This window comes from Crocuta crocuta, unplaced genomic scaffold (genome assembly GCF_008692635.1).
Source record: "Crocuta crocuta isolate KB4526 unplaced genomic scaffold, BGI_CrCroc_1.0 scaffold61, whole genome shotgun sequence".
In the NCBI taxonomy this organism is placed as follows: domain Eukaryota; kingdom Metazoa; phylum Chordata; class Mammalia; order Carnivora; family Hyaenidae; genus Crocuta; species Crocuta crocuta.
This window is the reverse complement of record NW_027528369.1, coordinates 4,848,473-5,135,252: the sequence shown is the minus strand read 5'-3', so window position 1 is coordinate 5,135,252 and position 286,780 is coordinate 4,848,473. Positions and strand designations below refer to the sequence as shown.

The 286,780-nt window shown below is 47.5% G+C and overlaps 5 protein-coding genes, 1 long non-coding RNA gene and 1 other non-coding gene across 9 annotated transcripts; 4 read left to right on the top strand and 3 right to left on the bottom strand.

The window, feature by feature from the left end:
* Window positions 1-16,229: 16,229 nt before the first annotated feature.
* Window positions 16,230-79,258, bottom strand: GAN (gigaxonin). The gene is made up of 12 exons (XM_077754061.1): window positions 78,974-79,258; window positions 51,782-51,896; window positions 49,084-49,434; window positions 46,169-46,386; window positions 45,831-45,952; window positions 42,518-42,630; window positions 41,199-41,348; window positions 40,048-40,184; window positions 39,493-39,621; window positions 29,729-29,838; window positions 29,011-29,642; window positions 16,230-17,965 (listed from the first exon to the last, which is right to left on the bottom strand). Exons 1-11 carry the CDS (start codon window positions 79,138-79,140, stop codon window positions 29,461-29,463), a joined length of 1,794 nt encoding a protein of 597 aa, XP_077610187.1. The 5' UTR covers window positions 79,141-79,258; the 3' UTR covers window positions 16,230-17,965; window positions 29,011-29,460.
* A 20,143-nt stretch (window positions 79,259-99,401) lies between these two features.
* On the bottom strand, window positions 99,402-138,629 carry BCO1 (beta-carotene oxygenase 1). Its single transcript, XM_077754210.1, has 12 exons — window positions 138,566-138,629; window positions 133,686-133,814; window positions 124,305-124,434; window positions 122,598-122,745; window positions 120,887-121,034; window positions 118,782-118,792; window positions 118,165-118,377; window positions 115,143-115,400; window positions 107,056-107,161; window positions 103,456-103,550; window positions 102,336-102,447; window positions 99,402-99,631 (listed from the first exon to the last, which is right to left on the bottom strand). Exons 1-12 carry the CDS (start codon window positions 138,627-138,629, stop codon window positions 99,402-99,404), a joined length of 1,644 nt encoding a protein of 547 aa, XP_077610336.1.
* Window positions 138,630-148,194: 9,565 nt separating this feature from the next.
* Window positions 148,195-148,268, top strand: TRNAK-UUU (transfer RNA lysine (anticodon UUU)). The gene has a single exon. It is a non-coding gene; the product is annotated as a tRNA-Lys (tRNA).
* A 6,710-nt stretch (window positions 148,269-154,978) lies between these two features.
* On the top strand, window positions 154,979-247,274 carry LOC144223351 (polycystin-1-like protein 2). The gene is made up of 43 exons (XM_077754056.1): window positions 154,979-155,279; window positions 157,552-157,713; window positions 159,851-160,036; window positions 162,803-162,913; window positions 165,719-165,866; window positions 175,596-175,825; window positions 177,582-177,983; window positions 180,026-180,103; window positions 182,416-182,465; window positions 184,455-184,572; window positions 185,907-186,114; window positions 187,795-187,915; window positions 188,591-188,732; window positions 189,985-190,161; window positions 191,457-191,602; window positions 192,233-192,427; window positions 194,936-195,067; window positions 196,426-196,608; window positions 198,303-198,427; window positions 199,362-199,488; window positions 200,149-200,280; window positions 203,709-203,931; window positions 204,494-204,687; window positions 208,872-209,102; window positions 211,033-211,134; window positions 213,315-213,493; window positions 215,154-215,300; window positions 217,997-218,196; window positions 218,845-219,062; window positions 219,804-220,020; window positions 223,413-223,623; window positions 224,911-225,115; window positions 226,331-226,427; window positions 229,579-229,716; window positions 231,192-231,377; window positions 232,299-232,626; window positions 234,251-234,384; window positions 235,979-236,106; window positions 238,844-239,004; window positions 243,096-243,306; window positions 244,835-244,936; window positions 245,690-245,821; window positions 246,972-247,274. Exons 1-43 carry the CDS (start codon window positions 154,979-154,981, stop codon window positions 247,131-247,133), a joined length of 7,380 nt encoding a protein of 2,459 aa, XP_077610182.1. The 3' UTR covers window positions 247,134-247,274.
* On the bottom strand, window positions 190,061-192,080 carry LOC144223354 (uncharacterized). The gene is made up of 3 exons (XR_013332672.1): window positions 191,296-192,080; window positions 191,068-191,207; window positions 190,061-190,241 (listed from the first exon to the last, which is right to left on the bottom strand). It is a non-coding gene; the product is annotated as an uncharacterized LOC144223354 (long non-coding RNA).
* On the top strand, window positions 224,942-264,779 carry GCSH (glycine cleavage system protein H). The gene is made up of 6 exons (XM_077754060.1): window positions 224,942-224,945; window positions 251,924-252,029; window positions 255,565-255,644; window positions 256,720-256,783; window positions 262,352-262,483; window positions 264,120-264,779. Exons 2-6 carry the CDS (start codon window positions 251,999-252,001, stop codon window positions 264,215-264,217), a joined length of 405 nt encoding a protein of 134 aa, XP_077610186.1. The 5' UTR covers window positions 224,942-224,945; window positions 251,924-251,998; the 3' UTR covers window positions 264,218-264,779.
* Window positions 264,780-269,795: 5,016 nt separating this feature from the next.
* Window positions 269,796-281,031, top strand: CUNH16orf46 (chromosome unknown C16orf46 homolog). Of its 3 annotated transcripts, none has more exons than XM_077754059.1 (4): window positions 269,796-270,555; window positions 274,122-274,207; window positions 276,961-277,208; window positions 280,022-281,031. In XM_077754059.1, the coding sequence occupies exons 3-4, from the start codon at window positions 276,999-277,001 to the stop codon at window positions 281,000-281,002; spliced, it is 1,191 nt and encodes a 396-aa protein (XP_077610185.1). In that variant the 5' UTR covers window positions 269,796-270,555; window positions 274,122-274,207; window positions 276,961-276,998; the 3' UTR covers window positions 281,003-281,031. The 3 variants fall into 3 exon arrangements, with proteins under 3 accessions (XP_077610185.1, XP_077610183.1, XP_077610184.1); XM_077754057.1 differs by having other exon boundaries at window positions 269,796-270,578; XM_077754058.1 differs by lacking the exon at window positions 269,796-270,555 and adding an exon at window positions 270,674-270,741.
* Window positions 281,032-286,780: the final 5,749 nt, after the last annotated feature.

The window sequence follows — 286,780 nt, the reverse complement described above, 5'->3', positions numbered from 1 at the left end:
TAACTCTGATGACCGCGTAGTGACACGGAAAACTCGTACGATGTCAAGTAGCATCTTAGGGAACAGAATGAACATGATATGCCGGTAACTTTGCAAAATGCCTCCAAGTGAGGAGCGGGCGGGCAGGGAGTATGCAGAGCGGTGGGCGTGGTGGGGACAGGGAGGGTTGTTTTTCAAACTAAAGATTGTTTTTAAGCTCNGAGATCATGACCTAAGCGAAAGTCGGACGCTTAACCGACCAAGCCACCCAGGCGCCCCTTATATTGTCTTTTATAAGTCAAAGAAGGGAAGCTAGGGATTTTCTGCACAGATAGGCTCCATGCACATTATCAAAATCATCAGTTGCCAAGATGGCCTTGGGTGCAGTGGTGGAAATGGCAGATGACTGGAAGTAGCCTGAATCTTCAAGAGGGAAATAGCTAAATTAGATGGGTGCACCCATACGAGGAGAACTGGAGCTGTTAAGAAGAATAAGGCAGCTGTACGATCACGGGATGATTACTAAGAGGCATTAAGTAAGAAAGGCCAAGTACAGAAGGGTGTAGAGAATGCATTTGTGGAAAAATCATACACACACACACACACACACACACACACACACACACACATCCCTAGATCCACACAGGCAGGGGCTGGCTCTGGAAGGACACGATGGAACTCTGTGGAAGACAAGGACGGGAAGACAAAGACAAGACAATCCGTCTGTGCATTTGGTGACTGTGGGAATTAAATGGTGAATCCAGGGGTGCCTAGGGGGCTCAGCCAGTTAAGTGTCCGACTGCGGCTCAGGTCATGATCTCGAGGTTCATGGGTTTGAGCCCCACGTTGGGCTCTGTGCTGACAGCTCGCAGCCTGAAGCCTGCTTCGGATTCTGTGTCTCCCTCTCTCTCTGCCTCTCCCCTGCTCATGCTCTGTCTCAAAAATAAATAAACATTAAAAAATATTTTTTAAGGGTGAATCCAAAAGGATATGTGCATGTACTAATCCCCAGAACGTGTGACTGTGACCTTACTGGAAAAAGGGTTCTGCAGATGTAATTAGGACTCTCTAGGTGAGGCCATCCCGAGTTACCTGGGCAGGCCCTAAATCCGGTAACAAATGTCCTTATAGGAGATGCACAGAGGAGACTCGCAGAGAAGATGGGCGGCCATGTGAGGGTGGAGGTGGAGAAGGGAGGCACATGGTCACAAGCCCAGGAGCAGCACCAGAAGCTGGAGGAGATGAGGAAGGACCCCCCGCCCCCCCCCCAGCGCCTTCAGGGGGAGCCTGGCCCTGCCCAGGCCCTGATTTCAGACTCCTGCCTCCAGAGGACACGGTTCTGTTGTATTAAGCTCCCTGCTGTGTGGTCATTTCTCACGGTACCCCTGGGAAACAGGCTGGCCCACTTGGTGGATGGCCTGCTGGGTGGGTCAGAAGGGGGGTTACACTGGGTGCTACTGACTTGGAGGGGAGGTGGGGGGCTTGCGGGTCAAGTTTTACATCTCGATCCCCGCGGTAGTTTCTCAGAGTAAACATGTATAAAAAATCATGGAGCCGTACACTTAGGATTTGTCCATTTTATGGTATGTAAGTTATACCCTAAGTTTTAAAAATTAAAAAGTAAAGATTAAAAAGTAATGATGGGCCTACAGAGAGCTACATCATTTTAAAGAGCTTTCAGGTGGAGTGAGGAAACGAAATTGTGTTCAGCACAAAAAGTCGGCACATTGGGATTCCCAGGAACCTTCCAGCAGATGGGATTTTGGCAGCGATAGGCACGCCTTTGCCCAGCAGGTCATTCACCAAGCGCTGGTGGCTGGCCTGCCTGCCTGCCTGCCTGCCCACCTGCCTGGGCTTACGGGGCCTGCGTGGTCCACGCTTGCCAGGGGCACCGGCCTTGACCTTGACTTGCTTTTGGCTTCCCATCCACCTGGAAGGCAGGTCTGAGGGCTGAGCCGGTGAGACCCTGGGCACAGCCCTGCCTTGCAGGAGCGCCCAGCCTGGTGGGCGGAGAGCAGGTGCCTCCTTGGTCATTTACAGGGATGCTGGGCCGGGATGCTGCAGGGAGGTCAGAGTTAAGGCCACTCCACAGCATGACGAAAGAAGAGCAGGGGTGTGCCTGGCAGGGATGGAGGGGGAGGGGCTTGGAAAGGGATCTCCCAGGCACAGGGAGCCACACGTGCAAAGGCACAGAGCACGAAATAAAAGCTCTGGAACATCCAGGGAGCTGCTCCCTGTGCTGGGAGGGTTGGGCTGGTAGCAGCTGAGGAACGTGCCCACGATCCTGGGGACCCGGGCCGCTGAGGCCAGTCACTTGCAGTCTGGGAGCGGATTTCCCTCTCTGGAAGGCAGCGCTAACCTGGCCTCCTACAACCTCTTGCGGGTGTGAGGAGGTGCAAAAGGGGTAACAGGAATATTGTGTGGATCACAGCCTACTTCACTGTGTGTCCTCGCGAGCTCACACTCGAGATGTCATACAGAGCATCTGATGCAGATAGAGACTGGGGGGTGGGAGGGCAGAGGATCTGAGGCAGGCTCCGAGCTGTCAGCAGGGAGTCCCACATGGGACTCACAAACCGTGAGACGATGACCTGAGCTGAGTAGGACGTTTAACCGACTGAGCCACCCAGGCGCACCCCCAGTGTGTATTTATTGAGTGCCTACTATGTGCCGAGCCCTGCTCTAGGTGCTGCGGACAGAGACACATGGCGAAGGAGACACACGCATGAATCACAGGTATTTCAGGTGCTGTTAAAAGGTAAGGAAAAATAAAGTGGGATGGAGGGAGGCTAGGGAGTGGGCGGGGCAGGGGCATCCAGGGCGCCAGCCTGGCTGCTGCACCTGTGGCGGAAAAGCCGCTGGGTGTGTTGAGCAGGGCGGCAAGGGAGAACCCCGGGAAGACACCTCTGTAAGGGATCCGAAACTCCTGACTCGCATCCCAGTTCGCTGTGTGACCTTGGGCCCATCACCTGACCTCTCTGAGCCTCGCTTCCTCATCCGAAACAAGAATAAGAACACTTTCTGGAGCGACAGGATCGAATGCGCACAGCACAGAGGCAGGAGCCACTGCCAGGCTCCCGTCTTTGACAAGAATTTACTGGGTGCCTCTCGTCTGCCAGCCACTGAGCCTGACCTGGGGTGCAGAGGTGACGGGCAAAGATTCCCGGCTTCCTGGGGGCAGAGGAGGGCGTTCACCCAGCTTGGCAGAATCAGGGTGGGCTTCCTGGAGGAATGACAAGTATGCAAAGACCTGCCGAATGAGCGACCCCTTCGTGAGAAGGCGAGGGAGCTGGGGGGACGGCCGCCCCACCAGCTGCTGTTTTCCTGGGGACAGGATTGGCCCTCCGAGGGTTGGAAATCTGTCCCGATCGCACGTGTGTGGGAGCCACAGGCATTGGGTGGCAGCAGTGGGCAGGAAAGCCCGATGCACTGCCGTGTGCTGGCCAGTCCTCTCTGACCAAGAGCCAGTCCACGTCCCACAGGACAGCCCGACGCCTCCCGGGCTCTTGCGTAGGCGAATCCCTGCTGGACGTTATCTGGGTCTAGACTCTAACTGCGTTTTACATATAAATGCAAATTTCCCTTCCCTGCCCAGTGTTACAGTCGCCAACTTTTTCAGCACCTGCAACCACCATGTCAGCAGAGGGAAGCTCAGTGTTTCTTTCAGACATTAACCAACAGCTGGTCGCCGTTTCTAAAAACCACGTGACCCACGGCCTCACCCACACGTACACCTATGACCATCCCCTCTTGTGGCCACTGCCTTCCCGGGGACCCTGGAGCGAGGCAAAGCTTCTGATTCCTTCTTTGTATCTCTGATGGGGCCTGGCATCCTCACGTATGATTTTACGGCAAATCATTTTCCTTTTGATCCTTCTCCTTGATATCATAATTAGGGCATTATGTTGATGTTTTGGAAACCACACATACAGGTGAACTATTCACCTATAAAGTCAACTTCAGGACAGAAAGTCACATTACAAAATGTCCGTCGTACAAAGGAAGCTGCAGGGGTGAATGCCTGCGAGCCCCTGCGTCAGGAGACGGGGAAATGGTTTCGTGACCGCGAGCTGGGGCTGGATGGGGGCAGCCAGCCCCCGGGACACCCACCAAGAGGCTGCACACCTGGGGGGTGAATGGGTGATGTGGCAATGGCTCAGGGGAGGGGGGGGTCTGAAGGTCGCACCCGCCCCTCTGAGACAGTGCCCTCAGGTGGACGTTGAAAAGTCACCTGTGCCTGGTGTTGACCCAGGTGTTCTCATGCATGGATCTTGGGTGAGGACGCCGCTCTGGGGCCGGCTGCGTGCACAGCCCACCCTATCCGGGCCGCACAGGTAGAGGCTCTCGGCGGTGGATAAGACCTAAGACCCAGTGTGTAAGGAGAGTGGATGACGCTCCAGGTCCCTCGTCAGGCTGCGGGACTGAGTCCTCGCTCCTGTATGCACCTGGGAGAGAGAGGTCCTTTCTGTTAACAAAAAGTGTCGTGTCCTCTGGGACCAACGTGCACATATTTAAAAACCATCAAGAGGAGTGTCCTATTTCCAACCTGTCCGGGACCCCCATGGTCATACCTGGTCACTTAGAGGGATGAGCCATTGGCCAGATGACAAAGGGTTTATAAGTGACACCAAGGAGCTGCAATCTAATCCCAGATTTCACGGGAAGCCATTGGTGGATGTTGAGCAAGAAGTGATGTGATCAAACTTGCATTTTGGAAAAGTCATTCTGGGGGCCCCCGGGGGGCTCAGTCGATCAAGTGTCTGAATCTTGATTTTGGCTCAAGTCATGATCTCAAGGTGGTGGGATCGAGCCCTGAGTTGGACTCTGTAATTCTCTCTCTCTCAAAAATAAATAAACACTGGTGCACCTGGGTGGCTTAGTTGGTTAAAAGTTTGACTTCAGCTCAGGTCNCAGAGGGTGGCCTGAGGGGTCTGGGGGAGGGGTGGGGAACAGAGGTGGCCTGCTGTGTCCTGTCTGGAGCGGGGACAGAGGACAGTGGCCCGGATTAACAAATGGGCATCGAGGAGGGCGGTCACGCGCAAGCCTTCTGTGGCCCACGCTCTGCAGGCGGCGCCCGCACAAACCTCTCTGGCAGGTCCATGGGGATGCCTGTCGCCACCTTTACAGACAAAGGAAACGGAGACTCCGAGGACGGAAGCCCTCGCTGCCGGCTGCAGGGTGACCACTGAGGCCACGAGGCACCCGCCTCTCAGGGAGATTCCAGAGTCGTTCGGAGGCCTCGTTGCCAGGTCCCAGCTGGGACGTGCGCTGCGGAAGAACGCACGGAGCGCCCGGGGTCCGCTGACCACACACGGGGACAAAGAACCGCGTGTCTTCTGTTGGGCCTGGAGCCTCGAACTCGAAGATGCTCGGCTGCAAAGCCGGCGCCCAAACCCCCGACGTCGGGGGAGCCCTAGTGGGGGGCCGCCCCTGCTTTTGTGCCTCCACCATCACCAGCAAGAATCACCCAGCCCTGTCCAGGGCCCCGTGGCCCAGGTGGGGAAGCCTGGCTGGGAGGGGAGAGACTGGAGCCAGCGACCTTGCACCTCCCCGGGGACACCAGCCGCGTAGGGACAGGGAAGGTAGGGACGCAGAGCCTCCCGCGCCCTGCGGGTGGGAGCCCTTGGCCCTGTGGGTTTGGGGCGCCCTCTGCTGGGCACTTTCGCTGNTTTGTGGCAGGGAGGGGGTGGGCTGGGAAGAAGCTCTCCTTTCTCTGCAGGTGGGGGGGGTGGGGGTGGGGGAGACAGTCACAAGGACCAGGCGGCCGGTCTCCCAGCGATGAGAGAGAAGACCCGCGACAGATGAGCTTATGGTTTCCATCGGTAGGGGTCTGCCCTGGGGGCACCCCACTCCGTCCCTCCCACATACCATCTTTTATGGCATCTCTAACTTACAATTCACAATAGCCCGTGGTGATTACAGCATTACAATTATTTCAATGGATATGCTGCTACTACTACTACCTATTTTATTGGAAATTAGATACTATCTCCTGGACATTGGGTTCACAGTAGCCCACGATAATAATGGTATTAAAATTATTAAATGAGGGGCGCCTGGGTGGCTCAGTCGGTGAAGCGTCCGACTTCGGCTCAGGTCAAGATCTCACGGTTCCTGGGTTCCAGCCCCACGTCGGGCTCTGTGCTGACAGCTCAGAGTCCGGAGCCTGCTTTGGATTCTGTGTCTCCTTCTCTCTGCTCACTCTCTCTCTCAGAAATAAATAAAACATTTAAAAATAAAATAAAATAAAATAATTAAATGAATAGAACTATTACTCCACTTACTTATTCGGTGTTATTTGAATGGATATAACCATTACTCCTACTTATTATGGATATTTTATTCAGTATTATTTGTTAGATACTGGATATTATTTATTNAACCGCGAGATCATGACCTGAGCGAAAGTCGGACGCTTAACCGACTAAGCCACCCGGGCGCCCCTATTTATTTATTTTGAGAGACAGAGAAAGCAGAAGCAGGGGAGGAGCAGAGAGAGGGGGAGAGAGAGAGGATCCCAAGCAGGCTCTGCACTACCAGCACAGAGCCTGATGCAGGGCTTGAACTCACAAACCCTAAGATCATGACCTGAGCTCGAGTCGGATACTTAACTGACTAAGTTATTTTAATGACTAGAATTACTCCTTCTAGTTTTTTGATATTTATTTGACTGGTAAATAGGGCTGACAGCTATCACTGACAGAGGAGCCATGATGTGCCCCATGCTTCACTACCTAGCTTAATCCTCATTTGTATTATCCAGCCCATTTTTCAGATGAGAAAACCGAGGTTCCCACAGACTAAGCGTCATGCCCAAAGCCACACAGCTCCACAGGTGCAGGCCCTGGTCAAACCCTGGGCTGGACCCCGAGGTCAACGTGCTCTCCTTTCCCTCGCTGGCCCCTCAGCCGAGCCAGAGCACAGGCCCTGCCTATCACGCAGAGGACCCCTCGCTGGCCCTGGACGCGGTGGGCTCGGGTGCTCTGGAAAGCTACGTACCTTCTGCCGCCCGGCGCCGCTCTGTCCGGTGGCTCCTTACGTGAGAAGCCGCTTAGGAGGGCTTGGTGGAAAGACATCAGGCCTGGTACGTGCGCCCCGAGTGAGCTCCCGCGGGGCCCTGGGATGCGCACCCCGAGCTGCGCTCCTGCGCGGAAGGCCAGGGGTCCCCAGGCACCTGGAATGCATCGGTCCCAGTAACGATGGCACTGCCTGGAAGCGACAAGGGCTTAGGGCGAAGCCGTCTCTGGGTCGGGGACGCGGAGTGAAGAAAGGCCGCTGCAGAATTACGCTCGCGAACGCCCGCGTCCCGCTGGCCAGGCTCTTGTTTTCCATTTGCTCTCTCACCAGCTCTGCATGTGGGAAGCACGCATTCTCCCACGGGGAGACTGAGGCACAGAAATGCCAGTTTCCTTGCTCGAGGTCAAGCAGCTGGGGAGCGACAGGTGAAGGATTTCCTGCTCCAAAACACCCTTGCTTTTCCCATTAAAGGGACTTTCGTATTTGGCCTGTGGCCCACTTTGACTTCTAGATCTTTTTCTCGTCCGGGTTTACAGAGGCCTATCCTTTCCCATCTGGCAGCAATGTGTGGCGATTAAGTGCGCAGGCTCCGCGATCAGCTTGTCTGGGACTTAATCCTGGGCCTGCCACTCGCTGGCACTGGAAAAATGACTTCACCCCTCCGTGCCTCAGTTTCCTCATCTGTAAAATAGGGAGAAGGGTCACAGTACCTACCTCCCATGGGTCATGCGAAGAGTAAATGAATTCCTATTTACAAATATAAAATTCTGAGAGCCTGGTACAAGATAAATGCTCAACAAATGTGGGCTTTTATTCATCAGGGTAGTAGCTCTTAGCCCTGGGTGCAAATCAACGTGAGAGCTTTTAGAAAAACGTGCGGGTCCCACACCAGAGGTTCTGATGTAAGTGGTCGCAGGTGGAGCCCACGTGTGGGTGTCAGAGCTCCCCAGGTGATTCCCATGCTTCAGCGCTTCCACGGCCAGAGTTTCCCTGGCAGGGGTGGTGTGTGGGGCACCAGGGACAGTGGGTGGCAGCCAGCAGGTGTCATGAAATGCTGCTCAGACACCCTTTGGGTCTATGTCACCCTTCATCCGGCATCAGGATCCCGGTGAGTTTGGATCTCACCTCCTATCAGGTAGGAGGGAGATCACCCACTCAGACCGAGGTCATCGGCCTGAAATAAAGATGAGCTTTGTCCCCATCCTGAAAGTGTCTAATGCAAACATGAAGTCATCCCAGGCCTGCCTCCGCCGAGGGCTGTGGGAGATCCGCCCGGGACTGAGCCAAGTTCCTGAGAATCCCCGAGAAGGGACCCACCCAGTTTCCTTCTAAGTCACATGCCGCTGGCCCCCAGGCTCCCTGGCCTGTGCCAGAGGGGCAGCTCAGGTCCGGCGGGGGTGTGGGGGCGGCCAGAGGCCTCTGAGCTCCGGCCTGCGGCTCGGGGCTGGGCCTGCCCCTTCCAAGTCACTCAAATCCCTCTCCCACAACGATGACACACGGCGGCTCCTTCTTCCATTTCACAGATGACTTCAGCCCTCTAGCTCTTTGTTTTCTCGTCTGAAAATACCTCACAGGTTTCGGTGAGGATCAACGACGGAAGAGAGTGTGCATTAAGCGGCGGCCACGGCTCGGAGGTCACGCTGGTGGTTGTGGNGCCGAGTCACCGAGGGGGGGCCAGCTGGCAGAGGCTCCAGGCCTGCGGCCCCGAGGGACAGGCTGGAGGCTGACAGAGAGAAAATGCAGCTGGGCCCGGGGCCAGACCCGCCCCTCGCTGTGTGCGATGCAAGCATTTCCTCCGAAGACATGAAGGGACCTGCATTTCCCGCGTCCCTGCAGGGGCCAGGCATGGGGCCAGACCCACGGGCCCCCACGGGCATCTCGGGTGCACCTCCGGACAGCCTTTCGAGTAGATATTAGCCTCTGTTCCCGTTTAAAGACAACGTGACGGAGGGGTGCTCCAGGATGCGTGCCCAAACCCCCCGAGACTGAAGCCCTGTGTCCTCAACTTCATTTGCACGTCCACGTGGGATGCGGCTAAAATGTCAGCCAGGGCTCTGAGGGGCCTCCCTGAATTATCTGTTTCAAATAAGAAAATGACGGATGCCTGGCAGGTTCCGTCGGTAGAGCATGTGACTCTTGATCGCAGGGTCGTGAGTTCAAGGCCTACTCTGGGCATAGAGCTTACTTAAATAGAGGGGGCGCCTGGGTCCTGCGTGGCTCAGTCGGTTGAGCGTCTGACTCTTGATTTTGGCGCAGGTCATGATCTCACAGTTTGTGGGTTCGAGCCCCACATCGGGCTCTGCGCTGAGAGCACAGAGCCTGCTTGGGATTCTCTCTCTCTCTTCCTCTCTTTCTGCTTCCCACCCCCCCCCGACCCGCTTGTGCTCTGTCTCTCCCTCTCCCAAAATAAATAAAACTTTATGTTTTAGAATGATTATTCATTTTTGAGAGTGAGAGCGAGTATGTGAGTGGGGATGGCACAGAAAGAGGGGAACAGAGAATCCAAAGTGGGCTCTGCACTGACAGCAGCAAGCCTGACGTGGGGCTTGAATCCACAAACTGTGAGATCATGACCTGAGCCGAAATCAAGAGTCAGATGCTCAACTGACAGAGTCACCAAGGCGCCCCAAATACATAAAACTTAAAATATATATATATAAAATAAAATAAGAGGATACAGTGGAAAACGAGCCACCAGTCTAGGAAGCTCCAAGTCCCTCTGTGGCTAATGGGTCACCTCTCATCTCCAGTTTGGTGTCTGCAACGTGGAGCTGGCATTAAAATGTTTACTGACCTAAACACTTCTTATTCATTCTTTCAACGAGTAGTTACTGAGCACCCACTGGGTGTTATAGGAGGCACTGGGAACCCAAAAGGGAACAAGACAGACAAGGTCTCTGGGTTAATGGAGCCCACATCCCCGTGGATGGCACGGGGAGAGGGATGCACAGGGAAGAGAGACAAAACATAAGCGAAGGTGATGAAAGTCTGTGATAAGGGCTATGTGTCAGCTGTCTGCTGCTGCATAACAAACATCCCCCAAACACACGGCTCTGAAGAACCGCCATTCATTTTCTCACAGTTCTGTAGCTTGGGCCCAGCTTGGCGGGGAGGTGCCTTTTGCAGACCTTGCCTGAGGTCACTTGTGGCCTCCGTGTAGGCATCAGGCAGCTTGACTGGGGCTAGAGGCCTGGAGGGGCTCACCGCTTCCCCTCCTGCTCCCCAGGATCTGATAGTCCAGCCTGAGGGCTTCCCCACATGACGGCTGGAGCGTTTCTGGGCCCTACTCTAGAACTAGCTCATGGTCACCGCCGCCAGGCTCTGCCGGCTAGTGTGTCATGAGACCCGCCCAGATTCAGGACGCAGCAAAACGAACTCCCGTGTTTTGGTGGCAGCAGCTGCAGAATCACATGGCCATGTTTTTCAGTCTATCCCAGGCTAGGAAAGACATAAACCGGGAGATGGAACAGGGCAGAAGCCAGACATCAGGCCCATAGATGTATCTGCTTGGTCCCAACAGTGTTATACTTCGTTGAAAAACTGAATTAACTCTAAATGCAGACACCTGGGGTGCCTGGGTGGCTCAGTAGGTTGAGCGTCCGACTTCGGCTCAGGTCACGATGTTGTGGTTTGTGAGTTCGAGCCCCACATCAGGCTCTGTGATGACAGTTCGGAGCCTGGAGCTGCTTCGGATTCTGTGTCTCCCTCTCTCTCTCTCTCTGCCCTCCCCTGCTCGCATTCTCTCTCTCTCAAAGATAAAATAAACATTTAAATAAATAAATGTAGAAACCAGAGCCTTTCACGTACAACTCCAGGTTTCCTGGCTTCTTTGGAAAAGTCAGGAGGTCTGGCCACACCGGCCCCCATTTCCGCACGGCAGCAGAGCCAGAGGCGGCTGGCTCTCCCTCCTGATTTCTCACCCTGGGGCCGAGCGTCTGTTCCCACTCAGGACTTGTCAGCTACTGTTGCTCTGACAGGACCCCTGAAGAGACAGAGTGGAACACTGCCCCTTCCTGAAAGATGAGCAGAGCCCACCTTTGGCTGTTTGTATGTTATTTGTATTTGTAGAGAATCAGCAGTTGATTCTCTACTTCGTTTTGGAACCCCGTAGGCCTCTTTGGCATTTTTGGTCCTGATACAGAGCTGGGGGAGAGGAGCGGAGAAGCTCTCCATAAAGCGGTGCCATTGATGCCACACCTGAAGGAGGAGGCGCCAGCATGACTGGTAGGTGAAGGTGCACAGCACGTGCCAATGTCCTGTGGTCACAGAGGGCTCCCGTGGCCGAGTGGCATAAAGTGAGGCTGGAGCAGTGGGTAAGGGACACCTTGTGATGGTTCAGAGCCTACAGCGTGAAGGTCAGGTTTCCTTCTCAAGGTGTGGGACAACAGCAAAGGNTTGGGGTCTGGGTTTTGTAGATGCTGAGTGGCATGGGCAGAGATGGAGGATGAAGACAGGAGCGGCTGTCTGTCGAGATTCCTGGCCCTCGATGGTGTCTGAAGGCAGCCTGCGTACGGGGAGGCCTGGGGGCTTGTAGCACAGCCTCTGCAGAGTAGAACGTGTGAGTGGCTCAGGTCCAGGGAGTAGGGCCGGCGAGCTCTGGCCGCTGAAAGTAGGTGCGTCATCTCCAAGATGTCAGAAGGCGGAGGGTTCGCGGCTCTGGCTGCGCGTTAGGGGCCCCTGGGCCCTATTCCCGGGCCGCTAGGGACGAATCAGGTCCGAACGTCTAGAGGGTGGGGTATCGGGAATTTCCCGCGGCTGCTCTAACACACGACACGAGCCAAGTGGCTCGAAACAACACGCGTGTATCATCTTGCAGCTCTGGAAGTGGGAAGTCCGGCACGGGTCTCACCGGGCCGGTATCAAGGGGCCGCAGGTCGTCTTTCTGCGGGAGGCCGCAGGGGCCGGGGTCGGGGGAGCGGCCGCCTCCTGGCCCTTCCCAGCTTTGGGGAGGCGGCTCGCGCTCCTCGGCCTGGGGGGCTCCTGTCACACCAAGCTCTGCTGCCTCTGTTGTAGCGCCTTCTGTTCGCCCCCGGCCTCCCCATCATAAGGCCCTGTGGCGGCACCAGACCCACCTGGAGAATCCCGCCATCTCAGGACGTGTCATCACACCTGCGAAGCCCCTCGTGGCCACGTCAGCTCACACGCCCACCGGCTTGGGGGCGAGGACGCGGGCGTACTTGGCGGCCGGGGCGCCTCTTCCCATCCGCCATGGGGGGTAAGGGGTCCCGAGGCTTTTCTGCAAAGCGACCCTGAAAGAGGGGGCGCCCTGAGCACAGCCGCCTCTTCCGGCCACATCTTGGGGCCAGGTGCTGTGGGGACCACTGGAGGGACGCGTCGTCAGGGCCAGTCCCATGTACTGCGTCCGANGAGAAGAACACAGGCCGGGGAATCAGACAGACCTGGGTCCAAATGCCAGCTCCGCCTCGGCCCAGCCACGTGGCTTGGACCAAGGGACTCAAACGGCTTGTGACCTTCCCGTCTGTTAAGTGAGAAGGTTGTGAAGATGATTAGCCGCACAGGACCCAGCACTGGGGCAGCCGGGCAGTTTACGGGGCGCAGGGGGAGACAGGCAAGGGGAGCTGACTCCCCAGGCAGGTGAGGTCTCTTCGTCGTCCCCCTCCCTGCCTCACGGCTGCTCTGGGTTAACACCGCACTTGCAGCGGTTCTAGAATCTGGAGAATCCGGCCAGGCTTGTGTCGTTGTCGGTTCCCCCTCCCCCGGGCCTAGCTGCTAAGTACCCTGCGGTGAGACCCCCAGGCACCCCCGCCTCCAGTCCCGGGCAGCGGAGAATGGGTGTGAGGTCCTGGGACATGGTGGGGGGGGGGGAGCTGTTGCTGCCCCCAAGGAAGAGGGAGGCGGGCGGGGCAGCGGGGACAGTGTGCAAAACATGGCTCCTTGTCAAGCCTGACTGTAAGTGACGGTGCCCACTGAGCTAAGAGACAAAAGCCAACTAGCCAGCACGGTGTCTCACCGAGCGCTCTCAGCCACAGCCGCAGACCAGCCCACTCAGTTCTCCCCCACAACCCTGTGGCCGCAGGTCTGTCACTGTCCCCTGGAGACCTGAGGCACAGGAACGGGGGGGGAGGGGGCGGCGTGCGTGGAAAGCTCTAGCTGAAGACGGAGTTGGTGGCGGGGGACCAGATTTGAGCCTGGCAGCCCGGTGATTAACTGGTAGGCTGGTTCCTCTCGAATTTAACTGAGAGTAGTTTGAAAGGCTCCTTTCGATTTCCTAACGGCATGGAAGACATCTGTAGATGACCCCGAACACTGCAGGGCCACAGCTGTGCCACCTCCGAGTGGCCTCCCCAGACCTCCAAGGTGGGCTTGCCCCCAGGGTGCCCCTCTCTACCCGGAGTCCGGCCAGCTCAGGGCCCCGGGCAGCACACACCAGGTTGCATAGGACACCCGACTCCCTAGTTCCTCAATCTTCCCAGCAGCAGCGTGTTGATCTGTTTTCTTAATTGCCCTCTATAGTCCATCCCTCATTATTTTTTTAAATGTTTTTTATTTATTTCTGAGAGAGAGACACACACACACACACACACAGCGTGAGCAGGGGAGGTTCAGAGAGGGACAGAGACACAGAATGTGAAGCAGGGTCCAGGCTCTGAGCTGTCAGCACAGAGCCCGACGCGGGGCCCGAACCCACGAACCGTGAGATCATGACCTGAGCCGAAGTTGGACGCTTAACCGACTGAGTCACACAGGCGCCCCCATCCCTCATTTTTAAAACAAGTTTGTTGACAGAGAGAGAGAGAGAGAGAAAGAGAGAGAATGAATCCCAAGCAGGCTCTGTGCTGTCAGTGCAGAGCCTGATGCGGGACTCGATCCCATGACCACGAGATCATGACCTGAGCTGAAATCAAGAGTCGGATGCTTAACCAACCGAGCCACCCGAGGCGCCCCCGTCCCTCATTATTCTTTACTGAGTGTGAACTTTACATAACACAGACCCCTGAAGTGTCCAGTTCGGTGGNAGCCTGATGCGGGACTCGATCCCATGACCATGAGATCATGACCTGAGCTGAAATCAAGTCGGATGCTTAACCAACCAAGCCACCCGAGGCGCCCCCGTCCCTCATTATTCTTTATTGAGTGTGAACTTTACATAACACAGACCCCTGAAGTGTCCAGTTTGGTGCTATTTAGTACAGTCACGATGTGTACGGGCATCTTGTCTACCCCAGTTCCAGAACACTGTCGTCACCTGGCGCCCAGGGGCACTCACTCCCCTTTCCTCCCTGCCCCCAGGCCCCGGCAACCTCGAATCTACTTTCTGTCTGTAGGGATTCGCCTTTCTGGGACATTTCACATAAATCGAACCATAGAGTTGTGGCCTTTTGTGTCCGGCTCCTTTCCCTCAGCTTGATGGTTTCCAGGTCCGTCCATGGTGAACGTGTGCCGAGGCTTCAGTCCTTTTTACGGCTGGGTAGTGTTCCAGGGTCTGGAGAGACCCCGGCTCGGGCCTCCATCCGTGTGTGGATGGGCACTGGGCTGTCTCCACCTTGTGGCTAATCTGAACGGGCTGCTGTGAGCGCTGGCGTACAGGTGCTGTGTCCGAGTCCCTGTTTTCAGTTCCCCTGGGCATATACACCCTGAGGAGCAGGGCTGCTGGCTCACGAAGCTCTGTGCTTAACTTGTTGAGGAACCGCCAATCGGTTTTCCGCAGAGGCTACACCATCTCCCGCCGCCACCAGCAGCGCACGAAGGCTCGTTTCTCTCCACCCTTGGCAACGGATATTTTCTGTTAGGACAGCTGTCCTACGTGTGTGCGAAGTGTCCGTCCTCCACTCTGAAAGCAGAGCTGAGATGCCATCCGGCCCCACCTCACGGATCCAGCCGAGGAAATGGATTCCCAAGGTCATCCCAGAACCCTGTGCCCTCGGCCCTCGGCCGCGGCCCCTGCAGCCCGCCCTCTGGGGCGACTTTATTAGTAAGGAATGTGTGCACGCAGAGAAGGATCCTTGGGCACAAACGCACTCGGACAAGTGAAAGCAGCTGACCCAGCCCTTAGAAAAACTCCGGAGCACGCCCCACTCACACCCAAACTTCAGAAGCTACTCTGAACCCCAGGCAGTTAACACGAACAACCTCCCTAACTGCTTCCCATCTGGGAGACTTCCCTGACTAACCCCTTTGAGTGGCTTTCAAAAAGCTCTGTCCCCTTCCCAGAGAGACAGGAGGCTGGCCTGCCTGGCCCTGGATCCCAGCTCTGCCCCCTCCCCCCACACTGGGCCCATGAGCTTGGCTACGCGACAGCTTCTCTGGGTCTCAGTTTGTCTGCTGTAAAACGGGTTGTCGGGAGAATGAAGTGAGTTACCACGTGAGGTACGTAGCAGCCCCTGTCACCGAGCTGGTGAACAAGGTACGTACTCTTCACCGCAGCAGCCGAAGGTATTAAGGGGGGTTGACAGGGGCAACCCGTGTCCCCACATCTCCACCTGTGTCAAAGCGGCAAAGAGGCCCTCCCCCGTTGATAATAGGCAACCTGGGGTATATTCCTCCAGGGCTGCGTTCCTTAATCTACATCATATATGTGTACACTACATATAAAATGTTATATATATATAATATACATGAATTCATTATATTTGTATATTCATTATATATTATATTCACATATATAACATATAGTCATATATTCATATTACGTATAGTATATATATCTATATATTCGCTCCATTATATGTATTCGATTTCTTCTTCTCTTCCTGTGACTTCAGGAGTGATTCTGGCAGACCTGACGTAATTTTGACATGACTGATAGATTCTCTAGGCTCTTTGCCCCTGACCTTTGGGGAGAAGTGCCTTTGACATTTTCAGTAGCGATGGTCTTTGTGGGTTTGCTGTCTCTGGGCACAGCAGCCAGAGGGAATTAGAGAGGATTCTATCTGCCACAGGCGGAATTCTCCAACATACAGTGACAGCCCTGGTATGGAGGTCCCCTACTACTTGATAGTCTAATTTCTCTCTCTCCCAAGGAAAGGAAATTTGAAACCGTTTATTGAGAAGGACAGAGTCGTGACTTACTCTGATAGGGCCGGACGCCGCCAAGGCAATGACGGTGGAAAATGCCCGTCAAGGCGTCGACCTTACATCAAGAGCCAGGGTCCAGGCAGCAAACCGTTGAAGGTGTGGCCCAAAGCTGGCATTCTGTTCAGAAATCAAGTCAAGCTACATCGATAATGCAAATTTAAGCAGGAGCCGCTGTAAAAAACTAGAGCCAATCAGGATGCCTTCCCCATCAAATTGTTTTATTAGGTTAATTAAACAGCTTAAAGACAATTCATTTTGTTCGGTACCCTTCTAGAAAATATTTCAAGTTTTAAATGAACTTCCAATACATAAAACAAAATTACTTTACCATAGACAAATTTCAGATCAAAATACAACACACTGTTTTCTGTTTTCTTACAGTTATAAAATCCAGTCAATACAAACTACATATAAAAGATAAAACACTTTCACTGATCCTCGGCACAAGAGAACAGCAGTACGTTCCCACCCGCAGTCGCCCCGCGGCACACGAAGCAGGCCAACAAGTGCCGACGAGGGGACACACCTTTTCTGCATCAGTGTTACTTGTAAACCATAAAGCAACTCTGTAAGACAAGTTACGGATTCAAAATTACTTCAGCTTTGCTACATTTCACACCAGCAAAGGAACAGAAAGTTACTCCACAGAACAAACCCACAGGACAAACGAGCGCATTTGGACCACAGGGTGTCGGAGACCGCGACGTTCCCGCGACATCGCATCAGCCCTTCTGTACCGTCGCACGCGGTTTGAGCTGTACGACTCTCGCGGCTGCAGCCTCCTGGTGCCTCACATCTTGTCAACTGTCCGCATCAGGTCTTTCCTGTAGCTTCTGTGTAATTCACGGCAAGTCTCTGGCTTCTCAGCAGGGTACCCGACTGCACGCAACATAACCTCGCTGAACACACGTCTACGCAGACTGCTCAACCTGGACTCTTACCAGATAATAAAACCTGCGGGATTTACACTCAAACGATTCTGTGTTGTGTCAGAAAATAGAAATATGTTCATTCAACAAACGTTTGTGTTTTAACCAGATGAGTTCTGATACGGTGCTTTTTTGAATTGGGTATTTACGCAATTTTCCTTATGGTATTAATAGTGATAAAAGGGCAAATCAAAAGTGCACTAAAACCCACTTCTCGGAAGGGTGACCCTCACATCGCTACGCCTGGTGCCACACAGGCGACCAGCGTAAAGGAGCGTCGCTGGCTGTCCTCCTGGGCCAGAGCCCACCGTGCACGTCAGTGCTGGGTCTCGCCTGGAGAGCCCAGTGGCATTTACAATCCTGGTTTAAGGAATTCCCTGGATAGTCTGCTCATAGCAGGAGAGCTCCATCACACGGCAAAACCCAAATGAATCTACACGTTTACAATGACTTATGGATGGATCTCATCCACAGAAGGACACACGGATCCCTGTTACCGGGACCACACGGCGACACAATGAAGCCTGCCCGAGCCTGCCTACGGTGCTTCTGCGGGCAGCTCCTCATGGACGGGAGTGGACGGGCACGGAGGGGGAGGGGGCGGGGAGGTGCTTTTGTTTGGCCCGCTGAGCACCGGGATCTGCGGAGGCCTTACCACACGGCGGGCGGGCTGCCACGGGCACTCAGCACCGCAGCCGCGGCTGCTCCTTTTGTACGACTGTCCCCGTCCATAAATGGTACTATTCGGAACGAAACAAGTATCACTGCGTCCCTGACAATTTGAAGGGGTACAAGAGTGAGGCACCGAACAAAAGTTGTGTGACCCATGGTCAAAAGGAAAAGAATCCTATCAGCAGAAAAAGCCACTGATGATTTAATGAAGCAAGTGTTGCTAAATAGTCTGTGCTTTTCTCAACTAAAGGCCACTTGAAACATCTCCCACTGTAAAATTATCCGCCCCGTGGAATGTGGCTGTTTTCATGGAGAACTTGGATTCTGAGGTCCTATGTAGGAAAAAAGATACTGTGAACCCACATAAATTGGTTTGTTTTCAAGCTGATGATACCCTTTTGCTCCCCGCCCCCCGCCCCATACCATAGATCCTACATAGTTTTTTTTACAAAGCGTTAAGAGTCAAATTCGATAAGCACATGCTAGATTAATAATAATACATTTATTTTCTGGAGTTTCTTCAGAAGCAAAACTTCCTTTTGAAGAAAATAGGAAAAGATGGTCTCTCTCTGATTGTAAACGAGCAGATCTAATTTCCAATCCTACTCACAATTTGGAGTGGTGTTTTTAAGTTCCAAGCCGCCTAAAAGGCAAGGAGACCGCGGGCTCGCTCTGCTCTAGCGGATGCGGTGACAGCGCGGCGCCCAGGGGCCAGGCCTGCAGGTGGCCGAGGCACACCGGCTGCCCAGGTCCTGAGCGCACCTCGCTGGGCCATCCGGGGCCCACACAGCGCCTCGCGGCCTGATGCTGAGGTAGGACATGTGGCATCTACAGCCCCTTCTCCCGGCTCGGAGAGGAGCCCTCAGGGCCTCCGGGCAGGCGTGGCGGGTGGGCCGACCTGGGCCCCAGGGAGACTGGTCTAGTCTACAGCTGCTTAAGCAGCCTCAGCCATGTAGCTGACCAGGCCTCGGAGGGGAGGCTCAGGCTCAAGCTCTCGCTCAGAAGGAGGGGGTGGCGTGGACTCTGGGAAGCTCCCCGGGGCCTGGGGGGCGATCTGGCTCTCCAGCAGCCAGGGCCAGCTGGCTGTGCAAAGTGCTAGTCACAGAGGCTGGGTCAGGAGCTCCCAGAAAAATGCCTTTTCAATACGCATTTTTAGGCTAATGGTCTGGGGAGCAAGAAGAGTTGTTCTTTTTCTTCCCCTTTTTGGGATACATAACTTAAGAAGTTAAAACCTCTGGCTGGGACAGGTGTAGGATGAGGAGCAGAGGGTGTAAGATGAGACGATCTCTTCCACCCGGACCCAAGTGTCTACACTGGCGCAGGGAGACGCAGCAGGTGCGGAGGGGCTGGATTCCCCAGAGAGCACAGCAGCGGGGTCTTTGGGCGGCCGAGGTGGGCCACGGGCAGGCAAGCCAACACTGCTTCCAACAGCACTTCTCAGTAAGCGAAGACCAGTCAAGAGACGGGGAGAAAACGCAGCCACGTGACGAGGGCGCACAGACGGCTCCCTCCCGGGGACTCGGGTGCGAGAGCCCCGGCTGGCGCCTGTCTTCCTGTTTTGGGGCCGATCTCTGCCGAGGCCAGGGGTGGGGGCGCCGAAGAGGAAGAGACATGCAGGGTCGGGGGCTGCCTCCCTCCCCTCGGGACTCAGACTGCCATGTGCCTTCACAGAAGAGGGAGAGCAAAACCACAGGGGGAATCGGATCCTTTGTAAGTCCTTCTTGAAGGACAACAAGAATCTATCCCAAGGCTGCCGACTGCTCGAGCTAGAAGGAGCCCCATGAGGTGGGAGAGCATCCCAGGTTGCAGGTCACCTGGGCCCTGCTGGAAAGAATGCAATTTTTACTCATCAGCTTTCTTAAATCTGCACAGGTACACGACAGATTTAAAGCAAAAAGTATATAAAAAGCAAGAATCGCTGTTCTGGTTGACAGTATGGTTTTAGGGAAATCTCTAGAACTATGCCTATTTCTGAAAGTTCTCCGAAGAAGGCTGTGGCTGCTGGCCAGGGGCCGCAGCCAGAAGGGCGCAAACGGGCGGTGGGTCGTGGGGAAAGGAGGAGAGGGAGCACAGGTTGAAAGGAACAAGACTTTTGTCCTCAGAGTCATCACAGAAGTACAAGCTCCCTCCTCCCCGTGCCGCGTTTTACTTAACTGTTTACTAAGCTGTTTGTCTGCAAGGAGCTTTTGGGTGCCCAACATGCCACCACAGGAAGAACGCCCTCGCCCATGCTGGCGTGGCATGAGTCACAGCTCAGGGACTCACCCTAGGGGGTGCTTTCAGAGACAGGCGCTCAGTACCACGGAGGCCCCCGTTTTCCCACGAGGCCACGGTGTCTGTGTCCACTGTTGGCCTGAGCCATGCACCCCTGCTCGCTCTAAAGACCCCCCACAGGCCAGAGCCTCAGGCCTCGGGTCCTGCTTCCAGCGCCCAGAGCCCCCGCCAGCCACACCGCCATCCCGCAGGGGTCCCCCAGGCGTGCCCAGCTCTCTCCACTGGCAGCGCCTGGAACTGGCAGCTAAATTCAGGGGCCCAGGGGCCCATGTGGCGCAGCCCATGGATGAAGGAGCAGACGAGACGGCCTTTACTAGCTGCCAGCCCACTCCCCCAACAAACACTAGTCTTTTTTTTCTTTTGTTTTAAATTAAAAAAAAAAACTTATCTTTTACTGCTTATTTACTTTTGGGAGAGAGACAGCATAAGTGGGAGAGGGGCAGAGATGGGGGGAGACGGAGGACCCGAAACAGGCTCTGAGCTGTCAGCACACAGCCTGATGTGGGGCTCGAACCCACAAACTGTTAAGACCGTGACCTGAGCCGAAGTCGGACGCCTAACTGCCTGAGCTCCCCAGGTGCCCCATAAAAAATCTACTTATTTTTTAAAGTAAGCTCTATACCCAACATGGGGATTGAACTCACAACCCTGAGATCAAGAGTCAAATGCTCTACCAACTGAGCCAGTCAGGCGCCTCTATTCTTTTTTTTTTTTTTTTAAACATTTATATTTTGAGAAAGAGCGTGAGCCAGGGCGGGGCAGAGAGAGAGAGAGAGAGAGCAGGAGACAGAGAATCCAAAGCGGATTCTGATCCGCTGTGCTGACAGCACAGAGCCTGATGTGCGGGGCTCAAACTCACCAATGGTGAGATCATGACCTGAGCAGACATCAGATGCTTAACTGACTGAGCCACCCAGGAGCCCCTATTCTTCTTTTTAAACAATTGGCTTGTGTTCAAATTGTCAGTGAGTCCCCCACCCCCAACTTTTTTCTTTCTTTTTCATTTAGGGACCATCTCTTCTGAACCTAGATATAAGATTTTCTCTTTAGCCATTTATTAGGCTGTAGCATCACTACAGGCCCTGACACCCAACACTTATTCCCTCCCAGCACTTTTCTCTACCTTTTACACTTTTATACAAATTGCTAAGAAAAATATGAAAAACAGACACTGTCACAGCACCTTCGAGGCTGGCATCGTCTGGCATGGATGTTCGATCCACTTCTCAGCCCTTTCAGCCCTGTCTACTTCCTTTTCTTATTCACAAAGATACCAAGAATGACTTTATAAAATGTTTTACATGCTGCTAAATCCACCAGTCCCAGAGGTGAACTGAAAAGGAAGCGATATTATGAAAGGAATTAAGTAGTTCACTTTCTGCATCACTTTGTTAAATAACCCTTCTTTATCTGAAGGTGCAGAAGTTTGACACGCACACACGCGCACACACACACGCATGTACTTGTAACACAAATTTTGTTTTTTTGCTTAAGTTTCATATAGCATCCACGTTGAGAGAGAATAGGTTTACTGAGCTCAAACAGAGATCCAGAAAATATCCAGTTTATCTGACCAGTGCAGTCTACTACTTGTGGCGTTTTAAGGGAAAAAGAAAAATTTAACTTTGGTAAAGAACTTTAAGTATTCTTACAGGACTTCATTAGGGAAATTCTGAACTGAGGTTTATTTAAAACAACTCTGAATATTCTAAACACGCTTTCTGGGCTGCTTCAGCTCCACAGAATCTTCCTGAATTCAAATATCAGAGTTGTGGAAGGAGAGGAGTGGCTTGACTCCAGAAAGTATATCATTTTTTCAACACAAATACCCATTTACTTGTAGGTCCTGTGGTGACAGATGTTCGAATGGGGGAGCGCCGAGGCCAGGACGTGCGGCGAGGGCTCGGTGCCTGGTGACAGAGCTGGGTGGCCACAGCAGCCGTGGTCACAGCTCAGCACCGTGGTGCCAGGGTCTCCTCTGCCTTATGTCTCTTATCCTCAGAGCAACCCAAAGAGGTGGGCACCCTGTTATCCTACGTCTGCAGGTAGGGAAGCGGGCTTCAGGGTTAAAGGGCTCCCACAGGTCACAGAACAGTCTTTGGTGCGAGTCTTCACACCCACCTGTCCCTGCACCCGTGCACGCCTGTAGCCACTAGGTCTGCTTGCGCAAGTCCATGAAGTGTTTACACAGGCTTTCCTCAAGATAACTGAGAGGAAAAGGCTGGGGCTCCGAGGCGGCAAGCTCGGTTCTCTTGGAAACCACTTAGGGAAACATCTCACGCCCGTGGCCAGACCCACACGGTGCTGACACACTGTCATCTGGGGAGAGACCCTGCCTTTCACCTCAAAAAGCACAAGTGTAACACCTAGGTCACGTTGGAGCATAACAACGGTTCTGTGGCTTTTACCTGGCCTCTAAGTTATTCCCGGGATGCTAGGTTTTTAGGAACGAGCAGAACTCTTTTGGGCCCTAGGGATGCTGGGTAATTCCTGTAAGAAACCACTGGGGGGTGGGGGGGGAGGTCTCACTGGAGGAATCGATGGGCCTTGCAGTGGCTCCCCCTAACTTACTGACCGGGGAAGCTGAGAGGTGCTGGCGAGGACAGAACCCGATGTGTGCCTGTACCGTGCAGAGAAGGCGCACTCCACTGATGCTCAGAAAAACCCCAATCACTCAGGATTTGAAGTACCCTGCAATTCCATGTTGTTCGGCCAACCTCAACCTTGTACTTAGGAAACACATTCCGATTTCATTTTAAAACTCCAGACTGTCAGAATGGAAAGGGAAGAGGAATCTACTAAAGAACCTCTATCATCATCAAAATTAAAAGATTCTTGGGAAATAAATTCACGAAATAGTTAATAGCTCCCTAAACCGACTGCAGAAGCACCTTACAGACCATGAAAATCAGTAGCCCCAAGCATCTAAATTCACACCGCTGGGTCAGATTACAGATAGACACCTTCTCGGTCTGATCCTAACCAAGTGGAGAGTAAGCCCTCTGTCTTACACAGCAGTGGTGTTTAAATATACTGCTTTTCTACATTAGGAAAACATGGGCTTTTAAAGACTCTTTAAAGTTCAAGTTGAGTTTCAAGTAATCACTTTGCAGCAGCTCTAGGAGTACAATTGTACCTCCTGATTAAAAGTGCCTATTAAAAAAAAAGTAAAATGGAAAATAAGCCTTAGAGAATTGTATTCCTCAAGGTCGCCTGCTGCCGCCTTCCAGGCTTTTGTTAAAGGACAAAATGTGTTGAATTCTCCTAAACTGGCATGGGGTCAAGCACAACACTACATAATGAGGTAGCGGAGAACAGAATTTTTCCTATAAACACAAAGAACAAGGGAATAAATGATGTAGTTCTCATCCAGTTAAACAGGAAACACGATAAAGCGAGCTACGTATAGTCATATTTATACCAAGTTCACGGGTTTAACCGGAAAAAGTTTTACCCAAGGTTCTAAAGTATGCCTCATTTGTAATTGATAAGTAGGAACAATAAAAATAAGGTATTTTAAAATCTATGAATTTTACTTAAATGCTAGAAAGGAAGGTCTAAATAAATGTAAATCGCTGACCAGAAAGAAAGATGAGCCTGTGTCTACTTGGGATCGGAATTATCCAAAGTGGCCACATATTTATCCGGGTCGAAGGAACAGGCCGATCCTTCCCCGTGTGACTTTGCTGCGTGTACTGGCCGTGTGGGCTGCCTTCCTCCTCCAGCGCGTAACTTCTCTAACGCGCATCACAGGGGCTGAAGGAGTTACAGCACCTTTGTTGGGCCATGAGGACATCAATATCAAAATTGTAATTAGCCCAAATTTCAGTCGAGCAGCAATTTTAAAGTATTAATTTTTATCTCAAAATAAGAAAAGAGAGAGAGAAAAGGCCACAGGTATTTCCCCCTAAGTAATTATGCAATCTCTCTCTCTCTCTCTTTCTTTCTTTTTTTTTTTAAGATTTTTAAATTTTTAAGTAATTGTCACACCCAGCATGGGGCTTGAACTCATGACCCTGAGACCAAGAGTCACATGCGCCACCAAGTGAGCCAGCCCGGCTGTTTTACTCATCAGAGTTCTGGCGTGAGGAGAAAGGGAGGACGTCTCAGACCCAACCACTGTGAGAACCTGGGTGAGGGGACTGAACACGAACAAACTTCCCTCAACCGCATGCATGTGGACCACAGAACACAGAATCTTAACCGAGCTCCTCAGATGTTACGTAAATGCATTGTAAAGGTGAGACATATTTAAAATTAAAAAATAGAATCACTTCCGAAAAATACAAGAGTTTTAGAAGTTTTGCCGGCTGGCTTGGCAACAAATAATAGCAGACATAATAGTTCAATAGTACGGACACTTTCCCACCAGCAGGCAGCCACGCCTTGACCTGATTTCAGGTGCTTCTCCAACGGGGGGAGGGGGTCACTCCTCATCTTTATACCGTGCATTTCGATAATTTCTGAACTGGCTAGAAAGAGGACCTCAGGGGTTCTTAGAAAGCTAGCAAAATACTTTCTTCCACATTTGAAGACACACTATCTTCTCTCTTACTGATTACATGTGGTAAGAAAAGAAATATAAACAAAGTTTCTGCTCAAACTGTTTCTCTGTCAAACACACTTAGTACTTCCGTTCTTATGACTTTAGTCAATTCTCAAATCTCCTATAGCTAACTGACAGAGAAAACCAAAGATCTTTCAGCTTATGTCTGTATAACTTTAAAGGACATGTTTGAGGGCTTAAGTTATACCACAAATGATTATTTTAGGACTAAAAATACTTGCATGCCTAGAAAATTAAGCAACAGTCTCAGAGGCTGAATGGTGAAATGATAATACAAAGACGTGGCTTCTGCTTTGGGTCTCTACTCGCATGTGTGGTAGGAAATGAAGCCGCAGCTTCCGGGCCTCAGAGACTGCTCTCTGTCCAATGGGGCCACTGCACCCATCATGGAGAAGTGAGGATCACAGCAGTATGTTCTGGAAAACACCTGGAGGCATGTGTAAAAAGCAATAAATCCCAACATTAAACGTAATCAGTGGAATTAGGTGTGCTAAGTATAGCAGTCTCCCAAAGCCTGTAGGACATATGGAAACCACGCCACCGTGCGTCCGTGTGTCAGGCACTTTGTGATTTTTATCTGTACTAGTTTCTCACTCTAGAACTAGAGGCCAGCCCATTTGTATACAAAGCTTTTCGTTTAAAATCCAACAAAATAAGTTGCTTGGAGAGGACTTCCCAGTCCCACGAAGAACATCACTTTGATCACAGGTGTACCATACTCACTGACCACCTGCTGTGTGCCAAGCCCCGGGGTCAGCAGACGGCCAAGACAAGGTTGCTGCCCACAAGGAGTTTACGATCTAGAGGGAGGGAAGCATGTCAGCCCCCCAGAATTCCAAACAGCATTCTTAGGGGGTGCTCCATAAGCATTTGTTGATTAAACCCAGGGCAGCTTTTCTGCACTAATCCGAGTCTCCTCTCTCCCTGGGTCCCCCAAGGATCCTAGATGTGAGGGGTGGCCACAGAATTGAGAGCAGCCTTACCCTTCCCTTCCACCAGGTGCTTTTTAAGGGGGTCCCTGCACCTTTTAAATCCATGCAGGGGCGCCTGGGTGGCTCAGTTGGTTGGGGGTCTGACTTTGGCTCGGGTCATCATCTCATGGTTTGTCAGTTCAAGCCTGCCATGGGCTCTCTGCTGTCATTGCGGAATCTGCTTCTGGTCCTCCGTCCCCCTCTCTCTGTTCCCCTACCCTGCTCTAGCTCTCTCTCAAAAACAAACATTAAAGAATAAATAAATCCATGCAAAGTGCCACCTCATTCTTTCCCCAGATAATCAAATGTCTCTACCTGCCCAGAGGAGGTGTCCTCCAAAATCAGGAGGGCCAGCAAGAAGGTAATACTGCAGCGTTTTCAGCACTCCTTGGGAAACTTTTTGGTCTGGTACATGGAAGGAGAAACGCACCAAATGGAACCCCAACGGACCAATGCAGCTGACGAATTTCCCTAAAAACTTAATTTACCACCATGAGTAACTGAGCTGACACAGCGACAGCCCTATCTTTACCAGGTCAATATGAGGAAGTACTTCCTGCGTTTTGCCTAGGGAATCCCCCCTCCCACCTACAAAGTATATACAGGGCACCCCCAAAGCATCATGAAGGTGATCGTGCAATATAACAAGATACTTCAAGCACAGAGAGAACAGTGTCCACCATCGCCCAAATCTTTTTTGGTTGTTGCGGTTTGAAAATAGCCTACCGTTAGCTGTCAATTCCTCACAGCAATGAAATAAAGAACTAATGAAAGAAACCATGAATTCAAAGATTTCCAAGGCCGAATCTTTATAGCAATATCAACTCTACTAGTTGGTGAGCGCTGTTTTTAGTCCCACTGAAAGGATGCAAACACCAGATAAAACGTATTATAGGCTATAACTCTAGGAATATTTATACCGAATGTGAGTTGAACACAGTAGTATTAACTGAAGGGCCACAGGCTCAAGGATTTATCCAAAGCACCAGGAGACAGTAATATATGTAGTCTGGAACTACAATTTTAAAAGTAAACATATATGAACAGACTTACCAAGTCATGTAACACACACGCACTCCCTCCCTCACGCTTTCCCCTCTCACAGGATAGAAGCAGTATCACACACTCACAAAAATACCAAAAGCAAAAAACAAAAAACAAAAACAACTCTTCATTTTAAATTAAACACGTACATCTTTGAAAAATCCATATCTGGATGTGTTAAACAGACAGACGCACAAACAAACAAGCCTACATTAGACTGTAGCCTACGAGAGACCCTTTAAATATTTACTGACCCTAACCCGAGATAACTTTCCTTCTGTTGGTGGAATAATGAAAATAAATTGCACTTCCCCCAAAGATATTTTATTTAAAATTTTAAGCTCTATCCTCAACTGCCTATTCCAACCTATGCCTGGTAAAAAGTGCCTTATGGAAAAAGAAGTATTAAAAATGTATCAAGAAAAAGATGTTTCAAGGCATAAGTGGAATGTTAAAACAAACCTGCGTGAAATGAGTCAAAATTTCACAATACTGAAGTAACTGTCATTTACAAACAAGTCATGGTTAATTTTGGGACCTAATAAAATTAAATAAGTTCCTGCTCTTCAGCACTGTATTTTTATATTTATATTTATACATAGGAAAGTAACAGTTTGGCACTTAGCAGCTTTTGTTGGTTATTGCATCCCGTATTATTGGCAAATTTATTTTAAAAAACATTATCTAATTTCTGCAGCTACCATGTCAATAAACTGAATAAAAAACTAAAAAGAGAACTGTTTTTATAAAATGAATGGACCAAGTCATGCAGGCACTGAAAATATTGCAATAATACTGCAATAACCCATTCACTCCTTAACAACGAACTGTCTCCTCGGAGAGGCCTGGCGTGCCCTGGGAAGAATTATCAACTTCAGAAATTAAGAGAGAACTGCTAACTGCAGTGGCTGTCACAGGGCGTCAGTTACTGCTTCACTGTATGTCAGATGTAACCTCTGAAGGCCAAAGTTCTGTTCTGTTCAGATTTTACCAAAGAAAATTCACTTCTTCGGCAATTTGTTTCCTCTAAAATACCAGTACCTAACCGTAAAAAGAAAGTTTACTTTCTTTGCAGTGGCCACGTAGCCTCCTTTGAGGAAAAGATATCCCAGGTGTCACTGGGAGCGTGCAGACCATAGCTGACTGGTACACAATTCAAAGGAAAAAGGCCGGCTTTGCTTTATGTATCAAATTCGATTGTGTTACATGAATGTGTGGCAAACCTGGCCCGGTGCCTCTGATACAGAAGATAAACACCTCCCTCCTTCTTTCAGCAGTATCTTCTGCCACGCACAACGTTCTTTAGAACCCCCCACGGTCAAGTCTTCCTTCAGCAACTTTTAAGCATTGTACTGACTCCTCACAGGTGTAAGAAAGAAAACAACAAACAAAACTGCAGGTAGGAGGTTACCCTTTTTTCTGTTCACTGGTGGGGAAACATAAGCACTGTTTCCTATGCATGTTAACAGTGTACAAGCATCCCATCTAGGAAGTTTCTAGAAGAAACTCCTATTCTCAAATGTATAACCAAAGGATACATTTATACATTTATTAATCATTAAGACAAAATACTGCTTCTTACAGCCATTTACTGAGGGGGGCGGGAATTGTAGAAAACAATTAAAAATGAAGAGCTCTGTATTAAATTGATTAGAAATCTGATATTGCATAAAATTCAAATTATGACGTAATCAAGCACTTTGAAGTCCCTGATTTCACACTAAGGTGGCATAATTTGAATGGAAAACAAAGTATCTTACAAGATAAGTGCTACTAATGACAGATTTCTTTCCCCCAGTGGGAAGGGCGGCCTGGGGAGATGCAGGAACGTGGAGGAGCAGAGAAGCAGAGGAAGAGAGGAGTTTGCTCTACTATGAACAGAATGAAATTAACTTGAGGTAGTTTATTCTACCAGCCAAACTTTACTTATAACGTAATTTGTCTAAAACTCTTGCTAGTGAACGGCATTGAGAAAACTCTGCTACAAAGACTAGATTCTTAATGCAGGTTCACGATCTAAGACAGATTTTTCAATCCGAAACAGTAGTAAACAAGACTTTGTGTGCTTTCAGGCAGATTAAAGGTTTTTGATCCCTATATATTTTGTCTGGACAGTGTTTGTAGTCATAGCAGACCTCGATCATTCGTCGGACTCAGGTCTTCCTTCTGTAAAATCCCTTACTCTGCTAATCGCCTCATGTTTATCAAACGGTTCTGGTTAATTGAGCAGGAAGAACGGCACCTCGTGACCCTTCACTGCTGCGAGACAACTACCCCAGCAATTAGGTGTCTAAACTAACGCAGAAGCCAGCAACTTCCTCTAAGTTCACGCGAGGGCTGCGACCTGGCTCATGGATTTACTGAACCTTTTAGATCACTAAGATAGAATGTCATAAAAGAGAAATTTTATCTTAGTTTCAATTCATGATAATAGAGTTTAAAAAAGATTCTTAGGACACAGTACTAGTATTGAGTGGAAACTAACTGGCATACAGTCCAATATAACGTTTTAGGCACAAACCTTAATTTGTTGGGCAGGGTTAGGCATGATATTTCCTTCCAAGTGCAGTAGAAAAGCAATCTCGGCATGTTTGGATATGTTGATTTGCATATACGGATTTCCGTTTGTTCCCCAAAGCCAGGTACTCGGACACAGCAGTCACTCGGATAGGGGTTCCCTTCCGGGAGAATGCACCTTAGTACGTTAATGTATTTTACATGATCCCGATTCCCACTTCCCTTTGCCTCTTGATAGTCACCCCGTCTGTCTGCAGACACATCTGACTAGAGGAACTGATTCCTCCAAGGTAGCTTTTTCACGTGTTACGGGTTCCCCCCAGGAGGAGCTGAAGCACGGGCTTCTAAGCGTTACAGGAAAACCACCAGAGTTAGGCCACCCCCTCTGTCCCCTCACAGAAAGCCGTGTTATGGTGCGTTGGGTCAGGAGCTCTGCTTCTGCTCTGCTGCCTTCTCAAGGTGAATGAACACGGATACGGAATAAGCCTTGCTGGAGCTGCAGGCGGAAGAGCTTGCAATTTGCAATACGTAAGGCTGCACACCCGGTGCGGCGGAGGTCGGATGGGAGGAGCGGTTTGGTGTGGTGCCACGTCCCTGTGCTTCTTTTAAACTCACGCACGTAGTCGTAATTGGTACCTGAACCACAAGAAGCAGCAGAGGTGACACAGCACGCCTTGGACTCGCCAGAAACAGCTCCAGCACAATCACTCTACTGCGCTTACCTGTGTCGAGATCTCCGATAACGTAGATACTGGCTCCGATGGGGACGGCTCCATAAACAAAAGAGGAACTGGCGGGGATGCATAAGTTCTGGTCATTAAGGTAGATCCACCTGAAAACGAACAGACAGACAAAACTAGGGAAGTCAAGAGGACAAGGTCTGAGAAGATGGCAAAACGTGGTTGATGTGTCCAGAGCGCAGGGCCTTGCGCCAGCTCAGCTCAACCCGCTTCCCCGTTTCCTTACTGTCACCTGTCACTATGGACACTGCGTTTTGCCCTTATTTTGAAACACAAAGAGTATGCACTTTTCAATCTGCTTCTTTTGCTCAGCACAATGTTCCTGAGATTTGTTACACTGTGGCTTCTACCCATAATTCGTTTCTTACTATTTTAAGTGGTTTTCCATTGTATGGATGTACCCGAATTTGCTTATGCATTCCCTTGCTCATGTTCATTTGGGTGGTTTCCGGTGTTTGCTCTGGTGAATAAAGCAGTTTTGGACCCTGGAGTGTAAATCTTTGTGGATACTGCGTCATGGAACTGGCTATACGGCTAAAGGTATATTCCACCTGATAAGGAAGTGCCACACCGTCTTCCAACGTGCTGTGCCGTTCTCATCCCAGTGAGCAACACCTGAGAACCCCAACTGCTGGGCAGTGCTGCCTATTCTTGGGAATGTCGGGCTTTCTGATCTTGGCCATGTTAGTGGGGTGGGCTTCCCGGAACAGAAGGAAGTTGGGTGTCTCTGTGTGAGCTCACTGGCCATTTTATCTGTCTTCTTTGGTGAAATGTCTGCTCCAAGATCCGCTCATTCTTAACACCGGGTTTTCTATCTTGCTCTTGAATCGTTAAGATCTTTGTGTGTTGGGGATACAAGTCCTTTGTTAGATATATGTAGATCACGAATATTTTCCCTGGCTTGTGGATTATCTTTTCATTTTCCTTATGGAATCTTTTGAAGACTAGTTTTTAATTTTGATGAACTACAATTTGTTCTTTTCTTTCTTTCTTTTTTTTAAAGGTCATGCTTTTGATGTCCTTCTAGGAAATTCCTGCCTATTCCAAGGCTGTACAGGTCTTCTACCGATGCTCTCTTCTGGAGACTTCATGGTTTCAGCTTTGACACTCTGGTCTTACAGTACATTTCAAGCTGAATTCTCAGAATGGTATTAGGTAGACATTCATTTTCCTTCCATACAGATATCTAGTTGATCCAGTACTATTTGCTGAAAAGACGTTTCTTTCCCTGCTAAATTGCCTTGGCACTTCTGCTGAAAATCAATTTAACAGCTACTAAAAGGATCCAGGGCTCCAAAAAGAAGTGGCTGATTCCCCAGCTGAGACAGGAAACACGAGATGAGCCTGGGGCACGTTGCGTGCCAGACAGGAAGTGCTGAAAGGATGGGGTGTGTCCAGAGGACACAGAGCTGATGGGAAGCCATTCCCAATGGCCAAAGCTGGACCAGCTGAGCCACAAAATAAATGATGATAGTGCTGCATTTATAACTCACAGAGTAAGGCACGTTTTGTGCGGTGTCCCCGCCAAAAATGCGTAACCTCAGCTTAATCCTGAGAAATCATCAAACGCAAATTAAAAGACATCCTATTAAAATAATGACCAATTATCTTCAAGAATATCACGGATCACAGCAATAGCACTGCTAGGAATTTACCCAAGAGATACAGGACTGCTGATGCACAGGGGCACATGGACCCCAATGTTCATAGCAGCACTCTCAACAATAGCCAAAACATGGAAAGAGCCTAAGTGTCCATCAACGGACGAATGGATCAAGAAGATGTGGTTTATCTATATGATGGAATACTACATGGCAATGAGAAACAATGAAATCTGGCCACGTGTAGCAACGTGGATGGATCTTGAGGGTATTATGCTGAGTGAAATAGGTCAGGCAGAGAAGGACAAATATCATATGTTTGCACGTATAGGAGGATTAGAAGGAACTTAACGGAGGACCATGGGGGAGAAGGGGGGGAAGAGTGGGGGAGAGAGAGAGAGGCAAACCATGAGAGACTCTTGAATGCTGAGAACAACTGAAGACTGATGGGGGTGGGGGGAAGGGAATGGGGGTGATGGGCATGGAGGAGGGCACTTGTGGGGATGAGCACTGGGTGTTATATGGAAACCAACTTGACAATAAACTATTTGTAAAAAAAAAATAAATAAAATAAAATAAAAGTAACAACAACAACCAAAAGAATATCACGAGTCATCAAAGTCAGGGAAAGACCAAGGAACCATCACAGATGCAAAAAGATTAGAGAAACACACCTGAGTACGTTATCAGACCCCATGTGGGATTCCAGAGCAAAGGGAAAAGAGAGATTTAGGGGACGAGCTGGTGAAATTCAAATAAAGACCATAGTTTACTTAATAATACCACACCAACATAAATATCCTGGTTTTGATATCCATACCATGGAGATGTAAGATGTTAACATGAGGAGACGCTGGGTGCATGGCTCTATTTTTGTAACTTTCCTATCAGTGTAAAATTATTCCAAAATAAAAGCATTTTGTTTTTTCATTTGTTTGAGCACCACACCACCACCGACCGTAGATTCTGCTATTTAATAGTGTTCACTTAAGGTAATTGGACCTAACAATTTTCCTTTAACAGCTAAAGACACAGGCTGGGTGTAGTAGACCTGTGTCAGACCCTGGGAATGTATCTAAACCCTTAAGAACCGCCCACGTCCAGGCCTACTCTCGTTACTGGGGCATATGCTGTCTTGACGTTATTGTTTTATCTCCAATTCTGTGCTATCAAGGGTCCAGGAAGATAGCGGCTACCGGAGCTCAGATCCAGTGCTTCTCTGAGTTAAAGTCAAATGTGAAATTGTTTCACGAAGAACAGCACTTTCCTTTCAATGTACCCTTCCCAGATTGTTATAAAGTAGCAGCTTCCATATTTGGAATTCTAAGAAGCACAGAAGCAAAATGATCTGTCACAACAATCTGCGATCACGTAAGCACTCCGAAGCAAGGCTAACATAAAGCTGCCATATTCTGAATACCTTCACGCAACATTTGACTCATCTTATACCTGAATGCAGACTGGTACCCAGCAGTTTGCTGGGACTAGGGATACAGTTTGGCCTCCGCCTCCAAAATGTCTCTAGGAAACAGGGAAAGGGAAAAATCTAAGAGCTCTCGCTGAAAAGTAAAAGTGGGGACCTGAAAAGGCCTTTGAAAGAAAATGTCTGAAAACGTCAAACTACAATAACTGGCTTATTCACATTTTATGTCTTCAGCGATAAACATAATTAATGAAACTCTGACATTTTGATTCTTTCCAGGTTCTGAATCAAGTGAAGCCAGTGAATGTCCCCGGGCCTTGTCTCCAGCTGCACCCCACATCCAGGACCCAGGCTAGTGGCAGGGCACACGACCCCTCGGGGCCGACCCAGAACGGGGCCATGTGTGCCCTCACAGGGGCACCTGGCACTGCCGGCCAAACATCTGTGACTAGATTATTCACTGAAAAGCACGTCAAACACAACAATGTTTTGGCAGAATTTTGTAGAGTTGAGAACCTCACATTATTCCTTAATAATTCCTGGAATAATTAAACAAAGCTGAAGAAATTGGTCTGTGTAGACGATCTACCAAGTTTGGTCCAAAGCAGATCAATGACTCAGAGTGCCTGGGTTTCAGAAAAATAATCCTAGGTGATCTATTTCATATAATGTGGAGGCTTCAGATGAAATAAAACTAATACAAAAACGTAACTGCCTCATGCATTTAGCTGCTGCTTATAAAATGGATATAAAACAGGGGCACCTGGGTGGCTCAGTTAAGCATCTGACTTCAGCTCAGGTCATGATCTCACAGTTTGTGGGTTCGAGCCCCACATCGGGCTCTGTGCTGACAGCCCAGAGCCTGCTTTGGATCCTGTCTCCCTCTCTCTTTCCCTATTCCCCCCAAAATAAACATTAAAAAAAAAATAAAACAGACATCAAAGCATGTGGTTTTGCCTTTCCTTCTCTGCCATCTATCACCTTGTTGACCTTGGACAATTTAACTAACCGTCATCTGTCAAACGCAGATACCAAACACCACCACTAACATCCAATGACTTGTGGGCATGAAATGAAGTGCCCAGTGTAAAGTGCTCGGCACAGCGGCCCACACAAAGCAGCCGTCCAGGAGTAAGCCATTTTTGTAATGGACAAAGCAGTAGTACGTCTTTAGTTACAATGTTCTCAAATATGGTCTTATGAGGACTTGAGGCTGCAGGGATGTGGCCTCTATCTTATGAGCAATGTCCCTGTGAAGGGGACTTTGGAAGACTGCCCGGCTTGTAGCAGCGAGCTTCCGAGAGCAGGATGGGAGGGAAGGTCAGGCGAGGAGAGACGGTGAGGACGAGAGAGCAACAGGCAAGCTACTGGAGAGGAGAAAGGCAGAGGGAGCTTTAGAGAGGCGTCTGCTCCAGGAGGGAGTAGGATGCTCTTAACAAGCTGATCCTCCTGTGAGAAGCAGCTGCTATAAGCTCTGGGCAAGAGACAAAAGACCCCTGCCCAAGAGCTCTGGAGACTGAGCAAATCCAGGCAGATTTGGGGACAGAGGCAAAGGTGGAGCACACAGCCCCAGGGAGTGAGTTGCTCGTACTCCGGTGGTTTGGGCTGAAGGCAGCTTGGCGCTGGCGGCTCGGAAGGGCTGATGGCCCTACAGGAAACCTTGCCGTCTTCGCGGCCCCTGGAATGAGGGCAGAGCATCAGAGTGCGTGGAGGCCTTGAAAGAGAGGTGGAGAAGGATGCCTCAGTTCCTGTGCACATACTCGCCTCGAGCCTGTGAGTACTTGACCCTGGGGTGGGCTTCCAGAACTGAAGAGGGGCTTGAGTGGCCGTGTGCAGCAGGTGTTACAGCCTCCATGGAGTCCTACTAGGTGCACAACTGCTAAGACGGTCAGCACAGTGCTCTGAAAGCACCAGAAGGGGCCTCGGGGCCCCAACAACGTACCATTCACCATGTCCAGGACGCAGCCTGGAAGTGCCCTACGGGCGAAGAGCCAGGGAAAGGAGAACCCATTCTCAAGGGAACAAACCATAAACAGACACCAACTCTGACATGACCGAGATGCTGGGATGATCTATCAGGCGGGGACTTGAACGTGGCTGGTGTAACTATGCTCAAGAGAGAAAGGGAAACGTGCTTCTAAGATCGGAGCTTTTGGCAAAGAAATGAAGAAATCTAAAGTTCTACCTGAAGAAGTTGGGAAAGGAAAGAGCAAAATAAACCCAAAGTCAGTCAAAAGAAGGAAATAGTATAGATGACAGCAAAACACAGGGGAGAAAGTGAACGGCCTTGAAGAGATGAACTCAGTGTTAGGCTTTGCCAATAGGGGGCGTCGGAGGGATCACAAGGCCAGGTAGGGGAAAGGGCTTCTTTCTGGGGTTTTCTGGGTCTGGTGTCCGTCTCTCCCTCCTCCCGCGCGCTGCTGTCTGCAGTGTGCAGGGGACCCAGGGGTGTCTGCCCTCAGCACGGTCCTCTGCCCCCAGCAGGCGGCTTCCTGCCCACCAGCTCTGCCCCCCGCACCCCAGCGTCCCGCCTGCGGTGGGCACAGCACACCCCTGCGGGGCGGGGAGGCCCCTTCCCAATATGCTCTTTCTTAGGGTACTTCCCTCAGCCCTAAAGGGAGCAGAGGCTGCACTTCCCAAACGAGCTATTTCTGCGCTCCTCAGAGCTCTCTTTCACCCGTTCGCAGTGAACCATCTCTTACTAGTTACTGACGAGCCAAGTACATTTTCCCTGCCCAGGTGCCTGGTGTGGTTTCTGCCCCGACGGGACAATGACTGAAACTCACGTGGTCAGGAGTGTAGTTCATCCCCCCGCGTCTTACAAAGGCGGCCGTGGCACCTGCTACTGCCTCACCATCCGATGCAAACAGCGTGATGCCGATGGGGCAGACCAACACGGTGTTTTAAAGGGACACCAAGAGGGTCGAAATCTTCCTGGACTAACGGGGCAGACAGGAGGACTGGCGTGGCCCCGAGGCCAGGCAGTGCCAGGCCAACTGCTTCTCGGGGTCCTTGCAAACTGGGACGAAGAAAAAGTGCAGCTAGGTCAGCAGCCACATGCCAAGGCCAGGGACTGTGTTGCATAAGGACATAACATCCGCATAAAAATACTACATCTGGGACTAAATCTGAGATCCGTGTAACCGTCTGATTATGTTTATGAGACACACAGTTATTATCCAAAATCCACCTGCCTTTTCTACTTTTTCCAAGTGAATTAAGTGGGGATGTGAGAGGTAGCGCCACTCTTGCATTTTCAAGTCTTTGATGGTGGCACTAATTTCTGTAATTATTCAAGGACGTAGAACTGCTTCTGGTTTTCTGCCTTGTAGGGAAGGAACGTTACAGTGAGTGGACTTCCACTTAGCCCTTCCTACCACAACGGCCCCCAACCCGAGGGTCAGAGAACCAACATGGGGATTCTGCCGGCTGTCAGGTACGGCTGTCAAGTATGCCTGCTAAATGATACATTCAGGGACCCAAACGTGAAACTGACCGGTCGTGACGTCAACAGCCACCATGACAGGTCTATAGAAATGAAAAGGGGGCATCCGGGCTGAGCACACGCGGGGAGGTCGTCAAACACGGGATGCATACAGAAGGGGGCGGGAGTGCAGGGCAGGGGAAGGAAGAGACTAGAAAAGGCTGAACATTTCTCTTAACCTCAGAGAGCAGAGAACCCAGGTGGGAGGGTACACTCTACCATCTCTGTTCAGTAAGCAGTGGGGAAACACCGAGAACTTCCAGTGGGAGAATGAAATGACCAAAGTCAGATTCATCTTTCAAAAACACAAATAGGGACAAAGTGCAGGAAACCTGGCTAGAAGGCTAATGACACTGTGCACGAGAGCACAGTGGGGCAGGAGCAGAGAAATGAAGGCGAGTGATGTGGAAAATATTCCAGAGCATAAAAGAAGGGGACAAGACTTGGCGACGGATGAGACGTGAAGCACAAGAGAGAATCGAAGACGAGCTTTTCTGGGTGTGGAGAACTGGGGGTGGGGGGTGGGGGGATTGGTGAGGGAGCCGCAACACCGGGCGCGGGAACAGGGGATGCCTGTCGTTCTGGATTCACAAAGTGGCTACTACAACGTGGCATGACTTAGGGAAATTTCTTTGCTCTCCTTCAGACAGTTTTGTTTTTAGTCAGAAACACAGAAAATAAGATATGGCATTTTTCCAGGAAAGTTTTAACCTAAAAATAGGGAACAAAGACAGGAAAGACAAGAGATTACTTAAACACAATAAATGTTCTCCAGTCTAATACAGATTGCTCATCTGGCAACAGTTTCCACGGTATGCAAATATAACATACTTGGAAACATCTGCTCTTTTGAGAAATAAACTACTGCTATATGTAAGTTTCTTCCTGTAAGGATTTACGGGAAAGCCTGTGTTTTTAAGGCCATATGGTGTGGTGGCTGCGAAGGTGGACTGTGGGGCCAGAGTGCCCGAGTTCAAATTCCAGCCGCTTGTGACCTGTGTGTCTTTGGGCATATTACTTAAACTCTCTGTGTTTCAGTGTAAAATTGGAATAAAAGGAGCACCAATACTCAGAGCCTTGCTTTTTGAAGACTGAATGAGTTATGGATGAGTTAATACATGGCACTCAGTGTTATGTACATAACAAGTAAGAATTTTAGACATTATACTGACAAGAGGAATTCAGCTTTCCTCATTCTACTATTTAAAAACTAACACTGGCGGGTGCCTGGCTGGCTCAGTTGGTAGAGCATGTCACTCCTGATCTCAAGGTCTTGAGTTCAAGCCCCACATGGGGCCTGGAGCTTACTTTAAAAACTAACAATGGACAGGGATGCCTGGGTGGCTCAGTCAGTTAAGTGTCTGACTCTTGATTTCCCCTCAGATCACGATCTCATGGTTTGTGAGTTCCAGCCCTGCATTGGGCTCTGCACTAACAGTGTGGAGCCTAATTTGGATTCCCTCTCTCCCTCTCTCTCTGCCCCTCCCCTCCTTGTGCACACGTGCTTGCTCTCTCTCTCTCTGTTTCCCTCTCAAAATAAATAAATATTTGGACACCTTAGAAATAAGGAAATTAATGGATCCCTGAATTTATTTGGAAGTGCTTTTAAGTAGCAAGGAAGGAGCCATACTCATGTTTAATACTTAACGAACTGAAAGCAAGCAATACACTTACATTTAAAGCTTATCAACTATAAATATGAAAGAGCTTGATAGAAATATAAAGGTTCGGTGATTTATAGCATTTCAAGGATGGACTGAGAAACTGTGCAGCCAGACTGAAGTCCTATAAACAAACAGGGACAGGAAAGAGGGAGACATCAGTAGCCTTGATTACCCCAGCAGGAGAACGGCAGCCTATAGCTCACGCTGCCGAAACAGTAACTCAGTCATTACGAAAAAGGTGCGTGGCAATATTTTAGCAGAAACCAAACACACTGACCACTGCTTATAAGTGAAGTTGAGCAGACGGTCTTGAGATTCACTTGGGCAGGAATTAACACAGCGCTTTATACCTTGGACAGTCAGCCCTCACAGTAATGTATCAAGAGAAATGTAGAATGTCTTTGAAATTCTGCCCCCCCCACCCCAAAACCATAACAGACATTCTCTCAACTACTCTCATACTTTGTCTAATAAATTTTCCTAAAACTGTTTATCCCTGTAATCGAAGGAACAGAAGAAGGCTATGCAAATATCTTGATATAAACTACATTAAAAGTTAAATAACACTGATTTGTAGCCCTAAAGCCTTGGAAACTGCCCCTGTTTGCGCTAATCTGAAACATTAAGAAATTAAACGTTGCATTATAGCACCCCCTTCTGGTAACACGATTGAAACACTGTAACACGATGAATCTCCCCATGACCATTTGCCTCTAGGACTGGAACGAAACAGTCCTGGTTAGTGGCTATCACAGTAAGACGTGTGAGAGGAGAGAAGGCGAGGAGGTGGGTAGGGGCTGCCTACCCTACAGGACACGTGTGATGACCTATCAGATGTCTGAAGACTCTGTGACACCACACTTCATCCGCGGAATCAACCTTTCACTGAGCGGCCAACACAGGTCAGGTGCACTGCTGAAGCGAGGACCCAGAGCTGGCTGAGATGAATCCTGCCCTTAAGAACCTTATGGTTAATGATTACAATCCAAGACACGGGCATCAAATGTCACAGCCTCACAGACTGAGGAACCGAAATCGGACTGGGAGGTGTGAGAAGCTTTCTCTAGGCAGCAGCTCATTAAGCACAGTTTTGGAAGAGGCTATATTAACTGGATAAATAATGGAAGGGAAATTTTAGGCAAAAGGAATAGTACAAAAGCACAGAGCTGAGATAATCATAACGTGTTTTTGGGGGAAAATGTTGCTCAGCATGACTCAAGTAAAGCATCTGTGTTGAACAGTAGCAGAAAGAATAAACAAAGGCCATATCACAAAAGTCCACGTATGCTAGGTTAAGGAGTTTAAACTTTAAAAGCTATAGCAAGCCAACGAATGGGTTTAAGCAACCAAGGGTCAAGGTCTGATATAGACTTCACAAACACTATTCAATGGTTTTAAGTTACAGATACTTCTTAAGTCACTGACTAAATATCTAGTGGGCATTAGGCATATGTCCTAAATAGATGAGATAATGCAGTAAAGTAACTTGAAAACAAAAGTAAACAAATCTAAGACATGACTTTGAAAGCATAAAGGAAAAGTTGCAGAAGTTATGTGGAACCGCTTATAATTACCTCTTAAACTCATCATGGTAGAATTCAGACTTGCAAGTGACCATCTCACTCCCCTGGATGTCTTCACGACTTCTGACTCCTCCAAATACGTAGAGCTCCATGGCAACTCCACAGGCCACAGCTCCAAATCTGAAGGGACACACAGAGCATATCAGCTATTGGATTTACAGCCCCTGGTTGTAAATGGATTCCCTAACTCCTCTTATGTTTGTTTTAACACCATGACATTCAGGATTTCATGAATATGTGGGTCTTCCTTTTTAGGAAATGGATTATTCATTTACTTTAAAAAAATGTTTATTTTTGAGAAGCGGGGTGCAGAGAGAGACAGAGACAGAGGATCTGAAGCAGGCTCCACACTGTTAACACATAGCCCGACGTGGGGCTGAAACTCATGAAGTGCAGGATCATGACCTGACTGGAAATCAGAGGCTTAACCGACTGAGCCACCCAGGTGTCCCTCATTTATTTTTATAGAAACTAAATGCCAAGTCAAGTGAAAGGTTCATTTGAAAGAAAGGGAGATTCACAAAGTCCATATCCACGCTCTCATACCTTCTCTCCTTTAGTGGACAAATAGCAGTCCACTGCTGGGTCCTTGGGTCATAACATTCCACGGATTCGAAGAGTTTCCCATATGATCCTCCGCCCATGGCATAGATTTTCTTTTTCATAGCTGCATAGCAGCCAATCTGAAAGGAGAAAGTAACAGAGGGGAGGCAAGACTGATTATTCAAGTTAGACAAATGCTACCTTTAGTCTAGAGAGCACTGTAGGGTATCTGGGAAAGGATGTGATTTCTAATAGTGAAACTATGGTGCTTTCCAACATCACGAACACAGGATTTTAAGAACGAGAAGAAGAGGAAGCACACATATTGTTTGTTCACTCCATTTAATACTATTACACTAAGTGAAATATATAAATACCCTAATTTTTTAAAGTTTATTGATTGAGAGAGAGAGAGAGACAGTGAGCGTGTGTGCGCAAAAGCAGGGGAGAGGCAGAGAGAGAATCCCAAGCAGGCTCTGTACTGTCCACGCAGAGCTTGGGTCCATGCAGATGCTTAACTGACTGAGCCACCCAGGTGCCCCAACCCTAATTTTTAAAGGGGCTTTCCAGGCTCTCTATTCTTCCATCACTCTTTGAAGATCCAGGATTTAGATTCCATCGAGCAAGATGTCACTTAGTTCCTGGAGTTGAGCAGGCACAGAAAGAGGGGACCCAGCACTGGAGTTGTAAAGACCCGGGGGATTGCACGAAGGTCTGGGGGGACCAAGACTCCCTCCAACCCCTGCCAGGGAACAGAAACAAGACAGCCGTGCCCTCAGCAGCTAACAGGAGCCGTGTTTTCACTCTACTCAGTATGCGAGGGCCGTTCTTGCCTGCAGACCGCTTCTCCTGGGGCCTGCGCAGCGACTGAGCAAACAGGTTAGAAGACCTGGGGGCTTCCTGGGTGAGCGCCCGCACGATGCATTTGGCAAGCACGGGTGTGGACACTGCAGAGCCCCCGTCAGGGTGAGTGCACACTCTCCGTCTCCTATCCTGGCAGATGGCGGATGATAACGGAGGAGAGCCACCAACAGCGACGCAAGACTCCAACACTGATTCTTTTAACACCGTCGATCATACTCAAGGGAGCGTGTGCGAAACGAAGAAACGCTAACTCCAAAACCCAATTTGTAACCACAAGACATGATCCTTACCTTTCTAACCATGGTCAGGTCAGGTTGCTTTGTCCAGGTTTTAGAATAAATGTCGTAGCACTCCATGGAAATCAGCTCTTTTTCTCCGTCCTCTCCTCCTAAAATGTACAGCATTCCATCTATCTCCACAATTCCAAAATTATGCCGTGGCTGAAAAGACATCAAAGATCTCTGCATACAGAAGGCCGGCTGCCAAACCGGTAGCCACACATTTAATACAAATTACAGATATCATGATATTCCAGGGTTCCAGGCTCAAGGTCATGTCTCTCAGATATTTGTGACTTCCCTAGCGGCTCACTCTTCTGCCACAACAGAGAACTCACATCCCGGAGTGATTCTGAACATGGGAATTACCTGCATGATAAATTCACTGGTAGAATTGTTATTTTTCACTTACCACAGCTCACAATAACAGTACCTTCTGGGTCAATAAAATTACATGTGTTCAGCAATGGGCTATAGTTAAGTGTTTCCAAGTTGGTATGTGAAGGACAAGAAAGGGCCATGGCAACAGCACTGCCTGAGGCTGGGAGAGGCCTGGGGAGGCCAGACTCGCGCTCAGGCCATCTGGAATGACAGGAGCCTGAGGTACCTCACACTCGTTTGTCAGCAAATATTTCCTTAGCTGTCCCCCATGCCCAGCATTGTCGTAGCACTGAAGATAGGGCCCTCAGCACAAAGACAAAAACCCTGGCCGCCAAGGAGTTTGTGTGAATAATAAAAAAATAGCCAGTGGGGGAGCACTGGGGTGGCTCAGTCAGTTAAATGTCTGACTTTAGCTTGGGTCATGATCTCAGTGTGTGAGTTTGAGCCCCAGGTCAGGATCTGTGCTGATAGTTCAGAGCCTGGAGCCTGCTTCAAATTTTCTGTCTCCCTCTCTCTCTTCCCCTTTCCTTCTCACTCTGTCAAAAATAAACTTAAAAATTAAAAAAAAAAAAAAAACAAAACCAGTAGGTGAGAAGGTGCTGCATCGTGTGAAGAGAAAGAAAACGGGAAGTGTGGGGAGAGCTATGGAGTTGGACGGAAGGTCTCCTAGGAGAGTGCTGTGCGGAAACGGACGGAAACGGAGCGAAGTGCAAAGGCATCTGGGAAAGGTCCCAAAGCAAGAGCGTGTGCAGGTTGGAGAAACCATGAGGAGGTCGGATGGAGCGACAGCAGGCACGGGGAGGAGCGGGACAGCGGGCACTAGCATAGTGGGGGGTTGTTGGCGTGTGGCAGGGTTGCCGCTTCTCCTCTTAAACGTTTGCAGATGCAAAACAAAAGCGCTAAAGGGAAGAAAGACACACTATGAAAGCAAATGAAAAAGAACTTTTTACCTCATTCATTGGTGGCAATGCAGTCCATGTATTTGCATCTGGGTCATATTTTTCTCCTGAGCTCAGGGTCTGCTTATTTTCATCTTGGCCCCCAAATACAAACAAGAATCCCTCTGCAAAATTCAAAGGAGACACAGGGGGAAGCTGAAACTTTGATCTCCATCCCCCTCTGTGCCGAACATAAATGCCCCAGCTGTAGAGACTGTATGTGGAGACTACTTCGCTAAGTACAATAGCAGTGGGTGTGAGGTCTTGGTCATAATTCAGTCGATCCTTAGTGAGGGAGCCTAATCCACATCTGCGAGTCACTATGACCAGTTTATCGCACTCAGCATCGGAGAGGGTCCCTGCCGCCCTACCACATTCGAGCAAGACCAACACCGCCCATGCAGACACCAGGTGGCTCCATCAATTCTATTTCCCCTCCGGGGTTCTCAAACGGCTTCTGATCTACAGCCCTCATCTGCTTGTTCAAGACCCAGAGCGCTCAGATCCAGGGCACCTGGGTGCACTTCCTATCCAAAACAGGATCTAAAAATCACTGTTGAACTTCCTGTTTCAAGTAACAGGGGATCAGGTTATTCATACCAACTGTTGTGCAAAACAGCTGAACTCCTGGACACAACAGTTGTGAAATGAAATAATCTTCTGAAAAGAGAAGAAGCCAACGGGACAATATGGCAAGGCTTGAGAGAAAAGTGGGAGCTGGAGAGGTAACCAACCATGGAAACCATTTTGCTCTGAAAGCATTTACCAATCTGGGAAATTTCCAACCTATCTTGTAATGGCTTTGAAGGCATGAAATCAAAACCCTAGGGCCATAGGATGTGTGGCTTCTGGCAGGAGAGCCTCTCCCAAGTTCATCCAGAGCCAGAACCCAGATTTAAATCTCCTTGCTTATCTGGAAGATCTCAAGATTTGAATTTGATTTACAGTAATTCCAAATCGGTAGTGTTTATAGGCAACTGGAAGAAACAAATGTAAAACTTGTATGGAAGAAAGAACCTTTATCTAATCTTTAGATCGGAATATTCTAAAATTCTAAAGCATCAAGTTAGTCCTATAAATACTTTTTAATAAAATGATCAGCACCTACCCAAAGATACTAGGACACAGAAAGCAGACTATGAAGTAGAACCAGCAACAGAAGACAATAGGAAGCAGACTAGCAGAGACTTCAAATTTCAAATACTGGACTCATCACAAAGCCAATAAAATGGCAATGCTTATTACTATGTTTAAAAACTAAAAGACAAATTTTAAGATAACTCTTGGAAAAAGAGGACTACAAAAGTGACCCAGCAGATTTTTAAAAGATTTAAAGAAAAGTTCTTGGAAAAAAAAAACTACGTTAAAAAAATCCAGTAGGTGGGTTTAATGGTAGATCTGTTGGTGTTAAGGACAGAATTCATTACATGGAGGGTAAATCAAAAGAAATCACAAAGAGGGCAACACATGGAGAGACAAAACTATGGAAAACAAAACAAAATGAAGGCAGGGGGGTGAGGACAGAGCAAAAAGGCGTAGCCATGTTTAATCTGACATCCAAAAAAAAGCAGGAAGAGGGAGGACAAGGAAACAGAGGCAATATTTAAAGACACAAAAATGAGTAAGAATTTTCCACATTTGAGGAAAGGCCAAGCCATAGAGTTAAGATGTCCTAAAATTCTATACCCAGCACAAGTATCCTTTAGGAATGAAGTCAAAATAATGATATTTTTAGACAAACAGATCCAAGTGTTTGCTCCCTGCAGACCCACATTAAAGGAGATTCAAAAGGAAGAACTTCAGAGAGAAGAAAACTAATCCTAGATGGAAGGTTTGAGAAGAAAACTAATCCGATGGAAGGTCTTTATCTAAAGAAAGTAGTAGATAGGCACGTAAATCTAAACAGACACTCCACAGATACATATATAAAACATAGGTGAATAAAACATGTTTATATATAAATATTCATAAGTAGTCATTTTAATACTACAACACAGCAGAAATGCACTTAGGTTTTGATAACTTAAGAATACAGCTTATGGTTTCTTTGATGACTTTCAAAGGAATATAGACAAAGACTATAACTTCTAACCTGGAAGAGAGGGAAAAAGGTAAATAACCCAAAAAAAAAAAAAAAAAAAAGACCATCAGTTAAAGAAAAAAAGAGGGGATGCGGGAAGGAAAAGAGGAAACGCAGTACAGGCTGGACAAACAGGAACCACTCGGTCACGTCACAGCCGCACTCACTACAGATGGACACAACCCCATCCTCACTGTTCAATGTTTCTGAAGCACCAACCTCTCTAGGAAATCTTGGAAAATGCGCGACACTGGAGCCGCTGTGGTAGGTGTGCGTGTGTGAAAATCATGGATATACGTACATCCGATGGGAAGAAAATGTGAGGAAGCTGATTGTGAGAAGACAGAAGAGGGAAATCAGACCCACACCCTGTTGGCTACATCATTGCCTCCCGCTGCTTGTTACTAACAATTAACTTCAATAATCCTGGAACCCACAAAATGATTCCCCTTCTGTACTATAGTTTAGCTTTAGCCATTTCCATAATCTGGGGTAGCTTTCAAAACCGTTAAAGCCATGTTAGCGGGCAAGCAGAGACTGTAAAATAAGGTGGATTCCACGAAGACAGCTGGAAGTAGCTGGAATTTATCCCAGTGGCACCTGTGGGTGAACCCAAGCAGGCAGACCCAGGTGGAGAGAAAGGCAGCAAACAGTCAGAAGGCAGCAAGGACAACCTTTCCATCGCCTCAAGTGAGAGCTTTGAATGACGTGGAGCTGTTTTTAAACTTGCAAAGGTCAGTGAAAGATACTCTGTTGTAAAATAACTTTAAGCCTTTGCTAATGAAAGTACTATTTTCTAGAGTCTCACGTGAAACGCCTGCTTTGATGCAACAGCTTTACTTTTCATATAGTTACTAGGATTCTGAATGGCATGAACTTCAAAGACGGGACTGTGGCGGCTCAAAGGGATTCTGTTGCGGGTGTGGCCGCGTAGGTCACAGTGGGAAGAGTCCCTGAGGGCTGCTCTTGTATCAGTCACGTCATCAAGTAAAACAGCTCCTCCACTAAAATTCCTAAAAACAGCCAGGTATGAAAGATTCGGGAACATACAGGCTGACCAAAGACACCCCGTCCCGACAGAGTCTGGAAGGCTAGAGCTAGCCAGAAGATGTCATCACAGAGATAATAAAATTATCTCTTAAAATTAAAATCAAATCTCTAAAAGGTTTTGCGTCATTCTGTACAAGCCTGAAATTACCTATTACTTGACCTCGTGTTTAAGTAAAATTGACGGTAGAAGGGTACCTGCTGAGAGAACTCCGTGGTTAATTCTTGGCATGCTTAAAGGGGCCAGTTCAATCCACAGCTGCCTGTTGGGGTCATAAAGAGGGCACATACATCGCATCGCTGCTGTTGGCTTCCGTGAACTAAGGAAATAAATAATTGATTAGCAGTTAATGGGCCTTATATAGTTCTGCTTATAATAACTATGACTAGTTTTATTGCTCTAAAGAATGCTTAAAACGTTTTAAAAAATCTATTGCTATTATGCTCTGATACCCAAAAAATACTATGAATTCCTGCTTACGTGGAAAGAGCTCTCCCCTCGCACGACTGCTGAACGATTCACGTCCAATACTCACACTCTTTCTTCTCCGCCAACGGTCACGATGCACTCAGAGTAGCCGCGCGGCTTGAAGTTGGCCAGCATGGCCTCCCCCTGCTGCGGCTGGCTCAGCGGTATGTTGCTGCATTCCTTGACGATTTCTCGTACCAGCGGTTCGTTCAGCATCTGTTCCCGTAAGTAGCTGGAGTCTAACCCTGACACCCACAGGGCTGACATCACGTCCTTCATGTGGACCTACACGACAGGGCAGAGAGAATGGGGAGGGGGGAAAATGAAGGACACAACACACCATGTTTACAACATCCCTTTCCTGGCTCACGGAACCCTGAAATGATTAACACGTCATCTGTGGGCAAGTCCCAAGCGCCAGCACCGCGTGAACACACTTTACTGGCCCCTCTCCCTTCTACTTCCCACGGCCTTGATAAACCATACAAGTTTAACTTAAAAAACTATCCGTACAGATTTATATTTGATGTAGCACCGAGGAGTTTCAGGAGGCTTTCTTTACACCCTAAAAGGTCACCTTGGCAACAGGCAATCTTGGAGCTCGGCTGCAGTGGCCTCATTTCACATGGCTGGATGTGCTGGGATTCCAGTCACATTTATGGAAACGTTATACATGGTAATAGCTTGATTCGATATGGTGAAACAGGTAATGAAAATGGACTGATGTTAATATTACCAGATTGGGGCGCCTGGGTGGCTCAGTCGGTTAAGCGTCTGACTTTAGCTCAGGTCATGATCTCACGGTTCGTGGGTTTGAGACCCGCATTGGGCTCTGTGCTGACAGCTCAGAGCCTGAGCCTGCTTCAGATTCTGGGTCTCCTCCTCTCTATCTGCCCCTCCCCTGGCTCATGCTCTGTCTCTCTCTGTCTCTCAAATATAAATAAATGGTAAAAAAATATTATATGAAAAATATCAAAAAGCCAAAGTTCAGAAGAATCCTGAGTACTCTGTATTTCCTCAATTATTATTGTTTAAAAATATCTAACACGTATAATATGAATTACATACTTTTCACAATGGATCATTAAATTTGAACTGACAACAGCATTCTACACACATGAGGCAAAACTCCCTTAATGCAGACTTTTTCTTGGTTTTGCAAGTCGCTTTATTTTTAAATAATTTTTTTAAATGTTTTATTTCAAGAGAGAGAAAGAGACAGCATGAGCAGAGGAGGGTCAGGGAGAGAGGGAGACACAGAATCTGAAGCAGGCTCCAGGCTCTGAGCTAGCTGTCAGCACAGAGCCCGACGCGGGGCTCGAACCCATGAACCGTGAGATCATGACCTGAGCCAAAGCTGGGCGTTTAACCGACTAAGCCACCCAGGCGCCCCTGCAATAGTCATTTTAGACTATACTCTTCTGTATCCCGAGTAGTAAAGGCCTTTAAGGTATGAAGTCTGTAAGTCTTTTGACCAAAGGAGGAAGAAATGCCTCTTGTTTCCGCGGCAACCTCGTCGCTGAAGAAAGGAAGGGGCAGCTAGTGACAGCGGTGCCCGTGAGTGGCAGCAAACTGAGATCGCTCCTCTCTCCTTTCCTCATCCACCCACCTAGCGTGGGAGAGTGAATGCTAACTGCCACACGGAGACTACAACCATGCAGCGGTGTGTATTTCTACATCATTACTGTGTAAGAGTTTTTATCTATAGTAGAGCAGTCCATCATTTCTACGTAGGCCTAGAGAATTAAAAAACTTTTTAAAAATTTTATTTATTTTGAGAGAGAGAGAGAGAGAGAGAGAGAGGGAGCTCACATTAGCAGGGAAGGGCAGAGAGAGAGAGAATTCCAAGCAGGCTCCACACCGTCAGAGCAGAGCCTGATGTGGGGCTTGAACCCACAAACTGTGAGATCATGACCTGAGCCAAAATCAAGATTCAGACGCTCAACTGACTGAGCCACCCAGGTGCCCCACAGCCCTACAGAATTTTAAAAATTACAGGATATTCACTAGAACCTCAGTCAATAGTTACTGAGAACAATGAACAATGCAAGTATACATTTTGAAAACTACTTTAAAACCTAACAGAGTTCTTATTTTGAATACAGTAATTGAAGCTAGCGCCTATAAATACTGGACTCAGAGCTCTAGGATTTTGCCCCCACTCCCAATGTAGAAAGAGTGTGGGTCTGAGACCCTTGTGTCCCAGCTGCTGCCCCCGGGGCCTCCCCATCTGGAGCCGCAGCCTCCGGACAACGGCAAGGAGCTCTCCTGCCTGTGCTGAGTGGTGCCAATCACCCCCTCACCCGTCTGCCAGAGCCCTGTGCCCCCTCTCGCTCGGCGGCCTCTGCCAGAGGTCCCCCACAGTTCAGCCCAGAGATGGTGGATGGAAGGACGCTGGATGTCTACAATCTCCAGCTGAAGCTTGAAGTGCATTTTCCCATTAAAAACAATGTACAAGAGATATCATGCTCCTCACAGGTATTAACAGTTTCACTGCTGTATCACCAGTCACGTGAGCTTTTGAGGTCAAGTCTGAAAAAACCACCACTTCAACGATCCTAATGCAAAGATGTCCCACAGACACCTTCTATTTTTTTTTTTAAATGTTTTACTTATTTTTGAGGGAGAGAGAAAGAGAGAGAGAGGGAGAGGGAGGGAGAGGGAGGGAGAGAGAGGGAGGGAGAGGGAGGAGGGGCAGAGGGAGAGGAAGCCTGAGGATCAGAAGTGGGCTTTACAATAAGATCAGAGAGCCCGATGTGGGACTCGAACTCACGAACTGTGAGATCATGACCTGAGCCAAAGTCCGACACTTAAAACTGAGCCCCCCAGATGCCCCTAACCGACATCTTTTAGATCACAACTCTGTTAAGTCTATCGAGTTGAAGGGGAAAGACAACACGTCTACACTTTGGATTAAATAAACAAGTGAATGATTTAAGTTAAATATGGGGCAAATCAGACCACGCTACACAGCCCAGGTACCTTTCTTAGCTCTGTGTCGTGTGCTATCCATCGGATTACTGCTTCGAACACGTATCTTTCATTGCCAACATTTAACTTCTCGAGAGAGATCACTTCTTTAAGCTTCTGTGGACTGAGTTCTAGGAATTCTTCTGTGTTGCTGACGTCCCGGAAGTGAGTCTCCAGGTACTCCGTGGCCAGGTAATGGACATGGTGCAGGCAGTAATGGAGGGCAAAGTCGCGGATGCCGATGCAGTTCTCCGCGGCAATGCAGCCTTCCAGAAACTCACAGCACAGGGTTTTCAGATCCGTCAGCAGGAGCAGGTCTGCCGCCTGCACAACATCCTGGATTGTATCTTCGTTCAGCCGGATCTGCAAGAGCATCATCAACATTTTACATCTTAACGTACAGACTGGAAACCCAAACCGCTAATCTATTAGGCTGAACCACACGAAAGCAAGCTCCACTTCTGTAGGTCAAAGATGATCGAATATTGGCAATGTCACAGGGTCCAGGCTAGGGCTTCTTTTTCAAGAGGAGTTTGAGGGCACCGGTGAACCCCATACCACAGGGGCAACAGGTGGCTGGCTGACTTTTCCCAGGACCTCCCCTGCTTTATGACAAAAACTGCTGTGCACCCCTCGCAGGTGGACCATCCACACTGCTCACTTCTAGGCCTACGTGACTAAAACGCTTGTGAGTGGACATTCTGTGGTCAACTGAAGGAGGTGTCTTTAATTACCAGCCCCGGAACTGTGGCAGATCTTGCCTCCAGATGTATCACAGTCTTTTGCCAGATGGTGTGCCAGACACGCCACACTTGCCCCTTGGGGGTGGGGGGAAGGGCCACGCTGCCCGAGGACTGCGTTCCAAACGCCAAACGTCGCACTCAGCACGACACATACACTCTGATCTCAAAGGCACTCTCTGGAAGAAATCCCTAAGGTAAGACTTCTTGTTTACCATTATGAACTTCACTTTTCCTTAATCTTCGGATGCTTCTTCCTCCACCCACCTGACGGCTGCTGCATGCAACAGTGAGGCGATGTAAGGAAACAGGCCTCTAAGCTACTGCCACCATCACAGCAGTCCGGACTCTCCTCTCCTAAAGAATGGGTGCTTCTCCCGCCCTCGGAAATGTGAGGGAGGGATTCCAGGTTACATGAGCCCAAGAAACATTTTATACATTTTGTACCACAGATGCAGGAAAAGAATGTATGACTGCCGATCACCTGAGAAACTGAACAACAAAACTGTGGAAAGAAGTGTGTCGAGCAGGCCACAAGGAGACATTTCCCATTTATGTGAAGTATTAAATTCAGCCACAGAACAGCAGCTAACTGTCCACCAGTTGGACAGGGGCACGTGAAAACACCACTAAGTTCCATCTCGATAAGACTGGACTGACAAATCAAGAGTTTGTCGTAACTTATGCTGCAACTAGGGTTTTAAACCATAATTAATTTAAATTGGGAACAAAACACAGAAGCCAATCTATAAATAAGATTTCAAGATTCAAATCCGAGCCGGAAAAGGAATATGCTCTCATTGGCTTAAAACTTATTATAGCTGCTGCTGAACTGATTTCAAAAGTGAGATGAGAGGCTGGTCCTCAGCCTGGTTTTGTGAGGCTCCTGATTTTGTGATGCTTTGGTATTTTAAGGACCATCCCCAAATTCATTTATTTTTAACAATCACACACAAAACCTTACATGCCCACACAGCCCCCACCCCACCTAGCGCTCAGAGAAAAGAGAAGAGTGTTCAGAGAAAAGCGTCAGAGAAAAGGAAAGGGGAGGACATCATAAAATTAACCCAAAAACTTCAAAAGGAATGACAATCACCGAGATTGACTGAATGAATATATTCAGAGAAGGTAGGCAGTGTGTCCAGAACACTCAGAAAACATGGAGGAGATGGCTCTTCCAAACGAGAAAGGTGAAACAAGATGAGGAAGGGATAAGAGAGAGAGTAGGAGAGCGGCCCTCAAAAAGAGTGAAGACAAAACGCACTCTCACATAACTACATAGGATGCGCCCCTTCCTCCTGTGGGAAGCCAGCCCTGGTGCCCGCCTGAGCGCCCTCGCGCTACACGTTAAGCCACATAACCAGGGACTGGGGGCTCGAGGATGGCGACGAGAAAGAAAGAAGTCTCGTCACTCACTCTCTTCGCTGGGCTTCACGAAATCCCCCAGAAGCTAAGTGGGCACCGAGAGTGACGAGACCTCGGCAAGAACGGGGTACGACAGGGTACTGCTCCTGCTGAGGCGACGGGCCCCAGGGATCAGCACACGGTGCAGCTGCCAGTCATTAGTGTAAATCTCGACCTCTTTATTTCTACAAAATCAGTTCCCCCCACCCAACGAAGCTCCCATTTCCAGGCTATGGGTACAGAGTAAGACGGGAATTAAGATTTAAAAATAAAAAAAAGACAGCTGTGAAAGGAGCACCCAGTTTCTTCCTCTCTCACGATGGAAGGCGGAGCTCGGAATGGTAAATACAAAATCCGGGACTGGGTTACGAGTTTACCCAGTCTGCTTTTAAGAGCAGAGCCCTGGACGAACAGAGTGGGGTGCCATTCCCAGCCGGAGATATGTGTCACATGGACAATGACAGATGAAGACGATGGTGCCACTTGGTCACAGAATGGATGGAGGGGACCCTCACCCTGAGCTCGGAGCCTCTCCTTAGTCTTCCTCCCTGTGTGTCTCATCATACCTGCCCACTGAAGATGTAATCCAGGATCTCTCTCATAACCATTACCGATATCCCTTCAAGTTCAATCTTATAGGTTGATCCATCATCTTTTGGAGGATTATAGTTTAACTTTGTCCTAAGAAAGGGAAAAAAATGTAAAATTTCTATGAAAGAGCAGAAATAGCTATAAATATTTATGCACTAAAACTCTATAAAGCAGATTATTTATCAGCATATGAACCCCAGCTAGGAAATGTAGTTTCTTAACTTTAGGTTAATATATAGATAATATATATAGATATTTTCATAACTTTCAACTACAAAACACTTATACCAGGATTCAGAAGGACTTCTTAAAAACCAAAGCAAACAACCACAGAACTAATATCCACCTGAGCAAGGTCTCTGTCTATTTCACCTTGGGAGCCCCAGCCCCATTAGGCTTATTTTTTTCACGTATTCAATTACCTATTTTCAATAATGTAATAAGGACCCCACAAACCTACCACCCAAAACAAAAGCTGGGACCTTGACCTCTACCTGCTGCTACCCCAACATTCCTTCTCACCACTCATCCCTCTGTCCCCGCTGTGCAGTGACTATCGTCCTAAATCCTGGGCTCGGTTTTCCTTTCCTGCCTTGTATCACTGTACCCACGGAGCGGCTCTCCTGGGGTCGTGAACTGCAGCACCCTCGTCACACAGGAGCTGGACATCTCTTCTTGTTTGTGGCCACGTGTTTCCTCTTCTGTGAAACACATGCTAAGTTCCAGTCTCTTGTTCATTTTTTTAAATGGAGTTAATTGTCTTCGTATTGAGGTGTAGGAGTTCTGTACTATATTCTTGATATTAATCCTTTGGCCAAGTTGGCATTTTTGTTTAAGGGGATGAAGAACGTGAGAAATAATTTTTCAGAGCGAAGCCTTTTAGGTCTTGTTTAAGACCTGGTACCTTACCCGGCGTCTAAAAGATGTTTGTAATTGAGCAGTGAACCTAAATTTGACTTAAGAACCCAACCCCACCCCTGGAGGCTGGGAATTGGTCGTAACAGGTAGTTGTGAAAAGGAGGGTGCGAGATGAGCTGATGGTGGTAATAAGGAGCTGAATTCATTCCCAGGTCCTGCCTCCATGTATCTACGTGACTTCCCTGTAAGGTCCTCCCCAGCGCCAGCGACAGATAAGTGATTTACACCCTGAAGAGTGCACGACTGAGGCTGCGCCTGGACAGAGGTGGGTATCAGGCACATTTGAGGGTGGGTGTACTGCACCAAATACAGAGAGCGAAGAGTTCTTTACATACTGAATGCCGAGACCATCAATTTGTTCTCCCCTCATTTCTGCTCTTAAAATGTTGAAAGCCAGACCTATATTCTCCAGACAAAAAAAAAAAAAACAAAAACACAAAACGGGAGGATCTGAGCAGCCCCGAAAGGAAAGGCCCTAAGATGAGGATACAGGTCTAACCCAAGAGCACATGACTTCAAACTTCTGAAGGAAGATTATTTCCAACCTACATTTTTATTACCAGCCAAATATCAGGGTAGGATAGATATTTCCCGCTCTACATGGTCTCAAAACAAACCATCCCCTGGGTGACCTTTCTCAGTGTGCTGCTGGAAAACGTGCCCCTACGAACGAATGAGTACATCAAGAAAGAGGAAGATTTCAAATGAAAACATGACCCAACGCTGGAAAGAAGTGAAGCAAAGCAGGGATGGTCTTCGGGTGGCAGCTGTATACAAGCAGAAGGAGCCGCTCTGTCCTGGCACCGGTCAGAAGCCTCGACAGACCCCGAAGACCCTGAGAAGATGAAACTGATGGGACAGATAATGTCTCTGGAGGTACGAAGAAGAGAGCCTTGTTTCCTCCCTATAGTTCATGTCTTCTATAGTTTCTATTGAACTAAACTGTTTTACTCACAAGGTATTTCAGGGGCACCTCGGTGGCTCAGCCGGCTAAGTGTCTGACTTTGGCTCAAGTCATGATCACAGTTAATGAGTTTGAGCCTCACCATCGGGCTCCTTGCCGTCAAGTTGGAGCCTGCTTCTGATCCTCTGTCTCCCTCTCTCTTTCTCAAAAATAAATAAAACATTAAAAAATTAAAAAAAAAAAAGTAACCCAGGTTCACGCGAGAGCTGGCTGTGCGTGTGTGCTGCGGATGGTGGAAGGAAGGGTACAGGGCTGCGGGGGATGGGGCTACAAGGAGACCCGTCCTTGCTGCCCCTTTCAGTGTTCAACCGTGACTGGACTGTTGTTTTGTTTGGAATTTTTATTTTTTTTATTTATTTTTTTTAATGTTTTATTTATTTCTAGGAGAGAGAGACAGCGTGAACAGGGGAGGGTCAGAGAGAGAGGGAGTCACAGACGGAAACAGACTCCAGGCTCTGAGCTGGCAGTCAGCACAGAGCCCGACGCGGGGCTCGAACCCACGAACCGCGAGATCATGACCTAAGCGAAAGTCGGACACTTAACCGACTAAGCCACCCAGGCGCCCCAAAAAATGTTTTTTCTTATACTTAAGAAAAAAATGTCCATCGGTTGAGCGTCCGACTTCAGCTCTGGTCAAGATCTCGTGGTTCGTGAGTTCGAGCTCCACACCAGGTGTGCTGCTGTCAGTGCAGAGCCCACTTTGGATCCTCTGTCCCCTCTTTCTCTGTCCCCCTCACCCCTGCTCGTGCTCTCTCTCAAAAAATAAACATTAAAAAAAAAAAGTTGACTATACTGTCATGTTTCCACCATGAAGAAGGATCTCTTGTGAAGAGCACACTGTGCCATTGAGAAATGGCTAAGAAGACAGAAAACAGATTCCTCAGATGTGAGCACTGGCCATTTCGGCCTTCTCTAAAAGCAGATTCTTTTCAAAGCCCGTGGAAAACGAATCACTGTAGTACAGAACTCTCTAAACATCCGAAGGCTAGATTGCAAAACTGTAATTATGCTTTAAGTTCGAGCCCCCCACCCGCCCCACGCCCTCCCATCCTGCTTCTGGTCTCTCCTGGTGCCATCTGTGCACGTTCGGTCCCTACCCGTCTCATGAGGACAGTGTTCCCCGCTGCACTCCATCCTGCACAGGCTGCACCTCTACCCTCACCTCCATGCAGGTAAAAATAATTTCTCCTGCTAGTGATTTCCCAAGCTCTTTATAGTACGGTTCATCAAGTTCGGTTTTTATTGCGGTATTTAAGTACATACCCCATTTCCTATCTCCTCTATTTAACTGAAGTCCTTGAGGCCAGGGCCCTCTTTGTCACTGTAACCCTACAAGATAGCCCAGAGGTTCACAAAGAATAGATGTTCAACAATTATTTGTAAAATATGCATCTGAACTGATTGATAGCGGTCTTTCAACTGCCGTCACAGGAGACCTCCTGGCTGCGTGGTGTGGGGCGCGGTGAAGCGGAACCGGGAGCAGCATGAGGGAGGGCTTTAATCAGCTCACGCGTCCAACGCTGAAAGGACTGAGCACAAGGCTTCGCAAACGTCCGTGCCCCTAAGAGCCATCGAGGGGCCTTGAGTCAGAAGGTCTTTGTGGGGCCGGAGCTTCTGCCTCCAGGCGATGTGGATGCTGCTGGCCTCCAGACCCCTCTGCATGGCAAACTGCTGCTTCTCAAATTCCCCATGGTGGGTGTGGCACAACCCAGATGAATATTTTTGTAAAACAGAAGTATAACTGGGAGGGGCGCCTGGGGGGCTCAGTCAGTTAAGTGTCCAACTTCATCTCAGGTCATGGTCTTGCGGTTCGTGAGTTTGAGCCCGGCGTCGGGCTCCCTGCTGACAGCTCAGAGCCCGCTTCAGATCCTATCTTCCTCTCTCTGCACTTTCCCTGCTTGTGCTCGCTCTCTCTCTCTCTCTCTCTCTCTCTCTCTCTCTCTCTCTCTCTCTCTCTCTCTCTCTCTCTCTCAAAAATAAATAAACTTTAAAAATATACATAATGGGGATATAATGAACCACATGGCAACTAGTTAATTTACTGCATATCTGAAAGCTGCTGAAAGAGTGGATCTTAAAAGTTCTCATCCAAAGAAAAAAAAACTTGTAATGATATAAGGTGACAGGTGTTAACTAGACTTACTGTGGCAATCATTTTGCAATGCATACAAGTATCAAATCATTCTGTTGTACATCAGAAGATAATATAATGTCAATTATACCTCAATTAAAAAACGAATTATTAAAAAAATGGAATAAAAAAGACAGATAAAATGCAGGCCCCAATTATCTTATCATCAGATTCAGCAGACATACAATTACTCTGTCAAAGTGTGACGAGTTTCTAAATTCTTGACCTCTGTGCGTGCACCTGTGTTATGGGGTAACAGTTCATGACGTCACCGGTCTGCAGGTGATGTCCTAGTAGACTGGGCGGCCACCCGCCCGTCGAGAACACAGTGAAAGCTGGTCTCGAGTCCCTCCCAGTCCTAGCTGGTAAGAGTCACTCAAATCTATTTTGAAATAGTCTTGCCTCAGAGCCTACTGTCATTCTGTTCTTTCCTTCTCTCATTTCTTGGAGAGCTGCCATCTCTTACCAACTCAATAACCTCAAACATGTCTTATTCTCTCTCTCTTTTTTTTAAGTTTGTTTATTTTGAGAAAGACAGAGACAGCATAGTGGAGAAGGGACAGAGAGAGAAGGGGGTGGGGGGGGAGAGAGAGAGAAAGAGAGAGAAAATCCCAAGCAGGCTCCACTCTCAGTGCGGAGCCAGATGTGGGGCTTGGACCCAAAAAACCATGAGATCACGATTGGAGCTGAAACCAAGAGGCAGGTGCTTAACCGACTGAGCCACCCAGGTGTCCCACTCCCTCTTTTTGGTCTTTATTTTTTTTCTGACTCCCCACCTAAGTCTCTTAATCCCTTCAGTTTTTGTTCCATGCTTTCTTATATCTCTTTCCTTCAGTAAATACCTTAATTTGTACAAAACCCACCAATTAATTATCCTCACTCGCCAGACCAACACATTTTCTCCATAGCTTTCCCCTTTTTATCTAGAATTTTGTCTTGCACATACCATTTCTCTTTCCTCTACCAGAGACAACTGAGAAGTCAGTGAACTGGACTGAATGCGTTAATGACTTAAAAAAAAAGAAAAAAGCTAACCCAAAGTGTTCATAACTGAGTTTATTTAAAAATAAAAGCCATTAAAAAGCCCATAAAAAAAAAACAACAGGAGGTAAATCAACTGTTCTTTTCTATATTCTTCATCTTTGCCCTAGGAAGCTATGGGGTCAGAAGTAAACTTACTGGAAGTCACGATACCCTTGGTTTTATTATGATGTGATGTCCATTTACAAACTCTCTCCTGGAAAATGCAATAGCCTTAACGTATCACTTGGGAGAGTTTCATCACACTCTGAACAAACTAGAAATAATTGAGGGTAGTATAAAATTGGACCTCAGGTGTTCAGATATAAATATCCATGCCGGTCACATTCTTCCCCAGTTTTGTTTCTAGGGCAAGACATTTCCCCTCTCTGCCCGTTTTCTCATTTGTAAAATGCAGGGGTAAGATAAGGTGATCTGGGAGCTCCCCACCGCCCCCACCCCAACCAGACGTTTCTGGACAAAACTGCTGAAACAGGGCATCGAGTTAGTGCAGAGACGCCGCTGTGGAGGCGCCCTGTGGAGCCCCACAACCCAACCGGAGAGCGACGATTCAGGACGTGCCTTCTGTGCGTTGTGCCGGGCAAGTTTATTTTTCCTCTGGGTGAACATTTATTTCCCATCCTATTGAAGTGAACAGGTGTGAAACACAGTCAATTTTTCTTTCTTTTTTTTCCCCTTGGCAACACTGAAGAGAGATTCTGTAAGGAAAAAAGTTGTTGGCTACTAGCTAAGAAGCTTGTGTAACAGCTCCATTCTCACTGGCTGCCAACTGCTGAGAAGGTTCAAGGTGTCTAAATGCCCAGGTAACCAGGCCTGGTCCTCCTCTTCCAAGAGCCACTTCAGACATCACTGGAATGGGATCTGATGTAACAGGATAGAGAATAACTCTAAAAGCAAAGAAACGTACTCAAATAGAACGCAAGAGAATGTAATGTTTAAGTCAAGACTTACAGAAATTCTGGGGTGATTCACGGGCATTACTCATATGGTTTTAAATGATTCATGTCACCTTAAATTGTGCAGCTGATGGTAGCAGGCTCTTGGAGGTATGTTCGGAGGGGCTTAGGCTCCCCACTTCACTTGCCCACTTGTGCCAGACTAATACTTTACGTTCCTGGGGGGCATGTGTTTACAGATGCTCCCCCCTTTTTCATCTTCATGAGCTCCTAAAAACCACATTGAAAATGGATGGCAGTGAGACTATTTTGTATGATGCTATAAAGATGGGTCCATGTTGTCATACATTTGCGTGAACCCTCACAATGTACACTGCCGGAAGTGAACACTAGCATAAGCCAGGGCTCTGGGTGACAGCGATAGGTCAGAGGAGACCCATCATCAACTGTAACAAACGTGCCAGTCTGGTGGGGGCATCGATAATGGGAGGAGTTGTGCATGCATGGGGAACGGGGGTACACGGGACACCCCCGTACTTCCTTTCAATTTTGCCATGAACCTTACTGCTCTAAAACATAAAGTCTATTTTAAAAATGTTTTGTTTTAGTCCCCATTCAGCCTAACGAAATACAAATTTGCAGGTCAGACTTCCATCAACAGACAGCATCCTCTCACGACAAGGCCTTTCACGGCCTGCTCTTCTGTGGGTGGGAAAGCAGGAGTCCTGCCACCCAAGAATGCCATCTCTGTGAGAGACAGGCATTGGCATGGTCCCTGAGACAGCAGCAAGGGCCCCAGCCCCACGGTGGGACGGGACACAGGTGCCCCGGGCCTCTGGGTGAGCCCCTCCCACAGCACCGGCACTGACACAGGCTAATGAGCCAGTCACCTAGGGCTCTCCCTCCGGGCCCGAGTCCGGGAGCAGTGAGCAGAGGGAAGCCCGGGAAAGCTCGGGCGGGCATGATGCCGCAGGACCCGGCCGGGAAGTGCCCGCAGCCACCCGGGCACGGCTGGAGCACAGATTGGAAGGTGGTGGCAAAGGGAGCAGGGCCAAGGTGGGCCCCATTCCTCTCTCAGGACAGCAGGACAGCAGCGGGCACAGGCTGACGGGGGCTCTGTACCATTTCTCCTCCTTCAACGTTTCCTTTACTCTCCCTCCACTCCTTTCCCTCGGCCTCCAGCTCTCCTTGCCTAGATGGAGTACAGCGTCCACTTGCTCACCACCAAAACCTCCCTCCACACACGGATCCTGCAGTGACTCAGAGTAGTGCCTGAACCTGGCTTCCCAGAATCTTCTGGCAAGCTCTTATAGAAAAACAGATCCCTGGGTCCCATCCCAGACCAACTGAGTCAGATCCAAAACTATACATTTAAAAAGTGCCTCAGCTGACTGTGACACATGCCTCCCGCCTGGAATGTCCCTCCGCCCCCAACTCCCAGACACACGGTTTAGTAGCTCACTCACTCCAGGCCTCTGCTCCAAAGAGCAGCGCAGGTACCGCACTATCGAAAATGACACCTCTTCCCCTTCCCTGCTTTATTTCCGCAGAGAGTTCAGCATCATCTCATAAGCTGCATCACTTTCACGTCTGGCTCCTGACAGTAGGGACTCGGTCTTGTTTCCCGTTCTACCCCCTCACCCTATCAAGTGCCTGCACTGAACAGGCACCTGACAAGTATGTATGAACCCAAACTAACAGCAGCCCACAGGCAGCCTGTGTACAAACGGCGGTACTGACCAGCCGAACAGCCGTGAGCTCTTCCTGCACGCCTCCCGCTGGTTCGTCCACACTGAGGGGAGCATCCTATAGGCGTGCGCTGCAGTCAGAGATTCGAGGAGCCAGTGCTCCACTACGGCAAAGCCACCTGCCTGCCCGCGGTGCCATCGCCTGCCCGCATGCTCGGGCCATGGGCACGCTGGACTCTGCAGTCGGCCGGAGGGAGGCCTGCGGTCTGTGAACAGACCTGACCATCTGGCCACCGGCCCGCCTCACTCTACTCGCTGGCACCGGTGCACCGCATGGACAAATGCGAAGACTGGGAAAGGCTTCTGGAAAACCAAGGGCTCACTGCTCAGGTGTCAGCCCGCCAACCAGCCCCTTGGTCCTGACGCTGAAGCAACCACTGCAGCCTAGAAGATGCAGGAACAAGTCCAGAGAGGTCCCGGCCACAGTGCTCTCCGTGCCTGACCACGTCCCTGACCACGTGCCCACCCCCTACTGCCCGGGCCACTGTGCTCTCCGTGCCTGACCACGTCCCTGCCCCCTATTGTCGACCGGGCGGCACACGAGGAGTCACAGAAACATCTTCCATTTTCCTTCTGATAGCACCACATCTGCTCTGCAGATGAAATACAGTGTTCCTATTTAGATCTACTCTGAGTAACCAATTACATCAATATCTGGAAGAGATACGAGAACAGAAAGTGTATGCCTTTGAGTCATGTGACCTGAACAAAGGAAAAACGTATCTGAAGGAAAACTGTTTTTGGAAAAGAGAACACACAAAGCGGGAACCACCTTCAGCAGGAGCACGGTGTGTGCGCCTGGCGGCCCGGGTGGGGCCATCACAGGGACTGTGGATGTGCACAGCTACCTACAGGTGACATCACTCACACCTGCACAAGCACGGCGACCCCTGGCGAGAGAGATGTGAAGTGTGACCCACCCAAGAAAAACTGTGGCGCAAGGCCAGGGACCTTGCGAGGAGCCCCTCTGTTGCTCCAGGCACAGAATCAAGCACCAGGTATGGATTCAGAAATCAGATCTCAACTAGCTGGTGGGCCCCAATCTCGAGGAACTGACAAACCATTACCTCTAACCATGGGCTGCAGGTCAGTAAAAGGAAATGTTACAGTTCTTCATTTCTAGGAGTCTGAAGCCTCTAGCATTATAGCCCACAATAAACCTCTTTCCCAGCCTGCGGGATGCCTGCTCTTCCCCAGATGGACCCCATCTTAGGATGTGGTGTGATTCTCTGCACAGCTGCATGAGCCGGAGAATCAGGAGTCTAACTAATAAATAACAGAAGGACTGACCAAGTTACAAAGCACAAGTGGGCATGAAAGTGAGTGAGCACAAGTTGATGAGGCATGGAATACTTCCATGACCTCAAAGTATCGCCCCATAATTGACTTATTAATACACAGAAACAGTGGAGTAAACCAGTGCACACCATCTTTGACCACGTGATCAAACCATCATTAGCCCCGTGAGAAGAAAACAGCATTATGGGGCCCTCACTGGGTGCATGGAGAAGGATGCCATATCATCCTGCGGTATTCCTGTCACAAATGCAATAGTCTAACTGGAAGAAATCAAACAAACCCAGGGGGAGGGACAGTCTACCAAATAACTGAAGAGTACCCACCCAAAGTGCCAAGGTCAAGGGAGCCAAGGAGAGACTGAGGAACTGTCACACGAGTGACACAGGAGGAGACCAAGGGGACATCGTATACTACATAGTAAATACTGCGCTGTGCTAAGTAGAAGGGAGGCAAAAAGTCAGCTCTCTGGGGCGAGGGGTCAGAAGAGGCTTCACGGAGGTGTCACCCGCACCTGGCTGCAGCCGAGTGCTCTGCACTGAGAAGGGGGGATGGTAACGGCAGTGATGTACGTATTGTACCTTCAGTGAACAACAGAGGCAGGTAGTTCAGCAAGGCTGGAGCATGGAGCAGGGGAAGCACAGCATGCATGGAGCAGAGCCGGCTCCTGGAGGGCCTGCGCACATGTGCGTGTACATGTGGGCACGCGCACACACACACAAGAATGTGGACCTCACCTCGAAGGAAATGGGGCTACACATGAATTCTTGCTGTTTTTTAATCTTTTAATTTTTTTATTAGAAAAACGTTTAGACATATATTTTTAATGTTTATTTATTTTGAGGGTGGCGAGGGGCAGAGAGAGAATCCCAAGCAGGCTCCACACTCAGTGCAGAGCCTGAAGTGGGGCTCAGTCTCACGACCCTGGGATCATGACCTGAGCCAAAACCAAGAGTCGGGCACTCAACCGACTGAGCCATCCAGGTGCCCCAAATCTTTTTATTTTAAAATAATTTTAGGCTTACAAAAAAGTTGTTTAATCATAGAGTTCTATATTCCCTTCATCTAGCTTCTGTTAATATTAACAGCTTAAATACTTACTACAACTATCAACACTAAGAACCAAAGACTGGCACAATACTGTTAAATAAACTACGGATTTTATTTGGATCTCACCAGTTTCCCTCTCACACCCTCTTTCTGTTCCGGGCTGCAGTCTAGGGTTGTCAACGTTAGTTTATGACTGTGTCTCTAAATTGTGCCAGCCCATTTTTCAAGACCTTGGCTCTTTGGTGAGTACTTGTTAATTATGCTGCACAATGTCCCTCAACTTGGGTTTAATTTCTTATGATTAGAGTGAGGCTATGTATTTTGGGCAGGAACCTACAGACCTGATGTCACGTCCTTCTGTGCATCGCATCACGGTGTTGATGTGTATGACGTGAACCTCGGCCACTCGCCTAAGATGGCATCTATTGGGTTTCTCCAATATGAAATTAAAGTCACTATTTATCCCTTTGTTATTATTACATCTAACAGAGGACATAATTGAGACTGTACAAATACCCTTTTTCTTCTCAAACTCCTGCCTACTAATTTTAGTACTCACTGGTGGATCTTCCCTGTAACAATGATTAGTACGGTGTTCAAACAATGATTTTCTATTTAAAATTTTTTTAATGTTTATTTATTTTTGAAAGAGAGAGAGCATGCATACAAGCAGGGGAGGGGCAGAGAGAGAGGGGGACACAGACTCCAAAACAGGCTCCAGGCTCTGAGCTGTCAGCATAGAGCTTGATGCGGGACTTGAACTCACTCACTGTGAGATCGCGACCTAAGCTGAAGTCGGACACTTAACCGACTGAGCCACCCAGGCGCCCTGTGGTTTCCTATTCTCTTATTCTGCCTACATTTATTACCGTAAACTCTTCTGTAAGAAAGAGCTATTTCTTCTCCCTATTTACTTATGTACTCATCCACTCATTTATTCACTCATGCCCACACACATGCATATTTCTTCTGTTCTATGGCTTTTATTCCAGTGTTACTGATACTCATTTCCTTGCTCAAACTGCCACAGCTTCGGCCACGGAGACTTCCTTCGCGGTGGCCCTACCGTCTTTAGGGCACCTCCTTACTTTCTGGCACAGATACTCTAGGCTCCTGGTGTATTTCTCCTGCTCCAGTACCTGAATCAACCATGCTTTGGAAGACATTGGTTTTAAGCACGATGCACTGAATTACAGTCTAGAAGCATCTCTGTGGAGCAGCAGTGTGGAAGATTGACGGGGACTGAGCACGGAGGCCGACAGACCGGTTCTGTCACCGGTTGGCACTAGTAACAGCGGGAGTGAGCAGCAGTGACGGTAGGGGGCCACAGCTGCAGGCATCTGAGAGGTCGAAACGACAGGCGGCGGCATCACTCGGGTGCAGAGGGAGAGGCAGGCGCAGCCCTGGGGACCCCCAGGCTCTCCCAGTAAAGGGAGGACCGCCCACCTTGCCTGGTGCTCAGAGGAGAGGCCGGGGCGGCGTCGTCTCTGGGGCACACGGTGTCCCGAGAGCGCGGAAGGAGGACGGGCCTGGGCCGCATCGCCCGCTCGTGTACAGGGACAGACAGGGAAGGAGCCAGCAAAGCTGACTGTGGGTAAAAGGGGACAAGAGGCGTCACAGAAGCCCAGAGAGACCTGGTGTCCAGAGAATGACCAAGAGTCACACATACAGCAGGCAGGTCAGTCAGATGAACACTTCGAGGTTTGCCCTTGATTTGGCAATTCTATTTTAGCAATTTTTTTTTTTAATTTTTTACATTTATTTACTTTTGAGAGAGGGAGCGAGAGAGCACATGTGCATAAGCTGGGGGCGCGGGGGAGGGGGGGGGACAAAGAGAGAGGGAGACACAGAATCGGAAGCAGGCTCCAGGCTCTGAGCTGTCAGCATAGAGCCCGATGCGGGACTCAGACTCACCAGCTGTGAGATCCTGACCTGAGCCGAGGTCGTACGCCTGGCTGACTGAGCCCCCAGGCGCCCCTGAGCAATTTTAAAAGAACACTTTTAATGGAGTGATAAGATGGGAGCAGAGGGAAGGAGAAGAGGAGGGGAGACCATGGACAAGATAAGTAGAGACTCGTTGGAAGGAGCCGCTAGCAGAAGGCGCAGAGACGCATCCACTGGACATTTGCACGTCTCCCGTGTGTCAGGCAGTGGAGGCGATGCAAGCACGTCTCTGTGCTGGGGACAAGGAGCCTGAAGAGAAGGGAAAAAATAAGAACTACGGAAGGAAGAGACAGGCAACACAACCGGACGGTTGAAGAAAGGGAGGGCGGGAGAGCGGGCCCAGGAGCAGCGGCCTGGACCATGGATTCTCTGCGCCACACGAGGCGGGCCTACAAATCATCCCTGCCTCATTTAAACAGCTCTAGGGATGATCTTCAGAGTTAGGGTTTCCAGGTCCACAGTTTAAAAAATTTAATACCCTAGGATCAACGGTCAACAAAAACTACAACCTACAGCCTATTTCTGTACATCCTTTAGTTACAAATGATTTTTCTATTTTTCAAAGGCTGTTAAAACAGAAACAAAGAAGAATATGTGACAGAGGCCACCTGTGGCCTGAAAAACCTAAATAAAATATTTCTTTTTTTTTTCAATGTTTTATTTTATTTTTGAGAGAGCACAAGCAGGGAAGGGGCAGAGAGAGAGGGAGACAGGATCCGAAGCAGGCTCTGTGCGGACAGCAGACAGCCCAATGCAGGACTCGAACTCATGGACCGTGAGATCATGGCCTGAGCCACAGTCAGCCACTTAACCAACTGAGCCACCTAGGTATCTCCTAAAATACTTCTGATTCTTTACAGAAAAACTTTACTAAACGCTGCTTTAAATATTAAAAAAAAAAAAATTTCTTTTTACTAAGCTTATCTATTTAATTTGAAAGAAACAGAGATAGTGTGAGTGGGGGAGGACCAGACAGGGAAGGAGAGAGATTCACAAGCAGGCTGGGCCACTGTCAGTGCAGAGCCCGACACGGGGCTCAGACTCACAAAACCGCAAGATGAGGACCCGAGACAAATCTGAGAGTCGGATGCTTTACCAACTGAGCCACCCGGGTGCCCCTGAGTATTTTTGACAGAAGCAAAGGACATTTAAAACTCCAGTCTAACAGATATGCAAAAATAGTAGTAACGGTTGAGAAAACACTTGCAAAAGTGACCAGGCCTTTGTGATGGACCTGGGGGGAAAGAAAACCATCAGATAGGCTGCCAGGGTCTTTACATGATAATCCAGGCTTCCTGGGCGGTTTCTATGTTCAGAAACAGATATGCTGGGGTCACAGCCCCCAAAGTGGGTTTATGTGCACCCACAAAAAATACAAAGAAAAAGGAACCCCAAAGTTTTTTTTTTTTTTTCTAATTTGATTATAGAGTTGCTATTCCAAAGAAAAAAGAACTGGAAATTAAAATGTCAAAGGCGAATGAGGAAGCAAATCGCATCATATAGCAATATGATGTAGTAACAGCTGGCTATTTAAAGCCATGATTACAGGCGTTACACTGAGCTGTAAGAAAGGAGGGCTGTAAAATGACCTGAAGGGAAAGATGAACCGTAAGTGACGGGTCCACGTGGATTACGACAACAACAACAATTATCTACCCTGCTCACAACCAGAATTCAGGGTGATACAAGTAGCTCTCGTGTGATTTTCCGTGATTTGTGTGTGTGTGTAAAAAAACAAAACAAAACAGATTTTTAAAATTTAAATCTGGTTCTTGTAATTTTGCAAGTAAAGCAGTCAATAAAAGTTATCTCTTAGAAGACAAGGTTTGAAAATGCACGTTAAAATTTTAAGACGAGTTCAAAGGCAGGATCATGATGCAGCAACTTGTGAAGCAAAAAACTGCTCTAGAATGAAGCAAGCAGGGGCCCTCGTCCTGGTCACGCCCTGACCTTTTGGAAACGCACATAAAACAAAGACATTCGTGCCGCGACCTGTCAGACAGTTCCAGATTTTCTACTCGGGATGCGTTTTCGGAGGCTATCTGAGAGAGGCGCCTTCTGTGCCGCGAGGACCCCGCGCAACAAGGTCACGTCCAGCGCCAGCCCTTTCATTTGGGGGCGCTTCGCGCAGCGTTCTCGGGTGGAAAACTGGCTCCTCTGGTTCTTTGCTGCCACGGGTACAGACGGCACTTCCCTTCCGCGTCTCTACTCACTTCCCATTCTCTTTCCCAACGCAGAGTTAGAAGGAGGCTTTATGCGTTTTCAAAGGCAGAGGAAATGGAACTCATGAAAAAGTTCAAAGTAAAAGTAAGAACTGATAGGAATTTATTATAGTCTTTGTATTCATCCTTTTAAGGCAGTTCAAACCAAAGCATTAGGTGAAGGTTAGGAAATGGTTTGGTTTTATTTTTTCCCTTTTTAAAAAAGGAGATGGTGGTAGGGAGAAACAGAAACAAAAACACAGCCTCAAACACAGTCTCTTTAAAACAGGCTGGGTTGCACTTGTCTCCAGCAGCTTCCAGCTGCCTTCTCGCTTCTGGCGCCTCCGTAATTTACAATTTATAAACTTCTCGAAACAACTCGAAGCTGAAAGTGCCTTCCAAAATGTTGTCAAGGGAATGAATGCTTCTCCATTAATTCTTTGGTCCTGTCGTAACAAAAGCTCTCTCACTGGAGCTGCTCCTTCGGAATAAAGAATCTGGTCCCTTCTTCTCCTGGGCTTCTTGGCACCAGAAATGGCCTGTTGGGTTGACTGCGCATCTCAAACAGGGCGAAGTAAAGACTCTCTTGTGGTAACCTCTGTTGCAGGGCAGTCTATTCTGTCCCTCTCCCCCATCGCCACTACACAGCCAGCTATTCAGTAAAATGTTACAGCCACAAGTGGAAGCTTGTCTGCAAACGGCGTGTCCAGCATCCTGAACTCTGGTCTTCACGTCCTAGTCAGTGCTTACAGACAGCAGTCACTCAGCTCTCCGTGGACGAGGTTTCCAGTAATGGACTTAGTGCCTCTGGCCCTAGAGATAAAGACGAGGGCATTGAAAGCACCCAGTCCACTTGTCTGTTCTATTTCTCCCCCCGGAATGAAAGACAGACGGGCGACGCTGAAGGCACAGGCAACACACGAAGGGGCCTGGGGGAGGGAGTGATCCTTCGGCAGAGCCGGAAAGTGTTACAGAGGAAGGCACACTGGAACCAGGCCCTGAAGGAGGCCGAGAAAGGCAGAGACAAGAAATCCATGCAAATATAGACACACATATGCACAGATCTGTGAGGCACGTGTAGAATTTCCAAGAACCAGGAGAGCGTAATTGAGATGTTTACTCAGCAGCGTTATTCCAAATTCAACACAAAACCAGAAAGCTTTGTTCCCCACTCTCCTGAAGCAGCCAGGCTCGGGAAAGCTAGCATCTCCTCCTCCTTAGTTCCCACACTCAGGGAGCGGCAGACTGCTTTCTTCCCGAATTCTGGCCACTGGCCACTGCCCGGTGCCCAGGACACTGCCGTGGCGGGCTACCCACATCAGCCAGCAAACCCAGTCCCCTGCAGTCCCGTGGACACACAAGTCACCTTCTTCGAGGGGAGCACCATTCACAGCACGAGTACTACTAGTACAAGGCAAACAGCTTCTGTCCTATAACCAAGGACACAACTTGGCACAACTAAGCCGCAAACTGTGACAGCAGGTTCTGCACTTTACAGAATCTTTTAAAACTATCCCTAATTTAATACTGGCAGGAAGTGATAAGCACTGTTTACTGGTATCATGAAGACATGAACTAGACTAGACTCTCCTTGGCCTTCCCATTTTCTCACTGACAAGTCCTACTGCTACCATCTCTAATCCCGACGCTTCACCCGACTCACCCACAAACCCCGGTCCAGGGCCTCCTTACTTCCCGTCCCCACAACTGCAGCAGCCTCCTAGAGAGGACCTCATCCTCTCCTCCTCAAAGCCCCTCAACATAAAACCTCAACTCTCGCACGGACTAAACTACGCCGGAAGAGGATACTGGGTCCCTCTCCTGCACCCGACCCCCTCCCCAGTCAGCTCCTCAATCCACTCAGCAACTCACGGGGATGCTACAGGGGAAGGTTAGTCTTGCTGGAGAGCAGTGTGAGTGCCAGCCCCCCTGAATCTCGTTTCGTGCCGTTCTACCCACCGCTCACCATCGTCATGATGGTGTCCTGCTCTCCAGTCTGGTGGGCCAGCCTGTTGCGGTCTCTGGATCACAGCACTTCTGTTTCTTGTGCCCCCCACATTATCCCTGCCCTAGCCCCCACTGCAACCGCGTTCACACCAGGGCCTCCCCTTCCTCCTCCACCTTCAGACCCAAAGAGCTGGGGGGGCGGGGCAGTCCCTCCACCCACACTGTAGCAGCAACCATGTCCAGACTTCTTGTCTGCCTCCTCTGACGGGCCCCAGGGCCACTGGAGCCAATGTGCCCAGGCACAACTGTGCTGCACAAAAATGCTCAGTAAGAGTTTAATAAATGAACGAGCATAATAGGAAAACTTGACCAAGAATCCATGTTTTCTACTTAAAGATAATTGTTGGGGCACCTCGGAGGTTCAGTCAGTTGAGCATCTGACTTCGGTTCAGGTCATGATCTCACAGTTCACGGGTTTGAGCCCTGCGTCGGGCTCTGTGCTGACAGCTCGCAGCCTGGAGCCTGCTTCCAATTCTGTGTCTCCCTCTCTCTCTGCCCCTCCCCCTGCTCACGTTCTGTCTCTCAAAAATAAACATTAAAAAAAAATAGCTGTTTCTGCAAATGTGGTTACTTGGGGTCACTAATGTAGTAGTGAATGATCAGATGGGCCACTTAAATATACTTTTGGAAGGGGCCTGAGGTGGCTCAGTCGATTAGGCATCCAACTTCAGTTCAGGTCAAGATCTCGCAGTTCATGGGTTCAAACTGTGCATCGGGCTCTGTGCTGACAGCTCGGAGCCTGGAGCCTGCTTCAGATTCTGTGTCTCCCTCTCTCTCTGCCCCTCCCCTGTGTGCACACTCTCTTTCTCAAAAAATAAACACACTAAAAAATAAAACCAGAAGTTCTTTAATAAACAAACAAACAAATCTACTTTTGGAGCAGATTTTCAGAATGACCTACTCCAAAAATAAAGTCAATCTATTCTTTCCCCATTCTCGAAACTGATGTTACTGCACAACACTTGGACACACATACACAGCACTGAACATTTAAGTGGACATCAAAAATAAGTTGAAAAGTCTTTCGTTCTATGTTCATTTCCTTTACTGGCCACAGAGAGGTAGGAAAACTAAGTTGGGTGACTTAAGTCTCCACGTACGCAGTCTCAGTTTTCACACTGTTTGTGGGAGGTGCTCTCAAATAGCAGGCAGCACACGACAGCGCCGGACTCCGTCCACGAGTAGAACGTGAGCTCCGTTGTCTGTCATCTGTCACCAGTCTCCCCAGCACCTAGCTGTCACTGAGAATCTTCTTGTGGATTTGAGAACAAATGGTGAAACCTATAATCAAGTCTCTAAATAGTTAACACTAATGACGTAAGGTCCCTTTACCGCCTACTCTTGCTGTGATGAGTTAATACATAGTACATTTCAACGTTTTAAGACAAATGCTGACTTTTTGAAAATGGAATTTCTTTTCTTAGTTGAGTATAGTGCTCACTCAATGTTACATTAGTTTCAGGTGTATAACAGCAATTCAACAAGTTTGTACACAATGCCATGCTCACCACAGGCATGGCTCCCTTCCGTCCCTATGCATCGCTGTTACAATACTCCTGCCTGTATTCCTCATGCTGCGCCTTTTATTCCTGTGACTTACTCATCCGTAACTAGAGACCTGTGTCCTCTTAACTCATTCTGCCCAATCTCCTTTCCCCTTGCCCTTCTGGCAACCCTTAGTCCCCCCCACCCCCCGTATTTATACGCCTGCTATCTTGCTTTTTGTGTTGTTTTATGTGTTTTGTTTTTAGATTTCACTTATGAGTGAAATCATACGGTATTTGCCTTTCTCAGTCTGACTTATTTCACTGAGTGTAATACCTTCTAGGTCCACCCATGTGGTCTCAAATGGCAGGATCTCGTTCTTTTTTATGGCCACATAATGTGCTGTTGTGTATGCACACCACACCGTCCTTATCCATTCATCTACGCATGGACAAGGTTGCTTACGTACCGTGGCTATTGTAAATAATGCTGCAATAAATGTAGGGGTGCATGTATCTTCCAAATTTGTGTTTTCGCTTTCTTTGGATAAACATTCAATAGTGGAATTATTGGATCATATGGCCTTGGTATTTTTAATTTTTTGAGGAACCTCCATGTTGTTTTCCACAGTGACCTACCAATTAACATTCCCAGCAACAGTGTACAAGGGTTCCTTCTCCACAACACTTGCTCTTTGTTTTTGTTTTTTTTTTATTTTATTTTAGTCCTTGTAACAGGTATGAGGTGATATCTCATTGTGGTTTTGATTTGCATTTCCCTGATTCATGATTTTGAGCATCTTTCCATGTGTTTGTTGGCAATATCTATGTCTTCTTTGGAAAAAAGGGCAATGTTAAATTTTTTAAGTGTTTTATTTATTTATTTCTTTTCGGGGGGCGGGGGGAGAATCCCAAGCAGGCTCCACATTGTCAGCACAGAAGCCAATGTGAGGCTGATCCCACAAACCATGAGATCATGACCTGAGCCAAAATCAAGAGTCAGACACTTAACCATCTGAGCCACCCAGGTGCCCTAGGGCAGAGTTAATTCTTGAACTGTAGTTTACTATTGGTCAGCACAATCCTACAAGTGTATGGTTTCAGGCAGTGATGACATTTCTCAATAATGTACCAACAGCTGTGACAGTGGTGCATGTTTTCATAATTCACTTTCCTACCAAGAGCAAAGATGATGGAAGGGAAAGGAAAGGAAANCACACCTCCAACCACAGGAGGTGATAAAAACTAGAATTTTATTCCTTCCCTGGCAACCACAGGTTGTATCATTGTCAGGCAGGAAACGAAGTTGGTAGCTCTGTTCACACAAGGCAGTACCACTAGTACTTAAAAGGGGCCAGGCAGGTAAACAAACAAGTAAACAAAGAGCCAATTAACCAACCAACCAGCCACACCCAAAGCATCCCATATCTGCTTGGGTACGTCTAAACTGTACACACTAGCTGTGGAGTAAAGAAAAACAGGGGTTGGTGGGAAACTCTTCCTTTCACTAAGGAAATGGAAGACTAGGCAGACATAGAGCCAACTAGCCATCCCAATTCCATCCCTAATTCCAGCCCAAGGTAGAACTGGGCTATGGCACGGGCGCCTGGGGGGCTCAGTCCAACTTTAACTCAGGTTCGAGCCCTGCATCGGGCTCTATGCTGACAGCTTAGAGCCTGGAACCTGCTTTGGATTCTGTGTCTCCCTCTCTCTCTCTGACCCTCCCCTACTTATGCTGCTCTGTCTCTGTCTTTCTCTCTCTCTCTCTCAAAAATAAACAAACATTAAGAGAGAGAGAGAGAGAGAGAAAGAGAGAGAGAGAGAACCGGGCTATGGCAAGGAGAGAAGGAAACCCAGGATCTAAGGACTCTCGGCTCTGCAGAGTGCCACTTTCCTCAACCCTCCGGCTACACCCGGTGAACGTGCTCCACTGTCAGAAGCGGCTCACACCAACCCCACGTTCCTAAAAGAGAGGTTTCCTCCAATTCAAGGACTGACAGATACAATTTAAGTGACAAAAGCCTGAAGATATCTTGAGCTCAGTAATACTAAACAATTTACAATATTCAGGGGCCCATGCGATTGGTTCCTGGTGATGTTAATGTGGCTATGAAACCATTTTCCACAAGATTTCTACTCATCTTACCATGTTAATATAAAAGTCACAAGCATAAAATGGTCTTTCAAACTGTTCCTAAAAAAGATACAGAAATACTCGGTACTTGAAAGAATCAAAATACCTGTGAGCAAAAGTATACATTTATGGTTCTGCACGTTAATTCTACAAAGGAAAACGAAGGGCATTTCATCTGTTTACATCCCAGTACTCAACGGTCTATTTTTTAAAACCAGCCCTTCCTTCTTCCATTTCTGATCTATGCTGCCTCTCAAAGCTTTACTGCTTGAAGGCTGTTTCATCCAACAACATTCTACCAAGTTCTTATTTTCCCTAAGTGTTCTATTTTCCTAATATCTCGGAACAGAGGGAAAATATAATTTATTCCCACAGAGAAATGAAATCAGCAAACACGAGACCATCATTTTATAGCTAAGTCACTCTTTGGCAGTAAACAACAAGAAAGGAGACTTCATCCTGTGCTCTTCTGAGCACTGGTGTGGAGAGCTGTCGCTGAGCACTGGAGGGCATTTAGATGACACATGACCTTTGCCCTCCGAAGAGCCACCTTTACCTGAGCCTTTGATGTCCTTCCTTCTTTGGACTCATCATGTCTTAGGAAACAGAGAACTCGCAGGAGGAACTCGAATTCAAGGTTGTAACCACAGTCTGCCACCTGTCATACCCCGCACTGCCGCATCTCCGCCCTTAACCTAGAATTCCAACTTACAAATTATTCATTCATATTACAGCTTCAGTACACAAAATGATAGGCTTGTCTCCTGCTGAGGGCTCACGCGGCTCCCCAGGGGACTAACCTCACGGTACTCATAAGCCAAATGACTCCTTATTTGTCCTAATTATGTTTTCTTTATGGATTATAAATAGATTTTAAGCCCTACTTTGATATCATAAGACAAACTGATGAACAGTTTGAACAATGGACAGAGTGGCTCCGTAATCTGGACGCTTAGGCTGTATTATCCAACTCTACATGCTAAGAACCAGGGTTTGTGGAAAAGCACTTTGCTTGACTCTCTAAATGTATAACAGAAAGTACTTTAAGAAAACTGAAGAGGACTTACAGGGGAAGATACAAACTATAAGAAGAGGTAGAAGTCAAAGGGCAAAGGTGGACAAATGAGAACTTATCCATTAGTGTTCATTAGAGCTACGTTTTACTTTCATCACGTATGTTGTTACTCAAGATATCAATCTTCAGGAAAGTTCCACAATAAGTCTAAACACTCAACACATCACTTTATGTCAGACTCACCAGTCTAACAAGAATTGTATTGATTTGTTTCTTCATTCGAAACCTTCCAAAAATCTCTTCAGAATTAAAGCGTTCATGACCACTTACAGTGGCGACTGTCATCTCGTATAAATAAATAAATACCTTTAAGCTGAAATAAGTAATCTGTGTTGAACTTAGAGCTCCAATTTACAAGTGCTTGGTTTCCTTAGAAGCCAGAGAAAATGCCCCTTTGGTGTTCTGAAATGGAACACACTTTAATATCAGATCTGAAAAACCCACATAAGAAAAGGGTTTAACCAAACACAACTGCAAATACTAAAAAGGAGGAGGAAGAAGAGGAAGAAGAAGGAGGGGAAGGGGGGAGAGAGGAAGAGGAGGAGAAAATAAAATCATTTTGCAGCACGTTACTGTAAGCCCTCCGGGGCAGATTTCACCTTTTTAAGCAGTTGTTCGGGACGCCGTATCCTGGGGTGGATGAAGACAGACAAAGCGCAGACCCACTAAAAGCTATTCAGGCCCAACTTTGCTCACATAGCCACGAAGGTGCAGTGAGGGGCAGGTGTTGCCATCTGAACTGAAGAATACTCAAGATTCAGTAAGAGTCTCAGAACAGGGAGCTTGTAGCTGAGACGTTAGGCACTAAGAAACTTAACAGACGACAGCCACCATTCAAAGTCCAGTGACAGTCACCAAGGAGCAGCTACAGGCAGGTGACTACAAACTCAACCCACAAGTGAAAGAAAAGGGAAAAGGGGCGTGGGCACCAACAGCAAGCTCCGTACATGGGATAAAACGAATGGACTGTAGTGCCCTCGTGTACGGGGCAGGCTTCAGATGCCCGAGGAAAGGATGGTGACAATGTCCATGTTGCCATGAAACGTGAGCTCCTACAGAGATCACAGTAGTCTCCTTAAGTAGTTCAGCAGCAGCATCTATGACTCAAAGTTTAGATTTAAATGGCAAAACAGGCTCATCAATAATTAGGCCTTGGAACACATCCAGAGTTAATAGCACAAAATATATGCTTGTTACAAAACAGCTCTACGGGCTGGGTTTACACAGCAGAACACCCAACCAAATCCTGTATGACCAGACAGAAGAAACGCTTTAATGTCAATGCACAACAAAACTTTAAACGATACAATAAAGCTCTAAGAACAGAAGCAGACCCCCTCCCCACAACCAACGCTGTCCAAGATGACCTAGAATAGGGGTGCCTGGGGGCTCAGCCGGTAAGAGTCTCCTGATTTTGGTTCACGTCATGATCTGAATGTTTGTGAGTTTGAGCCCCACATAGGGTTCTGTGCGGACAGTGCAGATCCTGCTTGAGATTCTCTCTCTCTCTCTCTCTGTGCCCCTCCCCAGCTTACAGGCACGCGTGCACACGCATGCACACATTCTCTAAATAATAAATAAATTTATTTATTTATTAAAAAAAAAAAAGATCTAGACTGGACTCCAGGCCCAATGACTCCCCTCCACCCTCCGAAGACCAGCTTTCCCTGAAAAAACAAGGGAGACAAACTGCAGTTCTCATTGTTGGCTGACTCATCAGGGCTCTACACACCTTGAGACTCTTTCTTTCCTTTATTCCAGGATGAAGAGCTAAACAAATTAAGGCTCCAACAGACCCCAGGGGAAAACAAACGAACACCAAAACGAAGTGAAATTCTCAAAAGTGAATAGAGGCTGTTCTGCAGCCACGCTCCTGGTGGGCCCTGGTGCTGGCAGCAGGTGCGCCCTGGACGTGCAAGACGAGAAGTGCGAGTCCGTGCCTGGCCACGGAGAGGCTCTGCCAGCACCTGCGTCATCAGTGCCGAGGACCGCCATCGCGGGGAGTGTGGCCGAGGTGGACGGGGGACAGGCAAGCTCAACGGCCAGTTTAAAACCCACACCATCTGTGAGGCCATTCGCAGGCTGGGGGAGTCAGATGACTCCATCCTCTGACCGGCCAAGGCCAATGGCATCGTTTCAAAGAACTTCTGACTCTAAAGGATCACGGTTGTGGAATATTTGTCATTAGTAAATAGCAACCCCACCCCCCCCCAAAAAAAGTGAATAGAGGACAGGAGGCGGCACGTGTCCCTGCAGAACCAGCCAGCGGTTCATTTTCAAGTCCTTTTCACATACATCACTCCCAAAGAGCCACAGCTCGCAAGGGAAGACAGTCTGAACTTCACATCAGATCAATGGGATTGTGCCAGAACCAGAAGAGCCTCAGACATGAAGCAAAGCAAACTTTGCAATATTCAAGAGAAAGGGAAATTTCCTCTAAGCCTCAGGGAGCCTTTCCCAGAAGGTCTCAGGGTTGCTGAGAAAGGAAAGATGCTGTGGGTCGTTATACCAGAGAACTCAATTCTGCCGTCCTTAAAGGTCGTCAGCCACATTTAGGTTGTTTTCCCAACAGATGCAAGGGAAAATGTCATTCAGGGATGGGGATGAGGAAAAGCTGGGAAGAGGGGGTCCCGGGAAAGCAGCACCCCTCTTATTGGGCTGGACGACGGACTATGCAAAGTCCTGCCTGCCTTGCAGTAGCATCTGTATCCAGCGCCGCGTGATACATACATCCTCCACCCAACCTTTTTTCAGGTTCGCGTTAGGGTTCTACTGCTAAGGCTGAGTTTTCTGTTTTTTCCCTTTTAGACTCAAAGTCCTTCTAGTGTATTATAGCTAAAACTACCAAAGGAAAGGCAAATGCTAAGCCAAAGATGAAGCACAGAAAAAGACTAAACCAGGAGATTAGGGTGAAAGACTTTTCTATATTAAGTAGCAAGTATGCCAAATGCGTTGCTTTCACTCCTCTGACAAAGTTGACCTGGTTCCCTTTGCTGGGCATGCAGCAACAATATACAACATTGTTTCTTCTTTATTTTTATTTATTTCTTTTTTTAAAAAAACAATTATTCATTTTTGAGAGACAGAGACAGAGCATGAGCGGGGAAGGGGCAGAGAAAGAGAGGGAAACACAGAATCCAAAGCAGGCTCCAAGCTCTGAGCTGTCAGCACAGAACCCGATGCGGGGCTCGAACTCACGGACCATGAGATCATGACCTGAGCTGAAGTCAGACGCTTAACCCGCTTAGCTTAACCCGCTTAACCGACTGAGCCACCCAGGCACCCTTATGACATTGTTTCTAAATCATACAACTTTCTCTCTTCAAAGTTCAAGTGCTAGAACATGCAAATTTATTTCGTTTGAACATAATTCTTTAAGGTTCTTTCCAAACATGGGGCGCCTGGGGGGGGGGGCTCAATTGGTTAAGTGTTCCAACTTCAGCTCAGGTCATGATCTTGCAGTTCGTGAGTTCAAGCCCCACATCCAGCTCTGTGCTGACAGCTCAGAGCCTGGAACCTGCTTCAGATTCTGTGTCTCTCTATCTGCCCCTCCTTTGCATGCTCATTTGTGCGCTCTCTCTCTCTCTCTCTCTCTCAAAAATAAACATCAAAAAAATTTAAAGTTCCTTCTAAACAAAAGAGATACATTATAGGGGCATCAGGGTGGCTCAGCTGGTTAAGCAGGGGACTCTTGATTTCAACTCAGGTCATGATCTCACAGTTTGTGAGGTCAAGCCCCACGCAAGCCTCTGTGCTGCTGTCAGTATGAAGCCTGCTTGGGATTTTCTCTCTCCTTTCTCTGCCCCTCCCCTACTCGTTTTCTCTCTCTCAAAATAAATAAATAAACTTAAAATATATACATCATAAAAGCCAGATATCATTGGTGTTAAAAATTATTAAATAGTTCATTTCTAAGTAGTAATGAGGATTGGTTAAATTACTTTGAAGTAGTTTTGAGGTTGAGCACTTTTTTTTTTAATGTTTTTTATTTTTGAGAGAGAGAGAGAGAGCGAGAGAGCACGCACAAATGGGGAAGGGGCAGAGAGAGAAGGGAGCAGGGGATCTGAAGCAGGATCCACACTGACAGCAATGAGCCCGACGCATGACTAAGACTCACAAACCGTGAGATCATGACCTGAGCCAAAGTCGGAAGCTCAACCCACTGAGCCACCCAGGCGCCCCGAGACTGATCATTTTAAAAGATTCCCAAGAACATACCACCACTTCAACAGCCAAAGAAACTTAAAACAGTTACTGACAAAAACATATACTATTTCATGTTTACCTGTAAACTGTCAAAAATATCTGCCCTATCTACCGAACAGGATGGCTGAAAATGAAAATCGAAATGCGACAGTATGTAAAAGTACTTGATAAACATTTAAATTATAACATACTATGAATTGATAAGTAGTACAGTTTCCAAAAAGAATAGTGAAACACGAGCAATGTGCTAACTTGGTATGGGGATGAGACAAGGCATCGTCAACCAGGACCCTCATCTTATTCACCCACTAAGTGTTAGCAACTTCATCGTAATACAAATCACTAAGGCCCACTGAACCCCATTTCCTTATTTGGAAAGTAGCAGAATCAGAGCAGAGAAGATCTGGAGTCCCTTTCAGCTTGGCCACTTTGATTAGCAATATTTAACAAAGAAATTACTGCTATTATAAATAAGTACCATTTCCATTACTAAATATTGTCATTATTTGCTACCATATGACAAGCCAATACCCCATGTTTTCCAATGCAGCAGACCCCGCAGAGAATACCACTACCTTTGCAGACCTGCGTGCAGACCTGGAGCAGTTCAAAGCACCATGACATACTCCCGGACAGGTCGAAGATTAAATGAGACAAAGGCACATTCTATCCCTCATTTGTCAGACTAGCGAGCTGAAGCCGAGATTAAGTCATCTGCCAACGGCTCACAGCTGTAAGAGCAGCCAGACTGGGAAAGCAGGCACAGGGCTCTTCCCAGTTACAGATAACTGAGCATCTGAAATGAAACATAACTGAGCCAATCGTGTAATGTCCGACCTGCTGGGGAAGAAAGGCAGGTAGTCACTCATTCAACACATCTGCTAAACCACTAGGCAGCGTTCCCTGGGGCTGCCAGGGACACAGATATGGACAAACGAAAAATCCCTGGCCTCAGGGAGCTTACAGCATGGTTGGGGAAGATGAACAAAGTGAGTATATTAATAGTGGTAAGTGGTATGGAGAAAGCTGAAGCACTGATAGGAATAGAGAGCATGTGTCTGGTGATTTGCAATTTTCTTTTAAGTCTGCTGGATGCCACTTAGAGAACCGCAACAAGAATGCATCTAAAGTAATGGTCCTTAGCATTTCCCCAAACAGGGAATACTCTGGATACAGGAAGACTCTGATCTGCTGATTCCAGTTTGATACCGATTGCTCATACCTCTCAGCTGCCAGCTAGGAGGTGTCCATCCAACTGGCAATCCAAAGTCCATACTAACAAAGACTCCCCCCATCCCACCTTTAAATCCACAAGGAGTGCGCGTAGATGTACAAAACACAGCCAGCAGTTACCAGGGCACTTGGACTGCTTCTGAGTTAGCACAGGTTATCTCCTAATGCAAAGGTAAAAATGGAGTTTGAGTGCTGAGTTCTGCTGGGACAAAGCAGTAAGAATACAGTACCCTTCATTTTGCTTTTTCTGACCTGTCAATTTTAGTGACACTCTCTTACTATTAGTCTATACTTAACCTGCTTACTGGACAGTTTCTCCAGCTTTTAGCATTTCCCCCCTCCCTTTTTTTTAAAAGAGCAATCCAGTTTGCGAGAAAGTTGCTATAGGAAAAGGCAGCTCCCTGCAAGATCTGATACACTTGGTTAAGCACTATCTTACCAACCTTTGATTAATTAACCGGGTTAGTTGAGCTAGCTTTGTTTCACTGAAGTTTTAGAATGCCCTCTGAGTCTTTCAAAATCTCATGATCCTCCGTTGTAACCGCATCCTGAGAATTACAGTAAGTGCTCTAAAATTAGCCGCAGCTTATTTTAACGTGTGTCCGTAACGCACAGCCCTCCTTTTACGCGGAGCGCCCACGGGGAGTGAATAAAGACACGTCTGACAAGAGCTTCGGCCTCGGGGGTCGGGACGCGATCCCACGGGGCGTCCCCTCTGCGCACAGCCCGCGAGGAAGTGTTTGTTTGGCTTCTCNGCGGCTGGGGGTGGGGTGGGGTGGGGACCAGGGGCTGCGGGGACACGCCCGGCCTCGCCCGGCCCGCCGCGGCCCGGTCCTCACCTGATGTACGGGCTGGCCGCCGCCAGGATGTTCTTCTGTACGGGGATCTCCTCCCCGTCGAGGACCAGGTGCGCGTCGCAGAAGCGGGACTCCTCGCGGAAAGAGCTGAGCGCTCGCAGCAGACGCGCGGCATGCTGAGGGTCGGACACGGCGCTGCCCTCTGCCATCGCGGCGCCCGCTCGTCAGCCGTCCGGTCCGGCGGCCCCAGCCGCCCCGCGGGACCCCTCGAGCTGCCCGCGTCTGGCGCGCGCCCTGTCTGCACGGTCCGCGCGCGCGCCCGTCCTGCCCGGCTCTTCAGCGCTCGGAGAAGCGGGAGCCCCCAGAACGCGCCTGCGCCATCCGCGGCGCAAGAGGCTGGCGCCTTTAAGGAGCCGCGGCATTGCGTCATTTCTCCGCGACGCCCCCGCGCCCTCGGTCCCTCCCTCTCGTCAGTAGTCGCCGGAGGCGGCCAATCAGAATCCTCGTTCCCCCGCGGGACCAGCTGGTAGCTGTCTCCACGCACCCAGGGGCTGTGCGCTGCCCCGAGCTGTAGCTGCTGCGGCGGAGGGTGTGCAGGGAGGCCGGGGCTCTGTGGTTAAGTCCGGGGCCTCTAGCGCCGCGAGTCTGAATCCGAGCCTCGGCTTTTCCGCTCAGTAGCTGTGTGGCCATGGGTAAGGCTCCCATCCTCACTTTCTCCATCTGCAAAATGAAGGTGATGGCTTCTCAGGGGTGTTGTGGCCTCATGTGAGCTCACGCGTGATAGCAAGGGCGCAGTAGGTGTAGCTTTGATTATTTGTGAAAGAAAAGGGGCTTCCCAGGTTAAGAGCGCAGACCCGAGAAAACAGAACCTCAAAAAGAGCATTTGGTTGCAGGCTAGGGGAGGAGATGTAGCAGATGAAGCTGGAAGAGTAGCCGAGAAGCCTTATATTTTGCAGTGCCTTCTTGTCTGCTGTAAGGAGGTTGGCTTGATCCCGTACGGGTTAGGAACTATGAAAGGGTTTGAAACAGGGTGTTTTATGAAGATCACCCAGCTGCTGCGTGGAGAATGAAGAGGGTGGTGCTAACGGCAGAAAGATGCTTAAATAATTGCAGTACTTGAAGGAAGGGTCTGGGGACCTAAATCGAAGGATCCTGATGTATGTCAGTGGGTAATAATGGTTTGAAAGGAACAGACAGGAATGTGAGGGAGAGGGAGTTCTGGACAATGTTCTGGGTTTGAGTAACTGCACCCATCAGACAGATAGGAGACACTGAAGGGGTGGAGGGCATAGAGATCCGATGTTCACACATGACTAGGTTCCCAACCCAGTGAAGATCAAAGTTGTGACAGGAAGCAACTTTGAGTCAGCTCAGTCCCCAGGGCAAGCCCCGTATGGTCTGAGGTGTCCCCCCGCCCCCCAAGGTTAAAGGTACATGGGAATGTGGAATGTAGCCACCATTTTGTACAAACACTAGGTTGTTTGTACAACCTTATTGTACAAACATTAGGTCGTTTGTACAACCCTCAATAAGCTTGTAAAGAATTAAGCAATTTTTCTGAAGAATTAGCAATTAGAACCAAGCACCTGACCAGTGGTCAGTATTTCAGAGAAGGCAGGATGGGGTTTCCACTGGATCAATTCAGTCTTTTCTTTCAACCAGCTCATGGGGTCCAATGCAGTCTTGGGTCTTTACCCTGAACTGGCTAAGGCTTTGGAGTCACTGGCAGGAATCAGAGTATATAATTACTCTGGCAGAGTCATTGGCAGAAGAGCAGTTGGGGAAAAGGAAGTTATTAGTGGAAGGTCTAGACTTTTACCGTTCCTTCTTGAAACTCAGCTCGGTATTTATGGATGAAATGATAAAATGTCTAGGACTGGCTTCAAGACCAAATGAAGGGATGGAGGGAAGCAGGTGAGGGTATAGATGAATCAAAAGTGTCTATGAGTTACTAATTGTTAAAGCAGGTTATGGGTACATGGAGTTTCGTTGTAGTAGTCTCCGTATTTTTGTGTACATTGTAAAATGTCACAATAAAAGTAAAAAAACAAGATAAGCAGCTCGGACTTCTCTATGATACCTGCCCTGTATTCCTGGGAGTGGTTGACACTCCTTTCCCCAGGTTGTTGCTGTCTGGCAGGTAACTTATTATAAATGGGTTTCTTTATGCATGTCACCTGCCAGCTTATATGTTTTAGTGGCTCGATTTCCAGGTGCTAAGCTCAGTGCCTGGCCCTAGTAGTGCTCAGTGAGTGTGGGACGCATGGAGGCATTAACAAAATTGTGAATTCTGAGCATTTAATAAATGTTTTCTGAATTTTATCTTTTCTGTTTTTAGTTTATTCATCTTTGTCTTCATTCTCAACTGGGTTGTTGTTGGGATCAAAAATGGTGTATGTGACAGAGAGGGTTCTCTGTACAATACAGATGTTTGATACATACTTATTAATTGCCTGGAATGCTGGTCTACTCTTTAGCTATTAGGAGGTTCCAAAATAAAGAGTTCAAATAACAGAATCACCCTCAGGTAACCAGTTTCCCCAGAATGGGGGTGTTGCCTTAGTTGAAATAACTGGAGGCGAATGGGGATTAGTCAGGTAGGCTCTTCCTGGTAGAGGTGAACATTCTCTGGCATTTTGACAGAAGGAAGGAAGGAAGGAGTGGTGGGTGGAGGGGGAAAACACCTGGGCAGAGGGTTGTAGACAGACCTGCATCAGTCAGGGAAAAGTTGCTGGCTTGAGAGGGTCAGATCAGCAAAAGACCTCATATCTGCTTTCAAAAACACCCCCACTGTTTGCAATATTTCCCACCAGCCTACCTGCCTGAATAACTCATCTTTCAAAACCAAGCGCAGACATGACCTTCGAGAAACCTCCAAGTGGCCTCTCCAGGCAGAGTCCCCGTGCTATGCCGAGTTCCTGCTTTCTGTGCTGTGCTTACCACACTGTAATTAACCGCTTTCTTTGTTGGTTTGCGAGCTCCTCCAAGGTAGGAGCTGCGTTGTATTCACTCATGTTCCGAGGGACTTGCACAGTACCCGGTACTTCATAGATGCCCCTCGAGCGCTTTTGCATAACTAGTCAGAGGTAGCAAGTGGGTAAATGAGCACAGGAGGCAGGATGGAACACAGTAGGGCCAGGTTGGCAGGGAGCTGAACACCGTGTCTAGGGCAGGAGGCTGCCTCTCAGCTCTAGCTAACTGTTCCATGGGATAAGGACCCCGTGGTGCCAAATCCAGGGATTTTTCAAGAGATCTGAAATCCACATGTCAAATGTCCCAGTTTTTCAATATCAGCCACCACTTCCGTTTGGCAGAAAAAATGGAGCCTGGGTCTGCAGCCAGGTTCTGGCTTTCATTCATGTCCTGGAGTTATCAGAAAGCCATCTTGTTTACCAAGAGGGGAATTAATAATAGAAAGAATGCTGGGTTTTCAGTGAAGTGTTGAGTTCCGCTCAGGTGCCTCAAGAAACCTCCTCCTTGGTGTAGGAAAGCAAGAGCGCCCGCACGTGGGAGGAAGGCTCGTGGGGCACAGCCCGCCTGCCATCAGCTGCAGGAGCCACTCCTGCTTTGTAGCCTTTCTTGTTCTTGCTCAAACTCTGCCGCCCTTGATACTGTTTACCGCCATCAGAATGGTGTATTTGGTGTGATTGTTTCCCTACATTCCACGGATTTCAGACCTCAGCTGTTGTGAAACGAGTAATTTTAAGATCCGGTATGGTCCCAGCCATGTCAGTCTCTGGGACTACCTGGTCCCTTCTGCTTAGTGGCTAAACAGCCCCCAGAGAAAGGATTTTCTCCTCCCCCTCCTCCTGTCGGGAGACTAAAAAGGGTGTTCACAAGATATCAGCGGAAGTCATTCAACAAATATTTCTTAAGCACCTGCCATGTGATGCATTGCAGATACAACGATGGTGAAAACAGACGTGGCTATTGGGTGATATCACTGTGGAGACTTTTTACTGTCTTTGTGCTTTTCTCAAAGCACATGTATCATTCCTACAATCAGAAAAAAAATTTTTTTCCAATTGCTAACAGGGAGGAAGAAAACCCTAGCTTTATCTTGCTTTTAACAATGAGCCCTTGAAGAAGAGAAGAATCACCTTGGAGTGTGAGGTTTGGTTTTTTAATAAATGTTGGAAAGAGGAGGGAGAGTCGGTAAAAGAAATAATGCAGAGAAAAAACTTACTAGTTAGGAGGCTCTTTAGAAAACATTGACTTTCACATTCAGTATATTGAAGAGGACACCAACGCAAGATGAGCAAAGGACTCAGCCAAGGTCATACATGCGGCCTAGTCAAAGAACACAGGCCCCGAGCTCCTGCCTTCCAGCCCTGTGAGCTTTTCCATTACACCATGTTGACTCTTCGTAAACATTAATTTGGTTGAGACAGTCTCTTCTGATTCATTTGAAGGCGGTCTTCACATATTTTATGGGTAAGTCTGTCGTTTGTCCAAATCTATTTATAGCTCCTTTCTTTCGGAAAAATCTAAGCTCTTCCAAATTGCTGAGTCAGAGAACATCTCAGTATTTATAACTCCAGAGAGTTGTTTCCATGTATTTACAACAATATTCAGAGAAGTGTCTCAGAAACCAGTGAACTAATTAAGTGGTGATGAAGACAGTAACTGTTTCTGACCAAATCCATGCTATACTCCCCAGTCCCTGACACACAGTAGGGACTCAATAAATATTTGCTGAATGAATAATGTTAATAACTAGGGAGAAGTGTGGTTTTTCTGTCCGTAAGGGATTACTTCCGAGATTTTCGTAGATTCTGCCACTGAACACCAAGCAACAGCCTGCTGGCATCTCCAAGTGAAAATCTCATAGGCATCTGCGACTATCCATTAAACTCTTGGTTTCACCACTTAAACCTGATCATTCCCCAAATCGGTGGCAGCATCATTCACTGAAGGACAGAAGGGCAGAAACGTAGGGACATCCTTGACCCCTGTCTCTCACACCCCTCATGCAGTTCTCCGGCAAAGCTTGCAGCTCTTCCTGCAGACAGCCTCAGCACCTCCACCAGCACGCCCTGGGAGAGCCACTAATCACCTCCCCCTCCACTCCTGCGATGGCCTCTGAGTGCTCTCCTTGCTTTTCTCTTGCCTCCTTATGAGTTCTTTCTCCCCATAGCCTAATAAGATCAAGTTGCTTCCAAGGGCAAACCCTTCCAGTGGCTTCCCTGTGGCTTACAAAAGCCCTATGTGAGCTCTTCCTTCTCTGTGACCTCATCTCCTACCACTTTCCTCTTCCTCGGTGTACACTAAACCAAACTGGCCTTTTTTTTTTTTCCCCTAAGTTTATTTTATTTTGAGACAGAGTGAGAGTGAGTGAGCAGAAAGAGAGAGAGGAGAGACAGAATCCCAAGCTGGCTCCGGGCCATCAGCACAGAGCCCGATGAGGGGCTGGATCTCACAAACTTCAAGATCATGACATGAGCCAGAATCAAGAGTTAGCCCCTTAACTGACCGAACCACCCAGGCGCCCTCACCTCCCCCCAAAACCGGCCTTTTTGCTCTTTCCTTACCAAGCCTCATGTATGCCCACCTCCGGGCCTTTGCACTGGCTGATTTCTGAGCCTGGAAGTCTCCTCCCTCATATTCTCATAGCTTGCTCTTTCATTCTACTTAGATCAGAGCTTAAATGTCAACTCCTCAGACAGGCCTCCACTTAAGGAACTTCATTTTTCTTCACTGCGTTCAATCACTACCTAAAACTATATATGTTTAATTGTATATTGTGTATCTGCTCTGACTACAATACAGGTTTCATGAGGCCTGGCAGGAACTTCCTGTTTTATTCATCATTGTACCCTCAGCCTCTAAACCAATGTGTGGAACATAATATGTGTAGTAAGTATACACTTCCGGAAGGAAGGAAGGTGGGGAGGAGGAGAGGAAAGCTTCCTGAATCTTTTCTTCCTTGCTGTCTAACCTGACACTGCCAAGGTGGAGGAAGATGAATTATTAAGAGCGACTCAAAGGACATGAAAGGAAAGTTCCAAATCTTGGGACATCACAATATAACGGCTCTGAGCACAGGTCGGCCCAATAGCTACTTTCAAACCAAGTTCCATGCAAGAACCTTTACCTTCTCCCTTTCAGGCACACCCTTTTGGCACACCGTGCCCTTTACACTTACTTTGGGTGTTGTATGTTGTTTATCTACCTGACAGCGTACAAAAAGGACTCAGTTTCTGTTCTCCTCAGATTCTGGTCACAACACTGCTGGGTGTATGATGAGCTACTTTATCCTGCAGATTTTGCATCTTGTGAGGCATTTGTCTCCTCAGACCTGTTCAGATGTCTGAAGTCATCTTGATTCCTAAATTCACTGGATTTCCTGACTGCCTGCCTTCTCTTACCCTCGGAGACCCCAAGGGAGTGGCCCCACCCTGTCAACTGGGGGTAACCAGAGTCAGAGTGGTCGTGAGGAGTAAAAATGAGAAGACTCCAGTGAGCACCGACCGCGGGGCGTGGTACGTAGTGGGTGCTCAGTACAGGCTGAGTGTTGTGTGTCTTGTTGCTGTCGCCACCTGGCTTTGAGTGGCATCCTTGCGCACCGCAGGGATGATTAGGTTGGAGCTGACTGGCACGTCAGAATCTAGTCTCTTCCCCTCAGCAGTCAGGGCCCCAGCCGCCATGTGCGCACGGGTCTGCGCTGGTGACCTGCTTGCGGGTTCCTCCCTGGTATCAGCGCTCGCCTCGCCTCTACGTGGTCCTGGCATGTCCTCTGATTCCCTCGGACACTTCCTTTTCCTGTTCCAGCTCTTGAACCACCCCTCCCCCGAATTCCAGTCCTTTGATTCCATGCTCCATGCCTTTAGTTTTATTGTTTTAACATTTAAATACACTCTGAAACATTTTTTGAAATATGTCAGACCTCTTCTTCAGCAAGTTTTGGAACTGACACTTTAGTATATGTATGATCTTTCAACACCTCTTTACTGAGATATAGCATACAGTAAAGTGCCCTGATCTTAAGTGTACGGCTCAGTGAAGTGTTGCGGACGAGTATACTCGTGCACTCAGCAGCCAGATCAAGAGAAAGAAGTTTTCCAGGAACGCAGACGCTCCCACAGACCCCTTTCCAGGCAGCGCCTCCCAGAGGAAAGCACTGTCTCATGTCTATCACTATTGATTGGCTTTTCCTGTTCTTGAACCTTTGTGTCTGGCTTTTTTCACCCAATACATCTTTGTAATTCTTCTGTNTTTTTTTTTTTTTTTTTTTTTTTTTTTTTTTTTTTTTTTTGTTTGGGGGGGGGGGGGGGGGGGGGGGGGTTGGTTTTCTTTATAACTGCAACAATGCCATTGTGTGGATATGCCACAATATATTTATGCATTTTCCTGCTGATGGCTGTTTGCATTGTTTCCAGTTTGGGGCTGTTACCAGAGAGCTGTTACGGAATTCCTCCACAGGTCTCCGGGTGGGCTATGGGCACTTCCTCCTGTGTGGACGTGCCCAGGACTTGAATTGCTGAGTCACAGACGGAGCTTATGTTCAGCGTCAGTAAATACTTCCGGACAGTTTTCTGAAGCGGTTGTACCAAAGGATACTCCCACCAGGCACGCTGAGCGTTCCAGTTGCTCCACATCCTTCTGTAATTGGTGGTGTTGGTCTTTTAATTATACGCATTCTGGTGGGTGTGTGGTGGTATGTGTAGATTACATATGGATGTTAATATATGCATATATGCATGTGTGTATGTATTTATTAAATGCGTGTGTGTAAACACATATTTAAGTGCTGGTTCAAGTTGGGCCTCATTTTTAAAAATTCATTTTTCGAAGTGATTTTTAGGAGTTTTTAATCATATATATGGAAACACACATTTCTTCTCCTTATTTATGGCTTGCTTTTTACTCTCTAAATGGCATCTCTGATGAACAGAGCTTCTTAATTTTAATGAAGTTCAGTTTATCATTACCTCCTTTTACGGTTAGTGCTTTTGCATGGTCTGTTTGACACTCTTTGCAACCACTGTAGTATTTTCCTATGCTTTCCTCCAGAAGCTTTTCTTTTCTTTTTTTAATACATTAAATTTTGTAAAATGTTTATTTATTATTGAGAGTCAGAGAGAGAACATGAGCATGGGAGGGGCAGAGGGAGGAGACACAGAATCTGGAACAGGCTCCAGGCTATGAACTGTCAGCACAAAGCCTGATGCTGGGCTTGAACTCACAAACTGTGAGATCGTGACCTGAGCCAAAGTCGGACACTCAACCGACTGGGCCACCTAGGTACCCCTTCATTTTTTAAAAAATGTTTATTTTTGTTTTGAGAGAGAGAGAGAGAAAATGTGAGTGGGGGAGGGGCAGAGAGGAGGAAGATATAGAATCAGAAGCAGGCTCCAGGTTTCAGCCTATCAGCACAGGGCCTGACGTGGGGCTTGAACTCACAAACCATGAGACCATGACCTGAGCTGAAGTCAGATGCTCAACCAGCTGAGTCACCCAGGTGCCCCTTCTGGAAGCTATTCTGTTTCCCTTTCCCATTTCGGTCTGTGATCCACCTTGGCTACGTGCATTTTCTTAAATCCAGCTCACAATTCAGTTCTTCAGAGACTCATTTATTCATTCATCCTTTTCTAAACTAATTTTTTTAAGTTTGTTTATTTATTTTGGGGGAGAGAGAGCAGGGGAGCCTCAGAGACACAGGGAGAGAGAGGATCCCAAGCAGGCGCTGTGCTGCCAGTGCAGAGCCTGTCATGAGGCTCAAACTCGTGAACCCTGAGATCACGACCTGAACCAAAACCAAGAGTTGGACACTCAACCGACTGAGCCACCCAGGCCCCCCTCTTCATTCATGCTTTTGATCACTCATTCATATAACAGATTCTTCCAGTACCTACATTCGCCTGGCGCTTGCGGTAGAAGGAAAGCAGTCAGGGCCAACGCGTAAGGAACTGACTGGCCTGGAGAGGAGAGGGGAGACTCGCACACATACACTATCCAGGACGTTAGTCATTTAGTTAGAAAATGGGATACGGCCTGACTATTCAAACAGACCCCCAGCGTCACGTCCTCTCTGAGCCCAGCAGGCAGGCGCACTCCCTGCCTGCCAGCCACGCCGTCTTTCTCATCCTTCACCGGCCCCTTATTTCCTCCAGGTAAAAGGCCAAGTCCCCGTCCGGTGCCTGGCATCTGCGGTGTCGCACCGTCTGCCCTCGCGCCCCCACCTGTCCTCTAGATCCCACCATCCTCATCCCAGCCCCCCTGCACACACCCACCTGGGTGCCTGCACAGACAGCCGTCCAGCCTGCCAGCTCTTCGCATCTGCTTGTCCCCCCTGCCCGGGCGCCTTCTCACACGGCTCCGGTGGCTGAAACACTGCTCGCCGTTTGAACATCACCTCCGGGAAGCCTCTCCTGGCTTCTGTCTCTCTCGCTGTGGTGCCTCGAAATCTCCCTGGGAAGCCAGACTGCTGGGTTCAACCCCTGCTTCTTACCGCTTCCCAGCCCCGTGCCCCTGAGCATGTTACTTACACCGCCTGCGCCTCATGTTCCTGCCGGGAACAGCTGTGGTTCCTGCTACATACAGTTTTGTGCCAAATAAGTGGGCTTTTCCAGCTACTGTGGTTTAACACAGTACCTGCACATAGTAAGTGCTCAGTAAGCGTTCACTTAAAAAAAAGCAGTCACGCCCATCATACTAAAGACCTTTATCTGTTAACATACTGGTCTTTTCACCAGACCTAAGGTTTCTTGAAATCAGAGATCACTTCCTTAATTTTGCCCCAACTGTCCCTTCTGCTTGTGCCCATTTGTGGAGTTTTTAGTGTAGTTCCGTGTGCATGGAACGTTTTGTCCATCACCCCAATGAACCTTTACAACCTCCAGGATACGTATTAGGGTCCCACGCTGCAGTTTAAATAACCAAGGCTCAGAGAGGTACAAACCCCGTCCCATATCCCTCAGCTGATTCACAGAGGAGCCAGGATTGTGAGTCCCTGTGTGAGCCCTCATCACGTACCCCTGCCTCTCGTTGCATGGCCGGCACTCACACAGTCGCTCAGTGAATAGCTGATGACTAGACTTCACTCTGATAAGCCCAGAACCTACCCACGTCTGTCAGAAAGGGACATGGGCTTATGTGTGCCACCGAAGTTCCGAACGTGGACTTCAGAGGCTGAGCAATCAAAGGCTGAGACCCTCCTGGCAAAGCAGATAGCATCTAGAGCGGACGACTTGGCTCTCAACCTTTCCCACTTGGGAAACAGGCATTTCATCATCAATAATTTGCACTTTGTGACTGCAAGGTGTGCTCTCTAACTTGACACAATGCTGCCTTTCCAGAGGAACAGGTTGTCACTTTTCATGAAATTTGTCCTGTTTAATGACACTTTTTGTTTGGTGTCTAATTATCTCTCATTTCTTCTATTGCTCTATTACCATCCCAAGCTTTTAAAAATGTTGTGCCAAGAGTCCCGGGAAGATCCTTTTCGGGCGGATTCTGGAAGCTGGGCCTCTCCAGCTCGGCTGTAAATGTCTCAAGAGCAGGGAGCACCTCATGCCTGTCTCTATCTCACACAGCACCTGGCTTGGTTAGTGCTGGCATTCAATAAGAATCTGCCAGATTCATGATCGGTACACTTGTTTCACGCTGGATGCTGGACAAGGTCTCAGGAGGCAAGGAGGAAGAATCAGGTTCAGCGCTTGCTCTCCTCCAGCCCAACGCAGGAGATAAGTCTCAAAAATAATAAACACCCTTCATGGAAAGTGGTGTTTGTGGTGTGGATTGTAGCAGAGCTACCGTGGGGTATACAGCCTTCCCAGAGCATCACTTGTCTTCAAAGATTGCTGGGAAATTCTTTGATATTAAAACAAGCAGGGGCATAACATGGAATACACTATAACATGTGCAAGCACACAGATTTCAAGGTGCTCTGTCTTCCCGCCTTCCTTTCGGTGGGATCTCCCCTTCCCTTTGCCTTCAGGAGTATTTTGGCAGGTGATGGTGGTGAACCTTGCCATTACATCAGTCAGGTTTTCAGTCAGGCTCTGCTCCATCACTTTCCTGACTTTGAGCAAGTAACCTGAGCTCTCTGAACCTCAGTTCATTCATGATTTTTTTTTTAAATGAGGATTAGTGTTTTATATAGAGCTTTTGTCACATACACAATAGCTTTTATGAATGTTGTGAGGAAGTCAATACTTATGGGAGGGATGGATGGACGGACAGATGGATGGATGAATAGAGGAACAGATGAATGGAGTAGGCAGCAAGCCAGTCTGTTGCCACGTAACAAAAAAAGGCACATATTTTCTTTATCATTAATACTATGTGATTCTAGGGGTGCCTGGGTGGCTTAGTCGGTTAAGCGTCCGACTTTCGCTTAGGTCATGATCTCGCGGTTCGTGGGTTCGAGCCCTGCATCGGGCTCTGTGCTGACTGCCGGCTCAGAGCCTGGAGCCTATTTCAGATTCTGTGTCTGCCTCTCCTTGGCTTGTGCTCTGTCTCAAAAAAATTTTTTAAATACTATGCAATTCTGTAGCATGTTGTACCCTTGAAGAACTTTCACACAAAAATCAAAGAAAGTAGAGCAGTCCCAATTTTACCTAGGATAACAACTGAGGCCTCCAGANCATGAACTTGAGATCTGAACCAGTGCCTGCTTCAGCATCTTTAACACACTAGCTGGGGGCCCTGGCAAGGGGTAGGGGTGGTGGGAAGGGGGCATGCCTCTCCTCCCTGATCTGTGTACAGCCTGTTCACTTGAGCCCTGTGTTGTGAGTCCCAGAATCACAGAACCTTCCTAGCTGGGGCAGTGCAGAAACTCTCCACTCTCCCTGTTGAGAAGCTGATACAAGCAATGGCCTCTACTCTCCTTAAGAACATACAGACATGCAGAAGTTCACATGCAGTTTCAGGAAGCTCATGTACACCCAAAGCCCCTCCACCATGCCCCCGCCCCCTCTCCCCCAGTGCTCAAGAGCTTTCTACAGTCAACCTCTTGAGGCTGACCAACTGCAACAGTCACAAACTCATTACTTCCAGGCCAGCTAGTAGAAACAGTATAACAATATCACAAACCTTGGTGACTTTAGCCAGGGTCAATTTACCCTTCCATCTCTACAACATCCGAATTCTCAAATGTTTATCTTTCAGTAAATATCCAAAGTCAAACCATTCACTGCCCTCCCAGACTTTCACAAGTATGGCAGAGATAAGAATTGAGGTTATGTGTGTTTTAGAGATCAGTGTGTTAATGGAATGGGGTGGGGACCGTGAACAGGATAATACCTAGGTTGCCTGGAATCAATTGGCCTCACTACAGTCAATGCCTTCATTGTTATGAAAGCCATGATCAACCATAAAAGATAAAGAACCAGACTCACAGCTGAGAGAAATTCGGTCAGGCCATCCAGGTCATATGTTCATTCAACACTCATGTACTGAAAACTTGTATGTGAACGGCACTGCTCTAGACCCTAGGACACATGTGAGGCTAAAACCGAAAAGTCCATGGGGCACTTGGGTGGCTCAGTTGGTTGAGCACTTGACTCTTGATTCTGGCACTGGTCATGATCTCAAGGATCGTGAATTTGATCCCCACATTGGTTTCTGCTTGGGATTCTCTCTCTCTCTCTCTCTCTCTCCCCCTCTCCCTCTTCTTCTCTCTATCCCTCTCTGCCCCTCCCTAGCTCATGCTCATGCACATACTCTCTCAAAATAAATAAATAAACTTAGAAAAAAAGACAAGGGGCACCTGGGTGGCTCAGTTGGTTAAGCGTCCAACTTCGGCCCAGGTCATGGTCTTGCGCTTCGTGAGTTCAAGCCCTGTGTCAGGCTCTTTGCTGACAGCTTGGAGCCTGGAGCCTGCTTCGGATTCTGTGTCTCCTTCTCTCTCTCTCTGCCCTTCCCCCACTCGTGCTCTGTCTCTGTCTCTCAAAAATAAATAAACATTAAAAAATATAAACAAACAAAAAAGCCTTTGCCCTGAAGTAATCCTAGAGCTCACATCCCAGTGAGGAAGATGGACAAATACCAATAACTGTAATAAACACGTAAATTTTGCAGAACGCTAGAAGGTCAAACACGCCCCTCTGCTCATCATTGTGCTATTCCTTGTATTAAGCATCTTCTTTGTCCCAGACACTGTACTAAGCCCCAAAGGTAGAGAAGCGAGTAAGATTCAGGCAATAAAAGTAGTGGTCAAGAAGTTGGACTTCAGGGTCTCAGGAACCATCTGTGTGATGTTAGGCAAGTCACTTAACTGTCCTGAGACTCAGTTTTCTCATCCATAACATGGGAATGGCACCAGGCTCTACCTCAGGGGTATTATGAGGATTATATGAGACCCAGCACCTGCAGTGCTTAAGCTCAGCACTTGGCACAGCATGAGTAGTCAGTACAGGTCAGCTGTTGTTATACAGTTGTTGTTGCTGTAATAAGAAAACTCAGTTCCTGCCCTTAACAGAGAAGACCCACGAGTGATGTAAACATCACTGTTCCTCCCTTGTTCATTCCGATGGTAATTTGACAAACCTTGAACTAGGCCAAGCCTCTAGCTTGCTCAACCCAAACGGCAGACTGAAGACAAAACCAGGGAACTCATGCTTTTCACTAGCCTCAAAGCTGCCCCCCACCTCTGTTTCCTCCTGGGATGGGCTAGGATCTCCAGGAAGGCCAGTCACCCTCAGCTTTCTGGAACACAGTGGATGTACTTTAAGAAAGAAAGTACTAGAAAATCCCACCAGAGCATATGACCGTGAATGGAGCAAACCTATGTTGGACTTACCTGGAACTTTGCCAAGACCCAGTGATGAAATGGAGGAAGGTATTAAATCTCCATCACAGAGGAGCCATGGGAACCACTGACTGAGCCTTCCATCTTGGCTTCCTTGTTTCTGAACCAAAGCCTTGCTGGGATCACCAGAGAGCTGCCCTACAGTTCCATCTTGCTGGTTGAAGTAAACATCTTCTAGGGAATGATGGAGGAAAAGGAGATACATTTTTATTTCCTGCCTGGAAGATTTATCAACCCTAAAAAGTGACTTTTATGTTGGGACAACTGGCTATCCATATGTATCACACTGTCTGCAAAAATTCACTCAAAATGGATCATAGACCTAAATGTAAGTGCTAAAGCCATAAAATTCACAGGAGCAAACAGGAGTAGATCTTTGTGACCATGGTTTGTATGATTTCTTGGATATGACAACAAAAGCAGAAGAAAACTTCTGTAAATTGGACTTCATCAAAATCTTAAAACTTTTGTACCTCAAAGGACACCATCAAGAAAATAAAGACTAACCACAAAATGGGAGAAGACATTGCAAATCACCTATTTGATAAATGATTTACGTCTACAATATATAAAGAACCCTTACAACTCGACGATAAAAAGACAAATACCCCAGTTTGAAAATGGCAAGAGATTTGAGTAGGTAGTTCCCCAAAGAAGATATATTGATGGCCAATAAGCACATGGAAGAATGTCCAACATCATTAGTTTTTAGGGAAATGCAAATCGAAATCAGGAGATACCACATCGTTGTATCTAGAATGGCTAAAATAAAAACATCAGACCATAACGAATTAGGAAGGATGCGGACATACTGAAATGCTCATATATTCCTGGTGGAAAGTAAAATGGTGCAGCCACTTTGAAAAGCAGCTTGGCAGTTCCTCCAAATGTCAAATATAGAGTTATCCTATGACAGACCAGTTTCGCTCCTAGGAATATATGTAAGAGGAATGAAAACATAGGTCCACATAAAAACTGGTCCATGAATGTCCATTCACAGCAGCATTATTCACGACAGCCAAAGAGAGGAAACAACCCAGATGTCTGTCACCTGATGAATGGGTAGACAAAACGTGGTCTATTCATACAATGGAACATTATTTGGCCACGAAAGAAATGAAGTGTTGATTCAGGCAACAGCATAAACAAACCTTGAAAACATTATGCTGAGTGAAAAAAGTCCATCACAAACCCCTCATACATTGTGTGATTCAATTTATGTGAAATGTCTGGAACAGGGAGATCCACGGAGATAGAAAGTAGACTTGTGGTTGCCTAGAATTGGGGGTAGGGGTGCAGAAGGAGGAGTGACAGCTAATGGGGACAGGGTTTCTTTTTGGAGTGATGAAAATGTTCTAAAATTAGTGGTGATGGTTACACAGCACTGAATACACTAAAAACCATTGAGCTGTATACTTTCACTGAGTGAATTTTATGGTATATGGATGAGATCTCAAAAAAGAATTATTAAGAAGAATGACTGATTGTCCTTGAAGAGGCCACTGGAGATTTCTCCATTTCTTACCTCAGTACAGATGAATTGGGGATCTGGCTGAAACCTTGTCTTTTCTGCCCACCTTCTACTCCACGGTTCAAGTTTTTTTTCTAAATTCTCCAAGTTCTTTTCTGATTCCAGTCCTAAGCACAGGGCTATTTCTTTATCTGGATCACCCATTTCCCCTAGTTGCCTGCTGCTGTCCTTCCTGTATCAGCCAAACCAGGGATGAGTAGGGATTTCAAGGCAGCACTGGGTGCCCCCGAGGGTGTTCCCTTTTCTTAGCGCCATTCCACTGAAGTGTGTTGGCTTGCTTCTGATATTGTGTCCTTCAATGCTCTGTATGTTCCCTGAGGACGGTTGCCCACCATTAAATACCAACATAGGCTTGGCTGTCGCTGAACGAATGAATAAATGAGTGAGTGAGTGAAGTGAATATACACCTGAAATAGACCAAGTATCTATACAGAATGCAAAGATATGGAGAAGACAGAATAGGGAAAAGGAAGAAGGGAGGATTTGGGTGAAAGTTATATTACCAAGTACCCCATTTTCCCTATTTCCTGAGAAATCCACAGTTCTCAGCCCTACAGTCACTTTGACCATGTGAGCCTCGCACATTGTATAATGGCTGCTCAGTTTCCTGTGAATCAAACCAAAACCTTAGGCCTTACAAAGAACACCCAAAACCTTGTTTTTCTACTCTTTGGCTCAGAAATACCAAGTTGGGAATCTAGCCAAAGAACATATCATTAACAAGCATTTGAATCCAGAGCAGAGGAGAGGGGTGAACTCTGGAAACACTTGTGCAAAGTCACCGATCTGGCATTATTTCTACTAGTCTGAAATCGGAAACAACCTAAATTCCAGTGGTAGGATAGTGTACATCATGCCATGTCCCAAAGTTGAGATAATGTGCTCCCATTAGAAGAATTTAATAGTTTGGGGCACCTGGGTGGCTCAGTTGGTTAAGCATCTGACTCTCCATTTCAGCTCAGGTCATGATGGCTCTGTGTTGCCAGTGGAGAGCCTGCTTGGGATTCTCTCTCTCCCTCTCTCTCTGCTCCTCCCCCACTCATGTGCACATGCTCTCTCTCTCAAAATAAAAAAATGAACTTTAAAAAAAGAAGAATTTTGTAGTTTGAGAAAATACTTGTATCATATGTTAAGTGAAAGAAGCAGGTTATAAACTGGTAGATAGGTTATAAACTGACTGCCACTATATAATTTGTGGACAAAACTATTTTAATTTTTTTAACATTTATTTATATTTGAGAGATAGAGAGAGACAGAGCACAAGTGGGGGAGGGGCAGAGACAGACAGGGAGACACAGAATCTGAAGCTGGCTCCAGGCTCTGAACTGTCAGCACAGGGCCTGATGTGGGGCTCGAACTCAAAAATGGCAAGATCATGATCTGAGCTGAAGCTGGATGCTTAGCCAACTGAGCCACCCAGCCCCCCCTGTACAAAAATATTTTAAATACTGAAAAACAAAACTATAGCAGAATGATTTCAGGGGTTTTCCTTTGATAGTGGGACTACGGGTGTCTTTCTCATTTCTTCTTCAATGTAACCAGGTGTTCCATGATGAACATATGTGACTTTTATAATCAGAGAAAAATGTTCTCCTAATTCTCTCACTCTTTCAACTGCTCTTTCTTGGGGAATTCACTCTCCGCGTGCTTTGTTCACCCATCTCCAAATCCTTTGCCTGCGCTGCACCCTCAGCCTGCAAGGACAGCACTCAGCTCCTGAAGGTACTTGGCTCTGAGAAGCTTTGCCTTATCACCAAGAGGAGAGAAGGCTGGCTCATCCCCCACCCTGTTCAAACATGGCGCCTCCACATCCCTCTCTGCTTGTGTTGTCCAAGAAAATCCTCAGCCTCTATGCTGGTGCTTGACCTCAAGAGACTGTTTCCTGATGTGGTCCAGCAGCTGGTACAGCCGACTGTGTTTGTGTCTGCACCTGGCGGCTGAGCTAAAAACACCTAGGAGGAAGTTGAGGTAGAGGCCACAGGGCTCATCAGTGTTGGATGATGAGGAAGGTGGTAATGACTCTTCTGCATGTCCTGATTTGCCAAGGGAAGGACTTCTCTTGGCCATTTAAAAACCACCCAGTCTTTAAACAACTGAAGAAGCGATCAAAGGTCTTTGTGCTTAACCTGGACCAGCAACTCTTCTTAATAGAGTCAGCCCCACGTTCGGGAACTTTGGTCGGGAGGAAGGGAGTGTGAACCAGTAATGCGGATGTTATTCGAAAGTACTAATATTTTTCGTGAGTTGATTTGTCCAAGTAGACATCCAGCTTATTCTTGAGTTGGAATCAAATTAGAACTTTGAATGAAAAAGTCAGTGGGTCAGCAAACATTTGAGGGCTTACGCAGTACCTGACACATCTCAGGGCACTTGTGAAATGCTGTGGCTTTATGAAAGCAACAAACAAATCTGAGTGATTGATTGTTCCTGTAGAACTTCCTGGTCATGGGTCACACCCACACAAAGCATAACAAGGAAGGCTCGGAGGATTAGACGGACCGTCTTGTGGTGCCTTCAAGAAAGGCGCATGCGTCTTAGCTTCTGTGACATTTTGAGCTAATTACCCTGGCCTGTGTATAAAACATGACGGAGTTAAGGATCAAGATAAATCAGGTATCCTGGCATCGGTCTTTGATGTTTCTGGAACTGGGGGGAAAAAAGATTTGGTGAGCCAGCCATCCTCACCAGTCTGGTATCTCACCTGTCATCTTGAACAAGGTAAACAAACCATGGACATATTTTACTTCCCCGCAGAACTGCACCCTTTTTCGTGAGTAGGTCTAGATACTGTTTGGCAACTGGAACAGAGCAGAGTGGGGGTGGGGAAGCACTTTTTAATTCCACCCTCTTCTCAAATACCTGAAGTAGAACAATGAGTAGGTGAGTGACTGTCACATCTGTCAACTCTTTTCCATTCCTGTTATCTGAATGCAGACCTCAGTAATACTGGTCTCAGGCCACCACACTGGCATTTCCTCCCGGCCTATCTCCTGAAGGCTGGAAATATGGGGATCCCCAAAGAAAGTGTAGATAGTCTTCATTCTACCATCTCCAGGTGACATGTTTCTGTTTAATGGGATCTGTGCACTGAGGGTGGGATTGAAATACTGGGATGGTGGAGGAGATTTGAGGAACGAACATGGAAGGAGAGAGAGGAGGGGTCAGGTCAGGGATGGCAGGGCAGGAGCCTGTGTGTTGTCATCGGGGTCCATGTGAACCGTCTTCCTCGTCTTCCCAGGAGAACAGTAGTAAAATATCCATTTATCGTTAGTACATATCAACCAACAATCTGTTTTTGAAGGAATTCACTCATGCAATCACTCAACAAACATTTATTGAAAGCCTGTGAAGCGCCAGGAAGTGTCCTAGTTGCCAAGGATACAGTAGTGAACAAAACATGCCCAACACAGAACAATGTGGATGAATCTCTAAGCAATTCTTCAGGGAAGAGTCAATCCCCAACAGTCAATACTGGTAATTCCATTGATATAGCAGTTTTTAAATGATAAAATTTTAGAAATGGTGGTTGCCAGGGGCTAGGGATGGGGAAGGTCATGGTGGGTGAATGGTAGGTGTAGTGATAAGAAAGCACCCCACAGAATCCTTATATTGATGTGCCATTTGGTACCTTGATCATGGTGGTGGATACAGGAACCTACACGTATGATAAAATTGCATAGAACTAAGCACGCACACTGAAGAATACAAGTAAAACTGGGGCAATCTGAAAAAGATCTATGGACTGAATCAATGTTATATTCTGGTTGTGTTAACTGTACTATAATGTTACCATTGGAAAACCTGAGTAAAGTCCATGAGGGATCTCTTTTGTATTATTTCCTAGACCTGTACATGAATCTGCAATTATTCCAATAAAAAATGTCCAAAAAACACCCCCAAAACAAAACCCAACCCCCAGACTTGATGGACCCTACATTTGAGTGGGAGCTAAGTATGGCTTCATGGTGTTTTTGCAGGGTAAAAGTCAAGACCATCCTTCAGAGCTCTGCCCACTCTGGGGTATTCTATGCAATGTCACCAGAGATTCCTTCCTGTCCTCAACACATGTCACTGAGTCTCTACTGGTGACTGAAAAAAATCCAGACTTGTGGGAGGAGGCAGGTGCAGAATAAGTGTGGAATCCCAGCTCCCCTGACCCTGTGGCATGGGTACTTGGGAATTATCCAGTCTGCCTTTGGGTCTCTATGTCAAGTACCCACTAGACTATAAAGGTGAGACTCAATGTCCAAGGAGTTCCCAGGACTCACATGGGACCCTTCTTGGCATGTTCCCAGCCTCCATCTCTGCCCAAACACCTGGTCTACCCTGGCAGCACATTCAGCTCAAGGAACCTACTTTCCCCTATAGATACTGGCAGGGCTCCCTGCCCTGGTTCTCAGCATTAGGCAAGAACTCCTCATGCCAGCCCTGGCCTGGGCCTCCATCCTGGATTCTAGCCTGTTGGCCATGGCTAGTTGGGTCACCATCCAGCCCCTTAAGCCTCTCCTGCAAAGGGGATTCCCACACCAATCTGCTGTCCCAAACTGCTGTCCAATGCGGCATCTGGATGGCTGCAGACTGTCTACTCCTGCACTCTATTTTATTGCCTTAGAAGAACTTCAGAGGAAAGAAGCCACATAAAAGTTAAATAAGGATGGAACAGACTTTAACAGTTTTACTATTTTACATTATGCCATGCCTTGCATGGAATGACCACAAGGCAATATGCCTTCCTGGCCACAGGATTTACTAACAGGGCATGGTTGAGAAATCTAGATCTCCCAGATGCATAGTCTAGTCTACTGGAAAGAGGGAAACAAGGGGTGGGAGGAAGGAGCAGTGATAAATAGTTACCTGTCTCTTCTCTGGCACATCAGTGGTCGCTCATTCTAAGAAGGATGATTATGTGATTTAATACAATTCCTGGGCATGGTTTTATAATAAAGGAAAAGGGCTTTCTCGGAAGTGCTTGAGCTAATGAATACATATTTGATCCACTTTCAAGAATTTTATGGCCAAAATAAGATGAAAGAAAAGACACGATTTCCATACGTTCATCTCAAAACCACCTCAGGAAGAATAAGTGCAAAAGGAAATGAAGGACCTCCCCTACTCCCAGAGAGCAAGCAAGCCCACAATCCTGTGGGTGCCCGCCATCGGAGCTGTTCGGCCCAGGCCCAACCCACTCAGGTCTGTGGGGCCGTGGGGCAGTCTGGAGCCCTGTCCCGCTGCTCCTGGGAAGGGGCCTGCTCCCTTGTATCCCCCTCTGCATCCGGGATGAATAGCCCGTGGAGATCCAGGTGCATGTCTACATCAATGGATGCACGAGCCAGTTCTGTGAAACTTTTGGCATCCAGAACAAGCAGGAAAGGCAGCTTTTGGGGATGAGTAGACACAATGGCCGATAAGATAATTCCTTTGGGGAAACAAAAAGAGACACTTTGTGAAAGTACAGACTTGAACTTCCTCCAGCTGGAGGGATAAGTTTCTCAGCTGTATCTCCCTGTCCTCTTTGAACAAAAGGAAAGCGAATTTGATATTTTGTGTGAGCAGGAGGGAAAGGCTGGGGAACTAGGAACCAGAAGGTCTGGCTCCAGCCCCGCTGGGGGCCAGTCCCTTTACCTCCCCGACCCTTAGTCAGCTCCTCTTCAGAGGAAGGATAATCCTCACTACCCTCGTAGGGCTGCTAGGACGATCTCATGCATGGTGAATCATGAAAGCATTTTGTAAAATACTGTGTGCATTGAAGAATGGCTATTTGACTACTATTTAGAAAGTCTGATTACATAATGAAGAAATGGGCAAAAGACATGAACAGACACTTCTTCAAAGAAGACATCCAGATGGCCAACTGATACATGAAATGATGTTCAACGTCACTCAACATCAGGGAAATAGAACCGCAATGAGGAACCACCTCACACCGGTCAGAACGGCTGACATGAACAACTCAGGCAACAACAGATGTTGGTGAGGATGCAGAGAAAGAGGATCTCTTTTGCACTGCCGGCGGGAATGCAAATTGGTGCAGCCACTCTGGGAAACAGTATGGAGGTTCCTCAAAAATTAAAAATAGAACTACCCTATGACCCAGCAATTGCACCACTAGGGACTTATCCAAGGGATACAGGTATGCTGTTTTGAAGGGGCACACACACCCCAATGTTTATAGCAGCACTACTGACAATAGCCAAATTACGGAAAGAGCCCAAATGTCCATAGGCAGATGAACGGATAAAGAAGATGTGGTATATACATACAACGGAGTATTACTCGGCAATCAAAAAGAATGAAATCTTGCCATCCAACTACGTGGATGGAACTGGAGGGTATTATGCTAAGCAAAATTAGTCAGTCAGAGAAAGACAAATATATGACTTCACTCATATGAGGACGTTAAGATACCAAACAGATGAACACAAGGGAAAGGAAGCAAATATAATATATAAACAGGGAGGGGGACAAAAACATAAGAGATAAATAAATAAATAAAAAGAAAGTCTGATTATAGAGAATCAGTTTCGAGGCTGATTGAGGCTAATACATGGCACTTAGCTAGACTCAGACTAGCTGCACTCAATGGCATTTGAATGAGCCCAATTCACTTTATGGCCAAGACAGCACACTAGTAGCCTCGGCCTTCCCCTTTGTAAAAAAAATAATGGAAATATTCTAAGTATTCACTCTCAAGGGATGTAGGATTAAATAAAAGAATGCCCATAAACTTGCAGCAACTGTTCATGAGTCCTCCCAAAGCCTCCTGGGCTTCAGGGTGGTTGAGCATAGTTGAAGTCAGATTGGCTTGGATTAAAATCCTAACTCTGTAGGTACCGGGGGTGTGGCTGTAGGTAAATTACATCACTTTCTCAGCCTCTCCTCTGGTGGAATGAAGACAGTGCCACTCCCTGCCCACAAGAGAATGTAGGGGAAGCACTGGCCCAGCCAGTGGGAGGCCAGCCTCAGCACGAGGTGCTATGAACACTCCTCCACCTCAGAGATGACAGCAACTTGGGGTCCCCTCTGCCTGTGTGCCATGCCATGCGTGATTAGGAGGAAGACACAGCCCAGGCAGAAAACCACTCCTTCTCACCTCAGGGAAGCAGCTGGCAGGCCCAGTGGGGGAGCTCACCCTCTCCTGCAGGTGTGGGCAGGCCCACCCATAGTTCTGGTTGCCCCCCCTTAGCATCCCCAGAAATGTGTGCAGGGATTTCTGGGGCAAAGGCAGAATCAAGGAGGAAAAGGACCATTTGGTCATGTGGAAATCTATAAAAAGAGAGGTGGGCCACAAATGTGCATTTACAGGTGCTCCGGGCAAAAGGTGCATACTTAGAGATGGTTAAGAATTGCTCAACCAACTTGACCATAAATTATATTCAAACAAACAAACAAACAAACAGTGTCCCAGCCATTGCAATCAATTTTCAAGTGGAAAAGAAGTGGGCTTTGTGTAGCAAACAATTTAATGTCCCCAAAAGGGAGGTCTAACCTTTCCTCCTGGGAGGTGACCTCTAAGCCTCTGTGATGTCCTGCCTCATAAGAATATCTTTATTTACCTGGGGCCCTGATGCTCTATCCTAGCAAAGTGATTTGGATGTCAGCTTGACCTGCAGAGGGGCTGAAGGCTAACGATCAACCACACAGCCAACCAACCATGTGTACATGACCAAGCCTCTACAAAACTCTGTCCCTGAGGCTTGGGTGAGTTGCCCTGGCCGGTGATATTCCATGGATACTGTTGGAGTTGGGGTGGGCCATGGTCTCCTGACAACCAGAAGCTCCATGAATGGAATTCTCCTGGATCCCGTCCCATGATCCTCTTTTCTTTCAATCTGCATCCTTCCACTGTGATAAACCACAACTGTTAACAGTTTTCAGTGTGTTCTGTGAATCCGATCGAAGCCCAGTGAACTTGCAGTTGGTGTCAGCAGTGAGGGTGTTCTGAGGGACTCCCTAATTCACAGCTTTGGACTCAGACAGACCTGGGCTTCAAAGCCTCCCTCCACCAGCAGTGTGACGTGGGGTGTGTGGAGGGAGGGTCATTGCCTCCAAACGACGTCTCTGACTGGGGGTGATCACAAGCAGAATGCAGCAAGCGGGGGCTCCCCTTCCTGGAGTCTTACCGTCATCCTCGTCCTTGGCACCCGGCATGGGGATGAACAGCGGTTCTGCTGGCCAGCAGTGCTCCTGTCCCCATTTTAAGGTTGACTTTGTGAGAACATCATATTTCAGGATCTGTACATCCAAAGAGGAGAGACATGTGAGTGACTGGTTAGAGAGGCTGCTCATCCTCTGCGAACACATGGCATCAATGCCCACAGACATGGGGGAGTAAGCCCCGCCAGCGGAGACCCCAAACGTCATCTATCTGGGGTCTGTATGAAAGCAGAAATGAAAGCAGCTGGCTTCTTCCTCCACCTGTAAGCAGAGATCCTCTTACCACACCATAGCTAGCACTATACACTGAATTCTTTTAAAATTTGGTACTACATTGCAACTTTTGTGTGTGTTAAATAAACTAGTGTATTCAATGCAAACATTTAAAGGACACTATGAACGTTTTATTGTTTTAAAAGTGCAAGTCCCTGGACTTCTCTTAATCTCTAACAGACCTGTTTTCCCTTTGGGTGTGGGGTAAGTGGGGAGTGGCTAGGGGTGTGTGTGTATTTGTGTGTGAACCTTAATTGTTTGCTTTGTATGTTTTTTCACTGTTTGCATTTTTCTAAAAAAGGTATTCCATTTTATTATAAAAAATGAAGATATTAAAGACAAGTGACATCTGTCCAACACATAGTATAGCCCCTTGAATACAGTAAATGTCCAACAAATTGTAGTTTAAAAAAACAAAATGAATGCTCCAAGGTTCAGCCCTCTGCTCAAGAGGGTGAGTCCCTTGAAGGCAGGGACTGGGGCCCCCCTGTTCACTTCCATATCCTCAGTGCCTACACAGTGTAGCACATGCTTGGTGCTCAGTAAACTTGCTAAATAGAGAAATCAGTGGATGAGCCACAGCCGTGACCTCTTTCCCCGAGCTTCAGCCCATCAGGTATGGCTCCCCATCCTGGCTGGCCTACCAATGCTTTCTCTGTATTCTGTCCCAAACTGACCTCACTCTCTGATCTGCCTGCTGCCCCCTAAATGACCTCCCTTTTCTGATCAAGGTCACTCAGTCTGAGATCCTAGAGCTTAGGTGGACGCTATCATTGTTGGGAGCGCCAGCCCACGTCACACAGGGACTGGTACCTTGGTTGGGATGGGACTCCACTGAACTTCGGCCGCGAAGACATAGCGGTAGGGCTTCCCGTTGTAAGCATAATTGATCCGAGGCAGCTCCAAGCCTGCGGAGAGTGACACGGCTGACGAAGCCCCCATTGCCGCGGGCTGGGAGCACCCACCCTTCATGCCAGGGCGGGCGTCCTTTCCAAAAAAAAAAAAAAGCTCCCTATCCAGGTTCCCTGAACTTGCTTCAGGCCCTGGATTAGGTCAAGGCTGGCAGCAGGGCAGGGGGAGGGAACCTCTGATAATTACCCTGCTCTATTAGAAGGTTCAGGAGCAAGGTAAGATAGACCTAGTTTTTTAAGTATATAAGTATCGTTAATTATCCAAGATAGAAATCAAAGAGAATTGCATGATTAAAATCAGAGGCCACTGCATTTTTTAAAGCTCTTCAAAAAAAAAAAAATACTAATGTGTGCATGCACGTGTGTGGGGGTGTAGACCAACCCCCCCAACCGTGGAAAGGAGTATCAATGGGGAACAGTTAAACAAATCTGGTGAATTCATATGATAACATATATAAAACCAGTGTTTACAAGGAATTTTAATAATACGGGAACGTGTCCATATCATAGGATAAAGTGCAAAAGGTTGCCTATAGAATTATCTCCACTATGTTACAAATGAAGAGAAAAGGTTCAGAAGCATTGCTGCGGTTAGAACTTCCTTATGATTTATGTTTTATAGTGTATACCTGTGGGTTTCTCGTTACATGAACTTTTTGTTGTACTTATTATCAAAAAGACCGGGAAATTTTATCCATGTACATGCATACATACATGCCTGCTATGTCAAACTGAATCTCTAAGTTTAATTTAATTTATTTCTGAGAGAGACAGACAGACAGAGTGTGAGTGGGGGAGGGACAGAGAGAGGGAGACACCGAATCCAAAGCAGTCAGCTGAGCTGTCAGCACAGAGCCTGATGCAGGGCTTGAACGCACAAACCATGAGATCATGACCTGAACTGAAGTCACTTAACTAACAGCCACCAGGAGCCCTTGAATCTCTAAGTTTAAGTGCTGGAATGAAAGTCTCCTTTGTATGAAATACTCCAGGCAGCTAGAGCCAACTGCTGGTGGAAATACAAGGTCTGAGAAAAGAGGGAGCAGGCAGGGAGCATCAGTTAGGCTCTCCTGACCCTGCATGCTGGGTGAGGAGGGAAGATGTCCAGTCCCACAGATGAGTAAGGAAAGTTCCAACAGATGTCCAGGTGAATGTGAGGAGGGACCACCCACATACAGAAATCAGAAAAAGATGCCCACAGTTGGCCCCAGAGTAGGTCTGAGACTTCCCATGGTGTTCCTGGGCCTCAAACCTGGTCTGGGACTGCACCCCCTACCCCCAACCTCCGCCCTGTAAATGACCAGCCTAAGGCACTTGGTTAAGTAAAATGTGATTCATCCCTGCGAATTCTGTGAGGCTATTGAAGCCATGCGCTTGAAGAATCTTCAGGATGTAGGGAAGTTCTCAGGCTATATTCTTTAAGTGGAAGAAGCCACTTCTGAATATCCTAGATGGTATGGTTTGCATTTTGTAAAACTACAAATATATTTTAATGTTTTATTTATTTCTGAGAGAGAGAGTGAGAGAGTGAAAGAGAGTGTAAGCGAGCGAGCAAGCGAGCAAGCAGGGGAGAGTCAGAGAGAGAGGGAGACACAGAATCTGAAACAGGCTCCAGGCTCTGAGCTGTCAGCACAGAGCCCGACACAGGGCTCAAACCCACGAACCGTGAGATCATGACCTGAGCCGAAGTCTGATGCTCAACCGACAGAGCCCCCCAGGCGCCCCTGCATTTTGTAAAACTATAAATGCAGAGGGTAGGGGCGCCTGGGTGGCTTAGTCGGTTAAGCGTCCGACTTTCGCTTAGGTCATGATCTCACGGTTCGTGGGTTCGAGCCCCGCGTCGGGCTCTGTGCTGACTGCCAGCTCAGAGCCTGGAGCCTGTTTCAGTCTGTGACTCCCTCTCTCTCTGACCCTCCCCTGCTCACGCTCTCTCTCTCTCTAGAAATAAATTTTAAAAAAATAATAAAAATAAAAATAAATGCAGAGGGTAAGGGCTTTGGAGTCTGAGAAACCTGAGTTCCGATCCTGATCTGCTGTCTATCTGTGGGCAAGTTACTGAATTATCCTCAGCTTTGCTGTCCTCAGCTCTAAAACAAAAAGAGCACACGGTGACACCTGCCTCCCAGAATTGTTCTGGGAACTTCTACTCCGTGCTGGACTCTGACTAGGGGCTGGTTCTCAATGAGGTGCTTTACGTGTGTGAACTCATCTACATCAAGGATGACCTAATGAGACTGTCAGGGTGAGATGGGGCGATGTCTGGGAAGCCCTAAAAGAGGGCTGGCATACGCCAAGGAACCCACACCTGATAGTAGGGCAGTGGGGACTTCCAAAGGGCTGCCATGGATGGAGGAGTTACGAGCGAGTTGTCTACTGCCATACTTCTCAGCATGGCCCAAGTTTGCCACAATACACGAGAATTCTCTTCTCAGATACAAAAAGACCCGTAATGTTTAGGCCTCCATCTGCCCATGCAATGTGGCGGGTGAGCAGAGATGGGGGTGATGCCTTAAGAATTGGGACCGAGATCTATACAGTCACTTCTAAAGACTCCCAGGGGCGGGGGTCCCACACGGAGCCTGTTACAAAGGTCCACAGGATGCCGTTTACAGCAGGGGTTCTTATGGGCAATGCTGGGGTCGTCCTAACAAAGTCCCCAGGACGGTGTCCCTCCAGATGCCTGAACCTGGAAGGGGGCAGCTGATGAGGAGAACAAGGCAGAGCCACTCCCTGCCACCCCACAGCACCCTTGTTCCGTGCCTGCGTTGAGCACAGACCCCCTCTAAGCCACACTTTTGTCATAGGCTGGTGATACGCTCAGCACAGGAGCATGGTCCCTTGGTCCCTGCCTCCTAGGCTCATAGGGCAGTGGTTCTCAGTCAGGGTGACAGTGCCCCCAGGGGACGTTGGCAATGTCTGCACATGGTTTTGGTTGTGCCAATTTGAGGTGCAGGTGTTACGGGCATCTGGTGTCAAGGCCAGGGATGCTGCTCTACATCCTAATGCCCAGGACGGCCCCTGTCACAGAGAATGACCCAGCCCCCACTGTCGAGGGTGCCCAGGTTGCGTACCTTACGGGTACGACTTTTATTGGAGGGTTTTACATGCTGTGTGGAGCCCAGCCTCCGTGAACCATTTTCTCCTCTGTAAAATGGAGCTGATGGCCCCTGTTCCGCAGGGTAGTCTCAAAGGGTACAAGTAGAAATGCAAACAAGCTGTCCCTGTTCAGTAAGTCAGTCTCCAATAAACCGGAGCCTTTCCAGAGGCCAGCTGTGAAAGTCACCCAATGACCACTCTCACCCCCAGTGCCTTCCTGGGAGGCATTTGAGGATACACGAAAGAGAACTGTCCCCAGATGCTTTCCACCGGGGCGCCCCAAGAGCCTTTCCGTTTGCCCGTGTCCCTGCCCAGCTCTCCAGCATCAGAAGGAGGTACTGAGTGGCCTCGGGGGATTCATGAGGTCCTGCCCCTTCCCTGAGCATCTGGAAAGGAGGCATTTTACCTTCATAAAGCAGCTCCGGCTCGCAGTAGACTCGGTCATCTTTTTCCTTCAGGGCTCTTGCTGTCGTCGATGCCAGTTTGATTACATTTGAGCCCACTTCTGCATTCTGAAAGAATCAGTTTTCAAGAAAAAATTGATGACTTGTTATCCAGAGCAAACACGTGCTATACCGTGTACGTTTAACAAAGTGCTTTAGTGGAGCCTGCTTGGGATTTTCTCTCCTCCTCTCTCTCTGCCCCTCTCCTGCTTGCATGCACTCTTTTCTCTCTCTGTCAAAATAAATAAACTTAAAGAAAAAGTTATCATAGCATTAAAAAAGTGCTTTAGATTATGTCATCTTTTAAAAAAACATTTATGTTTTTATTTGTTTTTGAGAGAGAGCGAGCGAGAGAGAGAGAGCATAGGAGGGGCAGAGAAAGAGGAGACACAGAATCTGAAGGAGCTCCAGGCTCTGAGCTGTCAGCACAGAGCCCAACGCAGGCCTCAGACTTGTGAACAACGAGATCATGGCTTGGGCCGAAGTGGCTCAACCAACTGAGCCCTAGAGGGGCTCATCTTCTTCTGGCCTCATGTAAACCATAGGAAGCAGTTATTATATTATTGGTATTCTTTTTTTTATGTTTATTTATTTTGAGAGAGAGAGAGAGACAGAGAGCACNCTCATGTAAACCATAGGAAGCAGTTATTATATTATTGGTATTCTTTTTTTTATGTTTATTTGAGAGAGAGAGAGAGAGAGACAGAGAGCATGCACATGAGGGACAGTGAACACACACGAACACTGAGGAGGAGCAGAGAGAGAGAGAGAGAGAGAGAGAGAGAGAGAGAGAATCCCAAGCGGCATCCATACTGTCAGCAGAGCCCAGCATGGGGCTCGATCTCATGAACCCAAGGGATCATGACCTGAGCTCAAATCCAGAGTTTGACGCTTAACCGACTGAGCCACCCAGGCACCCCTGTATTATCAGTATTCTTATTCTCATTCTCTGAGAGTGTGTAGCTGGTAGGTGGTAGGATGACTGTCCCTAAATTCTTGGCTCTTTACTACTACTCTGGGCTACCTTATCCTTCAGGGGTGAAACTAATGTGCTGGTAGGTTCTCACTTTTTAAATACTAGATGATTCACCTGTGCAAGGCTGCATCGGTCATTAAAAGGATGTTTATAAAGAGTTCATAATAACATGGGAAATGCTCGTGAGAGAATACTAAGAAACGCAGCAGAGTAAATTGCATATGCAGCCTGAGGTCTGAGTAATCTGGTTAAAAAAAAATTACACTGAAAAGAGCCTGGGGGAAATATACCAAATATTAACAAGATAGAAGGCAATGGAAATATGGGGACTTTGTTTTTCTACACTTATCCGTATTTTCAGGACTTTCTCCTATGAAAATGTACCCACTGGTGAAAGGAAAACAAACAGGCAATAATAAATAATAATTACTTGGGAGTCAAAGTTGGATCAAGGACATTCTTTGGTCTCAACTTACAAGCAGACTTTGTTTAGGGTCTTACCATCACCGTTTTAATCCAGGAAAGGGATTTAAAACAATTGATTAAATATTTATTGGGCTTCTACTATTCCCTGTTTCCCTACATAGGAGCTACGGGTTGAGCAAGTTACTTAATATCTGTGAAGTTGTTTCCTCATCTGTAGAGTGAGGTATAGTAGATGTGTCACATAAAAAGTATATATGTCTCTAAATTACTGTGCAGGTTGAATAAAACATTCCCTGAAAAATGGTTTATAGGAGGGTCTGGTTAACAGCCAGTGCTAAATAAATGCTAGTTGCAGCTGATAACATCACCGTTGTTTTATTATTACTACCATTGTTCTTGTTATATTACTCACTATACCACTGGGGGTGAGCGCAGGTTAGACAATGGAGGAGAAAGAAGACAGAGTCCCTGTTTTTATGGAGTTTACAGGGCGAGAGTTATAGTTATGGCCGACTTCTCCTCATTTAAACTTTTCTCTGCTTCCCAGGTTTTCCAAAATGGGATTTTATAATTACATGAAACCTATTTGAATGATAGCAGCTTTTTGCTGGGAAGGGAGGCAAATGTACTGCATCCTAGCAGTTGAACTGTAGGGGCCCTTTGAGATCTGCTTAGTTCAACCCCTCAATTTACAGGAGAGGAGACAGGCCCAGAGAAGAAAGGTGACTTGTACGAGGCCACAGAGGGAAGAAGAGGCTGGGCCCTTCACACTGCAATTCATCTGCTCTAAAGTAAGAGCGTTGCAAGCGGTAGGTAGAGCAAAGCAGGTACAGAGGCCCTGAGGTTTGTCCGTTTCCATCCTGCAAGTCTCTGCTCAAAATCCCCTTCCTTAACCACTCAGTCTGCAATGTCGCCAAGGCATTTGTCTCACGCTGTCATTGCCTCCTGTAAAGGGCTGCTTCCTTCTCTTATGTTGTCTTCCCCCTGAAGACCGGGACCGGGTCTCGTTCAGGGCATGGAGCATAGCTCCCAGGAAGGAACTGCTGGGGGAACGGAGTGCATGCATAACTCAATAAGCTTTTCCTTCCACTGTCAAGGTGCAAAACGTGTACTTTACAGGGTGGCTGTAGGAACTGAATGAGATGAGATGCGTGGAAAAGTCCTGCCCGCACGTCAGTGCTGCCTTGTAAACCGAAGCCCTGAATGCCTCCACCTGCATCACGCCATGAATGGGTAGAGACTCTGCCTGGAGCCTCGTAGTCACCTGACAGCAACAGGCCTGCTGTGCGTGCCCTGGGCTTGTGTCTCGGGGAGCCAGTCTGCAGAGACGTCTTATAATTCCGGCCTGAAACTGGTCAGACTGGTTGAGGGATAAACTGAATTTTTCCACGTAGCCGTCATGAACATGACTCGGCTGCTTTTGGGGGCCAGCACGCTCAGCTTTGGGAAGAAACAGCTTTCCAGCCAGAGCTCAACAAAATCCTACACGTTTTGTTTTGAAATCCGCCAACTTGAGGCAGCTCCTGTGAGAAGCAGCCAGCTCGGTAGCTCCTCAAAACATTGGCTTTTGGGTTCAGAAGCCCTGTGTGTGAACCCTGACTCTATGGCTTTCCATGGGAACTTGAGTGGTCTCTCCCCACGCTCAGCCCCCATGCCTCCCTGAGGCTGTTTCCTCATTTGTAAACTATGGGCACAATTCATAACTTTTTGAATGGGTGGTGACCGCCAGTGAGGTTGCTCTGACCTGGAGCTGAAGACTAGAGTTAAAATTAAACGATGGTGATGAAAACAGCTGGTCCGGGGCCAGACACATCGTAGTTAGTAACTTGGAGCCAGATAGACACGCATTCAAATCCCAGCTCAAATCCCCCAGATACTTCTGCAATGATGGGCAAGTTACTTTCTCTCTCATCCGTAGTCATGGCGATAAGAAACAACTCAGGGGGGTGTCCTACTGATTAGATGAGAAGCTTGCAAAGCAGTTAACAGTTCGAAAAATTTTCAGGACCAAGGAACAGAGCGGAGACCCATGCACCCTATGTCTCAATGGGCTGAGCAAATCGTTACGTGAAATACCATTCTCTCCTCCTGCCTCGATACACAGACCTTAATAACGTGGAAGTGCGCTGTCCGATATGGCAACCACTAACCACATGTGCTAGTTACATTTTACGTAAACTTTAGAACAGTTAAACATCCCATTCCTCAGCTGCACGAGGTGCAGTTTAATGGCCACACATGGCTCATGGCTACTGCATCAGATGGACAATGTGTCATGGCTGCAGTGGACTCTTGCACAGTGCTGGTCTGGAAGGATGTGTGAATTTGGAATTCTAGGACTCCTTGAGTCCTGAGCCAGAATAGGGTGGCAGACAAGGGCCAGCCTCTGGGCCCGGGGTTCTTTGTCCCTGGCCGCCTTTCTTCCCACTGTACAGAAGCCCCAGCCAGCACAACCAAAGCCAAGAGCCAAATTCTGGTCACCTCATGGGTCTGAGGCCCGTACACCAGGGGCACAGCCTGCCTTTAGGAAGACAGAGGCAGGTGCTGGAAGCAGTCTTGGGGCTTTTGGGGAGGCAATTCACACATCCCAGGGAGCTAGTTCATGGCTGGGGAAAGGGAAGACACCCGGCTGGGTGGGCATGGCCCCCTGGCCCTAGGAAATCCTCACTCTGCGAGGGAGGGACACTGCCAGAGAAAGTCTGGCTCAGGGCCTCCCAAATGCCCAGGCCAGAGCAGGGGACCCTCTTGCCGGGGTCTAAGCAAAAAAGGCATCTAACACAGGTCCCGGCACATAATGAGCTCTCAGTAAACGGCAGCTTTTGGCGGGAGGGCAGGGAGGAGTCTTTGTTTTCACATTTAGGGTCAACACAAACCCACTCTACTGAGCCAGGAGTGGGAGCCACGCCTTGCAGCTCCACAACACCTCCCCCGTGGTGGGCTTACGCACGGATGGCTGTCGGAAGGGAAGGCAGGTGCTCACGAACCCACCGGGAGGCAGCGCACGGGGCCTGGCAGTACGAGGGCAGGGCGGCCGGCGGAGGAGCTGTCTGTACGCGCCCACACCCCTCCCAGCCCGGCCCCGCCTGGGACAACCCCTGCGCCACCCTACGAAAACAGGGCACCGGCGCCAAGGGGCCCCACCTTCCTCTGACCCCAGCTGGCCCAAACGCAAGAGAATCTGGGGCAGCTGGGATGTCCCAGACTGTTAAGTATACTCCACTCCTGCCCATTCTCTGTGGAGAGCACTTTCCGCGTGGGAGACATTCCCAGTGCTAACGACAGACCCGGGTCCTTTCAGAGAGCCACTCATTTCTCATCCACATATCGTTCATTCATTGAGTTAAAGTGGCTAAAAGCTTAATGAGGACCCTCCAAGGCCCAGGCACTGTGGTGGGCGCATGGGACAAACTGCTGACAAGACGAAGGGCTATGGCTCTCAGAGCTTCATTCAACAGGAGCTGCAAGTGCCATCAGCACACAGGACGTCCTCTGAGGGGGAGCAATGACCCCGACAGCTGTAGGGCGAGCGAGAACTTGCCAGACTGTGGCCGGTTCTCTCTGGCTGCAAAGTGAAAGCCTCTGGGGGCTGGGACCACACCCTCGCCCCCTCCCCTGCCCCAGAGGTTCTGCCTTCACTGGTCTGGACTGGGGCCCAGCCCAGGTGTGGTCTCAGAGCCCCCAGGTGAGTCCAGCCAGCAGCCAAGCTGGGAGTGGAAGGACAGGGTTTCAGGCAGGCGGACAGCCACGAGCAAAGGCCCCAGACTGAAGGGTGCCACAGGCAGGTGGCTTCTCCTTCAGTCTGTCCTAATAAGTCTTTGGATAGGATGGAATCAGAGCTGCCAGACCAGGACACGTGGCCAGGTGCATCTGCTCAACTTTCCGATTTCACTTTGCGGGCAGGGCGACTTGAAAGTGAAGCAAGCAGACTTTTTAAGGGACAATAAATAGCAATTAAAAAGCGCGGCCAGAGCTACCCTTCCCAGGGCTCACTCTTGTTTGCTCATTTCAAAGCGGTAGATGGCTCACACCGTGGCTTTTCAAAATCTACGTGCTAAACTTCTTAGCGTGGTTCCAGGGAAGCAAATCATTTTTTAAGCACGATAAAAGGCTGTAAGATCCCTCGGTATGTGGGCAGTGGGAGGGAGCGTTTCCTGTCTGTGTTTCATCCCCAGGATGAGGTCGGTGTGAGGCAGGGCCCGGCCCCGGGAGGTGCACCTGTGTGCTCTGTGAACCCCTCCCCCACCCCACACACACTGCTGCCCAGAACCAGGACACCAAGCACAGCCCTGCTCGGCCCTGCGGTGCCGCCCTGAGCGGAGGCTGCAGAGACCAGGGACCCATGTGACCACTTCATGGAACCCAGCCACTCATTCAGGAGCCCTGAACCACATGAGGAGAAAGTTCATTCCTTTTTCTCCTCCTGATCTTTCCAACCGGGTCAAGGAGAGCATCTCAGTCGGGTGCTATTAGCTCTTTAACACCTAGTACTTTTAGGACTTTCTTTTTAACAAAGAGATGAAGTCTTGGCAAGCAGCGGTTATCGGACTAGAGATTAAGACCTTTGTTTACTGCTGCTGCTTTCTGCCCTGGCTTGTCTTCCATTTGTAGCAAGCGACAATGCTATGGCTTTCAAGAGGAAGCCGATTTAAATAAAACATGATTTTTTTTAAAGATTTTAAGTTGTGGTGGTAAATATGGTAAAAATCGGGACAGAGAGAAACCAATGACTGCAGATGGGGAAATGCTAGAAAGACAGGAAAGGACCCCAGCTCTGTGGCCAGAGAAACCGGGTGCACATGCAGACCCCACTTAGTGGCTGGGGGCATGCCGTGACTCCTACACAGAGGAGCCCGGCAGTGAGGGGGGAGGCGGCTTGCTGGGCCTTCTGTGGGAATGACACCTCCATGTCCCAGGCCTGCTGGGGAGGCCAGTACAGCTGCACTTCACCAGCGACGAGTATACAGAGAGACACTCGGAGCTGTGTGACCTTGGGCAGATTCCTGAACCTCTCTGAACCTCAGTTTCTTCATCTGTAAATTGAGACTAATATGAGGACCTCTCCCATAGGTTGTTTTGATCATTAAGCGAGGCAAGGAGAATAAAATACCTAGCGAAGTACCTGGTACATAGAGTGCATTTTGTAAATAGTAGCCACCAAAATGGAGTTGAATTGAATTTTGCTCTCATTTAAATTAATTAAGTCATGAAGTCAGTGAGTTCTGGAGCCAGAAGCCTCTGGTAGCATCACCCTAATTGAGGATAATGTCTGGCCTCATGGTCATTTTTCATGCAAGAAGGGGACGATTCAACAGCAGGGCAATAGGTGAGTACATAGTGACGAATCTGGGCCTGGGACCATCATGCAGATATTTAAAATGATGTTGTAGAAGAGTATTTAATGTCACGGAGAGATGTTTAGATACACACATCAGTGAAAATAGCCACCAAAACAGCATGTACATATTGCGCCACGGAAATGAAGGAAGGGTTGATACACGCTGCAGCAGAGACGGACCCCCAAAGCGCCGTGCTGAGGGAGGGCAGCTGGCCGCAGGGGCCCATCTGGCATATGGGTCCATGGGCAGGACATGTCCAGGACAGGCAGGTCCTCNTGTTTTAAAATCCATCATGGTGATGGTTTTACAACTCTGTAGAGACACTAAAAGCAAATGGATTGTACACTTAAAATGAGTGAAATGGGTGTATGCTATGTGAAATTCTATCTCAATAAGTCTATTAAGAATTCTGTGATTTCCTTCTCTAAAATTAATCAATATATAAAATATACATATATAGTTCTAAATTTTAGAGAAGGAAGTCATACTACATAGAGTCTTTAACTGCTTTATTGAGATATATTAATGTACATGTGTATTATATCTACACATACACGGATACATCAACATATGTAACAATATTTCTGTCTGTCTAGTGAGAGAGAGGCTTTGGAGGTGATACAAATATATCCATAATGGGTTTATGGGGTTTTTTTTTCCTTTTTACCTAACCTGTATTTTCTTCTTAAGTTTTTTTTTAAACTTACTTATTTTGAAAGGGAGAGAGAGAGAATGTGTGAGCGGGTGTGCACACAGGTGGAGTAGGGGCAGAGAGAGGGAGACAGGGAAACCCACCAGGCTCTGGACACTTAACGGACTGAGCCCCCCAGCCGCCTCTACCTAATCTATATTCTAAGGCTTCTGCTATGAATACGTACCATTTTTGGAAAAACAGTGAAAAAATGTTTTGTCCTTAAGAACAGCTCACTTTGTTTTTTTTTTTTTTAACGTTTGCCTGTTAGTCATATGATGATATCTTTTATTTATTTTTTTTTATGTTTTATTTATTTCTAGGAGAGAGAAAGAGACAGCGTGAGCAGGGGAGGGTCAGAGAGAGAGGGAGTCACAGACTCCGAAAGAGGCTCCAGACTCTGGGCTGGCAGTCAGCACAGAGCCCAACGCGGGGCTCGAACCCACGAACCACGAGATCATGACCTGAGCGGAAGTCGGACGCTTAACCGACTAAGCCACCCAGGCGCCCCAAGAACAGCTCACTTTGGATTTCACCGCCGATCAAACCAGCGCCGAAGTAACTGCCCGCTTGGGCTCACGACGCCCCAGGAACGAAATGGGTTCCCTTCCCCACCATTACCTTGTCCACCTCGAGGGGCACTGCGAACCTCCGGAGGGTGGGGATGGAGGTGAGCCTGGAGTTCTCCTCGAAGTCCTGGTTCAGGTTGGCCAAGTAGAAGAGCTGATAGAGGCTGCCGTCCTCGTAGGCAATGACGTCGAACAGAAGGCAGCCATCCTCCTCATAGGCGTTGACGTGATGAAAGACCACCATGGGGTCCGTGTAAAACTTGGTGGGCAAGGGCTTCCCAGTCCTTTGGTCAATGATGTGAATGTAAGTCTGAAAGAAGATGCACACCCAGGGGTCAGCCTTCCCTCTGCCGGCCTGGTGCTGTGGCATTGGGCACAGGACGGGACCCAGCCCGGTCCTCCACCAGCTCGTGACCCTAGAGCGTCCCCCACCCCAGAGCTCCGGCCACCCAGAAGCTGAGGAAATGGGAGCTGCCCGCCATTACACGTCCGGGATGACCTCCTTCAGACGGGGCGGAGGGAAGCTTTGCTGCTGGAGGACCATGGAGGACCTGCACCGCCAGGAGGACTGTGTCTGGAGGAGGCCCCCGAGGGTGCGCTGTCCCTTCCCCACCCCTTCACTTGACTGTGACTCTGGGTGGGCAGTACGACCTAACTCCCTGGCAACACATGGCCAAGTTGGGGAGAACTGGCCAGTCTGCTAGCCCTCCCTAGGTCCTAGCCACACCTGAAGCCCCTAAAACCACACCAGCCCTTCTGGGTCCCCGCTCCCGACCTCCACCTGCTGCCTGGCTTGCCAGGATGCAGTTGTCACGGCAACCTCCTTTATCCTGGGGGCTGCAGCGTGGAGAGACCGGTTCTGGTGAAGGAGCTCACATGGGTATCTGCACACACTGCCGGCTGCCACGAGGTGCTATCACTCTGGGTGGTAATTAGCCACATCGGCAGCCCCAGTTGCCTAATCCAAAGGATGTGTGGGGGTTCTTCCTTCTGGCAGCTCTGGCCTAGCCACCCTCCTTCCCAAAGGCAGGGCGGGACTGCTCCAGGCTGTTCCCTGGTCACCTCCTCCCCGCGTTTGCACCTCTTTCTCTCCTCCAGAATCCAGCTTTGAACATTAAGCGGGGGTGCAGGGGAGGAAGGCTTTGACAGCCTAGGGGTGGCGGGTCGGAACAGGCAGGTGACTACAGAGGTAATTATTTTAGTTCTTTTCTTCTCTGTGACCCCAATCCCTGTGTCAGGCACAGGAGCTTTTCAGAAAGCTTTCTTCTAAATTTTTTTTTGAGAGAGTGTGGGCAGAGGAGGGACAGAGAGAGAGAGGGCGACACGGGATCCGAAGCAGGCTCCAGGCTCTGAGCTGTCAGCACAGAGCCTGATGCAAGGCTCGAACCCACAAACTGTGAGATCATGACCTGAGCCAAAGTTGGACACTTAACTGACTGAACCACCCAGGCGCCCCAGAAAGCTCTCTTCTAAATGCATTCTAGAACCCTTCCCAGGGCTCTCTGCCTGCCCCTGGGGTCTCGGTCTTCCCACTGTGGGATTCTCTGAGGGCCAAGGGATCTCCAGGGGCTGAAGAGAAAGCCCAACTACAGCTGGCTTTCCTGCTGGCCCCCTTGGCCCACTGTTCATTCCAAAAAGAGAGAGAGAGTGTCTGTGACATATGAGACACTCTTTCAGGAAAGACAATAAAAGCAAGCTCCTGCCTTCATGGAGCTGATATTCCAGTGAGGGGAAGGCCAGCAGTCAAAGGTCAAATAATGTGCCAAGGACAATGAGCAGTACTGAGAAAAATGAAGCCAGGTAGGGGACGGAGAAAGCCTGGGGTGGGATCTGTTTTAGACTGGATCATCATGGAAGGCCTGGGGAACTGGACTCTGAGGGAGGAAGCAACCTGGGGAAGGACATTCCAGGTGGAAGGGACCAAAAATGCAAAGGCCCTGAGGCAGGAACGTGTTCGCCAGGTTTGAGATACAGGAGGACCAAGAGGAAGCTATGTGAGCAGGGAGCTCGTGGCTGGGATGGGGACATGTGAGGATTTGCAGGCTGGTCAGTGAAGTTTTGGATCTGATTCTGAGGAAGATGGGAAATCACTAGAAGGTTCTGAGCAGAGGAGAGACCTCACTCTCCTCACAGAGAAGGAAGGACAGGTTTTAAAGAGGTGGCCAGCCACAAAGGGGATGCAGAGTTGCATATGTACATAAAGATGGCCATAATGGGCAGAAAGGGGAGAGGGATGTTAGAGCATCGTGGCGATTCCCTCTGGAGGGGCACGGGCGTGAGGGGAGGAGAAGGGACTTGATACGTTGCTTTCTATACTTGGGTATTGTTTGAATAGAGGACACTAAGAATTACTGGGTATTTATCACAAGTAAAAATTGACTTATTTCAACAGGAAGTAAATACATACACACATATTCGTGCATAGATATATGCATACACATACAAGTGTACACACACACACACAGACATCCACATAAACAGGCCCGCGCATACACAAGCAGACACACACGAATGCACATGTCCATGCTTTGAGCACGCAGGTGTGCCTGAACGGAAGACGTGTCCCTTGTATCTCTGGTGGAATGCTCTAGCATTACAATTGCCTATCCTCTCTGGCACCACTTCCCTGACATTGTACAGTGGCTGCAGGGTGCTGAAAGGGCCTTGTCCATGCACAGTGGAAGCCGCAAGGAGCCCAGACGTGGGTCAGGACTGAGGAGTGGTCCTCAGCCGAGGGGGCTGCCTGGCTGATGAGAGCTGGTTTGCCCACGGTCACACTCTCGTCCAGGGACAGTCTGCTCTACTGACTCAGTGGCTTGGGGTCTGGTTCTCTTGCCCTAACTCAGGACCACTCTGCAGGACCATCCAGCTTCAGAACTCTCTGGAAGCTTGGCCAATACTTCCTGGGAGACTCCATGGTAGCTCACTTCCTTCATCCCTTGGAACCAACCTCCCCCCGCCCCCTGCATGCTAACCTCCATCTCAGTCTGCTTCCCGGGATACCCTACTCTGGCCGTCCTTATGTTGTGGGCCTGGCTGGCACAGTGGGGCTGGGGGTCTTGGCCAGGCCTTACCTGGTCCTCCTTGTGGAAACTCAGGCAGGAAGCCCAGTTCACTCCCCGGATGTACGCGGTTGACATCTTGAGGATGTCCAGCTTGAAAGGCTGCTCGAGGAAAACGATGTAGTTCTCGGTGACTCCGAAGCTGTGGTAATAGCTCGGGGAGAGGAGCGAGTGGGAGGTGATGGAGCCGAGGACCTTCATGTGCTTCAAGGGGTCCTTCCCCGTCTCATCCTCTAGAGAAAGTTAAGCCTCAGGAGCTGTGCAGGGCCTAGCTGCCCCCAGACAACGCCACCGTTACCTGCGGCTGAGCCTTTCAAACTGACCTGGTCACTAAGAAGAACCTTTGGGTAAAAGCCAAGATGTAAACCAATGAAGGGGTTNCCCAAGGTCTACCCCTCCCCCAGCTCTGTGAGACCTGGTGCTACAATCTGGAAACACTGAGCCACAGAGCCAGGCCTCTGGGCCACAGGCCCACAGTGGAGCCTGGGGGCTAAGCCCAGCCAGCACTGGCTTCACATCAAGGTTTCTGAGGAACACAGCCCCACTCCCTCCTTCACATAGGGCCCCAGGCTGTTCTCACTTTGGAACTGCAACAGAGACCACGTGTCTGCACAGCCTCAGACATTTACTCTGGGACCCTCTACAGAGAAGGCTTGTCAGCCCCAGCTCTGGAACAACGCCTCCCGCACATGGATCATCGTGATAAAGTGTGGAGTTTGGCCCAGCAGGTGGGGCTGGGGCCTGAGGGTCTGCATTTCTATNTCGGCTTTGATATTTTGCTGGGGACCATCATTCAATATGTATTTTGTAGGGTTTCCATGAATTTCTCTGGGCACTACCCATTCCCAAACACCTGGGAGACTAAGTACCCATTGTGACGAGGGACTGTTACACATCCTGCTACAATCCAAGCAGACGGTAGGGTTCCCATTTTACAGATGGGAAACTGAGGTGTGATAGAATGGCCCAGCATTATGGCCAAAGGCACAAGTTAAGCCAAGACCCAGCGCCGTCGCTTAGCCAGGCTGCCTCCTCTGTTACTGGGAGAACAGCGCTCAGAGTGGAGCGAGAGAACAGAATGAAATAATGGGGCGTCCAAGATCCTGCTCTTATTCTTCTGCAAGGATGAGTCATCACTGGCCAAAAGGCCTCCCCGCCCAGGCCTGGGGCTGGTTTATAATGAGTTACCTGCAAGCGTCCCCACCTTTCTTGTGGCCACCTGTGCACACTGTAAACAGCTGGCTGGTGGGAGGGGTGCTGTGCGGTTGTGGGGTGGTTCTTTTCTTCACAAAACAAATGGAGCACAAAGCAAACCGAAGTGAAAAGTGCCCTGCCTGGGAGGAGGGAGGCGGGCGTGAATCCCAGGGAAGCTGCCAGCATGAAGCAGGTGATCAGAGGGGGGCTGCTGGCAAGATGTGGGGGCTCCTGTGAGCTGTGTGATGGTGGGCATGTCATCTGATCCCCCTCGGCCTCATCATCCTCCTTTGAAATAAGAGGTGCTAAGCTCAAATGCCCCAGCCTCCCCCAGGTCTGACATTTCTAGGATTCTGGCTAGGCCCTATATTCCTTTATTGGCTTAATTCATGGGAGTTCCATTTAACAAGAACACACTCATTGTGCCTTCTGACCTTAGGGGCTCACATCTGCCTGGAGCCTAGTAATTAGTTTCAGAGTTTCTACAGGATGGAGAGGGAGGGTGCCAGCAGGGATCACATGTGGAAGCTGGTTTTCCTAAACTGGCAGGTCAAGCCCAGCATCCTTGTAAGCTCTGCCCTGTCTCCTGAGCCCTGTGCAGCCCCCCTCAGGGGCGTGGTCTCATCAGTGTGGTTCCCAGGAGGGTCCTGGACAAAGAAGGGCCAGGAGCTTCTCCTCTTGGGGACATACAATCACAAATGGCCTGGGCTTTGCTCCAGGTTCCTGCCCTTAAATAGAGAAGGTTCAGAAGCCCCAGAGAATGGGGTGGGGGTCTGAAAGGCTGAAGGTCTGAAGCAGGGCTGAGCCCCCACAACACTGGGAGCCTGGCTTCAGGGGCTGGGATGAGAGTGGGGAGCATGGCTTTGGCATACAAAGTTTTGTTAGAAAACTAAAAGATATCGATGGGAAGGAAGGATGGATGGAAGGATGTTTGATGGGTGCATGGATGGACAGATGGATGGTTGGATGGATGATTGATAGGTGGATGGATGGATGATGGATGGATGGATGGATGGATGGATAGGTAAATGGTGGGTGGATAATGGGTAAATTAATGAATCAATGAACTGAAGCCTAAAGAAAGAAAAACAGGTTAGAATAGTAAAGGAACTGGGGCGCCTGGGTGGCTTAGTCGGTTAAGCGTCCAACTTTTGTTTAGGTCATGATCTCGCGGTTCGTGGGTTCGAGCCCCGCGTCGGGCTCTGTGCTGACTGCCAGCTCAGAGCCTGGAGCCTGTTTCAGAGTCTGTGACTCCCTCTCTCTCTGACCCTCCCCTGCTCGTGCTGTCTCTCTCTCTCTCTCTCTCTCCTAGAAATAAATAAAACATTAAAAAAAAAAAGAATAGTAAAGGAACTTACTTCTTCCAAAAGGAAGTCCATCCCCATCTCTTTTCTCCTTTAGGAGAAAAGATTCATGGTCATCTGAATCATTCATGAAGGAAAGTATCAGATTGAGTCTTGGGTCATCAACAAAAATCAGAACTCTTTGGAAGGAGCCACCCTTGATATCTGTGCTTCATCATATCCCCAGAAGGACCCACCTGGTACTGCGGCAGGAATCTTAAAGATCATATATTTTGTCTTCCCCTTGTCCATGATGGATGTGCCCAGATTAAGAATATTTCCAGCCGCATCATAATGAGGATGCGATGTTGCCAGATTTACCGCCACGTAGTTGCGATAGTCCACCTGCAAAATGAGGTGGGGAGGTTGGGTAAGACTTGATGAAAGTGAGTCACTTCTAGGTTCAGAGTGATGGCGACTACTTCTGCATCCCTCCTGGTCTGAAAGTAAGGCGACTTCACCTATCAAGAGGATGTTTACTCCTGAGCCCTGATATGACCTCCCAGGGAGCCTCCTACAGCACAGAGGCTGCAGGGGAGCTGGGGAGCTATAGGCTCTGCCCTGCCCCCAGGCCCTGTGCCCCTGGGTGTCCTCAGCATGGAGGCAGGATGCCTCATCGCAGAGTGATGACCTGGGCACAGCTAATCTTAGCTGTTGCCCTATGTCTTTCTGGTTACGTCATTTACATTCTCCCCTTTTGCATGCCACAGAGGCATCAATCTCCAGGCCTCTCTCTCAGGATTATTCTGGGAACAGAGAGTTACAAAAACAGTTGGTCAAAACGAAACTTAACTAACAAGCTCCACAATGACCCCCTACTCCCAACAGGGCACAGCCATAGAATAATGGGTGGCGGTGAGAACAACTGTCCTCCTTTCCTCTCCAAGAACAGCACAACCTCTGGCCAAAGGTCAGGCAATACTTCTTTCTCCCTTAGTGTTTCCTCTCTGAGGCTTTGTGGAGAGCATATGTCGGTTGGACCTATGCCACCCGGCTGCCTATGCTGGCCATAATTTTGCAGCTAAGAAAAGCACTCCCTTTACCAGATCGTTAAAATATATTGAGGAGACACTGAGGCTTTGGGCAGCCAGCTGGAGAAGATTGAAAGTGGGTCTATTGATTTTCATGAAAATGTTGACTTGATTTCTGCCCAGGAAAGGCATCTTACTTGGGTATTTATTTCCATCCCCTTGCTCTCTGCCTAAGGTCTCCCTCTTCAGGTCAACGCCAGGTAGGGCTGCTAGAGTCTGGGCACTCTGGTGCCGTCATTCATTCCAACTTAATTCATTCATTAAGCTCCCAATCAGTGCCAAGACGGTGGACCGTGTTATGGGCTGAATTGTGTCTTCCAAAAAGATCTATGGACCAAGAGTTAGGGCTTCAACATATTTGGAAACAGGGCCTTTGCAGATGTAATCAGGTTAAAATGAGGTCATTCTGGTTGGAGGTCGGCCCTAATCCAATGATTTGTATCTCTAGAAGAGATGGAGTGATGCATCTACAAGCCAAGAAGCATGGAGGATTCCTGGTGGCCACGAGCAGTAGCAAGAGGCAAGCCAGGATCTTCCCCTAGAGCCTTCAGAGAGAGCTTGACTCCCCAGACACCCTGATTTCAGACTTCCAGCTTCCAGAACTGTGAGAGGTTGGATTTCTGTTGTTTTAAGCACCTAGTTTGTGGTACTTTGTTTCGGTAGCCCTAAGAATAAATGCAGACACAGAAGTGAACCCATACAGTCCCAGCCCTGAGGGAGCTTAGAATCTAGTGCTAAGTGTTGTGCTAGGGAAGCTCAAGATCCAATGGCTTTCGGGGAGGGGCTGCTCCCAGTAGCTCCTGCAGGCCCCACGGCCCCACCCAGGGGGTCCCTTTCACGGGCCAGGAACTACTGCTGGTTGTAGATTCACTGGTACCTTCTCCAGGGTTTCCAGAGTCTGTGGGTTGATTTTCCGGATGTAATTGGTCTCTGTGATTGCATAGAAGTCCTCTCCACACTTCATGATGTTAATCAGGCAGTTGTCCGTGAAATCAGGGATGATATGGGAAAAGTAGGAGAAAGCTCTGTGGAAGAAAGCAGATCAATAGCAAATCGATGGCTGTGTCTACCCAGCTAGAAAGTTCTGCACAAGATGGCTTTAGTTTTCCGACCACTTAAAATGCTCTACTTCAATTAAGGGAGAAAAAGCTCGGGGTCCTAAAGGATCACTTGAGTCTAGAGGACTTGGTTATCCATTAGCCCAAAGATACCACCATGCTGAGTGAGCTAAGACATGAGTCATCTGGGACAAGATGGCCACCAACTGAACCCTCCTGGGCTCTCAAAAATCCAAAGGTCTCCCACACCACAGATACCAAGAACTCCTGGCAGGTTGTCCTGAAGTATTTTAAGAAGCTCTACGGAAATCATATGTACCCATCCATAATGGCCCCCGAAGACTAGAAAAACAGCTAATTCTTGCTTTTGGCAGGAACGAGGGCCCTTTGAATTTGTCCAGGAAAAGTTTTTTTTTTCTTTTAAAGGAAAGCAGACAAATGATGAGATTAAAAACTCATCATTTGTTTGATCAGAAGATCCTGTATCCATGTATTGGTTAGTGCTCCCCCTACTGGCCAACAGTGAAGCAGCAAAGATGTCCTACATGGTATTTTACATCCATTCCCTCACACTCCCTTGGTCCTGCATGGCTCCTCCCCACACCTGCAGGCCTGAGTGCAGTGTCTGCTGTGTGCCAGCCCCAACACTGGATCCTGGCACTGGAAAGATGATGTCAGTTCCGGAAAAGGAGACGCCATCTTCCATCTCTGGGCCAGTGTACCAACACATGTCCTAAATCTCCTAGATCTGAAGAGTATCAGGAAGGAGATACTGACAGCAAGTCTGATTCTCTGGCCAACAACTTAATTGTCAAGTGTGTGATACATTCAGTCATTAGAGCTCAGGTGATGTGAAATGCAGTCAACAACAACAAAATGCCCTTTGCTGTGTCTTTCTCCCGTTTGCCAATTTCCCTCCCCACAGACCCTACCAGTTTCTCTAGACACATACAAGCACAAATACATCTTCATTTCCTCCTGCTTTTTTGCACCCTACACAGCATATTTTAGGCTCTTTCTACACCTTACTCCTCCTCATGCTCACCACTTAGCAATGTATCTTGGAAATCTTTCCATTCAGTACACAGAGAGCGTCCTTATTCCTTTTTTACTTCTGCCTGGTATTTTCTTGTATACTTTCACTTTTATCTAACTACTCTTCTGTTGATGAACATTTGGGTTATTTTCAGTTCCTCATTACAACAAATGATGCAGACGTGAATAATGCTGTACATTTGTCATTCCAGACGCAAGCAAGATTATCTCTAGATTGAAGACAACACACATTTGCAAGAGAATTCCAAATTGCTCTCCTGCCAGCCATGTGGGAAAAAAATGCCTAATAATCTGTCATATGCTTATCGCCTCTCTTGCTCTCAGTGATCAAGAATCACATAGCATCTAGACGGGCAAAGCCTGGTCAGGTGGTTTTCATGCACACTAAAGAGGACTCTAGGAGCGGATGCTGGTTGTTTTGACCACCAAGGATGTCAAAAAGCACGACCAGATTCAAAGCGGACAGTTACTTGGAAAATACGTTTTTGCAGGGGTCCGGATGGGCCATCGTCCCAAACTCTGACACCACAATCCTGTTGGCCTTGATGTTGGCATTGTAGGTATCGCTTCTCAGGTATTTGCTCCTGTAATAGACTTCTCCTAAAAAAAAAGAAAGAAAGAGGAAAGAAAGAAAGAAAGAAAGAAAGAAAAGAAAGAAAGAAAGAAAGAAAGAAAGAAAGAAAGAAAGAAAGAAAGAAAGAAAGAAAGAAAGAAAGAAAGAAAGAAAGATGCAGAATCATCCCAGGCTGACACCTTTACAGAGTTTTAAGGTCAATTTCAGCCATGCTAGGGGTGTTACGGGGAGAGGACGAGGGGGAGGTGAGTTCAGTAAAGCAGTCCCTTTACTGTGTGCTTGATACAAGAGCATTTGCAGTGAGTTATCACACAGTTCCTCACCCGAGATTCACAACTGTATGTCAAGGTAAGTATCCTGAAGAGCTCCATTTCACATGGCAGGGAACAGGAACCTTCAGCTGCCCGGCCAAACGTCACCTAGCCCAGAGGTGCTGACCTGCCTGGCCCACTGACATCTCTTCTACCATGCTGGTATCGCTCCAGGGAGGTTCAGATTTGGAGGACTGGTTCAGAAGGCCTCATACTTGGGGGCTAGTTTCCCTAGGGCCTGGTTCAGCCTTGGTAGCCTTTCATTGACAATTTTAGCCCCTGGAGTAATATTTGATACCTATTACAACCAGAGGGTGACCTAGGGCCCAATTCTGCATAGTGGGTCAGTGCATGTGTGGATGTCTAATTCATGCAGTTACTGGAGAAAATCTAAGTCATGCATAAAAGCAGAGACTCTTGACCAGTTCATCAAGACCAACCTGAAAATGTACCAGATGGCTCTAGACCTGTATTAGGTTCCTATGGCTATTGTAACAAATTACCACAAACTTAGTGACTTATAACAACACAGATTTGCTATCTTACTGTTTTACAAGATATAGGCTGAAATGGGTCTTATAGGCCTAAAAAGCAAGAAGTCAGCAGAGAATCCATTTCTGGCTTTTCTAGCTTCTGGAAGTCGCCTGTATTGCTTGACTTGTGGTCATATCACGCTGCCCTCTGATCCTACTGTCACATCTTTTTCTGACTCTGACCCTTCTCTTTCCCTTGTGACTACAACCAGCCTACCAGGAAAATTTCCCCAACAGAAGGTCTTTAACTTAATTACATCTGCAAAGACCATTTTACTTTGCAGAGTGACCTGTAACATATTCACAAGTCCCTTCCTGGAGAGAAAGGGGAGCAGGGGTGGGGGAGAGAAGAGGAGAGAGCTGAGGAGGCCCAGCTCCCCAACCAGGAGTGGATGGATCAGGTAAGTCTTCCTGGAGGAGGGAAGCCCTTGAAAGAGCACTTGGAAGACAAGTAAAACTGTTTGCCCACAACAGACTGGGGAGGTGCAAGTAGGAGAGGGGGCAAGGCACTTCCGTTCACTCTTCCTGGGAAGTCTGAAAGCACAGGCCTGGAGTGGAAAGGGCAGCCCGCCGCCTGCAAGAGCTGAGGCAAGATGGGCCTGAGCACGAGGTAGGGGCTTGGGTGCAGCAGGAATGAGACGAGGTCAAGGGATGAAGCCCTACTGGGATACAAGAGGCCTCTGAATGTCATTGGCTGGACAATTTGAAACCTCTAGGTCTTTAAATTTTCATTTAATTTTGCTGTGAATTAGGAAGTGACATGTTGACTTTTCCACCCTCAAGAACACATTCCTTGCTGTAGTAAAATGTATGGTTCCAATGCTGGTACAATTATAATATGCAGGGGCGCCTGGGTGGCTGTCGGTTAAGCGTCCGACTTCAGCTCAGGTCATGATCTCATGGCTCGTGGGTTCATGCCCTGCATCGGGCTCTGTGCTGCCTGCCAGTTCAGAGCCTGGAGCCTTTTTCGGATTCTGTGTCTCTCTCTCTCTCTGACCCTCCCCTGCTCACGCTGTCTCTCTCTCTCTCTCTCTCAGAAATAAAAAACATTAAAAAAATTTTAAATTATAATATGCAAAAAAGTAGTCACACCGACATTTCATTCCTATAAAAAAAAAGTTGATCAGAGAAGTGTCCCTCACATTCCACTGCCTTCCTAAGTGATGGGCTTAGGAGAGAATGCCTTCCTAAGAAATTCTTGTCTGGTGACTTTTTGTATTTAGGAAAGGAAATTGCGCTAAGAGCTAACATTTATTGAGCATGTGTGTGCTAAGTGCCGTGTGGACACTTTATGTGTATTTTCTGGTTTAATTCTCAGAACAGTGGAAGTGTATAGAATACACCAACTAGAAATGCGTTCTTGGAGGCGGGGGGTGAGGGGGGAAGGAATCAACCTAATGCCATTTGCAAATTAACAGCAAAACAAAATTTAAACAATGCGGGGAAAGTTTCAAATTTCTTACCAAATGAAGTACAAGGAGCTAAGGCATTCATGGCCTTGCAGACCCATTTCCAGTTACTAAAATCGAGGCACAGAGAGGTTAAGAACCTTGCTTGAAGCCACACTGCTAGCAAGAGGGTAATCTGGACTCAGACCCTGACAGGGACACCATCATCAGTGTGACCATCCTGTCCGATGCTGGTTATTAAAAATACACCCACAGAAATATGCTACCACAGCTGCACAGCTTGATGAAGCTGCAGAAATGGAACCTGCCCTTATGAGCTACCTCCTAATTGACAGAACAAGAGCCTTCTGGAAGCCCTTCATATCTCATCCAATCACCACCTCCCCTCACCCAGAGAACCACTATCTTGACCTCTAACAGACTCGATGAGTTTTACCCTCAGGATTATATTTTCACATCCAGCTCCAAAGGATGCGAGTGTCCATTTCAAGTGGTAATGACTCCCACCTGCACAGTTAGATGGAAATAGTAACAATAATGGTGACACTAGGCTTCGTAAAATTGGAAGAGATCATGAAGGGCTTTCTAGTTCTTTCTCCAGTCTTCAGGAGGTAATTCTGTGTGCCCAAGGGGCAGATAACCATCCATTCTCTCCTCAAACATCTTTTCAGAGGTGGCTGCTGTGAATAAAGATGACTGAGACAGTTCAGGAAGGGGAGTTCTGTTCTGGGGCAGCACAAAGAAATAGGGAGGAAGGTTGGGAGTTGGGGCTTTTGGTTAATCCAGCCCTGGGTTCATGCATCCACCAAGTACCTAGGAAACACCTCTGTGGGCCAGGAAATGGGAGTTAGCAGGGAAGGCAAATCTCTACTCCTGAGGGGATTCAAGTCTCCACATGGCTATGAACCCTGCTTGGTCATCTACCATCCATGCACTTGACCTGTGTCAGAGGTGAGGCTCCATCCCCTCTGGTCTGATGTGAGGATAATGGTATGTTCCTTACAGAGTTGCTGTGACATTTAAGTCCTGTAAAGCATGCAGCACATAGTAGGTGCTCAGTAAAAGCTACATATGCTATTGAAATGCAAGAGTAGGTAGAGTGGGCACAGCTTTGGCTCCAGGTTTCTTCCCAGTCTAAGCTGTTTGACCATGGGCGAGTCTCTTTATCTCACTGAACCTCAGTTTTCTCAACTGGAAATTTGGGGCCACACAGCCCTTCCCCAGATAGGACTGGCTGTTTGAAATGAGATGGAATGATAGAAGGAGTCTGGCCCATTGGCACACAGCATGAGCTTGCCAAGTAATGGCTGCTGAAATTCTGAATCGTCCAAAAAAAATCCTGGAGGCAGAAAGACTCAGCTAGGGGTTGGTGAGGCCACACACACACTGGTCTTTGGTCACGTGTTACACAGACTCTGCTGCAGGGCCATCCTGGTCTACCCCTGAGTCAGCCTGTCCTTTGCTGGTCACTCTCTGAGGTGTGCCACCCACGGGCACTAGCTAAGGTGCTTTGCCTAAAATGAGGAATTATGCTCATTTGAGATGTAAACATCCATCCCAGGCTCGCTGTCAGCAAGAGGCCCGTTTCCTATAAACAACCAGTCCCAGAGCATCGAGGGCACAGGGCACAGGAAAATGCGTTTCTGGAATTGCTCAAGGCTGACGCTCAGCTCTGAGGCTGAGATTAAAGGCCACTGTACATTCCCCAGCACCCTGATTCCTGGTGAGCCCCAATTAGCCACATTCTTTCTAAAGGGACACAAGTAAACAGATGTGCTCCTGCATGGAATCTTTTAGAACTGGGTCAAGCTTGATATTCTGCGGGGAATGGGATCTTTTATATATACATATCTCTTCATTTTAAGCAAACTTCTAAAAGGCTACTTAGAGCTATAATAATTCAAAAAATTCTGCTTCAGAAAAGTTCTGAAGAGCTCTTTTTGACCCTAAACCTTGGTGATGCTGGCTCTTAGAATTCACACATTTGGATCCTCCTGGGACAATGACCTTGCCTCTTAGTAGAAAAGTATTGAATGTTCTGCTGAGGGAAATGGGTTCATTCTCCTCTATGCCTGCTTTATTAAAATTCTGACACAATTTTAGATTTATAAGAAAGAGCACTCTTTTGTCTGGCTTCTCCTGCACTCTGCCTCATTTAGTTAAATCTTTGTTAGGTTTTCATTTATTTTATTATTATTATTTTTAATGTTTATGTATTTTTGAGAGAGAGAGAAGGAGCATGAGGAGGGTAGGGCGAAAGAGAGGGAGACACAGAATCCGAAGCAGGCTCTAGGCTCTGAGCTGTCAACACAGAGCCCCACGCAGGGCTCAACCCCATGAACCGTGAGATCATGACCTGAGCTGAAGTTGGACCCTTAACCAACTGAGCGACCCAGGTGCCCCAAATCTTTGCTAGGTTTTCGAAGCATTAACTTTTTTTTTAAAACTTTTTTAATGTTTTCTTTATTTCTGAGAGAGAGAGAGACAGCGTGAGCAGGGGAGGGGAAGGGAGAGAGGTAGACACAGAATCTGAAACAGGCTCCAGGCTCTGAGCTGTCAGCACAGAGCCCCACGCAGGGCTCAACCCCATGAACCGTGAGATCATGACCTGAGCTGAAGTCGGACGCTTAACCGACTGAACCACCCAGGCGCCCCTCAAAGCATTAACTTTCACTGGCCTCTGCTGAAAGCCACAAACCATTTTTCTATCTTCTTGCTTTCTTACTCCAGTTTCTTCTTACTGGTCTGCCACTGATTCGGGCTCTTCATGCTGGCTCTACATTAAATCACCTGGTGCTCTGAAACAGTGGCAGAAGCTTGAGCCCCACCTTAGTCTTGGGTGGGACAGGATGGTTAGGCTACAGGTCCACTGTGGCAGTCTGCTCGAGGTCATCAAGGAAACTTGTTAGAAACACTGATACTCTGACCTTACCCTTCAGGATGATGACTCACTCAGCCTCAGGTAGGTGGGTGGGGGGGGGTGTCTCAGAATTTACAGCTTTAATCCTAGGGGGTTCTGATGTGAGAAGTATACAAACGACCTTTTGAGAAATACTGGCTCTGTGTTACCTGCAAATCAGAGAATGCTGCTCACTCTGTGCACGCCCCCTTGAATCACGTATAGTAGTACTTAACATTTTTGGTTTATGTTTCCACTTTTGGGGAGTCAGATTGGGGAGCCTCTGGGAGTTCTATCGGAGACGAGACATGAGGCCAAGCCGTGCCACCCAGTGTTGGCAATCTGGAGGCCTCAAGAGGACTGCAGTGGAGAGATGAGGGACGGTAGCTGGCAGAAGGGGGCAGAGGGGGTATAACTGCATAAAGCTTAGGTCTTGGGATTCGGGATTATACCTGCCCTCCACCACGTCTTAGCTGTGTGTATTTGAGCAAGCTACTTGGATTCTCTGGGCCTCAGACTCATTGTAAAATCGAGAGATACCTTCCTCAGGAGCTATAGTGAGGGCTAAGTTATGGGTGGACATGAAACACTTGGGTCAGTGGCCATCAAGCGCTCCCTGTAGTGAGTGTTGAAGAGATGGGCTGGGAATGTTTTACTCCCTTTTTCCAAAACAACCTTTACATCATTCATGCCATTTTGGCTCCATAAATTGTTTTCTAGTGCTCCTCAGGGCCAGGGCCTATGTTGGGTGATAAAGACACAATCTGAACAGAAATACCGTGCTCTGGGCTTCCCACCCTAGGCTGGAGAATGGCAAGCTGACCACTGAAAAGCAGAGTGGGGCATGTACACTCAACACAGGACAGGTTCAAGAGCAGGATGAGAAAGAGTGAGTAATTGGGTGGACTCTCCGTACTTCTCATTTTCCACAGTTCCAGATTATGGGTAGAACTATTGAAAAAATACATTTTTTGGGGCGCCTGGGTGGCTTAGTCAGTTAAGCATCCGACTTTCGCTTAGGTCATGATCTCGCGGTTCGTGGGTTCGAGCCCCGCGTCGGGCTCTGTGCTGACTGCCAGCTCAGAGCCTGGAGCCTGTTTCAGTCTGTGACTCCCTCTCTCTCCGACCCTCCCCTGCTCACACTGTCTCTCTCTCTCTCCTAGAAATAAATAAAACATTAAAAAAAAATTTTAAAAAAAGTACATTTTTTTTCTGTATATTATGATGTTTTGACATCTTAAAAAACCTTTATGGCTGGAGGAAACTATTCTTCTCTGGACTAGACAGTTCTTAGAGGTAGTAAAGGGCTACCTTTGAGATGCATGTCTTTGAGATGACATGGGAAATGAACCAATCCAGAGCCAGACCTCCTCTGTCTGGCCCATGTACTCTGGGAGGCAATATTCTTCCACCTTAATCGCCCCAGGGCTAAGTGCCAGGCAACCAGGGACTGCCCCTATAGCCCAAAGCCCGCCAACACAGTTCACACCAGCCAATTCTATGCTGTCTACTCCACCCTGTCTCGCCTTTCCCTCAGAAACCCCAGTACATGGCATAAAAAGAGACACATCAATGGAACAGAATAGAGAACCCTGAAATGGACCCACAAAGGTATGGCCAACTAATCTTTGACAAAGCAGGAAAGAATATCTGATGGAATAAAGACAGTCTTTTCAGCAAATGATGCCAGGACAACTGGACAATAACATGCAGAATAATGAACCTGGACCGCTTTCTTACACCATACTCAAAAATAAACTCAAAATGGATGAAGGACCTAAATGTAAGACAGGAAGCCATCAAAATCCTAGAAGATAAAGCAGACAAAACCTCTATGACCTTGGCCACAGCAGCTTCTTACTCAAACACATCTCTGGAGGCAAAGCAAACCAAAGCAAAAATGAACTATTGGGACCTCATCAAAATAAAAAGCTTCTGCACAGTGAAGGAAATAAGCTTTGCTTTCAGCAAAGCTAAAAGGCAACTGATGGAATGGGAGAAGAAATTTGCAAATGACATATCAGATAAACGGTTAGTATCCAAAATCAGATCCCAGCCCTACCTCGGTGACCTCAGATAAGTCACTCAACCACTCTGAAGTTCCCATTTCCACACCTGCAAAGAGGGGACAAGAACATCTCCCACGCAGCACTAATGTGAGCAGCTGAAATGGGCCACAAGGACCTGGCAGTCCACCAAGCAGGGCCTCATGGGAAGGAAGCCACTGTACTTCATCTTTCATGCACCTTTATTTCCCTAGGAATCTGGTAACTTCTGTCTAGAAAAGAGGATTGTTATGGCTTAGGGCTGTCAAGAAATATGGAACCATCCACTCTGTAGCTGAGTCTCAGCAAAATCTGTTTGTTTTTGCAAACTTAGAACTCATGGTTTTCACACATGGGGTCTCTATTTGTGAAATCTTGGAGCAAGCCACTGGCATAGCGTCTGCACTCAAAAAAATAATTGCTAACTGGCTTAAAAGAAATAGCAATTAAGCAAAATAATGGTAATGCTTACTGAGCATGTGTTACGTGCCAGTCACTATACAATGCTCCTTACACATATTAATGCCTTTAACTTCCACAGCAACTCTATGCTGATATCTCCATTTCATAGATAGGGGGGCAGATAGAGAGACAGGTTGAGTAACTTGGCCAAGGTCACACAGCTTGGGTGCATGTTATCTAGGATGAAGATGGGATTCAAACCCAGTGACAGTGATGGTGGTTTTCAATTGATTCTGTGCCTACCATGTATCACCATGTATCTACCATGTCTAGCCCTTGCTAGACACCCAGGATGACTTCTTTTAATTTTTTTAAATTTTTTAATTTTTTTTGTTATTTTATTTTTGAGAGAAAGAGAGAGACAAAGGATGAGCAGAGGAGGGGCAGAGAGAAGGGAAGACAGAATCTGAAGCAGGCTCCGGGCTCTGACCTGTCAGCACAGAGCCCAACACAGGGCTTGAACTCACGAGCCATGAGATCATGACCTGAGCCAAAGTCGGAGGCTCAACTGACTGAGCCACCTAGGTGCCCCTACATACCCAGGACCTCTAATGATCATGACAGCTCTTCATAGGGAATCATCAAGCTCTTTATGCTGAGGAGGAAACTAAGGCCTAGAGAGTGAAGTGACCGGTTTATCATGCTAGGAATCTGGGGGTTCAAGAAAAATGTCACCAAGCTGAAGAAGCACTTGGACATGAACTTGCTCAGCATGTGACCCTGAGCCTGTGAAAGCCTCACACAACCCATCTCGGACATCTGTAAGAACCCAGAGCATGCTGTTGTGATGCCACAGCCAACAGCAAATAGCCTACAATCCACCTGTCGAGCAGGCACCTGAACTCAGAATTCCACCCTATCCAGCCATTTCTATCGGCCCCTGGGGAGAGCCACTGAGCTTGTAGTTGAGCGACTGGCCTTGCCTGGTGAGCAACAGACTCAGCTCTGTTCTTTTCAGCTCTATGCTCTTCCTATTTTTAATTGAGGCGTGTCCGATTCCAAAGCCAGCAACCTTGTCCTGTTCTTGCCCTTCTTATTGAGGACACACATTATTTTGCAGGTCTCTCTCTTTGAAAGAGAACCTTAGCCGCCTTTCCAGGGAGGTTTGTGCTTCATGGTTGGCTCAATGATGGCCTCCCCAAGATGTCCATGTTCTAATCCTTGGAGTCTGTGACTATGTTACCTTACAGGGCAATGTAAATGTGATTAAAGTAAGGATTTTGAGAAGGGAGGTTATCTTGGATTATCTGGGTGGGTGCAATGCCATCACAAAGGTCCTTGTAAGAGGCAGACCTGAGGATCAGAGGAGATGTGATTTTGGAAGCAGGGGGTGGGGTGGGGGGGAGTGAGGGAGAGAGAGCACCACACAAGATGGCCTGCTGCCTGCTTTGCAGATGGAACTGGGGCCACAAGCTGAGGAATGCAAGTGGCCTCTAGAAGCGGGGACAGGCAAGGAAATGGACTCTCTCCCTGGAGTCTCCAGAAGGAGTGTGGCCCTGCCAATGCCCAGTTTTGACTTCTGACTTCCATATCTGTAAGATCACATCTGTGCTGTTTTCAGCTACTCAACTTGTGGGTGTCTTTCATCAGCGATGGCAAACCCATGTGGTCCCCTTACCATCTCTAATCATGAAGCTGTGGAGCAAGGCCAGGCCATCAAACCAGTGGTTGTATCTGGTCTCCCCCACTGTGTGCATTCCAGGCCCGTTGCGAAGCAGGATGCCCTGCAGCCATGATGGAATCCTGCCTGTTAAGAGAAAGAAAGTTTTGTTTCCGGTTCCTTGTCCCCACCAGAAAGCTACGAGACATGGCCATGGAGAGGAATGGAGGCCATTGTCCCGTCACCACTCACCGCACCCATTCATCCATATACTGGTTGTTTGCATTGTGCTAGCACTGAGGGTATGAAGGTGAACAGACGTCACCCCTGTCCTCAAGATGCTCACCACCCACAGAGCAGACGGATGAACAGACGGCCAAACCACACTGGGATAAAGGCAACATCACAGGCTCTACAAGAGTGCTACGTGGAACAGAACCTCACCCCGAGGTGGGGTGAGGGCTGGGAGGGTTCTTCCTGGAGGAGCCGCTGGCTGAGTCTTGAGGGAAGGTAGGTATTTGTCTCAAAAAGGCACAAGGAAAGAACATTCTGGAACTGTGCCATCTGATATGGTAGCCACCAGCCTCAGGCGGCCAATGGGCACTGAAACCTGGCTAGTCCAAACTGGGATGTGCTGTTAGTATAAAATACACATCAGACTTCAAAGGCTAAGTGTGAAAACAAAATGTAAAATATTTCATTAGCAATTTAATTTTTTTTCTTTTAAATAAAGTTTAGGATTTTTTTGAGAGAGAGAGACAGAGTGTAACCAGGGAAGGAGCAGAGAGAGAGAAGACAACACAGAATTTGAAGAAGGCTCCAGGCTCTGAGCTGTCAGCACAGAGCCTGACACAGAGCTTGAACTCAGGAGCTGTGAGATCATGACCTGAGCCGAAGTTGGACACTTAACCAACTGAGCCACCCAGGCGCCCCTCATCAGCAATTTTAAAAATATAGATTACATGCTGAACTTATAATATTTTGGGTAGGTTAAGATATACTATTAAAATTAACTATACCTGTTTCTTTTTTTACTTCTTTGACCGTAGCTATTAGAGAACCTAAGTTCCCATGTGGTGTGCATTATATTTCTGTTGCACAGCTCTGCTCTAGAGCTAGGGTGCTGGAACGGACGTGGTTGGTGCCCCACCCTCATCCTCCTGGCACAAACCTCTCCCTGAAGGCTGCTTTCTGTGACTTCTCTGCCAGAAGGCTTTGTTTTCACTGCAGGAGCTGCTCTGCCCACACGCTGGGCAAGCTGGAACACCTTGGAGTTAATGCCCCTGGAAGTGGCTGTCACCCAGTGATGGATGGGGAGTTGGGCATCAAATGCCACAACTTCCTTGCCCTCAGTTGGGACACTATGAGGCATGCCTTACACTATGTCCAGAGGGTTCAGCTCTGATGGCTCACGGTGGCCAGTGGCTTGACAATGCCCCCTTTACTGGTTTCCCTCCCGATGTTTCTTGAGATCATGTCCCAGATAAACTACTTACATCTGAAGTCTTCTCTCTGGAGGAATCTGAACCAAGAGATTAAAGACCAGCTCAAAGACCAGCTGATGTGCCAGTTATTTAGCAAGACTGGACAGTAATTTTCGAGGGAGGATGCTCTACGTATTGAGGCTGGAGAGTTAAGCAGGGGCCCGGTGATAAAGGCCAATGAGAACTTAAGGGCTTTGATTTGATGCTCAGAAGAATGGGGGCAGCTTGGAGGTTAAAACAGAGAACCATAGGATCAGTTTTTTGTGTGTGCATTGTTTTTTGGTTTTTTTTTGACTGAAATAAAATTCACATAACAGAAAATCCACCATGTTAAAATTTTTTGTAATGTTTATTTTTGAGAGAGAGAGAGCAAGAGAGCGAGCGAGAGCACACACAAGTGGAAGAAGGGCAGAGAGAGAGGGAGACACAGAATCCAAAGAGGCTCTACGCTCTGAGCTGTCAGCACAGAGCCCGAGAGCTTGAACTCACGAACCTCGAGATCACAACCTGAGCTGATGTTAAGCAACCTCAGATGCTTAACCGACTGAGCCACCCAGGTGCTCCCAAAATCCATCATCTTCAAGTGTACAATTCAGGAGTTTTTAATATATTCACAGTGTTGTGCAACCATCACCATCTAGTTCTAGAACATTCCATCACCCCAAAACAAAGCCCTGTACTCCTGACAACCACCAATCTATCTCCTGTCTCTAAGGATCTGCATCTTCTGGATAGCTCATACTGATGGAATACGCTCAGATTTGGGGTTTCAAATGTCATTTCTGACTGTGGTATGGAGTGCGGCAGCAGGAGCCCAGGGGAGGCGGCAAGACCAGAGAGAGAGAAAGGATGGGGGGAAACAACAGAACAGAGGGTTGGAGGGCCTGGAATGGATAGGACTAGGAGTTTGAGTGAATATGGGGGGACACCCCAAAGGGCCACTGAGTCTCCTGCCCTGGACAACGGAGTGAGTAGTGGGGCTACTCACAGAGACCCAGATGCAGGAGGAGAAGGTAAGGCAGAGAGAGGTGTGTGAGCCTACAGTGAAAGCCCTCCACAGAAGGAGGGCACTTACTGAGCACCACATGCCAGGCACTGGGCTGCAGGTGCATTAAATCATATAGCCCTTGCAGCAACCCTGTTTGAGAGAAGAGAGAACGGAGGCAGTTAATTCTTAAGTAACTGGCCGAGGAGGTTTCAGAGCCAATAATGCATAGCCCGATGTGAAGCCTGGATATGGCTTCTCTGGGCAGACGTGGCCACGTAGGCACAATCTTTTGTTAGGCATTGGCCTATGGACACTAGCCAACTGATTAGACTTGACCCAGGACTCAAAGTCTGGACTGAGGGTCAGGAGCCTGTCCTCCACTGGATACTTGGCCTTGGGCAGGTTGCAGCCCCTCTCTGGTCCTCAGCTTCCCTCAAGGTGTGATTTACAGCAGTGGTTCTCACACCTGGAAGCAGCCAGAGGGCTTGTAGAAACAGACTCCTGGGCTCCACCCTGAGAGGATCTGATTCAGTGGGTGGAGTAGGCCCAGGAGTTCATGATTCTAACAGGTGCCCAGGTGATGCTGAGCGGCAGGTCTAGGGTGGAGGTGGGGAGAACAGCTAATCTAGATCGAGGACCCATTCAGATCTGTACCTACCATTACGGTTTTCCAAAATTTCCAAGTCGTAATAAACAGAAGGCGTATGGGCGATGTGTCCATGGGATCCCAGAGTATAAAAGGATAGGCTCTCATTTAAAAAAAAAAAAATTAATAGGGGCTCCTGAGTGGCTCAGTTAAGCATCCAACTCTTGATTTCAGCTCAGGGCACAACCTCAAGATTGGTGAGTTTGAGTCCCACATCAGGCTCTGTGCCGACAATGTGGAGCCTGCTTCGGATTCTCTCCCTCCCTCCCTCTCCCTCTCTCTGTCTTTCCCTCCCTCCCTCTCTCCCCCTACTCTGCTGTGCTCTCTCTCAAAGTGGATACACTTAAAACAATTTTTAATTAGGGGCGCCTGGGTGGCTCAGTCGGTTAAGCGTCCGACTTCAACTCGGGTCATGATCTCACAGTCCAGGGGTCTGAGCCTCACGTCAGGCTCTGTGCTGACAGCTCAGAGCCTGGACCTTGATTCAGATTCTCTGTCTCCCTCTTTCTCTACCCCTCCCCGTTCACTCTCTGTCTCTGTCTCTCAAAATAAAATAAAGGCACAAAAAATAATAAAAAAAACAAAAAACCCACAATTTTTAATTAAAAATTAATAGTAAACATACTTTTGTTTTTGGAAAAAAACCTCCATCTTTGTATAATCTAGATCTTTTAAAAACTTAAGGGGCGCCTGGGTGGCTTAGTCGGTTAAGCGTCCGACTTTCGCTTAGGTCATGATCTCACGGTTCGTGGGTTCGAGCCCCGCATCGGGCTCTGTGCTGACTGCCAGCTCAGAGCCTGGAGCCTGTTCAGTCTGTGACTCCCTCTCTCTCTGACCCTCCCCTGCTCACGCTGTCTCTCTCTCTCTCTCTCCTAGAAATAAATTTTAAAAAAACATTAAAAAAATTTAAAAAAAAACTTAAAATTTTCCAGTATTAAGAGCACGTGAGAGATGGAAACAAAGCTGGTTTCTCTGTTTGTACTCTCGTTTGTACTTCAAGTTTTTTATATATGTGCATATACATGGAACACACACACAGCTTATACGTGACCTTGGTAATCAGAGAAAAACATACACAGAAGCTATTTTCTCAAAAGGCTGCCAAGGCCATCCCTGAGTTGAAAAGCTACAATCTGACTTTCCTCACAGAGAAAAACTCTCACTCGTGGAAAACCTCCAGTCCGTGTATCTGAGGGTGAAAACACTTGTGTGGCCTGAGCCGGGCTGCTCGTGGCTGTCTGGGGCAGCTCAGAAGAAAAGGCCAGAGAAATAAGCGATGAAGAAATCGTGACACAGAGCCCGCTGAAGGAATTTCCTCACGGCGGACCCCACTCAGGTGCTGTTTGGCCTATGGCTCTGCAGGAAGTCTAAGGACAAAATGACACCGTGGGCGCCTGAGAGGGAATCCCGTGTGCTCTGCATGTCCTCTAGCATGAACGAGCCCGGGCTCACCTACACCCCATTGCACTATGAAATTAACTTAGGAGGTGCATAGTTGCACAAACGTATCACACGCTTGTGATGTGCCACGTTTTGCAGACCAATTCCCCTGTCGCTCCTGCAAAGAGGGAGAACCGCTCCCTCCTCCTTGGGCACAGTCCCCGTGTATAAAAGCACACCTAGATGTTCACAGAGAACACGTCTGGGCTACGGATCATTTCCCTCTATTGCTTTCCAGATTTTCCAAAAATAATGTACAATACATATTACTTTCATAAACAGAAAAGAGTGTATATCTGTACAAGATCAGAAGAGCCAGTCGTCTGTGCAAAACACTCACCTGTCACTTGGGCCTTCACGGGTTCTAGCTGCTCCTTCTTATTTCTGCCAAATATTATATCCATCGCACGGGGCGCTGAGCAGGGGTGATGCTGAGAGTGAGCAGACACTACTGTGTTTGAGGCAATTGCTCTGCAGCTCCTTTTCTTTCCTTTCTGCTCTCCTGCAGCTTCCTTCACTTACATCTCTTTCCCTCCGAGGCCACAAGGGTCTGGTTTCTCTCTGTGCCGTACTGGCGTTATTTATCTTTGGTCAAAGGTCAAATTCCCCAGCTGGGAGTCCTGGACAATCTTAATTGTATCCCCAACCCCCTCTCCAGCTCTGCTTCTGGCTTAAGCAGGGAAAGCTATTTTTTTTTCTCGGTTCAAATTGGTGGGATAATCGAGTGTGTGCATTCAGCGTAGGTATGCAGTCTGAAATACCCCAACCCAGGAGGTGGAGATGATTTACGATCACAACAGGAAGAGGTCCTGATAGTGACCCAAGACGCCTGAGATTAAGGGAGCCGGGAGCATGTGAATCACAGGAATTCCTGCTGTGTGTGGAAGGACCTTCTTCTGCACAGAGTCAGTTTTTGCTTTGTCTGGCATAAAGGTCCCTGAACCGCCCCTTCCTTAAAAAAATCATAGGCAAAGAGCAACTTTATTTTTTTTGAGAAGTAAACATAAAATGTTTACCCACTTAAATAAACATAGGGAGCCAAAAACGCTACTCAAGAACAATGGGGAATGGTTAAAAAAAAACACGTCAGTTCGACTTCTTGGTGTCAAAATGATGCCCGAATGTGATTTCAGTGGTGCTCGCATGTGATTTCAGGGTTCCCCTGTATTTGTGCCTCTTGCTGTGATGCAACTGCCCCAAATCCATAATCAAGTGGCCAGGATGCTGGTTGATGAATTAATGGACTCCTCTCTACTCCCACTGCTTAAAAGAGCAGCTGTTTCCCCCTGGGCAGAGGAAGGCAGAGTGTGGTGCCCGCCTCCCCTCAGCCGCTGAGGGCAGTTCTTGCCAGGTCTGGGCCCAGACCGAGTTCCTGGATCTCGGGGCCCAGATGGGACAGCTGCCTGGTCTGGCTGTACGCCCACCCCTGGCTGGAGCTCCCTCGGGTCAGGTCCAGCACCTGGCCTCCCTCTACACCTACTGATGCAGGATCTCTAAGGGAAGCCGAGCCCTCGCTCGTTTTACAAATGTCTCAGAGGATTCTAATTCTCGGCAGGGGCTGAGGGGCTGTGGTCCAAGGGAAGACGCTGCATGTTTGAGTTGATACTAGATTGATTCTTCCTTTTTCTAGGAATCTGCTTTCACCTCCATTTCCTTAACTGTAAAATGGGGGTGTGATGATATCAAAATCTCCAAGATCCCCAAGTACTGGGGACAGCAAAAGCACCTGGCCCCAAACAGCTACCAGTCAGTTATTACCCCTTCTTCCCCAATCGCTCAGGAGGCAGTTCCCTTTGACCCACATTTTCCATTAAGCCCCATAACTTGCCAGTTTATTCTCCCATCTGGTCTAAACATGTGTATCCATGTCAGGTTATTATTCTTAGGTTCTGAATGCTGTGTCCTCATGGGGATTAATTGAGAATTTCTGGCATAAACTATGGGCTCAGGAAAAAATGCATTCCAGGCAGCAACTCTGGTGCAAGAAAAAAAAAAAAAAGGCTCAGAAGACCCTGTTGGGATCCCAGCCCTGCGATTAAGAACTGTAACTGTGGTGGGGCGCCTGGGTGGCTCAGTCGGTTAAGCGTCCGACTTGGGCTCAGGCCATGATCTCATGGTTCGTGGGTTCGAGCCCCGCATCGGGCTCTGTACTGACAGCTCAGAGCCTGGAGCCTGCTTTGGAATCTGTCTCTCTCTCTCTCTCTGCTCCTCTCCTGCTCATAGTCACTCTCTCAAAATAATAAACATTAAAAAAGTTAAAAAAAAAACCAAACTATTGTCACATGTCCCCTCTGAACCTCACTTTACTCTTTGAAACAGGATGGCAATACTTACGTCTCAGGGTTTGTGGGAGAACGACATTGAAATTATAGAGAGGGAAACATGACTGTGCCTTTTTTGTCATTTTGTATACCCAGCAAAGCAATGGCTGCTACCCACCCAGTGTGTTCTCGGCGTCAAGTGCTTTGCCAAGCACTCTTCGTGCACCAGCATGCCCTGACTTTATATAATCCTAGGAGGTGGGTATTCTTAACCTTGTTCTAGAGATGCAAAAAGTCAGGAAAGAACCAGCTTTGCCTTAGGCCACACAGAGACAATTAGGAAGCCGACCCAGCAAGCCTAACTCCAAAGTATACACTCGGTGACCATTCCACACACGACGGATGTTTGCTAGATTCTTGCTGAATGAAGCAATGGGTGGATGTGTCCATTGGTGGCAGACTTGAGAGGGCGAGTCTTGATCGATATCATTGCCTTGTTCTTCTAATAGTGAGGAAGCTAAGCCCAGCTTTCTCTACTCACGCTCTGTACCCTGGGGGCAATTACATGGCGAGGTCAGGATTTTTTGATAACACGGTTAATAAACTGATCCTAACAATGGACAATCTGTATCAGTTTTCTTTTCTTTTCTTTTGGTATTAGTTTTCTAGGGCTGCCCTAACAAAGTACTGCTAGATGGCCTGAAGAACACACGCTTGTTTTCTTACAGTTCTGGAGGCTGGAAGTCCAGGATCCAGCTGTCACCAGTGCTGGTTTCTTGAGGCCTCTCTGCCTGGTGTGTCGACGGCCGTCTTTTCTCATCGTGTCCTCACATGGTTGTCTGTCTGGGCATGCACATCCTTGGTTGTATGTTCAAAATTCCTCGTAGAAGGAGACGCGTCAGGGTAGAGCAGGGCCATTTTAATATCACCGTGCCTAATAGGCTCTACCTGCAAGCAATTACAGTGTGAGGGGCTGAGGCTTCAACATATGAATCTTGAGGTGGGGGAGGGGCAGACACAATTCAGCCCATAATAATATCACAGAGGTTCAAGGAGTTAAAAGAAAATGCTTTGGCTGGAAGTACAGTGTCTTCAGAAACCCCAAAGATGTGCATTTATCTCAAACATCAAGTCATCTGGGGGTCCTGGGTGGCCGGGAAGTTCACTTGGACCCTCTCACCAGGCACCCTGTGCCATTCTCAGAAGGTTTGCTTGCCATCCATGCACTTGCTCGGTTTTGCTTATGAACAGCTGCCTTCACTCCAGGAATCACACCCTCCCAAAATAATGGGCCAAAACAGAGACACAAGATGTGGACAAGGAGGCATTTCCTTCTCACAGCTCTCTTCCTTTATGCTAAGGAAAACCTTTCCCAGAATCCCCCGAGCATATTTTTCTCTTAGTCTCATTGGCTCAGTGGTGTCACATGACCACCCATAGCCCAATTCCTGGCAAGGAGGAGCAGGTGTACCCTGATGTTCTTAAATCCCTCAGGAGTCCTCCCGGGCAGCACATTGTTACCAGATTCACACCAGGATTCCATCAGCAAAGGAACAAGGAGGAAACGGCTTGGGATGGATAAACTGCAGTGTTGGCTACAGACAGTACAACGTTCATCCATTCTCACATTCATTTTTTCACACAGCACATATTTACTAAGCACCTACTGCGTGCTGGAAACACAGCAGCAACTGAAGCAGGAAAATAATTCTGTGCCTTCTTTGAACTTCTGCTGACTAGTTGCCATGTTCCGGCATTACAGGGGTGATTAATGAGGCTCAGTCTCTGCCTTCTTCGCTCCCATGATGTTCTTTTTTGTTGGGAGGTGGAGTCTTTGTATATAATATACGAAAGGACATATATTTCTCAAAGGGGTAAGGGGTCCTGCGTGTTTCATGGGACGGCCTCCAAGTTGAACCTCCATCCTTCCTTTTTGTAAACAGAGATAACAAGCAGCAGCTGCTCTTTCTCAAGGAGCTCTGGTGGTGCTCTGGACCCATGGAGGCCCTACTTTCTAGGCCTTTGCTGATAAGGGGAGAGCAGGGCAAGAGGCCTGTCGCCCGTGGGTCTGTGTCCTCCAGCCTCTCATTAACACCATTCACTGGATGCCTGACATGTGTCAAGTACCATGCTAGGTGTCTGGTCAGGTTTGTGACTTAATTCCCACGCAGTCCTGCAAGGGAGCCATTAGCAGCCTCAGAGATGTGACGGAACTTGATTCATGCACTAGGCAGTGCAAGTCCCTTCCTACGACACAGGAGTGCTTCCCACTTTGTGAAGTTGCTGACTGAGGAACAGAAGTAGATATGAGAGCCAAAGTGGGGGTCCCACAGACCATTTTTAGAATACATTTGCTGCCTTCAAATGGACTGAAAACTGGCCAGTGCGTGAGAGCAAGGGAGTGGAGCGTGGACGAGAGCAGCTCATCTTATGCGAGAGTTTGGTCATCTCCTGCTGCATCACAAACCACTCCAAAGCTCAGTGGCACCAGACCACCACCACAGTCATGATCTCTCTGGGCTCAGTCCTGTGGAGGGATTGGGCTCTGCTGGGCAGTTTTTCTGCTTCCACCGCTTGGGGCTCCTTAGGTGGTTGCANGGGGCGGTGCGTCTGGGCCTCTTTCACTCTCCGCATGGTCTCAGGGTCTGTCCTCGACCCTCTCCATGTGATCACTCCGGCAGGTAGCTGGACTTCTCCCATGGCAGCAAAAGCTTCCACAAAGGATTTCTAGAGAGAGGCGCCTGGGTGGCTTAGTCAGTTGAGTGCCTCACTTCAGCTCAGGTCATGATCTCATGGTTTGTGAGTTCAAGCCCTGCATCAGGCTCACTTCTGTCAGCCTGTAAGCACAGAGCCTGCTTCAGATCCTCTATCCCCTCTTCCAGCCCCTCCCTGACATGTGCTCTCACCAAAATAAATAACAAAATATATTTTAAGTGTTTCGGGATGCCTGGGTGGCTCAGTTTGTTAAGCATCCGACTTCGGCTCAGGTCAGGATCTTGTAGTTCCTGAGTTCAAGCCCCATGTCAGTCTCTGTGCTGACAGCTCAGAGCCCGGAGCTTCGGATTTTGTATCTCTCTCTCTCTCAAAAATAAACAAACAGTAAAAAAATTTAAATGAGAGTTCCAAGAGAAAGGGAGCAGAAGCTTCCGGTCTCCTATAAGGGTGAGCCCACGACTGGCATAGGCTCACTTCACGGACTGCTACTGGGGAGCACAAGTCCCAGAGCCCACCAAGACGCAGCGGGGAAGGACGGGTGAGGGCGTGAATGCGGTGTCTGGATGGCGTGGTCCCTTTTTGGGCCATCTTTGGCCCTGACATCCCCAACAGACCCGTTTGTATTGGAGCTGCAGCTCTGCTTACCAGTGGAGTGTCTGAGCCACTTGCTTAAATCTCAGACCCTTAGGGGTGCCTGGGTGGCTTAGTCGGTTGAGCGTCCGACTTTCGCTTAGGTCATGATCTCGCGGTTCGTGGGTTCGAGCCCCACGTCGGGCTCTGTGCTGACTGCCAGCTCAGAGCCTGGAGCCTGTTTCAGTCTGTGACTCCCTCTCTCTCTGACGCTCCCCTGCTCACGCTGTCTCTCTCTCTCTCTCCTAGAAATAAATAAAAACATTAAAAAAAAATTAAAAAAAAAAATCTCAGACCCTTAGTTCCCTGATCTTGAAATAGGAATTATAATACCAGTCCCATCAGGTGGCTGCAAAAGTTTAAACTATAAAGACTCCGATCACATCTGTCGTGGTGTTCAGAATAGTTCCTTGCCTTTCTTTTCCTGGGAAAGAGAGAAAAATTGGAAAGATCAGCCAATCTGATAATCAGAAATATTAATTGCTTTGGCCGGTTACGATGCACACATCTCTGGCCTGTCACTGGAAGGGGAATAGACGTCCGTGACCTAGTCTAGGATCTTCAGTGTGTTCTAGTCTGGCTGCAAAGACACGTACACAGTAACAGCTAGGTGCCCCCCTCGGCTGCTCTAGCAGGGGCACAGATAGGAAGTATCATGGGATTCCAAGGAAGGAAAGTTTGCTCAGGCTGGGGAAGGCTGGAAAAGGTGGCTTCCTGGAGGAGGGGTGCCCAGTGGAGCCCCTGAGAGTGGGATGTGTTTGGATAGGCAATGAGAAGGACCACTGTGAAAGATGGCATGGAGCTGGACTATTCTAGTGGGGGGATAGTGAGGAGGACAGGCTGGCTCTGCCAGGGACCTAATGATCTTTATAGGTGCCACTTACTGAGAGCTCCCGACATGCCAGATGTTCTTCTGAGCCTTTGGGACAGGGGAACACATGTCCTCTTCACAATACCCCTGAGCACGGGTATTCAGCCCATTTTACAGATGTCAAAAGTGACATACAGAGGAGTTAAGCAACTCGCCAGTGCCCTGGAGCTCTGAGGCCGTACTTGGAATCACGGTTTGTCTCCACTACCGCCCAGATGGGAGTAGAAAGTGGTTCAGGGATTGGATCGTGCGAGGATGTAAGAATTTGGGCTTCATACTCTAGACAGTGATCTCTCAGTCAAGAGACCATGTCCAGTGAAGGCATTAATGTGAGCACTTAGCTGTGCCGCCCAGTACAGTAGCCACAGGCAGCATGGAGCTATATGAATCTAAACATCAATTAATTACAATGAAATTAAATTCCTCCCTCATCCTAACCACATTTCGAAGGCTCCACAGACACACGTGGCTAGTGGCTACCATATTGGTAAGTGCAGACAGAACATCTCCCACCAGCAGGGAAAGTTCTACTGACAGTGCTGAGCTAGCAGGAGGATTGCTAAGATGGCATATGTATATGACCGAGGTGACAGGGGCAGCTATGGCTGCATGACAGGGTAACAATGTAAATCGGCCCATGTATGTGCTCATTCACTCATTCATTCACCTGTTTCTCAAATATGGAATGGCACCCACCCAGCGGGAGCAGTGGCACGTCCCAGGTGACACAGGAAGACCCTCCAGGGCCAAGGGGCGTGGTAAAGAGAGGCGCTGTCCACGTCTCATGAAAACGGCGACGCTGAGCCAGAAGCGTGAGGATGGCTGGGAGCTGGCCAAGTAGAGGAGCCGGGAAGAGTGGTCCCAGAAAGGGTGCAGCCCCAGAGGGACCACACAGCATGGCCACCCCATACAGCTCTAGATCATGGGCAGGGGGGTGGCTGTGGTAGGAGAGAAGCAGGAGAGGTGAGCCGGGGCCAGAGGAAAAGGGCAAGCGGGAGAGGGAGAGGGGGACGAGGCGAATGTTCACAGGCTTGGGGCCTGGAGCTGGGGTTGCTGAGAGGGACACAGGACGAAGCAGAGAGCCAGAGGAGGGCCCTAGGGGCTCCACGGAGGTGCTGTCTGGCAGGGCTCGTCCCCAAGTCAGGTCAGGTATCTCCTGGGCTTCCTCCCAAGTCATACACGTTGGCACAAGTTGGCCACGTTACATCCAGCAGCGATGCAGAGCCTGTGGGAGAGGATTCGCTTCCGGAGGGTGCGGGACTTGGTACAGAAGCACAGACGGTCTGCCCTTTGGAGGGTCTGAGGTGCTCAGCGGGCAAGCAGGAAGGCTTCATCTCCCCGCTTCCACAGGGAGAAGGAGAGGCATTCACTGATGTGCGCCCCCTCACCTGTATTTTGCACAAGCCCTACCTTCTAATTCTGGCACAGCCCTGGCAGGTACTGTTATAATCCCCCCCCCTTTTTTTTTAATCAAGGAAACAACCAAAGCTCAGTGAGGTTGTGTCCTGGGGCCACAGGCCACACAGCACGTGGCAGAGGTGGGAGATCTGAATGTGGGGTCCTCTTCCTGTATAATTTAGGGAAGGAGCAAGGAAGAGGAGGCTACCTTTCCTGAGGCCGCTTTCTCCATGGAATGTGTTGCATCCATAAAGCAGTCATGAGGTGAAGAAGCAAAACCTGAATTAAGAAAGAAAAGTTTTTGTGCTATAAAAGAATGAAAAACCAATCAACAACCTTATTTTCCAATTCTGTATCTCCTATTACAAAGTTACTGTCTAAAGTGAGTTAATATTTCCCCTTTGGAGGTAATGTCATCAAATCTACATTACACTGCAGCTTTTCAATTAAGTTGGCTTCTTTTTTTTTTTTAACTTTTTTGTAATGTTTTATTTATTTCTGAGAGAGAGAGAGAGAGAGAGACAGTGTGAACAGGGGAGGGTCAGAGAGAGAGGGAGTCACAGACTGAAACAGGCTCCAGGCTCTGAGCTGGCTGTCAGCACAGAGCCCGACGCGGGGCTCGAACCCACGAACCATGAGATCATGACCTGAGCCAAAGTCCGATGCTTAACTAACTGAGCCACCCAGGCACCCCATCCAATTAAGTTGGCTTCTAAATGGTGCCTTTAATTAGCCAGGGTGAAAAACCGAGTAGATAAAGTGGAAATCTCCGATAGCGAGTTTCCAGGGGACAAAGTCCCAGGACCAGTGGCAGCCGCCTTCCCAAGGGAGAAGGGTCAGTGGTGAGCTCCACGGCCCATCCAGAAAGCAGGATGTAGGAAGTGGAGGGAGAGCCGTGCTAGGGTTCTTGGAGGGCACACTTCACCACTGAAACTGAAGACCACAAATCACCCCATTAACATTTAGGAGAATTCATTAATTCCACAAAGTTCTACTAGAGGCAGAGACTAGCCTCATGTTTGGTATTAGAGACAGAGAGATGGGAAGTTGTAACTCCTGGACTCCATGAACTCCCAGCCTAATGAGGAAGAGAGGAAAGCAAATAATAATTATTATAATAATATGCCACGCTTGGGAGGTAGAAGGGACAGAGTGAAATGCAGAGGGCACTACTGGGAGAAAGGGGTGTGCCTTCTAACGCCGGAGTGGGAACACTTTAATTTTCTACCGTGATGTGCTCAGAGCCCGGTCAGTGAAGCTTCACAAAAATTCAATTTAAATGACAACTACCAGGTTATAGTCTAGACTGTGGTTTCTGCTTCCTAAGTAATCTTTCAGATTGTTCCTCTTTCCTCCAGCCACCCCCCTCCCAACCCCAGCTACCATCCTCACTATTGCTCACCTCTTGGGAGTAGCCTCCTCATGGCCTCCCTGCCTCCAGTCCTATCCACAATCTACCCTCCCTGCTGCCACCAGGTGACCTGGCTGAAATGCAAGCCTGATCATGTCACTCTTCTGTTTCAAATCCAGAGTTTAGCACAATGTCTGGCATGTAGTAGGTGCTCAACAGATATTTATTGAATGAAAGAATGAATGAATGAATGACACACGGCCTCACTGTGCTACATCATCATTGTATTGATTTGCTAGGGCTTCCATGACAAAAATACCACAACCTAGGTAGCTTACACAGTTCTGGATGTCAGAAGTCCAAAATCAAAGTGTCCACAGAGCCAGGTGCCTTCTGAAGTCTCTCCGGAAAATCCTTCCTAGCTACTTCTAACTTCCAGTGGTTACCAGCACACCTTGATGTTCCCTGGCCCTAGTCTCTGCCTCTTGTCACATGGACTTCTCTCTGTGTGTCTGTTTGTCTCTGTGTTCAGATTTCCTTCTTATAAAGGACACCAGTCACTGGGTCTGGACCCTCCTTCCCCCAGCATGCCTTCATCTTGATTACATCCACAAAGGCCTTATTTCCATCAAGAAGGCACATCCTCAAGCACCAAGGGTTAGGACTTCAACATGTCTTTTTGGAAGATACAAGTCAACCCACAATAGCCATTAAGCAAAAACAATTTAAAAGTAGAAACTGAAGCCCAGAATAGCTCAGTCGGTAGAGCATCAGACTTTTACTCTGAGGGTCCAGGGTTCAAGTACCTGTTTGTGCATTTGTGGCTTTGGGATGCCTGGATGGCTCAGTTGGTGAGGCGTCCAACTCTTGGTTTCGGCTCAGATCATGATCTCACAGTTCATGAGTTCTAGCCCTATGTCCAGCTCTGTGCTGACAGCGTGGATCCTGCTTGGGATTCTCTCTTACCCCCGTCCCAAGCTTATGCTTGCATTCTCTCAAAAAATAAAACAAAACAAAACTTAAAAAATAAAAATAGAAATTTAAAAGGCTATCAACAGACTAATTTTATAGCCAGATTCTTCTCATAATTTCTCTCTTATTCTCTCTCTCTCTCTCTCAAGGCTAAACCCTCCTAAACAGTGCTAACATGGAAGCAGATTAAACTCCTAGGAGGACATGGAAGATATGGCATTTAACTCCTGGAGACCGTGAGGCAGCTTCAGAGAAGAGGTTCATAGTTGAGCTATTCTTGAAAAAAGGATACAGGTGTTCAGGCAAGGGTATTAGAAGAGGCACTTTTGTAAAGAAACAGCACACGCATGACTGGTGTGACAGCTGGGGCAGACCCGAGAGGGGCGGATGATGCTGGGGGGCGTAGTTTATGCTGGTTCTGGGGCACTGACAAGAAATAAGGATTTGCTTTTATAGGGCCCCTCCCTGAGACACCCCTTCTACCGGCTCTCCCCACCCCTACCTCCACCCCATCCCCTTCTTCCTGGCTAATCTGTCAAGATCTAGTTCACCAGCCACCTTGTAGAAGCAAACAGCTTAACATTCGAGAACAACATGGAGGACTACCTCCATGTAGACTACATACACGCCTAAAAAAACAAGAGAATACCACCCGCCATCTCAATGACTGAGGCCATTATTAACTGCTCAGAGATGGTCCCCAAGTACAGAACTGAAATTGTCAGGAAAGTAGGCAAGGCAGTGTTCAGCTGTGTGAGCATTTTTCTCAGGATTTGATCTGGCAGCCGGAGTCCTCAAGCGAGATCAGCAGCATGAAGAACCAAGATAATCCATCCGGTTTAAATAGACGCTGAACCCATAAGCAAGAATCATGAAGATGTTTGTGCCCTATGGGTCCAGGCCTCCCAGTCTTGGGGATAGACCTAAGGTTGGGGTCTCCCAGAAGCACAAGCCAAGACGAGGATTGAAGTGCCAGTGATTTATTTGGGAGGCGAATCCAGGAAATGCCAGCAAGGGCACGGGGAAGTGACACAGGGAGGGAAGACATTGACAGTGCATTTATCTAGGCTGTTACCACCATAGGCTCAGTCTGGCTGCTGGGCTGCTGGGCTGTGGGATGGTGTAAGTGTCCTTTAGAGTTATCTTGAGGAATCTGGGTGATGGACCCCCCCCCCAAGCCTGGCCAATCAAGGGTGAGAGTTTCTCCCTAGAGGCATGAACTGCCAGGCACTTCCATCCTGCCCCTCATGTGCAGGGAAAGGCAAGGAGTTATTACAGGTGCTTGCATTTAAAAGCCTTACATGGTAAATGTGAGTGGTTAAGATGGGCCTGTGATAATGCCTGCTGCAACCTTCAGGAGGTTAAGTCAGCTCAGGCTAAATGTTAAGTGCAAGATGATGTTCGTAGCAGTGTTGACTGAATTGCAAAACTGAACACATAACCAAGAGCTGACAAAAACCACACAAACTAGTACTGTGGGAATGGTTTAGCAAATATCTATTCAGGGAAAGGAAGCACAGCCTTCACCATGCCAATTCCAAAGCCCTTTAGCAGCATGGAAAAGGCCTAGCATCTAAAACTAAGTGGGAAATGTAATACGAACTAATTACACTCATGCTATGGTGGTGTCTGGGTAAACATCTATCTCCATGGCAAGAAGAATTTCAAGGAACCACAAAGAAATGAAAATGCATTGGGGTGAGGGAACCATGAGAATTCTTTTGCTAGGTTGTCTTTTTAATGTTTATTTATTTTTGAGAAAGAGAGCATGAGTGGGGGAGGGGCAGAAAGAGACGGAGACACAGAATCTGAAACAGGCTCCAGGCTCTGAGCTGTCAGCACAGAGCCTGACGAGGGACTTGAACCCACGAACCGTGAGATCATGACCTGAGCCGAAGTCAGACACTTAACCAACTGAGCCACCCAGGCGCCCCACTATGTTGTCGTTTTAGTTGAATGGAGGGCAAAGATTCAATTCAATTTATGACCAATGAAAACACCAATTCATATAAAGCGATGTGCTCCCCCCTCCCCTGCCCCCAATTCCTGCATGCCCTCCCAAATAAATTGCTTGCTCTTGAATTCTTGGCTTGGTGAGCTTCTGGGGAAACCCAAACTAAAACAGAAAGACTCCCAGGACTGGGATGACAGAGCCACAGGGTGTGAACATCTCTATGTTTCTCAAGACCTCAAGGACTTGGACTCAAGGCCTCATTTAAACCAAATTTGCTCTCTCTTTTCATTTGCTGGCCCCCAAAATCAGTTTAGAGGCTCAGGCAACTGAATCAGATCACTGGAAACAGGCTCTCATGGGTCCAGCCATGTCCTGCTTTCTTTCTTCACATACACAGATGTTTAAAGCACATGGGAGCTGATATCACCAAGATGAATTCTGTGCCCAGGGGTCTGCAATTTGTCAGAACATAAAGAACTCAAAAGTGGAATTCAGCCTGCACATTTGCATTCATTATCAAAAGTCCCAAGCACGTTCCGTGAGGGACATAAATTAAGCCCTTTACCCAGGAGATACCTTATCGCTACATGAAGGCTTCCAGAGAGTTTTCTAATAGAAGCCATTAGAAGCTTGGCCCCTAGAGATAAGAGACCAATGTTCACTGTGTTCCTGCCGGTGACTCAGCAATGACTCGAGACCTGCCCTGGGCTCCGTCTGGCAGGGCTACTCCAGAGGGCTTGGAAGGGCTTCTGGGAAAGGGATGGGGGCCATGGGTCAGTCCCAGTGTTGGTTTGAAAACTGGCCTCTGTACACAGGGAGAGACGGAAGAAAAAGCAGATCCCTGCAGATTGGTAGGTGGCAGTTAAGAGAACTTAACACTCAAGCCTGTCTTGGGTGCTACAAGACAAGAAGCTCTCTGTACTTGCTGCCAAGTCTCAAAAGTTTATATAGAGGCTTTAACTGCATCCAGTCCTGCATACTGTCCAGATGATTTCAACACCACTTCACTATCTCAAGGCTGTGTCCTTGGGACAGCTTCTGGGAGCAGGGAAGGCAAACAGAATGCACGTTCTAAGGACGGGGCAGGGATGAGATGCTTCCAATTGCCTGGGTCCCATTCATGGGTCAACTAGAAGTCATAGCCTCTCAACCTACCCCAACACGCAAGTTCATGGGAGATGGGGCCAGGCTGGCAAATGTTCATTGAGTCCTACTGTGTGCCAGTCATGGGATGAACAGAGATTAAGAGATATTATCCCTTTCCTGCAAGAAACTCATAGAATAAAACAAGCTAAATGTCCATCAACAGGTGAATGGATAAGCAAATTGTGGTGTATCCATACACGAGGCATTATTTAGCTATAAAAAGGAATGAAGTACTAGTAACACACACTCCAATGTGGATGACCCTTGAAAACATGCTGAGTGAAAGAAGCTACTGAATGAAAGAAGCTAGACACAAAAGGTCACATATTATACAATTCCATTTATAGGAAATGTCCAGAATCTGTAAATCCATAGAGACAGAAAATAGTGCTTGCCAAGGACTGGGAGAGAAGGGAATGGAGAGGAAAAAAAAGATGAATTCTGTCACAACAGGTGAATAATTTAAAGCCAGACATTAGGCACCCATGTTCTCTAAAGGCTCTGGCCACACTGCTGCAAGAAACTATTTGCCTAATGCCTACTTTGAAGGTTCTAGAGTTCTGCCACATTGCAAAGGCCCCTCTCCATCCTTGAATCACTAACTTCTTATGCAAACCCATCCCCCAGCATTGTGCTTCATTGTAATAATATAAACCATACCCTGGCGTCTCCTCTGTCCCAACCCAAATGGCCCATACAGGTATTTTCCTAAAGTGAAAGAGCTCCCAAGAAGAACTCTGGTGTTAGCAGTTAAAACAATTTTTCCCACCAATGAGGCAACTTAGTAATTTTGTCAAACACTGTTAATTTTGAAAGTTGTCATGAACAACAAACATTCCTCAGCAAACAAGGAGCTAAGGTGAGGAACATATTAGTTCTGGAAAACTTTTAATTCAGCAGTTATTCTATAAACTTTTATTGAGTACCCAAAAAGGGGGGAAGGGATGAGGTTGTGGAATAGAGTAATGGTCTGTGCTACAAGATGGATGAGCCTTGAAGACACTGGGCCAACAGAGCCAGTCACAAAGACCACATGTTATGTGATTCTGCTTATATGAAGCGTCCAGAGTAGGCAAATCCACAGAGCCAGGAAGGAGATTAGTGGTTGTCAGGAGCTGGCGGGAGGGAGGGTTGGGAGTGAATGCCAGCCGGGCAAAGGGTTTCCTTTTGGGGTCATGAAAATGTTCTAAAATGGATCACGGTGAAGGTCGCACAACTTCATGGATGTACTACAAACCACTGACCTGCACATTTTAAATGGGTAGATTGTATGGTATATGAACCATGTCTTAAGTTTTTATCGACAAAAAAGAAAAAGGAAACTCAGAGGAGAGAGGCATATTATGTGAGGCAAGTTCTACAAAATCCGCAGAGGAACTGACGTTTGAGTGGGGTATCAAAAGTAGACTGGGCGGGACCGTGAGAAAAGGGTTCCTGGCAGAGCGAAGAGCACAGACACATGGAGGCACGAAGGAAGGTACTAGAAGGCAACTAGGATAGTTAGAAAGAGCTGTGTGTGACTTTGACCTAATGGAGGAATGATGGGCCCATGAGATTTAAAAATATGTATATATATTGAGAGAGAGAGAGAGAGAGCGCAAGCCCGACACAGGGCTCAATCCCACCACCTTGGGATCATGATCTGAGCCAAAATCAAGAGTCGGACGCTCAACCGACTGAGCCACCAGGCATCCCACCATGAGCTTTTTTAAAAAAAAGAATTTATTATTTTTGAACAGCTAAGATATTTATCACATGGTACAAGATAGAAAAGTTTCCAAAATATGGCCGATGAAACCAAAGTCTTGCTCCTTCCTCTGCCTCCTACTCACCTAGGTCCCCCGACCCCTGACCCAAGCAATCACTACTGCCAGTCTCTTGTAAGTCCTTTATGAGATATATTCTACACATACAAATAAATCTTCATAGATATTTTTGTGTAAATAGGATTGGATCATTGGGGCGCCTGGATGGCTCAGTCCACGAAGCACCTGACTCTTGATTTTAGCTCAGGTCGAGCCCCACTTCGGGTTCTGTGCTGACATCACAGAGCCTGCTTAGGATTCTCTCTGTCCTCTCTCTCGGCTCCTCCCCCTACTCACATGGATGTGTGCTCTATCTCTCAAAATAATAAATAAATTTAAAAATTTTTTTAAAAAAACAGGATTGGGCCATCAACACTATCTCATAATTTGCTTTTAATATTAGCAAAAATCTTAGATATTCTTCCAAATTTGTATATAAAGAATTTGATCATTTTTGTGTGTGGGTATGTACCACATTTTGTTGACCACTTTCTTACCAATGGACACTTTAAGTTGTTTCCAAATTTTCCTTCTTACAAAATTCTGCAATAAATAACATTATATGTATGACATTTTGTGCATCTATGAATTTATTTGTAGGTAGAATTCCTAGAAGTTGAACTGCTACATTACAGGGATTGTGCTTTTAAAATTTTGAGAGATATTGAGGTGCCTGGCTGGCTCAATCAGTATACTGATCATGTGAATCCTGATTTCAGGGTTGTAAGTTCAAGCCCCACATTCGCTATAGAGATTACTTTTAAAAAATCTTAAAAATAATAAATAAAATTTTGATAGATGTGGTCAAACTGCCCACAACGGAGGTTATAACAGTTTATACTCCCATCAGCAATGAGTGACTCTGTTTCCCCACATTTGGAGGGTGTGTTTGGAAATATGGTCAGGGGCCAATTCATACAAAGCCTTGTATACAAAGCTGAGAAGCTTGAACTTGATGCACAGACCATGGACATCCACTAGAGGGTTTAAGGCAGTGGGTGAGGATAGGCAGGTTTGAGGTTTTAAAAGCTTACTTTCATGATGATATTGAAACAATTTTGTCGGAAATTTGTATTCTCCAATAGGCATGAGTGGTAATGTGATGAACCAGAGAGAGGGAGACATATCCATTAGGATTTAAGCCCACGCTGGAGAGAATGTGATTACCATGTGGGCACAGCTCCCACTCTGGACAATAGGATTGGGGATGAGTGCTACTTGGTTCCTTTACCATCTCATCACTCCCACTTGCCTGCCATTTTTCTTTTATCACATACTTCTCACATGCTGATGGCCTCTCGTGAGACATGTGGTCCTCCAGGGTAACAGCATCAAACCAATAGCAAGGAATTTTTATCAGAAGCTAACAGTTTATCGAATGACAAGCAGACAGGTGAGATAGCGGCTTTATGTTTCTCTTGAAGACCGTTTTGCAAATCAATGGGATTTGGAACAGGCATCGAACAAAGAGCTGGGGAAAGCAAAAATGCAGACACATTCATCCTGAGCCTTTTGTCTCTTAACTAAGAGGCAGGTGCTATTATTTGACGAAAGAGAGAAGGAAAGATGGACGGCAGACAGTTGTGAGCCACCAGTATAAAAAGGACCTCAGCGCCAGCTCCATCCAGATGCTCGGGTGATAGCTGAAGAATGAAGGCAGCGGGCTTGCTACTCCTGGGCCTTGCTCTGAGGTTTAGGGCTGTGATCGCTACGCCAGAAGACGGCAGCTCTTGCTCAAAGAGCCAAGTGGCTTTCAGAGACTCTTGCTATGAATTTGTGCCTCTCAGCAACACCTTCTATGGTGCCCAGAGCTGGTGCGAGGGGCAAGGGGGCCATTTGGTCTTTATTCGTGACGAGGACACCCAGAAGTTTCTGCAGAAGCATATCTCCCAGGACAGGGAATGGTGGATTGGACTTGTAGGAAATTTGGCTCGGAATGGAACCACAGAAGGTAGGTGCTCTGAAAGCTGTATTTCAAAGGAAGCTTGTGGCTGTGATTCTCACCATTGCTTCTTTTAAAAAAAATTTTTTTTAATGCTTATTATTTTTTGAGAGAGAGAGAGTGAGAGAGCAAGTGGGGAGGGGCAGAGAGAGAGGGAGACACAGAATCCAAAGCAGGCTCCAGGCTCTGAGCTGTCAGCACAGAGCCCGACGTGGGGCTCAAACTCACAAACTGCGAGATCACGACCTGAGTTGAAGTTGGACGCTGAACCAACTGAGCCAACCAGGTGCCCCTCTCACCGTTGCCTCTTAATCCAGAACCTCATAGAACAATGTAATATATCCTAATTCTCATGGTAAGGACACCCTCTGCTTTTGTGGATCAAAGGAAATAATTCATGTACAGAATCTCGCACAGAATTTGACACATAGCCAACACTCTGAAAATATCCATTTGTTTGAATGTGTCTAATAATACTAGCTATAGCTTCTTCAGTTCTTGCTAGAATAGTGCCAGCACTATTCTTAGTACTTCTTGCCCATTATCACTCCAAATCCCTACAATAACCAGTGAGATGATATTGTTGCTTCTGTTGTATAGATGTGGGAACAGAGTCTCAGGAAATAATTACTAAGCTATTTTCAAAGCACTTCCACATGCCTTTCTCCATTTCTTATGAGAGTAAAGCACGTTAAGAGCTTGGCTCCGCCCCATTCACAGTAGATGGTCTCGTTTTAATGGTCCGCCTAGAAACTCTTACTTACCTTTTACTCTGTGAGGGCTCCTTCCTCCAACCCCAGCATGGTCCGCTGAGTCCTCTATGCACCGTAGAGCCTTGCCCACACCCCTGGGAGGGTACTTTTGGTATGACTTTCAATTTTTAGGTGTCTATCTTCCTTCCTAGACAGTGAGCTTCTTTGAGGTAAGGAACCACATTCTGGCCACTCTTCTTTCCCCAGTGCCCGCACCTAGCAGAGAATGGACAAATGAACATTTATATTCAATTCTCGCACCCACCCCACGAGGTACACATTGCTACTCTTATTTTATGGATGAGGAAAATGAACTCCAGGGGGAGAAAACTGTTTGCCCAAGAGAACGCTGCGAGAGGACTCTCTTGAGTCAGAGTCCTGCCACATGACATTGCCCTGAGGAAGCCACTGGGTTTTAGAAATGCGTAACTTGGTCTGGGCTAAGCACTTATTACCAGAGTGGATGGAAAGGCTTAATTAGGGAGCAGCTGGGAAACACTCATAGCCACAGGATTTTAATTCTGAAATGCATTTTCAGGCAATATCTATTGAATGGTTTCTTGATTTGTAGATGTAGCAATTGTGGATTTCTGTTTATTGAACATCCCTTCCTATCCACTGAAAGCAGTTGTGTCTATTTGAAATCACCAAGGGATACCACATGGCTCATTTTACAGAAAATGAGGTAGATCAGTGTAGACTGAGATGTAACAACCCCCAATATTTAATGCTATTTAAGAAGGAGCAGGATATCGTGTGGAGTATGATGGCATTTGTATAAATTGATTTCAGGCACTCATGGATGCTGACATATAGATAAAATCCACTCTAGAACAATTCACAAGACATAATAGTAATGGGAGTAACCCATAGGTTGGGAGCAGGGAGACGTTTTTATTTTATACGCTTTTCCACTGTAAAATTTTTTTAACCATTCATATGGATTTATTTTTAAAAATGAATAAATACACTTTTGAGTCTTTAGAGTAATTTATAGTGTTTTCTAGGTTTCAAGTGTCCTTGAAATGCCTTTGTATTACACACACACACACACACACACACACACACACACACTCACAACCTGACTTCAAGAGTCACATCAGTGTGTTCAAGGGACTGAGGAGTCCCGGAAGTAAGGAAAACTCCCATTTTAAGTGAGTGTGCCTAAATATATTTGACAAGGGACCCTGCTTCTCTATGGAACGCCTTCGAACACCCCGAGGCACACTTCTGTGCTCTTTTTTTAGACTATGGTAAGACAGAGCTGGAAGCATCATGTCCTTAATGAAACTACTTTGTTTGGGCTCCCTGACTCGGCACCCCAGTTTTTAGGTTGAATTCTTACGTCTGGGTATTGGAAGGTAACAGCTAGCAATGTCTCTTTGTTGGCATGGGAAAGAGAGGCCGTTAGCCTGTCGGCCTTAACTGAGCACCTCCCGCAGCACCAGGAGCTGAGCTGAGGTGACGCCTGTGCATAAAAAGGGTCAGAAGAATGTCTGCAAGTCCTGGTACCTGTGTTCCCATCCCAGGGCCAGGGATCTGGCTGGACACCTCAAATGTGAGCTACAGCCACTGGCGCCGAGGGGCCTCTCCTGCCCCAAACACCTGTGGTTATATCGAGAGAGACGATTCCTTTGGATGGGCGGCCTCAGACAACTGCACGCAGCCGTCTGCCTTCATCTGCGAGTTTGGTGAGCTGGCCTCTGTTGTGGGGTCTCCCTCCTTCTGTCTCTCTGTGTCCCTCCATGTGTCTCTGTTTCTCTCTACCTCTTTCCGGGTGTCCCTGGGTCTCTGTCTTTGTGTCTTCCTGTGTCCCCGTCTCTATCTCTGTCTCCACGTCTCCCGAAATGCCTACCTGTCTCTGTGTGGTGCTCTGTGTCTATTTCACCTCCCCAGCTCACATTCCCCTCTCCCTGTCCACTTACCTACTAGTCTCACCTACGTCCCTCCTTTCCTCTCAGACACCTGCATCTAGGGGCAAATGCCCAGCCCCACTTACTCTCTTTTCCCAGTCTTCCTATGAAGGAGACGTGGTTCCAGGAGGCTGTTCTCATTTGCCCTTGACTCCTGCTGCCATGGCCAGCCCGGGTCTGAGTCTCCAGCACTCACCCTCCCTGACTCCAGAACGTCCCTACACTCTGTTCTTGTGTTCTTTCTAGCTGCTGTCCATGGTTGACCCCCTTTTCGCCCTGGGGACTCCTCCCTGGGGACTCTGTCTAAGAGCCCTGGCAGGAGGGACCCATGGCCCCACACTGGTCCTGCCTGCCATGCAGGGGCCCTGGTGTAGGGGCCTGGTTTTGGAACTAAGCTGCCCCATGTTCCCCTGACTTTCAAGACAGGCTTAAGAGAAGCTTCCAGGCTTCCTGGGCTCAGCCCCCTCCCTGTCTCCAAGCCCCACAGTGAAGAACCCCAGCTCCCAGGGCCCATTCTGGATTTGGGCACTTACAGGACGCCCTGCTTCATCCCTCCCCCCACATCCCCGGTCTGGTTTTAAATAGGAGCCACATAGGGTTAACTCCTCCAGCCGGGCTGATTCTGGAAACTTGTAGCTTCAGGGACGTGTGGGTCATACAACTTCCCTCTCTTTTTATCACAGCTCCCCAGAGCTTGCCCCTTCTGCACCCCAACTTGGAGCCTGTCTCCGAACCTTTCAGCCCCAGGGCCTTGGGGCCACTGCTACAAGGTCACACTGTGAACAGCTGACACAACCAAGCAGCACCTCCAGGAACAGAGCTGTGTGCATTTACTCACAATAGAAGCACCTCTGCTGTTCGAGGCGAGGCCTCTTTATAAGAGGATTAGTGGGGCTCAGAAAGGGTAAGCTCCTTGCCCAAGACCACACAGCTGGGAAGTGACCATGATAAGACCTGAACTCATGTTTGCCTGTGGCCAGAGAGAGCCTGGAAGATGCTGGCTGCTGCTGGCTTTGGAGATGGAAGAAGGGGTCACAATCCAACAAACGCGGCTCCTCTGGAAGCAGAAAAAGGCTCAGGACAGACAGAGGCACCAGATCCCTGACACGAGCCCAGTAAGACCCATTTTGGACTTGTGACCTTTGCAACTCGAGGACGATAGATTTGTACCGTTTTCAGCCATGAGTTTGGTGGTAGTTAGTACAGACAGCAGCTGTAGGAAACTAACACAGACTTTCGGTCTCCTCCTCTACCCTGTGGTGTTCCCAGCAGGCAGACAAGCTGGAGTTTAGGTCCATAGTTTCCTTTCTGGCTGTGCTCACCTGAGCCAGGTCATTGTTTTCCAACAAACGTTCACTGAATTCACCGGTTCAAGAGCCGGGCTGGAGGCGGGGGTGGGGGTGGGGGCGGTCTCAGCACAGTGGCCCCCTGAGCCTGATGCTCCTAGAGGGGAAGATAATAGCTGAGCTTCTAGGATTGGTAGGAAGATGCACTAAAATCACTCATTCATTCAACAGATGCTTGTTTAGCATCTATGATGTGCCAGGCACTGTTTTCAGATAAGGTTCAAGTTGGTGTTTGTATAGCCCTTACTCTGCATGTATAAACTCATGGAATCCTCCTAAAGACCCTCTAGGGGTGTAGTACTGACACTCCCCTGTGCTAAGGGGCATAGAGAAGCTGAGTGATTTGCAGAGGGTCACACAGCCCACGGCTGGTGGCCTCTAAGCCCAGGCAGCCTGGCTCCAGAGCCATTCTCACGCCCACCACCATCTATCCCCCTCTCCTGTGGAGCTGGCTTCTGTGTCCCTTCATCTCAGCCTCACCCCGGACACCCCTCCACTTCCCATCAGCCAGGCACTTGCCCAGGCGTGACCATGGTCCCTCCTAAGGTGTCACCTTCCCTTTGTCACAGGTGTTGGCCAGAGCCTGGCCTGTGACGGCCTCAACGCCACCATGCACTGTGGCTCAGGGGAGGTTATCCAGATCCAGGACGCCTTCTACGGGCGCCAGACTCCCCATTATTGCGTCCAGGATGCTGCACGCCCCTCAGAACTGGAGGAAGGATGCACCTGGGTCAGCGTCAAGGACGAAGTGGCAGGTAGGACCCAAGGACAGCTCTGGCTGCGGGGGCAGGGCACTTCCTGGGGCCCCGTACCCAGAAAAGGGTTCTGGAAGGCTTCCTTGGGCCTCCAGCATTAGGAAGATGGGTCAGCCTCTGCCCACAGCACCATGCAGGGAAGGGAGGGGGCCATGGCTTGCCTCCTCACTGGGTGCCACACCCACCTCGGCAGGCAGGGGGGCATTCTGCCCCTGAGTCCACTTGGTCACAAGCAATACTACTTGCTTTTTTTTTTTTTTTAATGTTTCTTTTATTTGTGAGTGTGTGTGTGTGTGTGTGAGAGAGAGAGAGAGAGAAAGAGAGAATGAGTGGGAAAGGGGGACAGAGAGAGGTGAACAGAGGATGTGAAGCAGGCTCTGCACTGATAGCAGAGGGCCCGATGTGGAGCTCGAACTTATGAACCGTGATATCATGACCTAAGCTGGAGTTAGATCTTTAACCAACTGAGCCACCCAAGTGCCCTACTTTCTTTAAAAAAAAAAAAAGTTTCTTTCTTTCTTTTTTTTTTTTTTTTTGAGAAAGAGAGCGAGAGCACGCACATGAGCAGGGGAGGGGCAGAGAGAAGGGGGAGACAAAGAATCCCAAGCAGGCTCTTCACCGTCAAGGCAGAGCCCAACTAGAGACTCGAACTCATGAACCATGAGATCATGACCTGAGCGGAAATCAAGAATCAGATGTTTGACTGAGGCCCCCAGGTACCCTGCTTTCTTTTTTTAATTTAATGTTTAAAAATTTCTAAATACTCCAAACATATAGACAATAAAAGCATTTTGGGGAGGTTGGGTGGCTCAGTTGGTTGAGCACCCTGCTCTTGGTTTCAGCTCTGGTCATGATCTCATGGCTCGTGGGTTCGAGCCCTGCATTAGACTCTGTGCTTGAGATTCTTTCTCTCTGCTCCTACCCCATTCACACACACGTGTGTGTGCGCGCTCTCTCTCTCTCAAAATAAATAAATAAACTCGGAAAAATTTCAGTGAACTCCCATAGACCCACCTACCCCTTGTTGTTAAATCCTGACATTATTCCGTATTTGCTTAATGTCCCTTCATCACAGAAATGAGTATGACTTTGAATTTCGTACTATCCACTTTGATACACATACCAGTTTGTTTCATCTATTGCATAACTGTACCATAATTCTTCTTTCTCTGTTGAGAGTTGAACGGGTTGTGTGCTAATCCCTGGCTATTTTGAATAATGCTGAAACACACAGTCTTGGTGGCATCTCTTGTTCATGTGGGAGAGTTTCTCTATGGCCTTATTTTTCTGAATCAGGTGAAATCAGCCTGTGAGCTGCATTTGCCTGGTGACAAGGGTTCAGTTTCAGGAATTACAGGGGCTCCCTGCACCCTCCTGGGGGCCACAAAGGTCTTAGAAACCTGTATCATCCAGGACGTAGGGATGCCCCTCCTCTCTGCTGTGGTTATTAGTGTCGGGTCTGCAGGGTCCCAGGAAGGCAGGTGGTCTCTTGCTTCTTGGCCAAGTGAGGAGGCAGCAGTCTGTGCCCAAGCTGGGAGCTCTGGGGCCTCAGGCTGAGTCTCCCCACATACGCCTCTCAGCAATTCGCTGAGGGCCTCTGCCTCCACCCAAAGGCTTGTGAAGATTCCTGGAGGAATGCCCTGTATTCCCAGAATCTGCCAAGCAGCCTCGTGCCCCGCTTGGGGAAAATGCTGCCTCTCCCTGGGAAAGCGACTTGCCCTTCTCCCTTCCGTATCAGCCCAGCATTGTCCCTGGTCCCCTGGGAGCAGGTGTAGGGGCAGGAGATGCTGACGTCAGCCACGTGGCTCCCACTCACTCTCCCTATTGCTCTGGCATTGCTGAGGCTGTGGCCCCTCGGAGCGGGAAAGGCCTGGACTGGATGGGCTGACGAATGTGCCTCTCTCATGACGGAACTGCCCCCCACTGAGGGGACCGAGTGGGTTATTCCGCAAAGGCCCAGGTGCAAGTTTCCAAACTTGCAGCCACCTCCAGAAAGCACATTGGAGGGGAACCTTGCATCCTCTTGGGAAAGGTCAGAGGAGCAGATCTGGGCAGGATCTGGAAGGGTCTGTTTGTATCTAAGCAGCAGGCTCACTCATTCATTCGGTCAGTTGGTCAGTGAACATTCATTGAGCCTAACATCATGCCATGCTCTATCCTGGGATGAATCAAGCAGTTTGTTTTTCAAAGAGCTCACAGTCTAATGGGGAGACAGATATGAATACAAACAATCACCTAGTACTGTGCTCAACGCCACAACAGAAGAGAGCAAAGGCTCTCTTTGTATTTACTCATGCAAAACTCATTTCGTACCTGCTAGGTGCTGGGTACTGTTCTGTGTGCTGGAACTATGAGATCATGACCTGAGCTGCGGTCAGATGCCTAACCAACTGAGCCACCCAGTTGCCCCTAGAAATTCTAAGTAAATTCTTAAGCTGACCTCTACACCCACTGAATCAGAAGTGCTGGGGTTGGGGCCTGGAAATCTCTGTCTTCCAAAGCCTTCCAGAAGATTCTGGCATATTCTAAGATTTGAGAACCGCTGTGCTGGCCCCTGAGCAGCTTGAGGGAAAGAATCCTACTTCTTTCTCCCCCTAGGACCTAGTCCCCTGCCTGGTCTTCTGTGGACACCAGCAGAGATTTGTTGGGCAGAAGGTGGGTGAATGAATGAATGAATGAATGAGAGGTCATTCATCTCTGACTGAACCTGTCCCTTTCTGTCCTTCCTGCTATTCCTGCTTCTTCTGGGATTCGGGCACTTCCCAGGTCAGTGCCAGGGGCTGCAGGTGTGCCAGGTGGCCGCAGATGGGACCTACTTCAGAGACCTGTGCCCCACCCAGGGCAGCTACCTGTGGGTGCAGTACCAGTGCCAGGAAGGTGAGTTTCCAGCTTGCCTGGACATGGGAATTCCCTGATTTCCACACCAGGTGCAGCCCCACTTGGAGCAGAGGGAGCGGACACTCCTGGGTGCCGATCTGTGTACTAAAACTTCCTCAGTCCCCCCTCATGCCCTGCAGCCTGGCCTCCTCACCTGACTTAGCTTCTTGGGGTAAAGAGTTTGAGACTCCGGTTGCAGAAATGAACTGTCAAGCCAGAAATTAAATTTCCTGGAAAACCCGACAAACACATCAGACAAGACCAACATTGCTTGATGGAACAAAGTCAAAAGATCTCATTCCCACACCCCATACCCACCTTGACCACCGCCCTTCCTGTAAACTGCATTTTAGATTATGCATAGACTTTTAAAAACTCGAAAGTCACAAAAATAGCCTGTATAACCACAATTTATAAAAGTTTTATAAATCAAGAAAGAATTCCTCCCTTCAATTCTCCAGTCCTACTCATAAGGAAACCACTGTTAAGTGTTTAGTGTTAAGTCCTTTCCTGCTCTTTATTTTTTTAATGTTTGTTTGTTTGTTTGTTTGTTTATGAGAGAGAGAGAATGAGTGGGTAAGGGGCAGAGAAAGAGGGAGAGAGAGAATCCCAAGCAGGCTCCGAGCTGTCAGCACAGAGCCAAACACAGGACTCTATCTCCTGAACCATGCGATCATGACCTGAGCTGAGCTAAGAGTTGGACCTTTAAGTGACTGAGCCACCCAGGGGCCCTACTTCCTTGCTTTCTAAACTCTTTTCAGACATGGCTGTATATACGTAAATTAAAATCATGTTAAATATATTAGTTTACAGCTCAATTTTTTTTTTTTACTTAATAATATATTCTGGACATCTCTCCAAGTCACGATCTATTCTTTTAATGACTGCATAGTGTCCCATCATAAGATTATGTCAAAATTTATTGAAGCAGCCCCCTGTTGATGGACATTTAGGCTGTTTCTGATCTTCTGCTGTTAGGTATCACTTTGCACTCATTCTCGTGCATGTATCTTGACAAGTGCTGGATTCTGCTCAGAGGAGAGGTCTCTGGGTCACAGGGTATGTGCACTTTAAATGCTCACAGAAATTGCCAAATTACACTCCGAAGTGGCCGCACTGATCTGCACGCCTACTAACAGCATATCAGAGCACTGCGTTCCCCTAAGGCAACATTCTGCCATCGTCCAGGGAATCGGTCACGACACACCTCCCACGGAGGACATGAGTGATGGTGCAGGGAGCTCTGAAGGGAAAGAGCGAGTCAGGGAATGCTGGGGGCCCCAGGGGCAATCCAGGAGAGCAGGGTCTGTGAGGCGGGACACTGCACAGAGAAGACAAGTTCTACCGGTGCCGTCAGTGTCCTGGGCGCGCTGGGGCGGAGTGAGAGGGAGCAGGATGTCTTCGTTCTGTTTTCTGGGAAGGAGAGGCCACGTGTTTTGGCAGCGCTTTCCATTTGGTGGTTTTGCTAATGGACAAAGGGTGCCCTTTGGAGATCTGCCCGTCGCAGTGTGGCCGTCACTGGACAAATGCATCACTTAGGCCAGAGGGTGTATTGAGTCTGGTGACCCCGGACCAAATTTTCTGCACTGATTTCGATTTCAAATATCCTGCCCCTTGGGAACCGGTGTGCTCTGATCAGTGTTTCTGATTTGTAAAGGGAGAGACCCTAGCCAGCAGTCCCCGACCCCATGCCTCCTGCCACAGTGCCCAGAAAGCCCCTGCTGCTGCCTGAGTTTCCTCAGGCGGCTGTGAATCGGGACCACGAAGGCTTTCCGACTAGCTCAGAAAAAGGCCTTTTCATGTGCATTCAGCTTCTTTTCTCTTTTTTCTTCTCCATTTGTGCTCAGAAACTGAAAGAATCTGTGGCACAAATTAATTAGCCTGGGGCTGCATAAAGCCCCAGCAAGTTCTATGCCCCTCCCTGTCCTCCATGCCAGTTTTGAAAGCTCAGGTTTTGTAAAATAATGTGCACTAAATGCCTCACAATGAATCCTTGGCCACCTTAGCCAAGGAGATCTTTCTAAAGGTGATTTGCCTTTTTGTCTTTTTAAACATGATGAAATACATTTAGACAATCAACAGAATCCTGGTTAAATAAATTAGAAGACACTGTGTAGCTATTGAAAAGAACAAGGCAGCTTTGAGTTCATACAGAACTATCTCCAAGATATACTAGGTGGAAGGAAAAAAAAAGGGAAAGTGCCAAATAGTGAGCACAGTGTGCACCATTTGTAAGAACAGAAAAGTATGTGTGTGCTTGGAATGTGTAGGTATCCCTGGAAGGTGATCCGGGATATTGGTAACAATGACTGACTCTGGGGACACAGAAGAATGACAGGGGAGGGAGGCTTTCTTCTCATGCCCTTTATACATTTCAAATTCTGTACCTTAGTCATGTGTTACCTATGAATGAAAGATAAAATTCAAAAGAACTTTAAAGGGGCACCTGGGTGGCTCAGTCATTTAAGCGTCCAACTTTGGCTCAGGTCATGATCTCATGGTTTGTGGGTTCAAGCCCCACGTCAGGCTCTGTGCTGACAGTTCAGAGCCTGGATCCTGCTTCGGCTTTGTGTCTCCTTCTCTCTCTCTGCCCCTCCCATGCCTCTGTCTCTCTCTGTCTCTCTGACTCTTTCTCAAAAATAAATAAGCATTAAAAAAAAGTAAAAACAAAATGAAATTTAAAACACTTTTTAAAAAGCCCCACCTAAAGATAAAAGACAGGTGGATAGAAGGGAGTATGTTTTAAACAGAGGCATGCAATTTTGCTTTGTGATGCCACACAGCATTTTCCTTTTTGATCTGTAGGCCTGCAGCTGATGGTGTCCAATGAGAGTTTCATCTTTGACAATGTCACCATCTCCTTGACATGGCTCCTCTCTCCCTACATCGGAAAACTTTCATGTATAATTAGTACAGGAGATGGCCACACTTTTGATCCCTTCTACCCTCCCAGGTAAGAGGAATCTCTGAGCCTTGAGTCAGGATGTATCAGTCAGCTTCTGCTGCATAACGAAACATCCCAAAGCTTAGTAGCTTAGGATATTTATTATTCCTCATGGCTCTTTGGGTCAGCTAGATGGCTTTGCATATCTGGGCCAGCCCAGATGGGGGCGGGCGGCCTCAGAAGTCCTCACCTATATGTCTGGTGATTAGCTGAATATTGGCTAAGGGCATGCAGTGCTTACCACCCAACAGGCTAGCCTAGCCTCACTGGCATGGTGGCAGAAGGTTTCTAGCGGCAAGTGAGAACAAGGCCTACTGTGCAAACTCTTCAAATCTCTACTTGTATCACATTTTCTAATGTCTTATTGGCCAAAGTAAGTTCCATGGCCACGCCCAGGGTCTACAGGTGGAGAGAGAGACTCTACCTGTTGATGGAAGGAACGGCAGGGCCACAGTACAAAGGAGCATACATACAGGAATGGGGAGGAGTGGCAGTATGGAGGCCACGTGACCAGTCGTGAAGAGCTGGGTCCTTACGGCTTGGCTCTGTGTAGAATCTCTCCTGGGTCACTGTCCAAGGAGTTGGTAATGAGGTGAAATAGATGCTCACCTGGACATGGGAATGTGTTCTGTTGGTAAAATGATAAATAAGAATAGTAGCACTATTAATAATGGTCNGAAGAGCTGGGTCCTTACGGCTTGGCTCTGTGTAGAATCTCTCCTGGGTCACTGTCCAAGGAGTTGGTAATGAGGTGAAATAGATGCTCACCTGGACATGGGAATGTGTTCTGTTGGTAAGAATGATAAATAAGAATAGTAGCACTATTAATAATGGTTCAGCCAATGAGTGAAATAAGTCAGGCAGAGAAGGACAACTATCGTATGTTTGCATGTATAGGAGGATTAGGAGGAACTGAGCTGAGGAACGAGGGGGAGAAGGGGGGAAATGGTGGAGGAAAGGGAGAGAGGCAAACCATGAGAGACTCTTGAATGCTGACAAAAACTGAGGACTGATGGATGTGGGGGGGAGGGGGGATGGGCATGGAGGAGGGCACTTGTGGGGATGAGCACTGGGTGTTATGTGGAAACTAATTTGACAATAAACTATTTGTAAAAAAAAAAAAAAACCTCCAGCCAAGCAGCTTTCACATATAATCTCACTTAATCCACACTACAAACCCTATCGGCTAGAGCTGTACTAGCCAGCAGAATAGCCACTTACTACATAAGCTACTGGGCACTAGAAATGTGGCAGGTCTTAATTAATGTAATTAATGTAAAATACATATGAGATTTTGAAAATTTAGCCCCCACCACCAACCTCTCCTAAAAAATGTAAAGTATCTCAATAATTTTTAAAGATTGATTACATGTTGAAATGAAAGTATTTTGGATATATTGGGTTAAAGAAAATAAATTATTATTTTAAAATTTATTTATTTTACCTATTCTTACTTTTTCAACGTGGCTATTAGAACATACACACAGCTGGTGCACACTGTATTTCTATTGGTCAGTGCTGAGCTGGGTAATTATCATTTTGTTTTTATGGACAAAGCAGCTGAGGCTCAGAGAGGTACCGTGGCAGTGCCCAAGGCACACAGCTTGTGAGTGGCAATGCGGTGACGCCAGTCAGGGCTTTGTGGCATCAGATCTGAGGCTCTCAGGCCCCTGGTAGATTACACAGCATGAAGGCACTGGACTCTGCATCCTCTAGGGGAGCATAACCCACCCCACCCCTGGCCTCATGGCAGCTGAACTCAATTAATAACATTTCAAAGCCCTACCTGGGCCTCGGGTAAGCTCCGTTCTGCTCTGCTGGGTATCCCCAAAATAATCCAGAACTTCCAGATGCTCACTGGGTTGGGGGCTTCTTACAGGGGTGTTCGGTTCAACATGAATCCCCAGGGAAGTCAGGGAGGCTCGTAAGCCCTGTTCCTAACCCTACACATCTGCAGTTCCATCCTGTGGGGAGCTGGAGGCTCTGAATCCAGTCCTGTACGTGCTCAGCACTGCTGGAAGGCCTGGCTGGGGCAGCCAAGAGGGGCCAGCCCTGTCCATGGCCCAGAGCTGACCCTGTGAGTGCAGATTTCAAACTCGACAGCATTCTGAGGCCTCAGGCGCCGTGCTGTGTGCCCAGAAGCTAAGGTTCTAATCCCAGCTGCTGCTCACATGTGTGAGGTAATTTCCGATCTTGGGTTTCCATTTCCTTCCCTGTCACATTAATATTGATGGCTCTCTTGTTTCGTGGAGTAAAATGAGAAATTACACGTGAAGATGCTTTGGGAGGAAAAATGTTTAAGTGATACAAATACCCACAGCCTTCTTGTGCAGGTTTCTTACCGTTTGCGACCATGGCAACGAAAAAACAGCAAATGCTAAGCTGCACAATCGTCCAGTTCCCACATTTTATCTTAGTTATTTTTTTATAACTTTTTAATGTTTTATTTATTTCTGAGAGAGAGAGACAGCATGAGCAGGGGAGGGTCAGAGAGAGAGGGAGACACAGAATCTAAAGCAGGCTCCAGGCTCTGAGCTGTCAGCACAGAGCCAGACGCGGGGCTCGAACCCACGAACCATGAGATCATGACCTGAGCCAAAGTCGGACGCTTAACCGATTGAGCCACCCAGGTGCCCCCAGTCCCCACATTTTAAACAACTTGCATTTGGCATTTGTCGAAATCGACTGTCTGTAGCTGGGCTAAGACTTTAGTTATACAAAGACATTCCAGTAATAAACAAACAGTAGCTAAAAACTGGAGCAAATGGGACAAAATGCGAATTAGTCAACTCGGGATGGTGAGACCAAGGGTGTGTGCCATATTGCTCCCTGGATTCTCTGGGATTCATCTCTTTGATAATCTAAGAGAAACAATAATCAGTGTTTTTACATTTGCAATTCCTCTGAGCATTAACTGTAAGTGATTTTTTTTTTTTTTTGCCAGAAGAAATAGATGGTGGCATCCTCTGTCATCCCTCTTTCTCTCAAACAATCCAATTTCATCTATCTTAAAGACTTGCTGGACCTTGAAAATAGTCACCTATGTTCTTCTATCATTTTTGTTAACTTTGGGAGATCTATTTCTGATGCTTTCTTATCAGCAACAGCATCCTCAGCATTCAATCTAGAATATTAAAAATGGCATGAATTTTAAGTACCAGAAGTAACATACCTTGCATGAATGTTGCTGTGCTTTTCTTTTATGTGTTTGTACGGAATCCTACTTTTGCTTAAGTCCTTGTTAAGCTAAGACCTCAATGAGCCACTTCATCTCCACCCTAGACAGACAATATGAGCTGATGGAAGAGAATCCAATCTGAAATAGAAACAGCATAATAAAGTCAAAGATTTCTCCCTTAGATTTTTCTTGCCTTGCACTCCCGATGTCTTGTGTTCATCATATGTCAAGCTGTTTTGCTTTACTGTTTGTTGTGGGAAAGTTTCTATGTTTCTGAAACGTTATTATGTGCCTTATGGAACAATTTGCTAAGGTGAAATTTGTCCTTGTCCAGCATTGGGTAACTCAGCACCACCTACCGACAGATCTGGGAATTGCTGTCATTTTTGGGTCTTTTCAGAGCTGCCTCTACACACAGCTGAATTTGGAGGGGGGGGGCTTCCCTGGAAATCGTTAATTTGTAAGACAGCACAAACTTTAGAGGGACCTAGATGTGCACAGGATGTTGGGAGGTTCAGAGGAATTATGTGGAAAGTTAAGGTCATAAAGGACTGAAGTCTTTAGAGGAACCAGGCAGGATCTGTGGAGGTGGAGAAAGGGACATCATGGATGTGAAGGGGCGTGGCCTCGTCAGGTAACTGCGAGTACCACCTCTTTACACCGGGAGTTCAGGCGTTGTGGGGAAAATGAAAGATGATGCTGAAAAACTCAGAAGGGGTCTGCTCATGAAGAGCTGTGATGCTCACCAGTTAGGAGAAATTGTTTTTAGGAGAATATGTAGGTTGGGTACCAGGAAACTAATTTGGGGTGGAGCAGGTTTCCTGAGTCGGGGAGGGTTCCAAGATGGAGCAAGGGTAGAAGGTGGACTGGGATGTGCTAGCAACACAGGCCCTTCCCACCCCCACAGAGAACTCTAGAGCTGGGACCTGACCTGACTGAGGCAGGAGAGTACAACCTCTGTGCTCTAGCATTGAGTGGCCATCAGATGCCACATGGCACCTTGGGGGAGGCTGCTCCCTTTGGTCAAGGGGAAGTCCTGGAGATGGATTCAGCTGCGAGCCCTAGGCCACTAACACACCAGAGTGCTGGGGGAGGCAGACCTCGGTCTTGAAGGGCAGAATCTGGGTGACTCCCATTCGCTGCAGAGGATATTTAAGAATCTTTAAGCCATTCGGCTATATGATCTATGATTGTTACTATTGTTCCAAGAGTTACTAACAGTCACTGGGTAATTTTAAGAGCTAAATGGGACTACAAAGAAGAAAATAATTGGCACAGAATTGATTCTTAAAAATGGGTAATTGTTGCCATTACTATTACAGAAGTATACATTACTTTTATATTTAAGACTATATTTATGCTAAGTGGCATAAATCCCATCCTATTATACATACACACACACACACACACACACACACAATACCCCACAATATTTGAGTCTATCACATGCCAGGTACCTACTCAGCCACGGTCTCATTTAAACCTTACAACAACCCAGCCAGGAATGGCTCCTACCTCGTTGTATGCACAAGAGCGCCGAGATTCAGACTGGTTGAGTCAATAGGTTATGCAGGTGACTGATTGAGCCAGCAGACCTTCCTTCCAGCTTCCTACCCTTTCCATCCATCCCATCACACTGCCCAATTTGGTCAGGTGGCTTTATCCACCAAGCTGGCTAGCAACTTGTGAGTGACATGAACAAAATGGTACAGACCTTGGTATTCTTAACAATTGGACATAATGAGCAAAGAGTAAAAAATGTGAGCTCTCTTCTCCATTTTCTTTCTTTTTAAAGAAAAGCCACATCCCATTCATGTACACTATCAAAGCAGCATGTATAAATCAGTGAGTAGCAGTGTCTTCAACTAATTCTTAAACTTTTTATTGGAGCATAAGATATGTACAAAAAACTGCACAAAAAAGATACAGCTCAGTTAATTTCTACACAGTGAACACATCCATGTAACCAGCATTCAGTCAAGAAACAAAACGGGAACATTCTCCCAGGAATCCTCCCTGGGGCCCCAAGGCTACCAATTTCTACCACTGTCGATCAGTGCAACCTGTTTGAAACTTCTATAAATGGAATCATAAATTGTATTCTCTTTTGTGTCTGACTTCTGCTCAATAGTATATTTTTTGAAATCTATCCATATTGTTGTATATAATTGTGATTTCTTTTTTCTCATTCCTGTAGAACATTCCATCAGATGGATATTCCTCACTTTACTTACCCCTTTCTAGTGCTGGTAGGACTTTGGGTGGTTTCCCACTTGGACAATTGCCAACTGCGCAGCTCTGAACATTTGAGCACAGGTCTTTGGTGCACTGTGTACACATTTTTGTTGGGTTTGCACCCAGGAATGGAATTGCTGGCTCATAGGATCGTCACAAAATGTTAAGTTGTTGCGTCCATTGCTTTGTTCTCTGAGCAGATCTTCCTTTGTTGGCAGCAGTTTCTAAAAGCACTTTGCGCTCTTCTCCCTCCAGTGAGATCCCTGGGAGACAAATCAGGAAAAGTCCGTTTCTCTGCCTTTTAGTCCTGAGCACTTTCAGTTGGCACCAGAGCTCAAGGAATGGAATGAATCGCTTCTTCCAGGCAGATCCCTGAAAAACAGCTCAGATTTTGCTATTCAAAACCATCCTTCCCATTTCTCTAAAGAGTTAGTGTTTTCTTGTCCTGAAATCCACATAGTCTGATATTTGTAGAGCCTACTCCAGTGTTCTTTTGATTAGTGTTTGCTGGTGAAAGTTCTATACTTTTACTTTTAACTTATCCATGTCATTATATTTATTGAAAATTTTTAAACTTTCTTTTGAGAGTGAGGGTGACTGCGTGAGCAGGGGAGGGGCAGAGAGAAAGGGGGAGAGAGAGAATCCCAAGCAGGCTTGTGCTGTCAGCAGACCCAGCCTGATACACGGCTTGATCCCACAAACTGTGAGGTCATGACCTGAGCAGAAACCAAGAGTTGGCTGCTTAACTGAGACACCCAGGCACCCCTTTATCATTATGTTTAAAGTGGGCTTCTGGTCGACAGTCTACGGTTGAGACTTTTTTTTTTAAATCCCATCTAGTACAATAATTGCTGTGTTTAGACCATTTATAAGTAATGTAACTATGGATATAGTTAGATTTAGGTCTACTATTTTGTTGTTTTCTGTTTGCCCCTCTGTTTATTTTCTCTCTGTTCTTCTCCTTTCTTGCCCTCTTTTGGATTATTTGACTATTTTTAGCGTTCCATTTTAACATATCTATTAGCTTTTTTGGTTATAGCTCTTTTTATTACTTTTTTAGTAGTTGCTTCAGGGACTACAATATACATATCCAACCTTTCACAGTCTATATGGAGTTAATATTTTGCTTCACTAAAATGTTGAAGCTTTACTGGCATATAGGTCCCTTTGCCCACCCTCCTCTATATTATGATTGTCCTATGTACGACATTTACACACATCGAAAGCCTCTTTATTTATTTTTGAGAGAGAGGGTGAGAGAGAGGGCGCACACCAGTGGTGGAGGGGCAGAGAGAGGGAGACACAGAATCCAAAAACAGGATCCAGGCTCTGAACTGTCAGCACAGAGCCCAATGAGGGGCTCAAACCCACGAACTGTGGGATCATGATCTGAGCTGAAGTCAGATGCTTAATTGACTTGAGCCACCCAGGCACCCTGAAAATCCCTTTCAACAGTCATACACACTTAAAGAACTTAAGAGAACAAAAATAGTCTATGCATTTACCAAACTATTTACCATTACTTGTGCTCTCCTGTCATCCCTGAAATTCAAAGTTTCCCTCTGGTATCATTTCTTTTCTGCTGGAGAAACTCCCTTAAACATTTGTTTTATAGTAGATTTTTTGACAAATTCTCTTAGAGGATTTCTTTATTCCTGAGACTGTCTTTATTTTGCTTCACTTCCTGAAGGACATTTTTGCTGGATACAGAATTAGGTGTTGACAATTCTTTTCTTTCAACACTTAAAGATGTTGCCACTGTCTTCTGACTGCCATGGGTTTGAGAGGAAACCTACAGTCAGTCACATGCTGTTTTCTCTACCTATAATGTGTCATTTTTTCAGGCTTATTTTGATATTTTTTTCTTTATCTTTGATTTTCAGCAGTTTGATTACTACATGTGTGAGCATGGTTTTAACTTTTCTCCTTTTGTGGGGGGGGGTCCATGGAACTTCTTTAATCTTTACATGTATATATTTTGCCAAATTGGGTAAGTTTTCACCCTTTGTTTCTTCGGTATATTTTTCTACACTGATCTCTCTCTTCTCACTGGTGCTCCCATAACACAACTGCTTTCTCTTTTGATATTGTCACAAAAATTGGTGATGCTCTACTCTTTTAAAAATTTAATATTTTATTAATATGTCAATTTATTTCATCTTTTCTTCAGCTTGGATACTTTCTCTTGCTCGTTTTTCAAGTTCACTGGCTTTCCTCTGTCATCACTATTCTGCTATTGCAAGCATCCAGTGAATTTTTTATTTCAGATAGTTTATTTCTAAAATTTCCACTTTTTAAAAAATAGTTTCTGTTTCTCTGCTTAGAATGTCTGGCTTTCTGTTCATTTAAAGAGGGTTTACTTTTATGTTATGGAGCATGGCTGATAATTCAAGTCTGTCTGATAATTCCAACCCCTGAGTCACCCTAAAGCTGACATCTATTATGTTTTCCCTTGAGATTGTGTCAAATTGTCCTCATTCTTTGTATATCATCAAGCAATTTTGGATTATATGCTGGACATTTTGATAGTAGGTTCTGAGACTCTGGATCCTGTTAAAATCCTCTGGAAAATAGATTTTTGTTTTGTTTTAGCAGGCAACCCACTTGGTTAGGTTCAGACCACACTTTATGATTTGCCTTCTGTGGGTAGTGGGTCCCACGTAGGTGCTGTTTCCAAACGTGTGTGGGTTGGCCCTACTCATGGGCCACTCAGGGTGGTTTAATGTTGTAGTTTGATTCACACAAAGCCTTGGCTGTGTGTCTGTGGGTCTGCTTTGCACGTGCATAATGTGTGGGTGAGCTCATAGTCTGTGCTGGGTTGTTCATGGAAGTGGGGGCTCCTCCTCTCCAGATCTCTCCTTTTCAGGGTCTCCCTCACAATCTCCAGCTCCCACACATCTCTCTTCATGGCTCCTCTAGATAGAAAGATGGGTTTTCTCTTGGGAATCAGGTATCTGTATCACCCTATAGAGTCAATGCAGCTCCAAGAGAGAGGGCAGTGTGGGGCAGGGCCAAGAGAGAAAAAAAGAGAAACGACACAAAACAAAACCAGGTATTTTTTCTGTGCTCTCAGGCTCACTGGGTCCCTTCTCCTGGGTCTCTTGGCTGAACAGAGGGGATTTCTCTTGGAGTTTTTGTTTTCTTCATTCATTGTGCAGTTTCATGACTGAGGCTACCCTAGGGACAAAGCCAAGTTATAAAGGAAATTAAAAATGAAAAAAGACACAAAACAGGAAAATCCCATCTTTATGGATAATTCTTGAAGTTTGGACTTTCCTCCCCAATCTGTCTGCTGTTGTTTACTTTTCATAGTCCTCAGGAAATTTCTTTTTGAATTGTGCCCAGGTTTTAAGTTGTAATCAATGGAAGAGATAGTGGTGGGTTTACTCCTCTTGGCCAGCACCAAAAATCTGGTTTTCAAGCTTTTTCACAAATATGCTCATTTGTCAAATATTTCTCAGCATGCACTCTATGCTAGGTGCTATGTTGGGTGCCAGGTTGATAATGGAGATCTAGACAGACACCGTCTGTGCTGACGACCTGGCAGAGAAGAATGACAGTGACAGAGCAAGCACACAGGAATGAGTGTCACCCAGGAGAAGCAGTGAAGCTATAGCATTGCCTTTATTGGGAACCTAAGGAGGGCTTCCCTGAGGAGGTGATGTTTAAGTTGAGCACCAAAGCAGCAGCATGAGTGTGAGCAGAGGGATGAGGCAAGAGCGTTCCCAGCAAAGACACCAGCAACAGCACACCTGCGGGCCTTGAGGCAGTCAGAAGGTGGTACATTCCAGAAACTGAAAAGAGGTCTGAGCAGACATACAGTTGGAGGGGTGTGGCAGAAGATGGGGGTGAGGCCAGGAAGGGAGGTTATGTGGGTCTGTACAGGCCATGTTAAAGATTTTCAATTAGTTCCCTCAGGAAAATGAGAAGCTAAACATCTACCATTCTGATACATTTGGAATATGATCCCATTTTATAGGTGGGGAAAATAAGGCTCAGAAAGGTAGGCTGGGGCATAGTATTTTACAGATGAGAGGAGATTTACATGAGCCACAGAGGAAATAAATAGCAGAAAAAGGATTTGTAACCAAATATTTGTCTCCCCGATTGGTCACTGCTATTTCTTCCACTCCCACCTGCTCTAGACATCTCAACATGACCTTTGTGAACATCAAGAACTTTGACATGTAGCATCTCTTTCTTCATCTGTTTATCTTTGCGGGGCGGGGGAGGTGCAAGGTCGGTGAGTGCATATGTGCACACATGTGTGTGAATGCATGTGTTTGTGTGTCCCCAACATTGCTAACACTGACTATTGCTGGCAGTTTATCCAGCAACGTGATCCACCAGTTCACAGCCCCTGGGGAATATACTGTGTTTGCCGAGTGCACAACCAGTGAGTGGCATGTGATGGCTCAGAAGCATGTGACAATCCGAGACAAGATGGAAAGGCTCAGTGTGACTGGGTGCTCCAGCCTGTCCATGGTGGGAGCCAGCCCTCTCTGCCGTGCCATCTTCGGAGAACCACTGTGGATTCAGGTGGTACTTGATGGAGGTGAGTCTACAGAAATGGTCAAGGTCAAAGCAAACTTGATTTTCCCCAGATCTATCCATCCACCTCCCAGACTTTAATAAATACTAACAGCACTCATGTATCCAGTTAGCTTTTTAGCTATTCAATTTATTTAGCACCTAGTATGTGCTCGGAACTGATCTGAGTGCTTTATATGTCCTAGCCCCCCCCAGTAGGTACTATTATCATCTCCATTTTACAGATGAAGAAATGGAGGGAAGGTTCAGAAATTGGCTTGAAGTCACAAGGCTAGTAAGCTAAGTGAAGCTCTATGTCTTCCGGATGCCCTTCTTTACCACACTCCCGTCAGAACGAAATTTCCAAGTCACTCCTTGTTGGGAAACTTGAATAGGATGGGGAGAGCTACCAGCTGGGCCTGTGCCCATGCCAGTGTGGCCAGCGTTGACCAGCTTGGCACAAACATGCTGCCCCCAGTCAGGACTGCTGTGGAGCCACACACACTATGACAGCCATAGCAGCTGTTATGGCTGGTGTCTCTTCTGATTGGTCAGTTTCTTTTCTGATTGGTCACAGAGGCCATTCTGATTAGTCAAAGTGTCCTTTCTGATTGGTCACAGCATCTGTTCTGATTGGTCACAGTGTTAGTTCTGATTTATCAGAACATCCATCCTATTTGGTTGGGACCCGTGTACTTTGAGTTGTTAAACATGCTGAGTATCCTCCCTTTTCTCAGTGGAGACCCTACCAACTAAGACCCATCCGCATCTGGGGCACCATCTTTCTTCCAGGCACGGGTCCTGTTTGAGATCTGGACAGAAGCCTGTTGGGGTAAACTGCGTGGCACAGAGCTGCAGAGGTGAAGACGTGGCTCAGTCTGACCTCACAGCTCCTGGAGCCTCACCCAGCAGAGATATAACGGAGCTCAAACACAGGGTCCTTTAACACACTCCTCGGGGCTCCTCTCTGTCCCGGTGCACTTGTTGGCCAAAAATGGCTCCTATGTGCACCAAGGAAACCTAGAATAATCCTTCATTTATGTTTTCATTCTACAAATATTATTGCCTACTGTTTGCCAAGTGTGGGGAGAGAGAGCAGAACCATGGGAGTCAGAGGGCACCATCATCATGGTCTTAATCATCATCATTAACTTCGTCTTCGCTCAAACAAGAAATACCCTAGCTTGGTTTTTGTTGGAAAGAATCCTAATTTGTTGGTTTAAATCAGAGTTTTAGAGTCAACCACAATATTTAGCATCCAGTTAGGACTGCCAGCCCCAACCTACAAGGGAGCCCATCTCAAGGTGAACAGGCTGAGTTGTGGTACACGGTTTCCGGTGGACCCCCTCCCCCCAGGTGGAAGGAAACGGCTTAGAACAAGGCTGGAGGCTAATTCTCATGCATAACAATCAGCCACACTTTGGGAGATGCTCCCTTTTTAGCCTTCCACCCTCCAAGGACAAACCTGTCAACAAAATGTTCTAGTTCTTGTATTTTCATTACAAACTTTTAAGTTTATGGGTGACACATGCAGAGTATAAAGCAGAATATGCAGATGAGCAGAGAGGACCCAAAAAGAAAAATCACTCATAAACCCCATACTCAGAGATCATCACTGTTAATACCTGCGGGTGGGCCTTATCCCTTCACACGTCTTCACGGCTATACTGTCTCCATGTCTATATCCCGAACCTGACCTCAGAGCTTGAGTCTCAACTATCTCAGTACAGTCTACTGCATGGTTGTTGCCAACATTCTTAAATATTTCTTACCCCACATAGGAAGAGGCGTGACTTACACGGTGCTGTCGGGGAATACAACCCTGGCTGAGTTCACCACACCAAGCGGCCTGCTACCCTACAACCTGACCCTGGACAGAGCAGCCCAGCAGAGGATGGGCCCAGGGACGCACCACCTGGAGATCCGAGCCACCAGCAACACCACTTCTGCTCCCTCCAGGAACATCACAGTCCACTTTGTGGAGCCTCTGTCAGGGCTACGGGCCTCCTGGGGTTCTGACCACTTGGAGCTTGGACAAGACCTACTGGTCAACGTCTCAGTGGCTCGTGGCACACCAGAGAGGCTGACCTTTGAAGTGACAGGACTCACTGCAACCTTCTCCCATGAAGAAGAGAGCCTTGAGGGGCCATTTGGGATTTACTCTGTGGCAGTTCCTCTTGAAGGTACTTGGGGTGGGTGGGTCCCCTCCCAAAGGTCCCTCCTCTTCCTCTCCTGACTCTGTGTGCAGGATCCTGCCAGCCTGTGTCTGTGTGTTCTGGACACAAATGTGGTTCAGAGCATCCAGCCTTGGCCACAAAATAAGAAGAGACATCTGATCTGCCCTCAGAGCTTAGAGTCACAGGGGTTCTCAACTGTGGTACTTCTGATGTTTGGGGCTGGATCATTTTTTGTTGTTGTTGCTGTTGTTGTGGGGACTGTCCTGCACACTGTAGGGTGTTTATTGCCATCCCTGGCCTCTACCCACTAGACATCAGTAGCACCAGCCTCCTACATACAGCCAGAAATGCCTCCAGACATGGCCAACTGTCCCCTGGGTGGCAAAATCTCCCCCACTGAGAACCACTGGAGGAGAGCTGGAGGATTCCAATTTTTCCATCATTTCTAGAGGAGAGTGTGGTTCGGGGGAAACTGCAGTCCATGCCCTTCAGGGAGAGAGAGATAAAAACAAGGTGGGAGAGGGAAGGACAAGAGAGGAAGTGTCACGTCATGATGCTGGCTGGAATAGAGATAGGGTGACAGACTGGCTGGCACCAAAGGAGGAGACTAGAGCAGACATTTGCATTTAATCTGGAGAGAACAGGAGTCCTTCAAAGCAAGGTGGTGAAGTCAGCAGCCAGGGATGCGATGAGGGTCACAGAGTCCCCAGCCCACCAAGCACCCTGCCTACCTTCCCACGGATCTCAGAAGTATATAAAATACTGTGCTGGTGTGGGGCTACCATGCCCTCAAGCAGCAGATTTAGCAATACAGATAGCAGGCTAAATGACACACTTGAGAAGAAAAACATTGCAACTGCGCCAGGTATCAAAGGTCCAGCTTGGAACAGGAAGAATCCAGAGTGAAATGAAATGACAGTGGAAAACATACACAGTATATAGGCTAGAATTCAAATGCAAATTAATTTTTGTCTTCTACAAAAGTCGCTTGGCAGGGGATAATAGCTAAAATCTCTAACGCCCTGTGAAGTTTTGGCTCACTCTTAGATGATAAGTAGGCTTCTCCCCACAAGAAACAGATTTGGACGCCTGCAGAGACGAAGGGGGTGAGGGGAAAGGAAAGGGCACCAGGTAGGGCAGGAAGACCCTCACTTGGCAGCCCTGGCCCGGCCCTGGCAGGCCTTGCTCCTCGGGCCCAGCAGATGTTTGCAGCTGCCTCTTGCAGCAGCTTCTGTGGGCTTTTGAGCCCCTGCTGTGTCCCTGGCTTCTGGGGGGTGGGGAGGGCAAGCCAAACATCTGGTCCTCAGAAAATTCTCGCTTTTTATTTGGCCAGCTACCAGTAGTTTTCCAAATACAAGAATGGAGCTCTTTCTTCCCTCCCATCCTCCCTCTCACTCCACTCCCTGTCACAGACTGTCCTTCAAGGGTGTGAGAAAGGAACCTGTTCATAGGGGTCCCCGATCTAAAGGAGCACATCTCCACCTTCCCCATGGTCCCCTCTGATGAGCTCCTCTCTGGGCTCGAGAAAAGAAGCTAGCACCCATACCACCTTTCCTCATGAGGCAGGAGCGGGTGGGATACACACATACCCTGAATATATCTTACAAACCCTTCTTTCCCCTCTCTGGCCCCCAATCTTTTTAAAGGCCTCTCATGTCCTTTCTTCTGCTGGAATCTCCTCTGTCATCTAATGAGCACTACTTGTCCTTTGAACTTTAGCTTTAGCCTTGCCATGAGCCACGATCAATGCAGTGACCATGTGCACATTGGCTCCCACGCCAATTCTTGCCATGGCTTGGCACCTGGTCTCCTGCAAGTGTACTAGACTATAAGGATGTTGAAGACAAAGACCACGTTTCATTCACCTCTGTGTCCTCAGAGCCTTGCACCATGCCTGGTATACAACAGGGGTCCATTAAATGCACAGAGAATGAAAGATTCAAATGCAGCTGTCAGCGGACCAGGAAGCAGAAGCTTGGGAGAGTTGTCTTGACACAAGTTAAACAACTTATGGCAACATCCATCATCCTCCACCCTTTGCATTGCAGGCACCTTTCTGGTCACGGTGACGGTGAGGAATGCCTTTTCAAACTTGAGTCTGGACATTGGAAGCATCACTGTTTCAGGCAAGGAGTTTCTGTAAGGGGCTATAAAACTTGCAACCAGCAGTCTGGGTCACTGCACTTGCTTGGGATTCGGGGAGGGACTATTCAAAACAGAGCTCTGAACACTTACCTTGCTCTGTAGATTTTAAGAATTCTCTCGTTAACTCTAAAGGGGCAGTAATGAACACAGTAAAACATTCAACCGTTCTTACAGAATTCTAAAACATCCCAAGTTTGCTGCTTTAGGTTTCAAGCAACAGGAGGCCCAACCTAGGTGGCTTTGAGTTCGGGTTGTTATTATCTCACATACTGAGAAGTTAGGAAGTAAGGGGTTCCTAGATTGGTTCAGTGGCCCAGTGTCACCAGCAAGGACTCAGGCTCAGTCTGCTATTCTGTTCTGCCATTCTCAGAGTTTCTGCTTTGTCTGTAGGGTTGTGTCTCATCAACGTTTCCCCTGTTTTCCCCTCTGCAGCAGTTGTTACTAGCGGGGAGGTTTTCCCCACAAGTCCCCAGCAGACACCATCGGGGTCATGCACCTGAGCTGTAGGGGTGCTGGGAAGCAAGTGTCCTGCACCTCCAGCTCTGTGGAGAAGTGGATTCTGGCGGCTAAGAAGGGTGGGCTAATGACTGGTGGGTAGGCAGCCAACAGTAGCTTAAAGTCACAGAGCTGAAAGTCCACAGCCCACGTGTTTGCCAGGACTCCTTGAGTAGCAAAGGACAGAAAAGCCGTTCAGAGTGGCTCAACCCAAAGGGAAATTTTATCAACTTGAAAAGGCACAGCTGGATCCAGTCACTCAATGTCGTCAGAAATCTGCCTCTCCCCATCTCTTGGTTCTATGTTGGTTTCATTCTGATTCCCTCTTCCCATCAGTAGCAAGATGGCCCTAGGCTTTGATCCTTAACCCCAGAGAAGGAGCCCCTCTTTGTTAACACTTCTAGCAGAAGTCCTGAGGCTGCCTCTTCCTGGTCCAAGCTCGGTTCATGTTCGCTCCTTGACCCAGTACTGAGACCAGGGGAAAAGTGGTATTCAGTTTGGGCAGGCCAGGGTCACATGCCCACCCGGACCACGCTGTAGGGTTGGCATCACCCAAACCAAGGACTGAGAGTGCGGGAGGGATGGTTCCTCGGGGAAAGTATCGCCTGTAAGGGCTGTTATCAAAAGAAGAGGGCACAGATGTCTGGATTGGGGGGGGACGTCCGATGCCGGGGGTATTGTCCACAGCCCTCCTTTTCCACATATAGAATTTGAGGCCCAGAGAGGTGAACTTTCCAAAAGTCACTCAGCTAAATCACAGCAGGATCAGAGGCAGCAACTGCTTTTCCTGATCTCTTCATTCAGGGTTATTGGCCCATCGTCCTTCTTAAGATTAAGAAGGGCCTCTGTCTGGCATCTTAGCTTTGCTTTGCATAATTTTATAGACCTTCAAAGTGAGAGTTCTCAGAATGAGAATTCACTGGGAGAGAGTTTTGTAAAGATCAACAGCACCCAGATCTTAATCAGGACACTAGGGCCTGATGACTCCCAAGGGTCTGCCAGTGCAGATAAAATACTTTCCTGTCTTAATCACTACACTTCAACTAGACATTAACCACATTCACATCTCAATGATTTTCAGGGCATATCAGTTGAGTGTACATTTTCCTCTTTTTTTACCTTGCTATACTAACACTCTTTATAGATGTACGTAGATTATAAAGCAATGGTATATAAGCACAGCCAGTAGTCAGCCCTCCTGGAGCCTTGAGAAATAGGGATTGCTTTTTGTTGTGGGTGAGGAACCTAACGCTCAGAAAGAATAACTAATCTGCCTGGGTTCACACAGCCAGTAAGAGGCCAACAGAAAGACCCAGAAATGCACTGTGGTGTGCAGAGGCCGGCCCCTAGCAGCTTGCCAAAGCTGGTCTGTCCATCTCTTGCTCTATATTCACTGAGGTCAGCTTGGTAGCCTGAAATCTGCCTTCATGGGAATACCGACACCACAGGAAGTAGCAAACGGTACAAATCAGGGCTCTGCACTACCCACCCTTCAACTGGTAGTTAAACATTAACAGCATACAGCTGCATGTCTATCTCTAAATCTTGTGTTTTATTTGCACTGGCAACTGCCTGCCTCTTTCTTAACAACCAAAGAGGTGTCTTCAGTCCAGTGGTGGACATGATGGTTTGGGTGTTTACCCATTTCTATGACCTGAATGTTTGCAAAATTTCCCTAACCCATTTCCCAAGACAGGTGATCTCCCCCGGGCATATGAAACACACCCTCCGACTCTGCCCTTTGGTAACCTTATAAACACCTACCAAAGTCTGACGCCTGCTCTCATTGTGTTCACAGCTCCTGCCAGTGTGCAAGAACCGTCTGGAACAAATGCCAAGGAAAAGAATGTGAGTTGTCTTGTTTTGTTCTGATTTTTAAACACTTAACCTCACAAGAAAAAGAGGTCTGAGCACTCTGCTTTAGTTTTGAATTTTGGTTTACTGGTGCTTATAGCCAGATTACTAGGAGGCATGGAGATTTCTTCCATTTGAAAAGAGATCCAGAAGGACTGAAATCACACAAAGCATGTTCTCCAACCAGAACGGCGTTACATTACAAACCAACAGTAAGATATCTGGGATATGTACATACCTTTTAGACATCTCAGAAGTCAAAGAGCACACTTAAAAAAATCAACAGGGTCAAAGAAAAAATTCACAAGGAAAAATAAAAATATTTCTGAGTGTTAATGACAATATAACCTATCCAAATTTGTAGGATGCAGCTAAAGCAGTATTCAGAGGGAAATTTATAGCTGCTAATGCTTAAATTAGAAAACAGGCCCAGGTTCCTCAGTTTTCACAGCAAGACTAAGTCCTCGACTTCTCGCTGTTGACGTTCCCCATGCATGTACTTATTCAAGAACAAAGACTGTGCATCTGCAATGTCCAAGGACCGGGTGCTAGGGACCAGGGATACAAAGGTGAATAAACAGCTGTGGCCCTTGCCTTCTTGGAGCTTAGTGGATTAGCAGTTGTGGTAAGTGTCTAACCAGAAGCAACAGGATGTAGTGACAGCAACCAACACAGGGTGGCCTAGCAAATGTGATCAGATGAGGCCTCTCTGAATCTGACATGTGACATTCAGGTGGGGACCTGAAGATAAGACAGTCAGCCATGCTGGAAAGCAGAGCAATAGTTTTCTGGGTCCACAGATATGAAGGCCCCAAGGCTAGAAGTGTCCTGAGGCCTTCTGGGGGGAGGGGAAGCATAGAGAAGATTACAGAGAGATGGACAGAGGCCCGACCACATCAGGTCTTGGGTGCCAAGACAGGGGTTTGGGTTTTATTCACAGGCCATGGGAGACCACTGAGGGTTGAGCTCTGCCATGTAGCCTCCTGCTACACCAGGCTAAGCCCTTTAGGCCTCGCTGTTTTTTTGTTTGTTTGTTTGTTTGTTTGTTTTTAATATTTTTATTTATTTCTAGGAGAGAGAGAGACAGCATGAGCAGGAGAGGGTCAGAGAGAGAGGGAGATACAGACTCAGAAACAGGCTCCAGGCTCTGAGCTGGCAGTCAGCACAGAGCCTGACGCGGGGCTCGAACCCACGAACCGCAAGATCATGACCTAAGCAAAAGTTGGACGCTTAACCGACTAAGCCACCCAGGCGCCCCAAGGCCTCGCTGTTTGATAGGTCCTGCCTGCAGTTACTCCAGGAGCACACCCTACGCCCGCCAATCCCTCCTCCTAGAACCCATGGGCTCCATTATTACCCAGCTCACCCTCATCCCTCCTCTTTCACAACAGCTCTGCGGTCTTGTCCTCTGGGGAAGCTTGCCCCAACACTGGCTGTCAGCCTTACAGAGGTCACAGCTCTGCGCTCTCCTCTGCACCAGACAAAAGAGGACACACATCACTAGCTTCTCTCACTTAATCTGCGGCAACCCAGGCATCAGATGCTACCAAGCCTTCAGAGGAGCAGATGTTCTCAACCTACTGCCTCCCTCTTACACGTTCTCATAATTCTCTGCCCCATCCCCTCTATTGTAGCAGCTAGAACTCTGCTTTAGTCATTGGTTTCTTTGTCCATCTTCCCTCCTAGACGTAAGAGCAAGGCCCCAGTCTCTAATCTTGTATCTCCAGGCATCAAGCACGAGGCCTGGCCCAGAGCAGGCTCTGGTAATAGTTGGATGCATGGTGGACGCTTAGCACTGAGCCCACGTTCGGACTAAAGTTACTTACCGTGACCCATCTCCGGAGGGGAGCCAGGCAGATCAGAGAGGGTCTGTCTCCAATCCACGCCCTATGCTGCGACTACCGTTCGCACAGACTGCTGTTGGGTAGGAGGTCGGGTACCAGTTGTGGAGGGCGTCTCACCAGCCAGCTGCTTTTTCTGCAGAGAGAGAAAAGGGACATGCAGGTGTACGTGGAGCCTGGTCAGTATGTGGATCCTTTCACGACCGTGACTCTGGGCTGGCCAGACAGGGACAAGGATTTACGCTTCCAGTGGTCATGTGGTAGGTGGCCTTAGAGCTCTGGAACTGTCCTATCTCACCACAAANTTTTTTTTTTTTTTTTTTTCCCCCACACAGGCATTACTTATGCCTGACATTTTGTGTACTTTGCATGTGCCGGAGGTTGAGAATTCCGTGGAAATGGGAGGTGGGGGGGAGCAGTGGGAAACAAAGGCCAGAGGGAGCCCTAAAGGCAGGCAACACAGAGATGCATCTAGAGAATTAACCTTAAAAGTCAATAGGCTTTATTTTCACCACAAACAACATCAGTGATAGAAACAAAACAAAACAACTCCTCCCCTTTAGGTGGGTCCCTCTGGTCGCTCCCTTGCCCTTGTCCCTGGGAAGACAGTCTAGAAGTGAGGAGGCATTTTCTGACAAAGCAACAGGACAGCACCAGTACCCATTTCTCAGAAACAGCTGTCCTTTAGAGGGACACACCCCAGCTATGTACACTTTCTTTTGGAAACGAATGTCATCCATACCTCATGTATCATTTTTATGAGTTCTTTTTCTTTGAACAATACATCCTGTGTATTTTAATGCCATGGTAACTTCTTCACCTTGATTTCATTATAGAGTAAGTGCATAATAGACTGTCCAGTTGACGTATGGTCATTTATTTACTGCTGCCCTATTTTTTGGACATGTAGGTTGTTTTGAATTATTTGTCCATATATAAGCAATATTGTAATGAACATCTTTGTAGTTCTGCCTTTATTTGCATCTGGGGTTATCTTCATAAATAAGTTCTGAGGAAAATAAATAAATGTCAAGAAATGGAATAACTGGGTCAAAAGTCATATAAAACGTAAAGCCTTTTGATATCCATTGGTAAGTGCTCAGGACATTCTTTTGACTATTAGTTCTCACTCTCTGAATTCATAGAGGATACAAGTATACAGTTTGGGTGGTTGAGCTGATAGCCTGACCCCGGATTGTGTCCCGTGAAGGACTACCACACTGTGGGGTGGGGGGAGCCAGCTGACTGAAAGAGAANTCCCCCAGGCAGAGCTGTATACCTTCCCTCCTCAGCCCCCTCCCCGCCCCGCCTCTCTCCTGCCATATCAGTCCAGGTTGCTGCCCGTTCATCAGTCCAGGTCACTGGTGTGAAAGAAGCTGACATACCCTGTGGGTCGGCTCAGGGTCAGGGTGAAGTGTGGCTCACTTCCCCCAGAAGCATCGGTGGCACCATCCCTGCACCCTGCAAGTGAGACCATTTTTAAAAACCAAACTCTCTCTTTGGAGCTGCTTTTCTTATCTATGACTCTTTTCTTGCACAAACCCCAAACCGTAGAGGTCCTTGGATGATCACAGCCTTTGCCCCCCTCTCCCAGGACGCTGCTGGGCCCAGTGGGACTCCTGTGTGGAGAAGCAGCTGCTCCGTGTGGACCAGAGGGAGCTGGTGCTTCCTCCGTCCTGCCTGCCACCACCCAGTTCTGCTGTCACCCTGCGCCTGGCCACCTGGAGGGGCGGGGAGCTGGAGAACCAGGAGGAGCGGTGCCTCTACGTATCGGCACCCCTGGAACTCAGGCCTCGAGTCAGGTGGGGGCGCGAGAGCAAACTCCCGCAGCAGTGATGTCCTTTTGGCCACCGTGTACTGAACAGCCAATGCAGGGAAGGCTTCCCTCAGCCGAGATGAAGAGGGAAGAGGAATTAACTTGGCAGCAAAAGGGGGGCTGGAGAGGGAACACGGGGCGGCAAAGAGGGAGCACAGAATAAGCCAGAAGTAAAAGAGGCTGGTGTGGCGAGTATGGAGGGAGACAGAGGGGGAAGAAGAAACTGGGAAAACGGGCAGGGCCTGGCTCTGGTGGGACCCTGTGGGTTGTAAATAAAGACATGATTTTGAAGAGCTCTGGAAAGCCACCCAAGGGTTGCAAGCAGGCTGATGTCACGATGACGTCCTAGTACAGAATGCCATGGCAGCAGCGGGACAGCAGGCTGGTGGAGGGCACGAGCGGGCTCTGGGAGACCGTGTGAGCCCTTGCACGCATCAAAGTGAAGGTTCAAGGTGGCTTGGTCTACCCGGGGGGCGGGGGGGGAGACAGATGTGGGCAAGGATACAGGACCAAGCCAGGGATGACAGTGCAGCAGTGCAGGGCAACAGGAGGAAGCCACTCTCCCTCTTAGGACCGCAGAGGTAAGCCGGGGTGGGGTGGGGAGGTGGCACTGTGGGAATCCTGGGAGCTGCAGCTGCGGGGAGGTGCCCCCCCCCGCCCCAGGAGCTGTGCACTTGGCTAGAGGAACACAGCCACTGCCAACAGCAGCCCACCTGCTCAGGAGCAGGGACCATGGTGAATAAATGCCCTCTTCCCCCTCCCCCCATCACCCTCTGATCCCCAGCCCATGCCAGCGGCATGGGAATGCAGGTGACATAGTCTATAGAGATTAGCCTCCTGGTGCCCAGGGCCACAGAGTTGACAGAGAGCAGGCTGCGGGGACAAATGTCTGGCACATCAGTGTTAGGACAGACATGAAGGCGGAAGGAGGGAGATTGCCCTCTGCGATGGAGTTACAACCGGAAGGTTCTGTGGAGGGCTGGACACGCGGCAGGTGCTGAAGTGATGGCTCACTGGCCCTTGATGGCTCAAGGGAGGGAGCGGGATGCTGTAGAGAAGGCCCCGGATTGGAATCTAGACATGCTGGATCGTGCTGCCCTCCCCCACTCAGGAGTCGTGTCACTGGGAACCAATCACAGCGGCTCCGGGAGCCAGGTTGCTGGCTGTGATAAGGGAGTTCTAATATGTGGCTCCTACGGTTGTGATAAGTACTGGATGAGGCAGTAATGACGCAAATCATTTCTAACCTGTAGAATGCAGGCAATAAAACCCACAGTATTCCTTTATTATTATTAGAGCTAGAAGGAGTCACAGAAGTTGTTCTTAACTCCCCATTTTCCAGGTGAAGAAACTGAGGCTCAGAGAGTTTAAGTGAGTCATCCAAGGTGACTATTCATAAGAGACAGGGACAGGATCTGAGGACCTTGGACTTCACGCACTTTCCCTGCCACTGTCCTACACTGAATGAAGTGGGAATTCAGTCGGGCACAAATCATGTCCTCGACCAATGCCAGGACCTGGTTTGGGTTGGGACAGGGATTACTTTTATTCCATCTTTCACTGGAAGAAAGGCCCTGTGCCACCTTCTCAAAGGACTTGAGGAGGACTGGACAAAAGACCAGGCCACGAGGCCTGAGCGAGCTTCCGCACTCCGTCTCCCTTTCAGCTGTGAGGAGAACTGCAGACCAGTGAATGCCAGGGAAGACACTGTGCTCAGAGTCACCGTGGGGGATGGCTCCGCAGAGGCCATGTTCAACTGGTATTTAGATGACACCTCGCTGGAGAAGGTGAGGACACTGCCAATCACCCACTTTGATTGACCAGACCTGTGTCACATGCCCAGTACTAAGCACCCCGTAGGGCTGGGGTTGGAAGGTGTTCCCCAGAGGAAACCCAGGGCACTGGTCAGATGCCGGGGAGCAAAAACATTGGAGAAACATCATAGCAGATGCTACCGGTGTCCAGCCCGGTCCCTCTTACCAGGCTGATGCACTGTCTCCAGCTGCTGTGTAGGAACCGCGGGCCAATAACTGATGGCTGGGGGCACCCAATGGCCCTGGCCCCTTGCCTACAAGTGAGGTAACTTCTGTGGTGTGGCTGTCACTCCCTGTGGGATCAGGCTGAGACTGGCTGGGCACCTCCTGAAATCACTCCCCCGCCAAGTTTCATTCTGTGCCCTACTCTGCCTCCCTCTCCCCTCTGGCTCTCCCAAGGGCCCTCCCGCAGGAAATGACCTGCACGTCAATCCCCGTCTCAGGTTCTCCTTCAAGGGAAACTGACCTCAGACAAGCACCTAAACAAGGCTGGAAATTGGGTATTTGGGCTGACTCGGGGAAGTGGGCGGTGCCTTTACAGCAGAGACAAATCTGGAAGGCCTCCCAGGGGTAATGAACCACTGCCCTGCTGAGACCCTGCAGCCTGGCTGCAGCCTCATGGGGGCCCTGGGCCATGCTCTCTTTCAGGCGGAGTCTCTCCCGGCCGCCTGCGGACTGCAAGGATTTTGGCCCAGTGCTTTAATCCTCCTTCAGAGCAACACCTCCACTCTCCGGCTGAACAGCTCCTTCCTGCAGACCCGGGGCCAGGCCCTCCGAATCAGAGCCACAGGTGCGGATGGCTCCCGGCAGGCTCCGGCATGGGCATGTCTATCTTCTGGAAGTGAACCAAGACAGACCCAGGAGCTCAGAAATGTGGGGGTTCAGTGCAGGGCCATATGCAGGCTCTAGTGTTAACCCCATCGCCACCACTTTCCAGCTGGGGTCGGGGTGGGGGCGGGGGGCAAGGCATTTAAACTCTCTGTGTCTCCATTTCCTGCTTCTGAACTGCATTATGCAGGGTGGATGAGACAGATCATTCTGGGGGCAGTGCGGCCTGCGTGTCCCGCCAGGTCGATTCTCACTTTGAACTAGCCAGGACGCTGGAAAATGCGGACTCTCAAGAAGACAAACAATGGGAGATTCCGCTTTTCCAGACAGATTCAGTTGATTCGGATTTCCTCAAAGTGGCACATGGACCACACTGGGACAACCAGGGATACTGGTTTAAAATGCACACTCCAAGGCTTGCCCCAAACCTTCTGAATTAGGTCTAGGCCAAGGAATTCACTTTAATTGATTAAAATCCTCTTCGTGCCCAGCTCTTCCGGGGACATACTTTTTTTGAAATACCATGTGGGGAGGGATGCTGGTGCAGGTAATTGTAGGCTCTTTGTGGTGCTGCCCAGCCTGGAAAGAGTGTGGCTTTGGGTGGGGTCAGCCCGTTTCTAGATTCTGGCTGTGGCCCTTCCTACTAGCTCCGTGATCTTAAGCAAGTCCTTTCATTTCCCAATATACTTCCTCCTCACCAAAGCTTCAAGGAAGCTACTAATATTAGCCCCATTTTATGGATGAAGAACTGACTCTCAAAAAGTGAGATCCAGCGGTGCCTGGGTGGCTCAGTCAGTTAAGTGTCTGACTTCAGTTCATGTCACGATCTCACAGTTTGTTGTTTCAAGCCCAAATCTGGCTCTGCACTGACAGCTCAGAGCTTGGAGCCTGCTTCAGATTCTGTGTTTCCCTCTTTCTTTGCCCCTCCCCCTCTTGTGCGAGCACGCTCTCTCTCTCTCTCTCAAAAATAAACAAACATTAAAAAAAGGAATCCCACAAAAAGTGAGATCCCAGAATACCCTGCATCAGGGGGAGTTGTTAGGTGTACAGACTTCTGGGCCCCACCCCAGAACCTCCAGAGAGGTCCAGGGCTCAGGGTCAGGAGAGGAACCTGGGAATCTGCATGTTTAACAAGCTCCCGGGCCATCCTGAAGCATGGTGGAGTTCGTGTGACTCACACAGCCCCCCAAACACCCTCTGTCTTCACTCCCCAGTGGTGACCAGGCATGCCTATGGGGAGGACACCTATGTGGTCGGCTCTGTGCCTCCCCCTGAGGTGCCCACCTGCACCATCACTCCGGAGGAGGGTACCGTTCTGACGAGCTTCGCCATCTTCTGCAACACATCCTCGGCCCTGGGCCCCCTGGAGTACTGCTTCTGTCTGGAGTCAGGTACTGGCCCAGGGCTGTGCTCTCCCTTCAGCTACTAGGCTCCATTTCTCCCAGAACAGGGGCCTGTCTCTCTGTGGGAGCTGCAATAAGTATGTTCCATGTGTGAGAGAGGTTTGCAGAATGAAGACACCCCCCAACTACACCTCAGCCCCACCCCCAGGCACACTGACCCAGCCACACTCGGGGAGAGGAGAATCTGGTCCTATTGATATCTCTCCCATGGCTATGGAGGCCAAAATGACTTCTGCCCTGGCATAAAGTATGTGGACAGGGTTAAATGGATGAGGATGTGACTGCTGAAGGCCTTGACTAGGGAGAGGTGGACATAAGCAATCCCAAGACCCAGAGGAAGGTGCTTTTCATAGGGTGCCAGTTAAGTAGATGCAGAATGCAGGGCTATTCAGATGGCCGCGACTGGGTCTGAACCTGGAGGGGGACAATTCATGGGAGGCAAGTAGATTTCATGTCAAACCTGCATTCTCCCCGCGCCCCCCGCCCCCCGCAATCAAATAGAGGCTGGCTAGCTGCTCTAATTCCAATTAGTTATTCCCCAGTAGTACTGCCCTCTGCCTCACACAGGTGAGCAGAGGGGCAGGAAGTGGGACCATATACAACTCAGTTGTGAATTACAATTCAATAACTTCACAATTGTCTGCACGTTACAATGATTAGTGATTCCAGGGATTGGGGGGGGGGGTCTCCTTTAAGGATAGGAAAGATATGCATTTACTCATTCATTCAATAAAAAATACATACTGCACGTCAGACTCTTCCAGGTGCTAGATATATAGCAGTGAACTCCACAGGGGAAGTCCCTGACCTCATTGTGTTATAATTAGTGGTGGAGACAGTTGGTAAATATATAAATAAAGACAAAGGACAGGGGCGCTGTTTAGATTCACCAACCTGTGGAGGCCTTTATACAGGAAGTGACTTTTGAGTGAGCTTGGATGTTTTGAGCTAATGTTTTAAGATCGCCTCCTGCCTTTTTCTTCTTCCTCCTCCTTTTTGTAATTTGGTTTACCACCTTGAATTTCTTTTTAAGCCTGTAAAGAGGAAATGTTTTTAAGTTTTTTTCTTTTTACAGATTCTAGTAAAATTATTCCAAAGTGATAGCATCATGTGATTACTTACAGAGACCAGTGGATCAGTATAGGTGGCTGTCTTTTCCCTGAAAGCATGAAGTCCATGAGCTGTGGCTTCTGTGTCCTTGTCATCAGGCTCTACCTTGGTGGGTTTCCTGTCTCCCCAGGGCCTAGAGATGCTCCCCTAACTGTTCAGTTTCCATTTACCAGGTTCTTGTCTACACTGTGGCCCTGAACCTACCCTCCAGTCAGCTTATCTGCCACTTGGGAAAGTAAACAATGACTTCATGCTGACAGTGGTCATTTCTGTCTCCAATCGTGCAGGGGACAAACAACAGGCCCATGCAGTGGTGAAGGTAGGTGGCAGCATCTTTTGCTTCTTTATTGAGAAAAGTCGTTACCCAGCTGAACTTCACCAAGAGGGTGGCTGGGTTGAAGGGAACCAAGGGCATGACCAGATGCATCATTGATTCATTCATTCCTTCAACTAGCATTTTCAGAGCACCTGCTCTGTGTCAGGCCCTGGGGACACAGCTGTGAACATGGTCACTGCCTTTGTAGACCTTACCTCTCAGTAGTCAGAATAGTGCCCTGGAGTAATGTCCTGGAGGCTTGGAGCAGGAGGACCCTGGGATGAGTTAAACCAGTGCCATCAGAGTCCAAAGGAAGGAGGGCCAAAATCAGCCATCAGGGCCACATGGCAGAGACTGGATAAAATCCGGGTAGATTTCAAAGGTGAGAGGCCAGGTGGAGCACGAAGGGACTGCGGGCACTGCGAGGAGCGCAGTGGGGGTGAAGCAGTGACTTGCCCAAGGCTTGGTTTCGACGGCCGTTGGCGGCCTGCTACAAGTGGGCCCCGCTGCCCTCAGCCTCAGGGGAGACCCCACGCCACGTGCGAAGCCTTATGGAGACTGCGGCTTCAGGCTCCAGGTTCCGGAGCAAGTCAGGTCTTCTCTGCACTGAGCATGTTTCCTGTTTCCCATGAGGTGGGACTTGGAGACACCCAGGCTGACAACGTGGCATTCCAGGCTGCAGTGCTGGAGAACATCACCGCCACTCTGCAAGGTGAGCGGGACCCTGAGCGGCTCTTCCAGCTGGCCAGGACCGTGTCATCCGTGCTGGACCAGGAGTGCCAGGCGCAGGGCTGCGGGCGGCTGCCGAACATGGACATCAGGCAGAAGGTGTGCAAGATGGGCCCCCCTTCCTTAAAATTTTAATGTTTGTTTTTGAGAGGAACAGACAGAGTGCGAATGGGGGAGGGGCAGAGAGAAAGAGGGAGACACAGAATCCAAAGCAGACTCCAGGCTCCGAGCTGTCAGCACAGAGCCCGACGTGGGGCTCAAACCCACAAGCAGTGAGAGCATGACCTGAGCCGAAGTGGGACGCTTAACTGACTAAGCCACCCAGGCGCCCCAAGATGGGCCCCTTCTACACGGTCCACTGGGGCCCCAGAGTCTGGGGTGGGGAGTGGAATGCATGGAGCTGTGGAGAAGACTTTGGTATCTCCTGAGCTGTTGATGTCACCTCCCTCCTCTGGTCTTTTTGCTAAGTTACCTGAAATGATGGAAACTTGTTTTCCTTGCTCTGCCTGGAGTCAAAGGCTTCTAGGAAAGGAAGCAATTTCAGAGTCTTGCTCCAGGCCCTCCGGTCAAAGGCGACAAAACTGAGACCAGAGGAGGAAAGTGGCCTGGCCCCAGTCATATGGTTAATGGGTTGGGGTCAGACCTTAGATGTCATCCCACTTCTGTCACTTTCCATCTGTATTGTCACAGGCTGGTGAATGAACTTCTCTAAGTCTCAGTTTCCCCACTGGAAAATGGGGAAGATAAATAGTGTTATTTCATAAAGTTAGGTCAAATCTTTTGAAGTTACCAACATTCAACCAGTTTTACCCCACAAAATGGCCATTTTGTGTGTTATAACTGGACATGATAAACAACTATTATAGAACCTATGATTACCTCTACTCCTGGTGCCTGGTATAGGAGTACGTGTGGGTGTAAGTACACACATGTGCATGTGCACACACACGTATAGTAGCACATATATCTGCTGGGCGTGAAGAAGAAAAGAAAGACTTTTCTTGTTCCCTGAAGGGTTTGCAAGAAAAGTGTTTAGTTAACATGGTGCAGGACGCATGGTAAGTACTTAATACAAAGAAGTGGTGGTTGTCATAGTGAGATTACTTATAGATAAACGTGCTTATTGAGCACCTAATACGTGCTGCTGATAAAAGCTGGGGCTCAGCCTGAAGTGAACAGAATCCAGAGGGAGCGGCCGCACGTGGAGGGGCTTCCTGGTAGAAGCAGTGGCTTCTGAAGAATGAGGCCACCGACCAACCCATTGCGGACCTGCAGAGTCACCAGATGTACAGCCTCTAGCTCTCTCTCCTCCTGCATGAGTCCACTGGCCAGAGTCAGGAGTCGGCATCCCCACGGAAGCTGCCTCCAGGACGGTGACCAAGGTGGGAAGGAAGATCTACAGAGGCAAACATGACTTACCCTTCCAGAACATTCTGACAAGAGTCCCTTCATATACTGGCCTTTTTTACTCTCCATCCAAGCTGTAGCCTGGATGCATCCTGATCTAACAGCAGACAGGTTCAAACTCTACAGCTTCCACGCAGGGCTGCCAGACAGGTAGGCTGAGTGAGCCGTGAGGAGCAGGCCGCAAGAGGACTCTGGTCACTCAGATCTGGGCTGTGCCAAATGGTTGCCACTCACTTATCTAGGTACTTGCATCTAAACTAAAGGGATTAAAATAGGGCGCCTGGGTAGCTCAGTTGGTTGAGCATCTGATTCTTGATTTTGGCTCAGGTTGTGATCCCAGGGTTGTGGGAGCTCTGTGCTGAGCATGGACCTGCTTAAGATTCTCTTTCTGTGTCTCTCCCTCCCTCCCTCTCCCCTGCTCATGCTCTCTCTAAAATAAGAAAAAAAGGAAGGAAGGAAGAAAGGGAGAGAGAAAGAAAAGAAAGAAGGAAAGAAGGAAAGAAAGAAAGAAAGAAAGAAAGAAAACAAAGGAAAGAAAGAAAGAAAAGAAAAGAAAACCTTAAATTAATTAAAATGAAACCAAGTTTAAAATCCAGTTCTCCTGTTGCACTGGCCATATTTCAAGGGCTCAGTAGCTGCATTTGGTGAGTGGAGGGTGCAGAGACGGGACCTTCCATCAGTGCAGAAAGTTCTACTGGGCAAGTGCAGGAATTACATTCTTAGTTCTTCTCTATGGCTGTCAAGGCCAGCCCCCAGCCAGCCTCTCCTCCCTCCCTCCCCAAACTTCCCCTCCTCACTTCCTTTTCCTTCCTCCCACACCCTCTTCCCCACCTCTGCCTCCATCTGCACATCTCCTTCTCTGACTCTGACCCTCCTACCTCCCTCTTACAAAGACCCCTGTGGCTGCACTGGCCCCACCTGGTTAATCCAGAGACCCTCCCATCTCAGAACCCCTAACTTAAATAAAACTCCAAAGCAATTTTGCCAAAGTCCCTTTGCCATGTGAGGTGACACACTGACAGGTTTCAGGCATTAGGATGTAGAGCTCTTTGGGAGGCCAACCTTCTGCCCACCACACACTCTATGAAGCAAACAGAGGTCTATGGGCTTTGGAAAACCCAGGATGAGCCTGGTCACTTGCTCTGAGCCCAAATCTCTCTGACATGGAAACTACATTTCCTCTTCCTCCCTCTGCATCAGGTCAGAGAGCGTGTGCTGGGGTCGCTGTCTACGGTCACCGCCACCCTGGGGGACATGCAGAAGGTGCAAGGGCTGGCCCAGGTTCTGAGAGAGGTGACCCACCGCAGTGAGGAGCTCACACCCTCGGCCCAGGTGAGTGAGGCCCACCTGCTGTCCCAGGCCAAGCCATGGGCCACGCACCTCTGCGGTGGGTAACTGACAAGTCACCTCAGGTCGATGGTCCCTCTGCCATGCGGCCACCAAGGCTTCCACCATGTGGTTTCCCAGGGTCCTGCACGGGTGGTACCGAGAGAGAGAAGATGTCCTCCCGCAGCTCCTATTTCTCATTCTGGGTGTCACAGCCTGGGTGCTCACACACCCACTGCCCCGCGATTAGCAGCTGACTCTAATCACTGAGTGACCCTCAAGTGTGTGCCCAGATACTGCTGCCCATGTTCCCCAGGACATACCAGACTGACGCCCAGCTGCCAGCCCCTGACTTTCTTTCTTCTTTGACCCCTGCCCCACCAGCCCACTCTGCCTGCCCACACCTTAAATCCTTGCTTCAGGGTCTGCCTCTTGGAGAACTTAAATGAAATCACCATGCTCCCAATGTAATGGTAGCCAAGGGTTAAGAATGGAACCCTAAGCAGGGGAGAGAGCACCCTGGCTGTGTGCTCCACCTGCTGTCAGGAGGTGGAGCCCTCACATTCTCCAGCCTGAAGCCAGCAAGGCTGACCTTTATTCCTGAGGCCATGATGCTTTTAACATCACACCCGCCATTTATACACCTGTCTGCTCATCCAACCATTCCATACGCACACATCTATTCAATACCTGTGTACATCCGTCCCTCCATACTTCCATTCATTTATCCAGGCACTAATTTACTTATTCATTCAACAAATGCTTCCCAAGTGCCTAGTATATACGAGGTACTGTGCACATACTGGGCGTTGAGAATTCAGCAAGTCATACAGACATAGCTTCTACCCTTGTGGCATTTTCAGACTACTGGAGCAGCAAAACTTTACACAAATATCTTCACAAATACAGACACAATTACAAAACTGAAATGAATGTCTGGTCCATTCATCTATCCATCTACCCATCCATCCATTCATCTGTCTATCCACTACCCATCCATCCATCCATCCATCCATCCACCCATCCATCCATCCACCCACCTCCCATCCATCCATCCACCCTTTCATCCAATCCCCCAGTTAGTGAATGATTACTGCTATGTGCTAGACATGTGCAAGGCACTCTGGGAAGACTCAGAGATGGACTAGGGTCCTCTCCTGAAGGAACTTAGCACACTGTGGGAAGAAGAAGCTGACCTCAAGTGAGTGACGCAGGCAGCCTGTGCCATGGGTCCAGATCTCCCCTAGTTTATCTCTCTGCCCTGCTCCCGTCTATCGCAGCCCTTGCCCTATGAATGGTGCAGGGGCTGGTCTAGCTCAGGCAGGGGCTCACGCTGCTTTTCCCTCCCCTTGGGGTGAACCCAGTGGGAGGCCACCCAGGCTCTGCAGGGTGCCAGCGAAGCACTGCTGGCAGCGAGCCCCAAGGCCCATCCTGAGGACCAGCGGCGCCAGATGGCCACCAAGGACCTGTTTCAGGCCGTGGGCAGTGTGCTAGCAGCTTCCCTGAGGGATGGACCACAAGAACCTACAGGGACCAATGGCAGCCAGGTAGGTGTTTCAGCCTAGATGCAAAGCTCCCGGCTACCACACGCCCCACTCACACCAGCCTTTCTAGACAGGTCTTTCTCATCTTGCAGATAAGGAAACTGAGATACAGAGGTTAAAGTCCTCTCTAGGGAACTGGAAGACAAGTTCCAGAAACCAGAGCTTCCGGGAGGCGGTGTGGTAGGGTAGGCAGAGCCAGGCTCTGGAGTGAGGCAGCCTGAGCTCCAATCCTGCCTCTGTTACTTCCAAACCTTGAGACTTGGGCTGGGTGCATGACTACTCCCAGCCTCGCTCCTCATCTGTAAACTGAGGCAATCCCCAGCCTCCCAGATAAGCCAGCTGGTGAGATCACATGTCCACCCTCACAGTGGTTCTAAAAACACGGAACGTTGTGAGAGGAGAGGCAGCCTCTGGAGAGAGGACGGGTGCTGCACTGTCTCAGCAGCCCCGGCACCCTGTCGCGGCACCCGGGGAAGGGCCTCCAGGATGGCCTCATGATGGGGCTGAAGGCCCATCTCTTGCTGCTCCAGAGTCCTTAACCTCGAGGGGCCATCACCTCTACTCAGGAGAACACACACACACACACACACACACACACAGATACACGTGGTCACGCTCAAACCTTTACACCCATGCACTCACACACACCCAAAAACACAAATGCTCACATGCACTCACACACATGGGCACTCACGTATACTCTCACACATATGCTTAAACACACAGCCTTGCACACACACTCTCAGAGATGCATGTTTACACCCATGTCTTCACAAATGGCCACACAGTTACACACACTCACTGACTCAGACTCGCACATGGTTACTGTCGCACAAAACTATACACACACACACACACACAGAGACTCATTTATGATCCAACATTTATACTCACACATACCCTCAAACACACATTCACATGCAGACACACAATCACACACTCACACTCAGAGATACATACACACTTAATTCCTCATATTCACATGTCACCCTTAAATACACACATACATTCACATCCGCTCAGTCATGCCCTCTCTCTTACAGACACGTGCGCACACACACATGCACGCACGCACACATGCAATCTGTGCCCCAATAGGAACTCTTGGCAAACATCCAGCCCTTCCTGGGTCTTCACACCAGTCTTGGCCTCAGCGAGGTGCATCCTCATCTGGGGGTTTGGAGCAGTCCATGCCCAGGTGATCCAGTGAAATGGCTCTGCCTGCGGCTTTCCACTTCACTATAAATAAGACGTGGGCTGTGGGTGGATGTCAGGGTCAAAGAGAGCAGCACAGAGAGGTGCACAGTGTGACAGCTCAGTGCACGGACTCAGAAGCCACATGCCCGGTCGCCTCATCATGGGTCCTGGCACTTGCCTTTTTCAACATGTGACCTCCACAAGTCACTTACCCTTTACGTGCCTCTGTTTCCCTGTCTGCCGAATGGGTAAGTGAGAGCACCTACCTCAGAGCTGTCGTGAGGATGAAAAGTGTTCACATAAGTGCTGGAAACCTTGGAAGTGCTTACTCCTCATTCCCTACAGAGCCTGCTGCTCAATAAACGGCAATGTTGTCCCCTCCTCCCTCCTCTGCGCACCCCCCCCGTCCCTGCTGAAGGCCCCCCACTATGGTGGGTGACAATGAGCAAAGATGGCATATGGAGACGGCCCCACAGCAGCACCCCTGCTTCCTCTTGCAGACGGCCGCCGTGCCCCAGCTGCTCGGAGTTGTGGAGCGAGTGCAGGCTGCCCTCCTACTGGGGACACTGCCTGGGGGCCTCCCGGCCACTCTGGCCGCCCCCTCCATCTCCGTGTACACAAACAGGTAAGCAGCCGCACTGGGGTCCCCAAGAAAGCTTGTCCCCTGACCTGGCTCTTTCCACAGTCACATCCCAAGACCCTGTGAGAGGCAGAGCCCAGACAGCCAGCCTCAGAAGTGGGAGGGCTTTTCACCGAGAAGGTCCCCATGCTGGGGGTGCTTGTACCATGTAGGAAGGGAACGGCCGAGTCCACACCCCATCTTGGAGCTACCCACGAGTCCTGAGAGTTGGGTCATGTTAGAGCCGTGCAGGCAGGGAGGCTGAATGAAGGGGGCCTGCCCACCTTTAACCACGTCCCGGGTGTGCCTGGCCAAGCCCAGTGCTCCCCAGAGCTGTGGGGATTCGACAGGCACCTGTCTTGGGAGTCTGTGGACCTGAGGATGCCCTCCGCCCTGCATCCCTCCCCCTAAGAAACAGGGGCTGGATCGCACTGCAGGCCCTGCTGGGACGCCTTGGGTCCCAGGTCCCAGGGGCAGTTTTTTGAAGCGGCACTCTGACCAGAGCTAGACTCTGAAACCAGGTCCCCAGTGTAATGAGATAGGACAATGTCAAAGGCCAGAGAAGATGGGGCTGGGAACCCATGACATCACAGATCAAGTAGCTAGGGGAGCTACACCTGGAGAAAATCCCACGACAAAGTTCACTTATTCATTCAGCAAAGGATATATGGACCCCCACCGTGTGCCAGGCGCTCTCGTTGGCACTGGAGGTGCAGCGGTAAACAGAGCTGGCTAAAGCCCTGTCCTCACAGTGGGGGCAGGGGGAGGGAGGTGCCGGCTGCCTTCCATGCTGTTCCTTTGACACAAGCGTACAGAACTGCCGTTGGGGACTGAAGTAGAGCCACCCTCTCTGATGGGGTCCCTGCAGAGCAAGAACCCTTCCTCTGACACTGACTTTCTTCTCTCTCTCCTGGCACCTCTGCTCTCACCTTGTGGCCAGAATACAGCCCTGGAGTTGGCGGGGCTCCTCCGTGCACACCGCTGCCGCCAGCTCTGCAACCTTCACCCTGCCCGCGGCCTCCTCCCTCAGCTCCACGGAGTCCAGCCAGGAGCCTGTGGACATCAGGGTAATGGCAGTAATGACCTTGGGAGCAGCCCTTTACGGCCTCTAGGGCACGTGCACATGCATTTGCTCAGTTATGTTGATGATGGCACATATTACTTTCAGTACACATCACATATTACTATGCCCATTTTACAAATGAGGTGCAGCGACCTGCCTGAGGCTGCAAGCAAAATGGCAGGGCTGGGATGCAGACTCCCAAATCCATCCTTCTTCCGCTGGTCGTGGAATTTCCCCAGCAGCCTTGGTTCAATTAGTTACTGGAAATAAAGCTCTTCAGACTTCAATCCATAACTAGGAAATGGCAAGCCGAGAGCTCTTTTACTCCTGAGTTAGGGCACATCTCTCTGTTCCTCCAGCCCCAACGAAGGCAGACAAATATCTTTTTCTTGGGAACTTGTTGGCTTTGCCAAGAAAAAAGGCTCAGATGGTTTCGCAGTCTAGCAGCTGCACAACTCTAGCGGGTCTGGGTGGGTCCTCAGCCCTGAAGGGCAATCACGCACCTGGAAAGCCAGACACAGCTAACGGCGGGGTCCCACATTCACCCCATAGGGCGAGGGCCACTTGTCTGTCCCATCTTGGGAAACCTTGTCATTCACACAGGGACGCAGTCACCTTCCAGCCTTCAGGGGCCCTGGCTAGCACTCTGTGTTCTTGGTTTCAGATGATGAGTTTCCCAATGAGCCCCTTCCCAGCCCGAAGTGACTTTGACATCAGTGGAACTGTTGGTGGCCTCCGTCTGACCAGTCCCAGTGGACATCTCATACCCGTGAAGAATCTGTCGGAGAACATTGAGGTAGAAGTCAGGGGTGCTTTCAGAAGTCAAGTGACACTTCTGTCTTCTTTTTCAACTTGGTTGGGACCAAAAGTTGATTAAACAGAAGAATCATTAAGAATGGTCCATACTCTTGTCTTACACATTGTATTTCAATTTAAAACTATAAATGTACATTTTTGTCAGTCTTGGGGTGTACAATTGAAACATTTCTTTCAATATGTTGACTGGAATTTTAATCATCTTCATTACATAAACGACCCTTACAATGTGGCCTCTGAAATGTCAAATTTTCTCTAAAATGAACCAAAAACATCAGGGCACCTGGGTGGCTCAGTTGGTTAAGCATCTGACTTTGGCTCAGGTCATGATCTCTGGGTTTGTGAGTTCAAGCCCTGCAGTGGGCTCTGTGCTGTCAGCACAGAGCCTGCTTTGGATCTTCTGTCCCCCTCTCTCTCTACCCCTCCCCACCCCTCTCTCTCTCTTTCAAAAATAAATAGAAACTTTAAAATGAAGCAAAAACCTAAGCACACCATGGTGTAATACAAGATCAGATCCTTTTGAGATTTTAGTGAGTGTTTTCCTAATCTAGTTTTCTCATCAGTGACTAATTCAATAACAATATTTAGCAATTCATCTTTCCAGTGTCTTCTCAAAGCATTCAGCTTAAGTTTTCAGGCAAATAATTCTTTTCACACTAGTACTCTGTCACTTTATGTCACTCTGTGGAATATATCATTAAAATTGACCTCTACAAGCACATGTGGACATAAGCAGCTTTGGGATAAACGCATGTGCCCACTGGTGAGCTCACACCTTGACTGGCAGGAGAGAGCTGTCATAGGCTGGGTTCTCTGGGAGCAGGTGCTGAGTAAGAGCTCGGGGTGTTAGAAGTTTGCTGAGACTGGCACCTGTGAAGAGGGAGGAAGGACACCAAGACTGGGCAGAAAGAGAAGCCAGATTGGAATCCAGATCTCACAAAGCCCCAGTCAACTCAAGGGGGAGCACTGTAGCAAGTACTAGCCATTAGAATTATGTTAACCGGGCTTAGTATTTTCTGTATCTCTTGATGTTTTGATATCTTAAAAATCTTGCTGGTGAGGAAGAAAGTGCCCCTCCCAAGGCCAGCAGATCCTTACAGGTAGCAAAGGGCTTTGCCAGGGCGTACCTTTCACATGCAGACTAACCAACCCCAAGTCCATACCCCCAACCAGCCCCTTTATCTGACTCACACCAAGCCAAGATTTCCCCTGTCCTAAACCATCCCGAAGCCAGGGACCAGGTCACCAGAGATCATTCCTATAGCCCCAACGCTGCCGAAGTTATTCAAATAGGCCAACCTGAAAATGATTTATTCTGCCCTGCCTTGCCTTTCCCATGGAGATCCCAATAACAGCCCTGACCTGAGCTTTTCCCTGTGCCTACCCCTGTCTCCTGACCAGGTGCTTCCCTTGTGGCCCTGCGTGGCATGGTGGTCCCCTCCTCTCAGGAAATGTAAGCCATAAATTCTTCTTTCAATGGCATTGGCCCTTCCGCATCATCACTCAATCACCTCCATAAAATAAGATCCCTCATGTACAAATGAGACAGATGCCCCACAGCAGGCTGCTAACTATTGGCCTCATACCCCCTCCTTGCCCCCTGGATGCAGGCGGCCCCAGGGAGGGTGTGCCTCAGACGAGGTGGGCCTCTGCAGCTGGGACAGACCCTGAAGGAGCTGACAGCTAGAGCCTGTCTGTGATTGGGCAGCAGGTCCTTCCTTGAAGGGGGCTCATGGTGGACCATGCCCACGTCTAACACAGAAGGCCACCAGAAATAAACAGTGCACAGTGGGCATCAACCAACCATTAATCAATCATTAACAGAGCACCAGTTAATGTGGAACGCTGGTTTAATGGAGAATGGTTATGAGAACTTCTAACAGTAATAGCAGAATAATAACAGCTGCTAAATTTTTAGTATTATGTGTATCTGGCACTTGTCTAAGTATTTTGTATGTGATGTCATCAAAAAAATTTTTTTTAATGTTTGTTTGTTTGAAAGAGAGAGAGAAAACAAGTGGGGGAAGAGCAGAGAGAGAGGGAGACACAGAATCTGAAGCAGGCTCCGGGTTCTGAGCTGTCTGCACAGAGCCTGACATGAGGCTTGAACTCACCAACTGCAAGATTATGACCTGAGTCGAAGTCAGATGCTCAAGTGACTCAGCCACACAGGCACCTCCTTTTAAAAAAAAAAAAAAAATTAAGTATGTGATATCATTTTTTAAAATATTTTTTTGTAGTAAATGTTTATTCATTTATTTTGAGTGGGAAAGGGCAAAGAGAGAGGGGAAGAGAGAGAAGCCCAGGCAGGCTCCGTGCTGCTAACACAGAGCCCAACACAGGACTTGAATCCATAAACCATGAGACCATGACCTGAGCTGAAACCAAGAGTCAGATGCTTAACGGACTGAGCCACCTGGGTGCCCCAAAAAGGTTTTATTTTTAAGTAAGCTCTACACCCAACGTGGGACTTGAACTCACAACCCTGAGATCAAGAGTCAGAAGCTCCACCAACTGAGCCAGCCAGGCACCCCATGTATGCAATACCATTTATAATATCCTGAATGAGTCTACGTGCTCTATTGATGACAAGGAAGCAGAGGCTCAGAGTGGCTTGTTAACTGGCCAGAGGTCCCACAGCCGATACAGCACAGAGCCAAGACCCAAACAGAGGTCTCTCTGCCTCTATAGCCTGTGCTCCTAACTTACACTTTCCTTGCTTGACATCGTCATCAATATGACCACTAGTTCACACAGCACACTTCTGCAAGTTAGAAAAAGTTGGCCCTCTTTCTGTGCAGAAGCAGCCCAAGCCTTGGCATGCAGTCTGACGAGTGTGGTAGGTGAATAACGGCCCCACGGGATGTCCATATTCTCATCCCTGAGCCTGTGGAGTTGCCGCCTTACATGGCCCAGGGCACACTGAAGGGGTGATTAGGTTAAGGATCTTGAGATAGATGACCCTGGACCATGTGGGTGGGCCCAGTGTCATCCCAGTTCCTTACAAGAGGCAGAGACGGGGAATTAGTCACAGAAGACAAAAGGCTAACCTGATGACAAAAGCAGGAGGTTGGGATGATGTGAAGAGGGGCCCTGAGCCAAGGAACGTGGCACCCCCAGAAGCTGGAAAAGGCAAGGTTCTCCCCTAGAGCCTCCAGACGGCATCAGCCGGCCAACCTCGGCCCCTCAGAACTGATTCTGGACTCCTGGCCTCCAGAACTGTGAGACGGCAAATCTGTAGTGTTAGAAGCACCGAGATAAGCAGCCTCAGGAAGCTGATAAAATGAGCCCAGCAGAGTGGACCTCGGTGCCCCGGGCACTCACCCTGCCCTGCTCCGTACGGCAGCCCTGATGCTGACGGGCACTCCCATCCCAGCACACCCCTGATTTGACTGTTTCTGATGACAGATCCTGCTGCCCCGGCTTTCAGAAGAACGCAGTGAGCCAACTGTGTTAAATCTGACCAGTCCTGAAGCTTTGTGGGTGAACCTGACTTCAGACGGGGCAGCTCTGGGGATCCAGCTGCACTGGAGGCCCAATATCCCCCTCATGCTCAGCCTGGGCTACGGCTACCGCCCCAATGAGACCAGCTACGATGCCAGAGCTCACCTTCCAGCAATGGCTGCTGCAGGTAGTGCATCAACTGGGCCAGCTTCTTGGGCAGTGGGGGGAGGGTGACAACTTGAGAATCAGAAGCCATGGAGAAAAAAATTTTTTTTCCTATATTAAATGCTGATTTTTTGGTGTTATTACTAATACTACTACTACTGTTATCATCAGTATTATTTATTAGTTGGCAACATTAAGTGAGCGCTTTCTAAATGCCCTAAGCTGATAAGCACTTATAGAACTAATTTCATTGTAATCTTCATTACAACCTTTGGGATGAGCACTATGGACATTTCCTCTTGCCAGATAAGAACAGAGAGGTTAAGTAACTGGTATAAAGTCACACGGCAAATAAGGGACAGAGTCAGAACTTGAGCCCTCATCTACCTTACTTGCCAGTCATGCTGACTTGAGAATGCCTCTTCTTCTCTGCTCCTGGTCTCGGGGGAAGAGGGCTTTCCTAGGACCTCAGGGAGACCATCAAGGTCAGCTTCCCTGCCCAGTCACCTCAGTCCTTCTCTCCCATCACATTAGCCCCAGTCTCCAGGAGGCTTCGGGCTGACCTGGAGCCCTCTTTCTTGCAGATGGACTGTCCACGTGGATTCTGAACCCAGAGGATCTGCGTTTTGGAGAAGGCATCTACTATCTGACTGTGGTCCCCGAGCCTGACCTGGAGCTGAGCCCTGGCAGGGACCTCACAGTTGGCATCACCACCTTCCTGTCCCACTGTGTGTTCTGGAATGAGGTCCAGGGGACCTGGGACAACTCTGGGTGCCAGGTAAGGAGAGGACACAAAGAAGAAGACAGAGCAAGCTTGGTTTGGTGTGTCCAGCTCATTTTGGGTCCCCTTTCAGTGCCTCTGGTAGCTGTTCTGCACCCCTCCACAGGGTCTTTGCATATGCTGTTCCCTAGGCCTGGAATGCCTCTCCTTCCCCAGTCTGGTTAACTAGATCCTGCCTCCAGTATAATTTCCTTGAGAAAACTGTTCTTAACCCCCAGCCAGGTCAGATTTCCTGCTGTAAGCTCTCCCAGTACATACATCCGCTCCTCCATAGCACTACACACAGCACTAAGCCATTTCAGATTTACTCAGGAAGTCACTGAGATGATGTCTGTTCCCTCAGTGCACCAGGAGCCCCACAAGTCAGGAACAGTGTGCTTTGCTCACCACTGAGAACAAATGACCACTGAGTGAATGGACATTCATCCCCAAGGAACTGAACTCAGAGCTGAATCCTTTATTCCATGCCAGGTGCTATGTTCTGTGCTTTACTTGCATTACTCATTAGATCTCCACAATAACCCTCTAAGACAGTAGATATTCCCATTCTACAGGTGGTAAAACAAAGGCTCAGGAAAGTCAACAAATTTACCTCTAGGTCCCTTGCCTAGTAGTTGGGAGAGCTGGGACTCAGACCTAAGCCTGTCTGTCCCCAGAGCAGGAGCCTTCTGTGATACGCAGTGCTGCTTGCCCAGCCCCCTACCTAGCCTCACCAAGCCCCTGGATGGCACATGGCTCTATCAATTGCAGTCAAATCCCTGTCTCAGGTCAGCTGAGCTCTGCCCATGACAGTGTCCAGACACTGGCTGTGAGGCCATCGGAGGCCATCTCTCGTCAGTGCACCAGTGCTCCTCTTCTGCCTTCTATGCCTTAGATCTGTTCTCTTCCTGGGAAGGCCCTTCATACCTACCCTGCCCGGAAAACTCCTATGCTTTTCACCCTTCCATCTCCCACTCTAATGTCACCTTCTTGGAAGCATCCCGACATCAGGACTCTCCTCTCTGGACTTCCACAGCACTTCACACCTTCCCCAAGAAGAGCAACCTCCACATCTAGCTCAAATTTATCACATACCTGTCTCCATCTACTAGACCGTAAATACCTTCTTTCATTTATTCAATAAATATTCACCATGTGCGAGGCAGTGGGGATATAACGGTTAGAAAAAACAGTGAGCTTTCAGTCAAGCAGAGGACACAGCCAAGAAGCAAATGCCACACATAATCAAATGACAATGGTCACAAGTAGTGTAAGAAGCCAGGCTCCAGCAGAGCCACAGAAGGGGACTCAGAGCCAAGTTCCTTCCGGGTTTGTTTCTGCTACAGCTTCGGCTCCCTTGTCAACTCCTGCCCTGGCTTCCAGCCCCCACATGGAGGGAGTTCCCCAAAGTGCCAGGAAGAAACGGGTGCATCACGACGTCCAAGAAACAGCATGTTCCCCACGCCCCCAGTAGAGCCCTTTGTACCTCGTGAACAAGGCGCTGGGTGTGTTGCGAGTCCTCACTCCTGGCAGCTGATGCCCACGCTGCTGGCCTGGGGTGCCCTGCAGGCTGTCCTCAGGGGCCCGAGGCTCAGAAAGAGAGATGGTGTAGCCACTGGGGGTGTGGGCTCTCCCATCAGACAGATCCGGGTCCAATCCCACTTCATCAGTACTAGGCAGGTGACTTTGGGCAGGTCAGTGCACCTCTCTCAGCTTTCTCATCTGAATATGGGGACAAAGGCTGGTTCCCACTTACAGGTGGGGTGGGGTGGCCCGGACAGGAATAGAGGGATGAAGCAGTTAGTGTGGGGGCTGGCACGTAGTGAGTGCTCCAGAGTAGAGTCGCTCATGTGTTGAACAATCTGAACGTAGAGAAGACAACACGGCATATGAAATGGAAATCAAGGAAACAATGAACATGGGACTTGGGTGGTGGCTGGGTTGAGGACAGACTAGGGGAGGACTACTCAGCTCAGTGTAAGTTATTGGAACGTTCCTAGCTTTTGAGTAGGGTAGGGGTTCTCAGGTTCTCATGTTATTGAAAATATACACCTACTAATACATATATACACGAATGCAGGACATACAAAAGTCAGATGTAGGAGTGTGTCACAGACCAAAAGTTATATGAATACAATATCGTATACATGGTGCTCATTATATAGAGGTAGATACAATACAAACACAGATACAGATACAGATACAGATATATAGATAGAGATATCCCTGAGGGGCCATAAATAAGTAAATGGGATGAAAATCAGCCCCAAATTCTCTACACAGCTAAAGAAAGCTCTAAGTCTGTGGACTGCAGACCTTCTCAAGAGTAAAAGCAGAATTGTCACAAGGGGTCTGAGAATCTATTCCTGCTTAAATATTTTCTCAAAGGTCACTAAAGGTGCAACTACTATAGCAAGGGTACGCACACATGTATTCCCAGAGTTCAGGAGGCTCTCCTGCTGGAAGGGTTGGGAAAGCCCAGGAAGACAAAGATGTAGGCGTATAAAGCCTGGCCCCTGGGCACCCAACACTGAGACGCTCCCTGCTTGGTTTCTTCTCTGAAACCAGCTCCACGCCTTCCGGGCACCCCAGGTGTTCCCAGAAGGCCCACGGCTGCATGCCAAATGCTGACCAGGATTGGGAAACAGTGAGAGAAGCAGTGGAGCAAACACGAAACTAAGATCCATGTGAAATCTGTCCGTAAACAGTTGGTGTCGTGCCCATGTGGCCCCTTGCTGGGCCGCTCGTTAGGGAAGACAAGAGTTACCTGCTGGGGCGCTGTGGGCTGCAGTGGGTTCTTCCTCATGCGCTGAGCAGAGAACCTGCTGCGTGACCGTGTTTCCCGCTCCCTCCCACCTTACCACCTCCTGGTAGACTCTGGAATGAAATGCGGTGCTGAGTTGTGGGGTTGGACATAATCTCTGCCCACCAAATGGCTCTGGGGTGGGGGCGGTAACTGAAAGTTGACAGAAGGATTCAGAAAAGGCCCTAAGCACAAGGTGTGAATTAAGGGCACAGATGGGGGCCCCCGGCCCGGTCCATCCTGTCTCCCCGTCCCCCACCCCAATCTCCTGGTCCTGTACCACCAGGGGACCATGTAAACAAGCTCTATCCACACAGCTTGCACTCACAGCCATGTCCTGGCACCCTCGAGCCCAGCGGTGGGCACACCCGTGGCCAGTCCATCAGAGAAGAGTGATCCTGAGGAACAGGCCTGTGCAGGTGCTAGAAGCAAGGAATTACAGGTCCAGGTCCCAAACCATAGTCGAGAAGTGCGAGTCCCAGGGCCAGAACTATGGTAAAACAAGTGAGACATCTATAGTGCAAAATTCAAGGAGGGCTTCATCCTCAGGGTCACCTAGGGCCTCACCCTAGACACAGTGAGTGGTATGTGCTGTGGGGTAGGCATGTCACTGGGGCCCCTCACTCCCTGTCTCGTGCGTGCAGACAGGTACTGCCTGAGGCCACCTTGAGTGGCACTCACCTAAAGCATGAGCCCAGGCTAGGGGCCTCGGGTGCCTAAACCTAAGGAGGTTGAAATTTAGGGAGCACTTTCCTGGTGCTGAGACACCAGTTCAGGATTTAAACATTTGCCCTTCCCTTTTGTTTACATGATTCCCCAGTCTCAGGTTTTTTTTGTTTTGTGGGGTTATTATTTTTTTTAATCTTCAGTGTGAGATAACCAATCATCCTAGCTTGTCCAGGACGGGGGAGCTCCCAGGACTCAAGACTCTCATTTTTAGAAAAGGAAAGCCCCTGGAAATCTGAGATGAGCTGATTACCCTGGATGGCCTCTCAGCGCCTCGCCCATTCCTGGCATAGACTTTGCACTCAACACACATCTGTCCAATGAGTGAGCCTCAGAAGGAGAATGTACTGGAATCATGTGCACCAAAGTTGTGATAATGGCTGCCAATGGAAGGTGGAGGACAGAAGGAACTTCACCTTCATCCACAATACTTCTTTAAAAGGGCAAAGAAGACTCATGAGATTATACAGGTGCCCATTGAGAATGATGGGTACCAAGATACTTGTTATAGATAATATTCTTGACATTTAAAGATTTTTAGTTAACTAAAAAAGCTCAAGAGAATCATAGAGCTGGTCTCCCCAGGGCTCCTCAGGAACTGTCCACCTCCCTTGGGCTTAAAGTAAGCCAGAGACATGCTGGTATTCCCACCAGGGCCTCTTTGGGGTTGCAGGTGGGGCCAAGGACCACCCCCTCCCAGACACACTGCCTCTGCAACCACCTCACCTTCTTTGGAAGCACCTTCCTGGTGATGCCCAATGCCATTGATGTCCGCCAGACTGCCGAACTCTTTGCCACCTTCGAGGACAACCCTGTGGTTGTGACCACCGTGGGCTGCCTCTGCGTGGCTTACGTGCTGGTGGTGATCTGGGCAAGGAGGAAGGACGCTCAGGATCAGGCCAAGGTGAGGTTGCATGATCCACAGGAATGGGAGGAAGGAGCAGGGGGTGTTCCCTTTCAGGAACTCCAGGGGATGGAGCTCAGCTGGGGAGCCAAAGGGCCAGGAGCAAATCCAGGTCATCCCAGGTAAGCCAGCTCCTCAGCCTCATTATATGTAAAATGTCCACTCTCATCAAGTTGTCAGGAAGATTATTCTACTGACCATTTATTGAGGATTTACTATATGCCAGGGATTATCCCATTTAATGTTCACTGCACCTCTAAGAAGAAGGTTGAGAGGTCCCAAGGCCACCCTCAAGTCCAGCAATTTGCTGGGCAGATTCACAGAATTCAGAAAAGCCATGGTACTCATGATTATGGTTTATTTCAGTAAAGGATGCAGATTAAGATCAGTAAAGGGAAGGGTCCAGGAGAGATCCAGAAAGAGCTTCTGACTGTACTTTTCCAGGGGAGCTGTATGGACAGACTGCATTCTCTAGTGATGGCACGTGACAGTTCACATGGAGCTCACCTGAGCCCTGGTGTCCAGGGTTTAATGGGGGATCAGTCACATACATATGGAGTGCCCACAAGACTGAGTTCTGTTGCTCGATCTCCAACAAATCACCCACCATCACCACCACCACCCAGAGGTCAGACTGACACAGGATGGCCCAAAGCCCTCTTCATACATCACATTGTTAGCAGAGACCACCTGATGTGGACCAAGCTACTCAAAGACACTCTTATCAGGTAGGAAATTCCAAGGGCTCAGGGGTTATCTCCAGGAGCTGGCCAAGAGCCAGGCCTTTCTTTGAAATGTATAGGGTTTGGACAACCCAGTCCTCCTGAGTTCACCATTAACTGCATGGTGCCTCTATCATCTTACAGAGGAAGAGACCAAAGATCAGGGAGGGCAACTAACTGGTCCAAAGCCGCCTCCAAGAAGCCAGAATTCAGACCCACATCTGCCTGACCATAACTCAGGTCTGAGGGTAGAAACGAGATCAACAACAAACTGCCAACAACAAAGCTCTGATTACTTTTCTAATATATGTGCTGTGTCTGACACTTAATAAGCCTTCAGCAAAATTCTGTGAGTGTCTGAGTGAGCACATAAATGCTTGCAAGGATGCACCGTCACAAAGTTCTGAAATATTCTCCATTTCCCACCCTCCCCCCACACAGCAACATCTCTCAGGATGTGAAGGTGGCACAAAACTTAATAAGCTAATAGTTGCAGCATTTATACTGCTGTCTTTGATTCACATGAGGGAGTAAACATTAATACTTCAAATACCTCACCTGTCAATTGGTTCCCAAGCAAGAGACTTTGCAATAGAGTTGAGCATGCAGGGTGCTTCACAAGGAGAGCCTGGGATCACAGATGTCCCGAGTTGGGTCTAGATGCCCAGGTCCTGAGCATGCCCAGACACCACATCAAACTGGCACTGCATGTCAGCCTCCCCAGGAGGGCATATGACCTCAGTAGAGGTGGCTCTCACATCCTTGACAACTGGGGCAGCAAGCTGTCCATTGGTGGGAGACCTGGGTGGCTCATCCCAGAGCCCACTGCAACCTCTAGTGCAGCTTTGTTTTCTTTTGCTGCTAAACCACCTTGTCATTCATTCCTTTTAAATTCCCTGAGAGTCCTGATCTGGTTACCAATGGTAGAAATTCTAGATAAACAGAGTTTGTATCATTCACCAGATCAGAACGTTCTCAGCTTAATACCAAGTTCATTTCCAGTTTGACTACTTTTAAGTCATATTAAACTCATTTTGTACTATTTTATTTTAAAAGTTTATTTTACTGGTTCTCACCTAATGGAATTAATAAATAACACACATAATTTTGCTCTCTTCCCTTGTCATGAGTGCCCAGCTCACTCTTGGCTGCTGTGTAGTGGATGAACCCAGTGAACAGAGCCCTCCTAATGCCATCCTTCTGTCCAGGTGAAGATCACAGTTCTGGAGGACAATGATCCCTTTGCCCAGTACCACTACCTGGTGACAGTCTACACTGGACACCGGAGAGGGGCAGCTACTTCCTCGAAGGTACCTGGCCATGCAGGATGCCCCTGGGTTGATCAGTATCTCCCACCCAGCAAAGCCCTTGCTGGCCCATTGTTGAGTCACGTTAGCATAGTGGATGTACTGTTGTAGAGGTATTTTTTTTCTCTTTTCATTTAAAAAAAATTTTTAATGTTTTATTTATTTCCAAGAGAGAGAAGACAGCATGAGCAGGGAGGGTNTTTTTGGTAAAAAAAAAAATCACCCCAAGCCTCAATATTTAAAAAGATAAAGCAGGAATGGGTTAAGGGAGAGTTGGAATCTAGCATTCTACCACTGGTCGTCTCCCTTATCCGTATCAAGGAGTAACTCAGTTAGTAACCTGCATACAAATTTGCTCACATATGACGAACACTCAGTAAACTTATCAATAGGTAGAGAGAAACCAGAATCCTTCAGAGAGAAGGGAGAAAAGAAAGAAAGAAACAGTGCCTCCCATTTGAAAACAAGGAGTCTTAGGTTAGATTTTTTTGGGGTAAACTGATTAGCTAGCATCTAGCTAAAAGGTCAGGCTGAGCCATCAGTCCTTGAGCAGGCTGACTGGAGGTCGTAAAGAAATTATTCTACTTCCTTACAAATTCTCTGAGGTTCTCCACATTTGGCTGTGGAGCATCCAGCAGGTTGTCTCTAATGTGTCAGCATCCTGAGTCAAGTCTGCCCTGTGCCACGTTCCTCATCTCAGTACACTCCCTTTGACAGCAGCCTCCACGGTTCTGTTACTAAAACCGCGGGCTCAATGGAGCACAGTTTGAGAAACACTGGCACTGTGCATCCTATCTCAGAGGAAGCTCCATTGTTTTTTTTGTTTTTTTTCAAAAATGACGTTAAGCTTCATTACAACAGGGCATTTGTCTATTCACTTATTTTTTTTTAAATCTTATTTTTACTTACGTATACATTTATTTTTTATTTTAAAAATAGTTTTATTTTTATTTATTGCTGTGTCTTAGGTCCTCAACCAGCTAACATAGAGTAAGAGCTCAGTAACTGTTTGTTGAATAAACATAGGAATTCATTTCATCCATGTAATGAAACATTCATCTTATTTCTGTTTGACACTAAAGAGTCTACCTTAATAGGAAAGAAGTGAAAACCTGTGATTCGCAGGCCATTTCTCTTTCTGGAGAGTTGAGTCACATTTCCATTTGATATTGTCTTAGTTTGGATACTTAGTAGAGGCCCGGGACGCTGTTAAACATCCTACAATGCACAGGAAAGCCCCCACAGCAAGGAGTGATCTGGCCCAGGATGTCTACAGTGGAGAGCCCTGCTGTGGAAGCAGACAAGGATCCGAGTATAAGTAGTGAGAGGGGGATCCTAGGACACCCCAATAGGGGACTGGGAAGCTGATAGGAAGGGAAGGAACTGATAAGGGGTGCATTATCAAATCCATTACCTCTCTGGGCAGCTGGAGCCTAATTCCACTACGGAGGTAGGCAACATGGGCTTCCCAAAATCATCCCAGCTGAGGGCTGAGAGAACTGGGCCACTTACCCACCAATCCCATCAGTCACTGGTGGAGAACAGTGTGTATCGCCATTAATTCTCTGGCACTTCCAGCCTCTGTTCTAACAGCTCAAGAAACCCCAGGAAAGAGACAGCTGCTGGCAGTCGGACGTGGGTGCAGGGGTGCTGCAGTGGTGAGGCTGAGGGATGTGGGCAGAGTGTAGGTGGCAGTTCGGTGGCTGTTTTTGCTCAGGAAATCAGCCACGCTCATCACCATCACCTGGACAGCTGCAGCAAAATAGATTCCTGGGCCCTGGCCCCAGGATTTTTAGTTGGGAGGTCTGGAGTGGGGCCTAGGAATATGGGCACTCGTGCATTCGTGTCTCAGGGCCAGGCACTCTGGGAGACACTGGAAATATGATGTTAGGGAGGAAACCAGTCCCTACCCTATAGCCCTTACAAATAAATATACAGGAAGTTTAAAAAGATTACCAGGAAGCATTTTATAATTCACGCTAAATACACAAATGCAGATCATATCACCCTACGTCTTCATACATCCGAAAAATAACTCAGCAGGCCCACAATGGGAGGAGAGGAGAGAATGAAGGGGCCGTGTTATGTTGGTTTTCAATGGTTTCTGGGCACTTCCAAGGACACATGGCCAGCAGGGCCTGGTTGCCATGTGGAGTTGGCCTTTCCTAGTCTCTGGATTTCAGGTGACTGTCACCCTATATGGCCTGGATGGAGACAGTGAACCCCACCATCTGTCAGACCCTGACATTCCAGTTTTTGAGCGAGGAGGAGTGGATGTCTTCTTACTTTCTACCCTGTTCCCCCTGGGGGAACTGAGGGGTCTACGGCTGTGGCATGACAACTCAGGGGACCGGCCATCCTGGTAAGTCAGGGGTGGGCACACTATGAGAACCCACTAAGTGCCAGCCCAGGGCTGGTCACTGTGCATTTCCTGCCTGGCCAATCCGTACATGCCTTGGCAAACACATAGAATGGATCCCTACTTCACTGATAAGGACACTGAGGGTCAGAGAGGCCCACCCATCCATGAGCCACACATATGGGATCAGCAGCTAGAAGGACTGGAAGTTGCAACCCTGGAGTCCATTGCTACCTCCACCCTTGGCACATTTGCAGCATCAACCTGTCACTGAGACCCCAGTTCTCCATCTGTAAAATGGGGACAGGTGCCCATAGAGGGGACTAAATGAGACACTGGCTGATTCTATAGTAGAAGAAGTAAGAGCAGCCACTACTCTTGAGCACTAGGCTAAGCCTTCCCATTTCTGTGCCTTTTCTCATTGGCTCCTCAACAATGACCCTTAGGGACAAGTAGTCTCATTCTTGTTCTGCAGGTGGGAAAAATCTAAGCTCAGGGAAGGTAAGTGACTTGCCCAAGGTCACACAGCTAGCAAGCTCAGAGCCAAGAATCTACCCCTTCTGGGTGAGGCCAAGACTAACCACCTAGATAGTCATTTCCACCCTGACCACCCATCAGCGACTTGCAACTTTAGAAAAACACAACACTTCTATTGCTCTTTAATTTACCTAAGAGATTACACATTACTGCTTCAAGTGCTGTACGTTGGACCCTGAGATACTGCTGAGTATGCAGGGTGCCTGGGACCAGCCCCTGGGAAGGGAGAGAAGGAAGCAGGAGGAGCAGAGAGCAGAGGGAGCAAAGCGTTGATACAGCACAACAGTGCGCTGACTCTCCACAGGGAGCTCTAGAGTGTCCTGAGTTGGGCTGAGATGTCCAGGTCTTGACCACACCCAGGCACTGCACCCACCAGTCACTGGATGTTGGTCTCCCTAGGACACTGTGTGACCTCAACAGAGGTGGCTCTCACATTCCTGACAGGGCTGTCCTCCTGAAAATGAGAAAATGCATGTCCAGAGCTTCTGAGCATAGCCCACATTACACAGCAAATGCTCAGTAGAGAGCAGCTGTTGATACCATCACTATTCTTGCTGGTCATAAAGCAACAGGGGAAATGGCTGCTCCTGCATCAGACATCCCAACAGAGGTGAGATGGCTTCTTTTCTTACCTGGGCCTCAAAGATTCAGATCAGGTTAGACGATACCCTGGAAGTCCTGAGTCCAAAATAGATGGCTCATTCTCTGGGTGGAAGCCCGCAGGAAGACGAGGCTTTGTGTGCCCAAGTCTGCACCTCCCTGAATGCTCACAATTTAGACAACTTGGCTTCTCTCACTTGTGCCTGGATGCTGGCCCTGGGCTTGCTGCCCTGAACTAGGGTTAATAGTTTCAGAATGTACCCTCTTGCAGCATCTCTGTAAACAGGTGGCAGGCTGCAAGACGTGGCTCTCTACACTAGCTGAGGTCCCCATGTGAGGCCAAATTCACTCACTCGCTGATTGGGGCGTTTTGGTCAAGGCACCAAGAACAATGGAGAAAAATATAAAGTCTCTCTTTTCAGGAGCTCTTGTTCTGGGCTCAGGTTTGCAAAGGTGTTACCTTCATGATATCCAAAGAAGCCTCACCCCCCAACCTTGTCCTCAAAAGTGTGGGTCCCTCCTCCAGGTACGTGAGCCGGGTGCTGGTGCATGACCTGGCAATGAACCAGAAGTGGTATTTCCTCTGCAACTCATGGCTGTCCATCGATGTCGGAGACTGTGTCCTTGACAAAGTATTTCCGGTGGCCACAGAGCAGGACAGGAAACAATTCAGGTACTTTTTTCTTTTCTTTTTAAGCAAATGCTGTTCACTTTATTCTTTCATCTCTAGGGAAGTTGCATCGCAATCCAGGTAAAGCAAACTAAAAGCATGTTTCAGCTATGGGACTGGATACCTTCAAGTGTGTGACATTAACAACCCTCAGTTTTTCTTGCTGGGACTGAGGGGCCCTGGAGGGACATGGACCCTCAGAACGACCTTTGAGGTGGTGAAAACGGATGGAACGTTATTCATATTTCTTTACACATGTCGTAGAATAGTATGTTTTATATGACTGAACAGCCTGATTTGACAGGTGATTTCATGTCTGGCCATCTGGGGCTCCTCCTTCATGCTATTTTACCCAACAGGAGTGTTTCAGTGCATGTCTCCCTTGGCTTACTTCCTTCTCTCCACATCTGCCCAAACACATACAAGCAGATACAAATGTACACACACGCTCACGTGCACATACACAACATGACAGACTGTTGTTTATTTCAAATCTTTTAAAATGGCACTACTCCTACTATGTCACTTTTCTTCTTTGATGATACACCATGAACATCTTTCTTTTTTTTTTTTAATTTTTTTTTTTTAATGTTTTATTTATTTCTAGGGGAGAGAGAGAGAGACAGCGTGAGCAGGGGAGGGTCAGAGAGAAAGGGAGTCACAGACTCTGAAACAGGCTCCAGGCTCTGAGCTGGCAGTCAGCACAGAGTCCGATGCGGGGCTCGAACCCACGAACCGCGAGATCATGACCTGAGCGAAAGTCGGACGCTTAACCGACTAAGCCACCCAGGCGCCCCTTTGAACATCTTTCCAAGAGAGTATGTCTGGGTCAGACTTTCCCTTCTTGGCTGCACGATAATCCGTAGACTGGATGTCCCACAACTAATTCAACCATCCTATCAATGGACACTAAGTCTGCTCCCATCCAATATTAGAAAATCAAGAGACTCCACAAACACCTGGCAAGTATGAAAATGCGGCCAAGTATGTTCCTGCCTGATGTCAGTCTGCTCGAGCTAGGGACCAACTTTCCTCTTATACGGGCCATGTACACTCTGTTTTGCCACAGTCCCCACTCACTCCCTATTACCTTACCCCCAACTCACTTCACTCATTTACTTGACTTGTTAACCTCTACCAGGTCCCTTTAGGTATTTGAGTTTGTGACCTCTAATTTATTTGTTTTTATTTTATTTTTGAGAGAGAGAAACAGAGACAGAGACAGAGAATCTTAACTAGGCTCCACAATCAGCACAGAGCCTGATGTGGGGCTCGATCTCACAACCCTGGGATCATGACATTAGCTGAAGTCAAGAGTCAGATACTTAACTGACTGAGCCACCCAGGTGCCCCATGACCTCTACTTTAAATGGCTTCTGAGTTAGGTTCAAAAACACAGTCTGTTTCTAGTACATTTACCGAAAGGTGACTTTCCCTCCTAGCTGCCACTGTGAACAGCTCAGCCTGCAAAAGGAACAAGTCTGAGCCAGAGAGACCTGGCCCCCAGGAGAAGTATAGCACAGATGTAGGCACACACTGCACAGTTCCACATGCCTGCTACTGACTTGCTGCACGACCCTGGAAAAGTCACTACACCTCTCCAGGTCACAGCTTCCACATCTGAAAAATGAGTCATGTGGTGTGCCTACCCCATGGGGACCTGTGCAGGTCCTGTGAAGTGATGTGGGGCGCATACTGAGCACAGCAAGTGCTCAGAGTTAAGTGCTCGATTACAACAGCAGATATTGTCCCTCCCATTGCATCAAATCAGTGATGCCTGGAAATGAGACAAAGAGTCATGTGAAGGCAGAACCATGTCACTTCCCCATGAATCCTGGTGCCCGACAGAGCACAGGGTACACAGCACCAGGCTCACCAAATATTTGGTGAAGGGTCAATAAATTAATGATGAGTAGAACAACCACATGGAATATCACTGCTGTTGGCAGCTGACCTATCTCCTTAAGCATCTCTGAGTCCAGGCCACTTACGCAGAACAGAATGGCAGTCAAAGTACAACCTTGAGGGGTGCTGGCACTGGCCACCAGAACGGGCGCCAACTGGGAGCATCAGTTCTGCACACTCAGGAGAATCAGGGCCCCTATGCCACTCCTGTGGTTAGACTACATTCTGCTCACAGGGAAATAACACAGATTCTTAAGGGGAATATGCCATTTTCAGAAACCCTGTCTTGCAATTTTTATTCTCTCAAACTGAGTCTGAACCTACAGCCTCGAATTTTTAACCAGCATCCTCTAAGGCAAAAATTATAATAAACCTAATGATATTACAGTTAATTACTGTATGAAAATTATAACAAAAGTAATTGCTAACACTGATGAATATTCACATGTATGCCAGCTACTTTACCAAATGCTTGACAAAAATGATCACAATCCTTTCAACAATCCCATTAGGCAGGTTCTGTTATTATCCCCATTTTACAGACAAGTGACGTGGAAAAAGCATAAAGTAACTTGCCTGAGGGCACACAGCGAGTGGCAGGGCTATCTAGGATTGCAATTCACTCTGTTCAGAGCCCCCACCATTAACTCTGAATGATGCTAAGACGCTGTGTCTTCGGCATTAGAGAGAGTAGAGGATAAATCTTAGAGACAGCCCTTCCCTCCCATCCCAGGATTGGTCTGACGAGACCAGCCCTCTCCCATTCCTGCCTCTCTCTCCCTGCCTCTTCACAGCCACTTGTTTTTCACGAAGACCTCCACAGGCTTCCAGGACGGGCACATTTGGTATTCCATCTTCAGCTGCTCAGCTCGGAGCAACTTTACCCGTGTCCAGAGAGTGTCTTGCTGCTTCTCTATGCTCCTCTGCACCATGCTGACCAGCATCATGTTCTGGGGTGTTCCCAAAGACCCAACGGAGCAAAAGATGGACTTGGGTAACTCGTACTGTCATGATGGTCAGGGCTGGTGGCCAGTGGGTGCCTTCCCCAGGTCCCAAGGCCACCTTGAGATTCAATAATTCTCTAGAAGTATTTACAGAAGTCAGAAACACCATTACACTCATTTCAGAGGAAGGATATAGATTTCAGGGGAAAGCAAAGACGTGCATGGGGTTGGGCCCGGGGAGATCAGGTGCAAAGATTCCAGCTGTCTTCTCCCAGGCATCTGTGACAATACTCACCCCTCCCGACAGCGACGTGTGACAACACACATGCAGTACTGCCAACCAGGGACGCTCACCTGAGCCCTGGTGTCCAGAGTTTTTATTGGGGTTTGCTCACATAGACAAAGCTGATCCCCACATGGCTGACTTTAGCCTCTGGCCCCTCCAGAGGTTGAGGTGATACTGTGTGGCCAAGGGCCTCACCATAAATCACTATTAACATAGACTATAGAGTGTGGCCCAAGACCTCAGGGAAACAAAGGTGTACCTACCAGGCAGAACATCCCAAGAGCTTAAAGGTCACCTCCCAGGGGCCACTCAAGGGCCAGACTTCTCTGTGGGCAATGTGAGTCCTTACTGTTCAGCCACCTTCTAGAAGTGGTGGAGAATCTCCATTGACCCTTTCCCTCCTCTGTCCTAGGTAAAATTGAATTCACTTGGCAGGAAGTGATGATTGGACTGGAGAGCTCTCTCCTCATGTTCCCCATCAACCTCCTGATTGTTCAGATCTTCCGAAACACTCGTCCTCGGGTCACTAAGGAGCAGAATGCTGGGAAATGGGACAGGGGCTCCCCCAGCCTGGCCCCCTCACTGCAGCCCATGGAGGATGGCCTTCTGACACTTGAAGTGGTGACCAAGGCATGTCTTCAAGCTTGGCGGTGTGTGGGTGTTCTAGCCTGAATGCAGGGGGAGAACTGAGGCTCAAGGCCTGGCAAGCCCACGTTGTCTGACAGCATCAGTCACCAAGATTCATCAACTATACACATGTGTGTTTACACACACACATGCACACATATGTATACCACAATGCATGTGTACACGTATATGGGCACTGCACAGGTGCACACATATATATGCACACACCTAAAGACATGTACACATGCATGTGCACACACATATACAAAGACATAAAAATGTATACATACACTTGCACACATATATATGTACATGCACACACGCCTTCATACACACACATGCACACAGACATACACACAAACATCTACATGTATGCACACACAATTTTTGAGTACCTTGTGTGTACAAAATATTACACCTTTAGTATAGAAACCCATATTCCATATTCACAGAAACCGAAGGGACTCCTTCTGCATTCATGTACTCAACGAACATTTACTGAGCACCTACTACACACCACCACCCTTTGAGAAATACAGCCTGGAATGTGTCAGTTCAAATCCTAGAAGAGGGACTCTATAAGTAACAAAATGGAAGCTCAGGGTGGTCCAATGTCACGTCTCAACAGGCAAAGCTGGGATCCAAACCCAGACTGCAAAGCCCTGGGGTGGATGTTCTTGACCACTCTGCTGCCCCCTCACGTGTAGCTCACCTTCCTCTTACCCAACCTGGGCTGACTTGCAGGATATGTGGAGACTCGTCAGCTCCCTGTTTAAAGCTCTGAAGGTGCCATCTCCTGCCTCTGGCTGGGAGTCAGTGACCTTGATGGACATTAACCAACTGCTGGCCTTAGTGGAAGATGTCATCTGTGTGCAGAACATGATAGGGCAGGAGTCCTGGGAGGAAGCCAAGCAGAGAGAGGACTCTTTCACACTCACTCTGGGGTCTGCACAAGTGGAAGGTAAGTCCTGACGTTTCTAATCTGGAAAAGGGGACCAGGTGGAGACAGGACTTAGGGCTGCATCTGGATCACTAGACCTATGCAGTGGGTCTCACCAAACTCCACTGCAACCACCTTCCATCACCTCCCTCTCTGTACACAGGCAACCCCTCTCTTCACAACACCAAGCTGCCTTCCCGCTAAAGGCCTTCGTATGTGCCTGTCCTTTCATTTAGAATATTTTTTCTCCTCTCCTCTCTAGTTCCTAATCAGGCTTTAGTCTTGGTTTAAGCACTCCTTCCTCAGGGGAGCAACCCTACCCCCAATGCTCACAACAGGGTCTCCAGACACATCCTCTTTAGCCCCTAAGCTTCTCCTGCACTGCGTTTACACCGCCTGCTGCCAAATCATGACTTGTGTGAAGAGCTGTTTACAGCCTGCACCAACCTTGCTGGAGCATGAGCTCTCTGAGGTGGGAGACATCTGACTGTCCTCTCTCCACCATCTGCCTCATGCCTGGCCCCATGCAACACACAGAAAGCACACAACAAACATGAGTGGTATGACGTCAGCATAGCAGGTCATTATGGGATGCACAAAACAACAGGGTGTGTTCTTTCATATGTGGTGAGAAAAGCAGTGGCAGCCTGATCACTCTGGGTCCTGACTCTGCCACTGATGGGCTGTGGGACCTGGGGCAGGTTACTTCAATTCTCCATGCCTCAGTTTCCTTTTCCATAAAGTGCTGGGGGGGTGCAAAGTGAAACCAGACCCATTTCCAAATGTGAAGAGCAGGGCACAAGACGATGGACAGGGCAGGAAGAAAACATTACAGAACAGAGAGTGGCAGAGTGAAAAAGTCACTCGTCCATTTGTTTCCAATCCTTCTAGGAGCAAATCTCCATTTGGTATTAGTGTGTCTTTCACACCCTTTTAATACTTGCAAATTCTGTTTGGCAGAGGAATAGCAGGTCTCAAACTCAGAGCTTTTTGAAACAGTATTGAGCTAGAATTTAGTAGCATCATTTCATTTTTATTGAGTTCTATGTATGGCACATTATTCTGGTTCGGACTACTCTCCCTGACTCCCCGCTTGCCCCTTTCCTGTTTGTCTTCCACCCACATCTATGCCACCACTGTTCAGACCAGGCTGTCCAATAGAACTTCCCACGGCACCGGAATGTTCTGTATTGGTGCCATCTGGTATGACAGCTGCTGGTCCTATGTGGCTACTGAGCACTTGAAAGGTGGCTAGTGTGACTGGGGAACTGAAGTTTTTAATGTTAATTTTAATTTAACTGTTGGGGCCAGTGGCTGTCATGTTGGATAGCGTGGGCTAAGAATGCTGCCATTTTTAACACACAAGGGTGATGATCACTGTATAAACCTTGTCTAAAATAGACATGGGGTCTACAGAATGGGGAATTTGAATTCATAAACTCCTGGTCCCACCTCTGATAAGGTGAATTAGCTTCTGACTGAGGCCAGAATCTGCATTTTTAACCAGTCACTTAGATGACTTTTGAGTGAGTGTTGAGAGTCAGTGTCCTCAAGACAAGATCCCAGCTCCTCATTGTTAACACTTACGGCCCTCCTGGCCAGGCCCACGCTGACCCCATAGTCAGCCCCAACCTGACCTCCATGCTCCACAGAGCTGGGCTTGGGCTGCCTAAGAAGGCTGATCCTGCAGGAGCTCTGCTGATGCCTGCACTGGACATCTGGCCTGAGTCTGGGGGGTTGGTCTTCCTAGCAGAGGCCTCAGAACATGGACTCTGGAGCCAGCCAGGTCCTGGGCCTCTCACAGCTGTACCAGCAGCTGTGCAACTTTGGACAAGTTGCTCAACCTGCGACTTGGCTTCCTTCCCGGTGAAAAGGGAGGACTGATCCACCTAGCCTCTTGGCTCATTTCAAGGACTAAATGGGGTCACAAGACACATGAAGCGCTTAGACCCAGCCTGATACAAAGCAGGTATTCAGTAAGTGGTGTTATGATTGATCGGGAGTGATGGTATCTTCCAGAAACACTGCCTGAGGACTTGCAAGATGAAGGCTGTTGATGTCAGAACCCAAAGCTGCCGCTTCAGCTAGGCAGGCCCGGGAAGGAGCGTCAGGGAGGAGGCCTGAGTCAGAGGGAAGCGGAGTCAACATTGCCCCAGACCTTCACCTGCATCTAGCCCTAGCCAGCTGCACCCTTCTTCACATTGCTGGTTACCTTCTTGCTCACTCACTTCTCACTGGTGACTGCGGAAGGGCCGTGGGGCAGGGCTGCTCTCTCCTGCTACCTCTCATACCCGGCTTCATGTACCCCTTGCAAAGACAAAGGGTGGTCCAGTCGACCTGTTCCCTTTACTGCCCCAGAAGAAGGTGCCCCTGGGTGCCCGCCTCCCAGCTCAGGGTTGGAGACTCAGGACTGGTTCCATCTGAAGCGGCCACACTTCCCTTAGAATGCATGGGCAATAACAGAAATGTCCGCATTTGTTTCTTTCTTGCATTGAGTAACTTAAAACAAAAAACACCTTTATAGGGTTTTTTGTTTGTTTTTTTGTCTGTTTTAACTTTTTAGGAAGCTGAAATTTGAACAAGCCAACTGCAGGAAAACATTCATGAGATGATCAGGGGAAATCTGACCACAGACTGGATATTTTGTGCTATTAAGGGATTATCAATACTCGTTTCAAAGCTTGACAATGACGCCATGGTTTTATATTTAGAAGCACATTGGAGCATTATAGCATATTGTAGAAACACATATGTAGAAGCATATTGAGATATTTAGGGACATGACCTGGGGGCTTGGAATCTGCTTCAAAACCACCCCCTGGAAAGGGCGGGCTGGGTGCAGGTGAAGCATGACTGGCCACGAGCTGGTAATCTTGAGCCACGGGTGTGTGCAGGTTCATCTCACACTCTCTACTTTTGTAGCTGGACATTTTTCATAATTAAAAAAACAAGTTGAAAACAAAAGATTAAGACTGACACCAGGCAAATCTTGGCAGAAGGCAAATCTTGTATACGTTAAAATATTTGCTGATGAGATACCACTAGGGTTTGCTCTCAAGCATTCCAGAAGAAGAAAAAAGTTGGGGAAGTTGGAGGGTGAGGCAGAGACAAAACAAGATTAACAAAGGTTGGCACTTGGCGGCAGCAAGTGACAAGTATTTATTCTGCTCTCTTCGCCGACATGGAAGGAAGCTTTGAGAGTGCCCTTGACAAAAGGTTGAGAGGAACATACTCAACCCGACTGGCCATGGGAGCCCAGCACTTTCTCCATCTTTCTGAGCCCAGCTCTCTCATAGCACGGCGCCTAGCAAGTGCAATACAAGAAAGCGGTTACTAACACTGCTGTTGTCTAAGGAGGCTGTCTGCTCTGTCTTTGGGCACCAGCGGATGTGCTTTCTCTCCCTTGTCCTCAGAACAAATGCTCCGCCCCAGGGACCCTCAGAAGGACAATGCCTACAGGCAGTGTCTCTACCTTCAGCTGGACCACTTGGAACAAGAGCTTCAGCTGGTGGGGCCCCACGGCTCCTCCCAGTGCCAGAGCCACGCCCGGGCCCTCAGCCAGCTGCAGACACTGAAGGGCTACCTTGGGGGACGGCTGGACACGCCACCCCTGGCGCACACCAGGTAATCCGCTCCCCCAGGTGCTGGGTGGGCAGCAGAGGGAGGGGCCTGCAGAGAGAGGGCAATCCAGGCAACTTTGGAAGGATGTTCACCCAGATCTCCCCAGGCAGAAGCGATTCAGGATACTCGCACGAACTCGGAGGATGGCTTTGAATAGGGCTATTTGCCAAAAGGCAGTTTGTATAGCACTTTACAGTGTATAACTATATTCTTGTGGGCTGTTTCCTAACTGTGCACCCTTGCACAAGTCCCTCAACTTTTCTGACCTTCAGTTTCCTCATCTGTAAAATGGGAATGATAATTCCCATCTCCTAGTTCAAACTTAAAATACATTTTTAGGGGCGCTTGGGTGGCTCAGTCAGTTGAGCGTGCAACTCTCACGTTTGTGGAATCAAGCCCCACGCTGGGCTCTTTGCTGGCAGTGCAGGTCCTGCTTGGGATTTTCTCTCTCCCTTTCTCTCTGCCCCTATCCTGCTCACATGCACACATACCCTCTCTCAAAGATAAAAAAAAATTTTTTTTAATATATTTTTAAAGATAACCAGAGATGTGAATACAGACAGGTTGACATTAGGGAATTGTTAATTTTGATAGGTGTGAAAATGGCCCTGTAATTCACTAACAAAATGACCATTTTTGAGAAATATTCTGAAGTGATTAGGGATGCTATTATGTCTGGAATTTATTTTTAAATATCTGAGAGAGAGGGAGAGGGAGAGAGAGGATAGATAAAATGAGTCTAACAGGGAAGTGATGGTTGTTGAAACTAATTGTTCAGGGCTTGTAGTGCTTACTGATTTCTGTAGGATGAGAAATTTTCATAATAAAAACTTTTGGGGCACCTGAGTGGCTCAGTTGGTTAAGCGTCAGACTTCAGTTCAGGTTATGATCTCATGGCTCATCGGATGGAGCCCCCCGTCTGGCTCTGCAATGATAGCGCAGAGCCTGCTTTGGGCCCTCTGTCTGCCTGTGTCTCTCAGATAAATAAACATTAAAAAAAAAAAACAAAACAACCTTTTAAAAGGTATATAGTAGAAGCGTTCTAGGCTTCCCATGAATAATGGGAGCAAACCTGTGTAAAGCACTGAATAAATGTGCCCTCAATAGGATAAAAGTATGTAAACCAGATAGAATATACAATAATAGCCCCTTGATGTGGGTACAAGATACAGAGGAGAAAACTGAGGGTCTGAGGGTCTGAGAGGTCAAGGAGCTCAACCACGGTCATGCAGCTGGTGAAATAAAGTGGCATTTGAACTTGAGCCTGATCATACCCCACTCCCTTTTCAGCTCCCCGATGGTGAGCCAGCCTCCTCGCGGCCTGCCCTGGTGGTGTGTCCTGGTGGGCTGGCTCCTGGTGGCGGCCACCAGCAGCGTGGCGGCCTTCTTCACTATGCTCTACGGCCTGCACTATGGGCGGACCAGCTCCCTCAAGTGGCTCATCTCCATGGCCGTCTCCTTCGTGGAGAGCGTGTTTGTCACACAGCCCCTGAAGGTCAGGCTGCCCTGATCCCTTCTGCCCACACTTTCCCTCCGCCGGCTGCCCCGTCCTAAGGCTTCTGCCATCCCTTTATCTATTCATTACAAGCCTACACAGCAGTTGGTTGGTCACGAAAATGATGTTAATTACCACAATAATCCGAGTTCTGAGACAGAGGCTCTGGGGCTGAGACTCTAGGCCAGGCCTGGTGGCTTACCAACATGGGGCTTGTCATCATCACAGTCACCCCCAGGAAGGTCTTTGCCTCCGTGTTATGAGAACCTGAGGTTAGGAAGTAAGGTCACAAACATCTTGCCCGAGGGCACATGTGCAAAATATGAATAATACCATATTTCTTCAATTCTAAGATCCTTTTAACTGTGAGATAGGCTGGCAATTTACAGGAACTTTATCTTCAGAAACAAACAAACAAACAAACAAACACCAAGTCATCACCAAGAAAATGCACTCCTATTTCTGAAATGTAAAGTTACTATCAGACTTGGAGAAATACTGAGCCCCAGCCTGGAGCTTGGAGCCACAGCTCCCCCTGGACGGCGTCAGAGAGTGGGAAGGTGGGGGACGTGCACAAAGGAGGGGAAGTTTACAGTGAATCTTTATGCTTGTGAGACTCACCAAACCTCCCATCCCCATCTTACCAGGTAGTCCCCAGTTCTGCCCCAAATAACCTTTATCAGAAGATTTAGGGGCCCCCGGGGTGGATCAGTCCATTAAGTGTCTGACTCTTGATTCTGGCTCAGGTCAAGATCTCATGGTCCCTGGGTTCGTGCCCTGAGTGGGGCTCTGTGCTGACAGTGCCAGAGCCTGCTTGGGGTTCTCTCTCTCCCTCTCTCTGCCCCTCCCCTGCATGTGCGTGTGAATCAGTGCAGGAAGAAAGGGGAAGGGACAGAGGGAGGAGGAAGATGTAACTCAGTACTCGATGCAGTAGGAGAGATAAGAGCTCGGGCAGCAGGAGGGCACAGCCGGAAAGGCTTTGATATGAGAAGCAGGGAGAGCTCAGGGTTCACTCTCTCTGCCTGCTGGGCGACCAGGTGCCCTGGTCCTCTCCCTTAATAGCCATGTCTCCTCTTGGCACAGGATGGGCTGGTTCCCACCTGGTTCCCCCAGAGCATAGTTTCTCCAGATCTGACCCTGATCCTGACTCCTTCTAGATCAGGAGTTGATAGTTTCCACCACGGGCCTGGGGTTCACAATGGGTTTCACCTCCAGGTGCTGGGCTTTGCTGCCTTCTTCGCGTTGGTCTTAAAGAAAGTGGAGGATGAGGATGAGCCTGTGGCCTTCCTCCCAGGACGCCCGTCTGTCCCAGGTAATGGTGCACAGGTGGAGGCAGGGGCCTGGAACCTGATGAGGCTGAGACAGCCATACACGGCCCAGCTGCTGACCTTCCCCAGCATCCCTTCACCCTTGATTGGGGAAGCACCCCTAACCCATCCAAAAGCAAATGACTCCTTCACTGTCTCTAGAAAAATCTTGTTTCGCCTCTACCCCAGCCCTCTCTCTTGCACTCAAGCATGATCCCTTGGGAGCTGTGCTCTCATTGCCTGTCATCCTCTGTGATCCCCAGAAAGCAGCTTTCTCCCCCAAGGCTCAGGCCACCTGGCCTTTAGAATGAAAACCAAAACAGAACATGTTTGCAGGTGGGCTGCAAAGAGTTCCAGGACAAGGGTCTGGAAGCTACGGCCAGAGGGCCAAATGGAGCCACTGCTTGTTTTGGTAAACAAAGTCTTATTGGAACAGAGCCATGCTGAGCCTTGGAGGAGGGCCACTGAGCAGTCCCTTTCCCTGCAACCTGACTTCTCACTTCCCGACCCACACTCCTGAGAATGCCTACAACAAGACCATCACACAAGACAGGCGAACAAAATAGAATCAACACTCTTAACAGTCCACGCAGAGGTTCTGACTCTCAGGGAAAAGAAAACAGGGACAAATCGACCAAAGGCATACCTACATTCTTGTACTGACATTATTTTACAGTGTGGTTACCTCCTCATGAGCCAGTATTCCCCCACTCTAGGGTAAGGTTTGGGTTTGTTTTGTCTTGGTTTTGGCTCTGCAGATCCAAAAGGTCCATTAAAATCTTCTTTCCAAGGGGAAAAATAGTGGGGGAGAGGGAGGGAGGCAAACCATGAGAGACTCTTAAATGCTGAGAACTGAGGGCTCATGGGGGGGGGCGGGGAAGAGGAGTGATGGGCATGGAGGAGGGCACTTGTGGGGATGAGCACTGGGTGTTATATGGAAACCAACTTGACAATAAACTATTTAAAGAAAAAATCTTCTTCCCAAGACAGAAGAGTAATTTTTGTTCAAAGAGACACCAGCTTCCAGAACAATTAAATATTCATCCAGTCATTCCTTTGGCAGCTACTCAGGGAGTACTTGCTGTGTGCCAGGCAGTTTGATGGCTCAGGAACATGATTTACGTAAATCTACTCACTGTAAGTGTGTAATTCACTGATTTTAGTAAATTTAATAGAGCTGTGCAACCATTATCTCACTTCAGATTTGGAGCGTCTTCATCACCCTCAAAATGTTCCCTCTTGACCATCTGAAGCCAATCCCTGCTCCCACCCCAAGCAACACAGCACTGGGGGGGCAGGTTGCCCTTGGAAAGCACAGTCCACTGAGGGGGATGCGCTGAATAAGTAAACAACACGAGTAGACATGCAAGTGTGCAATGTGAGAACTTAGGGAGAGAATGGGAGAGTGCAGGCCTCTCTGCAGAGGTAGCACCTCCACTGGTTCCTGAAGCCTGGTGAATGGAGAGGCTGCACACTGGGCATGTGCAAAGGCCCTGAGGTGGGATGGAGCTTGTCATTTTACATGACTATGGACAGCATAGCTGAAGCTTGGGGAATTAGGGGGAGAAGAGTTCAAAATGAGGGCAGGGGCACCTAGGTGGCTCAGTCGGTTAAGCCTATGACTTTGGCTCAGGTTATGATCTCACAGTTGTGAGACTGAGCTTCAAACTGGCTCCATGCTGGGTGTGGAGACTGCTTGAGATTCTCTCTCTCCTTCTGCCCCACACATTCTCTTGTGTGCACTCGAAGGAAGGAAGGAAGGAAGGAAGGAAGGAAGGAAGGAAGGAGAAACAAATGAGGGCAGAGAGGTGGGGAGGAAGCAGGGCCTCGTAGCACCTGGGTCAACGCTGGAGTTTTGGAGTGCTAAATACAAGAGACATGATTTATCTTGTGATTTGAGAAAGATTACTATAATTGCTCTTAGGAGACGAGAAGTATTGGGTCAAATGTACAAGTGAGGAAAAGACTACTGGAATGGTCCAGACAAGAGATGATATGTACTGGTAGTGAGGGTAGAAAGAAAGGCATGGATGCAAAAGACAGTTGGCATAATACACCCCTATCAGAATAGCTAAAGTAAAAAACAGTGATGATAGCAAATGCTGACAAGGATGCAGAGAAACTGGAGCATTCTCACGGCGCTGGTGTGAATGTAAAATGGTACAGTCACTCTGGAAAAGTTTGGCAGTTCCTTTCAAATCTAAAAACGGTCTTACCATATGCCCCAGCAATTACATTCTTGGGCATTTATCCCAGAGAAATGAAGACTTATTTTCCTGCAGGAACTTGCATCTATATGACCACAGCAGGTTCACTGCAAATAGCCAACTGGCCACTCCTAGGAATCTCCCCAAGAGAAATGAAAACATATGTCCACCTGTACATGAACATGAACGTTCATAGCAGCATTATTCATCATAATAGCCCTAACCAGGAACAATCTAGACGCAAACGGATACACATATAGGAGTATATCCATACCAAAAAAAGGAACTAAATACTAATTATACAACAACATGGATAGACACCAAACCATTATGCTAAGTGAAAGAAACCAGACACCAGAAACGATGCACTGCATGATTCCATTTATATGAACCATCCAGGAAAAAAAAAAAAAAAATCTATCGAGACAGAAAGCAATTTGATGGGACTGAGGGTGGGAATGGGGACTGACTTCACGGGGAGATGAGGGAACCTTTTGGATTGATGAAAATGTTCTAAAATGGGGTTGTGGTGATGGCTTGCACAACTCTATAAATCTACTAAAATCACTGAATTGGAGATTTCCAATGGGAATATTTATGAAAATTATAACTTAATAAAGTGGCTTGGAAAAAAAAAAGATCCTTAGAATTAGACATGAAATATCAGTTACCCTCCTTCTTCCGTCCGTCAAAATTTCGGAGTACTGGGATCTGACTTAGAGTCCAGGAGCACAGGGAGGGGAGGGCGTTGTGCTTTCAGTACTAGGAGAACTCTCCGCAGGAGCAGAAGGGGTGGAATTCTGAATGTGGGGATGGAAGGGCAGAGGCGTAGAGGGCAGTGTTAGGAAATGGCTCCTGAGAAGGAGGAATGGTGGATTCTGTTGTACCCGGTGAGAGAGGAGGCTGCTGGCTTCAGAGCAGAGCTGTCCTGGTGTCCTTGCTTCCACAGATCCCTCTGCCTTGTTCCGAGCACGAAGATGCAGCAGAAAGGACATCTACCAGCCGCCTCTGGCTACTGACATCGAGAAGATGAAAACTACCCACCTCAAGGAACAGAAGGCATTTGCCTTCATCAGAGAAATCCTGGGTAGGCGGTGAGGTCACCCACAAGCAGTCTCCCCACTCGCTGGTTGTCAGCAGAGACTTGAACAGTCAATGGCGGAATCTTCGACAGACCCACACTGCCTCTGGGCCTGTTTTCCTAAATATCAATTTGCCCCACCTCCTTCCCTACACTTAAAATCCTTTGGTGCCTCACATGGACCTTAGGATAAAACCTGAGCTCCCTACTGTGGCTCTGTCCACCCTGGGTCACGTCTCTTGGCCCATGTACCCTGAGCTCTGTTCTATAGCTCCTGGGACCCCTTGCCCTCTCTGGACCCCAGGCCTTTGCCCAGGCTACTCTAACCTGCCTGAAATGTACCTCCCCTCCTCCCCACCTTTCCTTCTGGCTAATTCTTTATTCTTTAATTCTTAGCCCAAAGACTGGGTGTCTTCAGAAAGGCTTCCCAAGGCTGTTGACCAGGAGCTTCTGTGTATCTTTGTCTGGGTTTTCCCTTAAGCAGATCTGGGTACCAGTAGTGGGTTGGGGAGGTGATCCTGGCAACCACTGGTAGAGAAAAGGAAAGAAGAGAGAAGGCTGGCAATAGAAGATGTGATGCATGGGTTCCATGTGGGAACTGGAGGTCAGTCCTACTGGGGACCTCTGTGGGGGCCTGTAGTACACGCCCCGAAGCTGTCAGTCACAGGTCACTGGTGAGGGCTGCTCCCAGGGAGGACACTGACCCTGCAGCACTCCCAGCCTGCCTTCCCACTGGCTGAGCACATTGCAGCCAGACAAATGCAGAGAACAGGGAAGCTTGCATAGCAGTAGCAGCATGCACAGAATAAAGAGCACCCGGATATAGGGGCAGAGCCTTAATTCATCCCAGGCAGGGGTTGCTGGAATGTATATTCCTAGGCCCTGGGCCCAGAGATTCTGGATCAGTAAGGCTCTGCATACCTCTAAGATTTTGATACCTGGCATCCTAAACTAAATCTCTGTACCTAAAGGGCCCTTACATCACACTCACCTGTCTACAGGTGACCTCCCTGAGGGCAGGGGACACAACTGTCATTCTCATCATTCTATCCTCAGCACTGCAACACGGCAGAGCCCCAATTTTAAAAGATTCTTCTTAAGAAACATTTATGGAGCATGAATACTGTGCAGGCACTATTTTTAAGTGGTTTATAAAGATTAATTTGTTGACTCCCTCATCAGAACCCTGTGAATTGAATTATCCCCATTTCACAGACAAGGAGAGTAAGGCAAAGGAGTTAAGTCACTTGTGAAGGGCACATGGAGAGGAAGCGGCAGAGCCAGGATCTGAACCCAGGCAGGAGGCTTACAGGCTGTGGACTTTACTCCTTTCTGCTGTCTAAGGATTGGTTCCACTGTCACTGGGGGGTGGGGGGCAAGTAGCTGGTCTACAAGGTGTTGCTATGTGCCATTCTATTTCCTGCCTTGGGCTTGGTGGGACTGGGGACCCCGTGTGACCAGGGCTGTGCCTCCCTTCCCAGCATATCTGGGCTTCCTGTGGATGCTGCTGCTGGTCGCCTACGGGCACAGGGACCCCAGCACCTACCACTTCAACAGACACCTCGAGCGCAGCTTCACCCAAGGCTTTTCAGCTGTGCTCGGCTTCCAGGAGTTCTTCGCGTGGGCGAACACCACCCTCATGAGCAACCTGTACAGTCATTACCCAGGTACTCTCCCCTCACCCAGGATGTGCGTCAGCCCCCTTGTGCATATTCCTAAGAACAGGCATGGGTCACTGTCACCATCAGCATTATAGAGAATCAATAACCACGGGATGATATGCTTTGAAGGAGAGACTCTCAGAAGGCTGTGTATGCACAAGAGAGGGGCCCTAAAGCCCCCTTCGTGCGGAGTGGAGGACTTCCTAAATGAGAGCTAACTGAGCATGAATGGGCTAGACAGAAATAGTACCCAGGCAGAAGGGATAACATGAGAAAAGGCAAGCCTGAGACACGATAGCACATTCCCGGCATTATAAAGCACTGAGCGTGGCTGCATTGTAGGGTATGAATTGAGGACCAGTGAGAAGCAAAGCAGGAGAGAGAAATAGTGGCAAGATCATGAAGGGCCTCAGAAGTTCATAGTTTATGCTTAAGCAAACAAGAAGCCATTGACAGTTTCTCCATGAGGGAGTAACTGAACTGAATCTGTGTTTAAGAAGGATCATTCTGGAATCACGGAGAAGCTGAAGTAGACAGTAATTAGGATACTAGGGTGAAATGATGGGGCTGATGCAGGGATGTGGGGCTGGGGTGATGGAGAGAGGGGTGTGGGTGCAGACAACACTGAAGAGGTAGAGTTGATGGGCCTTGTTGACCATTAGGATGTGGGCATTGAGGGAAAGGGCACGGAGGGTCTCCCTGGTGATGACTGGATGGCGGGGGTACCCTTCCTCAAGAGAAGCTGTGCAGGAACTGGATGGTGCCTGGGGTGGAGAGATGGTGATGAATGCAGCCTCCTACATGAGCTACTCCTGACCGTTTTGCAATGGCTACAGTGAAGTTCACGTTAGCGTCCAGGCCAGGGAGCTTGGAGTGCGTGAAAATGATTTTGATGGCTAGAATGACCCACTGGTTTTTCATCTCCAGGCTTTATCACTGATGGGAACTCCAAGCTGGTTGGCAGTGCCCAGATTCGCCAAGTGAGGGTCCGGGAAAGCTCTTGCTCTCTTGCTCCACAGCTGCAGGCTTCTCTTCATGGATGCCGTGCGCCATACTCCCTGGACGCTGAAGACCTGTCAGACTACGGGGAGGGCTGGAATGCCTCCGTCCTCAATAGCAGCAGTGGCCTTTCCCAAGCTTGGCAGTACCAGAGCCAGCGCCAGCGCCGAGGGTATCCCATCTGGGGCAAACTCACCGTGTACTGGGGAGGTGGTTACGTGGCCCCCCTGGGAACTGATCACAAAAGCGCATCAAGGTAAGACTCACTTGATTCACATGTGGGCAAGGAGAGCCATTTGCAAGAGTCCAGGTCTGACTGGCAGGTGCAGCCAAGCTCATTTGTGCTGCTATGGGGAGAGACTGGGGGTCTCAGGAGAATTCAGATGGTATTTCCAGGCCCCTGGAAGCTGCAATCTCCCAGTTGGAGAAGTCCCTCTCCATCACTCTCAGGCTGCTGGGCTGAGTCTGGTGGCCTCTGCTAGAGCCAGTATAGGGATGGGGATTCTACCACGCAGAGCTGTCCACCACCAGGCAGATGGGAAGTGGTTAAGGCTCTTAACCTTACCCCAAATTCTGCTTGTATGCGCAGTGAGTTACAGGACCAGGAAAGAACACAGAGTTTGGAGAATTCACTGTTTTTATGGTAGCAGGAGCAAGCCTGCTCTTTGTCTGAAGGATGTCACCCCATCTTCATCTCTTGAGGTTGCTCACTACAAACACAGCCTCGAGAAATGACTTGGGTAAAGCCCAGACAGACCCTCCATTCCTGGAACACCCAACCTGATGGTGCAAGGACACCCAGGACCCATGCAGATCACCTCTCCCAGCACACTCCAGAGTTCGAGCACCCAAGGTGTGACACCCTGGCACAGTTTGCTGTTAACTGTGTAGACCTGGGCAAGTTAGTGAACCCATGTGAACCTCAGTCTCCTCCCTGTATTATTACAAAACTGAGGAACACAGGTAACAAACCACCAGGGAGGGGTCCCCTGGGATTAAGGACAGGCCAGGGATAGTCTGTTTTGGCATAAAAGGTGTTTTCCTGCCTTTGGAACAACTGATATTCTCTCTTCTGTACACCAAGCAGGATGCAGACCCACTGGAAACAGGGCATATTTTAATATACTTAAGAATAGGCCCATGATTATTGCTGTCAGTAATAACAGCGGGCACACACACACACATACACAATTATTGCATTTTCTCTTCACAATGTTCCTGAAGTGCTGGTGTCAACACCATTGTAGACGAGGAAACTGAGTCATGGAGAGGTTATTAGCTTGACTGCAAGGCAGTCCGGATTTGAACCCAGGGCCCTCCAGTACACGCTCTTTCCACAGCACCGGTGGGCACACCTCCAGGAACTGGTCTTATGTGACCTGCCAGCCCAAGAGAGATTTCAATAGCTGCCCCCGCCGCCTGCCTAAGCCCCTGATTTTCTGTACACTTCCTCTTGCTCAGGGATCCTCAAACTTTAAAAAGCATCACAATTAAAAAAAAAAAAAGCATCATGATCCCTGGGAAGGCTCATCAAAGCAGAAATCCCCAGGCTCCGCCCCCAGAGGTTCTGTTTTGGGAGATCTGGGGTGGGGTCTGGGAATCTGCATTTCTAACAAGTTTCCACATGAGGCAGATACAGTATGGGGCCCACACTCTGAGGACCTCTGCTCTAACAGTCAGGAGACCGGGAGTGCCAAGACACTGCACCACTGGTGGGAAGCTGTGATCACTCCCAGGAGCAGGCCCAGGGCCCTATGGTGCAGGGCATGGAGCAGAGCCAGTGGGAGAAATCTTCACAGAAAGTCTTGGCTTCCTCCGGGGCAGAAGGGGCACGGAGCCATGGCAGATGGAGCTGTCTCTAAATACCCCTCTTCCTACAGAATTCTCCAGTACCTATTTGACAACACTTGGCTGGACAGCCTGACCAGAGCCGTTTTTGTGGAGTTCACGGTCTACAACGCCAACGTCAATCTGTTCTGCATCATCACTCTGACCCTGGAGACCAGTGGCCTGGGTGGGCAGCCTTGCCTGTGACCCCACCTGCAGTGTTCTGGAAGACAGATGCCCCTCCCCCTGGGCCAGGGCTCCTGACCAGGCTGGACCTCGGTGCCCCAGGGGCAGAGCTCCAGGGCAAATGGTTGTTTGGGGGGAGATTCAGGGAGTGTGGGTCTTGGCTCTCCCTGGGCACCCAAAGGCCAGGTTCCAGGGCTGCTCCAGCCATATTCCTAGTTGCCCCCATTTCCCTCAGACCTGTCTCCCAAGACGCTCCAAGGAAAGCCAGTTGGGGTCTGAAGGCAGCTCATAGTCTTGAGCTTCCCACTCCGGGGAAGGCGGGGTGAGGGGCTAGCAGTGAAGAGCTGGGAAGGGGGTGACCTGGACACAGATAATTTCACCTAAAACACTGCTTTACAACTCTGTACCTCAGCCGACAGTGTGAAGTACATTTTACATCATATTCTGACATACACAGACACACAAATACACATAAGAGACAAGAGCTTCAAAAATATTTCCCTTAACTAGAGGTACGTACTCTGGTATTCTGTCTTCTCCTTTTCCCTCCCGCCTTCCTCCCTCTTTTTAACCCTTTCAAAATCTACTGAAAACACTGACCTAAAGCCTCTTCAGCTAATATCAATCTTCCTAAAATTCCACTACCTTTCCTTTAAAAATTAAAGTTTTTAGTATCAAATTACATTTTTAATAAAACTAACACATGTCTATAGTTCCTTAAATTTCAGAACTGTGTAGAGTGAAAAGTAAAAGGCCTTCAACTTCCATGATCACTGGCCACTTGATGTCAACACCATCAAGCACTTCTTTCAAATCCTTTTGAGGCGGGTGTGTTTACTTGTATCATTACGTTCTATTTCTTTTTGCCACCTTTGCAGTTCTGACTAGTGACACAGTTTGTCCCCAAACACATCCGATCAAATTATGTGTTTCTAACGGATGAAATGTGAGGGGTGGGTTTCAGGTCTGGCTGGTTCGAGCAGTCCACCGATGGCGGCAAGGACGCCCTTCGGTTGTTTGTGTCTCTGCATTCTGCCATTCTTGAGGTTGGCTTTGTGTTCAGAGGCAGCAGCCTTATTACTCAACTTGGTTTTTTTCTTAAAAGAGAACTAAAATATCATTACAATATCTGCCAAAAAGAAAAGATACACAAATGGATGAAAGTTGATTCAAAAGAAGGTTGAATTTTAGGCATATTGGTCAACAGATGAATTGGTCTTCAGTGAACTCTCTTTAGGTGAACTGGCTTTATGTGAGCCAGCCTGGAGCAGATTAATGTTAACTGGGCGGCCGTGCTCTGGCTGGAGGTGACTGAGGGCACAAACAGAGGACACCAGATGCAGAGGGTAGGGAGCGGCTCCTCCCATGCAGCTCCTGGCATCCCTTCTGATAAGTGCATTGTCACTGGCATCCACCAAGTGTCCCTGTTCAGTCCCTTGGGTTTTTGGGTGTGAAGGACCTTGATCTCTTCTTCTGCCCTGCCAGCCCTCAGAATGGCCTGAGCTTGCATCATGCCACTGATGACTTCCGGTCAGGAGCGGTGGCTCTGAGCAGGCAGATAGCCAGGAGTGAGCAGAACGCATTTTGCTTCCCAGGAACCTTCGTTGCACATGCGAACATGCAAAGCCTGCGCCTGTACCCCTTCACTGATGGTTGGCACCCCTTCGTGGTCGCGGCAGAGGTCATCTACCTTCTGTTCCTCCTCTACTACATGATTGTGCAGGTGAGGGGTAGACTAGGGCTCCCTGGGATGGAGGTGGCAGTGTGCCTGTCCCCTCTCGCACACCCTTCCCTGGAGTGAGGCCAGTGGAAGGGAGACGGAAAGGTTCTGTTTGCCTGTTTGCCATGGCAACCTTTCGGTCCTTCTGTAGTCTGGAGAGCCCACCGGGCTCAAATACCAACTTTCGGCACCTCTCAGGAACTAAGATTCAGAGGGTGGTCCTTCCTGAATGGGGAAGGGAGAGGAACTGAGCCCTTCCAAAAAATGTCAAAGGTGGGAGACAGAGACAGGTGGCTGTGCTCACGGCTGGCGGTTCACCTGTGGTCCCAGGGAATTAGGGAAAAAATCCCCTTTGCCACCTTTACCACCATGCTGCACCAAAATGAAAAATGAAGGTGCATACATTGATAATGATGGGGATTTGAGGAGGCAGGTAACTCATTTGAAGCTTGAGATATGGCCTGCCCCTCCCCCACAAAAATGCAAATCAGGTCTCTTAAAAGGGCATCCCCAATCCCTGCTCAACAGCCACAACAAACAGTTTAAAGGAAGGATGATACCTTGAGTGCTTACCATGTGATAGGCATTGCGCTAAGAATGCTGAGTGATTTTCTCCTTCAATAACAAGAGAAGGTTCTATTGGTTCCATTTCACAGAGTAGGAAGCTGAAGTCCAGAGACATTAAGTAACTCATCCAAGGCCAAAATTGAATCCAGAGTCTAATCCCTGAACTTGACACACTGCCGCACCATTAGGCTCATAAACCTGGGTCCCACAGGGTGGGACCAATTCAAACCCAAACAGGGAACAGTTACCAAAGAACAACCTAAGTCTTTGCATTTTTCTGAGAACATCAAAGGAGGCCCATCTGACTACCCACTTCCCAGCTGCCCTCACCCTCTGCCTGCAGCTGCTTCAGAACCCTTCTCTCCAAAACCCTTAAATCTTTCTCAAAATATTGCTTAAGAAATTTTAAAAATCTCCTCTCTTCATCTCTTTATGATGGAGGTGAACTTAGCCTCTCTTAGAAGCCAAATGTGAGTCCCCTGACTGGGTAGGAGGAGGGAAATGGAACAGACAATAGAAGATTCTCTTTAGTGGAGGGGCTTTGGGGGAGATGGTGGGGGAAGCTTAGAACCTGCGCAGCATAATTCCTTTTGACTTGTGACACGTGATGGGGAAACAATTAAAAACAAAGTCTCTGGCCAATCTAGAAAACCTCTCCACAAAGGCACAAAGGTCAAAAAAAAAAAAAAAAAAGAACAAGATTATTTTCTTTTTTTTTTTTAATGTTTTATTTATTTCTAGGAGAGAGAGAGAGACAGTGTGAGCAGGGGAGGGTCAGAGAGAGAGGGAGTCACAGACTGAAACAGGCTCCAGGCTCTGCGCTGGCAGTCAGCACAGAGCCCGACGCGGGGCTCGAACCTACGAACCACGAGATCATGACCTAAGCAAAAGTCGGACGCTTAACCGACTAAGCCACCCAGGCGCCCCCAAAATTATTTATTTCTAATTGTGGTAGATAGCATGAAGTTTACCACTTTAGCCATTTTTTTCCACTTTAACCATTTTTAAGTGTACAACTCAGTGGTATCAAGTACATTCGCACTGTCATACAACCCTCAGTACCATCCATCTATCCATCCATCACTTTTTTCTTCCTGCGAAACTGAAACTGTCCCCATTAAACAACTACTCTCCACTTCTCCGTAAGGAAACAACTTTTCTTATTGAATAAGCATTAAACTAGAAGGTGATGCACAGCCAAGAGATTCTGAAAACATAAAGGAATCTCACCCTTGTGTATTGCTCATATACTCATTCTTAAGATAAACACTAATTAATCCTCAAGAGGATTTATGGCATATCTATCCCACTAGTCCACCCTAAATTCACCTGGTAATTGGGGTTGCCACTTTTGTTTGCTAACTGCCTTTATCGAAAGAAAAAGAAGGGCACCTGTGTGGCTCAGTTGGCTGAGCGTCTGACTTTGGCCGTGAGTCATGATTTCACAGTTCATGAGTTGGAGCCCCGCATGGATCTTTACTGTCAGCACAGAGCCGGCTTCAGATCTTCTGTCTCCTTCTCTCCGCCCCTCCCTTGCTCACACTCTCTCAAAAATGAATAAACATTAAAAAAAAAAGGGGGGGGGAATAAATGTACATGTTCACAACAGGAGGTAATTTTGCAACTTGGAGCCTGGTGCCTGCCATTTGGCTCCTACCCTCCCAGGGAAACTGGGAGTGAAGGCCACTACCTTCCTTCAGGATCACATTTCAAAGAGAAAGCTCCCAGGTCCTTTAGAAAAACATTCTTGAGACTAGTTTAACTTTTAAAAAGATGGACATACACCTCAAAGGGACAGAGAAAGAATTCACAATTAACAAGTTTTCTCAAGTAAATACTCTATGAAAGAGTGGGAGGGTCTTTCCCCTTCCCCAATTTTTTGTATCAGAGAGAATTAAATGTTTTTCTTAATTAGATGCTGTATTCACTCTTCTGTGCCTTCCAAGTTCTGCAGCCTTAGTTGATGATGAAAGCAGACGGGGTCTGTGTGCAGTGCTGGGGAGAGGCCCCAAGCTCTCCAGGCACATGGGCCAGGGCTTTGAGGAGCCTCTCCAGGACACGGTAGACCCCTGCTGGAGGGCCATCTTGGTTGGCTGGGAGAGCCATGGTGGAAGGGGTGGGGAGCCACAGTTCTGGCCCCGGCATTCAGTACAACCTCCAGCTCCTTTCCCAGGGCAAGCTCATGAGGAAACAGAGGTGGTGCTATTTCCATAGCAAGTGGAATCTTCTGGAGCTGACCATCATCCTGGCCAGCTGGAGCGCCCTGGCGATGTTTGTGAAGAGGGCTGTCCTGGCAGAACGTGATATCCAGCACTACCGGAACCATGGGAAGGAGTAAGTGGCTCTGTCTCAGCCCCCAACTCCCACATTAGATCTGGTTCCTCCAGCTCTGCGGCCCCAGGGTCAGAGGGAAGCTTTTGAAATCCTGTTGATCCTCAGAGGATAAAGGGTCACTTTTTTTAAAAAGTAACTGTATTTTTAAATACAGTTTTAAAAAAATAACTATAGTTTCTACTTAGATTCAGGGTTAGGGCCTGAAGCATATACAGTTGGAGAGGGCTCTTTTAGGACAAAATAGAACAATATCTTACTTTTGCAAATCTTATCAAAACAAAAGACCATGTGACACCCTGGTAAGGTCCCCGCCCAAAAGCTGTAGCAGCACTCAACCTACATTTGCTATCATTTACAAAGTGTCCACTCTGTTAGGCAGGATGCACCAACCCACCAGATCCTCATAAGGGCCCAAGGTTGTAGATGTTATCATTACCCAAAAGTAGGTTTGCTCTTGGTGACTGTCCAGCCAAAAGACACGACTAAACCAAAGAGTAGGAAAAGGAAGCATTTTACTTGCAACAAAGGAGAACACTGAGAATCTTTCCCAAAGCGGTCTCTCTAAATAACAAAACTGGAAGTTTTAAGATAAGGGTGAATACATCTTCTTGAAGGGGCTTGCACAATGGGGAATACAGCACGGAATTGAGGCAGAACTCATCGTAGGGTAAATGAGTCCAGATCAAAGTCACTGGGACTGGCAAAGGTTAGCATTATCAAATCTCTGGCTTTAGTTGGTCTGGTATCTGAGTACTCCAGGGGGTTTAGATCCTGCAAAGATAACTCAAGAAAGTGCACCAGGTTAGTCTTCACTTTATCACTGTTGATCTCCTTCATAGAATCAGACTACCTCCTGGCCTGATAATGGCTGTTTTGTCCTTACATTCATTTACAAGATGCCAGGGGGCCTGAAATGACTTCTTGTGTCAAGAAAGCTATGTCCAGTGGCACCTGGGTGGTTCAGTCAGTTAAGCATCTGACTCTTGATCACTGCACGGGTCTTGATTTCAGTCAGACTTGTGAGTTCAACCCCCCACTTTGGGCTCCAGGCTGGGCATAAAGCCTACAGAAAGGAAGACAGCAAGCAACCTGTCTGTCTTTCATTTCTGGGGACCCCAACTCTGTCTGCTTATATTATCATTACTCCATTTTACAAATAAATAAATTGAAGCTCACATTACCTCTGTAATGTGACTTTACCAAGGCAACACAGCAGAGAAGTAATTTTAAAGGTGGCAGAGAAGTAATTTAAACCTAGCTTGTGTGAGAGGTTCAGTCAGTAGACCATGCAACTCTTGGTCTTGGGGTTGTAAGTTCAAGCTTCACTTTGGGTATAGAGATTATGTAAAAATAAACTCTTTGGGCTCCACACCCAGTGCAGAGCCTGCTTAAGATTCTCTCTCTGGTCCACCCATGGTAACTCTCTCCAAAAAATTTTTAAATAAAACTTTTTAAAAAAATCTCAAAGGGGTGCCTGGCTGCCTCATTTGGTAGAGCTTGCAACTCTCAAATCTCAGGATCGTGAGTTTAAGTCCCATGAGTTGGGGGTAGAGATTACTTAAAAGTTAAATTTTAAAGAAATATATTAAAAAGAAAACAACAAGAAACCTAGTTTGTGTGTCTCCAGGATCCCAACCCTTACATCAAACCACTGTGTTTCTTGACTCAACTCACTGATTTTACTGATAGAGCTAACATTTATTTATTGTTGGATGCCTATACTGCTATAAAAACAGCAGGTAAAAGCATTATCTCCTCTACTTTAATCTTCCCAAAACTTCTAAAAGATAATACTATAAACATCCTTTTACAGATAAGGAAACTGAGGCTCAGAAAGGACTCTGTGCAAGGTCACAGACCTTGGAAATGCAAATGAAGGGCCTATATGAACTCTGCGTTCCTAACCTCCACCCTAGAAAGTCTCATCAACTCACAAACCCTCAGAGCTTCTCTTTGTGCCATGCCTGTGGTGCCACCCAAGGGTGGAACAAAAGCCCCACCCTCTCTCCAGGCACCCTTCCGCAGAAAGGTCTCAGTAGCAGCTGAGTCCTTTGAGTTCAGAAATTATTAAGTACTTTCATTTTTGTTTAGGCTGGCTGTAAACCTTACGAACAGCATTTCTAAAATTTAAAGATGTTTTAGAGCTCTTGAAGGGGTCTGCAAAAGATGACCTGGGGTCCAAATCCAGCCTACCACCTGCTTTTGTAAATAAAGTTTTAATGGAACACTGCATCATTACCTGTTCCTTTACCTATTGCCCATGGCCACTTTCCTGATAACAACTATAGAACTGAGTCATTGGGACAGAAACCATCCGACCCTTTGCAGAAAAAGTCTGCATTCTAGGAAGAAACAGTGGTTGAGTTTTGGGTTATACGTGATTAAGATCACTAATTTTTAAATGATCACTGTCCCCCTACATTAACCATGCTTTATAATTCCTTACAATGACCTAAAACATACTTGAGTCTCAACATTCACACAGACAGGTTTCTTACTTAGATGGGTTATAAAACAATTTTATAGCAAGAGAGTTCTCTTCACACTGGGGGTCAGAAAACATAAATCTGCTACTTTTGACAGAAACCAGAGTAAAATGTGGTATTACATGAAAACCTCAGTTGAATTTGAGAAATCAATTAACCAAAGTTTTCTATTTATTTCAGAAACTTGTAAACTTTGTTTGCTTGTTGGAATAGATAAATCATTCCATAGCCAGATCCTAAATTTCAAAAATATTTTTTAAGACCAAGTGATTTGCTTCATAGTCTCCTTTCAACCCAAGCTGTTCCCAGGCCTCGCTCCTCAGCAGAACTGCCCAGGGAGATGATCAAACCCTGATGACCAGGCCACATTCCAGACCTAGGAAGTCAGTGCTGGGTCCCGCTCTAGTATTTTCATTGCTTCCTTGGTTATTCTAACCTGCAGCCAAGGCTGAGAACCATGCTTTAATTAGAGCTGTCATCATAAAGGAGGGCTTATGTAGTTATTTTTTCCACATATATGAGCAATTAACTGGCGCAAGAGAGGGTTAGGTGTTTTAAAAGAGGCAGGAAAAAGGTGCTACAGGAACCAAAGGAGGAAGCAGCCATCCATACCAGGAGCCTATCAACTCAAAGGGAAGGAAGATTCTGGAGGGCAGGAGATTAGGGAGAAGGATAGCTTTCACTCAGGCACTATATACGTATATTAAATGCATTTACAAACCTGAGATCATATAATTTTGTCTATAACCTGTGCTCCATCCATGTCACTAGATAAAAGTCTATGCCATTTTAACGACACACCGATATTAAGACTGAATTTAAAGCAAATAGGCACAGAGGGGAATGAAGGGCAGAGTGGGATGGCGGGAAGAATCGGACTTTGGAATCAGGCCTGGATTCCAACTCTCTTCCAGCACAAGTTGTGTTGCTATGTCACTAGCTGTGTGACCTTGTGCCAACTCTTCTTTGCCCTTATCCATAAAACAGAGACAGCAATACTTGCCTCATCCAGTGGTCTTGAAGACCAAATGCAGCTGAGGTTCATTAGGCCCTCAGTACTAAAACTGAATGGTATTTCCAACCTTCTTTCAAATGGAAGGGCAATGTGGACATACACTTAGACAAGTGTGAGGGAGGAAGTGGCATCGAGTGAACCCAGACCAGGAGGGGAAGCTCACAGAACTCCCTCACTTGTATCTTCTTGACCCTGGGAAGATTCCTCCTTTGCCATTCTTCCCTAGCTCTGCAGCCACTAACCGAAACTGGTAGGTAACGGTCCCATGACCACCACCACCATCATCACTAGCACATCAACTCCATCATCATCATCATCATCATCCCTATCATAACCATCATCCCCACCACCACCACCATCTTCACTCTCATCTCCATCACTATCATCACCATCTCATTATTACCCAGCAGGGGGAACTGGACCAGCCTTATATCTCCCAGACCTGTTGTGGGAAGTGATGGGCTCTGAGATCATGGTAAATCTAATCCTGCATCCTGGGCTGAGGATCCAGCATCCTGACTGAGCGCAGATGAGCCCTGGCTGAGCTTCTCACAGTCTCTGAGACTCACTCTTGCCTTTTGGTCCTACAGGGGGATCAGTTTCAGTGAGACAGCAGCAGCTGATGCTGCCCTTGGCTACATCATGGCCTTCCTGGTACTGCTGTCCACGGTGAAGCTTTGGCATCTGCTCAGGTTGAACCCCAAAATGAACATGATCACATCGGCCCTGCGCCGTGCTTGGGGGGACATTTCAGGCTTTATCATCGTCATCCTTATCATGCTTCTGGCTTACTCCATTGCAGTGAGTGGTTCCTTTGGTAAAACCTTCAGGGCTGGTCTCCTTGGAAGCAAAGGCTCCTCAGTGGTGGTGGTGGTGGAGTGTATTGAGGATTAGTGTTCAGAAGACTTTGGAACCTAAGGGAGATGGTGGATCTTCTGAGTCCAGGGCTTTTTAGCTGGGAGCTCGTAAAATGGGTGGCCACCCCAAATGGCAAAGGCCAGCCACCCCAAATGGCAAACTCTTACTCAGTTGGGTAAGAGTGAGGAGGTATAGTCTCTAAGACCAAAAGGGCCAACTATCTCCAATAAAGGATTCTTTTCTGTATCTGGACCCTACCTGGATATGCCAGTTCTCCTGACATTCCATGTGCTCAGACATGCATAGAGCATTCCCTCTGTGTTGGGGGGTGTGGAGATGAACTGGGCAGAGATGGGGAAGTGAGGACAGACACATGAGCAGGCTGTGTCACTGCTTGATGCCCTACACAGGCATGAACTTAAAAGGGCCAAAAATCATTTCATTCAGGCCCTTGACACTGAAAGCATTTTGGCAGTCATGTCTCTTGCAAATGAAAAAAATATACTATCAACTATTTTATTACCAATTAATGTGGGAAACAAAGACCCTCTGACACATCTTCATCTCCATCTGAATATAACCCCCGTCCTCTCCAAGTCCACGTTCCCCATAATAGCACACTTCCCACTCCTCTGTGCCCCTTCACCCAATCTGTACCCACTCGCTACCCCAGCCCCTCTCCCAGTTCTTGACTTGGCCCCATCCAGTCTTACCTCCCACCATCCTGACCTCCATACCACACAGTGGTCCCTCTTATCCTACTTCCCACACTCTCTCTAACCCTCTCCCCATTCCTTACCCATCTTTTTCCTGTCCCTATCACCTCAACCCTGACTCCTCCCTTCCTGACCTACTTCATCCTCCTCTCTCACCCTCAGAAATGGGGTGAGTGCACTGATGGAGTGATGCCGGGTGTATGCTAAAAATCTGGAGTCTGGTTTTATCGAAAGTACTTCACCTGACCCCTTAATTCACATGGGTTTATTCAGTCTCCCATCTGTGGTATAGGACCTACAGGGACACTGCAGTGTCCTGAGATGAGAAGTTCGCAACTCAGAGCCAAGGGAGTGCTAGGCCTCCCTGACACATGAGTGGAAATCTTTGGCAGGAGGGGTGCTGTGGTGAGGAAGAACTATAGGGGAGGCCCTGCCCAGGCACAAGCCTGTTGTCATCCAACCCAACTCCTCTAGAACAAAGAGACTGGGGCCTCAGAGAGCCCAAGTTCATTGCTGACTCTTAGAGCAGCCATCTGAGTGAATGCAATGGCAGCCTAGCAGGTGGTGCTGAGCACCAGAGGTGGATGCGCATCCCTCACACACCCACTTGCAAGCCCCCATAGGTAAAGTTCTGCCAGACCAACAGTAAGGCTGACCCAGAACATGGACTCTACTGTCAAACAACAGGCTCTGGGGGTGGGGCGGGAAGGTTGTTTGGTTTCTTTTTCTGTTCATAAGGACTCTTTCCATTACAGTCAAACTTAATATTTGGTTGGAAACTCCGTTCCTACAAAACCCTCTTTGATGCAGCAGAAACAATGATCAGCCTTCAGCTAGGAATCTTTAACTATGAGGAGGTAATGGGGTGGGGTCGGGGGAACACGGACACTCCCATCTACACCAAGCCTTTATGAAAATTAGAAAAAGCACCCTCCTCAAATGCCTCTCCCTGAGTGGATGTTACCCCTTGGGTCCATAGCCAAGCACAAGGCAATTTTGGACAAATAAAAAGTCCCCTTCCTCCAGGCAGACAGCCCCATACTAGGGCCTGTAGCTTGCCCTGGGGACCTCTGCTTACAGGAGAACATCATGCACTGACTACTCAGGAGAGAGCTGTGCTAGGAGGTCTCTGGAAGGGAATGCTCCCAACCCTAGCCAGAAATTGTGCTTATATTTTGAAATGGTGGCAGTAGGGAGTAGGGGGTGCTGTCCTTTTCCTGTCTTGATAGCTCTCTCTCTCTCTCTCTCTCTCTCTAAAACTTATTTGAGAGAAAGAGAGAGAGAGCGAGCAGGGGAGGGGCAGAGAGAGGGAGAGAGAGAGAATCTGCACTGTCAGTGCAGAGCCAGATGCTGGGCTCAAACTCATGAGCTATGAGATCATGATCATGAGCCAAAGTCAGTTGTTAACCAACTGAAGCATCCAGACAACCCATCTCTTGGCAGCTCTTGAGAGCACTGCCCATACTCTCAGCTGCCAGACAAAAGGGACCCTTCCTGGTTCCAGGCTCTCCTGGTCTGGGAACCAGTTTTCCCTCTGAGGGTGGCTATGGGGGAAGTGGCCACTAGGACACAGGACTTCTGGGGATGACTCTTGGCTTTCTTCCTGACAGGTTCTGGACTACAGCCCAGTGCTTGGCTCCTTCCTGATTGGGTCCTGCATCATTTTCATGACATTTGTAGTGTTGAATCTATTTATCTCTGTCATTCTGGTGGCCTTCAATGAGGAGCAAAAAGATGATCAGGTGAGTCCCTTTGCCCTATTCAACAGTCACTGACCTTGAAGTAAGAAGAAACTGAGCAGCCCTAGACATTAGGGGGACTTGAGAGACCACTGTAGCTCAAAGCCCTCACTTCATGGGAGGGGAAACAGGTCCAGAAGGAGGACATTCCTTCCTCGAGAACACAAACAAATGAAGGGCAGACTAGAATTGGGTCTCCTGATTCCCAAGGTGGCACTCGGTTCACGACCCCAGTGACGCTCAGCCCTGAGTGCATATTTGAATCACATGGGGGCTTTTGGGATACCTGTTGCTACACTGAGACCAATAAACACAGAATTCCTGGGTGAATGAGCCAATCATGTGTAGTTCTAAAAACTTCCCATGTGATTTTAATATACAGCCAAGACTGAAACCTTCTAAAAAGTTATTAAGGAAGACAAGTTAGGTGATGCAAACCTTAACACTCCATAAAGTGGACAGTCTCTACTCAGAGAAATACAAATGCGGTGGAAGGCAGGAAGCTTTTATAGGATAAAAGAATAAAGAACAAGGAAGAGAAAAATGAAAATATATCTGATTGGGGCCACACAGTCAACCTAGTTTGGGGTGAGATGGAAAAGAAAAGAAGAATAGACCCCAAAAGTGGCTTGGTGTTTAGGGGCTGGCTAACCTGATATACTGCATTCTGATAAAGGGGAGCATCCCAAGGGACCCAAAAGTTCTCTAAGCTTCAGTCTGCAGACATGGCATCCCAGGCAGGAGCATGTCCATCTTGGGCCCAGAAATTTGTTTCAACAAGTCATATGGTAACTAGCTTAAATTTTGAGAAGCCGGCAAATTATTTCCCAAAGCAGCTGCACCATTTCATGTTCCCAGCTGCAATGCAGGAGAGTCTTTGTACATAAACTCCTAACAGCCTCTCTTGGGGGTGGTAGAGGGAACACAGTCCTTCTCATCACAGGGGAAGAAGAAACCTCGGGATAAAGATGGGAGCACCACACCCCTGGGATTCCCAGAAGAAGGGGAATCCCAACACAAAATTGACTCTACATACTCCAATGACTTTGGCAGAGACCAAACTGAACAAAAAAAACATGGTTTCCCCTCAGAAAGGAAGAAACCCAAGAAGGATGCTTCTATGTATGTTGCATGGTTCTTTTTCCCTCCACAGCTGTCGGAGGAAGGAGAGATTGTCGATTTGTTGCTGGTGAAAATACTTGGTTTCCTGGGCATTAAATGTAAAAGAGAAGAGCCTGGAAACAGCAGGGAGGAGGCCGAGTTGCTGTCAGAGGTCGGGCCCCCTGTACCTGTGTCATCTGCACCCAAGCTTTAAGCTCTTCATCCACACATGAGCATCTGTAGAGGGCGAAGGCCAGAACCTCGGACCTATGCTTCCCAGTGATTCTACAGTCTCTCCAGGCCAGTGTTTTTCTGTGTCCATAGAAAAGCCACCAAGTCTGGCAAGTAAAAAAAATAAAAATATATGCTTGAGTACTTAAAATCTCCACTACTGTAATAGACTGTGCAAATGTATTTCTTTCTAGAAATAAAACAAATACTGTCTGGAGTTTGGGGAAAAAAATGATCTCTACGGACTATTTCATCTTCTTGGTTGGTCAGGGATTGGTTCTGAATGATTCTATCTCAGAGTTTCTCAAATTGTGTCCAAGAAGTGTTAATGGCCATCGTATCAGTTGCCTCTGGTTGCCGGAACAAAGTAGCATAAACTGGATGGCTTAAACCAACTGAAATTTATGGTCTCCATCCCAGAGGATAGCAGCCCCAAATCAAGGTGTGAATGGGGCCATGCTCTCTCTGCAGACTCTGGAGAAGGGTCTTCACTTCTAGCTTCTAGGGTCCTCTGGTGTTTCTTGACTTGTAGATGCATCATTCTAATCTCTGCCTTTGTCACCACATGGCCTTTTCCCTGTGTGTCTGTCCCTGTGTTTCTTTCCCTCTTCTTATAAGATCTTAGCCCTGCTGAATTAAGGGCCCATCCTACTCCATTATGACCCCATCTTAACTAATTACATCTGCAACACCCTTGTTTCCAAATTTGATTACATTTTGAGTAGTAACGGTTGGGCCTTCAACATTATCTCTTTAGGGGACAAAATTCGACCTAATAGGTATCATTCCCCCAGAAATGTTTCTGAACCAAATAAAAGCCAGAAACACTAGATTACTAGATTATAAAGGTTACACATGTTCTTTAGTATGAGAACTTTCAGAGTTTTTAACATACTAAATATGCACTGTGAGTCTCCTGGACTGAGATGAGCATGTGAGATAAAGGTGTAACAATTCCCAAAACTTTTTGACTCCAGCTTTGCAGCACCTCAGTCAGGGCTAGTGTTCCTTAGTTGATACTTTGGGAATTGGTAATCTGCACCAGTGGTTCTCAAGCTTGGCTGCATGCTAGAATCCCCAGTCTTTATCCCAATACATCAGAATCTCAGAATCTCTGACCTAGGACCTAGGCATCAAAAAATTTTTTTAAAGTAGACTCTACGCCTAGTGTGTAGCTCAGTGCAGGGCTTGAACTCAAGACCCTGAGATTAAGACCTGAGCTGAGATAGAGAGTCAGGTGCGCGGGGCACCTGGGTGGCTCAGTTGGTTAAATGTTCTACTTTGGCTCAGGCCAGCATCTCTCAGTTCATGAGTTTGAGCCCCACATTGGGCTCTGTGCTGACACCTTGGAGCCTGCTTCAGATTCTGTGTCTCCCTCTCTCTCTGCCTCACTCCTGTTCACACTCTGTCTCTCTCTTTCAAAAATGAATAAACCTTAAAAAAAAAAAGTTAAAAAAAAAAAAGAATCGGGTGCTTAGTTGACTGAGCCAACCAGGCACCTCCAGGCATCAATAATTTTATAAAGTCTCCCTAGGTGACTCCAATGTGCAGGTAGACTTGCTAACCGTGCTCTAAATTCTGAGAACCACAGATCTAGCTAACAAAAGATGTTCAGGTGCCTTTGTGGGTAGGGCATGCTTCCCCTCCCCCATGCAGGAGAGTGGACCGCACATCCTCTCCAGCTCATTTATCTCTCCCCCTCCTTCTCACGCACTTGTGGTAACAGACACTCTAGGTTGCCTGCCCCAAATCCTTTCCATGCCTTCCTCTTTGCTATCAGAACCCAACTTTGTTCAGGCAGCCATCTACCCCTTTCCCCGGAGACTCATGGGAAGGTGACCCTGCAGCCACATCAATGTAAATCCTGTTAGTCTTAGTGCTACTAATTCATTTCCCTTGACATGAGGGATTCAAGGTAGTCACATGACCCAGTTCCAGGCAGTGAAACCTGAAGTCTCTAGGATACTTCCAGCAAAGGTCTACTTGCCAACAAAGAGAGACACATGGAGATGGCACCTTATGCTGCTAGATGTGGTCTGGTCTGAGCAAGACTCCAGGAACTCTGGCAGTTACTCTGAGACCATGTGGAACCATCCAAAGATAGCAGAGCAGAAAGATAAGAGGAACATGAGTGCTTGATGAATGACTTCATCAACCCTGGAGCTGAATTACTGGCTTCTATTTGGATGAGAGTTAATTTTTTTTTTAATGTTTTATTTATTTCTAGGAGAGAGAGAGAGAGAGAGATAGCGTGAGCAGGGGAGGGTCAGAGAGAGAGGGAGTCACAGACTGAAACAGGCTCCAGGCTCTGAGCTGTCAGTCAGCACAGAGCCCGACGCGGGGCTCGAACCCACGAACCACAAGATCATGACCTAAGCGAAAGTCGGACGCTTAACCAACGAAGCCACCCAGGCGCCCCTATTTGGATGAGAGTTTAAATGTCTTTTTATGACAGTTAAGTTAGGATCCCACTCTGAAAATAAAAAAAGATCCTTTATAAAGAGGCACATAACATGCACATACACAAACCTTGAGGATTTCATCATTTTCTCTCCAACCAAAAGCCCATCATCCATTCATCCATCAGGTATGAACGTGAGCTACATGTGCAGGGACACTCATCAGATAACCTATAACAAGGTGTACACACAGGCCCCAATAGACCAGTACATAAACCTACCCAGATAATACAGTCCGTCTTTATTTATTTAGTTAGTTTTAAATGTTAATTTTTTGAGACAGAGAGAATCCCAAACAGGCTCCTGTCAGCACAGAGCTCGACATGGGGCTCAATCTCATGAACCATGAGATCATGACCTGAGCCAAAATCAAGAGTCAGATGCTTAACCGACTTAGTCATCCAGGCGCCCCAGTCTGTTTGCTTTAAATATGAAAACTTTTAAGATCTGGAGAAGTTGTAAGCTCTTCATCTCTCATCTTTTTTTTTTTTTTTAATAGTTTATTGTCAAGTTGGTTTCCATATAGCACCCAGTGCTCATCCCAACAAGTGTCCTCCTCCATGCGCATCACCCCCCTTCCCCTCTCCCTCTTCATTTCTCATCTTACCCATCTACTCTCCACCCCTTTACTGACTGTAAATATTAAACTGGCAACTCCTTCAATTGTATTGTTATGAGAGGAAAAAAAGCTTAAAGAGATGAGTGGACCCCTTCTGAGACACTTGAAAGAAAAGACCACAGGCAAAATTCTCAGGAAGTTGTACCAAACGTGCCATGGGATGACCTTCCAAATCTCAAGCCATGGATGTTACAAAGATTACCAATTAAGAAAAAAAAAATTTTTTTTGATTAGCCTTAATACTTATTAGACTTTTAAAAATGACACCTTGCCTATTGTTTTGGTGGAAGGCCATGTGATATGGTTCACAGATTGATATGTGACCTTGTTCTTCCACCAAACACATTAGTCGAGCTAGGAATAAATATTTTAGGGCATGGTTTGCATTGTGCAATGTTGGCTTATAACAAAACAACAATAAAGACAGAATATTGACATGAGAAGCTAGCCAAAATCTGGAGTTTGGAGTAGACCACTGAGAGCCAGTCAGCATCCCAAAGGGAGGCAAGTAGCAGAGCTTAACAGCAGTTGACCATGAACCCAACTAGAGGTCAAATCCTGCTACTGCCACCTAGCCACCTAGTAGCTGCTTAAGCTAGACAGGCCTTCCCCATTCCACTCCTGGGCAAGCCAATTAACCTTTCTGAGCCTCCAGTTCCACGCCTATGCAATGAAAGTAACACCTATCAGAAAGGGGTTTGGAGAGGATCAGAAAGGTAATGTTTGCACAGTCCCAGGCATATAGCAAGGAAAAGGAAAACGAAGCAGGATTGCCCTTGCAAGCACTGCACAGATGTGCTAACAATGACCATTTTGTAAATGGGGTGGAAGCTCAATGCAACAGCATGTAAGTCTCCCAAACACCCCTTCACACTCTCACATACACACACGCTTTAGGGTGTGTGTAACATTGAGTATGCGGAGATGATAATCTGTAATAATGAAGATGTGGAGCTTGAGGTGTTTTTCACCCCAGTGTTTCTTTGCTGATTCCTGCCCACTCCATAAAATTTGTGTTGAAGGTGAAGTCTTTTCCAGAACTTAATTATTTTCCATCTCCTTGGATGGTGCCATGACTTCTGTTTTTCTGGAAAGGCCTTGGTCCCAGGGCTGGATACTTATGCAAAGAACTGACCATGATGGGTTTCAACTTAGTCTTTTGATTGCTCCTGGATTAGTTAATTGGCTCCCATCCAGTCTCCACCAAGGAGACTCCTTGCCTCTCTAGGGACTTCATGATTCTGTCTGTCCCCTGCATGGGGTACCCTGGTCCCTTGGGATCTGTAAAGTAATAAAGTGGGTTCCTGGATTGTTTTCAGTATTTCTCAAAGTCAAAGAGAAACTATGTGTCAGAACTTCTTTGGCCACTGTCCAACAACAGTCGTCTTCTGGAATGATTCTGTTTAGACCTGGCTATGAATCCTGCTCTGGGTGACCTTGATCCTCTGAAGAAAGGTGGGGGCGTATTTATCGGGACTGGGGACACTCTATCTTCCCCAGGACCTCAGGGACCCAGTGGCACGGGAATGCCTGCCCCGCGAAGCCATGTCTGCCGGAACCCTTCTCACTGTCCCAGCGGGTCTCCCATGCTAGCAAAGCTGGAGCTGCTGACCTTGCACTTTCACTGCCAAAAAGCGACTCTAGGGTACTAGGCCCCGCCGGACCTCGGCCTGCCGCGCTAGGCCCCGCCCCTGNAGCCTGCGCGCCGCCTCCGCTCCCGCCGCGCCCTGCCTGCCGCGGCCCTGGGGGCTGAGGGCGGGCCCCGTCCGGATGCTGCGCACGGGCTCCGCTCTGCTGTCTGGTAAGCGCGGGCGGGCACGTGGGGTGAACCCGGCTGCTTCGGGGGAAGGGGCTGGGCGCCTCCGTCCCCGCGTCAGTGCTTACCTCGAGTCGCCCGTGCTGACCTCCGGGTCCAGAGAGGCGACCCCTGCCCACGCTTCTTCCTACTGCTGGGATCCCTGGTTGCGTGGCCGCTGCTGCCTCCCTAAGTGGCGTGGCCGACACCGCAGCCTTTGTCCTGCGGGCTGGGGAGCCGGGAGGAGGAACCTGGCGCACACGCGTGGCCGCTCGCTGCTAGACACCGGGCAAGCGTCGCTAAGCTCCATCGCGACCTTAGGTTATCCTGCGCGTGTGTGCATCGTGGGCCCTGAAAGTGGAGACATAGTAGGCTTTGCTTTGCTATGTGGGCTATCATTGAGATCTTAAGTCAGATTAAAGCAAGAGCACTTAATGAAATTAAAGCACGGGAGCTAGATTTTTACTGGCAAAAGTGAGCATAACTTTGAAGACTTGCCTACTTCCCAAAAACAGTGAGATAAAGTCTTTTGGACCCATATATTCTGCTAAAGTCTATACTGAATCATGGATGTGCTGGGACAGAAATGAGGTCTCACACGGACTTGGAATTTAAGTAACTAGGAGACCTGCCCACAAATACCCTGGCCATCTCTGCTACTATTAGTGCAATTACCGCTGCAGAAAACGTGTTCTTAATGCGTGCACAAATGCTTGAGACCCTAAGAGCACCTCCAAGAACTCTAGGGTGCGTAGGTCTGTGATGGCTGCTGTCGCATTAAGTTGACTATTTTAGAAACCTGTTTGGAACTGGAAGAATTGATAGCATATTTATTTATTCAGTCAAACATAAAGATGCTACTCTCCCGTTGCTCATATATTCCTTTAGTTCTGTTGGTGAAATGTATCAATATTTATCAATTTGAATACAAGAGAAAAGCATATCTGAGATAAGAATATGCGTTTTTTTTGTTTTGGTTATTCAGTGTAATATCTAGTTAAATATTGTCCAAAATATCAACACCCATGATCTGGTTGAACACTAAGGTTTTTAAGAACAGAGACCCAAGTTCCAATTTTGATTCTACCTCTTATTAGCTATGTGATCTGGGGCAGTCATTTAACTTGTGAGTCTCTCCCTCATCAGAAAAATGGAAATGATAATGCCTACCACACAAAGTTGTTGGGAGGCTGAAATGAAAACGCAACCTTTATGTACAAGTAGCCTGACAAAAGGTGAGTACTTGGTAAACGTTGTTATGAAATATTATAGAATCAAATAATAAAAAATAGTTTGACCAATATGTTATCTGACTAGGGACTTAGAACGGACTTTTTTTTTTTTTTAAGTAGGCTCCACGCTCAATGTGTGGCCTGAACTCAGAACCCTGAGATCAAGAGTCGCATGCTCTACTGAGTCAGCAAGGCACCCTGAGTAGTGACTTTGAAAGGAAAATGCCTCATTTTGAGGCCAAAAGTGATGTTTTTAAATGCTCAGTAAGAAGTAATTATTTACCTAATCTGTCCACTTTTTCCTTTTGGGCCAAGGATTCAAGGAAAATTAAACTAACCCTGGTCTTTAGCCTAAACAGCTTGATCTAGTAAAAAGTCTTATGGACTTTGAAGTTAAGTGGACTTCCGTGCAGTTCCCTTACTAATGCTGCCTCTCCTCTAAATTTATGGTTGCTCAGTTTTAAACTGAGTGAGGGCAACCTTACTCCTAAGATTATTCTTACAATTAGGCAAGATGGCAAGGCCCAAATCAAGACAGTAGTCTCAGAGAAGGCATGTTTGTTGTTGTCCAGCCCTTTAAAAAGGTATGTTTGGATTTAAACTGCTCATAATTGGTATTGTAATCAGCAAGTTCTAGAGCTGTAACAGTGATAGGGAGAAATAAGTGTTGTAGCCAAATACCTATGTAGATACTTTGTTCAGAATATCCTTTACTAACTAAATAACTAAAATTATTTCTTTAATTTTTTTAATGTTTTATTTCTGAGAGAGAAAGAGAGGCAGCGTGAACAGGGAAGGGTCAGAGAGAGAGGGAGACACAGAATCGGAAGCAGGCTCCAAGCCCTGAGCTGTCAGCACAGAGCCCGATGCTGGGCTTGAACCTAGGAACTGTGAGATCATGACCTGAGCCAAAGTTGGACGCTTAACCAACTGAGCCCCCCAGGCACCCCACTAAAAAGTTATTTCACTCTCTAAAGTTCTGAGTGCTTACTGTTTGCGAAGCATGGTGTTTGGAACTGGGAATACAAGTGAAAACGGGATAAACCACGCTTTTGCTGGTTTTGTACTTAGTCTCTTTCCTGGGGAGAACTGACAGAAGGGCTGTATGTGTAGCTTCTCAAGTGCTACGCGCTTGTAAGGTCAGGACCCAGGGAGACTGGTGCAGTGCGGTGGGAGCAAGTTGGATGGCCCCAATCCTAGCCTGGAGGGCTAGACAAGGGACCTGGCAGGAAGGAGCTCCTAAAGTTGACATAGTCGAGAAAAGGAAGCGGGGGGAGGGCAGGGAGAGTGGCAGTCAGAGCACCAAGTATGAACTTTCCACGAGAGATCAGATTGTCCTGAAGCAGTTAGCTATTTGAAATGGAATGGAATGAAGCAAAGCAAGTTCTTTTGTGACAGATATTACAACTTCTTCCAGTAAAGAATATGAAATTAAAGTTTTTTAATGATTGGGGGAAAGAAAGTAGTAGTAATATTCTGCTGTGTATCAGCTGTGTAATCAAAGCAATTTAATGCAGTCTTAAGTACAACTATCTTTTGGGTTAAGGGGTAAGAGTGAACCAGCAAGGCTTACCCTAAAACAGTATTTGAAGTAATGAACCATTTTCCTGTTAACTTCTGAGGCATTATTTTTGGAAAAATACTTGGTCTCAGAATATGGTGTGTATATATTTAAGCAGATAGCATATGCTTTAAATTTTTTTTGTTTTGTTTTAAAGAATGACAGTAGCCACTTTCTTCAAGGACAGGGTTAATTCGATTAAAATAAAATCTTAAGGACTCAGTCAAGTTATAATTTGTTCCGGGTCAGTTTCATTCCTGTAAGATTCCACTTTATAACCAAGTTGCAGTGAAGCCCTCTTAGGTCAACTCTACCCAAAGACGCATTTTTTTTTTTTAGGTTAAATTATTTATGAGCATTTGTAAGCATTATGAGCATTTATGTTCCCTCACCCCACGTCTGTCTATAGACGAACAGACTACATTCTGTATAACACAGACCATTAATAGATAAGTATACTTTGAAATGTCCCCCAAAAGTTTATATGTGTGATTTAGACTAATGTTGGAATAATAAAATCTCCAAAAGAGGCACCAGGTGTTCACATCTTTGCCTAAATAATCCTACTGTTGGGGAGATGTTCTGTCTTCACGAGATCTGGTTTTTCCTGGGTAGTATATTGAAAGGCAATGTCAGTAAGTCAAACACAAATACTAGGGAAGTCTTGCCTTTTGACAGCATTGATATGAAAAGTGCTTTTTAAGAAGTGATGCCACTGCTTTTCTGAAATATTGGTCTTCTGTTTTAGTGCGTAAATTCACAGACAAACATGAATGGATAACAACAGAAAATGGTATTGGAACTGTTGGAATCAGCAATTTTGCACAGGTACTGGATTGTCTTGAAATATTTAAAACAGTCAGCACTTGCATAATTTGGATTGTCTCTACCTTTTAAACATTGTTTATTCTGCCCCTTAGTATTTTGAGCCCTTTCAAGAATATCAATCATAAGTGAAACAAGTAAAATATAATTTAGTCAGGTTAACACTTACAAGTGAACATCCCTTGTTCAGGAAAGATGTTTGTTTCATGTTGGGGCAGTTAAGGCAAGAAGAGTAAGAGCCAGTTGAAGGCTTGGAGTGTTGACAGTGCTTTTGTGGATTCTGTGATACACACACCAGCTGGGGTGTGAAGAAGGAAAACCCTAGATTGGCACAGACTGGACCAAGGCAAAACCTTTTATTTAGCCAATCTTTTTCTCTCAATCTCCCACTGATCCCATATTGAGAAATTATGCAGAAGAAAATGAGAACTTTTATTAACATAAAATAGCAGTAGGAGTCTGATTTTCCACTGCTTCTGTGTCGGGGGTGGGGCTGGAAGGGGAAAGGGGGTGTTGAGAATCAATGACAGTTGTATCTTCACTGGCGTTTCTGCGTACCTGCTGAGGCCCAGTACCACAACGTGCTGGGTGCAATACTGTGCCAGTGTTGTCCTCCCCTCCTGGAGTTGATGAGGGGAATACCCTCCATGGAACACAACGCACAGAGCATTACATGGTGGATGGGTGACATGAGTAGTACAAGGGTTGTAACTCACTGACCTGATGGAGAGCTCACTTCTTAATAAACAGAGTCAAGGTCTTCAGGGAGTACAAGGCTTGAGGACTATGATTTGCAGATCAGTAGGTAGGATTTCAGCAAATACAGGAGAGGCAATGGCCTAAACAAAACGGCAAAGGTGGAAAAGTACAAGGTGTATGTGTTCTCAGAGGAGCTCTAGTATATTGGGGAGGGGGGCTGTGGAGGTTTTAAAGGGTTGTGAGAAAAAAACCAAAGAATGTGGCCCCTCAGATGTAAAATATGTCCTCTCTGAATTATAGAGTGTTAGTGTTTGGTTTGTTTCTATTCACTAGGAGGTTTAATTTGATTTCTTAAAGGTTATTGTTTTGTTTGTTTTAGGAAGCTTTGGGAGATGTTGTTTACTGTAGTCTGCCTGAAGTTGGGACAAAATTGAACAAACAAGGTATTTTTCTCATCTTGGTATATGATTCATGCCTTAAGTTTTCCTTATCTTGAATAATAACGTTTGCACCTAGGATCAGTTAGCGTGCTTTTTACTCAAGTAACAGAAAACTCATCTAAAAGTAGATTCAACAATTGAGATTTATTATATCTCCTTCAGGAAGTCTGGAGATAGGTGGACATAGGATTGGCTTAGTGGCACAGTGAAGGTTCATCAAGGACATGACTTCTTTTCCTACTTTTTCTGCCTCAGTATGTCAGAGGTCACAAAATGGCAGGAAAATCTTCAAGCATCACTTTCTCATGGCCATATCCAAAAGTAGGATGAGAAGGTAAAATATGTTTTTCTTTAGAGGCAGTAAAGAATATCAGGAAAGAATGGGCTCAGGAGTCAGAACCTGGTTTTAAATACTGACCTCACAATGCATCAGCTATGTAATTTTGGTGAAATCACTTAATTTGGGTCTCATCTTTGTTGGGATAATAATAATAGCTACCTCATAGTTGTTTAAGGGTTAAGTTGAAATTAAGCATAATGTTTAGTATTAGTGCTTGATATGTTAGTACCGGGCTTATTATTATTCATGGGCTCTGTGACATACAGAAGACCGCCCTACAGAATGTAAGTATCTGTTTTTCTAAATATCTTTGACAGTATTGGCCATATGTTTTTCTGCTTAAACTTCCCCACTTATCTTGCTTGAACTTTTTCTGCTTCCTGGCTCTCAATAGTCATATCCCTCTTTTTGAAGGTCTAGGTAGCAACCTTTCCAATGTCATAATAAGACCCTTGTGATTGATCATCTTTATCTGTCCATTTTTCTTCATTCTGTACATCAGAGACCACTTGTTCTTATTTTCTTTTCTTGTGTTTTATGTACTTTGTATCCACTCTGCTGTTTTCAAGCAGGAGATCTGTTTGTGAACATTTTTCTTTACAGTAAGTGAGCAGCATGAACCTGCTTTCTGTGCTTAAAAAACTTCTATTCACATAAATATCCCTAATGAATGGTCTCTAAACTTTCTGCTAAAGGTGCTTATAAAATTGATGCACAGTTTACATGCACTGAAAGTGCGTGATGTATGTACAATCCAGTGAGTTTTGACCAACGCTTTGCAGACTCTGTCCATTAAGATCTTTCTCGAGATGGCTTCTTCTCTGATTTATCACCATAGATTAGTTTTGTCTATTTAATTTCATTCAAAAGGAACCACAGTTTAGGTCTGGCTTCTTTGTCCACTATCATGATTTTGAAATTTATAATGTGATGTACTGTTCATATTTTGTTGAATAGTGTACCATTATGTAACATTTTTATCTTTCCTCCTGTTGATGGATTTTCATGTTATTTCCAGTTTTTAGCTGCTAGAAATAAAGCTGTAAACTTTTGTGAAAGTCTTTTTTGTAGATGTTTTCATTTCTCTTGGCTAAGTACATATCAAAGTGGAATTTCTGGCTTACAGTGTAATAGATATATTTTTAACTTTGGGAAACTGGCAGTTTCTTAGAAAGTGGTTGTACCATTTTACATTCTCACCAGCAGTATGAGAGAGTTTTTAGGTACTGCAGATCTCGTGGTTTTAACCTTACCTTTCCTAATGACAACTTATTGTTGAGCACCCTTCCACATGCTTTTTGCCACTCACATTTTTTGTGGTTTAGTTTCTAGTCAAGCCTTTACCAAATTTATTTGGGTTTTATATATTCTAGGTACAAATCCCTTTTCAGATCTCTATTTTATGAGTATTTTGTCATATTTTGTGATTTTCTTTTTTCTTGTGTTTTGAAAAACTTAATTTTTAACAAGTTATTAATATTTTTATTTATGTATAGAACACTGTATTCCATCTAAGGAATCTTTGTCTCCATGGTTCCCATCTTATACACCCTAGTGCCATGGGGTGCTGTGGGATATTTTATATTTTAAATTTTTGACCTCTTTTGGACCCCACACAACCAATAGCTTAGTGGAATTAACAGTTTCAATATTAGGTGTATGTTACTTTGGGTAATGTGTCTTTGAAACAAATACTGCATGAAAATAAGCAAGGATCATCAAATAAGGTAGTGGTTGGTGTTCTGATTCCATGGTAGCAAACTTGTATAGTATGCAACAGACACATTATCAGTAAATAGTTGTAGTTAAAGATGAAAGTAAGTTACTAAGATACTTAGGGCACTGGGAACCAAGAAAGTTTGAGCAACTCTGGCATATATCAGGTTTGCAAAGGTGGTCACTGTGTGTGTTTTTCTTGAAACTTCACATTAAATTCACTGTTCTTATAGTTTCGTAGATTCCTTTGGATCTTCTGTGTAAACAATGTAATCCATAAATAAAGAGCTTTATTTCTTATTTTCAATCTTTCTGCATTTTTATTTCTTTTCCTTGCCTCACTGCACTAGACTGAGCCCTCAGTGTAATGCTGAATAGAAGTGCTGAGGTAGACGTCATTGCCTTGGCCTTGTTCCTAATCTTGAGAGAATGCATTTAAGATTGCATCATTATGCATGATGCCCATATGGTGGCCCATTATGAGGAGGTTCCTTACTATCTAGTTTGAGAGTTTTGATCACTTATGGATGTTGAATTTTGTCAAATTTGTTTTATGCATCTATTCACATGATTGTAGGGTTTTCTTCTTTATTCTGTTAATGTGATTAATAAGACTTATTCTTTTACAGAGAGGGAGCCCGAAAGCAGGGGAGAGGGTCAGAAGGAGGGAGAGAGAATCTTAAGCAGACCCCATGCTCAGTGTGGACCCAGATGCAGGGCTTGATCCCAAGACCCTGGAATCATGACCTGAGTCAAAGAGTCAACTGACTGAGCCATCCTGGCACCCCAAGATTGATTTATTTTTAAATGTTTAATTAGCCTTGCATTCCTGGTAGTCATGATGCAAAAACAGAATAAGTTTAGAAATGTTCTCACCTCCTTTTTCTGAAACAATTTACAAGATTGGCATTATTCTTTAAAAGATATATAGTGAAATCTGAGTCAGATGACTTCACTGTCAAAATGTTTTTTTTATATCTAATGTAATTTCCTTAACACATATAAGGCTATTCTGGGGAGGAGAGGGTGGCTCAGTTGGCAAAGCTTCCAACTTCAGCTCAGGTCATGATCTCACAGTGAGTGGGTGGCTAGTGGGTTCGAGCCCCGCATCAGGCTCTGTACTGACAGCTCAGAGCCTGGATGGAGCCTGCTTCAAATTCTGTGTCTCCCTCTTTCTCTGTCCCTACCCCGCTTGCACTCTCTCTCAAAAAAATAAACATTAAAAAAATAAAGGCTATTCATATTTTTCTACATTGTTTGGTTATTTTCTACTTTGGTTTTGTTATGTTTTGGGGGGAGTTTTTCCATTTCCTGTTGTCAAATTCAGTGTAAAAATTTTCATTTTCATTTGTTATCCTTTTATATCTATAGGATCTACAGTTAAGAACCTCTGTTTTGTTCCTTCATATTTGTAGTAATTTGTGTTTTCTCTTTTTTCCTTGATGAGTCTTGTTAGCTATTTATCAATTGTATTCATTTTGAAAGAAGCAAGTTTTCACAATTTTCTTTATAGTCCGTTTCATGCTCATATCTTTGTTTTCTTCAACTTAGATTTAATTTGCTCTAATTTTTCTGACTTCTTAGGTAGAAAATTGGGGATTTGTCTTACTAAGTACCTTTTTTTTTTTTTTACCCATAGTGTGAAATGCTGTCTCCCTTCTGGTGGGTAGCAGCTAAAAGATAAGTTTAATTCTCTTAGCCTTAACTGGACACCTGGGAGTTTGCCTGGTGCATGATGGCTCCGGGATAGGTCAGAGACCTGGGCAGTTTATACACAGGATTTGGGGCTCTCCCTTTTAGTTTCTCTCTTTGGGATTTCCCACCTTACTTTTGCAGGAGCTATGGTGTCCTCAGACAATTTTCTTCTGGTTCCTTATGCCATTTAAGACTGAGATTTTCTTTATTTTGGCTGCCCAACATGGCATAGATTGGTGCCTCTCTTCAGGCTAAAAGCCTTTGGGAAAAAAGATCGCTATTCCTTCTTTCAAGTGTTGTCTCCTTTCTCTAAACTAACTGCTTTTGTTTGTTTAGTGTCATTAGAATCCAGGTCATTTGTTTTAAGGTGTTCTTTGTAAATGAAACCTAAAGATATTAATTTCCTTCTAAGCACTATTTTAGCTATATCCCACAAATATGAGCATGTTGTATTATCATTCACTTTAGATCACTTGATGTTGTCCCAAAGGTGACTAAGGCTCTGTTTTTTTCAGTGTTTTTAAAATTTGTCAAAACACTGAAATAAGTAATTGGTTAATTTCAGATGCTCTTTCTTCACATTCACAGACTGATTCTGTTACTGCCATCCAGTGAACTTTATTTTAGATATTATACTTTCAAGTTCTAGAATGTCTATTTTAAAATTTCCATTTCCTTGGAGGTATTCCCTGTGTTCACACATGAACTTTTTTAAAAATCTGAACATACTTGGGGCGCCTGGTTGGCTCAGTCGGTTAAGTGTCCGACTTCACCTCAGGTCATGATCTTATGGTCCATGAGTTCAAGCCCCGCATTGGGCTCTGTGCTGACAGCTCAGAACCTGAAGCCTGCTTCAGGTTCTGTCTCCCTCTCTCTCTGCCCCTCCCCTGCTTGTGCTCTGTCTCTCAAAAATAAATAAGCATTAAAAAATTTTAAAAAAATCTGAACATACTTAATATAGCTACTTTTAGGCTCTCTGCTTATTCCAGAATGTGGGTCTATGGGTCATTTTAGGATCTGTTGACTTTTTCTCTTCACCATGGCTCCCTTTCTAGGATTTCAACCCTCAATTTCCAGCCACCTTGGCAGGCCCACATTCTGTCCTCTGATCCCTCAAGCAAATAAGACCGGTTTTCTTTTTGTGTTCTAGTTAGCACTGCCCTTTGAGGCAATGCTGTCAGTACAAATTATATAAATAAAGATCACACCCAGTTTGGGCCCCTTTTAAGGATTGATTCCTCTTTTAGTCATTCTACAGAGCTTTCATATAATTGTTTTTTTATGTTTTGTTCAGAGTTTATAATTGTTATCTGCAGGAAGGCTGGTGTTATGAGTTACTTCATTATTGGAATCACCTAAAATTTTCATTTCCAGGGGCATAGCCAATTGAAAGAAAATTTTTACTGAAGTTAAATACATTGGTATTCAGATACATCACCACTTGTTGTCACTCTGTCTAAAACAGATCCACTTTACTGAGGATATTCATACCCTTCTCACAAGTGATAAGAGCATGACAAAATTTATGGTTTTATTTTTATGAGAAAGAGAGCCGGGGAGAAGGGCAGAGGGAGAATTGTAAGTAGGCTCTACACACAGCATGGAGTTCAGTCCCACTACCTTGGGATCATGACATGAGCCATAATCAATAGTCGGATGCTCAACTGGCTGAGCCGCCCAGGCGCCCCTATGATTTTATTTTTAAGTAAAGATATTTAGAATGTTTTATCACACCTGTATTAAATGCGACTACTCCATATGTTATATGTTCAGTTATTAACTTTTGATATTTAATATTTTCTTTAATTTTCTCAATTTAGAGGAGTTTGGTGCTTTGGAAAGTGTGAAAGCTGCTAGTGAACTTTACTCTCCTTTATCAGGAGAAGTAACTGAAATTAATGAGGCTCTTGCAGAAAATCCAGGACTTGTCAACAAATCTTGTTATGAAGATGGTAAGTTGTTAAACTAGAAATTTTTCAAAGGGTTACTGCTACAGTTAACATTTAACCTAGCGTTTAAAGCAAGCTTCAGCTGATTTTAACTTCATCTTTCTGCACTTTTTGATAGTAAATAGTAGGGATGTTTACTACTATTAGGGATGTTTGATAGTAAATAGTAGAGCTAAACACAGATTAGCTCAGTATAGAAGGTTATGTTTAAGATCTGTCGCTGAAGGTACTGCCTTATTTTACAATGTTCTTGGCATCCCAGTTGGTACTCTTTGCAAACACTTGCAGGTATTTTCCTCTTCAGACATAAAGTATCCACTCACCCTGTGTGGTGTAGGCAGGTAACACCCAGTGTGCCAGTTTGCCAATTTTTTCATATATTCATCTTCCCAATAACCTGGGGAAGTATGGGGGGACAGCAATTTTCTCTATTGTGTACGTGAACTGAGGCTCCAAAGGGTTCATCTGTTAAGGTCACACAGCTAATAAATGGCAAAATCAGGATTAGCTTGTAGGTCTCCACTGCCTGTCACCTAGCCATCCTACCTCCATTACTGCTTTCTGCTGTCGTCACCTCAGCAGTTAGTGTTTCTTCTGGGAAAGAAAGCTGTCCCTGGTCTGTGTATCTGGATCCCTCAATGTTAGTTGTTGGTGGTTATGACAACTTGAGGTTTTTGTTTTTTTAATTTTTAAAATTTTAGTCCCAGTATTGTTAATGGAGTGTTTTATTAGTTTCATGTGTGCAATATAAGTGATTCAGCAGTTCTATACATCACTCAGTGCTCACCATGATAAATGTGCTCCTTAATCCCCATCTCCTAGTTCACCCATTCCCCACCCACCTCCCCTCTGGTAACTATCAGTTTGTTCTCTATAGTTAAGAGGCTGTTTCTTGGTTTGCCTCTGTTTTTCTTTTCCTTTGTTTTGTTTCTTAAATTCCATGAGAGTGAAATTATACGGTATTTGTCTTTCTCTGACTTATTTCAGTTAGCATTATACTCTCTAACGACATCCATGTTATTGCAAATGGCAAGATTTTTTTTTAATAGCTGAGTAATAATCCATTGTATATATGCCACGTTTGTCCCTTCGTCTCTCAATGGACACTTGGCCTGCTTCCATAATTGGGTACTGTAAATAATGCTGCAATAAACCTAGGGGAGCGCATGTATGCTTTCAAATTTGTGTTTTCATATTTGGATAAATACCCAGTAGTGGGATTACTGGATCATAGGGTAGGTCTATTTTTAATTTTTTGAGGAACCTCTATACTGTCTTCTACAGTGGCTGCACAAGTTTGCATTCCCACCAGTAGTGTATGAGGGTTCCTTTATCTCTACATCCTTGTCAACACTTGCTATTTCTTGTCTTTATTTTTAGCCATTGTGCCAGATGTGAGGTTAATAGTCCTTAATCCATTATGGTAGAATCTGTTCTGGCTTTAATTTTCAGTTGTGATATGCAAAGATATTAACTGAATTGTGAAGGGTACAATATAAAACTCCTTGAACAAATAATGAGTGCTTTATGTAAAGAATACTAAACTTCAAGGCACTCAAATTTTTTACATTTTGAATTAATTTGACTATTATACTTTAAAAAGATAATCTGGAATATGATAACTTTTTTTTGGTTGCAGGTTGGCTGATCAAGATAACACTCAGTAATCCTTCAGAACTGGATGAATTAATGAGTGAAGAAGAATATGAGAAATACATAAAATCTATTGAGGAGTGAAATTGGAACCCCTAATAAACCAGTATGAAACAACTTAATAATGTAGCATAGTTGTCTTAAATTAGTGGTACATAGAGGATTTAAAATAGCAACTTTTAGCAATACCAATGCAAAAAGAAACTACTTAAGACAATTTTAATGAAAGAAAACACCCCTTAACTTTCTAATGATTGCAGATAAAAATATGTATTCTTTTTTGAAACATCCTATGATTTTTACGCTAGGCTCCAGTTAAAATACTCACAATCCTGAAATTATCTGTGGTTAAAAAAAACTAGTTATAAAAATTATGTAATTAAAGGATAATACTGTCATCTTAAGCCTTTGGGAATTGAAACTTGCTTACATCTATCCCGGGACTGGGGTTAAAATACTTAAATGATCTGTCCACTGAAAATAACTGGCAGTGGGGAAAGGTTTGTTAGTTGTATAGTGCCAGATTAAGAACAATACTATCTTAATTTTGTAATATACTGTGCTTGCTGGTGCTATTTTTATATGGTGAAGCAACAGCCTTGCAGAAAGATAAAAAGTTTAATAATAAAACATTCAATTTCGTTAATCATGTTTTTTTGCTTTGCTGTTAATATTTCATTTAGTGACTGTTAATATTTGTGAAAAATGCTGATTTTAACTTACGGAAAGTTATTTAAGGGAATTTATTTTTATATGTATCTTTTTTAGGCTTGCTTATTTTGAGAGAGCGTGTGCATGTGTACACAGGCAGGGGAGGGGCAGAGGGGCGGGGGAGAGAATTCTGGCAAGCTCCGTGCTGTCAGCATAAAGCCCAACATGGGGCTGGAACCCATAAACTGTGAGCTGAAATCAAGATGCCTAACTGAGCTACTGAGGTGCCACTTATAAAGGAAATATAGGGGCACCTGGGTGGCTCAGTCAGTTAGGTGTCTAACTTCGGCTCAGGTCATGATCTCACCGTTTGTGAATTTGAGTCCCACGTCAGGCCTTGTGTTGACAGCACAGAGCCTGCCTGGGATTCTCTGTCTGCCCTTCTTGTGTGCTCACTTGGTCTCTCTCAAAATAAATAAACTTAAAAACTAAATACATAAAAAATAAAAGGGGATTTAAGCCATAACAATGAAAGGTTCCAACAAAATGTTTCCTTTTAGTCACAAATCTTGTTTTTCTTAAAGACCTAATTGCCTGATAGCATTAAGTAGCATTTTTTGGTCATCTTTCATATAGTGAAAAGGAAAGCACTGCCTAGTTTTGTTTTTATCATGCTAAGTTAGAAGAGGAAAACAAGGCAAAAAGTTTGATCAACACAGTGCAAAGCATCCTTAAGAAAGTAAACCACATTCAGGTTTCCACTTTAAGTAGTGGGAATAGCAGCGGACATAGTGAAACTTTATAAGCTCCGACATGGACTTAGTGAATATTCTTTGCAGCTTAAGCAAATTTACAGTGCCCAGTTATATTTTTTAGTTGCTAATATAAGTACACAACAAGAGAAGTCAAGCACCTCTATTATTTTTCCCAGTTGGTGCAGGAAAAGGGAGGTATTCAAATATTACCACCTTCTGATGGTAAATAAACGGCAAAAGTGAAAACCTAGAGGAAACAGGTAAATAAATCTTCTCTGCTCAACAGAAAGAAACCATCCTTTAATGGCCATAGCACTGCTTAGCTATATCTCTGCACCTTTAATCAAGAAAGTATCCAAAGTATCTTGGATGACTGTCTCCCTATTTGTATAATTATTAGTTGATTTTTAATTATTAAAAATTAATTTGACTCTGCTTAGGAAGTAAAAAGGAATGAGTAAATGAGTAATAATAACATAGATTTACTCTTTTGTTTTGAAGATACTCTTATATATCACCTTTCATGATCAAAGCAATAGCCAGAACTAGGTAGGACAGATCCCCAACGATCACCCTTTCACAGAAAAGAAAGGTGGTGGAGAGGATAAGACACATAAAGGGCTGGGCAGTCATGGTTAGGATTTTCAGTTTTCTGGTTCATTCTTCATCAGTTCTTTAGCTCATGTGACTACAAAGATACTTAAATTGGAATGTGGGTGGTGGCAGGGAGGATGAATGTTCTAAAGGGGGGAAGCAAGCAAAACCGGCAGTTCTAGAGTGAAAGTCCTCAGTGATTGTAATCTCAAAGAGATGGGCAGTTTATTCTCCTATCCTTTCCCAGAGACACACATTTGCTTTATTTATTAGGCTCATTCTGAGTTTTTTTCAAAGAGCAGAAAGAACATTATGGCAACTTGCTCTTTTGCTATTTAGAATACAGAACCATCTCAACCCATATTGAATAGCCCTCCATAGAGTAAATCAACAGAATTTAATTTCTCTGATCTCACATTCCTTTTGAATGGTTTTGGTCTTTTTTTTTTTATAGTTTTTTTATTTATTTCTAGGAGAGAGCAAGAGAGACAGCGTGAGCAGGGGAGGGTCAGAGAGAGAGGGAATCACAGACTGAAACAGGCTTCAGGCTCTGAGCTGGCAGTCAGCACAGAGCCCGACGCGGGGCTCGAACCCACAAACCGCGAGATCATGACCTAAGCGAAAGTCGGACGCTTAACCGACTAAGCCACCCAGGCGCCCCTGAATGGTTTTGGTCTTAATAGAGCAGTTTAATAACAAGTTTTGGATAATGTTTGCTATAATGAAAACTCAAGAAATGGATCAGGTTACCCTAGAAGTATTAAAATTTTGTTTTTATCACCTCAAAAATTTTATTATCGCCTCCCAGAGTTTAAAGAAGTTGACAGTGTTAAGTTTTAAGAAAGAAACTGCTAGAGGGCTCTGCTTAGGAGTGCTAGTGTGGGGGCGCCTAGGTGGCTTAGTCGGTTGGGCGTCCGACTTTCGCTTAGGTCATGATCTCGCGGTTCGTGGGTTCGAGCCCCGCGCCGGGCTCTGTGCTGACTGCCAGCTCAGAGCCTGGAGCCTGTTTCAGAGTCTGTGATTCCCTCTCTCTCTGACCCTCCCCTGCTCACGCTGTTTCTCTCTCTCTCTCCTGGAAATAAATAAAACATTAAAAAAAAAAAAGTGCTAGTGTGAAAATAGGCAGATATTTCAGGTAAGCTCTCAGCAAATCAGAATTCCTCAATTTTTCTGGGGCTAAAATACCAGTACTGTTCACCTTCAGTTTTAAAAGTTATGCTAGCTGTCTTCATTACTGCTTAATCACTGTTCAGATATCACACATCTGCCTTCCTCAGAAAGGGCCCTCACTTAACACTGAGATTAAATTCTTCCTTGCAAACGGCTTTACTGCTCACCACATACCCATCAGTATTTTCCCTTTCTTTTTTTTCCCCCCTTTTAAATGGACTCTTTATTAGAGCAGATTTTTCACAGCAAAATTAAATAGAGAATACATCCTTCATAAATCTCCTGCCTCCATCTTTCTGCTTTTGAAACCTTCCTTTGCCAACCCTGGGATCTTAACTCTACCAGAGTTTCTGGTATTTTGATTCATTCTGTATTGACTTTTTGTAAGCGTGACCAGCTAAACACACTTCTTCCTTAATGTCTCTACTCAATCACTCTATCAGGCTTTTTTACCTGCTAACCTTCAACAGTGATTACTACTAGCCCATTTCAAATGGGTATGCATGCACAGTTATGAAGGAAATCAGCCACCAGAGCTTCCAACTTGCACGTGTTTATGAGAACATGGCTGCAGTCAGGTTTAATTAAGAGCCCAGGTGGCTCAGGTGGTTGAACATCTGAGGTCATGATCTCATGGTTTGTGAGTATGAGCCCCACATAGGGCTCTGTGCTGAAAGCTCATGCTCTGTCTCTCTCAAGGATAAATAAAACATTAAAAATTAAAAAAAAAATCACTTCATAAAATACTTAGTTAAAATGTTTGGTATACTTCCCAGAAACAAAGTAGCTTTAATAACAGGGTAACAAACCCTTCTGCCAAGCAGGTGATTTCAAATATTGTTTTCAAAAGAAGTGAAGAAGACCTAAACAAACTGTCAGCTGATCGTTACATATTTTGGTTGTTGTTGGTGGTGAATAATTATGTGATTTCTGTGTGGAAAGGAGTTAAAAAGTTTTTTTGGAACACTGCTATAACAAAACCTCTTTCATGTGTATCTTCCTATGAATAAGGTATCTCAGGTTTATATATTAAAAAAACGAGGGGCACCCAGGTGGCTCAGTCCGTTAGGCATCCGATCGGCTCAGGTCCTGATCTCTCGGTTTGTAGGTTCGAGTCCCGGGTTGGACTCAGTGCCAACAGCTCAGAGCCTGGAGCCTGTTTTGGATTCTGTGTCTCCCTCTCTCTGCTCTTCCCTCTCTCTCTCTCTCAAAAATAAACTTTACAAATAAATATAATTGGGGCTGGATCTGTCTCATTCTAGCAGTATGTGATGTTTATGCACAGATACAGGAATTGGGGCTAGGGGAGGAACAGCCCCACCCATTTAATTTTGACACACTTCCAGTAACGTTTAATATTTATCAACATGTGATACATGCCTACTGTTTGTTAGATGAGTAGGAATGGAGATAATTCTCAATCTGGAAAAACAAGGGACTTTTAGCCTTACGGTCTTACAAAAAAATTGTTTCATTTTCAAATTATTTTTTTTGACTGCACAGAAAAATGACAAGACTGATCAATAAATCTTTGACCATAAATATGTTAGAATAAAGTGCTTTGTAGTAAGCAGAATAAAAATACAAATATGAATAAGAAAAGGCAGAGTAATTTACATATTTTAGTTTATATTTTTAAATGTTGATGGGTATCAAACTCATTAAATTTAGATTTCTTTCAATGCTTTTCAAAGAGTGGTGTAACTTTTTTAATGTTTATTTTTGAGAGAGAGAGAGAATGGTGTAGGGGCAGAGAGGAGGGAGTCAGGATCCAGGCAGGTGCTACGGTGTCAACTGATGCCGGGCTCAAACTCACCCACCATGAGACCCCGACCTGAGCCACCCAGGTGCCCCTGAAGTTATGCAGTTTTGTACAATCGTTTTTCGGAGTATGCAGGCATACCATTACTTCCAGGTTGTGAAATACAAGATCCAAATATGCCTATTGTAGGTAACGAAATGATACCAAAAAAAGTTCTATCTAGAAAAGCACTTCGTTCTAACATGCCAGAGTAGTATGACACAAGTCTCCCCACAGGCCTTCCAGACTTTCTGATACAGTATGTTCTGTGCAAAAGCAGGAATGAATACACAGCTCTCTCTCCAAATGCCTCTTAATCACAGTGCTGTCAAAGACATTCTAATGCTTTTATACAAGAGAAATAGTCACACTTGAAAAAAAAAACACACACACACTAGAAAGCGGACGGGGCTTTGGAATCAGGCCTGAGTCGAGTCCAGGCTCTACACCCATACCTGCCTTGGGGTGTGGGTGCCCAGCCCTGGCTGCAACCTTGACGTGCTCCAAAGTGACAGGCCCCGAGGAGGGGGCAGCTAGCCTTCCACTGTCTTCACCCAGCTCCTCACCTGGCTTCGGGACGCGAGGGAGGCCATTTCCCTTCGCTCGTATACAAGATGCCCGTGCCCACGTCACAGCGCTGGACTGCTACGACACAAGTGCCACCGCTCGTACCGTGGGTGGATTCAAACGAGCACCGCCCTGTTGAGCACGCGGGGGCCAGAAAGTGAGGATGCGAAGATTCCACTAGAAACCTGGCCGCATCACCCTCCCGCAGTCATTACCCTGGAGAAGAGGCGGTCGGAGGACAGCTAGCAAAGCCGGGGACCTAGAGGGCGGGGGCCACGGATGCGGCTGAGCATCCTACAACTCGCAGGGCAGCCACCCCCCACAGCACCATCCCGCCCACGCCCCGCCCACGACAGTCCGGGCCGGTGAGGGGAAGCCGGTGCAAGGGTCCTCGCTGTCTAACTGCAGGGTCCGGCGGACACGCTGCCGCTGCGTCTACTTCCCGGGCTCGCGCTCGGGCTTACACCTTACCTCAGACGCCGCCTCAGGCGCTCTCAGCCCGCGGAGAAGCCTCACCTGCCGCTAGAAGGTGCGCAGCGGCGCAGAGCCTGCCGGGAGCACGTGCCCACGGCCGTCAGCCAGCAGCGCCTCCCGCGCTCAGCTTTGTTACGCCAGGCGGGCTTGGCGTCACTTCCGGTACAGACTCTCGCCGGCCCCGCCCCCAGCGCGTCCGTAACCCGGGGCAACTGTCGCCCTCGCCGGCGGGCGGGGACTTGGCTGTCCCGGGGCCTTCCATCCCGTGGTCCCCACAGAAGGGGGTGAGCGGCTGCGGCCGCTTCCCCGCCTCCGGGCCAAGGCCCTGGACCACTGCACCGGCGGCGGAGCGAGAGGCCCTGCCCAGTGCGAAAAGAAGCTGCCCTCAGGCGGGAAGGCAAAAGAGAGAGGTAGTGTGCGACGCGGCTGAAACGTGAGTGGGCGGGGCCTGGGAGGAGTGTCGAGGGAATGGGTGGGGCAGTGGGCGGGGCCGATGAAAGGGCGGAGCCTTCTGGGGGAGGAGCCAAGGCAGGAAGGGCGGGCGCCCGTGGACCCGTGGGGACGTTGTGGTGGAGCGGACCGCTCTTGAAAGAAGGGTAGGCATCTCTTGTGACACCATAGGAGCTGCTGGATGCTGGAGGAAGAGGAGGAACTAGATGGGGAAGAAAAAAGGATCTGGAAGAAGGGAAAGAGACTGGGGGAAAGGGAGGGGCTAGTCTAGTAAACGGAAGAGTCAGCTGTGAAGCGCCTGGGCCTCAGGAGAATCAGGTGGAATGCGTGTATCTGCGCTTTCATGTAGACTTGTAAACTGAGTGATACCGAGGAGACAGGCGTTGCTTTGCTATTTTATTCCCAGAGCTAGGCATCTAATAGGCACTTAGCGAGGGAATGGGTGTGAGTGGAAAGAGCGGAAAGGTTGGAGACTGGCACTGCAGTAAAACAAGGTCTGATTTGGAGGGGGTGATTCCCCCAGGAATAATTCTGTGCGTCGTCAAAGCTACTGTGCTCTGTGGGCGCATAATAAGCATAAGGCACAGATAATTAACACGGGGAGATAAGATTTATACTCTTGAAAACGTGAACAAATTGTGGGGAGTGGTGCATGTGCTTAACTTTGAGGCAAAGATTCGACTCTCTGCCACGTTGTGTGCCCATACTGTAAATTAGATTGAAGTCTTCAAATCATTTTCCTTTAGAAACTATATTACCAGGGATCGACATGCCCAAGCCTATCTTTAGGATTTATTTAACCACTTCATATGCCTGAAGCTTAATTCTGTATTGAGAAACTTCACTTCTACCATGCCTCACAGTGTTCCGATTCGTTGATTTCCTCACTCAACACATTTGTTAAAGATCCACAGGAACAACCATTCAGAATTCCACCAGAGGCTGCCAGGAACCCATCTTTCCCTCTTGGCTGAAATTCTGACATAGATTCAAGATTCCTTTAAACATGAAACTTCCAGGAAGATGGAGGTGGGTGTAGGGCATGGTGTAGAGCCAAGCAGGTGGCAAGGAGATTTGAGGGATTATAGCTTGCTTTTGACTTAAACGACCTGGGCTTTTCACCTCCTCCCCTGGCCCATCAACATTCCCCCCACCATTATTTGCCTGGGAATGTGTCAACCAGGTGTAGGAATTTGGGTAAGGCATTTGGAATCTTTTTTATAAGCAATGGCAAATAGGTGGCACATGTGTTACCACTTTTGATTCCCCGGCAGGACATCCTTAATCAACCACAGGCCTCTTTCCTCCAGTGGCTTAGTCTTAACATCCTTCTCAACACAACCCTCTAGTTGTATTGGAACTCTTTGGAACTGACAGTTTGGAACCTTTCTTCATCCCTAACATAGACAATAAATTTTTTTTAAAAAATTTAATGTTTATTTATTCTTGAGAGAGACAGAATGTGAGGAGGGGAGGGGAATAGAGAGAGGGAGACATAGAATCCAAAGCAGGCTCCAGGCTCTGAGCTGCCGCACATAGCCTGACGTGGGACTTACACTCAGGGACTGCCAGATTGTGACCTGAGCCAGTCAGACACTTAACCGATTGAGCCACCCTAGCACCCCTAAACATTTGAAAAAGAAATAGACATCAATGTAAATGTACATTTCTATAACTCTTGGTAAGATTCCTTTTTTAAAGAAATTGGTGTACCTGGGTGTCTCAGTCGGTTAAAGTGTCTAACTCTTGATTTTGGCTCACATTATTATCTCACGGTCATGACACTGAACCCTGAATTGAGCTCCATGCTGAGCATGGAGCCTGTTTGGGATTCTCTCTCTCCCTTTTCCTCTGCTGCATCCCTGCCTGGTCGTGCTCATGCATGCACTCTCTCTGTCTGTCTGTCTGTCTCTCTCTCTCTCAAAAAAAAAACAAGATTGACTAAATTGATGGGTCAAGAATCCGGTAGATGAAATNACGGTCATGACACTGAACCCTGAATTGAGCTCCATGCTGAGCATGGAGCCTGTTTGGGATTCTCTCTCTCCCTTTTCCTCTGCTGCATCCCTGCCTGGTCGTGCTCATGCATGCACTCTCTCTGTCTGTCTGTCTGTCTCTCTCTCAAAAAAAAAAAAACAAGATTGACTAAATTGATGGGTCAAGAATCCGGTAGATGAAATTTATACATATAGGCCAGATAACTGTATAGTGAGGTGAATTTGCAGCTGGTTGGTATTTAGTAAATGCCCAAGTACAAGGCATATCCTCATGGCATTGTTCTTTACCTTCTCCTCGCCAATATTTTATCAGTGACTTAAATGAAGTAAGAGGAGGTATGTCCATCAAACTTATAGAGTGTTAAAGTGCGAAGGAATGGCCAAACTGTGGGGTGTAACAGTCAGATTCACAATTATTTAAGCAGGTTGGAATGGTGGTCCAACATGGAGAAAATTTTAGAAGGATCAGATTCATTTAGAGGTCTCTATCTAGCAAAAAAAAGGAAAAAAGAAAAACTTCAAAAAGACAATTAACAGCATGTATATGGAGTGAAGAAGACAGGGACTGTTAACAATTCATGGGGGGAAATAAATGTAGATGTTATAGTTGATCCCAAGCTCAGTGTTAATCAAGATTGTGATATACCTTTAAAAAAATGTAGTAATCTTTGTTCAATTAGTAGGTGTAGATTTCAGATAAAAGAGAGTCAGATTTCAAAACAGACATTTCTAGCCAGACCACATTTGAAATATTATCCTCATTTCCAGGTAATTATTTTATTTTAAAGACATTGACAGGCAATGGTGCATTCTTAAGATGAGGGAATTTGAGATTCCCATCTGAAGAAATAATAGCTGTCTTCAGTTATTTTCAGGATTATCATATGTTGCTTTTGGGAGGAACACCAGGAACTGAGAAGCATAATTTTCAGGCTTGCACATGTCTTGTTTTGAGAATACTCTAATCTTTAGAGCTACCAGGGGAATGAAAAAAGATGCTTGTAAAGTAATGAGTTCTCAGTTATATGATTGTAAAGCTCCATGGAAGTGAGGGAAGTGGAAGAGCATGACCTATTGATTTACCTCACATCCGTATAAACTAGGCATTTGACTATCAGCAAATATGACTATTACATCCATGCAGATTTCTGCAATTCAGCATCAAAGTAAGAGTACATACAATTTGTAAGAAATCACATATCCACTCTTTTAGTTGATCTTTAATTGCTTCTTGTACATTTTTTTAAAATTTTGTTAATATATATTTATTTTTGAAAGAGAGTGTGAGAGGGGAAGGAGCAGAGAGAGAGGGAGACACAGAATCCGAAGCAGGCTCCATGAAATCATGACCTGAGCTGAAGCTGGATGCTTAGCCAACTGAGCCACCTTCTTGTACATTTCTATTTGTTATCTCTTACATGAGCTGGAAGACAAGAATGGGCAATAAAACTTGAAGACATGATTATTGGAGAAAAAATTTAAATTAAGACTGTTCTTTCCACTGACTTTTTTTTTTTTTTTCTAATTAGAAAAGACCACCAGCATTCTGTCTTAGTACTGGAGCTTCCCGAGCCAGCTTGAACATTAGTGTTCCAGAGGAGCACCTCACATTCTGGTATGCAGTAATCTCACCATTTCACTAAGAATTACTATGGTTACCGACTTCAGAGATGATTCTTTGTTTTCGGTCATAAGGAGACAATATTGTTCCCATGATCCTCCATTAAATGAGTCAAATAGTTACAAAATGCAGTATTTATAACAAATACATAAAGTGCTTACAACCACACCTGGCCCATAGGGAGAACTATGTAACAGTGCTTATTATTATTATGTAATATTATCATTACCTGGGTTTCTTTTGGCACTTTGGAATATGATGTGACTGGCACTTCTGGTACCCTCACTGGGTCCGCCTTCCACTGACTCCAGAATAGGGCCTTCCCCAAGGCCCTTCCACTGTTCCTCTGTCTCGATGTAGACACACATAGAGATAATATTGTCTTCCTCTCAGATTTCACATTTTCTCATGACCTCTGAGAAATAGCTGGAGGAGCTGGAGACGGTTAATCTGGAAGAGAGAACAGTACGTGGAACCTTTTCATAGGGCTGTCGGAAAGCTGAGGCCTCGGGCAGTCTTTGGATCAATGACTCTGCAACCTCTTGTAGTGACAGGCAGCTTTGTGACACTGACGCAGGCCCCTTCCTGAACAAAATGCTTGAGCATTTTCAGAGGTGTCCTAGATGTTGTGAAGCCCAGCCATGGATGGGAAGGCTTCCCATCACAGAGCCTTGCTCTGGAGTGCAAATGAGGGCATGAAGGTGAAGGATATTGAGAAAGCAGGAAAGCCAGTGCTGGTTCGATATAAGCAAGACCTTCCTCACAACTCTGGTGCATTGTACAGTCTCCCAGGCTGGTTTTTACAACAGCGATGGCCAGACTGCCCAGACCAATTAGAACCAGAATCTCTCTGGGTAGGGTGTGGGCATCACGATTCCGAGGTGCTGCCAACTCTGAGAACCAGTAAATTAGAGCACTTTGCCATTATAACAGACTTTCTAAGTGGTAAGCACCTTGCCAGTAGAGATACTTCAAACACAGAGCTTTTTTTCTTATTGATTTGAACATTCTAACTATACTTAATCTTTCCTGAACCGTATCTACTTCTTTTCTCTATTACCCTCAAGTGTCCAGTTATTATTTAAATAAATGGCTTTGCTTTTGACTCTGATTTTTCCTTCTGAACTGTACGCTTGTTAAGTCTTTGGGATTCTGCAGTACAAATGCTTTTGTAATTCGGAAGAGAGCAGGACCGAGTCAGGAGCTGCTATGGCCTGAGCAGGGCCTGAAGTGGAGTTTTACAAGGTGGAGAGACCAGGCTGGTTTGTACAATCTGGTCCTTAATCATGCTTCTGTTTCTAAATAGAATAGCACTCCTGGTTTTTAGTCACTTCTTTTCCTCCCTTTCCCCCCGCCTTCAGATTTCATTCATTTCCTCTGATGTCACAACTGGAAAAGATTAGGATGCCCAAAGATATTTGACCTTCCATAGGTAATTGGAACTTTAGTAGCATCAAAATGCCGCTTTAAGCCTTTATGAAAAAGTCAAAATGGTAATTAAACAGATATTGTTATAAGAAGTTACCTCAACAGAAAATTTTACAAGCTGGCTTCTGGTAGGGCTCACGTCAGGGTGAGAGAAAGCAAAGTGTGTGGTTCCCAGTGGCCCCTGCATCATCATGAACAAGGAATGCCCAGGAAGGCACCAGGTGTTCCTCGGCATTTAGCCGCACCGTTGGAGGCCCCTGGGCACTGGGATTCATCTCTGCAGCTTGTGGGGCCCCCAGGAGGAGCCTCTGTGGGAAGGTACTATAAGCACACCCATCTTCTAGATGAGCAAACAGACCCAGAAAAGTAATTTGCCCAAGGTCGTACAGCTAGTAACAGGAGTGGAACTCTGGTGTTTGGCAACCAAGTCTGTGCTCCTGATCAGGACTATGACTTTCCTAACTCTGACTGGATTCCCAATGACAAGTTCCATATTTCCACCTGGGAAAACATCAGTTAAAGATACACAGTATCACCCTGAGCGTCGCTGCCCCTGCTCCCATTACCGCCACATGGGTACTAGTGTGTGTGGGGACTGCCATGCCATGGCACAGGTTACCACAGGCTGAGCAGCTCAAACACCAGAAACGTACTGCCTCACAGTTCTGGAAGCTGGAAGTCCGAAATCAAGGTATCGGCAGAGTTGGTTCCTTCCGAGGGCCGTTAAGAGAAGGATCTGCTCCACAACCCTCTCTGTGGTTTGCAGTCTTCAACCTGGGCCTCCTCACATGGCCTCCCTCCCTGCGTGTCTGTGTCCAGATCACCCTTTTTGTAAGAACATCGGTCATCCAGGGTAGATTAGGGTGAGCAGACTGACTTAGCCTAGACCACATGCTCCCCAGCCTCGGCCTGGTGTCCGGAGTTGCCGGAAAGGGAAAGAAGAGGCTGGGGTATACGCATACTCAACATATTTCCCATGGTGTTAGCACAGTAGCATCTGGACTGTTCTGGAGTGGAGGGGAGGGATGCTTCCCCCTATATTGCTTGCTGCACTCTACCCCATGATGAGGGATAGAGACTGAACTAACATCTTCCTGTCTGCTTTTCTTCGATCTCAACTTCAGTCTTCAATTAAACCCATTAGTCTTCCAAATTTGCCGTATCTTTTATAATATTAACAGCTGGCAATGGATGCTTTTGTAATATTTCTTCTCAGTCTATCCATGAATGTGTCTTGACGTTATTTCACCTGAGTTAATGAGTTGATTTTTAAGAAACCGATATTAAAAACTAACTTTAGCCGGCATTTCATGCTACAGGAATAAGATGTTAAAAACCTTCAGCAGCTGTCACAGTAATGGATCTCTGTCAGGAAAATGAGGCTGAGTTAGAAAACCGTGAAAACAATGAGACTCAAAGCCCAGAAGAAACGGAATTAACCTATACTTGCGCAGATGAAAGAAGCGAGAAGAGTCACGTTTGTTGTCTTCTTAACATCAGCAACATTACGCTTGAACAAGATAAAAAAGCCAGAGACTTTGTCATCGGAACTGGATGGGAAGAAGCTGTGAGTATCTTCTTCACTGAAATGTCTCACACATCTGTGTTTTGGTGCAAGCCTTTCCTTTTGCTTTTTCAAAAATAGTTATTACCAAAGACAATGTATAGGCGATCAAGATAGGAAGCTTAGGAATAGAGGTGCAATATAAATAATGATAATAGTAGTGCCTTTTATCGGGTATTTGTGGCCAGTTAGTATTGGCCAGCACAGGACTCAATGCTTCACACACATCAATTCATTAAGCCTCTCAGGAGCCCTATGAAGCAGGTGTTATTGAAGCCTTACTTTTTGGACAAGGACAGTGAGGCGCCCAAAAGGTGGAAGAGTGTGCCAGAGGCCACCCAGCCAGTGGCCAGGGCAGGGCTTGAACCTAGCTCTTCTGGACTCCAGAACCCAAGCTCCTTAACTGGTGGGCTAAGTTCACCAAGAAATGTGAGATTTCCGTTCTAGTGGTTCCACTCAGAACCCTGTGGGTTTATTCTTAAACTATTCTTAGAATCAATACTAGAATCCTAAATTTAGAACTGTAAGGATGTCACATTGGAAAAGATTAGGATGTCCAAAGACATTTGACCTTCCATAGTTATGTGAAACTTTATTAGCATCAAATTCAGTGATTCCCAGTGATGCTTGGCAATGTTCCACAAACTAGGAGTGAGGGGAAGGGGGTGCTCCTGGCATCTACCTGGCTGAGGCCAGGTGTGCTGCTGCATATCCTGTAGTGCCCAGGACAGCCCCCCGCTACAGGGTGTGGTCCAGCCCTGGGTTCATTCAGGGCCGCCATCACAGACTACCACAGACATTTCTTCCAGAGGGTGTGCATCCAAGATCCGGGTGCCAGCATGGTTGGGTTCTGGGTGGGGAGCCTCTTCCTGGTTTTGTGCTCACACAGCCTTCCTTGGTGGGGCAACTCTTCTAAGGGCACTGATCCCATTATGAGGGCCCCGCCCTCTTGACCTCATCAACCCTCGTCACTTTCCAAGGCCCCACCTCCGAATTCCATCACTTTGGGGATTCGGGCTTCAACATAGGGATTTGGAGAAACACATCACACAATCCATAACACACCCTAAATGTCAGAAGTGCTGAGATTGAGAGACCCTGATCTGATTATGAACATGGAAACGGAGGCCAAAACACGGCAGAGCAACTCCCCCAGTCCACTTGATGGTTGAAGGAGTCTTGTCTTTAGGACCCTCATTTGTGCTCTCTCGCGGCACCACCCCACCCCTGCCAGGCTCCCGCCCAATCAGTCAGCGTTACAGACCTGAGGATCTAAGACTTTCCAAGTTTAGAAGGTTCTGTTTACTATTGGAAAGTAACAACTTTGAAATGTGTATGTCCAAGGACTGTCGGAAAAGAATTTTCTTTTCATTGGAAGAAATGCTGCATGTGCCCCGTGATCAGAGTATGTTTGCTGCTCAGGTCTGTCAAGGATGATCATGCCACGCCATCTCCTCCCACCTGCCCCCTGCTGCCCTTCACCCTCTCCTGACACCCAGCCCTGCCTGGCTTCTTGGGTGGCCTTATCTCGGGAGGGGTGACAGAGGCCTGTCCAGCCAAAGCTAGCTACCTGCCCTGGCTTGTGGTCCTTTGGTACTTCCTCTGCTGGTGCCAAGGGCCTGGCACCAGTGGGGGGAGGTATCCTTAGGCAGACACAGTGCAGGACAGCGACCTTACAGCCCCATGTATAACTGCCATCCAACCTAACTATGCAAAAGAAAATGGGTTGGTTTTTTGTTTTTGTTTTGTTTTGGTTGGAATATATTCAAGATATCAGTGCAGCTTTGGTAACAGCTAGGACTTTGGCATAAGAAAGACCATATTCAAACTCACCACTTACAGGCAGCTAACCTCAGGGAGGGGTCCTGCCCCTGGCTTCAAGTTCTTCATCAGTAAATTCTGCCATAGTGGTGTATGTGGAGGTCTGGAATGCCCAATTCAGTGTCAAGCACTTACTAGACTTTTAAAAGAAGTGATGCTTAACACGAATTTTTAACTGGAGGAATTTGGGGAGCTGAGCATTCTCTTTTATTTTTTTTTAATGTTTATTTTTTAGAGAGAGAGAGAGAGCAGGCATGCATGCCCAGAAGCAAGGAAGGGGCAGAAAGAATCCCAAGCAGGCTCTGTGCTGTCAGTGCAGAGCCCAACGCAGGGCTGGATCCCGTTATCCTGGGATCATGACCTGAGCCAAAGTCAAGAATTGGACGCTTAACTGACTGAGCCCCCCAGATGCCCCATAAGTCAAACAGTTCTGATTTTAAGAGTTGTGGCCTTATTTTAATGTGCATCTGAAAAAGTATACAGTCAAGACATGAAGATGCGCATTTTTGCTTAGTATTTTAGTATTAAACTCTATAGCTAGTGTTTCAGATGAACAAATACTACTACAAATGCTATTACAAATACTATCACTTAGTATGAGGCAAAAAATAGAATTAAAAATTTTTAAAAAATGGTGAGTCAGTTGTAAGAAAAGTATCAGTTCAAATAGGATGGCCCAAATGGGGGTGTGGCCACAGCTGGGGCAGCTGGAGTTTAAGCAGCTTGGCCGCAAGTAACATGCTGTCTTTTGTGTTTTTTTTAATGTTTTATTTATTTCTGAGAGAGGGAGAGACAGCATGAGCAGGAGAGGGTCAGAGAGAGAGAGAGGGAGACACAGAATCTGAAGCAGGCTCCAGGCTCCAAGCTAGCTGTCAGCACAGAGCCCGACGCGGGGCTCGAACCCACGAACCGTGAGATCATGACCCGAGCCAAAGTCGGACGCTTAACCAATTGAGCCACCCAGGCGCCCCAGTAACATGCTGTTTTATTTGCAGGTTCAAGGCTGGGGAAGGACACCTCCAACTGCCTGCATCTGGCCCAGGAAGAAGCTTAAAAAGGCGAGGGTGGGAGAAAGTGCCAGCAGCTGCTTACTCTGTGTCAGTCTCTCCCAAGGGAGTTCTGAGGCCAGGTCTCAGTCAGAGGTGGGGAAGTTGGGGTCCGTGGGTCCGGAGGAGGCTCAAGGCAGCCCCTCCCAGGCTCCGGGGACCCGCCCAGGCCCCGCCACAGCCTCCAGAGAGATCAGCAAGATCTGCTTTCCCCACACCAGTCAGGGAGAGAAAAAAAGTCTGCAAATAAAGGAGTTTATTTGGTGCAAGGAAGACTGGGCCAGCCCTGAGGCTATTCGGGGCAAGGGCCCCGGAAGTCCCAGCCGAGGCCTCTCCGTCTCAGACTCCTTGACGTCCAGGGCCCTGTTAGTACTACCTCCCCTGAAGGCTTCACTCCCAAAGGGCTTGGATGTTCTGGGTAAGAAGAGTAAGAACATTTTCTTGCAGCCGGAAGAGAAGGTGCTGAGTGTGGAAAAGGATGAGTGTGTGGCTTGTGCGTATGGATTGAAAACGGTTGACGGGAAAGGTGAAATAAGACCTGTGGAGCTGGCCAAGCCCCCTAAGGCCAGTGACACACTGCCTTCCCCTCCCCGGGCGGCCCCGGCTCCCCTGCTGGCCGATCACGAGCGAGGCTGCCTTCATTGGTCTCTGCTGCCTGAGAAACACCTGGTGTGCCCTCCCAGTCCCGGCAACGTCCGCTACCTGGCCACCGTGCAGCTTTTGCAGAAACAGGGAGCGCCAAACAACAAAGCCAAATTCAAAGGCAGGGAGCCAAGACCTGCCGTGAACACCCAAAAGCGCATTCTCACGGAGGCCAAGCAGGAAAACAGGCCCACAACGTTGGAGACCAAAGTGTTCCCGAGAACTCTCTTGCCCTCCCTCACAGTGAGCAGAGTCGTTATTCCCATCTCCACTCACAGACTCCTCTGAGTTGCCACAATAGAATTCCCTGGGAATGAGCACTGTTTGAAATTCATTCATCCTCTCCCTGTCTCACCCTCCCCGATCCAGCCTTCTCTTCTCTTCTGCCACACTCTCCCCTCCCACGCTCCCTTCCCTTGTCCCTTTTTTTTGTAGTAGAACCAGAGGAAATTGAACCTCATTGCATGGGTTCTGATTTATTCTCAAAGCTCCCATATCTATGTGTCACCTGCTTCTGTTGCCTAGCCATTTACAAAACTCAAGCTGGTAATACCATTCTCGCCGCTGCCTGCCTCGTCTCTCTACTCCCCGCTGGAAGCCGCGTGGATGGCGGGGACTCTGAAGGGAGTCCCTCAGTGAGGCCCATGTCAACCCTAAGCCAACTGGCAGGGGCTCTCTCCTCCCCACCCCTGTGCCTTAAGCTTAGTGTAGGAGCTTGTTTAGACCAAATTGTTTCCTGATCTCTCGAGCCAGGCAGATATCGATCTGTTGCCTCATTTTCGCTTGCAACAAAGATCTGAAACACTGCTTTCATAGATAACTCCAGCCTGTGTCCAAATGAATATCCTTGCGTCCAAGATGTCCTCACCTTCTATCCACGGATATATCGTACCCACAACACGCTGCATGTCCCAGGGTTCATATACTTTCAGCCTCATGCTAGTCTCCATGTCTGGAAAAGTTTTAGCCACAGCTCAATAAATATAGTCCATCTTGGGAAGCAGGTTAAGAATAATTATTATTTTTTAAATGTTGTTATCATTATTATTGTCACCTTACCATGAATCTAATATTTGGGAACTCTACAACCCCGGACAGACACTTATGGAATAGGGATGTTACTTTCTCCCCTCTCCTGTCCCCCTTCTTCCCTCATTTTACCCCAGTACATATTTCCTGAAGTTGTATATAAATTAAACATTTGTAAATGAGTTATATTTTAAGTGCCAAGTGACCACGCTATGTAGAGAAATGCTCTGAAAAACCATTTTGTCATATGAATAACCATTTAGCGGCTCTGTAATTATGTAGTTTGCATTTGCTTAAGGTAGGTTGTACTTTGGATTTCTGTCCCCCAGATGATGGGTAGACAGGATATATGATGGTATTTGTAAACATCTGCTTTCTGTAATTGGTCTTTGTAATGTCTCTTACTTTAGGTGGGTTTTGTTCTGTTTTGTGGTTTTTGCAAAACACTGGAAATGCAGAAATGGTTATAGTACAGCGGTCATTAAAAGGTGTATTTTGCCTTCTAAGGTTGGACGCTTCTTTATAGTTTAGAGGCAGTTTTTAGGTCCCGCCCACCCCTTCTTCCCTGCAGAAACCGTCTGGATTCTTCCCCCGGGAAGCAGCTCTGATTTCTCACCATGTCTGGACTATGGAGTGTTGGACACGGTGCTGTGTGAGGGCCCTCCGGCTCCGCACCTGCCCACCTAAGTCAGTGGTTCTTCAAGTCCCCTCTTAAAGAGCAGGATAATGACTAAGCTCAGTACATGTAAAATAGGCGAAAGCATCTTGGGAGAGAAGCGTCTACCAGCGCGAGTGAGGGACAGAGCTGCCCACTCAGTCCAGAGGTGTTTACATTTTGAGATCTCAAGGCAGTCTGAAAATACTGATCTAAGTTAAAACAGAATTTGTTTTTCTTTAGAAAAATTCTTTGTTGAGATAAGGGTTATAAATTCTATGGATTTAGGAGTAAACATAATAATTTAGAATTAAGAGGAGGGCGGTTCTAAACAAAGGAAGGGCCCAAATTTAAAGATTTGTGGTATCCTTCCTTTTGAGCAAATAATTAATCTGGCCAACAAAATATTGACTAGGAGACTTTGTGAATAGATAGGCACATTTCACATTTGGCACCTCTTTAAGTAATTTTTCAATTAACCTGATTAAGCTCCTCTGGGACCTTATTTGCATTAGCCTGGGCTTGTTTTGTGTGGAGAAAAATCACTCCAGGTTTTGCCTGTTTCCATTCAGATTAAATCAGGACATCCAGACTGATGTCCAAGTCTAATGTTTATTTTTATTTTTTTATTTATTTTTAAAAAAAAAATTTTTTTATAATGTTTTATTTATTTCTAGGAGAGAGAGAGTCAGCGTGAGCAGGGGAGGGTCAGAGAGAGAGGGAGACACAGACTCTGAAACAGGCTCCAGGCTCCGAGCTGGCAGTCAGCACAGAGCCCGACGCGGGGCTTGAACCCACGAACCGCAAGATCATGACCTAAGCGAAAGTCGGACGCTTAACCGACTAAGCCACCCAGGCGCCCCTAATGTTTATTTTTAATTTTTTTAATGTTTGTTTATTTTGAGGGAGAGGGACAGAGTGTGAGCAGGTGACGGAGAGAGAGAGGGAGACACAGAATCTGAAGCAGCTCCAGGCTCCAAGCTGTCAGCACAGAGCCCGATGTGGGGCTCGAACACACAAACTGTGAAACCATGACCTGAGCCGAAGTCGGACGTTCAACTGACTGAGCCACACGGGTGCTCTGATGTCCAAGTCTAGAGAAAGGCTAAATGTTTCATAAAATGCGGCCCTGATTAGGGTTCTAGGTCGCCAATAAAACTTTCAGGGGGAAATCTCACCATTTAAGGGTGTTAAGCATGTTAACATGGGCTCAGTTAGGTTTTGGATCCTCTAGTCTTCTCTCAACCAAGCACATTGTGAGGCTGTGTTTCATCCCTTGTTCTATTAGTTTTGGATGTCTCATTAATANCGAAAGTCAGATGCTTAACCGACTAAGCCACCCAGGCGCCCCGAAACTTCTATTTTTCTTGAAACCTTACAAATCACCAAATGGAACTGTGGCAGCGCCTGACCCAGGGCTCCTTAGGGCCCGAGGTCACGTTCTGGAAGAGGCCAGGCTGAGGCCTGGGGTGCTGCTGAGGGTCTGGGTGAGGCAGGGGAGGAGCTGGAGGGGCGGGAAACCTGGACAGACAGACGTTATCCTGACAGAGAAATGAGGGGGTGGCACTTCGGAAGGGCAAAGGGAAGACTTTAAACCAGTATAAGGTCTGGCTTCATTTGGACAATTATGTAGGACTGTGGCTACTCAGGGAGACTTTCGCTCATTTTCAGCTTTATTCTTTTTATTCTGGACTTGGCTCCCTTTTGTGAAATCTACCTGTACTTCAAGGACCATGCTATAAAATGATTTGAACCCAGAATCAAGTTGGTTCTTACTCTCCTTCTCTCCCAAGTTCAAGGGCTTCAGGACCCAGAGAGACCACAGAAGCCCAGCCTATCTCTCTCTGGGTCTCCCCAACTGGCCAAGAGGGCCAAGCTGCACGACTGGAGGACTCACATCTGGGGCTCCTTGGGGTCCAGTGCCCGTGCCACCTTAGTGCTGCATTAGGGGGCTACAGAGAAGCAAGGTGGGGAATAAACAGAGGGGTTCCTATGGCTGTGACCACGGGCATATCAGGGCTGTCCCTGGTACCTCAGGGAGCACTCTCCCACTGTCTGCCAGGCTCACTGGGACCCTGGCACCCGGAGACCATCATGCCGCGCTCCTGCTGTCCAGACTAAACTTGGCCCGGAGTTCAATTAGCCACACAATGCAAGGATTCCCTTGAATGTACAAGGCGCTGTTCTTTCTAAGGGTTCTAAGCCCCTTCTGGGTATTAGTCTCTTATCCTGAGCAAATGCATGGGGGTCAAGGATCATTTTCTCCTATGACCCAAGGAGAATCCAATCAACAGAGAGAGTGTTCAGTCAGGCCAATTCCCAGGTGTGGAATACCTGGAGGCCTGGGTAGAAAATATCACATAAGGCAGGAAGGAGGGCTGGAGAATGCCATTCCTTCCTGTAAGATGGGAACAATTTCAGACACAGGATGTGGTGAAGAAGAGGAGGTAATGTACGTAAAATGCCAACCGAGATGCGTGATATTTTTTAATGTATTGATCAAATCAAATATAAGTAACTGGATCATTTCCCTTTAATGAATGACTGGCTACTTAAAATTGTCGAGGAGTGTGTGGGTGGCTCAGCTGGTTAAGCATCCGACTCTTGATTTTGGCTCAGGTCATGATCTCACAGTTTGTGGGTTCGAGCCCTGCTCTGCTTGAGGTCCTCTCTCTCCTCCTGTCTCTGCCCCTTCCCTGCTTGTGCTCTCTCTCTCATAAACTTTAAAAAAAAAAAAACTTTAATAAATAAACTTAAAAAAAAAAGAAAAAACAAAACCGTTGGGAAATCCTGTGGACATGTCGAGTTGTCATTTGGAGTTTGAGGAGCCTTTACTCTCTAAGAGTCCTCAGACCACAGCTTTGCAACTTGTTGCCAGATGCTCCTGGCTTGGGATTACTCAATCCATGGGCTGCCCTCTCTTCCTGGCCCTTTTCCTCGAGCTGTTTTGCCTGACTTTCCACTGCACCAGTCTGAACACTCGCTTTGCAGATTAATATCATATACGTAAGTAAAACGAGAAGCGTATTCCTTTCTCCTAGGAGTTGAATTGAGGCATTTGTTTTTTTCTATAACTGGGTTTACTTGCCCTTGCTTTACAAAATTAAGGGATTGGTACTAAAGGACTTTCCTAATTCTGTCATTTTGGTGCAGTTAACTTGCCTACAAAATACATAGTGAATTTCAATTCATACACTTCAAAAGTTGTTTATTGTAACCAGTCCTGAAGATATTTTAAAAACATTGTTTTTACGTAATACCACGAAGACTCAACCTTCTCTAGTAACACATGCTCTCTAAACACACATACTACTTAAAGGATCCAACGGCCCAGCCTGATATGGCCATCTACAGCAATGCTTAAATTTCCACCCCACCAACTGGCCCTATCCCTAGGGCAGCGTTCTTCAGCACTGGCATTCTTGACTTTGGGGCTGGATAATTCTTTGTGGGGACTGTTTTGTACAAAGAAGGAAGTTTGGTGGCATCCTTGGCCTCTGTCCACTAGATGCCAATGGTCCCTGAGTCGTGTGGATCAAGAATGCCTCCAGACATTACCAAGTGCCACACGGGCAAAATCAGCCCCGCTGAGAAGCAGTGCTTTAGGGAATTAGCTATTCTAGAATCCAGTGCCTCTGTTTGTAGCTTCTCTGACAGTTTTAGTTACAGAGCAAGCACAAGCCTTGGTACAGGGACAAAGAAAATGTGGGTGATGTCCAGCCTGCCGCATCCTGGAAAGCATGGGTGCTCTGGATCTAAAGCCATCTGGTGCTCTCAGCTTTGTCCTGGTCTGGTCTTCTGGCTGGCCACAAGCCCGCTTTTTCCTCGGAGACAATCTCATAGTAACAGTAGGCCCCTTGTGCCAGGGTCTGGAAAGGCTGTTGGCATTCCCGTCTTCGTCTTTTGAGAGAACGTGCATTATTGCTTCGGCAAGGTTTCCGAGAAAAATCCTATGATATTAAGTTATGTATTTAAACTTGCTGCCATTGTTCAGAATTCCTTCCTGTTTAAGCAACACTCCCAACATTCACTGCTCGTGATAAATTGGTGTGAATATCAAGAGGCTGCCCATACCGTGGATACCACTCCTTAGTAGCCGCTGGCAAACTGATGCTTTGCATGTATGTATGAAACTAGTTTTTGTTCCCGATTTAGCTCAACCTACAGACATCTCTTCCTGTGTATCTTTTAAAATCAAACAATTTTTCTGCTTAAGGAAACTTTGTTAACTTGAAAACATACTATAAGGCAGTCATATTTTCAGTATTATAGGATTGTTGCCATATTTGTTTTAAGCTGCATGTGTTCTGAAGAAAACTAGAAATCAACCACTAATTTGGGATAAACACCACTAGTTCTGATACTGCTCATGACACTACAAA

What these genes read in the sequence shown, in the direction of transcription:
- GAN (XM_077754061.1), bottom strand. Translation starts at nt 79,140, where the DNA reads ATGGCAGAGGGCAGCGCCGTGTCCGACCCTCAGCATGCCGCGCGTCTG. An exon ending in ACGACACAGAGCTAAGAAAG is followed by an intron (nt 46,387 to 49,083) that starts GTACCTGGGCTG and finishes CCTGTCGTGTAG; the next exon opens with GTCCACATGAAGGACGTGAT. An exon ending in CCACGGAGTTCTCTCAGCAG is followed by an intron (nt 42,631 to 45,830) that starts GTACCCTTCTAC and finishes TGAATTTTGCAG; the next exon opens with AGGGATTCTTGTTTGTATTT.
- BCO1 (XM_077754210.1), bottom strand. Translation starts at nt 138,629, where the DNA reads ATGGATATAATATTTGGCAGAAATAAGAAGGAGCAGCTAGAACCCGTG. An exon ending in TGCAAAAACGTATTTTCCAA is followed by an intron (nt 122,746 to 124,304) that starts GTAACTGTCCGC and finishes TTTCTTCCACAG; the next exon opens with AGCTTTCTCCTACTTTTCCC. An exon ending in TGCCCCTCGAGGTGGACAAG is followed by an intron (nt 107,162 to 115,142) that starts GTAATGGTGGGG and finishes TGATTCTTTCAG; the next exon opens with AATGCAGAAGTGGGCTCAAA.
- LOC144223351 (XM_077754056.1), top strand. Translation starts at nt 154,979, where the DNA reads ATGAAGGCAGCGGGCTTGCTACTCCTGGGCCTTGCTCTGAGGTTTAGG. An exon ending in TGTGGCAGTTCCTCTTGAAG is followed by an intron (nt 177,984 to 180,025) that starts GTACTTGGGGTG and finishes TTTGCATTGCAG; the next exon opens with GCACCTTTCTGGTCACGGTG. An exon ending in ATCTGTCGGAGAACATTGAG is followed by an intron (nt 200,281 to 203,708) that starts GTAGAAGTCAGG and finishes TTCTGATGACAG; the next exon opens with ATCCTGCTGCCCCGGCTTTC.
- GCSH (XM_077754060.1), top strand. Translation starts at nt 251,999, where the DNA reads ATGCTGCGCACGGGCTCCGCTCTGCTGTCTG. An exon ending in GGGCTCCGCTCTGCTGTCTG is followed by an intron (nt 252,030 to 255,564) that starts GTAAGCGCGGGC and finishes CTTCTGTTTTAG; the next exon opens with TGCGTAAATTCACAGACAAA. An exon ending in CAAATCTTGTTATGAAGATG is followed by an intron (nt 262,484 to 264,119) that starts GTAAGTTGTTAA and finishes TTTTGGTTGCAG; the next exon opens with GTTGGCTGATCAAGATAACA.
- CUNH16orf46 (XM_077754059.1), top strand. Translation starts at nt 276,999, where the DNA reads ATGGATCTCTGTCAGGAAAATGAGGCTGAGTTAGAAAACCGTGAAAAC. An exon ending in GAACTGGATGGGAAGAAGCT is followed by an intron (nt 277,209 to 280,021) that starts GTGAGTATCTTC and finishes TTTTATTTGCAG; the next exon opens with GTTCAAGGCTGGGGAAGGAC.